Source organism: Malaclemys terrapin, chromosome 11 (assembly GCF_027887155.1).
Source record: "Malaclemys terrapin pileata isolate rMalTer1 chromosome 11, rMalTer1.hap1, whole genome shotgun sequence".
In the NCBI taxonomy this organism is placed as follows: domain Eukaryota; kingdom Metazoa; phylum Chordata; order Testudines; family Emydidae; genus Malaclemys; species Malaclemys terrapin.
Genome location: NC_071515.1, coordinates 78536168 through 78793123, shown reverse-complemented (window position 1 = coordinate 78793123; position 256956 = coordinate 78536168). Strand labels below are relative to the sequence as shown.

Below are 256956 nucleotides of genomic sequence, written 5' to 3'. Positions count from 1 at the left end.
GCCTGGCTGAAGGCTCACCCCAGCCCCCATTCTAGGAGTGTTCTGCGCCCAGCTGCCTGTGACAGAAACGCCCCCACATCCAACCACGCCTCACCCCTGCCCCGGCTTCCCCAGGGGAGAGCAGGAGAAAACAGACGTGACCCATGAGAGTCACATCACCTATGGCCCCGTGGAGGGGCTGTCCCCACCATGGCACAGCCTGCCAGCCCCCCTCCCTCCAGGTCTGGGTCAGCAGGGCAGAGCGAGCTGGGTGCGTTGCACCTGGCCCCTGGAGAGGGATTGGCCCTGTTACATGTCTCTCGTGCAGGGCGGAGCATATTGGTGCTTAACTGCTAGTAATAGTGATCCTAAGGGAGAGCCCCCCCCCCGCCTGCAGCATAGTGGCCCCTGTGTCCCTTCCTGCTGTGCTGGGGGCAGCACTGACTGGAGCAACACCCCCCCCCCCCCCCATTCCCTGGCAGCAGCACACTGCGATCACTGACTGGAGCCCCCACAGCACAGCGCCACCTAGAGAGTCCCCCAGCCGTTCCCTGCAGTACGGGGCTTCTGGCATGACTGCACTGTGATCCCTGACTCGGAGGGTGCCCCCTAGTATCCCCAATGAGCCCACCTCCCGCTCCCTGCAGTCCCACGTCCCCAGCAGCAGCGTACCGCGATCGCTGACTCAGAGAGCGCCCCTTCCTGAATCCCCAGCGGTACTTTCTGGAGTCACTGGGAGGTCCCAGGAGGTCTCCCATCCAAGCACAGTCGCTGCTGCCCCCTGCTTAACATGAGTGGTCAGGACAGGTCCCAGTGGTCAGGACTCCCATGGCCTGGTCCCCTCTCACCAGCCCAGGAGACTGCCCCACCCCACCCCCCCGCGGGGGTACCCAGCAGCCTGGCCCGGTTTGCTCTGGTTTTGCTAGCAGTGCTGGGATGGCGGGTGTGGTGGCAGGGGAGAGGAGCTGCCGGTTGCCCCCTGAGGAATGTGGGGAATGCATGGCTCCCCTTTGCCCTTTGCTCCCTTCACAGTCTCCAGTTAATAAGTGAACTCGGACCGAGCAGGGGCTGGGTCTGCAGCGCTCCACACAAGGAAATCGCCAGCCCCTGGCACGGTGCCCACCCAGGGCTGGGCACAAGACGAGGCTGTTGCGAAGGGGAGGGCGGGACCCGTGAAACACAGGGGGCTGGTTTAATCTCAGTGGAATAAATAGGCCCAAAGAGACACTGGTGTTACCGTGACCCAGGCACTGTCCAACATTAACCCGCGTTAGCCACATTGGGGCTTGGTTGCCAGGACCTGAGCTGGGCTAGCACCCGGCAGACAAAGCTGCCAGTCTTGCGAGCCCCGCACTGAGGATACGGAAAAGGAGGAAAAGCCGTTCAAGCCTTTGGACTAGATGGGAGTGAATGAGGCTCTCCTGGGAACAGCAGCCCTGTCCCCTTTCCCTGGAGCTGGGGAGAGAAAGCCCGTGTCTGACAGTCTGTTAGATGGGTGGAAAGATGGTGAGAACAACAAGGAATCCCGTGCAACTTAAAGAAGTGGGGTTTTTACCCACGAAAGCTTGTGCCCAAATAAACCTATTATTCTTTGAGGTGCCACCGGACTCCTTGTTGTTTTTGTGGGTGCAGACGAACACGGCTACCCCCTGATCCTGGGGGGAGACGTTAGCTGAGATGGGGGTGGGGGCTCTTGGTGCTGTTTACCCGTTCCTCAAGGACAAACCAAGCCGCACGCGCGCCCGAGGGGAGACGCAGCGTCAGTCTCAGGTGTGGACATTCATTTGCAATGTCACTGCGGGCAAACCCCAGGCCTGGTGCTCGGCAGATTCATAGCAGCATCGGGCTGTTTAGGGCCTGGCTTTCTGGTGCCCCCTTGGTCCCAGGCTCCGACAGCTGCAAGAGATGCCGTCGTGGCCAGCTGAGCCAGGCTCCTGTTCGACAGAAGGTGAAAGGAGAGAGAGAAGAAGGAGAATCATAAGGGAGGGAAGAAAAAGGGCCCCTGGGAGTTTGGGGGCGTGTTTGGGATTCAGCCAAGGCCAGTAGAGGTGGCAGTGTCGTGTGGGTCCCTCTTGGCCCAATCTGCTCCAGCACCTCTCGGGATCCAGACAGCAGAGGCCCAAGGATGTCTCGGTGGCTCCTGGGGGGTAGCCAGGCTGGGCATTCGCGTCTGGCTAGCTTTTCTCCCAAAGTCTCTTCTTGTGAGGACCCCAAAAGGCTGCGCTGGGCGGTCTGGCCCGGCCCCTCCTTAGCTGGGCTGCTGCTGGGGGCACCCCGGGCTGTGGGGGGGGAGCACCAAGGCCTGGCGGCTGGGCTCTGCCACTGCCTGGGGGGGCGTTTGGCTCCAGGCGGCTGGGAGGGTCCTCAGCCAAGGGGGGCAGAGAGCCGTTAGGAGCAGCCGTCTGCAGCGGTGCCCGTCCCCCAGCCTGGCACAGGGATGGGTGATTCCTTCCGCCGGCCGCGTCCAGCATCTCCCCTGCACAGGCGCTGGGGGGAGCGGGTGCAGATCGGACCAAGGGCTGGGGCTCGTGCGCCCTGGGTGTGGTCCCACGGCACTGCCTAGAGGTCACAGCACCAAGTCTGGGAGAGGGGGGAAGGGGGCAGTGAGCGGTTCCTTGCAAGGCCGGGTTAATGGCTAACCGGCCGGGGGCTCGGGCAAAGGTCACCTCCACTCAGCCTGAACTCCCAGCCCTGCTCTGGCCCCCGCGGGGGCAAGTGGCCCTCCCCCGGCTGCCATGCCCTGGGCCAGACGGAAGCAGGGAGCATAGGGAAGGGGCAGCATGAATGGGGGCTGCTGCAGGAGCGCTGCCTCCCGGAGCCCTGTGTGCGCCTCCTACTCCCTGCTGAAGACGCCCCCCTGGGGCCTAAGCTGCTGCTTCGCCCTGCAGGTGAGAGATGCCACAGGCGCGCCGCTGGCAGGGGATGGGCTCGCTGCCTGCGGTGGGGCAGGGACAAGCCCTGACACCCCAGGGCCCGGGATGGGTGGGGGGTGGGATGTGACCGTGCCTGGCGGGACGGTCGAGAGCTCCGAGGGCGGGAGAGCACCGGCACCATGGCACGATGCCCAGACCCTGGAGTATCTAAGGGAAATCCTCAGGAGGGACGAGGAGCCGGGCTCGGCTGGGGGCAACTCCGAGCCGGTTCTCTGCCCGTGGAGGGGGGTGGGGCAGGCGTTCGGGAATGGGTCTGGCCTGGCACTTCCTGCGGCTCAGCAGGGCAGGTGCCAGCGTGGTGCTGGGATCCCCGTCGGCGCTGGGGGAAGGATGGGGTCAAGATAGAGCTCCCCCCAGCCCTCCACTGCAGTGCCGAGAGTCCCAGGGACCGTCCAGCCCCTCCCTGGCCGCCGGCTGCACCCTCAAGGAATGAGACGGGGCTGGCTGGTCCCCCCAGCCCAGCCCTGGCACCAGCCTGGCGTGATCAGGCCCCCAGCTCTGCGGTACATGTTCCCCCAGCGTTTCACTGATGCCTCTTGCAGTCCGGCCGCCTGCAGCTGCGCAGCTCACCCTGTTCCAGGAACACCCCCCATGCCCTGGGGCTCGGCCCCTCAGCCCCATTTTGTAGGGGGAAACTGAGGCACGGGGAGGGGCTGGCCAGATTTTCAGTCCCGTGGGGTCTGGCCCTATGTGAGGGGCTGTGGGTCTCGCAGGGCTGGGACCTGGTGCTCTGCCTTGCCAGCTGCTCTATCTCCGAGCTGGCTCTTGGGGTTACAGCCTCGGTTTCTACCAAATGGGAAGGTTGAGTCTCTAGCAGGTGATGGGAGCTGTTGCGGAGTGTGGGGGAGTCAGGGCCCTGCACCCCTCTTCCCAAGATTCACTGCGACTCTCAACCAGCCAGTAAAGCAGAAGGTTTATTTAAGGACAGGAACACAGTCTCAAGCAGAGCGTGTAGGTACGACCAGACCCCCTCAATTAGGTCCCTCTGGGAGGTTCAGGGAGCTTAGACCCCAGCTTGGGGTTCCCTGCGTTGCACCACCCAGCCCAAACCGAAACTAAACTCAAAACTCCTCCCGCTGCTCCTCTCCTTTGTTCAGTCTCCCGGGCAGAAGGTGTTAATTCTCCCCACCCCCGTTCCTGGCTCAGGTTACAGCTCAGGTAGCTTCCTTCAAGGGAAGTCCCCCCTCCTCACTGCAATCCCCCTGCAACATTCCCAGGTCAAATCTGCCCTGCTCCCTGCTCCGTCACATCTCTCCCCCCTTCGAGACTGAACTGAGCGGGGTCACTCTGACCAGTGACCTGGGGAAGTTCAGGGCTCCCTCTCCGGGACAACGCGTCCGCTATCAGGTTGTCACGTCCCTTCACATGGACCACATCCATGTCATAATCCTGCAGGAGCAGGCTCCACCTCAGGAGCTTGGCGTTGGCTCCTTTCATCTGGTGCAGCCAGGTCAGGGGAGAGTGGTCGGTGTGCACGGTGAAGTGACGCCCAAAGAGATATGGCTCTAGTTTCTTGAGGGCCCACACCATGGCCAGGCATTCCTTCTCGATGGCCGCGTAGTTCTGCTCCCGGGGTAGCAACTTCTTGCTCAGGTACACGATGGGGTGTCTCTCCCCCTTTTCATCCTCCTGCATTAACACCGCCCCCAGTCCTGTGTCTGAGGCGTCGGTGAACACCATAAAGGGCTTGTCAAAGTCTGGGTTTGCCAGAACTGGGCCACTGACCAGAGCCTCCTTCAGCGCCCGGAGAGCCTCCTGGCACTCCTCGGTCCAGACCACTTTGTCTGGCTTCCCCTTCTTGCACAGCTCAGTGATGGGGGCGGCTATGGTGCTAAAGTGGGGCACGAACCTCCGATAGTACCCTGCCATCCCGATAAAGTCTTGGACCTGCTTTTTGGTTTGAGGAGCGGGCCAGTCTCTGATCACCTCCACTTTGGCTGGTTCCGGCTTTAGGCAGCCGCTTCCCACCCGGTGGCCTAGGTAGGATACCTCAGCCATCCCCACCTTGCACTTCTCCGGTTTTACGGTCAGCCCAGCCTTCTGGAGTCGGTCCAGCACTTGTCTAACCTGGGATATGTGGTCCTCCCAGGTCTGGCTAAAGACACAGATGTCATCGATATACGCCACGGCAAAACTCTCCATCCCCCTCAGTAGCTGATCCACCAGGCGCTGGAAGGTGGCCGGCGCTCCCTTGAGGCCGAAGGGCAGGGTCAGGAACTCATAGAGCCCCAGAGGGGTGACAAAGGCCGATTTCAGCCTGGCATCTGCATCCAGCGGCACTTGCCAATAGCCCTTTGTAAGATCCATGGTGGTAAGGTACCGAGCACCTCCCAGCTTGTCTAGGAGCTCGTCCGGCCTGGGCATGGGGTAGGCATCGGCTACAGTGATGGCATTGAGCTTCCGATAGTCCACACAGAACCGGATCGACCCGTCCTTTTTGGGGACCAGCACCACCGGCGAGGCCCAAGGGCTGGAAGACGGCTGGATCACCCCCAAAGCCAGCATGTCATTGACCTCTCTTTCCAGGTCCTGAGCAGTTTTCCCTGTGGCTCGGAAGGGGGAGCATTTTATAGGCGGGTGCGATCCTGTCTGCACCCGGTGGACAGTCAGATTAGTGCGTCCAGGCTGGTTGGAAAACAGCTGTTGGTACAGATGCAGCACCCCGCCGATCTCAGCTCGCTGGGCAGGGGTTAGCCGATCAGAGAGGGGAATTGCTTCCAGGGGGAAGCCAACTCTTGTCCCAGGGAATAGATCTACTAAAGGGTCATCTCCCTGCCCCTCCCAATGTCCACACACGGCCAACACCATATTCCCCCTGTCATAATATGGCTTCATCATATTCACATGGTACACCCGGTGGTGGTGTGCCCGGTTCGACAGCTCCACCACATAGTTTACCTTGTTTAGTTGCTTGACAACCTTGAAGGGCCCTTCCCAAGCGGCCTGGAGTTTGTTTTTCCTCACGGGGATGAGGACCATCACCTGATCCCCAGTGGCGAAGGCGCGGGCCCGTGCTGTGCGGTCATACCAGACCTTCTGCTTCCTCTGGGCTCTGGCCAGATTCTCCCTGGCCAGGCCCATGAGCTCGGCAAGTCGTTCCCGGAAGGTCAGGACATACTCCACCACCGACTCTCCGTCAGGAGTGGCCTTCCCCTCCCATTCGTCTCTCATCAGGTCCAGGGGCCCCCTTACCCGCCTTCCATATAGCAGTTCGAAAGGCGAAAACCCGGTAGACTCCTGGGGTACCTCCCTGTACGCAAACAGCAGGTGAGGTAAGTACTTGTCCCAGTCCTGCGGGTGCTGATTCATAAATGTTTTCAGCATCATTTTTAGCGTCCCATTGAACCTCTCCACCAGCCCGTTGGATTGGGGGTGATATGCTGAGGCCCAGTTGTGCCGGACCCTACATCTCTCCCACAAGCACCGGAGTAGGGCCGACATGAAGTTGGACCCTTGGTCCGTCAAGACTTCCTTGGGGAACCCCACTCGGCTGAAAATGGTCAGCAGCGCATCCGCCACAGTGTCTGCTTCAATGGACGATAAGGGCACTGCCTCGGGGTAGCGGGTGGCGAAATCGACCACCACCAGGATGTATTTCTTCCCAGACCGGGTCGTCTTGCTGAGAGGTCCCACTATGTCCATGGCCACCTTCTGGAAAGGCTCCTCTATGATGGGCAAAGGTCTCAATGCTGCCTTCCCCTTGTCCCAGGCCTTCCCCACCCTCTGGCAGGGGTCACAGGATCGGCAGTACTGCCTGACGTTGGTGAAGACCCCGGGCCAGTAAAAGTTCTGTAGCAGCCACTGCCTGGTGCGCCGGATCCCCTGGTGCCCTGCGAGAGGGATGTCATGGGCCAGGTACAGTAGCTTGTGGCGAAACTTCTGGGGAACCACCAGCTGCCTCCTGATCCCCCACGACTCCACTTCCCCTGGGGGAGCCCACTCTCGGTACAGGAACCCCTTCTCCCACAGGAACCTCTCCTTGCATCCTCTCCTCATGGTCTGTACCACACTGAGGTCAGCCAGGCCCCTTAGCTTCCGCAGGGAGGGGTCCTTCTGCAACTCGGCCTGGAACTCGGCGGCTGGGGAAGGAATGGGGACCTGCTCCCTCTCGTCGGCTGGGTCGGAAGCCCCAGCCACCCCGAGGCCTGTCCTTGGGTGTTCCCTCCCCACCCGGGAAGGGTTCGGTGCCTCCGGTGGGACATCCTTCCCAAGGTCAGGGCGTAGTGCCCCTCGCCGGCTCTGGCTACGGGTCACGACTAAGGCGGTCTGGGGGCTGCTTGGCCAGTCCTCTAGGTCCCCCCCCATCAACACCTCAGTGGGCAAATGGTGGTGCACTCCCACGTCCTTGGGGCCCTCCTTGGCCCCCCATTTCAGGTGTACCCTCGCTACGGGAACCTTGAATGGGGTCCCGCCCACCCCAGTCAGGGTCAGGAAGGTGTTGGGCACCACCCGATCTGGGGCCACCACCTCGGGCCGGGCCAGTGTCACCTCTGCGCCCGTGTCCCAGTATCCATAAACTTTCTTCCCATCCACCTCCAGGGGAACAAGGCACTCGCTCCGCAGGGACAGCCCCGCGCCAACCCTGTAAACGGAGAACTTTGAATCCGGAGCATCTGGCCCCCCAGAGAAGCTGGCCTGGGGCCCTTCTCTCTCTTGAGCAGTTGATAAGCTGCCAGCCCCTCTTGCGTGGGAAGCCTGCCCCTCGTCCGTCTGGGCCTCTACCAAGTTAACCCTATGCAGGTTCGGTCTGCTCAGTCTGTCCTTGAGCTTGGGGCACTGGGCCCGAACGTGGCCTCTTCGGCCGCAGTAATAGCAGCTCATGTCCCGTGGGTCCCCTCGAGCCGGTCGGTTGTCCCTGATGCTGGGCATTCCCCATGGGAGGGGATTCCCCATATTCCCTCTTTGGGAGGTCCCAGGGTGACTCTCTCTCTGCATCGCGGCGGGCCTGTTCCTTTGGGGCTCCTCCCTGCCACCCCCTGACCGGCTCTTTACAAACTCATCAGCCAGCTGCCCTGTGTGTCGCGGGTTCTCTGGCTTTCTGTCCACCAACCACAGCCTCAGGTCGGATGGGCACCGCTCATACAGTTGCTCCAGTACCAGCAGTTTAATCAGGTCCTCCTTCGTCTGGGCCCCACCAGCCCACTTGCTGGCGTATCTTTCCATGCGGGCAGCTAGTTGCAGATATGAGATCTCAGGGGTTTTATCTTGACTCCGGAACCTTTCCCGGTACATTTCAGGAGTCAGCCCAAACTCACGTAGCAGGGCCTTTTTGAATAGTTCGTAGTCCCCTTTCTCTGCCTCTCCCAGTTGGCGGTACAATGCCACGGCTTTGGGGTCCAGTAAGGGGGTAAGGACCCGGAGTCTGTCCGCGGGATCAACCCGGTGCAGCTCGCAGGCCATCTCAAAGGCCTCCAGGAAGTCATCCATGTCCTCCCCCTCCTTGTATGGGGCCATGATGCACTTATCAAAGCTCCGTGCAGTCCTGGGTCCCCCCTCACTCACCGCAGCCGAGGGTTCGCTGCCCTTCAATCTCGCCAGTTCCAGTTCATGCTGTCTCTGTCTCTCTTTCTCCTCCCGTTCATGCTGACGCTGTCTCTCTTCATGCTGTCTCTGTCGTTCACGATCCTCCAGCTCTCTCAGTTTTAGCTCTTTCTCCCATTCCAGCCAATTCCGCTCCACGGATGCCGAACGTCGCCGGGAAGATCCTCTGCTGGCCGGCGAGCTTCGCCAGGAGGATCCCCTGCTGGCCAGGGGGGTCACGGCGCCCTCGGTATTTGCTGGGCTCCTCCCCACCCTTCCCCTAGGCATAGGAAGGAGGGGTCTCGGGAAGCCCTCAGCAGCCGGCTGACCACTCCCAGCTGGGACAGACACTGGTGCCTGCGCTGCATTTGCCAGGCTGCTTCCCTGAGACACAGGGATCAGTTCATTCGCGCGATCTCCCGCCTCCAGCTGGGCAATGAGCTGTTCTTTGGTGAGCCTCCCAATGCGCAGCCCCCTCTGCTTGCACAGCTCCACCAGGTTGCTCTTAAGCCGCTTGGCATACATCTTCCTGCTGGCCACTCACCGGCCTGTGTGCTCACAGCTCCCCACAGTTCCCAGGGGGTCCCCTAGTGTGCCAGCCCTTCTCGAGGTCACCACCTCTCTGCCAGGGTCGAGCTGCAGACTCCTCCGCCCCTGGGACCACTCGCTGCGATCCCCCCGGGGGACCCTGTTACTGAAAAAGTCCTTCTCGCTGGTCACACACTCCCAGGGGTAATAACCGTCTCTCTCTCACTCTTCAGCACGCCTGGTCCCCGTCAATCCCCCTTTGTTTTACTGCTCCCCAGTCACTTACTGCAGGAAGCGCCGTCCACGGGGTGCAGTAGATCCCGCCGCTGCCACCAGTTGTTGCGGAGTGTGGGGGAGTCAGGGCCCTGCACCCCTCTTCCCGAGATTCACTGCGACTCTCAACCAGCCAGTAAAGCAGAAGGTTTATTTAAGGACAGGAACACAGTCTCAAGCAGAGCGTGTAGGTACAACCAGACCCCCTCAATTAGGTCCCTCTGGGAGGTTCAGGGAGCTTAGACCCCAGCTTGGGGTTCCCTGCGTTGCACCACCCAGCCCAAACCGAAACTAAACTCAAAACTCCTCCCGCTGCTCCTCTCCTTTGTTCAGTCTCCCGGGCAGAAGGTGTTAATTCTCCCCACCCCCGTTCCTGGCTCAGGTTACTGCTCAGGTAGCTTCCTTCAAGGGAAGTCCCCGCTCCTCACTGCAATCCCCCTGCAACATTCCCAGGTCAAATCTGCCCTGCTCCCTGCTCCGTCACAGGAGCGTTAAAGGGGCCAGCACAGGGCTGATGGAGCCAGTTGGGACTGAGGGGCACCAGCACAGCAATGGCGGGGGGCAGCCCAGGGCTGGGCTGGCAGGGGGCTGCGGGTCGGGAGTGAGGGGCACCGGCAGAGCTGGGGGTGGGGGGAGCCCAGGGCTGGGCTGGCAGGGGCTGCGGGTCGGGAGTGAGGGGCACCGGCAGAGCTGGGGGGGGGCAGGGCAGGGCTAGCAGGGGCTGCGGGTCGGGAGTGAGGGGAACCGGCAGAGCTAGGGGAGAGAGCCCAGGGCAAGGGTGACAGGGGGCTGTGGGTCGGGACTGGGGGGAGCAGAGCTGCAGGGCAAATCTGTGGGTCGGAGGGCAGAGCTGCAGGGCTGGGGGCAAAGCCCGGGGACGGGGCAGAGCCGTGGGGCAGGGGCAGAGCCGTGGGGTGGGGGTTAGAGCTGCAGGGCAAAGCCCGGGGACGGGGCAGAGCTGTGGGGCAGGGGCAGGGGCAGAGCCGTGGGGTGGGGGGTAGAGCTGCAGGGCAGAGCCCTGGGACGGGGGCAGAGCCGCGGGGCGCCCTATGCTGCACAGTGGCACAAGCCGGTGCCTGCAGTGACTCCCCCCGGCCTCGCTCTCTCCAGCACCTGGCTGTCCAGGCTTCTCTCCTCTGCATCTTCCACCTGCTCCTGCTCCCAGCGCCCCCCGTCCGGGACCAGAACCGGAACTGGAACGAGCTGCTGGCCCGGAGCCTCTTTGCCTGTGGGGTCTCCACGGCGCTGCAGACCAGCCTGGGCAGCAGGTGAGTGACGGACCCTGGGGACTCCCATGGGTTGGGGGGGGCAGGAGGGGGCCCCCCCTCCCTGAACCCAGGCACCCGGGGAGATGGGAGCCAGCATCTGGGCCAAGTGGGTTTCTCTCCCTGCTCCCCCTCCCTCGCCGCTGGATCCTGCCGTGGGGGTGGGGAGGGGAGGAGCCCCAGCCCTGTTTGCAGCCCCCTCCCCACTTCCCAGCTGATCTGTCTTTGCTGTTGCCTGGCAGGTTGCCCTTGGTTCAAGCGCCATCGTTTGAGTTCCTGATCCCTGCCATGGTGCTGAGCCACCACATGCCCCACACAGCCAGGAACGGTGAGCAGAGCCCCCGGCATATTGTCCTGGCCCAGCAGGGACCTGGGCACGCAGGAGCCGGCCTGGCCCAGGGGGGGATGTGGGAGCGCAGGAGCCGGGCCTGGCCCAGGTGGGGACATGGGAGTGCGGGAGCCGGGGCTGGCCCAGGCAGGGATGTGGGAGCGGGAGCCGGGCCTGGCCCAGAGGGAGACATGGGAGCCGGGCCTGACCCAGGTGGGGACACGGGAGCACGGGAGCCAGGCCTGGCCCAGGTGAGGACATGGTAGCGTGGGAGCCAGGCCTTGCCCGGTGGCCAGCCCAGCGCTCTGCGCCTCCCCACCGGAGGGGATCGACTGAACTTAGCTCTCGTAGAGGCAGGGGTGTAAGGCAGACACACTTTGTCCTTGTAACTTGCCAGAGCCCCTCACCCGGAAGTCCTGCCTCCAGCCCAGGGACGCTGCCCTGATGGTCCGTCGCCCTCCCCGCTAGGCTGCCTCTTACTCCCAGGCTGGTTTGTCTTGCTCCAGCGCCCGGCCTCAGGCTGCCGGTCAAGGACCCTCTGGGCCGGCTGTGCTCAGGAAGGAGAAGCAGGGACTGGGGATTACGACCCCCCGGGTGGCATCTCCTCACACCCGCGCCTTGGGATGGCAACTGAGCTGGGCACGTACCAGCTGCAGGGCAGGGCACCTGGCTCGTGGCCCCACGTGGGCCTAGCTGGGATGCCACTACCCCAGCCTGGCAGTGCCAGGAGTCTGCCATCGCTCTGCTTCTGCCCCAGCATGGGGCTTTCCCGGCTGACATTTCAGGACCCAAAGCAGCTTCAAACCCAGCCTTAAGAATGGAAGAACAGCCACACTGGGTCAGGCCATTGGTCCGTCCAGTCCAGGGTCCTGTCTTCCTGTAGTGGCCGGTGCCAGGTGCTTCAGAGAGAGTGAACACAACAGGGCAATTATCGAGTGATCCATCCCCTGTCGCCCAGTCCCAGCTCCTGGCAGTCAGAGGTTTAGGGACACCCAGAACAGCGGGTTGTGACCCCCCTGCCCATCCTGGCTAATTGCCATTGCTGGGCCTATTCTCCAGGAACTTCTCTAGTTCTGTTTGGAACCCAGTTATAGTCTTGGCCTTCACAACATCCCCTGGCAAGGAGTTCCACAGGTTAACTGCGCATTATGTGAAGAAATACTTCCTCTTGTTTGCATTAAATCTGCTGCCTATTAATTTCATTGGGTGACCCCTGGTTCCTGTGTTATGGGAAGGGGTAAATAACACTTCCCAATTCACTCTCTCCACACCAGCCATCATCTTATAGACCTCTATCATATCCCCTCTTAGTGATCTCTTTTCCAAGATGAACAGTCCCAGTCTTTTTAATCTCTCCCTGTATGGAAGTTGTTCCATCCCCTTGACAATGTCTTGGATGGTTTAGACCCAACAAATCCTGCATCTTGGCAGGGGTTAGACAAGATGACCTGTGCAGTTCCCTCAGACTCTGTGGGTCTCTGATTCTCCCATCTTTGTTGCCCTGCTCTGAACCTTTGCCAGTTCCAATACATCCGTTATTGAGCTGGGGTGACCAGAACTGCGCACCGTATTCCCGGTGTGGATGTACCGTGGGTTTCTATAGCAGCATTAGGATGTTTTGTCTTATTTTCTATCCCTTTCCCAATGCTTCCTAACATGCTCTGAGCTGTTTTGACCACTGCTGTGCATTGAGCTGAAATTCTCAGAGAACTCACCATGGTTAAGGCTACATTTGAGTCACGGGTATTTTTAGTAAAAGTCACGGACAGGTCACGGGCAGTAAACAAACATTCATGGCCCGTGACCTGTCCTTGACTTTTACTATATACCCCTGACTAAAACTTGGGGGGGGAGCTTCCCGGGGGCACCGTGGGTTCTGGAGGGGGGCGGGTAGCGGCACACGGCCTGGGACCCTGCTGGTGCCGGGCGGGGGTGGGGGTGTTTGGCGGGGCCAGCAGGCTCCCTACCTGGCTCTGCGCCTCCACCCCCCCGGCAGCAGCAGAGTTAGGGTGTGGGAGGGGGTAGGGGCACGGAATGGGGTGAGGTGGGCTCTGGGTGCGTTTACCTTGGGGGGCTCCCTGGAAGTGGGGACATCCCCCTCCCTCGGCTCCTAGGCAGAGGCGTGGCCAGGCAGCTCTGCAGGCTGCCTCCGCCCAGAATGCTGGCTCCGCAGCTCCCATTGGCTGGGAACCGTGGCCAATGGGAGCTGAGGGGGCGGTGCCTGCACGCAGAGGCAGTGCACAGAACTTCCTCCAAGGTAAGCGCCACCCAGAGCTCGCCTCACCCTGTCCCGTGGCCCAACTCCCTGCCCCCAACCCTAACTCTGCTGCTGCTGGGGGGTGAGGTGCAGTGGCCCGAGAGTGCCCTATCAGTGACTGGTGTGACTGGCGCAGGGGCTGCCTGAGCTGCCCCTGGGCCAAGTGCACCGGCCCCTGCAGAAGTCACCGACAAACTTGCAGCCTTATCCATGGTGAATCCAAGATCTCTGTTAAGTGATAAGGACTAATTTAGACCCCATCATTAGATATTGTACCTGGGATTATGTTTTCCAATGTGCGTCACTTTGCACTTATTAATTGTGAATTTCATCAGCCATTCTGTTTCCCAGTCACGCAGTTGTGTGAAATCCCTTTGTAGCTCTTCGCAGGCTGCTTTGGGATTCACTATTTTGAGGAATTTTGTATTGTCTGCAAACTTTGCCAGCGGTGATCACTGTTTACCCTGTTTTCCAGACCTCTTATGAATATGTTGAATAAGACTGGTCCCAGTACAAACCCCTGGGGGACCCCACTATTTACCTCTCTCCACTGTGAAAACTGACCATTTATTCCTCCCCTTTGTTTTCTGTCTTTCAAACAGTTACTGATCTATGAGAGGACCGTCCCTCTTACTTCGCTTTAGAGCCTTTGGTGAGGGACCTTGTCAAAAATCCCAGTCCAGTGTATCCACTGGATCCCCCTTGTCCACCTGCTTGTTGACCCCTCGAACAATTCGAACAGAGTGGTGAGGCCTGTCACATTAGCTATGCTCCAGTCATCTGGTCCAGAGGTGTGTTTCGGAGATCGGTTACACACCGCGGTTACTAGTTCTGCAATTTGATATTTGAGGTTCTTCAGAACTCTTGTGTGAATCCCGTCTGGGCCTGGTGACTTATTGCTGTTTATCAATTTGTTCTAAAACCTCCTCTATTAACACATCGTTCTGGGACAGTGCGTCAGATTTGTTTCCCCAAAAGGACAGCTCTGATGTGGGGATCTCCCCCATGTCCTCTGCGGTGAAGACTGATGCAAAGAATTCATTTAGCTTCTGTGCAACACCCTGGTCTGTCTTGAGTGCTCCGTTAGCATGATGGTGGTCGAGTTCCCCTATTGCCTGTTTGGCCGGGTTCCTGCTCCTGTTATACTTACAAATCTTACTGTTTGTTTTTGTGTCTTGAGCAAGTTGCTTCTCAAATTCTCTCTTGCCCTGCCTCATTCTGCCTTTCCACATAACTGGCTAGAGTTTGTGCCCCGTCCTATTGTCCTCACTAGGATCTGATGTCCAAATTTTAAAGGGTGCCCTTTTGCCTCTCCCAGCATCCATTACTCTGCTGTTTAGCCATGGCGGGGGAGGGGGGTCTTCTGGTCTTCTTACGAGCTTTTCTGATTTGGGGTCTGCATTTCATCTGAGCCTCTACTATGGTGTTTTTAAGTAGTTTCCTTGCTGCTTGCAGGCATTTCACCCTTGTGACAGCTCCTCTGAATTTGGGTTGTTCCCCTTTTGAAAGTGAAAAGCTCCCCCCCCCCAAGGATGTTAAATTTAATTACATGATGGTCACTATTACTGAGCGATCTAGCTATAGTCACCTCTTGGACCAGATCCTATGTGCCACCTAGGACTAAATCAAGACGTGCCTCTCCCCTTGTGGGTTCCAGGACCAGCTGCTCCAAGAAGCCATCAGTAATGGTGTCTAGAAATGTTCTCTCTGCATCCTGCCCGGAGGCGACATGTTCCCAGGCAATTAGTGAGTTTTCTGGTTTCTGTAGCCTCTGTAACCTCCCTTAGCATTTCTCAGTTGCCGTCACCATCCTGGTCAGGTGGTCGGTAGCATATCCCCACTGCCAGACTCTGATTATTCAAGCCTGGGATTTCTACCCACCGAGAGTCTATGGGACCGTTTGATTCTTTTAAGATTTTTACCATATTCGACTGCGTGGTGGTTTCTTTCACACACGGCACCACTCCCCACCAGCGTGGCCTGCTCTGTCCTTCCTGTATATTTTGTACCCTTTGATGATCATCCTTCCAGCACATTTCTCTGATGCCTCTTACATCACTATCCTCACGCAATGCCAGCCCCTCTGTACCTCTTCACCCAGCTGGGTATTTCGACTTCTGGAGAGACAAGGAGGGGGAGGTCAGATCTCTGACAGGCCCAACTTCTGTTGGTGGGAGAGAGACGCGTTTGAGTGACACAGAGTTCTCCTTCCTTGCCTTCCTGTGTTATACTGACCTAGGACTCCGTCTCCGCTACCTGAGACTGGTCCTCACCAGCTCCCACCTGGACTTCCCCGACCTCTAGCCTGTCCTCTTCGTTAGGTTACAGAGTTCCGCCGTTAATCAATTCATCCCTAAGAGATGCCTCTGTCTGAACCTTGGCTTCCCCCAGCCCTTAGTGTAGAACCTCCTCTGCGACCTTTTGAACTGGTTCCGGTGGAGCTCGTCCTTCCTGTATAGGCTTCTCCCTCCCCAAAAGATTCCCCAGTTCCTAATGCACCTCACCCCTCCTCCCTACCCCATCACCTCAGCCCCGCACGGAGACGTGGCAGCTCTGCCTGTCTGCCTGGCCCTGTGCGTGGAGCTGGAAGCATTTCAGAGAATGCTGCCATGGAGTCCTGGACTTCAACCTCTTTCCTGCCAGCCTCCAAGACCTCTCTCCTGTCCTTCCTCCATGTGCCACGGCCACCGGCTCCTCCCCAGCACTGCACAGAAACCCGCTGGAGTCCCGTGCCATCCACTGTCTTGGCACCCAGCAGGCAACGCTGGGTGGGTCTCCTGCTCATCACAACCCCACTACTGACATGTCTAAGAATCGAGTCCCCCATTCCTGTTACCTGGCTCCTCCTGGTCCCTCCCCCTCCAGGTACCGCTCAGCCCCGATTGCTGCCGGGTCATGTCTCTCCGTCCTTCCCTTCCAGGTACAGACGTGCCTGCTGAGTGCGCTGGGCAGGACTGTGCCGCCCCCGGGAGCTGGAATCAGTCACTCCGAGAGGTTGGTGCCTCTGCTATCCCAGCCCTGGGGAGCATGCGGAGAGTGGGGTGTGTGTGTGTGGGGGTAGGGTGTGGGGGTGTGTGCAGGAGTGGGATGAGGGTGTGTGTGGGGATGGGATGGGTGTGGGGCGTGGACGGGTGGGATGTGGGGTGCATGGGGATGCGGGCGGTTGGGGTGCATGGGGTGGGGGGGTATGGTGTGTGTGTGTAGGGGTGGGCTGCGGGGTGCATGGGGTGGGGGTGGTGGTATGTGTGTGTAGTGGTGGGATGCAGGGTGCATGGGGGGTGGGGCGGTGGTGTGTGTGTGTGTGTAGGGGTGGGCTGCGGGGTGCATGGGGGTGGGGTGCATGGGAGGGTGGGGCGGTGGGGGATGTGTGTGTGTAGGGGTGGGCTGCGGGGTGCATGGGGGTGGGGTGCATGGGAGGGTGGGGCGGTGGGGGATGTGTGTGTGTAGGGGTGGGCTGCGGGGTGCATGGGGGTGGGGTGCATGGGAGGGTGGGGCGGTGGGGGATGTGTGTGTGTAGGGGTGGGCTGCGGGGGTGCATGGGGGTTGGGGAGTTTGCAGACATCAGGTCCCAGGAGCAATAGGGAGCGGATGAACCCAGTGACTGGCTGAATCGCTCTGGGAGGGGCTGGGGGTCTAGGCTTGGGGAGGCCATGGGGCCACCATCACTGTCTTCTCATCCCTTGTTCTCTGCAGGTCTCTGGAGCTGTAGTGGTCTCGGGGCTGGTGCAGCTGGCGCTGGGGGTATCTGGCGTGGGGGGATGGGTAGCCCAGCGCTGCGGGCCCATGGTCCTGGCCCCCAGCCTCTCCATCATCGGACTGTCTGCCTACAAAGAGGCAGCCCACTTCTGCTCGGCCAGCTGGGGGGTCGCCCTGCTGTACGTGAGTTTGGGGTCTTGCCGCTGGGGCGGCCTGCGGAGCCACCTGGTCACACCCACACAGGGTTCTGGCCCAGTCTCTCCCTATGGGGGGTGCTGTGGGGAGTGGTGTCAGGGGAACTCCCCGCTACTGCATTCCCAGCAGAAGGCACTAATGTGAGCACTCTGATTCCCAGCCTCTCCCAGCAGGGGGTGCTATCGGAGCTGCCCGGGGTGCAGCCTGCCAGCTGGGGTGATAGATTTGAGCTGGGGCCCGGCTGCCCCGGGCGCTCCCTGCCCTGCATTAGCCGTGCTGTGACCCGGGCTCTGTCTCTCCTAGGCTCGTGCTCCTCGCCATCCTGTTCTCCCAGCACTTGGGGTCCTGCCGCCTGCCCCTTTGCACGTGGACCCGGGCCAAGGGCATCTCCGTGGAGACAAGCATCCCAGCCTTGCGCATGTTTTCGGTACAAGGCCCCATGCTGCGCACGGCACTTTCGTTCCCCACTGGCCCCAGGCAGCCTGCCTGGGCACCGGCCCCCTTAGCGATTTGAGCATTTCACCCTCTTCTTTGCGACTGACTTAGACCCAGGGGATTTGGGTTAGTCGGCACCAAGGAGTATGCGAGGGGCATCGGGGAGACACAGCCCCACCAGGCAATGGGCAGCGCTAGGAGAATTCGTATCGACAGAGGCCAAGTAATGCACATGGAGGAGGGACGTCAACGTCTGGTGCACCGTCTGGGCTCTCCCGGGGCTGTATCTGCTCAGGGAGGGGGCTGGGCCCAGTCTAGACAACGCGAGCAGACCTCTGATCAGTGCAAAGAAAGGATAGAGCAGAACTGGGTGGGCTCAGAGGACAGGAACGAGAACCATCAAGGACCTGGGAGAAGATCTCCTGTGCAGAGAGAGCAAAGACTGGGCACGTGATCAGTGTCTATAAAGCACTGCCTGGTCGAGCGAAGGGAGGTGAGGAGTGTCTCTTCTCCTGGCTCTTGGAGCAAGAACAAGAGGCCGCTGGATGAGAATGACAGGTGGGAGATCCAAAAGAAAACACTTTTTCACACAATGTGTGATTAGCCTGTGGAACTCACTGCCACAGGAAGTCACGATTCAGAAAGGGGCTGGACATTTCTCTGGATAACAGGACCCTCCAGAGTTGTTCTAATGAATTATAACACAAATTCTGGCAGGGCTATCACCCCTCCTGCATCAGGGCTTGAGCGGATCTCTAGCTGTCACAGACCGGGGCGGGGGGTGATGTATGGGGGAGATAAAGGGGGAAGAGCAACAAAAATTATGAAAGGTCTAGAAAACATGAGCTATGAGGGAAGATTGAAATAACTAGGTTTGTTTAGCATGGAGAAGAGAAGACTAAGAGGGGACATGATACCAGTTTTCAAGTCCATAAAAGGTTGTTACAAGGAGGAGGGAGAAAAATTGTTCTCCTTAACCTCTCAGGGCAGGACAAGAAGCAATGGGCTTAAATTGCAGCAAGGGTGGTTCAGGTTGGACATTAGGAAACGCTTCCTGTCGGGGTGGTTAAGTACTGGAATAAATTGCCTGGGGAGGTTGTGGAATCTCCATCATTGGAGATTTTTAAGAGCAGGTTAGACAAACACCTGTCAGGGATGGTCTAGATAATACTTCATCCCGCCATGAGGCAGGAGACTGGTCAAGATGACTTCGCGAGGTCCCTTCCAGGTCTATGATTATCCCCATCTGCTGCTGCAGGGTTCTTCCACCTTCCTCTGCAGCGTCTGATGCTGGGCGCTGCCCCAGGCAGGAGACTGGGGGAGCTGGAGCTGGGGGCTGACCCAGTCTGCCTTGCTGCGGTCCCATTCCTCTCCCTGGGCCAGATCCTCTGTCAGGGCAGCTCCACTGACTTGATGCTGATGGGTCTGGCCCCTTGCCCCACAAGCAGATCAAAGCACCTGGTGGCAGTAGTACATTGGGGGGTGGGCTCCCTGCTCCGGAGAGCGGTGCTGGCCTGGCTGGGGCAGCCGCGCTGGCAGTGCCAGGTTTCTAGCCTGTGGCTGTCATCGGTGGGTGCTCTGGCGGGGGCGGGGTGTGTGCCCTCGGGATGGGGCTTTCACGGGCCTGTCTCAGGGTCCCTTCGCTGCCCCTGCAGGTGCTGCTGCCGCTTTGCTGTGCCTGGATTGTCTGGGGAGTCCTGAGCCACCTTCGCGTCCGCTGGGACCTGCTGGGCCCTGCCACGTGGCAGCTGACCACAGCCAACGGCACCCTCCGCTCCCCTTGGCTCCAAGTCCCTTACCCAGGTAGGACGAGGGACAGGGCCGGCCCTGCCCATCCACCCTCTGCCCGTGGCCCCCGTTCGCCAGTGACCGTCTCTACCTCCCTCCCTTCTAGGTGAGGGGGAATGGCCGTCCCTTAGCTCCCGGGCTCTGGGCGTGGGCGTCGCCATGGGCATCACCTCCAGCATGAACTCCGTGGGCTGCTACCTGCTGTGCCCACGAGCGCTGCGGACCCCCGCCCTTCCTCGGCATGCCTGCAACCGCGGGCTCTGCACGGAAGGGCTGGGCAGCCTCCTTTTGGGGGCGCTGGGGGGCGTGAGTGGCACGGCTTCCAGCATCCCCAACGCCTGCACCAACAGCCTCACCCAGGTATGGGGGGGACTCAGGTGCGAGGGCCTGTGGGCGTGCCGGGCCGACCCAGAGCTGCCACTGGTGCTACAGTGCACCGGTCCGGTCAGCTCGCGGGGCAGCGGGTAAAGCGGTTGCAGAGAGTATAACCGAGGCTGCCCAGTTATGGGCCGAGTCGCCTCCTCCATGCAGGCGGGTCCTGTCCACGCCCAAGCTGGGCGTGTGCCTCCACCAGGGTCCATCCCGGGACTCATCTCACGCCAGCGAGGGCCCGGATCAGACGGCTCAGCTGGCACGGATGCCCCCTGCGGCGCTACTGGCAGCTCATTAGGGGCAGAGGGCAAGGCTCTCTCTGCGCAGGGGTACGGCGGGCCTGGTGGAAGGGCTCTGCCTGCCAGCGGTGCCCCAGCGCCCATGGGATGGCACTGGGGTCCAAGGGAGACCCTTCAAGGGGCAGCTGTTGGCCCTGGAAGGCGACTCTCCCGCAGCCTGTGCCCTGCGAGCAGGGTGGTCTGGGCAGGCAGGGCGGGGTGCCGGGAATTCAGGAGGCCCCAGAGCACGGGTGGAGGGATAACGTCACGACCCAGATGCCCAGGCTTTGCCCACCTGCGCTGGCAGCGGGTCGGGAGCCCAGGGCACGGCACAGAGCAGATCCCTGTTGCCCTGCTTTTCACAGAGTTGCAGGCCAGGGCAACCATGGCTCCCAGCATTCACTGCATGCTGGCCATGTGTGGAACATAGGGTGTTGGAGGCTGCATTGTGGGACAGTCTGGGCTGACTGGGGCCCCTGGTCTGCCCCAGAAATGGGGGGTTCAGGCCAGTGTATGGAGCGCTGAGGCAGACAGATGCCCCCTACCCCAAGCGCCAGGCCCGCCAGCTGTGAGGGGGCTGGGGTGCACGGCAGGCCAGCGTGGGCAGAGGCAGTGGGGGAGGGGGGTGCAGGTTTGGGCAGGGTGCTACTGAGGCTCCCCCAGCCCACTCCCCATTCTCTTCTCTTTGTGCCCAGGCCAGCTCGCGTCACTCCGTGCAAGTGAGTGCGTTGGCATGTGTGTTCCTGGGCATGTCCCCCCGGCTGGCAGAGCTCCTCACCACCATCCCACTGGCGGTTCATGGTAAATAGCCCTCCTGAGCCGGGGCGCCAGGGAGACCCCCGCAGAGGGCAGAGCGCTGGCCCTCGCACCGTGTTCTGCGTTGCCTGAAGTTTGGGGCGGGGGGCGGCGGCAAGGCCTGCTGCTCCAGCAGAGCCAGCAGGGGGCGCTCACACACTTTCTGTGTAGGCCCTACATAAACGGTAGCGTTACCCACGTTCCTCAGGGACAGCACAGCCGGCTTCTTTCTATAAGTCAGACCGCCAGCTGGGGTGAAATCCTGGCCCTGCTGACGTCTGCGGCACAACTCCCATGGGCGTCGGGATCGCAGCCAAGAGCCAAACCCATCCCCCTAGGAGCTGGGTCCTGCATCCCACTGGGCCTGGCTAGTGCTGCTGGCGGCACCGACCCTGACGGTCTGGGATGGCTGGGGCCGAGTGGCTCATGAGGCTACCTTCAAACGCAGCTGCCAAAGCCCGGTGGGGAGCACGGAGCCCCCCTCTGCAAACCAGGGGGCGACAGGCAGGCAGCAGCCACCAGAACCCCGTGACGTGGCTGAGCTGTGACGCATGGCCGCACAGTACCCTGAACCCAGGCCTGGCAGGCTGGGGCAAGGTGACCCCGCAGCAGAGCGGGTGTGCTCTGGAGGGGGCCATGTGCAGGCCTGGCAGGCTGGGACAAGGTGACCCCGCAGCAGAGCGGGTGTGCTCTGGAGGGGGCCATGTGCAGGCCTGGCAGCTGGGAGGTGAGTGGAGGTGGGAGAAGGGGAGAAGTGAGGCCAGTCCCCCTAGCAGGCCTGTTTTCTCACCTGGGATTCGCACACGTGTCCCGCCCCACCCCCCATCAGGATTTGCACGCCCACCTTGCCCTGCCTGCAATGGGCACACGTGCTGCCCGCCCGGTCTGACCCCTCCGCTTGCTGCTGCAGGCGGCGTGCTCTGCGTGACATACACCGTTGCCGTCGGCACCGGGATTTCGTATTTCCAGTATGCGAACATCGACTCGGGGAGGAACATCTTCATCGTGGGCTTCACCATGTTCATGGCACTGCTGGTGCCGCGGTGGCTCAGCGCGGCCCCCGGATACGTGGCCACAGGTCCGTATGAGCCGCCTTCTCTCGGGACTGGGGGCTGATGACCCTGGGAATCACATTCCTTCTCGTGTTGCCCCCGGGACGCTGGACTCTGGGTCACCATTTGCTGTGTGAGTCCAGTCCTGGTGGCTGGCTGCTCCCCCTCCGTGCCATTCGGCTCCAGCCGCTGATCCCTGCAAGGCTCTGCACCCTGCAGCGAGGCTCCGAACCCTCCTTGCTCTTTGGCACCTGCTTATGGGCTGATCCTCCCCTTGTAGCCCTTGGCTGGAACGTTTCCGTCCGACGGACGCCTGGGTGCAGGGCAGTGCTGCTCGTGGTCGGGGTAACTCTGCTGTTGTTCCCCCTAGGCTGGGTCTGCCTGGACCTTTTCCTCCTCTCTGTGATGACGGTTCCAGTCTTTTTAACCGGCCTCTTGTCCTTCTTCTTGGAGAACACGGTCTCAGGTGAGAGGACGCCCCCACCCATTGCCAGGTGCCCTCGTTTAAATCTCTCTCTGCTGCAGGGGCAGCGAGTCTGGCTCCAGGCGAGTTGCTGCGGCTGGATTGTGGTATTAGTTACCAAGGGATGTGGAATCCAGTCCTGTGCATCCGGCCAGCGGGCGCACGCGGGAGGGAGGCCCCTGTGGGACTGCTGTGAGGGAGAGTCAAGGGGACTGTCACCGGGACAACAGCCCCATGAGACTGACGGCTCCAGTCCCTACCTGGGATGGCCATAAGGATGGGGATTTCTGCAATCCCGACTGTGCTGGTGGCCAGTGACTGGGACGCCTGGGATCCTGGTGATATTTATTGTCACCGAGGTGGTAGTGGTAAAGCCAGTGCCTTGCACCTCTGCAGCACCTTCCATTGCCCTGGGGACCGGAGCGTAGCTTAGTGACTAGGGAGGGTGTAGCCGCAGTGAGTATTTTTACCAGTGCCAATCTCCAGCTGCCAGCTGGATCTCAGAGGGTTCTCCTCCAGCTGCCAGCCGGATCTCAGAGGGTTCTCCTCCAGCTGCCAGCCGGATCTCAGAGGGTTCTCCTCCAGCTGCCAGCTGGATCTCAGAGGGTTCTCCTCCAGCTGCCTGCGGGCGGGTTCTCTGACCACATCTCTCCTCCTTGGTTCTAGGCACTCTGGAAGAACGAGGGCTGCTCACTGAGCTGGCAGCGTGGAAACCAGGCGTGGGCGAGAACGCTCCTGAGGGGTGCGGGAGCGAAGCCAGCCAGGTGTACGGGCTTCCCCCGGCCCTGAGAAGGCTGCTCCCTCCCTCCAGGTGTAAGGCCTTTCCATTCTGCTTCCTCTGTCCGGGGAGGGAGGAGAGCCACGCTTTGGAAGAGGGGTCAGCTCCCCTGGGGGAAGCCACAGGCCTGCTGCTGAAACCCAGCGCTGTGGAATTGGAGTCAGATAGGAAATGGAGAGAGACCAAGAGCCGCAAATGGGACAATGCTGTTTGATGCTGGGAAACCGTCCCAAGGAACCTGCTCTGCATCCCTCTGCGGCAGGCATCGGAAGTGACGTGGGTTTCACCCGGTTAGTTTGCTCCCTGCATTTCAAGCTTGTACTGACTGGAGGGTGCAGTTCCGTCCCACGCTCCCAGCACGGACCTTGTTCCTCCCCAGCTGGGGCTGTATAAAAAGATGCAACCACCTCTGGACTTCTGGTTTCCTTTCCAGCCATCTCCAGTGCTGCATGTTTGTGTTAGTAGAAGAGAGGAGAGAGCCGGCTCCTACTGGCTGCCTCTAGGAGAGCAAGTGCCCTGTGGTGCTGGGGCCGGGGCAAAGGTCTGCTTTGGACCCAGGCCAGATTCACTAGGGGCCAGCTGGGGTGCTTCAGCCTCTGTGCGCTTCCCCCTTTGGGTCGCACTGTCTGAGGCTGTCCAGAGACAGGTGCTCCCGCAGAGCAGGCCTGGCAGGTCTCCGCTGGCCTCCTAAGCTTCCTGGTGGGCCAGAACCTCAGCCAGTTTGTGCACTGACGCTAAGTAGCCGCAGTGCTGCTGGTGCCGTCACAGCCTCCCGGGGAGTGTCTGGGACCCCGGCTTTCACCATGCTGGGCGGGGCATAATTCCCATTTGTACTTGCTCCTGGCCATTGCTGCAGGCGGCTGTGACTCATTAGGGGGTGGGGGCAGGGCAGTTGCAAGCCCGAGCTGGGATGTCTGCTAACCCCTTGGCTTAATCAAAACCGCCTCTCTGCCCTGGCATGCCTGGAGGGAGCTGCAGCCAGGAGTCGTGTGGCCCTCTCCTGTGGACACATCCAAAGGGCTAGCCTCAGACGCCTCCACCAGCTGGCAGAAGTCTCGACAGGTGCCCCGAGCAGGGCCCCTCTGCGCCATGTACTCCAGCCCCTTGGAGGCCATTTGTCCCCAGAAAAGGTTCAGAAAAGAGCAACTAAAATGATTAGTTTCAGAGTAACAGCCGTGTTAGTCTGTATCCGCAAAAAGAAGAACAGGAGTACTTGTGGCACCTTAGAGACTAACAAATTTATTAGAGCATAAGCTTTCGTGGACTACAGCCCACTTCTTCGGATGCATCCGAAGAAGTGGGCTGTAGTCCACGAAAGCTTATGCTCTAATAAATTTGTTAGTCTCTAAGGTGCCACAAGTACTCCTGTTCTTCTTTTTTTTAAAATGATTAGGGGTTTGGAATGGGTCCCATAGGAGGAGAGATTAAAGAGGCTAGGACTCTTCAGCTTGGAAAAGAGGAGACTAAGGGGGGATATGATAGAGGTCTATAAAATCATGAGTGATGTGGAGAAAGAGAATAAAGAAAAGTTATTTACTTGTTCTCATGATATAAGAACTAGGGGCCACCAAATGAAATTAATGGGCAGCAGGTTTAAAACAAATAAAAGGAAGTTCTTCTTCACTCAGTGCTCAGTCAACTTGTGGAACTCCTTACCTGAGGAGGTTGTGAAGGCTAGGACTATAACAGAGTTTAAAAGAGAACTGGATAAATTCATGGTGGTTAAGTCCATTAATGGCTATTAGCCAGGGTGGGTAAGGAATGGTGTCCCTAGACTCTGTCTGTCAGAGGGTGGAGATGGACGGCAGGAGAGAGATCACTTGATGATCCCCTGTTAGGTTCACTCCCTCTGGGGCACCTGGCACTGGCCACTGTCGGAAGACAGGATACTGGGCTAGATGGACCTTTGGTCTGACCCGGTACGGCCGTTCTTATGTTCAGGATTTCGAGTCCCTCTGCTTTTCCCCACTCCCCCTGTTGCCAGGAGAGGGGACTGTAACATGACACTGCAGGGGGCCTCTCCGCACTCCCTAGTCCGTAATATCTTACCCCAGCCGAGGGCAAGCGGGAGTGCCCCAGCAGGATGACCCCAACTCAGCTGGGCCAGGAGCTGGGGCAGCTTCCCGCTGTGTGCAGCGCTGGAGTTGTTCCGGTGCCTCCCAAGGGGAGAACAGCCCCTGCCTGTCACAGAGGCAATTGGCAATGTTTAAATCATGATGTTTTTCTAAAAGCTCTGCTCTAGGAATGCTCTTGGGGCAGGTCTCTGGCCTGGGCTGTACAGGAACCAGATTAGGTGATCCCAGTGGTTCCTTCTGGCCTTGGGGCCTATGGGTGTAAGCGGGGCGTTCCAGGCCTGGCAGCCGTTTGCAGAGCTACCCAACGGACAGGCGTTAGCATGAGCGTGAGCGGCTATGGAAGGCTGGTTCCCAACCCCCTTTGCACTATCCCTGCTAGTTCGCTGGACTCCGCCAAGCCACAGAGAGGTCAGCCCTTCGCCTTCCGACTTGCACAATAACGAGGCGCAGTTCAGCAGAGAGCACCAGCGCGACGCGGCCTTTGGGCAGGGAGAGCTGGCTGGGGCAGAGCTGGTCTGGGTCCAGATTTCGGGGGCAACACCCAGCTCTGTTGTGATAACTGGGCCTACACATTTACCCGAAGTGTGAGCGCAGCTGTAAGAGAGGGTGAAAGTTCCTGGTGTGTCCCAAGAACCGTCCTATTGCAACACATGTGGACTGGGAAAGGTGCAAAGGACTGAATTAGCCCAAACAATGAGGCTGTCTGATATGATTCAAGGCTGGTAAACAAGACCAGCGTGAGACTGAAAAGCAGTGAACCAAAAGGGGTGTGTCAGATACTAGGCCTAATTGGTGGACAAAATAATGCAGGGAGGGGCTGTTCCGCCATCGCCCCCCCCTTTGGGGTCCTTATACAAAGAGACTGTGGGGAGAAAAATTGGCTGCTGGAGTGAGTTTCACCATGATGGCTGCCTCCCCCACCATCTCCTGGGGCCCCGTCATCCTGATCCTGAGAGATCCTGAGCAGACCATGCCAGAGAGCAGGACCCAGATGACACCTCCACCTCTCCCAGCTCCAGGTGAATCCCAAACACCACGTGGGATGTGAGACCTCCCTCCCATGGGTCCTTTTCCTTCCCCTCCTTATTTCTTCTCTTTTCCATCCCTCTCCTTCTGCCGTCTGTCCAATAAGAGTCTGGCTTAGCTGTCCGAAGCTGCATATTTGGCAAGATTGCCGGTAGCCTGTGACCCGAAAGAGGCTACTAAAAGCAATGCCTTAAACAGCCTGATCCTGGTATGAGTTTGCCAGGTCTCGGGGTGTCTGGTCAGCCTGTGGGCTGCGCCTGTGTTTTTCCAGCAGGAAGGTTGGAAGTGAACGTCAACGCCAGAGACAGAACAAAGCTGCATCTTCTCCCTTTGGTGTTCTTGTCTCTTCCCTCTTGTGTGTGTTTGTCCTGTTTTGTGTTCTAGGAAACGGGGTCAGACTTCACCAGCAACAGTCACAGCTCAGGTAACTTCTCTCTCCAACCCCACCTCACCCCAACCCACCTCACCCAAATGACAGTTACCACCATCCTCGCTTGCAAAACTGGGTTACACGGCTCAGCCACGGGGCGGAGTTGTGTGTAAACACCTTATTGAAGCTGACCTGAGCCATGCCTGGCAGAGCAGTTAAGGAGCTGACCTTGAATACAGCTGGGGTGTGTTGAACCACAGGGCTAGAGGGGACCACACGGGTCGTTTAGTCTAACCCCTGCCAATGCAGGACTTGTTGGGTCTAACCCATCCCAGACAGACGGCTCCAGCCTCCTCTCGAAAACCTCCAGTGAAGGGGCTTCCACAACCTCCCGAGGCATCTGTGCCATTGTCTGACTGCTCTTCCAGTGAGGGAGTTTCTCCTGAGATTACCTAACTCTGCCCTGCTGTCGTTTGAACCCATCGCCTCTTGTCCTGCCCCCTGTGGCAAGAGAGAACAACTTTCTCCATCTTATTTATGGCAGCCTTTCAGGTATCTGAAACCCCCTATCCCGTCCCCCCCAATCTCCTCTTTTCCAAACTGAACATACCCAGTTCCTTCGGCCTTTGCTGGCACGGCTGCGTTCCATCCCTGTGATCATCTTTGTCGCTCGCTTCTGGATCCTTTCCAGGTTCTCTGCATCCTTCCTGTACATCGGTGACCAACACTGGACCCAGTTCTCCAGCTGCGGCCAAACAGTGCCGAGGAGTAGGTCTATCCCCTCCCGTGACTTGCAGGCTCTGCCTCCGTTAGAGCAACCAAACATTGCATTGGCTTTTTTTGCACCAGCATCGCATTGCCGACCCATGTTGCGGTTGGGAGTGTGACCCACCACGACTCCCAGCTCCTTCTCAGCTGCACTGCTCCCAGCCAGGTCTCCCCCAGTCTGCGTTTGTGCATTTGGCTTTTCTTCCAAAGTGCAGCACCTTCCGCTTGGCTTTGGGGAATTTCATGTTGTTTTCTATAGCCCAGTTCTCCAGATCCCTCTGAATTCTAGCTCTGGCTTCCAAAGTGTTGGCAGCCCCCCCCCCCCCCAGCTTTGTGTCCTGTGCAAAGCAGATCAGTCTGCTCTCTATTCCTACATCCAGGGCATTGATAAAGATGTTAAACAACACCAGATCCAGAACAGATCCCTGTGGAACCCCACTTGAGCCCTCCCTCCAACCTGACATCAGTCCATTAATAATGACTCTTTGTTTGCAGTTGTTTAAACAATGATGTGTCCACTTAATGGTAGTTCCACCCAGCCCGCATTTCTCCAGCGTATTTCTCAGAATGTCGTGGGACTGTGTCAAAAGCCTGGCTGAATTCCAGGTATATTATGTCCACCGCATTGCCCCATCCACCAAACCAGTTACCCTGACAAAGAAGGAAATCAAGCTGGTTTGGCATGATTTGTTTTCTGTATAAGGAAGCTCTGTAGCCAGGCCAGATCTGGTACAGAAGAACATGCCGATCTGAGACATTGTCAGACAATGGGGGCGGGGGGGTTCCTCTAAAAACTCTCTGCAGCTAAAGGGAACAAGGGATGTTGTTACAATGAAAGCCTTATGTCATTCTTGAGAGACAAGCTGGGTGAGGTCATATCTTTCATTGGAGCAACTTCTGTCGGTGAGAAAGACAGGCTTTGAGGCTTACACAGGACTCTTTTTCAGGTTATGTAATTTCCCATTGTGATGGGTTCCCCCCGGGGTGACACTTGGAACTGGGGTCACACTGAGCCCCTTGTCCCACCAGCCTGGGTTCCCCTTACTCTGTGCTGCTGTGACTGGCTTTCAAGCCCCCTTCACACACACACACAGGTAGAGACACACCTGGCTGCAGCTGTATTCACACAGATGCTGAGATCAGCTCTGCATGGAAGAGCTCAGCTAAGGAATTGCCCAGTATGCAAGTGCACACCCCATATGGAGTGTAAACCCAAAATTGTATTGTCTTGCGCTGCACAGAGAACTGCACAGTGTAAGCTCATTGAAATTCGCCCCCTCCCTCAATGTGGAGAGAGAGATGTGACAGTTTTGTGCCCCAAGTATGAGTTCCACACTGGCTTTAGAGACAAAACAAACCAAGTTTATTAACTACAAAAGATAGATTTTAAGTGGTTATAAGTGATAGAAACATCGCAAAGCAGATTACCTTAGTAAATAAACAAAAACTGCAAACTGAGCTTAGCACACTAGATAGGTAGGATATAAATGAGCAAAGTATCTCACCCTGAGTGATGAACAGGCTGGCAGATTCTTAAGGCACAAGTTGCCTTGGCTTTCCCAGGTTTTCATACACAGGCTAAAGATCTTTCTAGCCTCGGACCATCACTTCCCCCAGTTCAGTCCTTGTTCCTCAGATGTTTCCAAGTGTGTTGTTGTGGGGACAGTGAGGACCCCCATAATGTCATTTCCCCCTTTTATATCTTCTCCCCCTTGCTGGAAAGCTCTTTTGCTGTGACCTGGGTGAAACAGTTCCCATTGTGTCGTACTGTCTCTGAGAGGTTTTTATTGTACACAGTTTCCTGGAGTAATCCCTGTGCTTGTGCATTTCCTCAATAAGCCATTACACTGTTTGGCCTTTTTACTGTCGTACCGGAAAGGCGGCTTGTGGCTGTTTTCAACCTCACAACATGTTTCAGTAACATACACACAGCCCAACATCATACAACGATAGCACATACAATCCAGCGAAATCGTACTCTCTAGCATATCAAGACTTTTAGAATGACACCTCACTCTAAATAAGGCATATCCTAATTACATGACGGTGGTAAATATCGGGGTGTCAGGGTGTCACACCCATTTCAAAGGCTGTAACTCTTTTTCCTTCTTTTCCTGTATCTGTAAAGAAAGGTTAAAAGGACGTTTAATGGTGTATTAGCCATGGTACTAAGCAGGCTGAGGCCTCTGCATGCCAAACCCCAAACCTTGTTTAATGCTGGGCAGTGAATGCCTTTAACTCTGTGGGCCCATTTATTCCATTGAAACAGGGTTTGGGTGATTTTTGTGTGTGTTACGAAATGGCTACGGGTACAAATGAAAGTGAATGACAGTAACTCAGGGCAACAGAATAGGGCATGTGCCAAGTAGTCAGCTTGGACTTAGCCAGGTCTCCATTTCTGGGCCCCAAACTCTGCTATTGGCACCTGCAAATGGAGGCCAGCATTGAAAATGTGCACCTGTGTTTACAGGAAATGAAAGGGGAAAAAAAGGCTTTGAGGGTAAAAGGAGCCGCTTGGTCCCATATAGCCTCTCGAGAGTTGACAAAGAGCAGAACTTCTTCCATTTAGAGCTATATAGAGAGGACCCTAGCTCTGTGCCCTGACCCCATTAGCAAAGCCTGCTCTTGGGTGAGGTCCATTTTATAAAGAGCCTGTCGTTCTCCATTTTGGATGGATCCTCTGAACAGAAGCAGTTTCTACTAGTGCGGCAAGCAAAAGCAAATAAAGAACTTGGAACGTAGGACGAGAGAGGGACGAGAGGGCAGATGCAGTGAAGCTCCTTGGAGTTAAGAATGGCCAGACTGGGTCAGACCAAAGGTCCATCCAGCCCAGTGTCCTGTCTACCGACAGTGGCCAATGCCAGGTGCCCCAGAGGGAGTGAACCTAACAGGTAATGATCAAGTGATCTCTCTCCTGCCGTCCATCTCCACCCTCTGACAGACAGAGGCTAGGGACACCATTCCTTACCCATCCTGGCTAATAGCCATTAATGGACTTAACCTCCATGAATGTATCTAGTTCTCTTTTAAACACTGTTATAGTCCTAGCCTTCACAAACTCTTCAGGCAAGGAGTTACACAGGTTGACTGTGCACTGTGTGAAGAACTTCCTTTTATTTGTTTTAAACCTGCTGCCCATTAATTTCATTTGGTGGCCCCTAGTTCTTATATTATGAGAACAAGTAAATAACTTTTCCTTATTCACTTTCTCCACATCACTCATGATTTTGTAGACCTCTATCATATCCCCCCTTAGTCTCCTCTTTTCCAAGCTGAAAAGTCCTAGCCTCTTTAATCTCTCCTCATATGGGACCCGTTCCAAACCCCTAATCATTTTAGTTGCCCTTTTCTGAACTTTTTCTAATGCCAGTATAGCTTTTTTGAGATGAGGAGACCACATCTGTACACAGTATTCAAGATGTGGGCGTACCATGGATTTATACAAGGACAATAAGATATTCTCCAACTTATTCTCTATCCCTTTTTGAATGATTCCTAACATCCACTTTGCTTTTTTGACTGCCGCTGCACACTGTGTAGATGTCTTCAGAGAACTATCCACGACGACTCCAAGATCTTTTTCCTGACTTGTTGTAGCTAAATTAGCCCCCATCATATTGTATGTATAGTTGGGGTTATTTTTTCCAATGTGCATTACTTTACATTTATCCACATTAAATTTAATTTGCCATTTTGTTGCCCAATCACTTAATTTTGTGAGATCTTTTTGAAGTTCTTCACAGTCTGCTTTGGTCTTAACTATCTTGAGCAGTTTAGTATCATCTGCAAACTTTGCCACCTCACTGTTTACCCCTTTCTCCAGATCATTTATGAATAAGTTGAATAGGATTGGTCCTAGGACTGACCCTTGGGGAACACCACTAGTTACCCCTCTCCATTCCGAAAATTTACCATTTATTCCTATCCTTTGTTCCCTGTCTTTTAACCAGTTCTCAATCCATGAAAGGACCTTCCCTCTTATCCCATGACAACTTAATTTACGTAAGACCCTTCGGTGTGGGACCTTGTCAAAGGCTTTCTGGAAATTTAAGTACACTATGTCCACTGGATCCCCCTTGTCCACATGTTTGTTGACCCCTTCAAAGAACTCTAATAGATTAGTAAGACATGATTTCCCTTTACAGAAACCATGCTGACTTTTGTCCAACAAGTTATGTTCTGCTATGTGTCTGACAATTTTATTCTTACTATTGTTTCAACTAATTTGCCCGGTACTGATGTTAGACTTACCGGTCTGTAATTGCCGGGATCACCTATAGCGCACTTTTAAAATATTGGCGTTACCTTAGCCATCTTCCAGTCAGGGCTAATGCTACCATTTAGGCCAACTAGGAGGTTGCCTCGGGTGCCAAGATTTGGGGGCGCCAGAAAGCGGCACCCCAATTTTTTTTTAAAGCCTTCCAGCGGCCGCTGTGCTGTGAGGGAGAGGAGTCTGAGCCACCGCCGGCAGCCCAGGGGTTCCCCTGGGTCTGCGCGCCGCCGGCAGCCCAGGGGAACCTGCTCCCTTTGTGCGTGGGCGGCTGGAGAGGACGGCAGCCTGCAGAGCTGAGGTGCCCCAGTGCCCCCCTCTCCCTGCTCCAGCCTCTGTCATGCCCAGTATCTGAGTTCAGGGCCGCCTGGGGGGGGGGGGGGCAAGTGGGGCAATTTGCCCCAGGCCCCACAGGGGCCCCTATGAGTATGTTGGAGGCTCCTGGGAGAGGGGGTAAGCAGCATGGTAAGGGGCCGGGGCTGGGCACCCCCCCGACCCCATCCCCCATACAGCCCTGACCCCCAGCTCCAAGCCCAGCCCCTCTGAGCCGGGCATCCCCCAACCCCATCTCCCCACATCCCTGAGCCCAGCCCCTGTGAGCTGGGCACCCCCGAATCCAGAGCCCAGCTCCCCACCCAGCCCTGGGCAACAGCAGCACCCCCCCCCCCAGGCAGCGACAGCCCATTGGTACCAACCATCACCATCACCCAGTGACAGCCCATTATGTAATTGCAAATGTATCATACCATTACAGCATTTAATGTTTTTAAATAATGTATTTAGTGTACTTTCAAATTATTACAAATTAATTTTTGAATGTATTTCACTGGTTATTTTTTAAATTTCCAAATACATGTTACTATAGTATTGCAACTTTTTTTTATGGAAGGGGCCCCTGAAATTGCTTTGCCCCAGGCCCCCTGAATCCTCTGGGGGGCGGATCTGTCTGAATGTTAAGCCCTGCTGCTGTGTTATGCCTGCATAAATTATAACATGTTACTCTGTGACCGTGTATTGTATATAATGTATGTGATTTATTTTGCAGGTGCGGTCCCCTTTAGACTCTCACACTCCATGGGAGTGGGTGCGCACTTCCCAAATGTCATTACAGGGGCTGTCACTCTTTTCAGTCCCAAAGTTGCTTCCATTCCACACAACCTCGGGGCTTCCCCCTCACGTTTGTTATTGGAAAATATTCAGATCCGAAACAAAGAATCATGAAACTGGCATTAGAGTCAGCCCCGGTTCTCCACCTGTGTCACGCACAGTCGGCTGGGGGCTCGCAGGGCACAGACAGGTGGCACGTGGGCTGGCAGGATTTGGAACGCCAGTGATCCCAAGGATGGTGGTGGGCTGCCCAGCGAGGCTGAGACTTAGGCGTGATAGATCGGGCCTCGAAGGCTGGGAACTGCTGCACCCAGGCGCCGCCCATTGCATTGCACTTTGTGGCACGTCCCCTATTTTGGGCCTTGGCAGGCTGAGCACATGCAGCGTGTGCACCCCAGTGGGGCAGGGCCCTGTGGTTTCGGCTGGAGACCCAGGATCAGCCGCTGCCCTGCCAGGCTCCCTGCAGGACCGGTGGGTCAGACCCGTGGTGCAGGGGGAATGACGAGTGACCCGACCCCCAGCCCGTGGGAGGCTCGGGGACCCCAGAGCACTGCAGGACCCCGCCCCGTGGCGGGGAGTTCCCCAGGCCCCGCGAGCAGAGCCGCCCGCGCGCCCGGGGAAGCGGCGCAGGCCCCGCCCAGCGCGAGGGCAGCCAGTGCGCGCGCCTGGCACGGCCCCCCCCGCGCGCCGCGGCTGCCTGGCCCCGCCCCCGGCCCCGGCCCCGCCCCTCCAGCAGCGCGCGCGTAGCGGGGGGGGGGGGGGGAGTCTCCTCCGGGCGGGCGGCGCCTCACGCGGGAGCCGGGCGGCGCGCACGGTACGGCGGGGGGGCGGGGCGGAGGGAGTTTGGGGGGCTGGGATGATGGTTGGGGGGTGAGCTGAGGGGAGGGCAGGAGGCTTGGGGGATGAGGGAAGGTTGGGGTGAGGGCGGGGGTGAGGGGTTTTGGGGGGCTGGGGGCCAGGGTGAGGTGAGAGGTTGGGGTGAGGTGAAGGGAAGATGTTTTGGGGGGTGAGGTGAGGGTGGGGGTGAGGGGAAGGGAAGATGGGGTGAGGTGGGGGTGAGGGGCGGGGTTTTGGGGTGAGATGAAGGGAAGATGTTTGGGGGGTGAGGTGAGGGTGGCGGTGAGGGCAGGGGTTTTGGGGTGAGATGAAGGGAAGATGTTTTGGGGGGTGAGGTGAGGGTGGGGGTGAGGGGAAGAGGTTTTGGTGGGCTGAGGGGAGGGGTTTTGGGAGGCTGGGGAACAGGTTGAGATGAGAGGTTGGGGGTGAGGTGAAGGGAAGATGGGGTGAGGTGGGGGTGAGGGGAAGAGGTTTTGGGGGGTGAGGTGAGGGCGGGGAGCACTGAACTCCCTTGGCCTGTGGAGGCCCCCCTGCTGTCCCACTCCCCACCCCCATGTGCATCCATGGACTGGGTGTCTTTCCTCCCAAGTATTTCTCATATGAGGCACATTTGAACAGGAATAAAGGGAAGGAAAAGTTTAAAGCAGTCTGAATAGCAGTCACTTATGTGACACCCACTCATTGAATACGGCATCCTGTCATCCAGTCCCTGGCAATTGGAGGTTTAGGGATCCCTGCAGCAGGGGGCTGGGTCCCTGACCGTACTGGGGGGATATGATAGAGGTCTATAAGATGATGGCTGGTGTGGAGAGAGTGAATTGGGAAGTGTTATTTACCCCTTCACATAACACAGGAACCAGGGCGCACCCAATGAAATTAATAGGCAGCAGGTTTAAAACAAATATGAGGAAGGACTTCTTTACACAACACACAGCCAACTTCTTTAACTCACTGCCAGGGGATGTTGTGAAGGCCAAAAGTATAACTGGTTTCAATGCTCTGGAAGTCCCTAAACCTCCAACTGCCAGAACCTGGGGCTGCACAATAGGGAATGGATCATTCAATAATTGCCCTGTTCTGTTCATTCCCTCTAAAGTGTCTGGTCCTGGCCACTGTCAGAGACAGAATATTGGCACCTCTATCAATTCCGACAGCATCTCCTAGGAAAAAAGCAGATGGGACTTGAATTTCTAGTGAAAAACAATCCTCAGAACTATTTTTTTTTAAGAGAGGGGGGAGTGGGACCCATCTCTTCTCGAGCCATCCTTGTCCTGTATAAAGACACAGAAAGGGGCACAAGCCCATACTTTTTCCTTTGCCAGTCATCTTTAATACTCAAAAGCAGGCTGTGGGGATTATAGGTCCCAGCATGCAATGCTCCATCGTTGGACTAAAGAAGAGAATTGTATGCTGGGAGTTGTCCTCGTTGTAGTACTCTCCTGGGACTGGTTACTATGAAACACAAACCCCTTCACCCTATATGTAATATTTTGATCCAGATTTGTTTGTCCAGCATCTCGTGTGTCATGGCCCTGATCCCTACTGCGATTCAAATAATAGTTTGCTAGTGGCCCATCTCCTCCTCCAGTTTGTCCTTGCAGTGAGATTATAACTCACTGTTTGTGCTGCCAGGGTAGCGCCTGTGATTGGGAATTCACAAACACTGGATTGTGATGTGCCTATGGGATCTGGCAGGAGGAGAAGCTGGGCAGAAAATGCTGGGCCAAGTACAGAGGTTTCGAAGGTCATCGTTAGCACTGCCCATCTCGTTTCTCTGAGAACCAGCAGTGCATTATTTATTTTAAAATGGAATAGCAACTGCAGTGCAAAATGGCCAAAGAATTGTCTCCTCTGGGCAGGCCATTCATTCATTCCCGTAATGGTACATTTCTCCAGCCCACGGGGCCTGTTACCTGTCTTATGAGCTGCACATGGAAGGAGCTGAGGCTGGGCGTCACTATGAAATGATGCTTGTGTTCAGAGTTGGTTTGGTTTCATCAGCTGCAGGCCTCAGGGCTAGTGTGAGCCAGTGGGGATGCAAAGGTCTCTCAGAGATGCACGTAAGCTTTCCTGGACCATGTTCTCTCCAGGGAGTGGGATCTGGTGGAAGTTGTGCTCTGCCTTTGCTGGGAGTGCTGCTGTCTAAGCCTGTTTGCTCTCTTGCAGGATGGAGGGCTCCGAGGATCTAGACAGCAACCTCCTGACACAGCCTTGGGCTTCAGTTTGCTTTGGTGAATCCACTTTTATTGCCAAGGCTTGTTTCAGAGAAACCGGCTACGTCTTGCTGATCTCTGACCTCAGCAGTGTGTGGTACGAGCGTGCAGACACGGATGTCATTGGGAAAAGGTCCAAGGTGAGTCTGGAATGAGGTTTGCAAAATCCACAAACCCCCTTTTATGCATAAGCCAGCTAACATTCCAGCATGAGCTTATAGATCGCGCAGAGGGGGGATGACAGCTTCAATAGGACTAGGGTAGAAGGCCTTGATGTGGGAAGCCCTACACAGGTCTGCTGATTCCTCTCCATTCTGACCTACAACATTTACTGCTATGCTAGTCCTGGGCTCCTGCACCTAAACTCTGCTGATGTCCCTCAATCCTGATCTGCAGCCTCCCTTCTATTCCAGTCCTGGTTTCCTTCCCCACAGCTCTATCAGTGCCCCTCAGTTCTGAGTCAGCACCTCCGGCTGTTCCAGTTCTGGATCCCTCCTCCTCAGACACTGTACCAAACTGGTGGTTCTGTGATTCTGAGAGAGATCGCTTGGGGTGAGGCCATCAGACGCACTTCCCTTGTAGTCTGGGATGGAAGCTTGTTTCCAGGGGTGCAAGGCCAGTGGGCTAGCAGTGTCTCACTCTGGCAGCCTGTCCTCCTTCCCCCGTCTTTCTGGTGACTGTGATGCCATAGAATTGGGTATGGCCATCAAGGGAGAGACTGTTGTTAGCTTTAGTGGCCGGGTCAGAGGCTACCAGCAGCTTCCTCTTCAGGACCGCTGCTCCAGGGCTGCTACCCTGGCAGTTTCTGCAGCCTCAGTTACATGCTCGTTTTAATGATGTCACTCACATCTTCTATAGTTTCAGAAACAGGCCAGGTAGCACAAGCGACCATCTGCCTCTCTTCTAGGTCCCCTCTGTCTCCGGGCCAAGGGGCAAATGGGAGCAGGGCCTGTTTGGAGCCCCTTGGGGGAACTGTTACCCCGATCACTGGGCCTAACGTTTGAGTATTTTATAGAGTGTGGCGTCTGCTGGGGAGTGGATGGTGATGGGCAGAAGCGTCTTGGCTACTCCCATATACTACAATGGCCGCTTCCCATTTGTCTGTCTTGGCAGGTGGGCTGGGCTGTAACAGTTTCTCAGCCAGCCTGGAGCAGCTGAGAGGTGTCCTAGCGCAGGAGAGCCCTGGGGTGGTAATGGGAGGGCAGTGGGATATTGGAGAAGGCATCCCAGGAACCACATGGGGATAAAATTTCATTATGCCCTCTACATCCTGCCCTTTCGAACTCCACCAGCCCAGAGCTGGGGATCTGGTGGGCCAGGAGGAAATGCCCAGATCCCAGGCGTGACGGGGATGGGAGAACTGGTGAGGAAAGTTCTTTGTCGAGCATAGACCAGATGGGTGTCTGTTGCTCTCAGTCCTGCTTGTTCCATTGGAGGCTTTGTTCTGTATTGGCTAAGGGAAAGTGAAGGAGGATGTGTGGCTAAGCTGCTTGCAGTGACAGTCCCAAGGATGGACTGTTAGAGTGGGGAGCCCTGGGACAGAATGAACTGGGATGGACCCTATTTGCTGGGGTTTCTACCCGATCTGAGTGAGCCTAGCATTGGGGTCTCCAGGGTGCCTTGCTGCTCCCACTAACTGCACCTTTCCATTTGGGCTTTCCTAGGAGCTGAACAAGCGGCTGACAGCCCATGTGTCGTCTTTCCTGAATCGCTTGAGCAACCTGATGTGCCCTTTGCTGGAAGGAAGAGAGAGTGACGCCAACTCCTTCTCCTGCCAACAGACCTCCAGCAAACTCACCATCCATGTGAAAAGTGAGCTCTCCGGACTACCCTTCTACTGGGATTTCCACTGCCCCGCAGCTGCTGTGGAGATGGTGAGGAAAAGGTTCTGCAATGTGCCACATGCCTGCCCCTCCTGCTGAGATGCTCAGCAAAACTAGCCAGTCACTGATGGGAGCTGAGTTAATTGATTTTAAAAAATCTTGTGGAAGCTGTGGAGTTACCAAGGTGTGCACTAATTGCCTGCATCACCTGGTCTGACCCTTGCTCCCCTCCCCTGCTGTGTGACACAGCCATTTATTGCTTCCTGCTCAGGTCAGACTGTCAGCTCCACCGGCCAAGGACTATCTCTTAGGGTTGCCAACCCTCCATGGGGAACAAACATTTAATAATGGGCTCTTCAGCCTAGCAGACAAAAGTAGACTACAATCCAATGGAACACAAGCCAGGAATTAAAGATTAGGCTTTAATTAAAGATAATGTCATGTGATGAAACCTCCAGGAATTTGTCCAACCCTCCTGTCTCTGCCTGTGTGTGCTGCACCCAGCACAGCAATCGCAATACGCCTAATAATAAAACAGTGCAGCCGGGGGAATCGGCACCAGGCTGGGCGGTAGAAGGGCCTGAGTTCTGCCACCGGCTCTGCCACCGGCTCATTATGTATCCTTGGCCGAGTCGCTGCTTTTCTCAGTGCCACAGTTTCACCTCCTGTGGGAAAGAGTATTCTCCCCTCCCCCGCCTCCCAGGGGTGTTGGGGGGATTCCTGAGTTGGTGTCGGTAAAAGCCAAGTACCCTGCTTAGTCCCTGCAGGGATGGGGAGGGAGCTGAAGAGCTGCTGGGGCTGTGTAGCACTGTTCCCTAGAGCCACTCATAGATACTAAGGCCAGAAAGGACCATTGTTGAGTGTCTAGCATAGGCCATAGCGCTGCCTTGTATTCATTCCTTGCATTAATTATTTGTGTGACAATAGCATCTGGAGGCCTCCTCCAGGAGCAGGGCACTGCTGTGTAGGGCGCTGTACAAACACAGGGTCAGAGATGGTCGCTGCTCCAAAGAGCTTGCCATCTAAGTGAGATACAAGAAGTGGATGTAGCAAACGAGGGGAGCTGGGACAAAGATAGTCATTAGCCATGAGCCAAGTGGGTATTGGGGGGGCCCCCCAAGCCACCTGCCTAGAAGAGGGGAGGGATCTGAAGATGTCCAGAGTGGCGGCTTTATGGACTAGCTCAGTTCCCTGCGTATGGGTCACCATGGAAAAAAGTGCAATGGGACTTGTGGGCGAAGCTGGTGATGGAGCCTGGCATTGCTGGCGGGGTGGAGTGGTGGGGTCGCATGATGAGATACAAGTGAGGAGGAGTAGGGAGAGGCATATGCTTGGTTCCTTAGGTGTCAATCTTGTCCTGCAGTCAAACCTCCATTGGAACGCTCAAGCTAAGCAGAGTTTTGTAGTTTCCAAGGCCAGAAGTGACCATTGTGATCATCTAGTCTGATCTCCTGTCTAGCACAGGTTGGAGAATGCCCCCCACAATCATTCCTAGAGCAGATCTTCTAGAGAAGCAGCCAGTCTTGATTTAAAAATTGTCAGGGATGGAGAATCTACCATGTCCCCAAGTAAGTTGTCCCAATGGTTGATCGCTCTCCCCCATTAAAAATGTACACCTTATTTCCAATCTGAATTTGTCTAGCTTCAACTTCGAGCCATTAGATTGTATTTTACCTTTGTCTGCTAGACTGAAGAGCCCGTTATTCAATATTCGTTCCCCACGTAGGTACTTACAGACTCTGATCAAATCACCTCTTAACCTTCTCTTTGTTAAGCTAAATAGATTGAGCTCCTTGAGTCTGTCAAATCCTGTAATCCTTCTTGTGGCTCTTCTTTGAACCCCCTCCAATGTAAGTTAATGGGGGCCAGGCCTGGGAGGCAAGTCCTAGTCTAAGGAATGTGTAGGTGAAACAAGGAGTGGGGTGGCTGGCTCAGTAAGGAGTAGGGCCCCAGTGTGGTAGTAGGTGGCACGCTACGCTGCAAGGAGTGGGAGTGGGGGTGCTCTGTTCTTGGATCCAGTGCTGACCCCAATGCCTTTGTGCCGTGCTAAGCAATGCTGTGTTGCTAGAGGTCTGTGTTTTGGTTGAAACATAAAACTGAGGCTCTGGCCACCTGGTAATGAAAGGTGCTTTGGCTTTGCAGCTAACAGTCCAGTTCTTACAGAGCTTCCGAGTGGCTTTGTTCTCTCCCAAAACTCCTCCTGCAGTTCCAGCTGGGAAACAAGGCTTGCTCACTTCCTGCCAAACTGTTTTGCAGCACTGCTTGATGTTGTCTCATTGGATTCTTTGGTGGGGGATGTGATTCTGGTCTGTGCTTTAATGTCTCCTGACCTTTGTACGATGCTCTGTGTACCTGCGGGATGGAAGAGGCTGTTTGTTTGGGGTAATTACTTTTAGTAGGTGGCACCATGCAAACAGCTAGGAGGCTTCAGTCTGAGATTCCAAACTCGGACCAGAAAGAAAATCAGGAGCCAAGCACACCAGGTGCTGGGTTAGTTAGGAACACAAATGGCCAGGCTGGCCCAGAGCAGGGCTCCTCCAGTCCAGTTTCCTATCTCTGACAGAAGCCTGTCCTAGCTGCTCAGAAGGAGGTGCAGGGAACTCTGCAGTGGGCAGTGATGGAATGGCTGTCCCTAGGTCAGAGATTGGCACGTGCCCTGAAGAATGAAGGTTTATAGCCCTGCCAAAAACACTGGATTTAAAAAACATCCTTATTGTTGTAACTCTGGATGTTCCCATTATCCATATAAATAGCTGATGCTGCTTTGATGATTTCTTGTGGCAATGAGTGCCACAGGCTAATTGAGTGTCTTATGAAAAAGCGTTTCTTTTGATCAGTTTTGAATTCACTGCTTTTCAGTTTAATTGGATGTAGGGGTGTGTACAGGAATAAAAATTTGGTCACTTTTGGAGGGGCACTTCCTGTGCCCCCATGGCCAGAGGAGCTAGTTCTCCCCCCCTTCCAGCCGCTGGAAAAGCTCACTCTCTCCTGGCAGCCAGAGGAGGTGGATCTCCCCTGTGGCCCCAGGGCTGGAGGAGCTGCCCTGGCCCCAGTACTGCCCTAGCTCCAGAAGAGTTTTGTGCCCCTCACTGATGGGTGGCTTGCCCCTGCTTGTCCTCTTGCACACACCCCTGTTTGGACGTTCCCTTGTTCTTTTATAGAACAAATTGGCCTGTGAGGGCTTCACTTCCAGCTTTCTCAGTGGCTCTGCAGGTGAGGAGTGTATTCGTCCACAGTGGTATGCATAGGGGAGATTTGGGGCATTCTTTGCTCTTACATACAATTGTCTTTAAGGCTGTGTGTTCTCTGTCGCTTGATTAAATTGTAGTGGTGTCCAGTGTGCACCAGAGGGTGCTGTGCACCTAACTAATAATTGTTGCTAGTCAACAGAGGCAGCTCAGAGGCAAGTGATGGATTTGTGACGTGCCCTAGAGAAGCTGAGGCAGCTGTATCTGGGAAGGGGCCTCCTAGGCAGGTTGTGAGTGCCGCTTGCTGGGACAGTGCGTGTGCGTGTTCCACTCTGCTGCAAAATTTGTTGTAATACCATTTACAAAACAAACTCCCCATCTGTTCAGCATGACTGTGGAAGGGGGGGACAGGACAGCTAGCAAGAGGACAGGATGAAGCTCCCTGGCGAGGCCCCTTTAAAGGGCATTGGCCCTTTGATCAGACCAATATTGGACCTGCCTGAAAGTTCTGATGTGGGTTTGAAATATCTGCACTTAAAATTCTCCCCTTTTTCTTTAAAAAGAGCAGAGCTGGGGTCTCAGTCTCAGGCTAGTGGGACAGACGTCCTCAGAATCCATGCATGTGGTGGGCACCTATTGACCCACTGGCAATGCCAGGGACTGAAAGGGTGATGAGGCTGGACAGAGCTCACCCCACAGGCTCATCCTCCCTAGCAGAGTTGTAAGTTGTTGTCTGTGTGCAGGGGTGGAGCTACTCCAGGCTGTGCCTTTTCTGGGGTACATGGAGGAGTCAGTCTCCCGCTGCCATTGCAGCTCCTTTCACCAGCCCTGAAATCCTTTTACAAACAACAAATGGGGCCTACCAAAACCCGCCCCGTCTGTCAGTGCCCGCTGCTGGCTGTCCAGCAGCAAGACCTTCCCAGAGCCGTGCCCATCTCTGCTGGTGCACAGGTGGAGAAGTAACAAAAGGGGAGCCATGTTAGCTCTGGTTCCATTAAGAGCACGGGATGTGGGGCAGACCCATGCTGCTCACCTGGGCCAGGACACATGGCTCTGGAAACCACTGAGCTATCCCTCATTCTCCTGCCCTTCAAAGAGGGTATGAATCCCATAGCGTTATCGGAGTGATAGAGCGAGCTGTGAACCAGCAGCTGCCACTGTCCTGTTAGTTCATATTGTGATTAATGTTTGTAAAGCACTTAGGCGATGGGAAGCATTGTATAATGCTAAGTGCTACTGTTAGCAATGCAGGAACGGGGCCCAGGCTTTGCTCAGCTGCTCCCCAAGAATCTGAGGCCTGTGCTGAACTGGCCTAGAGTGGAGCAGATTGCTCCCGCCCTCAGCTCTGCAAGTGGAGGGATGGCCCATGGGGACCACAGGTCCCAGCATCTTGACCCGAGTGGCGGCTGCATTGCATTTTGGGACCTGTAGTGTCCATGGCTTGAACCTTTGGCTGAAAGAGGAGGGAGGCTGCAGAACTCAACCCCCCAGCTCTCTGCAGTGAGTGTGCCATGGATGCAGGGCCTCTCCGCGTTGTGGTGTCCTGACAGTGATGCCGTATTCACTATATCCCCGTGTCCGGGGCTTGGGTTTGCTGATAAGAATGCAGCACAGAATGAGTAGGGTTTTGTCAGACAGGCTCTGAGGGTGCATTGGGCCCTGCTGCATGGGTCTTGCCCAGGCTATCCCACAGATGACAGTGAGGGGGCTGTTCCCTGTGTCCATCTCACTGGAGTTGCTGGGTGAGATGGTCCATTGGGAGCAGAGCTCGGCCTGGCCTGACTTGAACCCCTCTGACGTGAGGGCCAGGAAGCTGCAGAGAGGGTGTGTCCCCTGGAGACAGTGCCCTTGGGGCGAGGCGAAGCAGGGTTCATCCAATGCACACTGAGGAATAGGGCAGGACCCTCTGCACTGAGCAGTGGCGGATTAATGATTTTGCCGCCCCCGGCCTCATATGAACTTGTTTTAGTTTTTTTACAAATTCGTTTGAACTAAAATGAATCTAAATATCATTAAAATAATTGAACATTTACAAGTTTTATTATAAATAAAATTACAAGTACAGCGGATCCTTGCTTGAACGCGTGTCTGTATAGCGCGATTTCGCTTATAGCGTGGGACTGCGCATGGATCCAAAACTGAGAACTGCTTAATTTCTTCCTTCCGGTCATATTATTAACGCTTAGGATTCTCGTGAGTATGTTTACTAAATGGTGTCGCGCCGTCATTTGGTGGTTTCAATACGCGCTATGATTGGTAGAATTGCGGCGTCACTGATGCCGCGATTACAAAAATGCTGCCATTATAAATTTGCTGCCCCTGCAAATTTGCCGGCCTAGGCCTAGGCCTTGTCGGCCTAGGCAGTAATACGCTGCTGGCACTGAGAGGCCTTGGGCAAGGATGAGGTGGCCTGGACTGGGTGCATGGGGGGCAGCAGCAAGGGCCTGGATAGGATTTGGGGGTAGAGATTCCTCATGCCTTTGATCTCATCTTCCTGTGATCTTCCTCTGTTTCCTCAAGCTGCAATTTGACAGCACGGTTCCTTTTACTTTTTATTATCTTTTTAGTCCCAGCCATGTCTGTTTCCAGTGTCAGAATTCACGTCAGGGCCCACAGGGGCTGGGGGGGCATGAGGCTCAGAGGGGCCTGTTTGTGCTGCTTACAGAAGCTCTCAGTGGGCTGATCAGACCGAAGGAGTTTGTTGTTGTCTCCTGCCACTCCCATAGCTGTCTGTGGAGTTGGAGTGTCTCCTATATTGAACCTTCTCCACCATATGTCCATCTTGTTCCTCACTGCCTGTGCTGTTTTGTACAGCGCCTCTTGCTGGGAGAGGGTGGGACTGGGGTAGATGGAAGTTATCCCACAGTTAGAGCTCCTGCCCCCTTCTCTACAGCTCCTTTCACAGCCAACATTTCTATACCATTCCCTACAGTGCCTCCTACTGGGAGAGGCAGGGATGACAGAGACCTCCCTGCACAACCTGCTCCATAGAGTGCCTCTTGCTGGTAGATGCTGGAGTGGCAGACAGGCATTCCTGTGATTGGTGAGCGCTGAGAAGTCCTGAGTAAACTCTGGTTATAGCTCTTGCTAATACATTGCTGCTGTCGACTGACCTGCTTCAACCACTTTTGTTCTAGAAACAGTTTAAGTCCCCTTCTTGGCCTTCCCTGTTTTGTCTTTCCCACCCAGATTTCCCGTCATCTTGTGCGGCCCCTCATCAGGATGAGCCTGTCATTGCAGTACCAGCTGCAAGAGCTGGCATCTCTCCTGGTGCAGAAGGATGCTGAGATTGAAGACTACAGGGAGAGCGGGGCTGCTCTCAGCAGAGGTATGGAGGGCTGTTCCACTCCTGGGGAAACCAGGGCTGGAGAGAGCAGGGAGTGAGTTTCCTTCCCTGCACAGGGTTGGCACAAAGTGCTCAGTCTGGCTGTTACCCAACGAGGCTTGTGTTTCATGTTCAGCTGCTACAGCAGTCAGACAGTAGCCAGAAGCCTTGGGAGTAGTCCCCAGGGGAGAGGGGGAGGAGGAATGGACATTGACCAGTAGCCGAAGGACTTGGGAAGTCGCCAAGGGGCTCTTTGCTTTACTTAGAGTACCTGGCTGTTTACCAGGAGCCTGGATCCGAGGCCAGCTAGTGAAGGAACTGGAGCAGAGTCAGGCTTTTTTCCCACATGCAGTAGCTTGCAGAGCACTTGGAGAGGAACCAGGGGCTCCCAGCTCTTCCCCTCAGCTTCCTTAGAAGAACATTGGAAGCGTGGCTGTACGCATGGTCTGTTTCCAGTGTGGAGCCTCTGAGATGTTAATGAGGGGCCTGGGTTTAATCCCCAGCTGGCAGAGCACAGTGATATAAGGACTGGCGGCGGGTGGGTGGAGTCCCTCGTGATTAGAAGGGGTTCTGGGTCCCACCCTCGGCTGGCGATGCCTCTGGCGTGTGGATTCGGTTCACAGCTGGCAGAGGCTCCGCACGTGTTGGGCTGGAGGGCAGTGTTAACGAAGGGGGGAGAGGGGGATGCTCTGCTTTTCACCAGCCTGGCCTGATTTCCTCAAAGAGCTTCCCTTGCACATAAGAGGGCTTCTATGGTCCAGACCAGCTCCCCAGGATCCACTAGGTAGCTGGGAACTGGCCTAGTGCTGCTTGTCTGACACACTGCTCTCTGCATGCGGCGCGGGCCTGAGAACGGAGAGCAGGCTGTTTCGTTGGTTGTTTATACAGCCCCCTTGAGAAGTGCAGTGCTGGAAACTGATGTCAGGTGCTCCAGGCTCTGTAATCTCAGTGATTCCAGCTCAGACTTGCTCTCCTTACTAGTGGCAAGGGTTTTCCTACTAACTGGTGCCACAAATGCCCGCTGGAAGGTGAGGGGTGAGCTGGGGCCTTTAAGGATGACTGGAAAAAGGCTAATGTAGTGTCCATCTTTAAAAAAGGGAAGAAGGAGGGTCTGGGGAGCTACAAGCCAGGCAGCCTCACCTCAATCCCTGGAAAAATCATGGAGCAGGTCCTCAAGGAATCCATTTTGAAGCACTTAGAGGAGAGGAAAGTGATCAGGAACTGTCGGCATGGATTCACCAAGGGCAAGGCATGCCTGACTAACCTAATTGCCTTCTATGATGAGATAACTGGCTCTGTGGGTGAGGGGAAAGCAGTGGATGTGTTATTCCTTGACTTAAACAAAGCTTTTGATACGGTCTCCCACAGTATTCTTGCCAGCAAGTTAAAGAAGTATGGGCTGGATGAATGGACTATAAGGTGGATAGAAAGCTGGCTAGATCATCGGGCTCAACGGGTAGTGATTAATGGCTCCATGTCTAGTTGGCAGCCGGTATCAAGCGGAGTGCCCCGGGGTTGGTCCTGGGGCCAGTTTTGTTCAGTATCTTCATTAATGATCTGGAGGATGGTGTGGACTGCACTCTCAGCAAGTTTGCAGATGACACTAAACTGGGAGGAGTGGTAGATACGCTAGAGGGTAGGGACAGGGTACAGAGGGGCCTAGGCAAATTAGAGGATTGAGCCAAAAGAAATCTGATGTGGTTCAACAAGGACAAGTGCAGAGTCCTGCACTTAGGATGGAAGAATCCCATGCACTGCTACAGACTAGGGACCGAGTGACTAGGCAGCAGTTCTGCAGAAAACGACCTAGGGGTTACAGTGGAGGAGAAGCTGGATATGAGTCGACAGTGTGTCCTTGTTGCCAAGAAGGCTGATGGTATTTTGGGCTGTATAAGTAGGGGCATCGCCAGCAGCTCGAGGGACGTAATAGTTCCCCTTTATTCGACATTGGTGAGGCCTCATCTAGTGTACTGTGTCCAGTTTTGGGCCCCACACTACAAGAAGGATGTGGAAAAATTGGAAAGAGTTCAGTGGAGGGCAACAAAAATGATTAGGGGTCTGGAGCACATGACTTATGAGGAGAGGCTGAGGGAACTGGGCTTATTTAGTCTGCAGAAGAGAAGAATGAGGGGGGATTTGATAGCTGCTTTCAACTACCTGAAGGGGGGTTCCAAAGAGGATGGATCTAGACTGTTCTCAGTGGTAGCAGAAGACAGAACAAGGAGTAAGGGTCTCAAGTTGCAGTGGGGGAGGTTTAGGTTGGATATTAGGAAACACTATTTCACTAGGAGCGTGGTGAAGCACTGGAATGGGTTCCCTAGGGAGGTGGTGGAATCTCCTTCCTTAGAGGTGTTTAAGGCCCGGCTTGACAAAGCCCTGGCTGGGAGGATTTAGTTGGGGTTGATTCTGCTTTGAGCAGGGGGTTGGACTAGATACCTCCTGAGGTCCCTTCCAACCCTGATCTTCTATGATTCTAAGGCTTGTGCATCACCCCAGGAATAGGGATTGTGCAGGGCGATTCCCTTGCGCAGCGACACCTGTTGCCTCCCTTGGGGGGTGGGTGTGAGTAAGGGCAGCGCACGGCCTGTGCTTGGAACTAGGTTAGCATGTGAGTCAGACCAGACTCCAGCTCCCTCTGGTGTTGCTGTGCTGGATCTTCAGGGCTCATGGGAGTCCAAAGAAGCTTATCTGTGGGTGTAGAATCACCAGGTATGCTTGATGCAGGAGCCAGCAAGGGGGCTGGAGGTGTCATTCTCCAGTCACTTTGTGCCCACCCAGCACCTCAAAGGGGTTCCTTAATATGACACGAGGTGCAGGGCTTCCCACCAGCAGTGTTTGTCCCATTGTTGGCGGATGGAGCAATCACCTGATCCACTCTTGAGGAACAGTTCATGGTGGTGGAGGAGAAATGATGGCCTGGAGCTAGATACAGGGCCAGGCAAGCCAGGTATTGGGACCAACCCCCGGTGGTCTCGCTGGGACGTCCTCAGGGGCCCATGTCCATGGTTCCACAGAACGGCTGGCTTTCCTGTTTGCAGGAGTAGGAAAGAGGAGCTCCTGCCCTTGGGTGATGGCATGACTGCAGTAGGATGAGGAGACCACATCTGTACGCAGTATTCAAGATGTGGGCGTACCATGGATTTATACAAGGGCAATAAGATATTCTCCATCTTATTCTCTATCCTTTTTGAATGATTCCTAATGTCCTGTTTGCTTTTTTGACTGCCGCAGCACACTGCGTGGACGTCTTCAGAGAACTATCCACGATCTATTTCCTGATTAGTTGTAGCTAAATTATCCCCCATCATATTGTATGTATAGTTGGGGTTATTTTTTCCAATGTGCATTACTTTACATTTATCCACATTCAAGTATCAGGGGGTAGCCGTGTTAGTCTGTATCTACAAAAACAACAAGGAGTCTGGTGGCACCTTAAAAACTAACAGATTTATTTGGGCATAAGCTTTTGTGGGTAAAAACTTCACTTCTTCAGATGCAACAAGTGAGGTTTTTACCCATGAAAGCTTATGCCCAAATAAATCTGTTAGTTTTTAAGGTGCCACCAGACTCCTTGTTGTATTTATCCACATTAAATTTCATTTGCCATTTTGTTGCCCAATCACTTAGTTTGGTGGGATCTTTTTGACCTCTGACTTCTGGCTTCAGAGCTGCATGGTGGGATACCACTGCAGGGTGCTGGGGAAGATAGTGAGCCTCGCTCTGAGGCAGTAGTCTCTGGGTGAAGGAGTGGGAGCAGCAGGAGACCTTTCCCCACCCTCAGCTGGGCTGCAGAGGAAGCTTGAAACGGCAGTCACCATTTTTTTGGTGTGTGTATGTGTTTGCCTCTTGCTTTTGCTGTGGGGGTGGTTCTAGGGCAGCACAACGGCTTCCAGTGGGCTGGGGAGTAACAAGCTTAGCCTGAGGTGCAGGCAATGATGGGGATGTGGGGAGAGTGCTGCCTACAGGCTGCGGGGGGCTCCAGCTGCAGGTAGCCTCCCCCTCGTGGTCAGTGCTAGCCAAAGCCTTCAGCATTTCTGTGAGGTGCGTAGGCCTCGCTCCTTGGCTCGTGTGCCGAGATGGGGCCCACTGTGGAAGTGCTGCTCTAGGCAGCCAGAACATCTCCCCATCCATTTGGGGACAGTTGTGTGGAGGGTGGGGGTGCCTCTCCCCAGGAATGTAATGGCAACAGTCATTCCTGAGCCCCCTTGCTGCAACACAGAGTCACTGGGAACAGGGAGCTCCACACTGCAGGGTACTGCTCACCCAGCCATCCCGGGGAGCTGGCCGTAGGTCCTTGGACCCATCTGCCCTGGGCTGGGAGCCGTGTTTACTGAACTGCAGGAAACCCCAAAGGCTGGAGCATGTTTCCAAACTTGCAGACAGTGCTGAAGCGAGTTTGCCCAAGGGGCCTTTGAAACCCGGTGCTGTCTCAGGGCAGACAGCTGTAGCCCCAGCGAGGGTGGGGCCTTCAGCCGCTGGGCTGGGGCTGCTTTGCTGAAATGGCGACTGTCATTAGGAAAGGGCTTTCTCGTGGTGTTTCCCCGCTGACTGCTGCTGAGGTGCAAATCTGCCCTCATTCAGGCCTCAGGGACTGTCTTCTTCATGTTGCCATGGTTACTAGTGGGTTTCCTGAGAAGGTTTCCCCACCACCCTGAGTGACCTGGAGGGGCTCCTGCTGTGCCGTCATGGCTTGGCCCTGTAAAGATGCTGCCTTTGGCGGGACACAACTGAGAGTATCAATTCAGAACAAATTACTCAGAGCAGGGCAGTCACAGCCCAAGGTTGGGGTCCTTCACTACTGAGGCAAACCAAACTAGCCAAACAGAGAGGACTTCAGTCTTACCCCTCTGGCTAACCATAAGTCATACAAGCAATTCCCTCAGACACTCCAGTTTCCCAGTATTGCCACCAGTGCCACTTGTTATGGGATCAAATAGTTATGAAAACCAATACCCCAGTAAAAGAAAAAAGGTTCTCCCGATCCCAAAGGACCAAGCCCCAGACCAATATACAAGTCAGATCTTACCCACAAATCACGCTGTTGCCAATCCTTTAGAATCTAAAATCTAAAGGTTTATTCATAAAAAGAAATATAGATGAGAGCTAGAATTGGTTAAATGGAATCAATTCCATACAGTAATGGCAAAGTTCTTGGTTCAGGCTTGTAGCAGTGATGGAATAAACTGCAGGTTCAAATCAAGTCTCTGGAACATCCCCAGCTGGGATGTGTCATTCAGTCCTTTGTTCAGAGCAGTTTGTAGCAAAGTCCCTCCAGAGGTAAGAAGCAGGATTGAAGAGAAGATGCAGCTGCCTTTTACAGTCCTTTTGCCATGTGGCCTCTGCTTCCTTTGTCCCAAACACAAGCTGCCCAGCACATGTCATGAAAAAACCTTACAGTTCTGTCCATAGGCCTGTCCCTGCCTTGCTGAGTCACAGGGTGTATTTGCCGTCTCTCAATGGGTCAGTTGTGTCGCTGATGGTCCTTAATGGGCCATCCAGCAGGCTAGGCAGAGCTGACACCAAATTGTCTGGGGTGTCTCCCAGAAGCACAGCACAAGTTTGAAATACAGACAGTCTAGAGCCAATACTTATAATTTTAAATACAAAAATGATCCATGCACCCAGATAGCATCATCGTAACCAGCAAACCAGAACCTTGTCATAGACACCTCACTTGACAACCTTTGTACAATATTTGCTGCAAATATATAACAGTGGTTGCAACAATGATCTATATGGTCACAGTTCATGTCAATGTCACAGGCCCGGAGAAATGTCTGGGCAATGCTTGTCAGCCGCCAAGCTCTCCTTGGCTTTAATGCTTTCCTAATGGGCCCTGGTGCCAGGGCTGATGAGTACTGGGGTTCCCTCTCTCCTGACTGGCGCTGCCAGTGTCCTGTGTAGGTGTTACATGGCCTAGTAGCTCCCCCAGATTATTCAATAAACAATAAAAAAACAGGCACCCTCTCCTTTCATCTCCCTGTCACAGAGAGTGCGGGTAGCGAGCTGGGGTGTTTGGCCAGGCTGGTGCTGCCCGCCCTGCTTACACTCCCATCTCTCTTGCAGGACGCCTGAGGACCGCGCCCTTCCAGGAGAAGTCGTTTCTGCAGAAGTTTGTGGATGAGGTAGGGAAAGATGCTGCTGTGTGTTAGTGCAAAGGGGTCCTGGGTGTGTTTATGTCAACACACCTTGGCCCGCTCGACTTAGCACAGCCCAGCGCCCCGGGCCGTCGCCCGCTCGGCTTAGCGCGGCCCCGGGCTGTCGCCTGCTTGTCTTAGTGTGCTGTGGTATGCAAGGGGTAGCATGGCCTGGTGTGGTTGGTGACTTTTGGGCAGTGTGTTGAGGCAGACAAAGCCATGGCCGGCTTGAGCCAATGCAGCACAATGGGCCTGGGTCTCACTCTGGTCCTGAGGTGACAAATGAGCAGCTGCTGCCTTTGCAATTCCAAATGCTTGCGTCTGTCTCTGGAGTTATGTGGAGAGGTGGCCTGTTGGGAGACTAGCTGGGACCATCCTGGCTCCCCCCTTGTGACTGAGCCCTAAAATAACATAACATTCAGCTCAGCCCTTCTCCCCAAGCTGGGTTGCTCCTAGGGCTCCTCTCCAGTCCTCTCAGCCCACATCCTATATCCTCTCCCTCTCCTGGAGCTGCTCCCACCTTCCTTCTGTCCAGATGGGTAATGAGCAACCCACCTCCGTGAGTCAGCAGAACCCACTTAACACTCCCAGTAGGATCGCTAACTGGTGGTGGGGACTCAGGAAAACCCTGCCATGCTGCTGCAGACAGATGCCTAGCATGCTCCCCTCTCCCACGTGGAAGGCCTGTGCAGAAAGGGCTACAGTCACAGATGGGTGGACACGTGCTCGAAGCAGACCTGCATGTTCGCACACAAACTGGTGATGATATCCCCAGGAAGATGTTCCCCTTAATGTTTGAATTGGAAAGACACTGCTGTTATCTGGGTGAAATGTGCAGAGTCACTGGCCGAGCCACTGGGGAATGCTGCCTTCTGAGCTGGCTGCATTTTTGCAGCTCCTTGTGTGGCATTTTGGGGTGGGCAGCTAGTTGCCCGGACTGTGGCAGAGGCAGAGCAGGAATGGATGGTGGCTGCCTGGGTCTGTGGGGCTCTCTGGAAGGAGCAGGTTGGGGGGCAGCTCTCTCCCTGCTGAGGGTTAATACTTGCTAAGTGCTCCTGTTGCCTGTACAGGGAAGTGGAGGGATTGCTCAATGCCACTGGCTGGGACAGTGCGTCCCTGTCTCAGTATTGCCTCTGGGATCCAGCTCTGGGTCCTTGGACTTGGTCTGTTTCATTGGCAGAGAGATCTGAGAAGCCAGCACACAAGTCAGAGGCACAGCTGGGTGTGCGTGTGCTGTCAGTCCTGTTCCTCCATCGTGCTGCCTATGCTCCCTGCGTGTGCTGTTAGCCCGGAGCAGGGGCGGCCAACCTGAGCCCGAGAAGGAGCCAAAGAGCCACAGTAATACGTCAGCAGCCCCCCCATCAGCTCCCGCCTGCTGGCAGCCCCCATTCAAAACTGCCTTTATTCCTCTTCTAGTTAAACCAGCTGCCTCCTGAGGTGAGATGTAGAGCAAGGGCCAAGGAGGCTGCCATCCAGCTTCGTTTGCTGCTGACAGCTAGGTGACTCATGCTCTGTCTGGCATTCCTGCAATTGTTTGGCTTTTTCTCAAAAGTTTTTTACTGGCTAGTTGTTTGGGCAAGTGGCTGCTGAGGCTTCCTGACTGGACGGGGCTAGAGAGGCAGAAGGGAAATGGGAGGATAGAACCTGCTGTTCCATATTCATTACAACCTGCCACTTGGGTTAGCACATGTGCCTCCCCCCCACATCTGCTCCAAAATCCAACACACACACTGTGAAGAACTTGGGATTTTAAAGGAAAGTGCCAGAGATTCTGATCACTGCACTGACTTATGAACTGGAGCAATCACTAGAACACTAAAATGATTGTTCAAGAACAAATGGGGATAAACTGGGCAGGCATGAATGTAGGCTGGGAATTAGAAGACAGTTTCTGACCCCCAGTAGGAGGAATGGGGGCAAGACACCTTTCTGGTTTTAAAATGGAGCTTGATACATGTATGAATGAGATGATATGATGGGATTGTTCTATGATAGTAGCAGACTGGACTTGTTGACCCAGGAGGTTCCTTCCAGTCCTGTGTCCTATGTTAATAATGATTCAGAGAAGGCAGAAGTTCTCAATAAATGTTTCTATTCTGTATTTGGAAAGAAGCAGGATGATGGACTCATGTCGTATAAGGATGATGAAATACGTTCCAGTCTTTTTGTGCTAACTAGCAGAGCCCAGGAGGGGGTACCAGTGGGGGTCTGTTACGTACCACCACATCAAACCAGAGAACAGGATGAGTTACTTCTTAAGCACCTGTCTGTAATGTGTGTGTGGGGACAATTGTGTTATCATGGGGAACTTCAATCTGGGAGACATCTGCTGGAAGTCTCATGTAGCCAATAGAAAACATCACTGGAGTTTCTAAAAAATATAGATGATAATTTCCTAACATAAAGGGAGTTGTATCTGGTATGGGGAAACTCTATATTGGACCTCATTATAACAGATAAAGATGAATTAATCACTGGACTGGAAGTTGGTGATTGCCTAGGGACCAGTGATCATGATCAGTTTACATTCAATGTGGGCAAACAAAGGACATTACCAACCAAAAATATATATTCTTGGTGCTTAAAAAGAGCTAATTCCTAAGGCTGAGAAAAATTGACTGAGAGGAAAAATTTAGACAGAAGAATGGGAATGAAAATTGGGTGTTCTTTAAAAAGTGTTTATTAGATGGCCAAAAAGCCATGATTGAACAATCAAGAAAGAGGACAACTTTGGCTCAGTGGTGAAGAGAAGGCAGCAATTCGAAATAAATAGCAATATATAACAAATGGGAAAAAAAAAGGAAGTAGCTGTCAATCAATATAAATTGGAAGTTATGAAGTGTAGAAAATTGATAAGGTAAGCTAAAGACATCAGGGAAGAATCCGTGGCTGGCAGGGCTAAGGATAATAAGAAAGAATTTAAGTGTATTAGAAACAAAAGAAATCTTAGTGATGGTATAGGCCTATTGCTAGGTGGAGATGGTAAAATTGTTAATGATGCAGCAATAGCAAAAGTGGTCTATAAATATTTCTGTTCTTTTTTATTTGGAAAGAAGCAGGGTGATGCGCTCATATCACGTGAGGTGATTAGCTGAGGATGATAAAGGACTTTTCAGTTCATTCGTAAATGAGGAGGATGTTAAAAACATCTACTAGGGGTAAACATTTTAAAATCAGCAGGCCCAGATAACTTATATCCAAGAGTCATAAAAGAGCTGGTTGAGGGTATCTCTGGCCTGCTGATGTGAATTTTTAATAAATCTTAGAATATCAGGGAACTTCCAGAAGACTAGTAGAGTGCTAATGTTGTGCCAATATTCAGAAAGGGCAAGTGGGATGACTGTGATATCTATATGCTAGTCAGCCTGACATCATGCCTGGGCAAATTAATGGAAAAGTTGGGATCAAACTCCCAAGGAAGTGGTGGATTCTCCATCTCTTGATGGCCTCATATCCAGGCTGGATGCCTTTTTGGAAGATATACTTTAGTCATAAGTTATTGGGCTCAATACAGGAGTAACTGGGTGAAAAACAAGATCCTGTGATATAAGGAGATCAGAGCAGATGATCTGTTGGTTTCTTTTGGCCTGAAGCTCTGTGAATGCATGAAACACAACTTTAAACTATCGTCAGTGTAATCACAACAATGAATATTTGCCAGTTGGAGAGGAGCTATCATCTTGACTGTGGTGATGCAGGGTAGGGTTGACTTGGCATCCCCAGTGGAAAGCACTGGAAATCGGAGACTTTTCTTCCCACAGCTTCGTAAGACTGGTTGCCGTGGCTTTTTAACTGCGAAGCCAGCTCTCTCAGCCGTACTTTCTGGATTGGGTCCGTGCTGGGAAGAATGGCAATCCCCAGTGAGAGAGAGAGACCTATCCCATTAATTGAATGCAGGTTGTGAAGTAGGGACAGGTACACCTGAGACCGGCTTTGATGGTCGCTGTTGAAATATGTCTTCTCACTGGGTATGTGCTCACTTAGCTGCCCAGGGTGTTCTGACTAATCGTGGGGAGTTTTCCATCAAAGTCCTGGGCTTATTTATAAATGTAGGAAACTTCTCTCATGGTGTTTGGCAAGAATTCATTCGTGAGCAGCTGCTGGGAGCAGGCAGAACAGTAAGCAACTCGGGGGAAAAGACAGAGCCCAAACCAAGACAGACCCACCAGCTTTTGTCAGCACAACAAGCCAGTGGTGATGGGAAAGTGTAAATAATGGGCATCTTTCAGCACTGTCCAGCTTCACTGGAGTCAAAGGGCCCAGACTGTCAAAGGTATTTAGGTGCCTTAAGATGCAGCTAGGAGCCTAGTGGTGCCTAAATACCTTTACAAATCTGGCCCAAGGCCCCTTGAGCTCTATGTGAAGCTGGACCTAAATACTGTGGCAAGGTCCCTGGCTTCCCACCGTGCTCACCGAAATGTGGGGACAGCTTCATTTATACTAAAAATGGGCTTTGTTAATGAACGAATTAGGAGCACGAACAACAGTGCAGCTCCCACTCTCCTCCCTGGGTTATTTATTACATTCACTTTATTTTACACTGTCTCCCCTTTCTCTGTTTCAAAGCACCATGGATTTTTATGTTGGCAACACCCAATGGCATCGTGGATTTGGGTAGGGTTGAAGCCGGGGGGGGAGGGGCTGAGGGGGCTGGCAGCTTGGAAGGGGCAGTTGAGGCTTTGGCACCTGAGGAGAGGCAGTTGGGGATTGTGGGGTCAGCATGTCAGCTGGATCTATCTGCTAAAATGAAGAGCAGTGGGATAGTGATCAGTGTTGTGCTTTATATCGTTGTTGTTAGGGTTCAGGGTTAACATGCCATTTAGATGAATGGAGCCGGTCGCACCTTTTGGAGCAAAGGTTTCTTGCTGTCTGCAGACCTAGGCAGGTGTTGATTCATAGATTGTAAGGCCAGAAGAGATTGTTAGATCATCATCTGACCTTGCTGGAGACGCTCTTCACATTTCCCAGGTATCTTTGCGAGCATGAGAACTGGAAACACCCGTTTCCATACAAACCAAGCCTGCTCAGGCACTGGAGTGCAATCCCATGGCAAGGGGCGATGAATTCAGCTATTCTTTGGTCAGTGCTTTATTGTCATGTTTAGCACATTGCTCCAGGGGGAATAACAAGGAGGCACCTTAGAGATAAGATGCCACAAGGACTCCTCCTTGTTTTTGCTGATACAGACTAACTCGGCTACCACTCTGAAACCAGGGGGAATAGATTCTCTGTTACCAGCCTGCTGCTTCTACCCATTGCTTCTCTGCCTTTGCCACCTTACTTTCTTCTTCTCCCTTCCTTGCCAGTGTGGCTCTCCTCCATTTGCATCCTGGCAGGAGGCCTCATTTCCTTCCCCCATTCTCTCTGCTCAGATGTTCAGCAAGTAAATAGTTAATGCTGAGATTGAAAGTGCCATCATTGGACACCTCACTGAGATAAGTGAAGGAGACAGAATTATTGCTCCAGGCCATCTGCGGACGCATGCACACGTCCCTGCATGGGTTGTGAGCTCCTTGGGGTGGGGACTGTCTCTCTGGGATGTGTCTGCCGGTGTCCAGCACGCTGGGTCAGGAGCCAGCAGGTGCTACTGCAGTACAGAGCAGGGGTAGGCAACCTATGGCACACGTGCTGAAGGTGGCCCGCAAGCTGATTTTCAGCGGCACTCACACTGCCCGGGTCCTGGCCACTGGTTGGGGGGGCTCTGCGTTTTAATTTAATTTTAAATGAAGCTTCCTAAACATTTTATAAACCTTATTTACTTTACATACAACAATAGTTTCGTTATATATTATAGACTTATAGAAAGAGACCTTCTAAAAACATTAAAATGTATGACTGGCACGCGAAACCTTGTATTAGAGTGAGTAAATGAAGATTCGGCACACCACTTCTGAAGGTTGCCGACCCCTGGTACAGATCAATAACGGTACATTCGCTCAGCCTATGGAAGCTCACCTTTACGACCATGAGGGCTAGGTGGGTGCGTCGCCCCGTTGGGGAGGTGCATGGTGCTGAGGTCTGCGAGTGGCACTGGGTGGCTGTCTAGATTTAGGGTGTGTGCTGTTCCCTGCAGTGCTGTGTGGTGAAGGAGAGCGTGGTGCTCTGGGTTACTGCGTGGCTGACCCCCTGGTGGGTTAGCATGGTGCTTCCTAGGTTGGCAATGGCAACAGAGCTCTGGTGTGCTTCCCAGCTCCTGCCAAGGAGTGCGCTCCTGAATCAGGAGGTGCTGATTGAACTTCCCCACACTCCTGCTCTCACCCACAGCACCAGGGCCGGCTCTAGGTTTTTTGCCGCCCCAAGCAAAAACATTTTTGGCTGCCCCCCACCTCTCTTCCCCCCCACCCCCACCCACACCTCCTGCCACCCCAGTCCTGGGCTTCCCCCCCACCAGTGCTGACTCCGCCCACTCCCCCCTCGCCTCCAGCCGGCCCGGCGCTTGCAGGGTTGGGGTAAGCAGTGGGGCTCCTGGGCCGCGCCTCAGCCCAGGGTCCCTCCAGCCTGGGCTCCCGCCTCCAGGACCGTCCAGGACCCGGGAGGGCAGAGCCAGGGGACCACTCCGGCAGGGTCTGAGGAGCCGGGGCAGGGTAGCCCCAGAGGGAGCTGAGCCCCGGAGAACGGGATGCGGGCCCCACACGGCAGTGCCCCGCCCTCTATGGCCCCGCTGTTGCTGCTGGCCGGCCTGCCGCAGTCCCTGGGCGGCTCAGGTTGCTTTGCCCAGCCCCGGCTGTGGCACTGGGGGGCGGCTGCCGTGCAGCACCTGCAGGTGGCTCCATGTGCCCCGCAGGGCGGCCCCCAGCCCGAGTGTCCCCCGTTTGGAGCCTGCCCGACCCAGCCACAAGGTGCGTGTGCTGCTCCCTCGTGGCGCGAACCTCAGCGGCTCCAGGGCACCCCCCACGCACGACGTGCTGCTGCTGCCAGGGCTGGCTCTAGGCTTTTGCCGCCGGAAGGAAAAAAAAAAGGCCAGAATGTTGCCCGTGAAAATGTGCCGCCCCAAGCACGTGCTTGGTTTGCTGGTGCCTAGAGCTGGCCCTGCACAGCACAGACTGGCCCTTGTTCACTCCTTGTGGGTTGTTGGCACGAAGCCTCCTGTTCCCGAGCATGAGATTAGTGAAGCATCACATGGGGGCTGTGTAATGGGCCAATGTGTGAGGCTCGAGCTCCCGTGACCGTGGAGGTGGCAGGCCCAGGCCAGCACAAACTGATGCCAGGATGGGTGAATCGGTGTCCTTTGGACAAGGGCCAAGTGTGGTTGTATTTTTAGGCTTTTATGTGTTCTCATCACTATGGAATCTGAACGTGTCACAAACATCGCCCCATTTTACAGGTGGGAAACTGAGGCACGAGGACAAGGTGACTTTCCCAAGGTTTCACAGGGAGTCTGACAGAGCCAGGAATAGAGCTCAGATCTCCTGGGTTCCAGCCCAGTGCCTTAACCCCAGGACCATCCTCGGTCTTTAGGGTTTTTTTTGGCCTTAGAGCACTTTGGCGCCTGCTTTTTAATTTGGTTTGGGTTTTCCCTCCCAGATCACTGCCTGCTTAATGCCATCTGGTCAGCAGAGAACATGCCAGTTCTGGGCAGTGGTGAGGCCTGCTTCTCGCTCCCCCCCTCGCTGTCTTGGAGGAGTCCTGGGCAGCAGGGGAACATTGCTCCTGGGTGTGGAATTTAGTACTACACTGTACAGTGCCCAGCCGTCACACCAGGGCAACAGGTTCCTCTCTCCAGTGACCCCCCCGAAGCCTTGAGGGAAGCCCGGGCCTGTGGAGCCAAAGTTGTTTTGGCTGCTCTGCGCCATAGAGCAGCAATCAAGCCTGCTCGGATAAACACGCAGATACAATCAGTTCAAATATAGACCCCCGTGCCCCAGGATGTTTCGCCGTGAATATTTTTATCTGCTGGCCGGTGCACCCGGTGGCTGCTGTGTTGGGCCTCTGGCCGCCCTGCGCACTTGGCTTGCAGAGCAGGGCTTCGGCAAACAGGATGCGGAAGGTTCACAGGTCGACCTGGGCTGAGCTCGGAGGATGTGCCATCAAAATAAGCAATGCTGAATGGGAAGATAAACAAACAGCCGGCTTCCAGCGCATTGCTGGCTGAGGCAGACAGGGCGAGCGGGGAGCGCAGGCATGGAGCTCGTGGGGTGGCTCAGAGCACTACCTGCTGACGTCAGGGAGACCGGGGGTCACAGTGCAGTGCCGTCCTTTCCCACCCCGGAGGCATTAGGCTGGGAGAGGTGCCAAGGAGGCGGCGTTTCCCTCACTGTGGCAAGGCAGGCCCCCTCCAGGCAGCATGGGGAGACCGGTCTCATGGAGAGGGAATCTGTGAGACAGGTGGAGCCTGTGTCCTGGGAGGAGACGAGATGAGGGTCTTAGCGCTCGAGAGGGGAGAGGCCTGTGCATTAGATCAGTATTGCCTGGATCTCCCAACAAGCTACCCTGTTGCTCAAATGAGAGTCTGATGTGTGGGCTGGGGTCTAGGGCTGGAGAAATGTCTGTCCCCCAGCTGTCCTGTGTGGCAGGGGCTGGAAGTGCTGGAGGGGGCAGTGGAAGGGAAGAGCCTTGCGTCATTCACAGTTCAGGAGTGAGGCGTACTGGCTCGCTTGGCCCAGCCCCTGCCTGCACTCTGCCTGACTCCCCCCGCCCTCTGCCTCTCCCTTTGTATAAGCACTAAAAATAAGCCCGTGGAGAGAAGTGGCCTGTGTTTGTTTAAGAGCCGAAGCCGGTGGTGGGCCGCGTGTTACACAGGGTGGGGACAGCGGCCCTTAAACACGAGCCAGCTCCGGGCAGCAGGGGAGGAAGCAACCGTCTGCCTACTTCCTAAGGGGAATGGTTTTAATTAGCACAAGGTGGTTGTGGCTTTGCAGCTGTAGCTGGCCAAGAGCAGGGCCTCCTGCAGGGCAGGGCACTGGGCACTGCGGGGCTGCTCGATGGGCGCCGTGCACAGGTGCGGTGCGCGCTGCGACGTTCAGTCTCCTCTCTCGTGCGGCAGGAGTCTTTGGGCGAGAGGGGCTATTAATGGTTTTAAATCCCCATTCTCCCCCCTCCCCTCTGCATGGCCTCCACCTCTCAATAAGACTCCCAGCGTGGGGGCTTAGGAAGTGGGCCAGGGAGGGAACTGCTGCCACACAGGGCAGCTGGGGGTCAGAGGGGCTCCCCTGGACAGACATTTCTCCAGCCCTAGACCTTGGCTTGTTGTACGCAACCTCAGAAATCAGTCGTGAACCTGGAAGGACATGAGCAGTAGTGACCTGGCAGATGGGGACCAGGTGGCCTGGGCTTGATCTCGCTGAGCCAGAGCCCTTTGGACCTTGCCAGGCCAGGATGGGGACCAGGAAAGGAGCTGTATCACCAGAGCTTTGTTGGCAGCAATCCAGGGAGCATCTGGTTCCAAGGAGTGCCAGGCCCCCAGGCTCTCTTAGAGCCAGGCTCAGGGCAGGCTGTGGAGAGAGGAGCAGGCCTGTGTGGGGCTCTTTCTCTAGCAGTTTAGCTGTTGGCTACTTGGGAAATGTAGCAATCCTGCCTGTTCACCTTCTTGCGAGTGTCCCGTGCCGGCCAGGCCTCTCACTGGTTACCCAAGCTAGACCCATTCTGTCCCTGCTCCGCTCTGGTGTGGTGGTCTCTCACTGTCGGGACTGCCTGTGGCCAGCAGAGCGGTTGAGTCATGAAGCTGGAGTTCCGGAAGGAGTTGGCTACACTGCAGAAATGAGCCAGCCTTGTTTAAAGCTTCTTGTTCCTGCTTCTCAGCCTCTTGCCCCATGTGTGGGCCTTGGCGGGGGCACAGCTTGGGTAAGAGAGCACGTGCCTGCCTGTGTGTATGTGGGTGGGGGTATGCCAGGGTGAGACCATGTTGGCATAGGTGTGTGTATGCCAGGGAGAGAGCGTGTGTGTGCGAGTGGGCCAATACAAGAGCACGTGTGCAAAGGTGCATGTGATTTATTGAAGGTGGGGAGGTGTAAGTGTGCGCCTTGCCAGTGCAAGGATGAGCACAAAGGCATGTGTGTGAGATCACACGTGGGGCTGTGAAAGGGAAGAGTCTGCTTGAGAGCACATGGAGGCCTGCACAAGGATGCATGTCAGTGCATGACTGTGTGCGCGAGTCCGTACGTGGGTGCACGTTCTGTGCAAAAGCACACAGGGCTCCATGCAGGCTTTAATGGGGGTCTCTGGGAGGGCACATGTAGTGGGGTGCAGGGCGAGGCGCAATCTCAGCCCTCTTTCACTGTGCTGCATAGCTAGCACCAACCTGGGTTTGGGGAGCGATCCTGGCCCCTGTGCTGCGGAGCCTGAGCTCTGGCCTCTCCCCGTCTGTTTGCCATTAAGGCATGTGGCAGATGGCGGGCGGCTTTATTTATTTATTTATTTATTTAGGCATAATCAGGTGAGGCGGGAACTTGGCCGGCACTTGCATTCCCAGCCGATGCAGGGGAACCACAGGCCGTTTACACAAGCAGTGAGTCAGCGGAGCTGCATGCTGCTAAAACCAGACTCGGCACAGCAGCCCCAGGGCAGCAGGCTGCCCGAAATAGAGCCCAGACCATGGGCAGGGAACAAGCCCCCAGGAACAGGGCTGGGACCGGGCTGGCTGCGGGCCTAATGGTTGTGATTCCAGCAAGCCGTGTGTCCCCTCCCCCTCCCCGCCCCAAGGGCTGTGCTTGGGACACTTGAGTCACCGCGGTGAGTGGGCTGGCTTCACTAGCATGTTCCCTCCTGGGCGGGGTGGGGGGCCTGAGGCTTAACCCCAGTGACTGTGGCAGCGACTGTTCCACAGCACTGGAATCTCTCGTCGGGTAGGTTGCACAGCACGTGTCCTGGGGCATGTGGTAAGGTGAGCCATCCAGACCCCACAGCACACGTCATGAGCCCTGCTTTGCCCCAGCACACACCAACCTCTGCTTCGGCACCTTCCCTCCCAGACCAGCTTATGCACTGTGGGCTTGACCCTGCCACCCCGACTCAGGTTCTGTTGACTTCAGCAGGAGCTTTGAGTAAAGATTGACGGGTTTGACCATACGCAGTGTAGAAATCGCTTCTCCTAGCACTGAGAAAAGCCCTCTCTGGGGCACAACGGACGTGGCCGCTGATGAACAGGCACTTGACTGTGCTGTGCAGCCTGTTCGGCAAGGAGGTGAAGGAGAGTTCTGTATCTAGTTGAAACTGAAGGGGGGGTGGTATAGGGAGGCAGAATGGAGTCTGGCAGAACATCAGGGCTGGCACCCGACTCCTGGGGAAGATGAGCACAGGTAGCTGTGGACTCAGGTTCTTACATGGTCTGAAATCCAGAGCTCGTTCCAGCATGTGCAGGGCCCCTCCTCTGTAACTATTCCCCACACCACCCCCTGGGCTGGGCATCAAGATGCTTTGTTGTAAGAAAAGTGAGGGCAAGTGCAGGCTGGGAGAAGGGGGCCAGGCTGGTGAGGGGAGGGCCAGGCATGTGCACGGGCACGGGGCATGCATAGCCGCAGAGGAGCAGCTCGTGGAGTGATTGATCTCGTGTCAGCGAGCAGTGGTTTGAGCTAGTGCCAGGTCTGAACTCAAACGGGAGCACTGATGGGGGAAAGCCCTGCTCAGAGCCCCCGTCCCCCTCCAGAATGCTGTGGAAATGGAAGACTTTGGGAGTGAGATTCCTCCCAGATCTCCTCCATTCCCCCCTTTTGTCCCCAAACTCTGGCTGTGCCTCCCTCAGTCTCCTGCAGGTTGTCTGGAGCCCAGAAGGGCACTGCTGGGTCCTTGGGGTGGTGCTGTGATGAGGCGCTAGCTAGGCCCAGCGTTGCTGGGTATGTGACTAACAGACCTGCGGCTCGAACAGCCGGGAGCAGTAATGGGCAGGGCACAGTACAGGGCAAAGCAACCAGGCCTCACTGCCCCACTGAGTCCTCTCACTGCCCCAGGGGTGGACCGGGACATTAATTCAGAGCACTAGAGCTGGGAAATTCATCCTGGCCCATCCAGCTCGCCCCCAAGGCGGATGCAAGGTTAAGCCTATTGTACACCCCTAGCCTCTGCCTAGTCTGGTTTAAGCTAGGGCTGTCCCTCTTCCCTGTGGGGACTGGTTGGATAATGATGTGTGAAGGAGTGAACTGAGCCCAGTGGCAGCGCCCTTGCGGGGTTTTACTAGAGGGACCAGGTGATCCATCGGCTGCACTTTCTTTCATAACTTTGCCAAAGGAGACTGTAGTGGAGCAGGCCCGGCCCACTGTCCTGCATGGTGGGAAGGGCGGGGTGAAAACAGCCCCTCAGACGCTTTGTGTGTGTGTAGAAGAGCTGTGGCTGTGGTATGTATTGGTAGGAGAGAGATCCTGGATGCCAGCAGAGGCAGTGTGTCCTAGTGGAGAGAGCCCTGGACAGGGACTCAGAAGAGCTGTGGTCTGTTCCTGTTCCACCTCTGGGTGCCTTGGGCAAGTCCTTTCCCCTCTCTGTGCTCTGTAGAATGGGTCAGTGATACTGACCACTTTGTAAATTGCCAAGTAAGAATATTGTTTTGAGGAGGAAGGTGTGGGTCCAGGGCCCTGTGGGAGTTTCTTTGAATTGCTTCTGGTTCTGTGCATGGGGCAGCTAGGCAGGGGAAGCCCGGGGTCTCTGCGTGCTGGAGCAGATGGTGTAAAGAGGGGAGGGATGGAATTTCCTGGGTCCTGGGGAACGCCTTGCAGAAGGGTCATTCTGTATGGATAGGAAAGGCTCTGCTTTAACCATAGAATCACAGACAATAAGGGTTGGAAGAGACTTCAGGAGGTCATCTAGTTCAACCCCCTGCTCAAAGTAGAGAGGACCTGGCTGCTGGCACAGAAACTAAGCAGGTTTGGAGAAGGTTATTTAAACTGCAGTCTGGAGGGGAGCGGCAGTAGGTGCTGGGCAGTGCTTGGGGGAGCAGGGAGATTTTAATGTCAAGGAATGAGATGGTGGGTGAAGCATCGGGGGGTAGCCGTGTTAGTCTGTATCTACAAAAACAACAAGGAGTCTGGTGGCACCTTAAAGACTAACAGATTTATTTGGGCATAAGCTTTCGTGGGTAAAACCCTCACTTCTTCGGAAGCGTTTTGCTTTTAATGTTTGGGACTGTCATGGTGACAGGTGCTCCAGGAATGGGTGAAAACACTGGGGTTAGTTCTTGTTCTCTCCCAAGCATCTCTTCGGCCCCACGGACTCCTCTCTTTATTGCTCTGCTTGCTAGAATTTAACCTTTCACTTAGGCTATGTCTACACTAGTACTTTTGTTGGTCAGGGGTGTGAAAAAAACACATGCCTGACCGACCTAAGTTTCACCGACAAAAGCACCATGTGGACAACGCTATGTCAGCAGGAGACGCTCTCCCGCCGACATATCTACAGCTGCTTGTTGGGGGTGGTTTATGGATGCCTGCAGGAGAGCTCGCTCCCATTGGCATAGAGACCTTACAGCAACACAGCTGCAGCGGTACAGCTGTGATGTCTGTAGTGTAGACATAGCCTCAGTAACCGTTTCAGTTTCTTGTTGTGGAGCCGTCACAGTGTAGCTGTTTCCTGCTGGCCTGTCTGCCTGAGTCTGCAGCCACACAAGATGCCCTCTGTCAGAGACAGTTTAGGCTTAATGCTGTCTCACATGCCTAAGATTTGGAATCACTTCCCCTGTCACTGACATGCAGCCAGTGCTGGGCCGGAGTGTTAAACAGCCATACAGCCGTGCTTCCTGGCTCTTTAGGGGAGAAGGGGACTCTCCTATCCAGCTGAAATTGCAGGGCAATGCAAAGTAAGCAGAATGCAATTTTCCACTTTGGGCTTTGCCAGGATTCTGGTGTAAACATTGCTAACAAAACCAATCCCTGGGGGAAGTGTGGCAGACGAAGTGACCCAACTAAAGACATGGAACCCAAAGGGTCCCAGAAATAGTGGGGACCTACCTTCCAGTCACCAAGGCCTGAGCAGTGGTGCTGCATAACCCCCTGATTCTGGCACTGTGTGTTCTACCAAGTGCTTGCAGCAGCCCTACATAGGGTAAGTGACCCTGTCATGTCGTCCCACTCTGAATCTCTCCACTGGCTCGCCCTTTCCCATCACATCAGCTCTGAAATTCTTGGCCTTGTCCAACCCCACCTGCTGTAACTGCCTCGCCTGGCTTGCTGAGTCAGTGAGTTGTACTAGTATGGCTGTGCTAGGGACTGCCTTACAAAGCAGTCAGGCTGGAGAGAGCAGCAGTGCTGTGTGCGTGGCTGAGCTATCTGCCTCGCTGTCACCCTCCTTGTCCCACTCATCCTGTCCCCACTGTTTCACTTGCTGTGTCGTGTCTCAAATTGAGATTGCAAGCTCTTTGGGGCAGGGACCATATCTTCTGTTCAGTGCCCAGCTCCCTTTTTGGTTCTATAAAATAATCATCAGGGTGTTCCCTGAAGTGTCCCTGCTGGTGAGCAAGGCCCTTTCCTTTGCTAGCTCCTCTCCTCCCTTCCTGCCCATCCCCCACCAGTTGTATTCCACTCCTCTTTCAGTACACAGCTTCTTTTCTCTATGCTAGTGGAGCCGCTTCCCAAATCCCACACTGCTCTGAGCTGACTGATGTGCCAGGCAGTGCCGAGAGGTGGAGAGCATTGTCCAGAGCAGCTGGGCACAGCTGTGCAGGAAGTGACACCACCATCGATGTTTTGTGCCCTAGTGGGGTGCGGTATTAGATATAATCGGAGCCTCTGAATCGAATCCGGTCTAGTGGCCCCTGAGCAGTTCTCTTAGCCTTCCTGTGGTTGCCCGCTCCACGCTGTGTATGTATTTATCTGTGTAAGGAAACAGGGCCATTCATGTATTTCTCTGTCTATTTATACCTCTCCCTTTCTGTATTTAGTGTATGCTTAGGCAGAGAGGGCAGATTATGCCTGGCTGAGTGATGTTCTTGGCTCCAATGCTGGCTGGAATTTTGTCTTGGAATGTATCCTGAACCACTCTAAAAACACAAATAAATCTGTATATGTGTGTACACACACACACACACACACACACACACAAATATATAGACAACTTATAGAGAGACATGTGTATATAAGCTATTTATACATTTTACTGCTTACATGCATTCATACAAATACATATGGGGGCTTCAGTGAGTCCAGTACCTCATTATCAAAGGGCCACGTGGCTTTCCATTGGAAACCAGGGAATTATTAAAATACATAAATACATGTGGTTGAGAGTCTCCCGTTTCCTTCTCTCAGAGGGCTGAGAACACCCCTTTGTCTCCCAAGGCTGCTCCCCGCAGACGGACTCTGCTGTGGCTGTGTATTGCACAATGCTCTGATCCACCACTCCACCCTTCCCCATAATAAAGCACTAGTAGCTCCGGTGGTACCCACCAATTCTCCGCCCAGGGCTGGCTGGCCCTTAGTCCCTTTAGTCAGTTTCCTGCTCTGCATGCCTCTGAGAAAGGTTTCTGTTACCCATGATTCACAGGATTGTTCAGGACTTCCTGGAAGGTGGGGAGTTTCTGCTGAATTGATCCGCGGGTGCCCAGATTATAGCAGTTGGTTGTTCAAGGAGTGTAACAAGGAGAGGTCAGATGAAAACAGGACAGGGAAAAATGAGATTGACTATCGGGTAAAGATTCCTAATGGCTGTGTGGTGAGTGTTCTGAACTGCTGAGTCATCCCTGAGCCACAGTGGTCAGAGTGCTCTGACTCTGCGCCTGATGAGTCATTTGAGGTAATTACCTGCGAGTCTTAAGGGTCCAGCCAACCCATAAGCAAGGGTCTACTTGGTGACCCCAAGGCAGGTACATAGGCTCCTAATGAAAGCAGTCACTTCAGTCTGCTCAGTGTCTCTACCTTGTTGGGGATGCTCCTGGATACCTAGTAATTCCTTCCCCTGGTCCAGCCTGTGCCTGCTCCTGCGTAAGCCAGGGCCAGTCACCCAGCTGTCCTGACAGGCTGTGAGGGAGGTGGTGGAAGGCCTTGGGGCACTTACCCTGGGTTGGATGAGGGGCTGGAGAATAAGCCTGCCTTGCCTAAGGGGCATGGACTGGATGGGACCCAGTGGCCATTTCCCATCTTGTGACTGAGAAGCCTGAAAATCTCATAAATATAACATGACAAGTTAGTTCAGAATTTCAGACTGATGTATGTAGGACAGCTGAACTTGGAAACTTGGCCTCTTAGCAGCCCTCACTGAGGAGTGTGTCCCTGGCTGAGTTTGGGAGAAAACCACAGTGGGTTGGTAACGGAGTTAGTAATGTTGGTGGCTGTGCATGTGCAGGGGAAGGCTTGTTTGTGGACATGGAGATTTCCCTCCACATGTGCTCAGGCTTGGGCTCAGTTAGCCAGTGGTGTCAGTTCTTGTGGTATTTGATGTTTTCCTTAAAGCCCCAGATTCTGGAATCATGTGATTATGGGAGAAACTCAGCTTTCATTTTTTTTTAAATGAAAATTTGTAGCCTTGCTGGTTGTGGAGGGAAGCTTGAAAACAAGACTTGAATGGAACCTAAAGACTCAAAAACCAGAAGGCAAAGAAAAAGACCCCACATTTATAACAAATTGCATGATTTTTTTTGGGCCTGACTCATGATTTGGCATGGGGTTGGAAGTACTGCTTATCACTGGAATTGCTCAGCAGTTTAAGCCATTAGTCCACATTAAATCTTTATAGCAGTGTAGTGGAAGTTTAAAAAAACAAGAGGGAAGTTAAATCCCCAAAACTCTGTTAATGTGCCAAGAAGGTCAGACTGTTGAGGAAAGGCAGAAGTGCAGGGTCCCACAGCACCACTGACCTGTCTGCACTACACTCTAGCCAGCTGTATTTGCTAAAATTAGGCTAGGCAGAATTCAATTCTTCTTTTTTTACAATTGAACAGATAATGTTGATGTTTCTTTTTATCAATTTAAATGTTCACAGTTGCGGGAAATTATGGGCAGGGCTTAAATTCAGCTGGAGCTGTCTGGAGCGAAGCTCCACAAAATATTTTCAACCCCCCTGCAGTTTTTATAGTATGTTGGGGAGGGCTGTGGGGGGCTCCGGGAAATATTCTATGAGAATTTAAGCCCTGATTATCAGCGTGTAGGTCAAACAGTAATTATTTAATGACAGTAGACACAGAGATTCTAAAAAGTTAAAGCTTTCTAACTATTAAAACACAAATTGTCCATGTCACATATCAAAATATACGAAGTAATTATCCTTAAATCAAACTCTAATAACTTCTTAAGCAGCATTTTCTGACTTTGCCTATCTGTAAATTTCAATTATTCTCGATGGAAATATTTTTTCATGGGTTTGTGTGTGTCCAGTGAAATTGGCATTTACTGATAAAAATTGAATCCTTCCAAGCCTATCTAAAATACAGAGTCATGCTCAAATGAACGTAGTGGGGAAGCAATCTTCCCTTGTATTTCTGGACTTTATTTTAACTCTGCAAATTTAGGGCTATGTTTGCATCGTGTTTTCCATTCAGCTTGCTCAATAAGCAATTTTGGGGCTGCATATGCACAGAAGTCACACCCTGGAATAGGGAGGGGAAAGTCCTTTTCTGTAGGCTCTGAAGAGACTTCCTCCCCCCCCCCCCAACATTGTGCCGAGTTTTAGAAAACGTGGGTGAAATCTTGGCCCCGTTGAAGCCAGTATCCGTTGACGCCAGTGGGCCAGAATTGCACCGCACATTACCAGATTGACATTGAGAGACTGAAAGGGGGTTCTGAGAAGAGCCACAGAAATGATCAGAAACTGAACTAGGAGAAAAGAATAAAAGAGCTAACTCTGTCTGTCTGGGCTCAGGGAGACTAAGGGGGACAGAAGTTGATAGCTCTTTGAATGGTTTGAAACCCAAGGAGAGGGAGTAGTTATTTACAGGGGTGTAACTGAGGCTGGGGAAGGGGGTGATGTTTAGGAAGGGAAAGTTGAAACTGAATCTCAGAAAAAACTCCCTGGCAGTGCTATGGCTTAGGTGTGAATTTGCCTCCCCAAGGAGCGGGTGGGGAGCCCCATTGCTGCAGACACTGAAAACTAGGCTGCATAGAACACTAGTGGCTGTGGGGACGTGGACTAGCAGAGACCCATTATCTCTCCTCCATCCCTAACTTCTCTCTGATTGAGGCCTGTGTCAAGTTATTTTACCTGGTGTCACTGGAGATCCTGTTCTGTCCCCACCTTTGTGCAGAAGGTCTGCACAATCTGTCTGATCTCTCTCTACAGCCCCTGTCACCCTGGGCTCAGAGGGCAGGGCTGTCTGAACATAAGCCAACCCCTCTGCACTGTGGTGAATTTCACTCCAACGTCTAACCTCTTTGTGACTCTTACTTAGCTTAGTTTGCTTCAGTATCATGTGGCAGTGAATTCCACAGGTTAATTAAGTGTTACATATAAACATTATTTTGTTTTGTTCATTGGACATGTATTGTCTCTTTAATTTCATAGCAAGTCTCCTTGTTTTTCTGTTATGGGATGGGATAACTAGTTGCTTGACTGGCCTCCTTGATGACATGTGTTATTCTATAGCCCTCTGTTATGTCTCCTCTTAGAGTCTTCTGCCCTAATGAGACAGTCCTACTTTTTGGACTTGTTTTTCTTTACTGTCTCTCTTCCTGCTGTGTCTGGATCACGGGTGAATGCTCAGGCGATGTGTGTGTGACCCTCACCCAGAGGAAGGCTGCAGCTGCTGAACGGAACCTCTCTACCAAGCAGAGATGATTTTCATCGTTTCTCTTTTGGTTAATTGTCTTTAGTGCTGGGCGAAGGTGCCGGTTGGAAAACCCCGGTGGTGAACTCACCTGTATAGCCACAGAGCTGTGCAATGGCGGTGCTAGTTTCCCCACAGTGCATCTCACTTCTGACCCCTCTTGGGCAGACAGGGGAGTTCAGTCTCAGCAGCCATTCCACTCTTGATGCTTCTGCCTCTCGCTAAGTCCAGCCGACGTGCATTGCTGGGAGCTGGGGAACTCTCACTTCAGTGTTGCTTGAAAATTTTTTATTCCCATTGTAGTATTATTTTAAATGGGCAAAGTGATATAGATTTTTCATAGGAAAGCGGTAATGTACAGTGCTTCTGGGGCACTAATGAAACAGCTGTGGCCCCCACTGCCAGGCACCTGGGTTCAGATCCTCTGATAAGCAACAGTTTGACTTTTTTCTCTAACTATATGATATACCCAGGGAATGTATGCCTGTCTGTGTGTGCATGTGTGTACCACACAGTGATCATGGGACAGGTGAGCTGCTGCAGCTCCTCCGCTGAGCAGGGCCAGGCTCTGAGGTGTTGCACCAGACACTGCTGGCAGGGTCAGTTCTGGCTGAGGAGAGGTGTGCTTGAGGAGCAGGCGGTGGTGGAGATGTTAAGGGCTGACTTGTTGGCTGCACTGTGGGGGCTCAAGGCTTGCAGTTTCCAATCCTGACTCGAATGTGGGCATCTCTGAGGGTCCTGTTGTGAGGCAGAAGGGGCGGGTAGCCATACAGGCCTAGAGAGATGACAGCCTGAAGGGGGCTCTGGCTCTCAGCTCTGGCTGTGCTTACGCTGCCCGAGGAACTGTGGTCCCTTGGTGCCATTAGTGATGGCTGTGGCTCAGGGCAGAGCCGCAGGAGCCCTGGGTTCCTCCTGTGTCCTCCGCGCTGCCCTGTTTCAGAGATTGAGAGGTGGTTGCCCCTCCACACTCAGGGGGCCACGCTCCCTCCCAAAGGCACCATTTGCTGGTGGGGTAGAGACCTGGGAGAAGTCTCCTGGCACACCCAGAGTGCTGCAAGTGTTTGCTGGTTTGAGGTCGTGTCGTTGTTCCCCACCCCCCCAGCCCGTTCGCTGAGCTGGTCAAGCCCTCTGTGCGTCATGGCCATGGGGAGGGGCTGTGTGCCACACCCCCTGCCCTCTCCATTGTGGCTCTCTGGATGTTTCAGCATCTCCTCATGCCAAGAGACTAAAGCTAAAGCCAGTTTGGATTTTGTTGGCCCTGCTAAGCTCAGGAGTGTTGGAGCTGAGCAGGTGGCCCCCAGCCAGTAGGGGAGCAGGGGTCTGACATACTGGCGATACAGGCCTCCCACCCGGAGGAGGCCAGCACTTCGAACGTTCAGCGTGGACCTGCCCCTCCACTTTCGATGAGAACAACGCTCCCATTGGCCTCAAGAGAGGGGACCTTGGACCCAGCACTTGGTGTTCTGGCTGGTGGTGGGAGCCCTGCTCCCCTCTGTCAGCTCCGTTGGGATTCAACTGTAGCCATGCTACCTTCTTCTTGGATCCTGGCCCAGCTCTCCAGGTGAGCAGGGCTGGGCCTAGGGCAGTACTGGAATGGAAGGCCTCCAAAGGACTGCAGGGAGCAGTGTGGGTGACTCCGCAGGGGGGACCTTCCGTGCCCCACTGTGGTGCTAGGGGGTGCTGTGCTGCTGTAGGGGCTGACTCTTGGATGAAATTTACAGCTGAGGTCTGGCCCTTTTCTGGTCATCAGATGCTCACTGGCAATCTTTGTAGTTGCCGAGGCATTAACCTCGGTGTTGTGATCAAATAGCAGTTTAGGTTCACATAGACTAAATCCCCCTTGCCATTTCCATTGGATATGCTAGTCTCCTTCACTTCCTAGCCTCAATTGCTATTCGTTGTTAAACAGCTCCCATCTTCTGCCCCAGAGGCGGCTGCACTGCAGTGGTCGGTGAATCAATTCCTTTGCAATTAGTTAAGCACTTTGGGGTGCAAGTGCTCGAGAAATACACAGAATGTATTATACTTTAAGGGGAGGCTGGTTAATTTAATGGCTGGAAAACCCCAAATATTTAGGGGCTCTTGGCAAGTAGGTGACTGGGCAGAGGGGTTAGAAGTCCCTGAATAAAGGATTGGGCTCTGGTTTAATGCTGATCATCCTGCTCTCCCATAGCCCAGGATAAATGGCCTTTCAGGTGCTCCCTTGCTGCTAGCCTCTGACCCTCCTAGCTGGAAGGGAATTTCTAACCATCCAACTGCCGAATCTGAGGCTCCTCTGTGCCTGGTCTCCCTGGGACCAGCTCAGCCTCCGCTGGGGCCGGAGTCCTTCCAAACCCCATCCCAGACAGACGGATATCCCAGAACCCCCTCACCGCAGAATCTGTCCCAGGGGCCCCTGCTCTCAACCCCTTTGGCTGAATGAAATGGCCGTTATTCTGTCGGCATGCGTGTGCCCAGCCTGTCCCTTTCTGTGACTGTACAGTACACACGGCTAAATATATGTCTGTCTAGATGTGAGAGTTCAGAGCGGCTGAGCGATGCTTCCTTTCTATACCTCTTTTCATGGGAGAGCTAATGAGATTCATGTCATTAAAGGGCTGATGTTTTGTGGGATGAGAGACTTTTAAACTGGATGTGTTCTGGCTTAGTCATGGCAAATATTTACCAAAAAAAAAAAAAAAAAGGGACATACCATATAAAATTAGAGTTCTGAAAATAGTATTTAGAGCGAGCGAATGAGCAAGGAACCCAAAGCAGAAAATACAGCCCAGTCTGTTCAGGAGCGAGGGGAAAAAAGCCAGAGATAAAACGAGAGAAACCTCGGCAGTAAAAACAGCATCTTGGTAAATAGACGATTAAAAAAACTTCTGACCTGCTTTATGGCTTTCTTGGCTGCCGTTCAGCTGTTCTGCCGTGGCCGGCATGGAGGGAAGGTAGCAGGAGCCGGCGTCTGTGTGGATGCTTAGTGCCCTGGGACGCAGTGCTCCCCCCGCAGAGCAGCCGCGCAGGCGTTAAATTTAGCCACATAATGATGGCCCTGAGGAAGCAGCCTCTTGTAGCCATGCTGTAATTACGGCCTCGCTTATAAATTTTATTTTTTCTTATTATGTTTCCTCTGCCGCCTCCTCCTCCAGCACATGAGCTGCCTGGGGAAGGCCCTTCCCCCCACATCAAAGCCACTGCCTTAGCAGGGTCTCTGAGGAGCCTTGGGTACCAGTGTGGGGATGGGCTGGGGCAGACTGAGTCCAGCCAGCCAACAACTCACTTCACTTCCTTGGTCAAGGGGATGGGGGGATCCTAAAGACGATTCTGGCCCCAGTGCAACCCTCCAGGCTTTGTTCAGCTAATCCACCCCCAGCCCAAAGCTGGTGTGATCAGGGAAACCCTGTGCATGGCAGCGAGACTTCCTGGGGCTTGCCCTTTCCCAGGCCTGCTGATTGCCAGAGATGCTTCCCCAAGAGCTGGAGTCTGTCCCCGAACACTCCCCTGGGCAATGTGGCCAAGTTAGCACTGGAGCCCACAGCTCTGAATCATGCTTGCAGGGCAGGACAGGGCAGAGGGTGCTGCTCCGTTGATGCCCCTAGAGCTCCCTTGCTGTGGGATGTTTCCTGGATAACACCCAGGCTACTGGGAATCCCTTTCCTTCCCAGGCTGTAGCTGGAGAGCTTTGGCCAGGGCTCAACTTACTGTGCACTGTTTCTGCAGGGTGCTGAGGGCAAAATGAAGCCAGGCCTAGGTGGGGATGGTCCCCAGAGAGTCTCGGAGAGGAGTGCTGGCCCAAGTCCCTGAGGGATTTCCCACCCCTCTCACTCTTACATTGACATTTAACCCTATCAGGGGGCTGGTCGTGGGGAGCCCTGAGTCCCCCATTTCCCTCTGTGTGCAGGATGCCCCTTTTCCCCCATCTTGCCCATGTAGATGCTTTGAGATGGGAAGAGAGTTTTATTCTTTAACCCTGTGTATTGACCAGGCCAGGCGCCTTCCCATATGAGCTGATGGGGCTGTGGGGGAGGCAGTGTCAGGCCATGGGGGATGTCTGGCTGGAGGAGCTGGGCCCTCTTAAATAATGTGCAGCTGGTAGCTAGTTCAACTTGTTCTGCAGAGTGCCCGGCTGGCGCCCCAGAACCTGTGCATCTGGAGAGCCTCTTGCAGGTGGGGAAGTGGTGGAAATGGGAAAAGCAAACACGGGTGAAAGCTGGTCCTGGTGCCCCTCCCCTGTTGCTTTGCGCTGCCCCGTCTTGTGGGGAAGGTCAGAGGGGATGACTTCTGCTGGAGCTGGTGCAACTGGGGGACAGTTTCAGGCTCGGCAGGAATGTGCCAGAAAAGGTCTTGTTCGGCTCTTGTTTTCCCAAAACAAAGGAAGCAGCCTTGCATTGCTGGAAGTCGCGTGCTCGGGCTGTGCTGCCTTGTTACCATCCGATAACCCAGCGACCCAGGCGCTGCCCTTCTCCTCACCCGCCAGGCCCTGCACTAGGGGATGTGAACAGCTTCCGCATTGTTACCCTCTGCAGAGATTCACTTTCCGCTCGGTGTGCGGAGGGGCAGTGGGTGTTGCGGGGAAGGCATGGGAGGATCTGTGGTCCCTTTTGAGGTGAGATTACAGTGGTGATGCTGCACTGGGCTCCAGTGAAGTGCAGCAAGGAACCTGACCTTCCTGACCCGAAGCTAGGGTTGCCAACCCTCCAGGATTGGCCTGGACTCACCAGGAATTAAAGATTAATCTTTAATTAAAGATTATGTTGTGTAATGGAACCTCCAGGAATACGTCCAACCAAAATTGGCAACCCTACCCCAAGGTCTAAGGTACAAAAGAGAGCACATAGCCGCTGCCCTCATCTGTAACGCAGATGCATGGCCTATGGGAACTACAGGTCCCATCATACAGTGTACCACCCTGGTCCAAGTGGCCGATGGAAAGCATAGGTTAGAATTTGGGGGTAAATGTAATAGATTCATCAATTTCAATACCAGAAGGGCCCATTGTGAGCATCTAGTCTGACCTCCTGTATAGCACAGACCAGGGAACTGCCCCACCATCATTCCTAGAGCAGAGCTTTTAGAAAAGCATCCAATCTTGGTTTAAAAATGGTCAGTGATGGAGAATCCACCGTGGCCCTTGATAAGTTGTTCCAATGGTTAATCACTCTCACCGTTAAAAATTTACACCTTATTTCTGAATTTGTCTAGCTACATCTTCCAGCCATTGGATCGTGTTAGACCTTCTTCCTCTGCTAGACTGAAGAGTCCATTATCCAATATTTGTTCCCCAGGAAGGTACTTACAGACTGTGATCCAGTCACCCCATAATCTTCTTTTTGTTAAGATAAACAGAAGGTACTTTTGTCTATTGCTATAAGGCAGGTTTTCAAATCCTCTAATCATTCTCGTGGCTCTTCTCTGCCCCCTCTCCAATTTATCAACAACCTTCTTGAACTGTGGGCACCAGAACTGGACACATGATTCCAGCAGCGTCACACCAGTGCCAAATACAGAAGTAAAGTAACCTCTCTGCTCCTCCTCAAGAGTCCCCTGTTGATGCATCCCAGGATCGCATTAGCCCTTTTGGCCACTGTGTCACGTTCAGCTGATTATCCACCAAGACACCCAAATCATCTTCAGACACTGCTTCCAAGGATAGAGTCCCCCATGCTGGAAGCATGGCCTGCATTCTGTGTTCCTAGATGTACACCTTTACATTTCGCCATATTGAAACACACATTGTTTGCTTGCAGTCAGTTTACCAACCAATCCAGATTGCTCTGAATCAGTGACCTGTCACTTCATTATTTATCACTTTCTCACTTTTCGTGTCATTTGCAAACTTTTTCAGTGATGATTTTGTGTTTTCTTCCAGGTCATGGATAAAAGGTGTTAAATGGTGTAGGGCCAAGAGCTGATCCCTGTGTGACCCCTCTGGAAAAATACCCGCTCAATGACTATTCCACACATACAATTACATTTTGAGACCTATCAGTTAGCCAGTTTTTAATCTGTTTAATGTGCGCTATGTTAATTTTGTATCGTTCTAGTTTTTTTAATCAGAATGTTGTGCAGTACTAAGTAAAATGTGTGTTAAAAAATGAAATTACAAGGCCTTTGAAATCACCTGTGTTCCAACTGGAGCAGCCATTTCTGCATCTCGCTCTCTGCCATCAGATAGGAGATGCTGGACAGGTAGTGCTCTCTGCACTGGATTCATTTACTGACCGTTCTGTACCAAATTCTATTCACTAGCCTCATCCGTTTCCTTTGTGTTGAGACCCGGCTGGCAGCACTGTCTGTGTGTGGCTGTGTTGCTGTATGGTCCATGAGTGACTCCCTGCTCCTCCTAGAAAGGAAGTGGCAGCTCTGAAACGCACTGTCCGGAGGGGCTCTTTGCTGGTCCAAAATAGCATTTGTGGCTTGTCTACACAGGAAGTGATACCGTAGGAGGTGTGGAATTTAAACTGCTATCGTTATCCTGGAGTACCTTCGGGGAGGTGACACTCCCTCTGGAAGCAGTTTAAGTTAAGCCAAGAAAAGGCACTCGTATTGTGGGATGAGAGTGTCCCCCCAGGGAGCTGTGCTGGGGAAAGGAGAGTGGTGCAAGTGAGAAAATCTCCTGTGTAGACAAACTCTTGAGACCTGTTGTGCTCATTGGATGGCTGGCCTTTGGCATGACAGATTGGCTAACCAATCAGGTGGACTCTGACCTCACCAACAGCCATTCAGGGAGCTTGCCATGTATCCAGCTATTGGAGCTGCTGTAGGATAGTCACCTCTAAACAGATAAAATCCCCTGCACTGGCCAGACTCCATGGGAGTGATCAGCACTCCTGGCCTTAGCGCAGCACAGAATTAATGGGCATTTCTTGGCCTGGATGTGCCATTCAGTTGTGGTTAGAAAGGTGGCCTAGGAAAATCAGCTGGTGCATCAAAGCCTGGGTATCCTCCAGTGGAGGAACCTGACTGTACGTGGCATGTGGTGCAGTTGGGCCAGGGCCCATTCCCCCTCTCCCCCAGTGGGGCCAGTAGGGGTGGGGGGCTGCCTGGAGGCTTTATCTCACCAAGTGGGCTCAGGCACTAGTGTGTGATCTAGCAGTCTCTACAACTGTGCTGGCCACCTCCCAGTGCAGACAAGACATGAGCCCTGCCCCAAGGAACTTTAAAAGAGCAGGAGGGAATGGAGTCTGTGTGTGTGGTGGGGGACATAAAAACAGCCATACTAGGTCAGACTCATGGTCCATCTAGCTCACTGCCCTGTCTTCTGACAATGGCTGATGCCAGATGCTTCAGAGGGAATGAACAGAACAGGGCAATTACTGAGTGATCCATCCCCTGTCCTCCAGTCCCAGCTTCTGGCTGTCGGAAGTTTAGGGACTCTCAAAGCATGGGATTACATCTCATGACTGTCTTGGCTAACAGCCATTGATGGACCTATGCTCCAGGAACTTCTCTAGTTCTTTTTTGAGCCCAGTTATAGTTTTGGCCTTTACAACATCCCCTGGCAAGGAGTTCCACAGGCTGACTGGGTGTTGTGTGAAAGCACTTCCTTATGTTTGTTTTAAACCTGCTGCCTGTTAATTTCATTGGGCGACCCTTGGTTCTTGTGTTATGTGAAGGGGCAAATAACACTTCCCAGTTCACTCTCTCCACACCATTCCTGGTTTTATAGGCCTCTATCATATCCCCCCCTTAGTCGTCTCTTTTCTAAGATGAACAGTCCAAGTCTTTTTAATCTCTCCTCATATGGAAGCTGTTCCATACCCTTAATCACGTGTGTTGCCCTTCTCTGTACCTTTTCCAATTCTAATATAACTTTGTTGAGATGGGGCAACCAGAACTGCAGGCAGTATTCAAGATGTGGTTGTACTATGGATTTATATAGTGGCATTAGGATATTTTTTGTCTGCTTATATAACTCTTTCCTGATGGTTCTGTACATGCTGTTAACTTTTTTGAGTCCTGCTGCACAATGAGCAGATGTTTTCACAGAACTATCCAGGATGACTCCACAGTCTCCAGGCAGGGTAAGGGTCGCTGTGTAAGGAGGGTCAGCAGTGCCATGTGGCAGGCTGGGCCACACTGTCTGTGGTACTTCTGTGGCTGCCTCACAGCCGTGACCATATCTCTCCTCACATGCCCCTGTGCGTGACTTACCCAGGCTCAAACAGGAGGCTGTGTTGGAGCCAGGAACTGAACCCGGGTCTCCCGCATCACTGGAGCATCCTTCTTCCCATCCCCTGGTTGCAGGGAGAAGAGGATGGGGCTCAGTGTGGTAGTCTTTCTCTTCTGACGATAGAAGTTCATTTATTTGCTCAGTTCGTAGGAGAGGTGAGCTGGGGAGGGTCTCAGGGTCCTAGTACGCATCTGTGTGTATTGCAGAATAAGCACCCAGGTTAGCAGATGTTGCCGTCTCTGCTCTGAAAACATGCAGGGCAAGAATAGTAGGGGCCTGTAGGTCAGGATTGAGGGGCACCGGCAGTGCTGTGCAGGGATGGGAAACCAAGGGCAGGAATAGTGGGGGGGCTGCGGGTCAGGATTGAGGAGCATTGCAGAGCTGTGCAGGGGATGGGGGGCGTCCAGTGTTGGATGGTGCAGGTGAAGTGCAGAGCTGTAGGGGAGACACTGGCTCAGCGCTCCCTGCAGCCTGTGCCATCAGTTCCTTCTGTCAGCCACAAACATTATTAATGGAAAAGGGCGCAGCTTTGGGGAGTGTGTGGGGCTGCAGCCAGCCCCTCGCAAGGGCCAGGTATTGTTCAGAGGCATGTGCCTCCTGCCTCTTTGGGAGGGGGTAGGTAGCTTGGAGCCCTGACACACAAGCCCCTGGTGAAGTGAGGTGAGGCACCTATACATCGCTGGCATGCACCTTTTATTTCAAAAGGGTCATTTAAAGTTTGCCCCCAGCTTGCCCTGTCGTGTGTTGGGCACAGCCCTGCTTTGGGACCCCTGTGAGTGGGGTGGGAGTTCTGTGCCCCCCTCACTCTGGCAGCTGTGTGCAAACATGGGGAGGAGTTCCTTGGGTGCATACTCCCCGTCAGGATCCCTGCACTGGTACAGGGATGGGGCTCAGGCATTGCCCCTCCTCTCCATGCAAGTCAGGCTGGTGGCACTGACTTAGAGCTTCTGTGTTCCTGTGATGCTTGAGAGAGACACAGCCAAGCAGCCCCACACAGGGATTTCCCTACACCCCCTCTGGGGGGGGGTGTACACTCCCCCTGAATTTTCCCAACCACCCCCCCCATTTTGTGAACTAGTTACATGCAGTGTTGCCAATTTAGTGATTGTTTGGAAATTTGAATTGAAATTGAAACATTAATACATACTTTAAAAGCATATAAAGTGTATGATAAAATACGTGTATCTGAAAAAGTATTATAGATTTGAAAAGTATGAGCATAGACTAGCTTCCTTATACAGCTGTTGTTTTTATGACAGTCGGTGCATTCATTTCGGTGATGTTGGCCAACCCAATCATTTCAAATGATAATTTGTAAGCAAAGTCCAAATGAACTCTCCCTGACAGCTAGTGATGAGCTGGGGCTGGGGGGGAAAAGGCTTCGGGACCAGATTGTATTTAGAGTCACACCTAATCTACCTACCTATCCAGCAAACAGAGCTGTGCTGCCAAGTGATAGATTTTGGCTGGGGTTGAGTTACAAATCACTTGAAGGGGGTGGTGGTGGTAATGAAGGGTTGTTGTTCTTATTGTACCAGTAAAGGGCAATAGAACTGTACTTAGCCTGTGCTGATTGAGGGCATCACCAGAGAGGGTGGGGACAGGTGTTTTGCTTGATCGTCTGCCTGAGCCACAAGTGCTATTTGACCTGCCTCTCTCCACTGTTTAAAGACAGAGCTGATTAGGCTCCGTAGATAGTCTTTTGTTTTGTTAAGTGACCACTGCAGCTGAAATCACCGATAATCAGGTCTAAGTGCTTAGTCCTGCTGTGGGACAGCGTTTCTGTGGAGAGACGGCCCAGTCTGCACTAGCAGCGAGGTTCCCCCACTGAGAGCTCAGCTGAAATCACTGAGAGCTGGTGGAACTTCAAGAGACCAACTCACAGAGGTCACAGTGGCAGGTGACGGCGCAGGGCCATTGGCAACAGAGTGATGGAGTGAACGGTGGCACAACGAACAACAGTGGCCAGAGTGAACAATGCACAGCTGGAGGAACGAGCAAGATGCCTTCTTGCCCCACACCTGGGAGGGGCACTGGCACCTGGGAGGTGAACTCATGTGAAAGCACCTCTGAACTCTACAAAAACAACAAGGAGTCTGGTGGCACCTTAAAGACTAACAGATTTATTTGGGCATAAGCTTTCGTGGGTAAAAACCTCACTTCTTCAGATGCGTAGAGTGAAAGTTACAGATGCAGGCATTATATACTGACACATGGAGAGCAGGGAGTTACTTCGCAAGTGGAGAACCAGTGTTGACAGGGCCAATTCAATCAGGGTGGATGTAGTCCACTCCCAATAATAGATGAGGAGGTGTCAATTCCAGGAGAGGAAAAGCTGCTTCTGTAATGAGCCAGCCACTCCCAGTCCCTGTTCAAGCCCAGATTAATGGTGTTAAATTTGCAAATGATACTGATACTTCACACACTACAAACTGGAGGCCAATGTTAAGTGCATTGTCACTTGTTCATCCTGAAGTTGAACACTGATTCCAAACAAGACCAGCAAATGCTCACCATCTTTCTGCAAGAAACTCAACTGACTGGCTAGAAGCATGGCTAGAAGCATGTGGTGCAACAGTTGAGACTCAACAGTTGAAAAACTGAAGAACTCTCTCACCACATTCAAAAAATTTGCATACATGGCTGATGAATGCACTGATGCAAATGGGCATCAAGTATTAAGTCATTGTGTACTTTATCTTGATGTTAGTGGTAGGCCAGTAGATGCATTTCTAGACGTTCAAGTTGTAGAAGACACATCAGCTGCATCTGTGACACTCCACATCTTATTGACAAGTTAAATGCTTGTCAATTGGACCCCAAACAGATGGCTGCTTGTGCATTTGATGGAGCTGCAAACTTCTCTGGAAGACATGGTGAAGCACAAGCTTTGCTCAGAGAAAAGTATAACCCTAATCTCTCCTATCCACACTGCAGAGGCCATCTACTCCAACTAGCGCTAGTACAAGCTGCAGACTCTTCAAAAGACATTAAAAAAGCTATACATTTAATGTCTTCATTATATTCTTTTTTCAGCAAGAGTCCAAAAAGACTGACTGTCTTGGAAAATATAGAAGATACACTGGGACTGAAGTTCAAATTAGTCCAACCTGGGAAAACCTGCTGGCTTTCTCCTGAGCGATCCTTGGCTGTTGTCTTAAAATTACTCCAGACGTTATTACTGGATTTGGAAAGTATCTACCAAGATGGGGTGGATCTAAGTAGTGAGGCTGGTGGATTACTTTTGCTACTACGTTCACAGAAGACTATTGCCATTCTCTCTCTTGTAAGTCTACTGCTGAAACCAGTTGGGTCATTAAACAATGCCATCCAGGCATCTGCTACAACAGTAGTAGATCTCTGTCCAGCAATAGACGCTACATTTGGATCAATCAGAGAGCTATCCATTGAAAAAGTATGGAAGAAGCAAAGATTTCAGTCCAGAAGTTGACTAATGAAGGCATTTATATTGAGTCCTTACGTGAAGACAAGAAGTATTTGTTAAGACAACTGAAAAAGTACAGAGACTTGATTCTTAAAAATAGACAACAGCGACTTCTAGATTCTACTCAACCTTTACATAGCTTTTACAGATCCCTGTCCTATAAAACACTGACAGTTGAGTGGAGTGAGGCACAACCAGTAATGGGGCTGCCATGTGCTCAGGACAGAATAGAGAATTTGAACACAGAGTGGAATATCATACGACGAATGAATGAAGATTTGACTACAATTTATTTTTCTATCATCACTAGTGGCTCGACCTGATCTTTGTGTTCTGTTTCCTGGGATGAAAGAAGTAGGAATTCATCTCTTGCTCCTCCCAGTCACAACAGCTAAAGTTGAGCGTTCTTTTTCATCATTGAATAGAATTTTGTGTTCTGAAAGAAGTCACCTTCTGCCTGATCATGTGAATGATCTAATGAGCATATTAATTGAAGGAATGGAAGTACCGGACATACGGGAAGCCACCAAAGATGAATGCATTGCATTCAAGAAGTTCATTAACAGAGTTGTGCAAAATTATAACAAAGATGTAGATGTAGTGCTTCATAGAAGGCTTGGTTAGCCAACTTTAATTTGTGTGATGATTTTAAAACATGAGTTAAATCTAATAAAAATAGTCATGAAACATTTTTTCAGTTTTTACTATGGTGCCATACAGCCCCCCTTCACCCTTATGGTCTCACCCCCCATCAGTCCTGACCCCCCCCGAACATTTGACCACACCCCCAATTTCAATTCCTGGGGAAAACACTGGTCCCACCTTGACTTGCTGTGTCTCCATGGGTGCTCCCTGCGGCTTTCCGGGGGGTGAAGCCAACTCAGCTGAAAGAACCCTGTGAGGGGTTAGCAGTGCAGGGAGGCTGAGGGCAGCTCACACAGGCAGCTGCATGAGCTCCAGTGACCCTAGACCTAGACAACCTATCTGCCCGTTTACCTGAGCGCCCACTGCAAGGCAGGGGACACAAGAATAAATCAGCATCGTTAGCATTGAATGGCAATAAGAGACATGGGTGTTTCAGTATCCATTTCTCCTTGATCAATTGCGGGCATGCCCAGTGCACATGCTCCCAGGCAAGGGTGAAAGTAGAAATAGGGACTTACTGGTACGGGGCTGAGTTGGGGCCGGCTCTGGCCCCTGGAAGGGGTGGGGCTTTGGGCGTAAGGGCGGGGATGTGGGGGTCAGAACCAGCCCTGGCCTGCCCTGTACCGGTAAATGCCCTCCCCCGCCGGAGTAGCAGCGGCAGCCGGGGGCTCCGGCAGCAGTTTAAAGGGCCCAGGGCTCGGCCGCCACTACCGCCCCGGGCCCTTTAAACTGCTGCTGGAGCCCCCGACTGCTGCTGCTACCCCAGGGCTCCGGCAGCAGGGCTCTGGCGGCTATTTAAAGGGCTGGGGCCCTAGAGGCAGCAGGAGCCCCGGACCCTTTAAATAACCCCAAGACCTGCCACTACTCCAGAGCTCTGGCAGCGGGGCTCTGGCGGCAATTTAAAGGGCCTGGGGAAGCCGTACCGGGGCGTACCGGCTTACTTTCACCTCTGCTCCCAGGCCAAAGCACCAATCACTGCTCAGCTACAGGCCTAGATGCTCCTTGTATGGCTGTCTCCTGCCCCGATCTCCTTAACCCACTGCGCGGCAGGAGTGGCTAGTGCCGTGCTGCCAGTGATTTGGTACAGAGATGGTTGCGGGAGCCCTTCAGACAGCAGCCCGCACCCCGGAGGCCTCAGTGATGGCTTTGGAGCCCAGATGGAAAGGCCACGAGACAAGGTGCCCTTTCAGCCCAAGCATTGGAAAGAGGAGTGTGTGTGGAGGTTAATTACATAATTCCCCCTGGTCCATGGGAAGAGGAGAGAGAAGGATTGCTGTGTCCTTCATCTCTTTCCATGGAGCAGATCCCTCCCTCCACCGAGTGAGCACTGAAGGTGATACCACGGTGAGTCACTGAACCAGGGCCTGCATGCGTGTGTGTGCACGCATGCCGGTGTGTGTGTGTGTGCAGGAGGGTTTGCGTATTTCTGTCTCTCTGTATTTCTGTACGTCATGTGTGTATCATACTCATTGAGGTGTTTTTCTTTCCGTGTTCCTGGGTTCCCTTCTCCCCTCCCCCCATAGATCTATAATTTTTTTATGGCTTTTTTTTTGGTAATCTCCGGTTTTGGGAGCTGCTGGTTCCTTAGGAAAATAAACTGTATTTTTAGTGCTTGTCTGTGAGGCCGAAGATCCTGCCTGCCCCTGCTCATCGCTTAGTCACTATTTGTTTAAGATTTTATTTTCTCCTGCTGCCCTCTCCCTTCCCCCTCCAAGCCGGCGCTGGCGAGTGCTGCGCTGGGGCTGCGCGCCAGAGCAAAGGCGCATGCTGAAGTTGTAAATAAGCAAAAGGCAGCTCCAATCTGGCCTTTATTGAGGTCTGGACTTGTGCAGCACTGGAGAGGCCTGCCCTGTAATCAGCCAACCACCAGAGCAGGCCAGCCTTGTAATAAAGCAGCTCTATATTTATTTGTTCTGTTTATACTCTGGTCTGTAATAACTTGGGAGCGCTCTCGTCCTATCTCCCCCCGCCCCTTGGGGAGCTTTGCCGGGGAGCTGAAGAAATCTGCAGTTTGAAGGTAGATATGGGTTCTCCAAGCCTTGAGGTCTTGTATTATGTGATATTGCTGTATGGTTGGGAGACGAAGCACATTGTAGTCACCGTGGAGTGTTTGGGTGTGTAGTTGTAATGGCCCGTTTGCAGGGGTTCTCATTCACAGTGGGCATGTAGACCGTGTCTTTTCTGTGTCTAGACCATGCCCTGCTCTCTCGTTCCTGTCAATTCTCTGTCTCATCTTATTGAGCTAATTAAGCCCAACCTTGCCCCCACAAATGTCAACAATCCCCACCTTACCAGGTGAATTGAGTCCAGTTGGGCTTGTAATCTTTTCTGTTACGTAGTCATCTGAGTAATCAGGGTGCTGCAGCTAGCACTCCGTCACAGGCATGTCAGGGCACCGATTGCCTGCGTTCCCAGGCACCGAAGGAGAACCCATTTTTGGCAACAAACAAACCTATATGAACACTGGGCACCATCTTTTGAGCATCTCATTCTGTTCTGCCCTGAGCCTCACATAGCATCATCATCATTCCTCAATCCCGATCCGCAGCCCCCTGCTAGCCCAGCCCTCGGCTCCTCTCACACACAGCTCTGCCAGTGCCCCTCAGTCCCGACCCGCAGCCCCCTGCTAGCCCAGCCCTGGGCTCCCCACCACCAGCTCTGCCAGTGCCCCTCAGTCCCGACCCGCAGCCCCCTGCTAGCCCAGCCCTGGGCTCCCCACCACCAGCTCTGACGGTGTCCCTCAGTCCCGATCCGCAGCCCCCTGCTAGCCCAGCCCTGGGCTCCCCACCACCAGCTCTGACGGTGTCCCTCAGTCCCGACCCGCAGCCCCCTGGTAGCCCAGCCCTGGGCTCCCCACCACCAGCTCTGACTGTGCCCCTCAATCCCGACCCGCAGCCCCCTGCTAGCCCAGCCCTGGGCTCCCCCCCCCCCCCCCCCCACCAGCTCTGCCAGTGCCCCTCAATCCTGACCCAGAACTCCCTGCTATTCTATTCTTGGTTCTTTTTAAAATAAAATAAGTTTGTTAAAGAAAGCTCAGTTGCCCTTTTCCTGTGAGGCTTCTGGGGCTGGAACACTGACAGCCTGTTTGCCTGGGTGTCTGCAATTAAACTCAATCTCTGGGTGAATACAACAATATGACTGCACAGAATAATTCCTGGCGATCCTGACGCCGAGGAGGAGCGTGGCTTGTGAGCAGACCATTCACGCCTGGAATTCTATAAATACTTTACTATGTGGCACTAGGAAACCTTCAAGACTTTTTTTTTTTATTAGTGCTACATAATATAGTAATTGTGTGACTAGAAGGTTCCTCCTGTGCAGGCCTGGGTTCACGTGCCTGGGTGTGACCCCGCGCCCTGCTGGCTGAGGAGGCTGTGAGAATGGAGAGACCATGGCACACACCCCCCCTCGCCCCCGGCCTCATTGGGCCCTATGGGGAGTACTGTCGGGGCCACAGGCACATGGTGGCTGTGGTGGAGGGTTGTTACTCAGAACTATGGAGTGTGTCCACTTGTGCAGAATCGCGTGACGAGATCTGAAAACACTCTGGCTGTGATTTTCGTGGCAGTGTTTGATGTCTGGGCCACTCTGCAAATCCCAGCCATGCTCAAGCAAGTGCCCAGCCCCTCCCCAGTGGGTCCTTGGCTGGCTGTCCTGCCCCTCATAGGTGCATCTGGAGGGAGAGGAACAGATCTTGCAGCCCGTGGTGTGAAGGAGTCCCTCAGGATGCAGCCCTGCCTTTCATTCCCAGCTCCGCCTGGCTGGCCACCGTCCCTTTCTCTTCTTGGTCACTTCCACTTGGCGGCTCTCACGGTCTAGAAGGAGGCTGCTGCTTTGGGGTTCCCTTAGTATCAGGTCTGCGCCCCAGCTGAGTCACTGCATTCTGCTTACCTAGCCCAGCCCTCACCTCCCCTGAGCGGGACCGGCTCAGATCTGGGCCATCCGGTCCCGGGGGCCTCTGAGGGAGGTGCAGTGCCCCAGAATGAACATGGACCGTCACACCTGATGGGGGAGTTTCTCCTCGAAGCCTGGAGGTGGGGTTTCTTCACTTCAGGTCCTGCGCAGCGTTACTGGGCACGAGGAAGCAGCTGCTTTCTCGGCCTGGTGTTGGCTGCTTGCTTGGGCAGTGAGGTGCTAGTTTGCACGTCTCTCAGGTGCTGGAGGATCTGTAGACAGCAATGTTCCCTGGTCCACACCCGAGGCAGGGGATGGGTTTGCATAGGGTATAAGTCCAGGCAGACTTTGGCCTACTTGCTACCTAAGGATGATGCCTGCCCTCTCCTGGGCGTCCCTGCTGTGTATCCAGGGGAGCACGTGGCCTAGAGTTAGCAGCCCCCTGAGGGAGAATGGAGATCAGCCCCTGCTCCACAAAGTGAAGCCGTCCCTCTGCCCCAGGGGAGGCCTTGGATCCCATCTTGTTGCCAGATGCTTCTTCAGCCTATCCAGCTGGTTTTGCCTTTGGCTCTGGCCTCCTGTGTGTTTGCTGCCCCTTTCCCCAAGAACCCCCCTCTGAGAAGCAAGTCAGAGTGGTTTGTCTCTCATTGATTTACCTTCTGAGGGAGCTGCCCTGCCTGAGGGGAGGGGCAGCAGGAGCATGGAGGAGAGAAGAACTTAACCCCAAATACCCCCATGGCCAAAGGGAACTCTTGAGCTGCAGACCCATCACCTGGACCGCTCTGCTTGGACCCTGTGTCCCGTTCTCCAGCCGTTGGCTGCTGGGCTGGGAGTGCTCTGGGAAGATCCAACCATAACCCAAATCCCCAGGGAGTGATCACTGTTTCTGCTGTGAGGACTTGGTAGACTTGGCTCATGACTGAACCTCCTTGTTCCTCTAGACCAGTGCTTCCCACAGCCGGTCCACCGCTTGTTCAGGGAAAGCCCCAGGCGGTCCAGGCCGGTTTGTTTACCTGCTGCGTCAGCAGGTTCGGCTGATAGCGGTTCGCTGCTCCAGGCCAATGGGGGCTGCAGGAAGCGGCGCGGGCCGAGGGACGTACTGGCCGCCGCTTCCTGCAGCCCCCATTGGTCTGGAGCGGCAAACCAAGGCCAGTGGGAGCCGCAATCGGCTGGACCTGCGGACGCGGCAGGTAAACAAACCGGTCCGGACCGCCAGGGGCTTTCCCTGAACAAGTGGCGGCCCGACTTTGAGAAGCACTGCTCTAGACCGTTAACCAAGCCAGGCTCCTGGTCCTATCCGTGGGCAGCCCTCTTGGCCTCCCTCCCCATCTTAACGCTCACTCCCTGCTGACCCCTTCTCACCTGCGCTTGCTCTGTCTCCCCGCCCTGCCACCTCCGAGTTTCTAGCATCACCTGTCTTTCCTGGGAGCTCAGCGCAACTACTAATCCCAATCGAGGGGCAAGGGCTGTGGGGCTAGCCAGCACCCGGGGATGATTGCTGTGGGCGATGTGAGCACCTACAGTGTTTGCTCCCCCGCCCCGTGAATGGCTTTAGTGTTTGCCAGGTCCCTCTCTAATTGGGCAGCCTGGCGAGCCCCTGGGATGGGACGGGACGGCGGCTGCAGACAGGTTGGGAGGAACCCAAAGAACTCCAAGAATAACCTAGTAAAACCTTGTCATCTAATGCAGCTCTCACTCAGTCTGCAGCCAGAGAAAGAGGGAGGGGAGGGGGCTGCTGGACCCCACTCCTGCTCTCCCAGCCTCTCCCCATCCCGCAGGGGGGCAGCACGCGGGGGCCTGGCGGTGGTACGGCCAGCCGGGTTCTCCAGCTGCCCGCAGCTCTCTGGAGAATCCACACTCCCGCTCGTGTAAACTCCATCAAAGGCACTTATTAAAGCATTATTAGCCGTTATGGGCCGTGCGGGCCCTGCCAACTGGCGGCGGCTGCTCGCTCCGAGCGGACGGAACCAATTAGCGCAGCTTCCCCACCGGTGGCCGGCTTGCTGCAGGCACGCCCCGCACGCACCCGCAGGCTGGCACCCGCTGTGCTCCTTCCCCACCTGGGCTGGCCACCGCTCCCCGTGTCTGACGGCTGGGCCTGCAGCAGTGGGCTTGGGAGCTCCTTTGGTTAGGGGTAGAGGGAACCGTGCAGTCCCGAGTGGCAGCGGCAGCCTTGTGAACATGGCCAGTTGGCTGCTGGGCCCTTATTCCAGCCTGGCCCGCTGAGCGGGGGGACAGGCTGCCTAGCTGTTCCTCAGCTCTCAGGCTGCAGCTGGGTCGCTCTCCCGTCCATGGGCACTTCCCTCTATGGCCCTGAGCATGGGAGAGCAAAGAGAGCTGACGCTGGGTGATGGAGCAGGACTCCAGCCCTGCTGTCTGTGAGCGTGTCTATCTGTCTGTCCCTGTCTGGAGCGTGTTTGGCATCCTGGTAGTGGCGGGTGGAGGAAGGCTATCACTGCGCTGGCACCACCAAGGTTAATATTAGAGCTTGGTGCCGTGTTGATGTTCCTGAAAGCCACAGTGCTTGTTAATATTCATGAGCCCACAGAGACTCATCCATATTCATGACCCTTCTGCAGACTTCACAGCCCATGTTTATCTTTCACCTGCTTGGCAAAGAGGCTATCTAGGGCTGAGCCCAGCGCCCAGTGGGTGCAATGCTCCTATTCCAGCATAGTGGGGAGCAGAGCCAGGTGGGAGGGGGCATCCCTGCGTCACAGTCGGGACACGATGCGATTGGATTGAACAGCGGTGTGTGTGTGAGAGCGGGGGCTATCCCTCTCTCCCTGCCATGATGGGGGGAGTGGCCGTGCGTCCCAGTTGAGAAACGGTGTGATCGGATTAATGGCAGTGATGGGTGGCTTTCCTTCTTGCCCTGTCATGATGGCGCTGGTTTGGGTGGGGTGTCCCTGCGTCACTGTTGGGACATGGTTTGATTGGATTAAATGGCGTTGATGGGGGGCTTTCCCTGTCGCCCTACCATGATGGTGCTGGTTTGTGGAGTGTGTCCCTGCGTCACAGCTGGGATGCGGTGTGATTGGATTGAACGGGGAGAGGAGGAGAGGGCTTTCCCTATCACCCTGCCACGGGTGGTGCTGGTTTGTGGGGGGTTATTCTGCAGAATCCACTTTCCATGAGGATGATCCCAATCCTTGTCCTTCCCTGGTGACGGTTAGGAAATGGGCAGAGCCACTGGGAGATGTCTCGAGCTCCTAGAATAGCTGGACATGGGACATCCCAAGATCTCAGGTGGCCCCCCCACCCAGCACACCACTGCCCCCATGAAACACCCAGATGCTCTCATTCCCCTGCCCACCCTATCTTGTCCTCCCCAAGCCCCTGTCATACGGGTGCAACACGAGGAGGTGCTAGTGAGCAACTTGTCTGTGCCCTGGATCCAGTCTCCTGGCAGGGTCAGCGTTACAACAGGTCAGGACCCTGCCAGATGGCAGGGTCAACACGCACTGACTGCAGCGGCTACTGTTCCCCACCTCATCCCCCCCAAATGCTCCTGTCCCCTACCCATCCGCCCATGGCCCCTCACTTTGCAGACGCTGTGCTCTCTGGGATTTCCCCATATTGCCCGCGGTGGAGATGCAGATGTACTGTACGCAGTTGTGCTCCTTCGCGTTCTGTAGGCCCAACTCAGGGTTTGCCACAGGAAATGGAGACACCTAGAACTAGCTCAGGGCAGTGTTATGCTGAAAAGGTTCAAAGGCCTCTTGGTAGCAGTGTCCGTTCAGTCCACACTCTCACCCTGTACTGAGGGTAGATAGGGCAGTGATGAACAAACTGCCTTCAATTCCTTCTCCACTGCCCTTGGCCTGTGGTGGAGGGAGTCTTGCAGTACCCACTTCCTTACTTAATTCCAGCTTACTGTATTGTCAGTGTTTAGCTGAGGTATAGTTTAATAGTTACATTATGGTATTTTTGTAACTTGTACATAATTTGGGGGTCTTTTTGCCCTTTCTGAGAGGACTTCTCTCCAGAAAAGCTCTGTTTGGTTTTTTTGCATGGGATGTGCTGAGATCACCTGGGTTTAAGCCCTATTTAACTTGCCAGCACTCTATCCCCATTAGTGACAGCGACTCTAACTCTTTTTGCTGCCTAGGGGACACCCAAGTCCCTTCTAGGTGTAAGATTTGCCTTGGCTTCGGGAGTAGGTCAAGGATGAGCAGGGAAATCAGACTCAGACTACTACTCATGGAGTACTCCCTGCGGGCTCTGTTGGACCCAGCCCTCCTGTTTGCTGGGGCTCTGATAACCAGAGCACATCGCTGACCTTGGCTGCTGCAATCCACTCACTCACGAGGCCATCTTGTGGAAACCTGCTGAAGTAATGGGCTTAGGCTGCAGCAAGGGAGATTTAGGTGAAACTTTCTAACTCTTGCAGCAGTTCAGCTCTGGAACAGGCTTCCAAGGGAGGTTGTGGAATTCCCATCACTGTAGGTTTTTAAGAATAGATTGGAGAAGCACCTATCAGGGATGGTCCAGGTTTACTTGGCCCTGTCACAGTGCAGGGGGCTGGACTTGATGACTTCTCAAGATCCCTTCCAGCCCAACATTTCTATGGTTCTGTGAAACCTTCAGAAAAAGAAGAACAGTAAGTCCCCTCCGAAGGAAACCAGCAGTAAAAGGCCTAAGTCACCTCAAAGATCTGTCTCTTCATAGACCTTGTGTCCTAAAAAGAGTACTGCTGAGGCTCCAAGTTCCTTCGACACCAAGGATACCAGACTGTCTATGAAGACTTCAGGTACCTCTAAGTCCTATGGTATCCATCTTCGTCTGGTACCGATGGCTGCCTCCATACCTGGCACTGTCCAAGCATGACCACAGTCTGAAGCACTCAAAGGATTCTTCCTCAGAGAGATTGGTACCAACAGCTGGGCCTTCGGCTCCAACCCTTTCCTCTGTGGTGAGCAAGACAACGTTGCAAATGGATTGACTAGGACTAACACAGACCAGAGCGCTTCTGGTACTGCCACCCAGTGGTGCTGAGTTTCACCAGGTTCCTACCTAGCGTACCCCGTACCGGAAGAGTTCGTGCTCTAGCAACCTTTTGGTTTCAGAGAACCTAAATCCCCCCTGCTCGTGCATCTGGAAAGCCTTTGGTACAGGAACCCCGGTAGCCTCCCACTCCCCAGTGTTAACACTCTGAGACACAAATGTGCACGGGACATCCCACGCTCTTCCTGGTTTGAACCCCCTTCCTTACCATATGGGCTGCCTCTGTCCTCATTCGGAGATCTCTGGGCAACCCATATGGAGCAGGTCTCTAGAGCACCTAGTGACACTCGAAGGGAATATCAGAGAAGCTAACCTTCTACTTCTCCAGATCTTCCCCCTCCCTCTCCCTCCCCTCCCAGCTTTCCTTAGAGGCATGGGAGAAGAGGGCAGCTGCACTGCAGAGCAACATCTCTTACTGGTCGCCTGATGAGGCAGTTCTGCCTCCTACTCTGTCCTCTGCAAATGATTTCAAGCAGTTCCAGCAGGAGCTCAGCTGATTCGCTCCAGTCCCTTTGGAAGGAGATTCATGAGACACAGCACAACCTAACCGACCCCTCCACGCTGCCTCTTCTGGTCTTCCCCATACACAAGGCTTTGCTCGAGACAGCTACCCTGCTACTCTACTCCTAACCTGTAAAAGAGCTGGTAAGGAATATGCTCCTGCTAAGGGTTCTGAGCTTCTTGTTCACACACCCAGCCACGAACTCACTGTTTGTTTGATGCTGTGAACCCTGAAACAGGCAACATCACTAGAGCCACTTCCTGAGACAAGGGTCAGAAAGGATTGGACTTGTTATTCTTCTGTCTCATTATCATTTAGAACTGCCAAGTATCAATCTCTAATCACAAAGCATAATTACACCAGTTACAAAAGTTCAGTTCCTTTTTTGACCACCTTCCCCAAGGACAGTGAGCGCAATTCCACCCGATCATCATAGCTGAGGGGCCATTGTTAGCCAGAACATCATTGCAGGCCTCCCTGAGAGCAGCTGACACAACAGCCTGCTGTATGTCTGCAGCCATTGTTATGCATCACACAGCGTGGCTGCAAACAGCAGGGATCCCCAGGGAGGTCCAGAACACCCTTGAGGATATTCACTTCCGTGGCTCGAAGCTGTTCAGTGCGTCCACTAAGGAGGTTTTACATTCTCTGAAGGACTTAAGAGCTCTGCTCTGCTCTCTGAGTATTTACACCTCTGTAATACATGAACATTCAGCAGGTCACAGACAGTGCAGCTGTTTCACCCAGCTCAATTCCCTGTCTGCATCAGAACTGCCCAAGTAAAAACCTAGGTTCCAGAGAGGAACCTCAGCCTCCGCCACAGCCACACAGGCCTCTTCGTTGGGCAAGCATCCCTGTTTGATGCCTTGATCAAGTGTTGTGAACTATCCCATCTCCTAGATCTACAGCTGCAATGTCCTACCCCTTCTCCCCCCCCAACGCTTTGGGGATCGTCTCTCCCACTTGCAAATGTCTTGGGAGCAAATCAGTTGTAATACCAGGCTACCTCATCCATTTCATCTCTGTTCCCCATCCTCGTCCCATCTGCCTTTCCCCACCCCTTTCAGGGATCCATCTCACAAACTTCTTCTGAGGCAAGTAGTTCGATCCCTACTTCACATAGGAGCCATTGAGCCAGTCATCTCATCTTCCCGCTCACAGAGGAAAGGGGTTCTACTCCAAGAACATTCTGATGCCCCAAAAAGAAGGGATGGTGGAGACCAATCGTAGATCTCAGAATCCTGAACAAATTCATCCAGACATAGATGTTCAGGATGGTGACAGTGGCAGCAATAAAATCATCTTTAGGTGTGGGGGCATGGTATGCAGCTCTCGACCCCCAGGATGCCTGCTTTCACATCACGATGCCCCCAGCTCCCTAATGATTCCTGTGGTTTGTGGTCAATCGGGATCCCTGTCAGTACTGAGTGCTCCCTTTCGGATTCTCTGCTGCCCCCAGGGTCTATATGAAGGCTCTGGCGACGGTAGCAGCACAACTTCGACAGTTGGGGGTAGTCGTCTTGCCCTGTCTTGGTGATTGGCTCCTCAAGGGTCGCTCATAAAGTGCAGTTCACTCAGCAGTTAAAAGGGCCATAACCCTATTTGACATGCTAGGACTTGAGCCCAACAGAGAAAAGTCCACATTGACACCAGGTCAACAAACAGATTGGGTAGGAGCCACCTGGGATGCTACAATGTCCAGAGCTTACCGCCCTAGAGACAGGTTTATCTCACTGACAGACCTCAGTTCTGGGGTTCAAATCAGCCCTCAGACAGTGGCCAGGACTTGTTTACAGCTCACAGGTCATATGGCGAGCTGCACCTGTGTGACGCTGCATGCTAGGCTACATCTTCACTGCTTCCAACCTTGGTTGAGAGGTGTTTACACTCCCAACAAACACAGTTTGGGCAAACTAGTGTCAATCCCTCAGAGGTTCTAGGCTCGCTCAGTAGCAGGACAAGGTGTGTATAGGAGTTCCGTTCACCCTGCTACCCCACTGCCACCATAGCAACAGCCACTTCTCAAATAGGATGGGGTGCTCATCTGCAAAATCATACCATTCAAGGTAGATGGACGTCACACAAATCTATTCTCCACATCAATCTACTGGAGCTCTGAGTGGTCGGAATGCTTGCAGACACTTCCTACCTATGATCAAGAGGCAATCCCTCAGAGTTGTGAGGACAACAGGGCTAGCATGCACTACACAAGTCGCCAGGGAGGAGTGAGATCGATCTCCCTCCCTTTGTACGGAAATTCTGCTCGAGAGGAGGTCTGGTCATCGTTCCCTGGGAGACACCTTCCTCATTTCTGGGCCGAGAAATTCACAGGGTCCTGAACAAAATGAAGCAAGACAAACCTAGAATCATTCTAACTATGCCAGTTTGGCCCAGACAGTATGGTTCCCTGACTTGATTAACTTCTTATCTCAGCTTTCGCTTTGCTTGCTGCTAATATGTGACCTATTGACCCAGGACTGGGGGAAGGTTCTTTACCCCATCCTCTCTGCACTTCATCTCAAGGCTTGGCTCCAAGATAGCTCTCGGGTAGAGGTGGACTGTTTGAGGTGTTACAGCACAGCAGAAAGGCATTATCTGCAGAAATGGAAACGATTCCCCCACTTGTGTACCCAACAAGGTCTGTCCTCTGTTGATACTCCCCAGTCTCACATTCTGAATTACCTCCTGGGTTTGAAGAACTCAGGCCTCTTGTGTTCTGCTGAAGTGCAGTTTGCAGTTAGCAGCGATCACAGCATTCCATTCCCTAGCAGAGACGTTCTTGTTGTTTGTTCTCCCCACCACATCTTGATTCTTTAAGGGCTTAATGAATCTCTTCCCACATGTCAGGCAACCTACCCCAGCATGGGAACTGAATTTGGTCTTCAATTCTCTGGTGAGGCCACCCTTTGAGCCACTGGCTAAATGTTCCGTGCTTCATTTGTCCATGAAGACTGCCTTTTGGTGGCTCTCACCTCTGCTAGAAGGGTAGGTGAGCTAGGGGCTCTAGTGGCCAAGCTCCCCCACCCCCGTTTTTGTAGGGAGAAGGTAACCTCAGACTTTCATATCAACAAAGACATTCAACTGCCATTTTCTATCCCAAACCTCACCAGCTAGGGAAGAAGCTGCTCCTCGTCCCTTAGATGTCAGGAGAGCATTGACTTTCTAGTTACAAAGAACTAAGTACGTTAGGGCTTCCTCTAGATTGTGTCTGTCACAGACGGAATGAAAGGGGCTCCTCTTTCAACCCAAAGACACTCCAGATGGGTTTCTGGCTGCGTTTTGTCTCACTACGAGGCTGCTAATACTCAGCCCTCTCCTTGGGCTGTGGCCCATGCCGCAGGATCATAGTCTACATCGGTAGCTCTGTTGAAAAATGCTCCCATTGCAGAAAGCCACGAAGCTGCCATGTGGGCTTTGGTTCGCACTCAGAGGTTTGCTATTTGAAAGGGGTCACCGAGAACCGCTGTGTTAGAACATGAAATTGCATGGCATTGTGTAGGTGATACAGTAGGTGGTGCTCTTCCCTCTGAATCGGAGCAACATTAATGCCCCATGATTTAGGGCAGTGGTTCTCAAACCTTTCACAGAGCACTCTCTGAGTGCCCCCCACCTTATAAATTAAAAACGCTTTTTATATATTTAACACCATTATAAATGCTGAAGGCAAATCAGGGCTTGGGGTGGAGGCTGACAGCTCGTGACCCCCAATGTATTAACCTTGCGACCCCCCTGAGGGGTCCTGACCCCAGTTTGAGAACCCCTGATGTAGGGAAAGCTCTGAAGTGACTGCCAGTTGAGAGATAAAACTGAGATCTCAGCCACTTGGATCAGTGTCGATCCCGCATGTTCCCCAAGTGCCGGGCTGTTCCCCCTCTTGTCCTGGCAATGCTGCAGCTGGGGTAACTCCACCCAGCCTCCCGCAATTCCAGCTGCAGTCCCAGTTGGATTCTCTGTTGCCTTTCGCTGCATATCCTGAAGTGGGGGTGGGGATTGCATTGCTGCTGGGAGCTGGCTGTTTCCGCGTGCCTTCAGCGGGGTTGGGAGGGCGCTCTGGAGTCCCATGGGTTGGAGACACTCTGGAGCCGTGGGGTTATGAGTGTTCTGATTTTTTGAGGTGACTTTGAGCTCTCCGAGTTAGCAGGGAAAGGAGGCTGTTAGGGAGCAGGTGCTGAGCATCTTGGGGCTTATTCCGTGAGGCTTTGGTGGCTGAGACCAAGGGTTTGGTGCCACCCTGCCAAGCACCTGCTGGAGGCATTCAGCAGGCATTCTGGAGCTGCTGCCCTGGCCTAGGTGCTCACAATCTCTGCCTGGAGCTTCCCAACTGTACCTCAGCTCTCAGAGCTTTCACCCGGCGCCGTGGCACCTTTCCTCATTCAGTGCAAGGCTCCCACGTGGGGCGAGGTCCCTAGGGCCTGCTGATCACAACCTGCCACTTCCAGGTGCAGGCATGTTCCTGGCTGTTGGTTTGAGTTCTAGCCTTGGATTTCCTCATCCGAATGAGACCATGGTCAGTCGCATGAGGAGCCCAGTGGGTTACACATTCTCCCCCTGTGCACTCTGTACTTCCCTTTGCTATGTTAAAGGGGGGGTGGGGACGGATGCTGTCAGGGAGGTTAGGCCCCAGCTTTGGGGAGTGGGGGCTCGTCCCTTGCTTTCTAAAACCTAGAGAGCGATGGATTTATTTTTCTTCTTTCAGTGGCAGGAGCTGGTGGTTTGGCTCTAAACCTCCCCATGGGTTTGAGAGCCCAGTACAAGGCCATGCGCTACTGCATGCGAAAGAGAAAGCAAATTGAATTGGTCTGTTTTCACTCTCCACTGAAAGCAAACAGCATCAGTGGGGACAGAAGAATGAGATTGTAGAGCTCTTCCCCAGCTCGCGCTCACACAGGGCAAGGGAGCTCTTCACAAGAACGAGCAACTTTTCATTTTTTCTCAAGTCTTGTGATATTTGGTGTTTATTGTAAAGCCCCAGTGGCTGGAGTCCTGACTTTGTGGGAAACTCTCCACTTCCACTTGAAAGGACAGTAAGTTTCTGGCTCTAATAGTTGAGGAGAAAAGCCTGAAAGCCAGGAGGCAAATGAAAAAAAATGTGATGGCGATTATTTTGTAAAATGAAATGATTTTTGCGCCAGACTCATTGTTGTTGAATATTTGGGGTTGGCAACACTGCAAATGTGATTTTAATTCTGACTCGGCCCCTTGCAGTAAAATAGCAACATTGTTTGTAATAATTAATACACTGTCGTCTTCAGGAGGTGCCAGATGCTGCTAAAACTCTGTAAACACATTGGTGGCTGCTGCCTGGCAGTCAAGCAGTGTGGGAGGGGAGTGCCCCTTCATACCAAATGGGTGAGCTGCAGAATGCAACAGTGATATGAGGGGGGCAGGAAGCTGTCATCAGCTGTTGCGTTTATAGTTTGCTTTGTGGGGGGTGGAGCTGTGCATTTGAGTGGCAGCGGGGGTGAGGTGTAGGAGCACCACATAGAATCATAGAACCATAGACCCATAGGGTTAGAGGGGACTGCACGGGTCATCTAGTCAATGCAAGACTTGTTGGGTCTAACACATCCCAGTCAGACGGCTCCAGCCTCCTCTCGAAAACCTCCAGTGAAGGGGCTTCCACAACCTCCCGAGGCGTCTGTGCCATTGTCTGACTGCTCTTCCAGTCTGGAAGTTTTTCCTGAGATTTAATATAATTTCTGCTGTGCTCTAGCACATGGCCACCAGTCCCAGTAGTTCTGAAGAATGTAACTTTTCAATTAAAAAAAAAACCCTCTAATCTTTCTGGTTCTGAAGAAACCCTTCCTAATGTGGCTCAATTGGCAGCCTGCCTGAGTCTGCAGGCAGCATGAAGTGCAAGTTTTGAGTGTTGAGAACTGCTCCCACTCATCTCAGCAAGCTGTTAACACTGAACCCTAGTGATGATGAGGGAAATGCCAGCATTGGTTATTATTTTACTCTTGACTATTTTAGCCAGAGCATCTGACTCCTCTGGGATTGTGGCCCATGATATTTTTGTCGCTAGTATTAAAAAAAAAAAAATCTGTTCAATTAAAAAAAACACCTTGGGAAAAATCTTCCCTTGGAGCAGCAGCATACCCCTTCCCCGTGACCCCCATGCCATTTCCTGGCAGGGCTGATGGGTGCAGGTTTGGACTCCGATCCACTTCCGTGTGGGGGGACAGCCAATGGGTCTCAGAAGGCCATCTAGCCCACCACTCTGAATTGTCCTGGCTGGATCTAACTATCTGCTGGTTTGGTGAGGAGAGGGCTGCAGGCAGGGCCCTGGACTCTGGGACTTGCTTCCCTTTGGCTGGCCAGAGCCTGGGCGTGGGGCAGGTTACAGGGCGATTCCCCAGGCATTTCCTGGGGTGAGTGGGGCCTGGCAGAGCCTCCTGCTGGTGTCTGCTGATGTGATTGAGTGCCATTGTTAACGTTGGTTCATGTGCTTGGCCGCCTGTGCGTCAAGCCAAACAGCCCCTATAGGCATCCTGACTATCTTGCATTGACTCCCTCCCAGCCCCCAGGATCTGCTATGCCCCTCAGCTCTGCAGCCACCTATGGGGGAGCCCCACAGCCCGGCACACAGCACTTTGCCCAGTGGGGCGGCTGGGCAGGGGTCACTGCTCTCAGGTGATGGCCATGCTGGGCAGACATCAACTCTTAGATCCACGTTCTTGTCACAGCTGTGTCAGGATGTTCCCCCAATATTTAGCCTAAATTCCATCTGCAAGCTGCTGATCACGTCCCCCTGTTGGGTCCCGCCAGCGTCACTCCCAGGTGTGTGCAGCCAGTCCCCAGCCCCTTCGCAGCCACCCATTTGTCCTGCTGCACAGACCCAGCACTCTTCTTCTCCCATCATTTTGATGGCACTTCTCTGGGCTCCCTCCAGCTTGTGGCTATCCTAGCTGCCCCCCCCTCTCCCCCCCAGCCGGGTAGCAAGTGCTGCTCCATCCTGCTTTGCACCTGGAGTGTCCTGGGATTGAGGGGCCCAGAGCTGAGTGCAGGGTTCTGGCAAGGGGATCCCCCGTCCTGTAGAGGGAACGCTCCCTTCTCTGCATCGCCCAGTCCCTATCATGCTGCTGGCTCCCATCCTTTTACTGTCTGTGCATTGTCCCCGAGCCCCATCTATCTCCCCCCATGCTGGGGGAGCTGTGTCTATCCCCCACCCCTTCTGCTCCCTCCCAGCGCCTGGCTGTCTCCACAGCTCCCTGCTGCTGCTGGCTTCAGTGGCTTCACTTGGGTCTCTTGTTGTGTGTTTATAGCTCGGGGGGAAGCCGTCCTGCCCCAATTCCCTGTGTACTCTTAACTTCATAGTTCTCGCCACAGATCCACATATATGTATATATCCATACAGCATTTGATACAGGTTTTATTGGCATTTCCATATGCTCACAGACACAGCCATTACAGAGCCATGTTTCCCCTGAGAAGCCTCAGGGGAGACCAGCACTGAATCGGCTTAGTCTTGGCCCCAGAACAAGGCTCTCTTCTCTCCCTGGCAGGCGCTGCCGCTATCAATGCTGCAGAGCACCTGGGGACGGCACACTGGCTGAGCTGCCCTGTCCATAGGGGAATAGGTTTGTTGCTGCCCGTGGGGCGCTGCTGGAGTCGGGCCATGCCAATCCCCCTGCGGTTCTTGCTGTGCTGTGCCCCTGGGTGGCTGTTTGATTGTGGAAGGGCTCTGAGGCCCTGGCCAGGGTCACAGCCCCATTGCAGGGCATTGCTCACCTGCGTTGAGAGCCAGCCCTGTCCCAAGGAGCTCGCTGTGGGGCAGAGAGTGGGGTGATGAGGTGACAGTGGCAGGTGAGCCCCGGGGATCTGTGGTGACGGCACGAGGGATGGAGATTAGGGTGAGCGTCTCTCACCTGTCCAGGCCATCTGCATGCTGGTCTCACACGGGAGGGGCTCTCAGACTCCACCAGCACAGCCTGGGTCCAAATGCCCTCCTTAGTCCTGCCGTCCTGGCGGGCACTGGGGTGGGGGTGGGCACGGACCAGTAGCTGTGCCACTTCAACTGATGTTCTGCACCTGGGTTCCCTACTTGCTCGTCCCCAGCCCCTCAGGAACTCACCAATCCCCCTGGGCAAGGTGTGGGCCAGCTGACCCCTAACCTGGCTGTTCCCGGGGGGGCAGGAGAGCCAGCATTTGGCCCCTCGCCATATTCAGCCAAGCCCAGGATACGAGTGGCTCCTCTGGACTGGCTATTAATAGCGCCTCCCTGACCCCTGTTAAAGCTTGCGGTGGCCCAGGTTACATCCCACTCTGTTCTCCTGAACAGGTCCTGAACGCAGGAGCCCTTTGTGGCTTCCCGGGCTGGCGTGTCCCACATTGGACTCCAGTGTGTGTTGTTTGCTGTGCTGTTTACTGTTCTTTCGTGGGCTGTCAGGTTTCCATGATGGCGGAAGGCTTGTAACTGGGGTGGGGGAGGAGCATGTCCACGCGGAGGAGCTGGGGTGGCTGAACGCACAGGCATGGCCTTTATAACAGCCCCGGGCTGTGTGGCTCATAAATCTGCCCCAGGTGGGTAGGAGATAAATCATCCCAGCCCCGGCACTGGTGGTTACCCACGGTTACAAATTCACTTTGTGTTGGATGGGCCCCAGGCTGCCTCGCGCAGGCTGTGTCCATCCACCCTTTATTCAGGCCTGCAGGCAAGCCAGCGGATCCTTGGGCCATCCTGCTCCCCCAGCCCCAGGAGCTTGGCCTGGCCCCGCTTGGTACCTGGGAATGGAGGCAGGTGGGTTGGGGTGGGAGGGGGAGGGATGGGACTGGGGAAATTTAAAATCCAGTTTATAAACAAACCCAGCCCCATGTGCTAGGCAGATGCTGCGGCGGAGCCTGCTGTGAGCTGGGTTGCCCCCTGGTGGTCATGCTGAGCATAACCAGCTCAGCTGCTCACTCCGGACCTGCTGATGGCCTGGCAGGTAGGGGACAAACTGGAGGAGCTGTGCTGGCTCCGGTGCATGAGGCCAGGCAGGTGGGGGCTCTCGGAGCAGCCGTGTGTCCTCACCAGCCTGTTCTGGGCAGTGGACTGGAGCTCCTCTGTACGGGCTCCTAGCATATGACTTTACCTGCTCACCCCTCTAGTGGTTAAGAGGTGGTGCCATGCTAGTTGCTCTGTGTCCAGGGCAGGAACGTCCCGTGTTCAACATCCCCCAGGCTAGTGCCAGAGCCCTCAACCGCAGGAGCCTCGCCACCTCTCCCAGGAGACCACCCAGCGCTGCCCGTGGTACCCATCCCACAGTACCATGTGGGCATCCCCAGGGCACATGCTATCTGTGGGCTGCACTGGCCGTTGTGAATCCAAGGCTGGACACCTTCTCTGCAGCATCTGGCACTGGCCACAGCCAGAGGCAAGATGCAGCCCTTGGATACCACGGTGACGGGCCCTGTGGGATGCCCTAAGATGGATGGATGGATGGTGTTATCAGTGCCCGAAGGCGAGGCTGAAGGAGGGGATCTACCCTGGTTTTCCAGGGATGTCATAGGGAAGTCAGGGGCACAGTTACCTTCCTGCCTGAGTGAAAGTGCAGTGTGTTCCCTGGTGAGGGTGCTGCGAGGACAGAGAAACTGACTGTGCCTGGGGAAAGGGCTCAGGGGAGCAGCCCAGTGCTTGGCCTGGTGCGAAGGGGTCCGGTTTGCCATGTGCGTGCCTGGGATCCCTGGGATCAAGGAGGCTCCAGCCTTGGGAGAGTGCAGGGGCTGACTCGGAGCCTGGCCGGTGCTTCTCAGCGGTTGGTCACAGGACACGGGGCCACACTGTGGAGAAGCAGAGGGGACTATTTGTTTGCAGTTGGCTTGGCTTTGGGTTCCCCTTCCAGCTGGGAGCTGAGGAGGCAAGTGCCTGGTATGGCTGAGCCCATCACCTAGTCTCTCTGCCATTGCCTAGTGCCAGGCTGAGTGTGCTGCCGCTGAGCCCTGCAGTTCACTCAATGCTTCAGTGAAAGGAGCCCCCCACAGAAGTCTTTTGTGACGACTCTTGGTAACTTTGGCCTTTCTCTGCCGCTGTGGGGCTGTGCCTGGACTGACACACCAGCAGCTACGGGGGGAAACTGAGGCACAGAATGGGAAAAGGGTCAGCCAGTGAGTCACTGGCAGAGCTGGGCGTAGAATCTAGATCTTCCGCCTAGTGCTGAGCTGTACCCACTAGTTCAGTCTCTCTCCCTATCACAGACAGTAGGTCAGTGTGCTGAACCCTTGGGGCCCAGTGCTCTGACTGCAGTGGTGCCAGGCTGTGGCTCTGAATTGGGCATGTGCATGGCCCCGGCCTTCCACTCACCATATTGCATGTGTACAGGGGCAGGGAGCCATGCGCGCACTGAACACACGTGGGGGCCAGGCGTCTGTGTGGGGATCCGGGCTGCTCTGTGCTCCTGGGGTCCAGGTTCGTGTGTGGGGCTGTGGGGAGTGGATGTACATGGAGTGGGGGGTGGGGTTGTGTGGCCTGTCTGGGGGTGGGGGCGTATTTGCAATGTGCTTGGTTCCTCTCCAGCTGTAGGACTCAGTCCAACTCCCTGATTGGTGGGGTTGTATTGCTCTGTGCTCCGGGAGCGCTCATCTCGGTGCCAGGCGCTGCACAGACATGTGGGATGGGTCAGTCGAAGGCACACAGCGGCCCTGGCAGGGTGGGGAAGGTAGCGGTACAGACATAGGTTGCACATGTCGCTGGGCTCCAACTGCCTTTGGCTACTAGAACAACTTGGCCTGCCCCCCACTGTCCCTGCGGGAGCTGGCCAGTGGCTCGTGAACCCAACAGCGCAGATGGATCAGGAGCAAGACAGAGGTGGCCTGCAGAGGGGCGGGGCGGGGCAGGGCAGACCGTGCTGGTTGAATCTTGCCATTATGTAGGAGAAGGGGGAGCATGACCTGATGCTTCAGCACCATTTGGAAATGTCCCTTTCGAGCCATATCCCCCTAGGCCCCTTAGCATCACCCCTACCCGCCTCCCTCCTAGCCACATGGGACTGGCTGCTACCTCTTCTCACCCACTTTCTCTCCACCCCACAGAATGGCTTGTAGAGCTGGAGCAGTGACCCTGGGGGAGCTATTGGCGTGGTGGGGCTGTGCGCCTGGGGGAGCGCTGGCTTATTCCCCCCGTGCTGCTGTATGTCCTTCCTGGCTGTTGGAAGTGGACAGTTCAGCTCGGCTCGCTCCTGGCCTGCTTCGCAGAGCCCTGTTCTGGAATCGCTCCCCGGCTTTTCTTTCTAACGAGGCTCTAATTGGAAGCCGGTTCTGCTTCCCTTCCCATCTTCCCAGGGCTCACTAGTCCCAGTGGTGCAGGCCGATTAAGCTGAGGTTTGGGGTTTTTTTAATATGGCAGAATTATTTTGGAAGGACTGGGATCGTTACATGAGGGACTGCTTGAAACACCCCCAGGCTTCGCCTTTCATCCGGGGCCCGTTTCAAGTGGTTTTGCTCCGTACACGTCTCTGGGCAGCGACCATCTCAAACAGTTACTGGTAATTATAGAGCTTTTTTCCCGCTCGCCCATTAGTCAAAGGGTTTCTGTGTGTTTTAGCAGTGTTCTACCCCGGCCTGAATGAGACTCTATTCAGCATTTCCGAGGACCGGGATGGCCCTGTGCATGCATGGAGCTTTCCACGCTGCTGTCTGCCTCCTTTCCCAGGGCTTGGAGTGACACGCGACAGCCGGCGTGCACACACCGGGTCTTTAGCACATGCTTTCAGTTCTGTACACACGCACTCCTCTTTGCACTCGCTTGCTGTCAGGCACAGGCACACATGTGTCTCTTTGCACATGCTTTCTATTGCATGCAGGCCCTCACGCCTGTGCTTGGCTTCTCCCTGCAGGCGCTGCCAGGCACAGCCAGGTTGTGTGCTCGCTCCTCCGGGCCAGGCTTTCGGGCTCTTGCACTCTCTTTGCACAAGCTAGTAGCTGCGCACAGATGTGCTTGCATGCACAAATGTTTGCACGTGTTGTCAGGTCCTTCCGGGGGCGTGTGCACATGTGGTCTCAGGGCTGCACAGCTCTTTGGAGGCATTCTCGGGGGTGAAGCCCCAGCAGTGCACTCAGGGCTGGGCAGAAGACTCAGCCTCTGTCCCCAGGCGCTCCCACTTTTCTCACTGTAGCATGTGATTAGAGGTACCTTTTGAATCTCTTCTCAAGTCACTGCGTCCTGCCCCTTCCCTGCCTCATTGGGGCAGCTCTGGAGGGCTCTTCTGCCGGGCCGTGCTCGTACCTTAGATGGCATAGCCTGAAGGGCTTCTCAGGCATCTGGCTGGGCTCCAGGTGTACCACAGCTCTCGAGGTTTGGCTGTTCTTCAGTCAGGAGAAACAGCACTGGGCCATCACAGCAACACAGAGCGAGAGACGAGGCTCTAGTATTGGGTGCCCGTTGTGTGTCTCTGAGGCGCTGAGCTATTGGACATCGAGTGTGTGCTCCTGTAACTGAAGGAGCAGGGACAATGGAGCGTTGTCCAGGCTGCACAGAGCCTGAGCACTTAGCCCTCAGGAGAACCCTTCATGTTCGCACAGAGATAAGAACATAAGAACGGCCAGACTGGGTCAGACCAAAGGTCCATCCAGCCCAGTATTCTGTCTACTGACAGTGGCCAGTGCCAGGTGCCCCAGAGGGAGTGACTCTAACAGGTAATGATGAAGTGATCTCTCTCCTGCCATCCAGCTCCACCCTCTGACAAACAGAGGCTAGGGACACTATTCCTTACCCATCCTGGCTAATAGCCATTAATGGACTTAACTTCCATGAATGTATCTAGTTCTCTTTTAAACCCTGTTATAGTCCTAGCCTTCACAACCTCCTCAGGCAAGGAGTTCCATAGGTTGACTGTGCGCTGTGTGAAGAAGAACTTCCTTTTATTTGTTTTAAACCTGCTGCCCATTAATTTCATTTGGTGGCCCCTAGTTCTTATATTATGAGAACAAGTAAATAACTTTTCTTTATTCTCTTTCTCCACACCACTCATGATTTTATAGACCTCTATCATATCCCCCTTAGTCTCCTCTTTTCCAAGCTGAAAAGTCCTAGCCTCTTTAATCTCTCCTCATATGGGACCCGTTCCAAACCCCTAATCATTTTAGTTGCCCTTTTCTGAACTTTTTCTAATGCCAGTATAGCTTTTTTGAGATGAGGAGACCACATCTTCACACAGTATTCAAGATGTGGGCGTACCATGGATTTATATAAGGGCAATAAGATATGCTCTGTCTTATTCTCTATCCCTTTTTGAATGATTCCTAACATCCAGTTTGCTTTTTTGACTGCCGCTGCACACTGCGTGGATGTCTTCAGAGAACTATCCACGACGACTCCAAGATCTCTTTCCTGATTAGCTGTAGCAAAATTAACCCCATCATATTGTATGTATAGTTGGGGTTATTTTTTCCAATGTGCATTACTTTACATTTATCCACATTAAATTTCATTTGCCATTTTGTTGCCCAATCACTTAGTTTTGTGAAATCTTTTTGAAGTTCTTCACAGTCTGCTTTGGTCTTAACTATCTTGAGCAGTTTAGTATCATCTGCAAACTTTTCCACCTCACTGTTTACCCCTTTCTCCAGATCGTTTATGAATAAGTTGAATAGGATTGGTCCTAGGATTGACTCTTGGGGAACACCACTAGTTACCCCTCTCCATTCTGAAAATTTACCATTTATTCTTATCCTTTGTTCCCTGTCTTTTAACCAGTTCTCAATCTATGAAGGACCTTCCCTCTTATCCCATGACAATTTAATTTACACAAGAGCCTTCGGTGAGGGACCTTGTCAAAGGCTTTCTGGAAATCTAAGTACACTGTCCACTGGATCCCCCTTGGCCACATGTTTGTTGACCCCTTCAAAGAACTCTAATAGATTAGTAAGACATGATTTCCCTTTACAGAAACCATGTTGACTTTTGCCCAACAAGTTATGTTCTTCTATGTGTCTGACAATTTTATTCTTTACTATTGTTTCAATTTGCCCGGTACTGACGTTAGACTTACTGGTCTCTAATTGCTGGGATCACCTGTAGCGCACTTTTTAAATATTGGTGTTACCTTAGCTATCGTCCAGTCATTGGGTACAGAAGTTGATTTAAAGGACAGGTTACAAACCATAGTTAATAGTTCCGCAATTTCACATTTGAGTTCTTTCAGAACTCTTGGGTGAATGCCATCTGGTCCCGGTGACTTGTTACGGTTAAATTTATCAATTAATTCCAAAACCTCCTCTAGTGACACTTCAATCTGTGACAATTCCTCAGATTTGTCACCGATAAAGGACGGCTCAGGTTTGGGAATCTCCCTAACATCCTCAGTCGTGAAGACTGAAGCAAAGGTTTCATTTAGTTTCTCCGCAATGACTTTATCATCTTTAAGTGCTCCTTTTGTATCTCGATTGTCCAGGGGCCCCACTGGTTGTTTAGCAGGCTTCCTGTTTCTGATGTACTTAAAAAACATTTTGTTATTACCTTTTGAGTTTTTGGCTATCTGTTCTTCAAATTCCTTTTGGCTTTTCTTATTACATTTTTACACTTAATTCTTGCGTTTAAAGTGAATTGGTAAAGGAAGTGCCATGGAATCAAAGAAAGAGGGATGGAAAAGACCCTCTAGAGCCTTCCGCCCCTTCTGAGGGTCAGCACAGGATTGATCCCAAGAGTGTGACCTCCAAGTCCTAAGCGAGTCTGCTTTTAAATGTCAGATGCCGTGGGGTTCCTTGTCCTTCCAATGGGAGACAGTGTCCAGCCCGGCATCTCACCAGCAGGAAGTGCTGTCTTTGTGCGATTGCACCCCATAACAGGTCGGTTCCTGCTGACGCTCTTGGCCAGGTCATCACCCAGTGTCTGTCATCTGCCGGGCACAGGGCTTCCCAGCAAGCATGGGGTTTGACCTTGTGCCCTCTTGTCACCCGTGCAGGCCCTGACATGGTATTTCTCACTCATTGTAGGGTTTGAGCGCAGGGGGGCAATTTTCAGCAGCTCTTTGTTCTGGAAATACGTGTCACTTCTCTTCCTCATCTCGGAGTGGGAAATCCTCTTCTGCTGCTGGTGGCGAGGGACTCTGTGGTTCATTTTGCTTCACCGTGGGATGGTTGAGTAGACACTCTCTTGGGTTTGCTCTCTCCTCTGCTGGGCTGGGCTATTCTCAGTCCACTGTGCTCGTGTCTCCCGGGTGCTGTTCCTGTTCTGTGATGGCTGGATTGATATTGGGCACAGCTGCCTATCCTTTGGTTTTTATTCTACTAAGGTAATCAATTTTGTGAAGGTTTCCTGTACGGAGCTGTAGCATTCTAATTGGTGGTTTTAATCTGGTCTTCACTGTGGCTAGTATATTGTCTGCTTAGGTCTTTGTCTAGTGTCCTGTGCACTATGTGGCTATGGATGGCATTATCCTCTCTCTTGCTGTGGGGTTGGTTCTGGTCAGGTGTGGGGTTGGTGCTCTAGAGAAGTTGAATGAATTTGTGATTTTGGAGGTGAGCTGTTTGGGTTACATGCAGGGCCCATGTGGAATCTGGTGCAGAATTCACTCCGTGCTGCACAACAGTGATCCACAATCTTGGCTGATGTTTTAAAAAACAAAGTTTCTAGCCCTCATGGTTATGAGGAGACCCCTGAAGATGTGACCCAAATGTAACCAATGCCTGCCTGGGTCTGCAGAGAGCCTGAAACAATGGCTTAGAGAGGTATATACTGCCTAGTCCCCTCACTCAGGGCCCTCTTAACTCCATGATTCTGGGGCTGTAGAATGTGCCTTTCTCCAAGATACCATTTAGCCAAATTCTTTATTTTGTTGTAGGTGGTGCCCAGCATTTTGTTTTCTGTCTCCCTGACCTGCCAGGTCCTGCCTGCAGCTGCCTCTTACTCGGTACCTTTCCCTACAAGGGGGTGTTAATTGGATGAAGTATGTGCTGTTCCGCAGAACCAGAAAGGTGGTGGTGGTTGTAGCCAGAGCTAGAGTCCAGCTTGCAGCCAGAGAGCCAGGCTGCCTAGAGAATCGAGCAGCAGCTGAGGACCAGGGAGCTGAGGAGAACCACTGAAGCTGACTACAGTGGCATCCCGGGGGTGGGAGGAGGAGATTCCGAGCTGGGCCACCCCAGCGACACTAAAACTGCTGAGCCCCATGGAGAGCACAGCAAAAAACTCCATCATCACAGATAACCGTTGGTGGAGGAAATCTCTGTTGGATCATACACCGGTGAACATCCCAGCTCTGAGCCCAAGTCGTGTGTGTTTGGGATGGAAGGAGAGTAATGGAGGGGATTTCATGGACACATTAATGTTGCTGCAGGATTTAATTCTTGCCACAGAATTTGGTCCCTGTGCCACAGAGCACATGGCCCTGGTTATGTAGACGGGCATAAAGCTGCCCTGGGAAGTGGGAAGGAAGCCCTCTGAAATACATGGAATCAGCTGGGGACTGCAGGGTTTTCTGTGATTCCACAGCTCTAGAACCCACCCATAGCTGCAGGATCAGGCCCTGGAGTCTAGGCCTGATGTAAAAATGTCAGGCCACCTACACCTCTGCTCCCCACATGCCCAGGAGAGGGAAAGGGGCAATTCATGTGCCAGCTGGCAAAGCCTCACATTGCCTCCCACCCGTCACGGGTGCCAAGTGCCTTCCCCAGAGGTGCTGTCCATACGAGAGTCTGCGCATGCTGAAAAGCTTTAGGGGCTGAATTTACTGTTCAAATCCGTAACCCAGGCATCTGCCCTGATTGTGCTGCCCCCTTCCTCCGGCATTCAGGAAAACGCCCTCCTTCCCACGCCACTTGAACCTGCCACGGAATTCCCCAGTCCCGAGGCATCAAAACCATGGGCCCATGCTGCAGAACTGGGTCCAACCTGCTGTGGAACCCACAGGCCTTCACTCTAGGCAAGTGTCATGTGTCACGGCAGCCCCACCTGTGGGAGCTCTCTTTCCTCCATTCCTCCCCATGGCCCCTCTCTGCTGTGGGTCTGTTTCCCCATGGCATGTCCTCTGTGTTAGTGAGCCAGCGGAAGCGCTGCCCACCACGTGCCCAGCGGCAGGGTGTTCTGATGTCTCTGAGCAGAGCCTGGAACTGATTCATTCCTGATGGGTGCTCTGCTCTCTGGTTGCAATGTTATGACTGTCTCCATTGGGAGCAGTTGCCGGGTTGAATCCGTGTAGGAGGCTGTGGTGTGGACAGGGAACAGGAACGTAATCTGAGACCATATCATAAGAACAGCCACACTGGGTCAGACCAATGATCCAGCTAGCCCAGTATCCTGTCTGCCGACAGTGCCAGGTGTTTCAGTGGGAATGAACAGAACAGGGCAGTTATTGACTGATCCATTTCCTGTCATCCAGTCCCAGTTTCTGGCAGTCGGAGGTTTAGGGACACCCAGAGCACGGGGTTGTTACCCTGACCATCTTGGCTAACCGCCATTGATGGCCCTGTCCTCCATGAACTTATCCAATTCTTTTTTTAACCTAGTTATATTTTTGGCCTTCACAACATCCCCTGGCAAGGAGTTCCATAGATTAACTGTGTGTTGTGTGAAGAAGTACATCCTTATGTTTGTTTTAAACCTGCTGCCTGTTAATTTCATTGGATGACTCCCAGTTCTTGTGTTATGTCACTTCCCTATTCACTTTCTCCAAACTATTCATGATTTTATAGACTCTATCATATTCCTCCTTAGATGTCTTTTTTCTAAGATGAACAGTCCCAGTCTTTTTAACCTCTCATATGGGAGCTGTTCCATACCTCTAATTATTTTTGTTGCCCTTCTCTGTACCATTTCCAATTCTAATATCTCTTTTTTGAGATAGGGCAACCAGAAATGCATGCAGTATTCAAGGTGTGGGTATACTATGGATTTATATAGTGGTATTATGATATTTTCTGTCTTCTTATCTATCCCTTTCCTAATGGTTCCTAACATGGTTAGCTTTTTTTACTTTTGCTGCACATTGAGCAGATGTTTTCAGAGAATTATCCACAATGACTCCAAGATCTCTTCCTTGAGTGATAACAGCTAATTTAGATCCCATCATTTTGTATGTATAGTTGGGATTATGTTTTCCAATGTGCATTATTTTACACTTATCAACATTTGATTTCATCTGCCATGTTGTTGCCCAGTCAACCAGTTGTGTGAGATCCCTTTCTAACTCTTTGCAGTCAGTGTTGGACTTAACTAGCTTGAGTAATTTTGTACTGTCTGCAAACTTTGCCAGCTCCCCATTTACCCCTTTTTCCAGATCATTTATGATTATGTTGAACTGCATTGGCCCTAGTACAGATCCTTGGTGGATTCCGCTATTTTCCTGTCTCCACTGTGGAAACTGACCCTTTACTCCTACCCTTTGTTTCCTGTCTTTTAACCAGTTACTGATCCATGAGAGAACCTTTCCTCTCATCCCATGACTGTTTACTTTGCTTTAGAGCAGTGGTTCCCACACTGAGGTTTGTGAACCCCTGGGGATTCACGAAATGTTACAGGGGGTTCTCGGGAAAAAATTCCCTAATGGCGGACAGAGCTGTCCCTAGGGACCCTGGGCAGCATGGGACCAGAAGCCCGGAGCCCTTGGACTTCCAAGAGCTAACCAGATCAAAACAAGCTTATCTATCACACTGAGGAGATTTAAACTTCAAGACTCCTTATAAGAAATGGAAAGGGAGGCGGATATTTTTTGCTGTTTTTAAAATTAAATAGGCAGCTAGTATTGTTTTTAAAATTATTATGAAGAACAAGTTGTTTGCCTGGACTGGTCAAGCCCTGAATGCTTGTGTAGGAGGAACTCTTTGAATTGGCTTCTTAAATACCTTCATGCTGTTTCCCATCTGATACTCGTTGATGAAACATAGGAACCTTGTCTTATAACAGGCTTATTCAAAGTGATACAAGCTACGAAAGTGAGAGCTTGGAAGAATGTTGCTGTTTTCATAATTTAATAAAAATACTGTAATGATAAATAATAATTAATAATTAATAGTAAATAGTGTGTAATAAGCATGTCATAAAAACAAATTTTATATTTCCAAGATCACTGCTTTTATAATTTATACTCCGGTAAAGGAGAAAATCCCTGGAAATATTCATTTTTAGGAGGGGGTTTGCGAGACTTGACATTTTAGTGAAAGGGGTTCACAGGTTGTTAAAGTTTGGGAACCACTGCTTTAAAGCCTTTGGTGAGGTACTTATCAAAGGCGCTCTGAAAATCCAAGTATGCTATATCCACGTTTGTTGACTTCCCCGAAGAATTCTAATAGATTGGTGAGCCATGATTTCCCTTTACTAAAGCCATGTTGACTCGTCCTCAAACCGTTCATCTCTGTGTCTGGTGAGTCTGTTCTTTACTATTGTTTCAACCAATTTGCCTGGTACTGAAGTTAGGGTTACTGGCCTGTAATTGCCAGGATCGCTCCTGAAGCCTTTTTTAAAAATCAGCGTTACATTAGCTATGCTCTAGTCATCTGGACCAGAGGCTGAATTAAGTGATAGGTTATACACCACAGTTAGTAGTTCTGCAGTTTCACATTTGAGTTCCTTCAGAACTCTTGGGTGATACCATCTGGTCCTGATGACTTATTGCTGTTTAATTTATCAATTTGTTCTAAAACCTCCTTTTACTGATGCCTCAGTCTGGGGCAGTTCCTCAGATTTGTCCCCTAAAAAGAATGTCTGAGATGTGGGAATCTTCCTCTATCCTCCGCACTGAGAATTGACAAACGATTGGCCTGGTGAAAGGAATTGCCGCCTGCCGCTGGTGTCAGGGCCTCTTGCTGAGAGAGCAGGCGCTGGCCCTGTGATTGTCCAGTCATGGGAGAGCCCAGTGCGGTCGCATACGCATTGCACAAGCTTTTGCTAACGGCTCTGTATTGGGAGAAGGGCTTTCTTGGGTGATTGGTGCTACACCCTGGTTCTGGTGGGGTTCCCAGGGGCACAGGATTCCCCCTTGAGTCTGATAGCAGCAGACCCTGCTGCACCGTGCCCTGAGAAAAGAGAAACCCGGTGTCACTAGGTCTGGGTCAGGCTCCATTTGAGATGCGGTGCTTGGCTTCGGCTCCTCCCCCTGCCCCAGTCCCTTTGCCTTAAACTCACTAGGACCAGAAGGGACCATCCAGTCTGAGCTCCTGCCCATCTCCCTTCCCCCCACTCCTGCCATTGGATCCTCTGGCTGAGCTGCTGCAGTCCTCAGACCTTGATTTAGAGACTCCAGCATTTACTCTAGTTCAAGCCCCCAAGTGACCCGTGCCCCACGCTGCAGAGGAAGGCGGAACCTAGCCAGGGTCTCTGCCACCGCTTTGTCTTTCTCTTGCTCTTTAAATGTGTCCAGCTGTGTGGGGAGGGGTTAGGAATCCCCCCTCCCTCCCCCCCCCGTCCAGGTGCCACTGCGGCCTCATCTCATCCGGCTACGCGTATAGGACACCTGTGGTCAGTCCCCTTTTTAAAGCTGGTAAATATATTGGGACTAGTTTCTGTCCCCTCCAAAGGTCAATATTTGTGCAAAGTTTAATTTTAACTTAACAAGCAGTTGTTAGCTGAGGCTGCCCTGTTGTGTTTGGGTGTTTACGTTTCTCTTTTCCCGTTGATCAGAGCGGTGGGGCTGTGTGAGAGTGTGTGCTTGTGGGTGCTGACTCACAGGGGCTGGGGTGCAAAGGGCTGGCACATCTACTTGCTCCCGGGTACACACAGGAGGCTGCCCAGCTCAGCCCAGCCTGGCAATGGTGCTGAGGTTCAGAGGGTGTGCAGGAAGGACTGTGGCCAGTGATGTAAGCTGTCAACATAACCCACAAACCTCTGCTGGGCAGTGACCAGAGGCTGCTGGGTGGGGGGGGTGAGCAGGTGAGACACCCTCAGCCCCTTGGCTTGGAACAATAGCGGGCAGTGAGAGCAGCTTTCCTGGGCCCTCACCAGGCCATTACACCCCTTGGGTGTTGCAGACAGTCGTGCTGTCACTTGGCCAGGCCAGGCAGATCTAGGTCTTCTCATCTTCCCTCTTCACTCCATCCCTTGGCCCCTGAAGGGTTGTGTGGCTCTCACCTGAATTTCCCCAGTAGGCAGGATCTGGGGCCGTGCTACTCAGAACAGAATGCACCATTCCAGCCTGTCCATCCATCACATTGCTGCCATATTGCATGGGGGGCTCCTATCTAGTTTGCCCTGTGCACTCACCCTGGGCTGCTCTGATAGCAGAGACTTAGACAGATCTCCTTCAGCATTGCTGCCTCCCACTGAGTGCAGTAGAACCTCAGTGATACACCCCCTGTTACCCCAGGACCTGGCAAGGCCATTGGGAATTTCCTGGACTGTCCCCCCAGGCAGCGAGCTGGTGGGGGCCAAGCTGTGTGTGTGTTGTGGATCATTTCCCTCAGCTCACACATTCATAGCGCTATGGAAGGCAGTGATGGAAAATCTCCATTCACCACACCCTGGGCAGCTCCTATGTTCCTAGTGCTTTGGCCAGTCCAGTTTGGATTGAAAGCATGAGGCATGTTGTTGTTTCCCACCCATGCTCTTCAGAGCCCCTCCCCTGATTCTCTGTCCTGACTGGGGATCGCAGCAGCTCTCCCTCTGCCCATTCTAGTCACATGCTGGTTTCTCTTCTTCCAGAGTATTTAGAGTCTCTACCGGACTGGAACTAGCACCGGCCCCTGCAGCAGACCCATGGCATCTCCTTACTCGTGCGCTCACATAGCAGTACTGGGAATGTCAGAGCAGGTTGGCCCACAGCCGTCTCTTGTCTCTCACGGGCCAGCACCAGCTGTTTTGCCGGAAGGGGCAGGAATCCCTGTAGGAGGCAGAATGGGATAATCTGCTTCTAGGGTATGTCTCCTGACCCCCAGCAGTTAGAGGTTGGCCCACGCTCTGAAGTACGAGGGCTTAAAGCCCTGCCAGAGCTAATATTTACTCTAACAGCTCTGGATGTTCTCATTGTCCAGCAAAAGGTTTGTTCCCCTTTTGACTCCTGTGGCTGCACTGATATCTTGTGACAGTGAGTTCCACTGGCTAATTGTGCTTTGTGTGAAGAAGTATTGCTGTTGGTTAGTTTGGACATTGCTGCCTGTTAGTGTCATTGCGTGTCCCCTGGTGGGATGGGTAAATAGCAGTGCCTCAGCTCCTTAGCTCGTTGCTAGTTCGCGTGGCAGTGCTGTGTCCAAGCCTGTCGGGGTCATGGTTCATTCCAGAATTTTACCTAAATCTCTAACATCTGCCACTTTCCCTTTGTCTGTTTCACTCGGTGCTCCACTAACCACAGCGTCCCAAGGGTGGCAGCCAGTCCAGGCCCCGAGTTAGGCCCTAACTCCTCAAGACTGTAGGCTCCTGGGGATGGGACCTTGTCATCCCAGTGTTTGTGCAGTGCCCAGCGTGGTGGGGCCTGATTGGGGCCTGGGGGTGAATGGGAAGCCAGGGATGCACATTCCCTGCTGGGGTGACGTGTTTCCTTTGCCCAGGGGATGGGCTGCCGAGTTTCGAACCCGTTGGAGTGTCCATGCAGCCCTTGCAGTCAGGCAGAGGGAGAGCAGACTGCAGGAAGATGCTCTGGGCCAAAAAGTACAGTGATCCCTATGGCCAAGTCCCGCTCAGAGAGGCTGGCATTCCCCCCTGCAGCCGGGCTATCTGTGAGCCAGGGGGACTGTTTTTTATGTCCTGTCTCTGAAGCATCAGGGCTGGCCACGGCTGGAGACTGGCCATCGGGTGGGAAGGGGCAGGGCTCTGAGGTGGCACCGAGCATTCTGTCTCTCTCAGGTGTGTGGCTGGCTGGCTCTGGCTCACACGCCTAGGGTCTCGCTGATTGCCGTATGTGGGGTGGGAAGGGAATTTACCCCCAGCTCATACTGGCAGGGACCTTGGGGGTTTGTCTCCTTCCTCTGCAGCGTGTGGGTCACTTGCCAGGTTCATCTGGGTTTATCTCACGTCAGCATTGCCCTGCCATGATGGGGGCCTCGGGCACTGGTGCCCCTCGTGCCCTCCTCTCCTCTGCCTGTGGCACATCATGGGCTGGTCTCCTGAGGGTCTCATTTCGGTGGTTGGGTTCATATGCGGGAGCTGGGTGGGATTGGTGGCCTGCGATACACTCACAGCAGGTCAGATTGGATACCTGGTGATCCCTTCTGGCCTTAAACATGTGGCAGTGGGTGGTAACTGCCAGGGTGGCTTCTCCCGGCTCATCACTAGAGGGGCCTGTGGGTCAGGTGGGGTCAGCGCTTGGACCAACTAGCCCTGCTGCTGGGCTCTAGTTGAACAGGCCGTCTTGTGGGGCTCTCTGCTAGCGATGCGGAGTCTGGAGAGCACGTTCATCTGGTTCAGGGTGGCCCTGCTCACCGCTTGTCCAGCTGCAGCGTGCAGGTCTTGGCCCCCACCAGCCCACATTGGAGTGTTGTGGTCATGTTGTATCTTTCTGTTCCCCCGTCCCTGGGGCCGCGCATTCATCAGGGAAGGGGAGACAGGCAGTTGGCTGAGAGCAGAGGGTGGAGGGGCTGGTCACTGATCCCTGGTGACAGACTAGATTGGTGGCTAGGATGGAACACGGCTGCGTCCCACAGCAAGAAGCTGGTGCACCCCATGGTGAGGTCAACACCCCTGTGCGCCCTGTGGTGAGAAGGTTTGTTCCCTGGTGCACCCCCTGGGGAGAAGGCCAGAGTAGCCTGATGTCCTGGTGCCAGTGGGACCAACCTTGTCTCCATGTTTTGCAGGCTGCCCCGTGGGCGCTGAGGTTTGTTGTTTCTGTTATTTCTTTTCCTTTTCCTCGCCAGACCCTGGGCTGCCAACCTCAAAGAGCAAACAGACTGGCTGCATTGTGAGTGACAGTGCTGGGGGGCCGTACACGTAAACACAGGGCTCTTGATGGCCAGGCAGTGGGTGATGGAAGTGAACTCATCTTGTGACATCAGCCCTGTGGCTTCAGGGGAAAGCAGTGGTCAGGCTGCCCCAGAAGGAGCGGCTCTGTTTTCCTTCGCGCTTGGTGCCCGTCTAACTTATAAACTTTAATGGCCAGTTTAAGAGGTTCCTGCATGGGCACCTTGTTGCCAGTTTTAGGTTTTTAATGTGGAAACTTTTCCCTTTGCGGTCGTGGGAGGAAAGACTTTGGGCCACGGGGCCATAATCAGGACTTGTGGGTGCCGATGAGACAGCCCAGAAGGTCTCTGGTTCCAGTCGCTGATGACAAAGGAGGGTTGGCTGCGCCGGCGTGTGAGTGGCACTGACCGAGCTGACCCAACTGGGGCGGGGGAGACGCTCACCCCAGCCAGCCAACTTGCCCCAGGAGCCCTGCCCGTACAGAGAGGATGCGCAGAGGGGACTTCCTTCCTGCAGGAAGGGAACGTGTGCGGTGAGGGCGCAAGGCCTGTCAGCACGTCCAGAGCCATGTCAGCAACTGCCCCAGGCCTAGCCACGCCCTCACACAAACACACCCAGGAAACCCATGACCCCAAATTTAGCTCCTTCTCAGCCGCTGGCTAGAATTCTCTGGAGTTCGCCAGCGAGAAATCCCTGCTATTGATCTTGCCCCCAGGTGTTGTCTCTCTGGGGCTGGACTCTGTGCACGCTGCATGGCAGTGAGAAGCCCTCAGAGATGAGTTGGTGGAGCCCTTCCCTCCACTGAGCAGGGGATACTGCCCCAGGGCAGGCGGGCTGGAGCTTCGGGCGCAGAATTTGGAGCCTGGTTCTACTCCTGACTTTGCTATTGACTTACTGTGTGACCTTGGGCAGGTCCCTTCCCCAGTCTTGCATCAGCTTCCCCCTCTGTTACACTGAGGCTATCAATGTGTCTGTCTCCTCCGTGGGCAGGGGGGTGTTAACTTCCTGTGTCTGTGGAGTAGGTTGGGTGTGGAAGGACAGCGGCCATCTCTTGGTGCTCGTGGCCTGGGCATGAGTCCAGGCTGTGGGGTTAGTGGGGCGCCTTGTGCAGAGTGTGATAAAGCCAGTACCCACACTACCCACCTAGACTGGAGTGCCATCTGAATCGACGGGCTGGAGATGGGGGCCAGGGCTCAGAGTGGTGCCGGAGCTAGCAATGTTTCACCTCACTCAGAACCACATGGGGCTGGTCAGACCTTCCTGCAGGACAGAGAGGTGCAGCCTAGAGTAGGGGCCACATGGGGGGCCTTGGCTCTGGGGGGCCTGGAGGGAGAGAGGCAGCTCTGGGGACAGCTCAGCGCCTGGGTCCTGGTTGCCCCATGTCCATGCTCAGCAGGAAGGTCATGGCCTTTCCTTTTGACTCTGCCCTTGCCAGGCTGATCACGCTGTCTGTCCTCTGGGGGCTGGATCGCTGGGGAGTGGGTGGAACAGCCTCGCTGCACAGGAGCTGCTTGCTTGCTACTCGCAGGGAGCGCGCTGCTCTGGGGCCAGGCTGCCCTGACTGGGGGAGTTGAAGGTGGTGCCTTTTGGTTCAGGAAGCCCCATGGATTGTGTCCTGGCTGCTGGAGAGGCCAGCTCTCCCCTGTGGTAGCTCATCACTGTGATCAGCTGAGGCACCCGAACTAATAGCCCTGTGGGCTAAACTGGAGGGCAAGTGGCAGGAGAACCTCTGGCAAAGGCCCCACTAGCCCCCACTCAGTCTGACGGAGCCTGGATTGCTTTGCAGAGCCCATTTTGCCAGGCTGTCCCTGGTGAGGGGTTTCTTGGTGTTGGGGCGAGAGATCCTTTTGGGGAGACTGATCCATGTGAAGTTTTGGTAAGTGCTGAGGGCGTGAGACTCTACGGGCACTTCCGCTAAATCCAAATACATACAGACACGGAGAACAGCATCGATCCCAGTTAGTGCATTGGCACGACCTAGCAGAGCACAGCTAAAGGGCACTGCCAGCCTGAAACCCACTCTACTGAGAAACAAAGCTAAGTAGTTTTTGGGTGCTGCTCCTGTTCTGCTCGCTTCCCCCTAGTTCCCCCCACCCCCCGCAAACGTGCGTTTTTTGTAGAATCACATTTTCCTATTTTAGCAAGTGTTTTTTCTCTGCCCTCTTGCCGCGCGACAGACCCACACAGCGATGGGACAGACTCACTGTACAGGGGAATGGGGATGTGCATTGACGCTCTTGGCGGCACCAGGGAAACACCTTGAGAAGCTCCAGGAGACTCCATCTTCCCTAGTCTCTCTCAGTTCTGACCAGCGCAGGTGTGTCTGTGTGCAGCAATAGCAGGGGCCTCTGCTCCCTCCAGCAGCCCAGCCCGCATTCCCACAGCTCAGGGCATGAGTTCTTCTGCCCGGTGCTGACGTCCCTTTCTTGGGGGGCGATGGACTCTCCTCATGACCTTGTATGAGCTCAGTGGGTCCTTTAGGGGGCTCTGTCTTTGGACAGCATGGCTTCTATGCTGTCCTTGCTGCTCACTGGCTTTGCCATGCCCACTGCTCCCTCCGCCAGCCCCTGAGGTCCCAAGGGACTAGGCTGGTGCTTCCTCTTTGGTGATCAAGGAGCCCTTCCTGGCCCACAGGGCTCTGTAGCTGACAGACTGGGGAGCTGTAGAGGAGTCTCGGGAGGTGGGGTCTGTGGTGCTATCCCGGGGGTTGCCTGGAGCAAGACATCCCCAGGTGTGCAGGCAGGGCTCCACCGTGTACCTCTAGCTAGTTTGTCCATTGAGACCTGTTTGGGGAAGCCCTACCGGGGGTGTCTGGCCAGCTCCATCTGGGAGTGTGACGATGCTTTCGCTGGCATTGGGGCCGTTCCCAGGCTGCCCTGCTGGTTGTGGGGAGGGGTGCGCAGGGGGGAGCTAGCTTGGCAGAAGGTTGTGCCACAGCTATTGAGCTAACCCTGGGGTGGCACCAACAGCTCCATAAATAGCGCTCCCACCGAGCGGCAGAGGAGTGGCCATGGTTTACCAGCTATTGCATACCATGAGCTTTCAAGTGGTCGACATGCGTCTTCCACATGAACCATTTGTACATCTGCTTTGCGTGGGGGAGAGTTTCAAAGAGAAAAGCCAGCATGCAGAGCCTGTGTATTCCCAGCCTGTCCCAGGACAAGAGACTCCTCCATGGGGTCAGCCCAGGGCTGGCGATGGGTGCCTGAGAATGGCCCGGAGCAAACTGACTTACAGGTACTCCCTGCGCTATATGCCCAGCAGGCCGCCCAGTGCAGGGAGAACCCCGTCTCTCCTAGGCCTGGAAGTGATTCCTGGGAGCCGAATGGTGTAATATATGAATCTGTGATGATGTCAGTCTATGGAGAGTCCAGTGCAGATGGAAGGGGCTGTGTTGTGGGCGCTGATTCCCTGGAACAAGCATGGGCAGCGCAAGGGGAGCCTACTCTGGAAGGACCCCAGGTGGAGAAGATCCTGTCTCCAAGGCCCACTCAGTCCTGTCCTCTGCTGAGACTGACCAGTCAGCTGTGTTGCCAGCTCTGGCTTCTTTACTGCCAGTCTTGTAGTGCTTGGGTGTTTGTGAAAGCACCGGCTCCCGGAGTCCCAGGATTAGGGGAGAATCTCCAACTTCATTGGGAAAGGTGAGGATGTTCCTAGCCTCCTGGCTGCAGGGGAGGTGTGTAGTGCAGCCCCAGTGACCATGAACTGCTCCCAGACCCAAAGCTAAAGAGCCAGAAGCCCAACCTATTAATTAAATACGCCTGAACTTTAGGGCCCTGATTCAGGATTTTTCAGCGTTTGCAGTTGGCAATGCTGAGTTAGTGCCAGCAGGGCTGGTGTGTATGTGGGGTGGACACCTGTCCCAGCAGGAGCTGGGTTGAGCCCCCAGCATGTCTCAGGTGAGGTGGGTCTTAGAACGCCAAGATGTTCTCATAGAACATCATAGAAATGTGAGGCTGGAAGGGCCCCAGGTCACTTAGTCCAGTATTTAACTAGCCTGGGAGTTAAAAAGCTTTACCCAATATCTAACCTAAGTCTCCTTTGCTGCAAACTGAGCCAATTCCTTCTTATCTTGCCCTTGGTGGGCAGGAGAACAATTGATCTCTGTTCCCTATGTAACAACCTTTGACTTCTGTGAAGACTGTTGTCAGGTCACCCTCAGCCTTCTCTTTCAACTTTTCTTCAGAAGTTGGGTTTTCTAAAGCGCTGATCATTTTTGTTGTTTTCCTCTGGACTTTCTCCAGTTTGTCCACATCTTCCTTAAAGTGCAGCACCCAGAACTGGACACAATACTCCGTCTGAGACCTCACCAGTGCTGAGCAGAGTGGGACAGTGACCTCCTGTGTCTTACATACAACACTCCCATTAATACACCCCAGAATGTGGTTAACCTTTGTCACAACAACATCACACTGTTGACTCATATTTACGTAGCCAGTTTTCCCCAATTTGAAGCTGTGCATTTGATTTTTCCTTCCTAAGTGTAGTTCTCTGTACTGGTCATTACTAAATTTTGTCTTACTGATTTCAGACTAATTCATCAAGATAATTTGGTTTGCACGTTCGGTTCTTTTTATTGGGTCAATGGTCTGCAAAGCCTAATGTGTCTGCACTACCCAGGGAGGGCAGCTGAACGCCAAGCACCCAACTTGGAGTCAAACTGCCCGTTCTTCTTCGAGTGCTTGCTCATATAGATTCCAATTAGGTGTGTGCGTGCCGCATACACAGTCATCGGAAAGTTTTTCCCCTAGCAGGACCCGTCGGGTCAGCTGTGGAGCTCCCTGGAGTGGCACCTTCATGGAGCTCAATATGTGACCCTGCCGACCCGGCACCACCTCAGTTCCTTCTTACCGCCAGTGACGGGTGTTGGAACTGTGGTGTCTTGCTTTTTGACTGTTTGTACATTGTAGTTAGTTAGTTAGCTGTTGGGCTGGGGGGTTTACCCTTCACCCCGATCGTGTTCTCCTTGGGGGGCTTACATGCCCATGTCCCAGGGGTTCAAGCCCTGCAATTCCTGCAACAAGCAGCCCATGCCAATGAGTGATCCCCCCAACGCTTGTTTAAAGTGTCTGGGGGAAGCACACCAAGCAGACAAGTGCAGGATTTGTAAAGGGTTTTGCCCCAGAATGAAAAAGGAGCAAGACTTTAACTTCAAGCAGCTCTTTATGGAGGCGGCACTCAGACCGCAACCTACATCGGCGTGGCAAGACAGTATTCTTGCCAGCAAGTTAAAGAAGTATGGCCTGGGATGAATGGACTATAAGGTGGATAGAAAGCTGGCTAGATCGTCAGGCTCAGCGGGTAGTGATCAATGGCTCCATGTCTAGTTGGCAGCTGGTTTCAAGCGGAGTGCCCCAAGGGTCGGTCGTGGGGCCGGTTTTGTTCAATATCTTCATTAATGATCTGGACGATGGCGTGGACTGCACTCTCAGCAAGTTTGCAGATGACACTAAACTGGGAGGAGTGGTAGATATGCTGGAGAGTAGGGACAGGATACAGAGGGACCTAGACAAATTAGAGGATTGGGCCAAAAGAAACCTCATGAGGTTCAACAAGGACAAGTGCAGAGTCCTGCACTTAGGATGGAAGAATCCCATTCACTGCTACAGACTAGGGACCGAGTGGCTAGGCAGCAGTTCTGCAGAAAAGGACCTAGGGGTTACAGTGGAGGAGAAGCTGGATACGAGTCAACAGTGTGCCCTTGTTGCCAAGAAGTTCTAACGACATTTTGGGCTGTATAAGTAAGGGCATTGCCAGCAGATCGAGGGACAGGATCGTTCCCCTCTATTCGACATTGGTGAGGCCTCATCTGGAGTACTGTGTCCAGTTTTGGGCCCCACACTACAAGAAGGATGTGGAAAAATTGGAAAGAGTCCAGCGGAGGGTCACAAAAATTATTAGGGGTCTGGAGCACATGACTTATGAGGAGAGGCTGAGGGAACTGGGATTGTTTAGTCTGCAGAAGAGAAGAATGAGGGGGGATTTGATAGCTGCTTTCAACTACCTGAAAGGGGGTTCCAAAGAGAATGGATCTAGACTGTTCTCAGCGGTCTGTGCACCGCTGTGTTGCTCTCCCAGCAGATATCAGGGTGATTAAAGTCTCCCATGAGAACCAGGGCCTGCGATCTAGTAACTTCTGTTAGTTGCCGGAAGAAAGCCTCGTCCACCTCATCCCCCTGGTCTGGTGGTCTATAGCAGACTCCCACCACGACATCGCCCTTGTTGCTCACACTTCTAAACCTAATCCAGAGACTCTCAGGTTTTTCTGCAGTTTCATACCAGAGCTCTGAGCAGTCATACTCTCTTACATAAAATGCAACTCCCCCACCTTTTCTGCCCTGCCTGTCCTTCCTGAACAGTTTATATCCATCCATGACAATACTCCAGTCATGTGAGTTATCCCACCAAGTCTCTGTTATTCCAATCGCATCATAGTTCCCTGACTGTGCCACAACTTCCAGTTCTCCCAGCTTGTTACCCAGGCTTGTTGCATTTGTGTATAGGCACTTAGGATAACTCACTGATTGTCCCACTTTCTCAGTCTGAGACAGGAGTCCTCCTCTCTTGCACTCTCCTGCTCGTGCTTCCTCCCAGTATCTCATTTCCCCACTTACCACAGGGCTTTGGTCTCCTTCCCCCGGTGAACCTAGTTTAAAGCCCTCCTCACTAGGTTAGCCAGCCTGCTTGCGAAGGTGCTCTTCCCTCTCTTCATTAGGTGGAGCCCGTCTCTGCCTAGCACTCCTCCTTCTTGGAACACCATCCCATGGTCGAAGAATCCAGAGCCTTCTCTCCGACACCACCTGCGTAGCCATTCGTTGACTTCCGCAATTCAACGGTCTCTACCCAGGCCTTTTTCCTGCACAGGGAGGATGGACGAGAACACCAGTTGCGCCTCAAATTCCTTTATCCTTCTTCCCAGAGCCACGTAGTCTGCAGTGATCCGCTCAAGGTCATTCTTGGTAGTATCATTGGTGTCCACGTGGAGAAACAGGAAGGGGTAGCGATCCGAGGGCTTGATGAGTCTCGGCAGTCTCTCCGTCACATCGTGAATCCTAGCTCCTGGCAAGCAGCAGACCTCTCGGTCACGGTGGCAGATAGATGACTCCTTCCCCCTGAGGAAGGAGTCCCTGACCACCACCACTCGCCTCCTTCTCTTGGGAGCGGTGATTTTGGAACCCCCATCCCTGGGACAGTGCATCTTATGCCTTCCAATTGGTGGAGTCTCCTGCTCCCTTCCCTCAGATGTATCCTCTAGTCCACTCTCCGCATTAGTGCCTGTGGAGAGAACATGAAAACGGTTGCTCACCTGTATCTCCATTGCTGGTACATGGACACTCTTCTTTCTTCTTCTGGAGGTCACATGCTGCCAAATTTCTTCACCGTCCCTCTGTCCCCTCTGCGCAGCCTGCTCCGATTCTTCAGAACGTTGTGCCCGTAGAAGCATATCCTGACGTCTGTCCAGGAAATCTTCATTTTCTCGTATGCAACGCAGGGTCGATACTTGTTTCTCCAGACCTCGAACCTTAATATGGATCTTAATATGGTCTTTTCCAGACTTATAGGTCCACCATTTGAGCCACTGGCAACATGCTCCCTGCTTTATCTCTCATACAAGGTGGCGTTTCTGGTGGCAATAACCTCAGCTAGGAGAGTGTCAGAGCTCAGGGCCCTTACATCAGAGCCCCCTTACAAGACATTCCATAAGGACAAGGTTCAGCTCAGGCCTCACCCGGCTTTTCTCCCTAAGGTTGTCTCCCAGTTTCACATCAACCAGGACATCTTCCTCCCAGTGTTCTATCCTAAGCCGCATTCCTATGGCAGGGAGCAAAGGCTTTACTCATTGGATGTCCGCAGAGCGCTGGCATTCTATAGAGAGAGAACTAAGCCGTTCCGAAAGTCCGTCCAGTTATTCGTAGCGGTGGCAGACAGGATGAAAGGCCTCCCCGCCTCATCCCAACGCATCTCGTCGTGGGTCACATCACACATTCGGGAGTGTTACAACCTGGCGAAGGTGCCCTCTCCGCCGATCACTGCACACTCCACCAGAGCTCAGGCCTCCTCAGCAGCGTTCCTGGCGCAGGTACCCACATAGGAAATCTGCAGAGCGGCAACGTAGTCCTTGATGCACACTTTCACGATACACTATGCGATCACACAACAGGCCAGAGACGATGCGGCCTTCGGATGAGCTGTGCTCCAGTCAGTGGATGACTCCGACCCCACCTCCTGAACTTTGGCTTGTGAGTCACCTGACTGGAATCAACGTGAACAAGCACTCGAAGAAGAAAAAACGGTTACCTTCTCATAACTTGTTCTTCGAGATGTGTTGTTCATGTCCATTCCAATACCCACCCTCCTACCCCTCTGTTGGAGCAGCCGGCAAGGACCTGAGGGGGTGGGGGGTTGGCAGGGCCCTATATTGGGCGCCATAAAGGCGCGACTCCAGGGGTGTCCAGGCCGACCCTACGGACGCTGCTAAGGGGAAAACCTTCCGTCTGGCATGCACGCGGCGTGCACATACCTGATTGGAATGGACATGAACAACACATCTCAAAGAACAGTTACGAGAAGGTGAGTAACCATTTTTTATTTAGTCTTTTTTAGAGAAGAATGAGGGGGGATTTGATAGCTGCTTTCAATTACCTGAAGGGGGGTTCCAAAGAGGATGGATCTAGACTGTTCTCAGTGGTGGCAGATGACAGAACAAGGAGCAATGGTCTCAAGTTGCAGTGGGGGAGGTCTAGGTTGGATATTAGGAAACACTATTTCACTAGGAGGGTGGTGAAGCACTGGAATGGGTTCCCGAGGGAGGTGGTGGAATCTCCTTCCTTAGAGGTTTTTAAGGCCCGGCTTGACAAAGCCCTGGCTGGGAGGATTTAGTTGGGGTTGGTCCTGCTTTGAACAGGGGGTTGGACTAGATACCTCCTGAGGTCCCGTCCAGCCCTGAGATTCTCTGAGTCTATGACACGGCATTGTGTGAGACGAGAAGTTCATCCCCTCCGTCCTGTGCAGGCCTTACTGCCACTGCATAGCCTAGCTATTCCCACTGTGAGGGCTTTGGAGCCGGGCTCTGTACTCCTGTCCGGTGCAGCGCTAAGTGTCTTGTCTGCACTTGACAAATCGTAAATAAAGCTGATAACTCAACAGGCTGTTGAGGGAGCTCAGAGGAGCTGCAGGAATGATTGGGAGGCCAAAGGGCCAAGGAGAGGGAGGAATTTCTGAGGGTGGGACACGGGGAGGGAGCTGGATGAGGGAATGGAATGAAACAAACCAGAAACTGCTGGCCCTTCCTGACCATGCAATCTGTGAGGCTGGGGAGCAGCAGCCTGAGGCCCAGAACCCCCATTGCTCGAGACTCAGCTAGACTAAGCACTCAGAAATCTGCTGTTGGGAGCGATCCTTCCCTGGGTCTAGGGAGAGTGCCAGGAGGGGCCAGATTTGTGGTCCACGGGTGCCTCATGTCTTCTGTGTACACTGTTGTATGGATGGGGCATCCAGATGCGTGCACTGTGTGTCTCTAGTATTTGTAGAGTGGCACCCTTCTCTATAGTAAACACCTGCTCCTGGGAGACAGTGAGCTCTGTTCAGTCACAGTAGGACCTGTGTCTGAATTTCTGCCCTGCTCCCTGGGGCAGTCAGCGCATCTTAAAAATAATGGATTTCCTCCTCTCTGCTCTCTGTCTGTCCACCCACCTCAGACTCCCTTGTCCCCTAGAGCATGTAAGATGGCCAGTTCTTGGGAAGCTGTCTGTGGAGCCACAGAACCGGGGTCTGTCACAGACACCACATCAAGCCAAAGAACAGGATGACTTACTCATTACACACCTGTCTGTAATGTGTGGAAAGCAAAATTGTGTTGTTATGGAGGACTTCAGTTTGGGAGATGTATGCTGGAGGTCTCATGCAGCCAGGGGTAAAATGTCATTGCAGTCTTTAAAAATGACAGATGCTCGTTTTCTAACACAAAAGGTATTTCACCCACAATGGGGTAAACTCTTTGGCCCTCATTATCATGGATAAAGATGAATTAATTACCGGATTGGAAGTTGGTGGTTGCCTAGGGCACCAGTGTTTGTAGCCTGATTACATTCATTATAAACAAACAGAGGACTGTTCCAATTAATTGTAATTTTTATATATAGATATAGATATATAATACGCTATAATTGATGCTTCAAAAGGGTTAATTTCCCAAAGTGAAGGAAAATTGTGAGCAAAATTGACTGGAAGGAAAAATTTAGGCAGAAAAATGTGAATGAAAATTGGGAGATCTTAAACTCTTCTTAATTAGATGGGCAAAAAGCACATTAATTCTACAATCGAGAAACAGGACAATTTTGGCTAAAAGTGCATCCTGATTAAGAGGGAAAGTGAAGGTAGCAATTAGACATAAAAAAGCAATATGTAACAAGTGAAAAAGGGGAAATAGATAGCAATTCATATAAATTAGAATTTATGAAGTGTAGAAAATTGATAAGGGAAGCTAAAGGTGTCAGGGAAAAATGGGTGGCAGGGTTAAGGACAATAAGAAGGAATTTTTTTAAGTATATCAGGAAAAATAATCCTAGCAATGGCATAGGCCTATTAAAATTCTTAAGGCGGAAGTGTTCAATAAGTGTTTCTATTCTATGTTTGGAAAGAAACATGATGATGGACTCATATCATATGAGTATGATGAAGTACTTTCCAGTCCATTAGCAACTAAGGAAGATATTAAATAACATCTTCTAGGGATAAATATTTTTAAATCAGCATGCCTGGATAACTTGCTCCCAAGAGTTCTATAAAAATTGGCTGAGGAGAATTCTGCCCCTCTGATGTTAATTTTTAATAAATCTTGGAAAACGGGAGGAATTCCAGAAGACTGGAAAAATGCTAATGTTTTGTAATATTCAAAAAAAGCAATCAGATGCCCCAGATAATTATAGGCCAATTAGCTGATAGCTGACCTCAATCCTGGGCCAAGTAATGGAAAAGCTGATAGGGGACTCAATTGATAAAGAATTAAAGGATAGGAATATAATTGTCAGTCAGGACGGTTGTATGGAAAATAGCTCTTGTCAAACAAACGTGACTTCATTGTTGGTGAAATTACAAAAATGGACAGAATGGTAAATAATAATGAGGACAGGGCAGTCACACACAGCAATCTGGAGCGCTTGGCAGGCTGTGTCCAGTCACACACAATGCATTCTAATATAGCCAAATGCAAAGTCACACATCTAGGAACAAGGACTGCAGGCCACTCCTACAGAATTGGGGACTGGAAAGCAGCGACTCTGAAAGGGTTTAGGGCTCATAGTGAACAAGCAACTGTGTGAGCTCCCAGTGCGACTTGGTGGCTAAAAGGGCTAATGCGACCCTTGGATGTATACAGGGACACAGTGAGTAGGAGCAGGCAGGTGATTTTACCTCTGTATTGGTAAGAGCAATACTGGAATCCTGCCTCTGGCTCTGGTGTCCACTTTTTAAAAAGAATGTTGAAAATGTGGAGAGGGGGCAGTGTGTCACAGTTTCAGGGCAACTGCACCTGTATCCCATGCTCCATGGTCCACTCTAGGAGTACCCAGTCAGGTCTCTGGGCAGGGACTCTGGTCCCACTCCCTTCTGATCAGGGGTTTAAAGGCTGCCCAGCTCCCTGCCTTGCACTGTGCTATCCCAGCAAGTGACTGCGCTTTGCTTTCTCTCCGAGGGCTATGAACAGTGTTTTGCCAGTAGGGGCTAGTTACAGTGTGGCTCTTCTTAAGCAAGCACCTTTATTCTTAAGATAAAAGCATTACAGAAAACATAATCAAATCAGTCTTACAGGGCTCCAGCAGGCCCAAGTCTCTCCAGTCCTACCACAAGAGGTGGGGCCTCTTGGACAGAGATCCTGTCTGTTTTCTGGGTTAGAAAGAAGGCCCTGTTCTGTTCCCCATTGCTGAGGAGCTCCAGACCTGGGTGCTGAGCAAGCCCGTCTCCCACTCTCATGAGCTTCACCCTTGAGTCTAACAGCGTCCCAGTCCCTGAGGAAGCTACCTGCTGCAGGCAATAGCTGTTGAGGAGAGGGGAGTTCTGTGGGGTGCCCATGGCCAGTTCCTCGGAGGGCTGTGAGGTTTAACACAGAGACCTGGAGCTGGCGTAGTGTGGGCAGCTGGTGCAGAATGAAGCGTGGGGCCATAAGCGCCGAGTTTCTAATCTACCAGAGGATGCTCCCCCCACTTCCAATCCACCCCTTCCCCCAAGACCCCACCCTGCCCCACTTCTTCCCACCCCTGCTCTGCCCCACCTCTTCCCTGCCCAATTCTGCACTGTGCCCTTGCTTCTCCCCCCAGCCCCTCCTGATGCTTCGAAACAGCTAATCCACAGCAGGCGGTAGGTGCTGGGAGCGAGGGGAGGCGCTGATCGGCGTGGCCTGCTGGCGGGCAGGGGGCACTGCGGGGAGGGGGAGGTTCTTGTAGGGGGGCTGCCAGTAGGTGCTCAGCACCCACCATTTTTTCCCCATGGTTGCTCCAGCCCTGGAGCACCCACCGAGTTGGTGCCTATGTGTGGGGCCATGTGATCTCTCCACTTCAGCTTATGCCAGAGTGAGGTTCCAGAGACAGGTGACGCTCTCTGTTACTAGCTCCTTGTGTGGTGTGGGGGGACTATAGCATGGGTCAGTCCAATCTGCCAAAGCCATTGATGGTTTGGAGAAGTCCAGCAGGCTGGGGTTTTGCCTCTGCTATGGGGAAAAAGCAGAGGATCTCTTAGCCTCCCCCCTGGCTGTGGTGCAGGTGCTGGGAGACCAGTGTATCTGCATCTGAATGTGCACTGACGCTTATCCAGCTTCCTTCTCACCTGCTTCACCTGAGTCATAGCGGGGAAGCCAGTGTGTGCTCGTAGTATCCACCAGGTCTCGCTTTTCTTGGCTCATGAGTGGAGTGAAGTTTATGGTGAGGATCCCCTGGAACGTGGCTGGGTCCATGAGCTGACGAGAGCTGGAGGGTCGTGCTTGTGAATGAGGGTTCTTGTGGCAGCTGGGGCAGGGAGTGGCCTATGCAGGAGAGGGATGGGCAGCCTATGTTTCTGGCATCCACTTCTAGGGGGAGCATGTATATAGGGGTGCACTAGTGTGCGGGGAGTGTACTTACAGTGTGCACTGGTAGGTAGGGAGGTGTGTGTCCCTGTGTAGGGGGGACATGCTAGGGGGAGCACTGTCCTTTGGGTAAAAAGAACAGGAGTACTTGTGGCACCTTAGAGATTAACACATTTATTTGGGCATAAGCTTTTGTGCGCTAAAACCCACTTCATCAAATGCATGCAGTGGAAAATACAGTAGGAAGATACACACACACACACACACACACACACACACACACACACACACACACACACACACACACACACACACACACACACACACACACACACACACACACACACACACACACACACACACACCATGAAAAAATGAGTGTTGCCATACCAACTCTAACAAAACTAATCAATTAAGGTGGGCTATTATCAGCAGGAGGAAAAAAAACTTTTGTAGTGATAATCAGGGTGGCCCATTTCCAACAGTTGACAAAAAGGTGTGAGTAACAGTAGGGGAAAAATTAGCATGGGGAAATAGTTTTTACTTTGTGTAATGACCCATCCACTCCCAGTCTTTGTTCAAGCCTAATTTAATGGTGTCCAGTTTGCAAATTAATTCCAATTCTGCAGTTTCTCATTGGAGTCTGTTTTTGAAGTTTTTTGTTGAATAATTGCGACTTTTAGGTCTGTAATAAAGTGACCAGGGAGGTTGAAGTGTTCTCTGCCTGGTTTTTGAATGTTATAATTCTTGACGTCTGATTTGTGTCCATTTATTCTTTTACATAGAGACTGTCCGGTTTGGCCAATGTACATGGCAGAGGGGCATTGCTGGCACGTGATGCCATATATCACATTGGTAGATGTGCAGGTGAACGAGCCTCTGATGGTGTGGCTGATGTGGTTAGGTCCTATGATGGTGTCCCCTGAATAGATATGAGGACAGAGTTGGCAACGGGCTTTGTTGCAGGGATAGGTTCCTGGGTTAGTGTTTTTGTTGTGTGGGGTGTGGTTGCTGGTGAGTATTTGCTCCAGGTGGGGGGCTGTTTGTAAGCGAGGACTTGCCTGTCTTCCAAGATCTGTGAGAGTGAGGGATCAACCTTCAGGATAGGTTGTAGATCCTTGATGATGTGCTGGAGGGATTTTAGTTGGGGGCTGAAGGTGTCAGCGAGTGGCGTTCTGTTACTTCCTTTGTTGGGCCTGTCCTGGAGTAGGTGACTTCTGGGTACCCTTCTGGCTCTGTCAATCTGTTTCTTCACTTCAGCAGGTGGGTATTGTAGTTTTAAGAACGCTTGATAGAGATCTTGCAGGTGTTTGTCTCTGTCTGAGGGATTGGAGCAAATGCGGTTGTATCTTAGAGCTTGGCTGTAGACAATGGATCGTGTGATATGGTCTGGATGGAAGCCACCTCCCCTCCACACCTTGCCCCTTGCACTGGCCTGCCCCTCAGCATTCTCCTTCCTTGCCCACCCTTGGATTAGCACTAGGTCAGCAGAAACAACGAGGGGTCCTTGTGGCACCGTAGAGATTAACACATTTATCTGGGCATAAGCTTTCGTGGGCTAGAACCCACTTCATCAGATGCATGGAGTGGAAAATACAGTAGGTAGGTATAAATATACAGCCCATGAAAAGATGGGAGTTGCCGTACCGAGTGGGGGGTCAGTGCTAACGAGGCTAATTCAATTAGGGTGGATGTGGCCCATTCCCAACAGTTGACAAGAAGGTGTGAGTATCAACAGAGGGAAAATTAGTTTTTGTAGTGACCCAGCCACTCCCAGTCTATATTCAGGCCTAATTTGATGGTGTCCAGTTTGCAAATTAATTCCAGTTCTGCAGTTTCATGCTGAAGTCTGGTTTTGAAGTTTTTTTGTTGAAGAATTGCCACTTTTAAGTCTGTTATTGAGTGTCCAGGGAGGTTGAAGTGTTCTCCGACTGGTTTTTGAATGTTACAATTCTTGATGTCAGATTTGTGTCCATTTATTCTTTTGCATAGAGACTGTCTGGTTTGGCCAATGTACAGGGCAGAGGGGCATTGCTGGCACATGATGGCATATATCACATTGGTAGATGTGCAGGTGAATGAACCCCTGATGGTGTGGCTAATGTGATTAGGTCCTATGATGGTGTCCCTTGAATAGATATGCAGACAGAGTCGACAATGGGATTTGTTGCAGGGATCGGTTCCTGGGTTAGTGTTTCTGTTGTGTGGTCTATGGTTGCTGGTGAGTATTTGCTTCAGGTTGTGGGGCTGTCTGTAAGCGAGGACTGGCCTGTCTGCAGAGATACTGGCGGCTAACCACGCAGCAGCCGCACAGCTTGGGGGCAAGGGTGCCTGTCACTGTCCCCTGTGGGGCCAGCCCACTCCAGCATTCTCAGTGGGCTGTGCTATGGTTTTGTCCCTGAGCTACCTTCTTTTGTCTCCCATCCTCCTTAGTCCCTCACCTGCTGAGAGGGAGACGCCATCTAACGCCCCTGCATGGGCTCCCAGCTCCCCGGCAGCTCCTGGGACAGCTCTCCTGTCCCCCTTGGGTTCCTGCCCCTCCCACCTCCCCCTGCTGAAGGGGTCGAGAGTCCTGTGCCAGAGTGTTTTATTGTTGGCAGGTGCCCTGTAATTTGACCTGTCTCCTGTGGGTCCTGGCGCTCCCTACCCTCACCTGGAGATGAACCCAGGGGCCAGGGCATCCCTGCCCAGGGTCAGCCCGAGTCGGTGCCAGGCTGGCGCTTCCTTCCAACATGGGGATTACCCAGGCTGTAACCGGAGGCGCGAAGTATTCAGCTCCCTACAGCTTGACAGGCTGGTGCTGCCGTGGGTGACAGGCGCGTAACGTGCGATTTCACAGCCGCAGGGTGCTGTGTTTGCTTGAGGCAGCGATCTCCCGGCTCTCTCATCCTCTGCCTCTTCATCTCCATCTTCTGGGACTTGTCAGGTGGGATTAGGCCCAAGATTTAGGCCCAATCGCTAATACCCCTTGTGGCCCAGGGAATCAGAGGCCTGATCCTCGAATAGGAGGAGCAGCGAAAACAAAAGGAAAACCCAATCCAAGAGGAATTGTCCCCTGAGCCAGGAGCCAGCTGTTTCCCCTGCACCGCGTGCTGGGGTCAGCCCCACCTGGGCTCTGGGAGAGCTGCGGGGCAGGGTTCCCCATGGATACAGCCGCTACCACCCCCAGGGACTGGGGAGAGAACATCCCAGCTGAGCGGCAGCCTCCCAGGTCCCAGATCAGTCAGGGCTCAGCCCTGCTCCTGGGGCAGCACACTGTGGTGACCAAAGCGCATCCCCCGTCAGAGGAGTGGGCATGACCCCTTTGTTGTGTGCAGGAGGGGAAAGGCCACTGTGGCTCCCCGGGGACCCAGGGCACGATGGGGCCAAAAGTGCCCGAGGCTGTGAGCTGTGTGGGGGTGGAAGGCAAACCTCCCTTGATAGTACCGGCCTGCCTCCGCGTGCTCCTGTGAGCACCTCCTGCGGCGTGGGGGCAGAGCAGCCCCCTTCTCTTGGCCAGCCTAGAGCCCGGTTGTTTTGCTGGACACCAGACCACATTGGCACTGGGACAGGGAGAGCAGAGCTATGGGTCACCGGCACCTCATCTCTGCACTCGCAGCTTTGCATGAGCCCGGAGATGAGGGCAGGGGAGAGCCCAGCCCAGTCTTTCCATGCTGAGCTCTTGGGTGGGGGGAGCAGTGGCAGCTCGCTGGGAAGGGCTCTGGTCTGGTCTAACGTGGCACTAGCTGCGCCCCAGGGTGTGTGCCTGGGTGACCCTTCGTGCTCCCCTCCTGCCGTGCTCTGCCACGCTGAGGCTCCTCTGCAGGGCACGCTGACTGGCCCAGGCGTGTTGTAACTCCCCTGTCGCAGCCCCCTGCTGCATGAGGGCTCTGTGCAGGGCTGTTATAACTGCACCCCTCCCTTCCCTGGCAGCCCTGCCCTGCCCTCATTCCCCCCACCCCTGCCCAGCTCCTGGCGGTTTCTCCTGAAGTGTCACTTCCTGGTCGGTTCCCCGGACCCCGGCCCTGTTGGCTTTGTTGGCTGGAACCATTTAGTTTTGACTAACTTTATAGTGCGCTGGAATGCAGAATTGCTGCTGGCCCCCATCCAGCCTAAACATCCCCGCCCCGTGTGCGACATTAGGTGATAAGAATGAGTGCTCTGAGTGGGCTCCGCTCCCTGCGCAGGGGCAGGCATCTCGTGCCCAGCCCGCGACCTTACAGACACATGACCTTGAAGGCTGCCAATAGTGTGTGTGTCTGTGTGTCTGTGTGTGTGAGTGTGAATGAAATGTTCTCAGCGTCTCTGGTTTGAGCTATGGGGCCAAACCCACATGGCCGTTGTTCCAGACCGACTCCAAACAGACTCCTTTGATGAGCAGGGCTTAAATATATATTTGGCATTCCAGCTGCAGCGTGCAGAGTTGCTGAGGGTGTGAAAGTGTTTGCTTGATAAACTCCGGGGCTCTAGCCTCCCCCCCACCTCCCGGCCTCAGGCACTGTGAAGGAGAGAAATGTCCAGGAATTTTTCACCCTTTTCACCCTTCTGGTTTGTTTTGGTTTTTTATTTTGTTTTGTTTTCCAAGTGGATTTTTAGCTCTGGGGAAGGGGGTGTGATTGGCAGCCCTGGAGCCTGAGTCTCTCTTTATCCCCCAGACGGGCTGCCTGGCCCAGCGGCAGGGCGAGCCCTACAGGAAGAGGGGAGCTTCAGCCCTTGGCCTTTGTGCTGCTTCTCCATACCCTGTACAGTTAGTAACTGATTCCTCCCAGCTCCTCGGCGCCCTGATCCCCTCTGTGCAGATGAGAAACTGGGCTCCAGGAGAGCCAGGCGCCCTGAATGCCAGGCCCTGCTGTGCCCACACAGCTGAGACTGCCCAGTTAATGCTGTTAAGGAGGGGCTGCCTGTCCGCGGCCAAGGTTTGGGTTTAACCCCTCTGGTTTAAAAGGGCACTTCGGAGCCTCCGGTCCTCCTCCCCCGGTTGCGCTGCTGCAGGTGCTTTGTGGAATCGAAAGGGCAGCAATAGGCCAGCCTTCCACGCTGGAGAGAGCAAAATGATGGGGAGCTGCTGAATCCTTTGCTGTGCTGGGCCCCCATGGGGCAGCAGCTATCTGCTTTTCAGGTGCCAGTCTCTAGGGCCCTGTGGGAGCTCAGGCTGGCCCTGGGTCCCTGCAGCGGGAACACAGGCAGCTGCTACTAGGAAGCACCCGCCACTGTCCCTGCATGTGCACATCTCGGAGCATCACTGAAATACCCGCCTGCTTGGTTTTGTGTAGCAAAGGTGTCGCGTGCCTGCCCCTGGGGCCCATCCCCAGTGTGTGCCGCACTGGGACACACCAGGCCCCCAGCACAAGCTGCCCAGCGGCCCCAAGGCAGCGTTACTGCATGGCGCGATGGCCTCTGGGTGGCAGGAGCCCGGCCGGAGGAGAGTGGAATGAAACCGGCTCGGGGGCAGCCTGGCTCATGCTGCAGAGCCCGGCGCAGGGAGCAGCTGGTCACCTGCTGCTGCCCAGGGGGTGTTTCTAGCCCCAAGGGTGGGCACAGCATGCTGCTCTGGGCTGGCAGGGGTCGCAGCCTGAATGCCCCTGACCCCCTGTCTTGGGTGTTTAGTGCCGGGGCAGCCCCCAGCTCCTCGTGTGTGGCTGTGGGCCCCAGTGCTGGCATTGGCGGGGGAGGAGGCTCTCCCAGCCCCTCTCGACGTATCTGAGAATGGCCTTTGGGACAATGGGTCTGCGTCTCTCAGTAACTCCGGGGCCAGCAGTCTAGGGCCCGGGCTGTCTTTCTTCTCTGTCCCAGAGCCTCCTGGCACTGTGTGGACAGTGTGCAGGGTGGATAAAAATCAATGGTGTTTTGTTTTTTTATTTAAATTGGATTTTTTTGATAAAATGCTTTTTGAGGGAAAAAGCTATCTAAAGACAGTTTTAATTAAAATACATTATTGCTCAGTATCTCATGGAATAGGGATTATAAATTCTAATTCTATAGTATGAGACAATATATTCATGTAATGTTTAAGAAAAGTTTTGTAAATGAGTTCCAATAGTTCATGGATTAAGAACCCAATTTTATGGGGTTCCAGGGGCTTCTGTGTAGATTATTTAGGGTAATCTTTCAATCTACCCAATGGGACTCAGTGCTCAGTGTAGAAGATACCATCAGAGATGCTTAGTTTTGCAGTTCTCAAACTGTGGATTTGTGTCTCCAGAGATAACATGCTTGTTAACAGCAAAAATGTTTTTAAATAAATACATTAATATAGAGAGGTGAGAAATAACAGACCTCAACCCTATTGTCCCTCTGCAAATTTGTGTACACAGAGTCAATCCCTTACCTCTCTAAAAGTGCAAAGTTTCAAAAGGTTAAATGAATAGAAGATTGTTGGGGGCGGAATAGATGTGGACAAGGAGAAGTCTGGAGATAAATGTGAGAAGGGAGGGACAGGCAGTAGAAACAAAAATGAAACTGTTTGAGCAGCGTATTCCCCGAGTCTTGAGGTCTTTCTGAGTGTAGCCTGCATTGATTTGAGATCTACCATACCATTCTCTCACTAGAAGGGAAAACCTATAATGGCAGCAGGCCGTAAAAGAGACCCAGTTTGGGTCTCATCTATCTCTGAGTTGTGAAGAATATGTATTAAGGTTATAACAACCAACAAGAATGCACTTTTATGTAGAAATCCATGATTACATTGAGTCTTCCTGACTAGTGATTTCAATCAAATCCACCCTGTCAGTGTGTAATGCTGGGCACCCTGTGCCCCTGGTCGGCACATGCCAGGACCCCCAAGGTCTCTAGAGGGTTCACCAGGCTGAGCAGGACCAAGGCACTGACAGTGGGAGCCCCATGCTGCCAATCTGCACGTGCCCGGGGATCCTGGACAGGGGAGAGGCGGTGGAGATGTGAGAGGGGGCTTGGCGGGAAGGGAGTTGGAGCAGCCCTGTGGGGAAGGGGCTCTTGCAGGTGCAGAAGCATGGGTGGGAGATGGTAGTGCAGGGCTGGCAGGGACCATGGGCAGAGGAGGGGGAGGGCAGCAGGGCGAGGGATCAGAGCAGCCCCTTTCTCCCCTACCCTGCTGCCTGGGATCTGTAAGCTTGGGAAATGAAGCGTGCAGCTCTCACTGGCCGTTTCGGTTTCAGAGCCTGTCGGCTGTGCACACAGCCTCACGGGGTTCCCAGTCAGAGATGGGGTAGGGGCAGGTGCAGGGGCGGAGGGGAGGAGCAGTCTGTGTCTGTGTGTTCCCAGCTGTCCCATGTGTAATCCCCTGCGAAAAAGAATCCCTTGCCCTGCACAGCTCGGCCTTCCGTCAATAGCCACCAGCCAGCCCTAAATCATGTGCATTCCCCAGCCTGACGATAACCCAGCTCTGTGCCGGCTGGGCCCTCGCTGCCCCCGGCACAGTCCTGGCTGGGCCCTGGCTTCTCCTGTGCCTGTCCCGGCTGAGCCCTCGCTGCCCCTGCCCCTGTCCCGGCTGGGCCCTCGCTGCCCCTGTCCCGGCTGGGCCCTCACTATCCCGGCTGGGCCCTCGCTGCCCCTGCCCCGGCTGGGCCCTCGCTGCCCCGGCTGGGCCCCCACTGCCCCTGCCCCGGCTGGGCCCTCGCTGCCCCTGCTCCGGCTGGGTCCCCACTGCCCCTGCCCCTGTCCCGGCTGGGCCCTCGCTGCCCCTGTCCCGGCTGGGCCCTCGCTGCCCCTGCCCCGGCTGGGCCCTCCCTGCCCCCAAGTGCTCCCGCAGGCTGGGGAGCTGACCAGCCGTCTTTGCGCATAATGTCACGGACTCTCAGGACTTGTGCTCTCTCTCAGCTCCATATAGCTCAGATTCGGGGCCGGCTTCAGGCACCAACGAAGGAAGCAGGTGCTTGGGGCGGCCAATGGAAAGGGGCGGCACGTCTGGGTCTTCGGCGGCAGGTCCCTCAGTGCCTGGGAGTGAAGGACCCACCGCCGAATTGCTGCAGAAGAATGAAGCGGCGCGTTTGAGCTGCCGCCGAAGTGCCGCCGATCGGCTTTTATTTCTTTTTCTTCTTTTTTGTTTTTTGTTTTGCTGCTTGGGGGGGCAAAACAGCTGGAGCCGGCCCTGCTCAGATTGCTGCAGTGTTTCACTGGCTGCACCCTGCGGCTGGCCATTCCAGAGGTGTCCAGAGATCTGGTGCTGCCTCCTGTGAAGTGTGAGGGGAAATCCATTAAAGATGGTGAGACTCAGGTACTGGGGTAACGGGGGCCGGAGGACACAGACTGACTGACCGGAGAATCCTTCTGGCACAGCCCCTTCTCCAGTACCTCAGCTGCTTGTACCTTGGCAGGGAGCCCAGAGCCCAGGGTGGCAGGCGGGGCTGGGCTGAGGTTTAGAGCCCCTCCTGGTGTTTTCCCAGGCCCCTGGAAGCAGGGCTGGTTTGTGTGAGTGAGCACGGGGTGCTTGGGCTGCCAGGGCCTTTCCTGTGGCCACTCACTGGGAACTGCCACTCCTGGCAGGTTTTGGTGGGGGGAGGACCCATTGAAAGGTCATTCTGCTGCTTAACGTGCCCTGCATGGGAGGAGTGCTGAATAACCATGGCTGGGGCAGGGCGGGGATGGTCCAGCATGAGGAACGCATCCCAGGGCTTTAATTTGGCCATGAATGGAGGGGCTGTGCAGTTGCTTGCTCATGGGGCAGCCTGGCCTCCTACCTCTGTGTGCGCTGCACCAAAACTCAACCCCGGCTTCCAGGCTGGGCTCCAGCACCTGGAGGCAACACCTGGCTACTGGGGTGCCGGCCCTGAGTGGGGGCATCTGGGAACCCAGATGGCACTGGGGGGCTTTGCGCAGAGGGCGGTGCCTGGATACCCGGCTGGCACTGGGGGTACCCGCCTAGCACCAGGGAGGCTCTGTGTCCTAGTCCCCCAGTGGCCTGAGGGTATAGGTGGGCTCTGGGAGCGGGGACCGTGTCCTGTAGAAGGGAAGGGGGAGGAGTAGCAGCAGTGTCTCTGTTGATTTGCCTGTCGGTGGCTGCAGGGCTGTTGGGATGTATGAAGCCCAGCCCTCCCTGCCCATCTCCACTGGGATGCGGTGGCGGCAGAGACACCTGAGTCAGCTGTGGGATTAGCACTGCTTCTCTCGTCCCTACCTTGCGTGCAAGCCACTTCCTGCTGCAGTTTTGGGTCAGGGTGGGGTGCGGGCTGGAGGTGCCCCCATGCAGTTCTCCCTCCTGACCGTGCCAGGCTCCTGAGAGTGGGCATGTCCAGTTTGGTTGAGTACCACAAATCCAGGCAGGGATCTAGTGCTGCTCCCAGCTCCCCTTGCTGCTCGCTCCGTTTCTGAATGCGCCCGGATTCCCCCTAAAGCCCCTAACCTCGCCTGGCTCAGTCGCAAGCTCCTCTCATTCGGCGCCTTTCTTTGCTCAGCGAATCCCTGGTGCGAGGTGTCCTGGGCCACCCTGGGGTTCTGACTGCTACTGTTCATTGGCCCATCCCTGCGGTCTCTGGCTGCTCTCAACTCACTGCCAGGGCAGACGCCAAGCCCTCGGGAACCGGTTTCACAGGGGAGCCATTTCATGAGCATTGTCTGCGAACTTGGAGCTGCTGCCAGTGCCTGGGCACCCTGGGCTGGAGCAGCACAAACCCACTGTGCTCCCCGTTGGCACGAGCCATCCCCGCTCTCCCATCCTCCCGCGCTGGCTGCTGCAGTCACGGGCTGTGTGCTCTGCTGTTCCCACCCTGGCCCTGAGCAAAGCCAGTACAGACAGAGACCTGCCCGGGGTGAGCGAGGGGGGACTGAAGTTCTGGCTTTGGAAGGGTCACCCTGCCCCTTAGGGAGAGAGTGCATGTGGCTCCTGCCTTCGCCAAGTTAAAGCCAGGCTGGGGTGATGGGCGTGGGGGGAAGAGAAGAGAAATGAAGGGGGGCTGTCACCTGTTAGGTGAGTCTGCCCTGAATGGGACAGGGGGCCCAGTGCAGTCTGTGGGCACCCCTCACTGCAGGCAGGGGGAACAGAGGGATTGCTGTGGGGCCACTGACAGCTTTGGAAACGAATCAGTCGGTCCATGCAGCTTGGCGTGCACTGAGGGGTGGCTGGAGTGGCACATGGTTCCCCCATCCTGTGCCTGTCTCCTATCTGTCCTGGGGCGGCTCCCAGCCAGCCGGAGGCTCCTCTCCCATGTCCGTGCTTGCAGTGCCTGGCCCCCATTGGCCCCCACCCCATCCCGAGTGCTTTGCAGCCACCAGTCCACAGCACTTGCTCCCGCCATGGGCTCTTTCCACTGCCACTCGCCTGCAGCTTCCCAGACACATTACCTTTCACTCTCTCTCCTTGTGCCTGCCCCTCCTGCTCTCCCAGCCTGTGCCCTGCTGTGTCGGGGGTCCCCAGGTCTCTGGGCATTCAGACCCCTGAATGGGTCTGCCATGGTAAAGGGCAAAGCCAGGGGCCAAAATGTCACCCACTTTGTTGCTGCTACCTCGGATCCATGTGCAGTGCGTACATTCGTTGGATCCACATCCCGCTTTGAGAGAGCCTTTTACAGACTCCCTGCCAGTGGTCCAGGAGTCACCAGCAACCCTACGATAACAAACCAGCCTGAGCCATCCAGCCCTGCTGAACAACCCTACGATAACAAACCAGCCTGAGCCATCCAGCCCTGCTGTGTAACCCTACGATAACAAACCAGCCTGAGCCATCCAGCCCTGCTGTGTAACCCTACGATAACAAACCAGTCTGAGCCATCCAGCCCTGCTGTGTAACCCTACGATAACAAACCAGCCTGAGCCATCCAGCCCTGCTGAGCAACCCTACGATAACAAACCAGCCTGAGCCATCCAGCCCTCCTGAACAACCCTACGATAACAAACCAGCCTGAGCCATCCAGCCCTGCTGAGCAACCCTACGATAACAAACCAGCCTGAGCCATCCAGCCCTGCTGAACAACCCTACGATAACAAACCAGCCTGAACCATCCAGCCCTGCTGAGCAACCCTACGATAACAAACCAGCCTGAGCCATCCAGCCCTGCTGAGCAACCCTACGATAACAAACCAGCCTGAGCCATCCAGCCCTGCTGTGTAACCCTACGATAACAAACCAGCCTGAGTCATCCAGCTCTGCTGCGTAACCCTACGATAACAAACCAGCCTGAGCCATCCAGCTCTGCTGCGTAACCCTACGATAACAAACCAGCCTGAGCCATCCAGCTCTGCTGCGTAACCCTACGATAACAAACCAGCCTGAACCATCCAGCCCTGCTGAGCAACCCTACGATAACAAACCAGCCTGAGCCATCCAGCCCTGCTGAACAACCCTACGATAACAAACCAGCCTGAGCCATCCAGCCCTGCTGAACAACCCTACGATAACAAACCAGCCTGAGCCATCCTGCTCTGCTGCGTAACTCTACGATAAGAAACCAGCCTGAACCATCCAGCCCTGCTGCGTAACCCTACGATAACAAACCAGCCTGAGCCATCCAGCCCTGCTGAGCAACCCTACGATAACAAACCAGCCTGAACCATCCAGCCCTGCTGAACAACCCTACGATAACAAACCAGCCTGAGCCATCCAGCCCTGCTGAACAACCCTACGATAACAAACCAACCTGAGCCATCCAGCCCTGCTGAACAACCCTACGATAACAAACCAGCCTGAGCCATCCAGCCCTGCTGTGTAACCCTACGATAACAAACCAGCCTGAGCCATCCAGCCCTGCTGAACAACCCTACGATAACAAACCAGCCTGAGCCATCCAGCCCTGCTGTGTAACCCTACGATAACAAACCAGCCTGAGCCATCCAGCCCTGCTGAACAACCCTACGATAACAAACCAGCCTGAGCCATCCAGCCCTGCTGTGTAACCCTACGATAACAAACCAGCCTGAGCCATCCAGCCCTGCTGTGTAACCCTACGATAACAAACCAGCCTGAGCCATCCAGCCCTGCTGAGCAACCCTACGATAACAAACCAGCCTGAACCATCCAGCCCTGCTGAACAACCCTACGATAACAAACCAGCCTGAGCCATCCAGCCCTGCTGTGTAACCCTACGATAACAAACCAGCCTGAGCCATCCAGCCCTGCTGTGTAACCCTACGATAACAAACCAGCCTGAGCCATCCAGCCCTGCTGTGTAACCCTACGATAACAAACCAGCCTGAGCCATCCAGCCCTGCTGTGTAACCCTACGATAACAAACCAGCCTGAACCATCCAGCCCTGCTGAGCTACCCTACGATAACAAACCAGCCTGAACCATCCAGCCCTGCTGTGTAACCCTACGATAACAAACCAGCCTGAGCCATCCAGCCCTGCTGTGTAACCCTACGATAACAAACCAGCCTGAGCCATCCAGCCCTGCTGTGTAACCCTACGATAACAAACCAGCCTGAGCCATCCAGCCCTGCTGAGCAACCCTACGATAACAAACCAGCCTGAGCCATCCAGCCCTGCTGAGCAACCCTACGATAACAAACCAGCCTGAGCCATCCAGCCCTGCTGAGCAACCCTACGATAACAAACCAGCCTGAGCCATCCAGCCCTGCTGTGTAACCCTACGATAACAAACCAGCCTGAGCCATCCAGCCCTGCTGAGCAACCCTACGATAACAAACCAGCCTGAGCCATCCAGCCCTGCTGAGCAACCCTACGATAACAAACCAGCCTGAGCCATCCAGCCCTGCTCTGTAACCCTACGATAACAAACCAGCCTGAGCCATCCAGCTCCGCTGTGTAACCCTACGATAACAAACCAGCCTGAGCCATCCAGCCCTGCTGTGTAACCCTACGATAACAAACCAGCCTGAGCCATCCAGCCCTGCTGAACAACCCTACGATAACAAACCAGCCTGAGCCATCCAGCCCTGCTGCGTAACCCTACGATAACAAACCAGCCTGAGCCATCCAGCCCTGCTGCGTAACCCTACGATAACAAACCAGCCTGAGCCATCCAGCCCTGCTGAGCTACCCTACGATAACAAACCAGCCTGAGCCATCCAGCCCTGCTGTGTAACCCTACGATAACAAACCAGCCTGAGCCATCCAGCCCTGCTGTGTAACCCTACGATAACAAACCAGCCTGAGCCATCCAGCCCTGCTGTGTAACCCTACGATAACAAACCAGCCTGAGCCATCCAGCCCTGCTGAGCAACCCTACGATAACAAACCAGCCTGAGCCATCCAGCCCTGCTGAGCAACCCTACGATAACAAACCAGCCTGAGCCATCCAGCCCTGCTGTGTAACCCTACGATAACAAACCAGCCTGAGCCATCCAGCCCTGCTGAGCAACCCTACGATAACAAACCAGCCTGAGCCATCCAGCCCTGCTCTGTAACCCTACGATAACAAACCAGCCTGAGCCATCCAGCTCCGCTGTGTAACCCTACGATAACAAACCAGCCTGAGCCATCCAGCCCTGCTGTGTAACCCTACGATAACAAACCAGCCTGAGCCATCCAGCTCCGCTGTGTAACCCTACGATAACAAACCAGCCTGAGCCATCCAGCCCTGCTGTGTAACCCTACGATAACAAACCAGCCTGAGCCATCCAGCCCTGCTGAACAACCCTACGATAACAAACCAGCCTGAGCCATCCAGCCCTGCTGCGTAACCCTACGATAACAAACCAGCCTGAGCCATCCAGCCCTGCTGCGTAACCCTACGATAACAAACCAGCCTGAGCCATCCAGCCCTGCTGCGTAACCCTACGATAACAAACCAGCCTGAGCCATCCAGCCCTGCTGTGTAACCCTACGATAACAAACCAGCCTGAGCCATCCAGCCCTGCTGAGCAACCCTACGATAACAAACCAGCCTGAGCCATCCAGCCCTGCTGAGCAACCCTACGATAACAAACCAGCCTGAGCCATCCAGCCCTGCTGAACAACCCTACGATAACAAACCAGCCTGAGCCATCCAGCCCTGCTGTGTAACCCTACGATAACAAACCAGCCTGAGCCATCCAGCCATGCTGTGTAACCCTACGATAACAAACCAGCCTGAGCCATCCAGCCATGCTGTGTAACCCTACGATAACAAACCAGCCTGAGCCATCCAGCTCTGCTGAACAACCCTACAATAACAAACCAGCCTGAGCCATCCAGCCCTGCTGAACAACCCTACGATAACAAACCAGCCTGAGCCATCCAGCCCTGCTGTGTGACCCTACGATAACAAGCCAGCCTGAGCCATCCAGCCCTGCTGTGTGACCCTACGATAACAAACCAGCCTGAGCCATCCAGCCCTGCTGTGTAACCCTACGATAACAAACCAGCCTGAGCCATCCAGCCCTGCTGTGTAACCCTACGATAACAAACCAGCCTGAGCCATCCAGCCCTGCTGAGCAACCCTACGATAACAAACCAGCCTGAACCATCCAGCCCTGCTGAACAACCCTACGATAACAAACCAGCCTGAGCCATCCAGCCCTGCTGAACAACCCTACGATAACAAACCAGCCTGAGCCATCCAGCCCTGCTGAACAACCCTACGATAACAAACCAGCCTGAGCCATCCAGCCCTGCTGTGTAACCCTACGATAACAAACCAGCCTGAGCCATCCAGCCCTGCTGAACAACCCTACGATAACAAACCAGCCTGAGCCATCCAGCCCTGCTGAACAACCCTACGATAACAAACCAGCCTGAGCCATCCAGCCCTGCTGTGTAACCCTACAATAACAAACCAAGCAAATTAACGAATGGGAAAGGAACAGAGCCCAGCAGCAATCGCCGTCGTGAGACGTGCTGCACTGGCTGGAAGCATCAGGGTTTGGCCCCGAGTCCCCCTCCCCCACCGCACCCTCGCTCAGTGTCTGTAAGCCAAGCGGAGAAAACAGCAGCGGTGGGAAGAAAAGGTTATTGAATTGCAGGGCTGCTGTGGTCTTGCTGCCAGCATAGACCCTTGGTTGTTCAGCGGGTGCCTTGCGTGGAAAGACTGCCTTGATTATGTGTGAGGCGGCACTTACACAGCGACACGGGCCCTGCCTTCCGCTCACAGTGCCGGCCTTTATGCGCCTGACATTTACTCTTTGGAAAGGGGGAAAGGAAAACATCGTGCACACCAGTGCCTGAGCAGTGCTGGGAGGAGGGCTGGGCCGGGCCGGGCCGCCCCGCTGCCCTTGCCATGGCGTTTGTTTGTCCTGCCCGCTGTGCCGTGCACCGAGGTGCTGCGACGCTTTCACCTTTTGGCCCCTAAAGCTGCTCTTCCTCCTTCACTCCCCATCCTGCCTCTCACAGCTGAGCCAGCAGCTTCCTCCCGGTGAAAGGGGCAGCATTGTTCAGCTGGGGTACTGGGCTCCCGGCTGGAGGTGATGGTGCAGTGGCTGAGCATCAGGGCGACAGCCGGTCACCTCCCCAGGCAGATCTGTTAAGTTCTGTGCAGTTTGCTGCACGTGGGCCCTTAGCCACCCCTCTGTGTTTGTTCCACAGGGACGTTAGCGATCGCAGCCCTTGGCCAACGTTTCTTCTCCCTTCCACCCCTGCTGGCTGCCACCGTCCATCCCAGAGGTGGCTGCATGTCCACAGTGATCTGTGTAACGTGTTTTGGGAGCCACTGGTGACTTGGGCGAGTGTTAGTCTTGTTCCCATTGTTCTCTCTGCTTTTCCTTCCCCTGGGGCACTGATAGCTGTCTGGGTCCAGGCGGGCTAGGCCTCCAGGGGCGCTGATAGCCGGCCGGGCCGTCGGGGGCGCTGATAGCCGGCTGGGCCCAGCCGTGCCGGGCCGTCGGGAGCGCTGATAGCCGGCTGGGCCCAGCCGTGCCGGGCCGTCGGGAGCGCTGATAGCCGGCTGGGCCCAGCCGTGCCGGGCCGTCGGGAGCGCTGATAGCCGGCTGGGCCCAGCCGTGCCGGGCCGTCGGGAGCGCTGATAGCCGGCTGGGCCCAGCCGTGCCGGGCCGTCGGGAGCGCTGATAGCCGGCTGGGCCCAGCCGTGCCGGGCCGTCGGGGGCGCTGATAGCCGGCTGGGCCCAGCCGTGCCGGGCCGTCGGGGGCGCTGATAGCCGGCTGGGCCCAGCCGTGCCGGGCCGTCGGGGGCGCTGATAGCCGGAGCCGGGCCAGGCTGCCAGGGGTGCTGATAGCCCTATGAGGGCACCTGTGAGGCCTAGCTGTGCAGTGAGGGGGACGTGCAGTTCCCGTTGTTCCCTAGACAGGCCCCACTAGGGGGCAGACCAGGCAATAGGTCCGATGCTGCTGGTGCCAGGTAGTCCTTGCTGTATTCATTCAGATTTAGTATTTCTAGTCTGTAGGAGATTGAGGGTTGTGACCTATGTATGTGAGGGCATGAGTGGGCATAGTGAGAGTCAGGGTGGGTGGATGAGGGGGCAGTGGGCACCGGTGGGTTTGGTGTGTAACTGGGGGGAGGGGGGCGCTGGGGGGTTTGGTGTGTGATGGGGGGGTGAGTGCTGGTGGGTTTGGTATGGGAGTGGGAGGAAGGCAGGCGCTGGTGGGCTTGGTGTGTGAGTGGGGGGGGGCGGTGGGTTTGGTGTGTCAGTGGACGGAGGCAGGTGCCAGTGGGTTTGGAGTGTGGGTGGGTTTGGTGTTTGAGGTGGGGAGGGATGCCAGTGGGCTTGGTGTGTGAGTGGGGGGGTGGGCGGGGTAGGCTTGGTGTGTGAATGGGCGGGATGCCAGTGGGCTTGGTGTGTGAGTGGGGGGGTGGGCGGGGTAGGCTTGGTGTGTGAATGGGCGGGACACCCGTGGGCTTGGTGTGTGTGTGTGTGGGGGGGCGCCAGAGGGTTTGGTGTGGGGGGGGCAGGTGCGAGTGGGCTTGGTGTGTGAGTGGGGGTGTGTGGGGGGGTGGGCTTGGTGTGTCAGTGGACGGAGGCGGGGGTGTGAGTGGGGGAGGTGCTGCTGGGTTTGGTGAGTGTATGGGGGCAGGTGCCAGGGGGTGGGAAGAATTTGCGGAGGGGGAAGCTAAGCTGAAGTGAGGTTTGCGTTCCATCCCCTGTGTGACGCAGTCCACGGTCACTTCTCTCTAGTGGTCCTCAATTAACATACGAACATAAGAACGGCCACACTGGGTCAGACCAAGGGTCCATCCAGCCCAGTATCCTGTCTGCCGACAGTGGCCAATGCCAGGTGCCCCAGAGGGAATGAACAGAACAGGGAATCATCAAGTGATCCATCCCGTCGCCCATTCCCAGCTTCTGGCAAACAGAGGCTAGGGACACCCTCCCTGCCCAGCCTGGCTAATCGCCATTGATGGACCGATCCTCCAGGAACTTATCTAGTGCTTTTTTGAACCCTGTTCTAGTCTTGGCCTTCACAACATCCCCTGGCAAAGTTCCGCAGTATAGCTCAGCTCCCTTGACAGTTCTGTCTCCTGCACTCCCCAGACCCCCAGTGGGTGAAGGTGTGCCTGTCCCGGGGCCTGGCTGAAGGAGCTGGGGCCGATCCCATGACGGTGGCATGGCATGTCGGATGTCTGCACAGAGCCTTGCACTAAGCTCTTGGTCAAGTCCCAACCCCCTTTGGGCCAGTCTGGCAGCACCAGGGGACAGAAATGGGCCTCATCTCCCCTGCCAGAGCCAGCCCAGCCACCTCCATGCAGGTCCAGCACGGAGCGCGCTGGAACCTGCCCACCTATCAGACGGCTCTTTGGGAGCCTTTACCAGCCTTCCCCAACCTCTGCTGAGCCCAGAGAAGACTGGGTATAGCACGGGCGCTGGGCTCTGTATCACTGGCCAGCCTGTACAGGGACAGGGCACCGAGGGATGGGCTCACAGGCGCTAGGTGGGTGGACCACTGCAGCTTTCTCAGGGTGGGTGGCTCCGTCTCTGCAGAGGGTGAGTGCAGTAACTCACATGACTTGGAGCACTGTCATGGATGGATATAAACTGTTCAAGAAGGACAGGCAGGGCAGAAAAAGTGGGGGAGTTGCGTTGTATGTAAGAGAGGAGTATGATTGCTCAGAGCTCCGGTATGAAACTGCAGAAAAACCTGAGAGTCTCTGGATTAAGTTTAGAAGTGTGAGCAACAAGGGTGATGTAATGGTGGGAATCTGCTATAGACCACCAGAGCAGGGGGATGAGGCGGACGAGGCTTTCTTCCGGCAACTAACAGAAGTTACTAGATCGAAGACCCTGGTTCTCATGGGAGACTTTAATCACCCTGATATCTGCTGGGAGAGCAATACAGCGGTGCACAGACAATCCAGGAAGTTTTTGGAAAGTGTAGGGGACAATTTCCTGGTGCAAGTGCTAGAGGAACCAGCTAGGGGCAGAGTTCTTCTTGACCTGCTGCTCACAAACAGGGAAGAATTAGTAGGAGAAGCAAAAGTGGATGGGAACCTGGGAGGCAGTGATCATGAGATGGTCGAGTTCAGGATCCTGACACGAGTAAGAAAGGAGAGCAGCAGAATACGGACCCTGGACTTCAGAAAAGCAGACCTTGACTCCCTCAGGAAATTGATGGGCAGGATCCCCTGGGAGAATAATATGAGGGGCAAAGGAGTCCAGGAGAGCTGGCTGTATTTTAAAGAATCCTTATTGAGATTGCAGGAACAAACCATCCCGATGTGTAGAAAGAATAGTAAATATGGCAGGCGACCAACTTGACTTAATAGTAAAAAGCAACAGAGAGTCCTGTGGCACCTTTAACACTAACAGAAGTATTGGGAGCATAAGCTTTCGTGGGTAAGAACCTCACTTCTTCAGATGCCACTTCAGATTATTGGCTTAACAATGAAATCCTTGCTGATCTTAAACGCAAAAAAGAAGCTTACAAGAAGTGGCAGATTGGACAAATGACCAGGGAGGAGTATAAAAATATTGCTCAGGCATGCAGGAGTGAAATCAGGAAGGCCAAATCACACTTGGAGTTGCAGCTAGCAAGAGATGTTAAGAGTAACAAGAAGGGTTTCTTCTGGTATGTTAGCAACAAGAAGAAAGTCAAGGAAAGTGTGGGCCCCTTACTGAATGAGGGAGGCAACCTAGTGACCGAGGATGTGGAAAAAGCTAATGTACTCAATTATTCTTTTGCCTCTGTCTTCACGAACAAAGTCAGCTCCCAGACTGCTGCACTGATCAGCACAGCATGGGGAGGAGGTGACCAGCCCTCTGTGGAGAAAGAAGTGGTTCAGGACTATTTAGAAAAGCTGGACGAGCACAAGTCCATGGGGGCCAGATGCGCTGCATCCGAGGGTGCTAAAGGAGTTGGTGGATGAGATTGCAGAGCCATTGGCCATTATCTTTGAAAACTCATGGCAATCGGGGGGAGGTCCCGGATGACTGGAAAAAGGGCAATGTAGTGCCCATCTTTAAAAAAGGGAAGGAGGAGGATCCGGGGAACTGCAGGCCAGTCAGCCTCACCTCAGTCCCTGGAAAAATCATGGAGCAGGTCCCCAAGGAATCAATTCTGAAGCACTTAGAGGAGAGGAAAGTGATCAGGAACGGTCAGCATGGATTCACCAAGGGCAAGTCATGCCTGACTAACCTAATTGCCTCCTATGAGGAGATAACTGGTTCTGTGGATGAGGGGAAAGCAGTGGATGTGTTATTCCTTGACTTTAGCAAAGCTTTTGATACGGTCTCCCACAGTATTCTTGCTGGCAAGTTAAAGAAGTATGGTCTGGATGAATGGACTATAAGGTGGATAGAAAGCTGGCTAGATCGTCAGGCTCAGCGGGTAGTGATCAATGGCTCCATGTCTAGTTGGCAGCTGGTTTCAAGCGGAGTGCCCCAAGGGTCGGTCGTGGGGCCGGTTTTGTTCAATATCTTCATTAATGATCTGGAGGATGGCGTGGACTGCACCTTCAGCAAGTTTGCAGATGACACTAAACTGGGAGGAGTGGTAGATACGCTAGAGGGTAGGGATATGATACAGAGGGACCTAGACAAATTAGAGGATTGGACCAAAAGAAATCTGATGAGGTTCAACAAGGACAAGTGCAGAGTCCTGCACTTAGGACGGAAGAATCCCATTCACTGCTACAGACTAGGGACTGAATGGCTAGGCAGCAGTTCTGTAGAAAAGGACCTGGGGGTTACAGTGGAGGAGAAGCTGGATACGAGTCAACAGTGTGCCCTTGTTGCCAAGAAAGCTAACGGCATTTTGGGCTGTATAAGTAGGGGCATTGCCAGCAGATCGAGGGACGTAATAGTTCCCCTCTATTCGACATTGGTGAGGCCTCATCTGGAGTACTGTGTCCAGTTTTGGGCCCCACACTACAAGAAGGATATGGAAAAATTAGAAAGAGTCCAGCGGAGGGTCACAAAAATGATTAGGGGTCTGGAGCACATGACTTATGAGGAGAGGCTGAAGGAACTGGAATTGTTTAGTCTGCAGAAGAGAAGAATGAGAGGGGATTTGATAGCTGCTTTCAACTACCTGAAAGGGGGTTCCAAAGAGGATGGATCTAGACTGTTCTCAGTGGTACCAGATGACAGAACAAGGAGTAATGGTCTCAAGTTGCAGTGGGGGAGGTTTAGGTTGGATATTAGGAAAAACTTTTTCATTAGGAGGGTGGTGAAGCACTGGAATGGGTTCCCTAGGGAGGTGGTGGAATCTCCTTCCTAGAGGTTTTTAAGGTCAGGCTTAACAAAGCCCTGGCTGGGATGATTTAGTTGGGAATTGGTCCTGCTTTGAGCACGGGGTTGGACTAGATGACCTCCTGAGGTCCCTTCCAACCCTGATATTCTGTGATTCTATGAACTCTGCCGAGCGTGCAGGGCACTGGTGCCTCGTCTGGGTCTGGTGGGCTGAAACTGTGGGTGCCCCTCTGACCCCTGCCCTCTAGCTGGGCAGCACCTTCTCTCACGCAGATTTGGAATTGGGCAGAGTCCAGGAGTTGTTCAGTTTGGCTCATGTAGTTGCTACTGGTTATTTGTTCTGGTGGTGTTTCCAATGTGCTGGGCACTCTCCTGGCATTTCCCCTCCCCCTGGAGCTCACAGCCTGAGGATGGGCACACAGACGGGTGGACAGAGGTGAGGGGAAGCAAGCAGCAAATGGGCGTTTTGTAGACAAGTCATCTAGGCTGGCTGTTGGCAGCAGGATGGGGGCTGTCCGAGGGCTGATCTGGTCTGGAGGGGCAGTGACCTGCCCAGGATGGGCAGAGGGGGCTCTTGTGCTTCTTGTGTCCCAGCCGATGTGAGGGTGCGGGGGAGGGAAGAGTTCGGGTTGGAGATGTCGCTGGCAGAGAGGGATGTGGGAGGCTCCCCAGACAAGAGTCTTGTGAACTTGGGAGTCGTGTCTGTCAGCTTCCCTGGGAGGCCAGTGGTGTCTGGGGGGCTAGAGACGAGCAGGGGCGCTGGTCTCTGCACTCACCGGGCGAGTGCGCGCGCTTCTTTCTCTCCACTTGATCCAGGACGGGAACTGAATGGCTCTTTGTAGGCACCAGCTGGCATTCTATACTGGGAGGGGTGCTGGGCACTGATGGTGGCGCTGATCTGGTGGGAGCTGGGTACCTAGACAGCAGCGAGGCCACCCAGGGCTCCAGGGTGCTGAGTGAGGGAAACTGAGACAGCCAGGGGTGCGGCATGTGTTCTCAACGCCTCTCAGTGTGTTGCTGTTGCTGTGGAAGGAGATGATGTAGGGGAGGCCTGGTGACCGGGGAGGGGCCTTGAGGGCAGATTCCAAATTGTCCCAGGCCACCAAGTCATCCTGCACCCAGTGTGGAGTGGTACAGAGCTGCCAGCCGTTGCTGCTGGGCCGACCTCGGTAGTCCCCGTGCCATTCCCTGGGTGCCGTTCCACCACACCACTTCCATGGAGCCCGCTGGTGGGAGTGAGCCTGGGAAAGCTGGAGCTCCCCTTCCCTGGCCCACGCCCCTTGGTGCCTGGCTGCAGCGTGAATTCTGAAGCGTGCCCTTGGTGGAACATGTGCTGAGGCTCGCCACGGGAATGTGGGCAGATCTGACATACAAGCCGCAGCAGCCAGCCTGTAATTTCCAACAGGCCCCAATCGCTCTGTTTTTCAGTTAAAAATATATTAAAAAATAGGAATGTGGGGTGTGCAGAGAGGAATGTTTGCAGCCACTGAGAAAGCTCTGGTGTGATAATGAAAGGATCAGTCCCCATCCACGAGAGCGACCGATTTAGACTCTGGCATTTGGCACTAACACAGTAGCTGAGGATTTGCTCTAGCGGATCAAACCATTGGTCCAGCCAGCCTGCGACCCTGCCTCCAGCAGGGCCAACAGCTGATGTTTCGGGCAAGGCAGTGTCCTGCATGCCCTTGGTGTGGACGGGGGAACCCTTCTCTGATGCCTGCAGGGCTGGGCTAATGCCAGGAGGTGGTGATTTGCTCAGCCCCAGGTTATCTCACTAGATTGTGCACGGGGGGCACTGGAGATGGAAGTGGAACTGATCGCGGGTGGTAGCAGAGGGCTCCCACCCTACCAGACAAGGGCAGAGCGAGGTCCAGGGACTGGAGCCAGGCACATGCAGACAGGAAATAAGATGCAGATTTGTACCTGGGAGGGGAATGACCCGGTGGTATGGCTCCCCTAGGCTTTGGGGCTTCCCATGGTGCGGAGTCTCTCTGGCCAGATGGGACGGCTCTCTGACAGCGGCACTGCAGGAGTGACTGGGAGAAGCTATGTCAGTGGCAGACGTCACGAGGTGACCATAGTGAGCCCTTCTGGCTTTAACGTCTGTGAGGTAGCAGGTGTGTGAATGGTGCGAAGGTTCACCCAGCACAGCCTGGGCTGCAGCAAGTGAATTCCACAAGCTGGCTGTAAATGAAGCGCGCAGGGTAGCACTCCCTCCAGGTGGCTGGGAAGGTGTTGCCCTTCCATTCCTTTGTGCACCCTCCTTGTTTTCGTGCTGTGGGGCAGTGTGGAAGGATGGATGGATGATTGTTGCTCCAGCCCAGGGTGATCCCCTCGTTGCCTGCAGGCCATTGTGGGCAGCTCAGAGAGAATCTTGGCTGAGAGTGCAATGTGGTCCCAAAAGCAAAGGGGGAGTCAGGCTGGTGAAGGAATGGGAAGGGGAACCAGTGGAGTGCCCGTCTATCAATCAGTTGGACGCGCTCCTCTGGGAACCTGGCATCCTGTCTCAGACAGGGAAGATGGGGTCAGAGAGTGATTAGGGGCCCGGAGAGACATCCCACGTGGGGAGAGGATGAGAAGAATGGGATTGTTTGGTTTGGAGAGGAAGCGAAGGAAAGGGGCAATGACAGCAGCATAGGGAATGATGCCTGGGAGAGAGAAGGCAGACTGGGTGCTGCTCTTCACCCTCCAGGAGACACGTATTGTCACTGCGTGATACTATCAGGAGAGATGTGTGTTATGCTTGACACGCCAGTAACCTGTGGAACTCACTGCCTGTCAGGGGCTGGGCTGGAGGCCTCAGTTTGATAGCCAGGGGGTTGCACGAAGCGGGTGAATAATAGTGGTCTGTGCTTCAGGTTTAGCAATATGCTTTGTCAGATTAGGTTGTGCCAGGAACCTAAAAGCCACCGTTTGTTCTTGCAGGCCATGGTCAGTAAGAGGTGTCCGGCCCCAGACACAGCTCTGCACTGGGCCACATTCCGTCACCCTCCCTCACCTGGAGCAGAGCCCGGTGACTCTGCGCGGGCTCTTTGGAACAGGAGGCGCTAATCGGGGCGGGGGCTATATTGGAGTCTTGCCCATCAGCATTAGCACCTGGCAACCCAGTGTGGAAAAGCCAGCCCTAGCGCTCCCTGGTGCCTGGGTTCTGTGGCACCATCATGTCTGGCTGGCAGGAGTCTCCTAGTGGGGCCGACATGGGGAACCAGCAGCATTTCAGAGGGAACTACAGTGAAGGTCCCAGACTGAAACCTTCCTCCTGACAATCTAATTTTAGCCCCCCAAGGCCTCTCTCAGATGGCTCTTGAAAGTCCCTGTGCTGATGTGCCCCATGCCCATCGCTTTCTGTGGTGCCACCCCCTGTCATACCACGCAGGCCCTCTGGGCAGGAAGGCAAGGCAGCGCTCAGCACGCCTGGCCCCTGCAGACACGGCTGTAGCCTGCCTAGCCACCCCCTTCCAGCTGAGGTTCCCCGGGGCATGAGGCGCTGCAGAGACAGGATGGGGAAGCAGCTCCTCTCTTCCCCTCAGGCACTGCCTGCCTTGTAGCAGGGATCAGGGCTTCTGTCTGCCCAGGGGCCAGGGCCGTCTCCAGGCACCAGCTTACCAAGCAGGTGCTTGGGGTGGCCACGTCGGAGAGGCGCGACACGTCCAGCTTTTCGGCGGCAATTCGGTAGACAGTCCCTCACTCCTGCTCGGAGCGAAGGACCTCCCGCTGAATTGCCACCGCAGATCGCGATTGCCATCGCAGCTTTTTGTTTGTTTGGCTGCTTGGGGCGGCCAAAACCCTGGAGCCGGCCCTGCCAGGAGCCCCCTGGAATTCTTTGCCAGTCACTAATCGCACAGCTCCTCCTGCCATAGCCTTGAGTCGCTCCATCTGATACCCACGCAGCCCACTTGGCCTTGTGGCCAGGTAGTCATAACATGCTGGGCATCCCCCGCTCGCCGTGAGCTGCTGCTGGCTCTCCAGCTCCCCAGCCTGGGCTGGGATCAGGGCTTTGGGGATCAGCTGCTTACCTGCTCCCCGGCCAGAGGGCGAAGTAGCCCCCCAGCAGTGCTCCCTGGACAAGGAGGATTTGTGTGCTCCACCCAGCTCCTCTCCTGGGGCCTGCCCCAAACCAACCCCTTTGCCCTGCACCCCCCTACTGCCCCAGGAGCTGACTTGGCTCTGGTGCAACTCAGCGTCTGGGGGCAAGCCCAGGAAGCAGCTCTGCGATGGCCCCTAGGCTCCGACAAGCCCACGCTCTTGCTGCTGCCCTTAGCTCACAGCATGTTTCCTCAGGAGAGTGGTGAGGAAAAAGAGCCCCCGAGGCAGTCTGGGGTAGGCAGGGAAGAGGCTTTGTGATGGGAACGGAGATGCAGGGAGGCTGCCCGGCGAACGCCGGATGTGCCAGGCTGGGACCAGGCCTGTTTTGTGTGTCAGTGACTCGCGGGAGAGGTGGTCAGTGGCCTGAGTCGTTTGCAGGTGTCACCTACTGGTTCTGTCAGTGAAAGTCACTGAGGGTTGTGGTCGGCTCCTGGGGGAATATGAAGACTCAGGGGGCTTGGGCAGCTGACGAGCTGCAGATTGGGAAATGGAGCCGCAGCTCCCAGAGCCACTGGGGTCTGAATGCAGGGTCCTCGGGCCTAGGAGCCAGCATCTGTCCAGTGCAGCGTCCGGTGCGTTTGATGGGGAGCTGCACAGGCGTCGCTGGCATGGAGAAGAGCAGGCGGCCGAGCTGGCTTAGCCGTTGGCTGGGGCGCACGCCTGTGGAGCGATCGCAGTCTCAGAGCTTGTTTATCCCACGGCACAGCTGGGTGGGGAACGCTGGGGGAAGCCTACAGCAGTGGGGTGGGCAGCAGGTCTCCTATTGCAGAAGGAACAGCCGGGAACAGCTCCACTTGCCTACAGCCAAGTCTGCTCCTTGCCCAGTGGCATAGAGGGTGGGGTACTGTGCCTTGTGGCACTTCTCCTGTCCCAGCCAAGCCCCTGTTTGCAACAGCTCCCATGGGCAGTGCCAGCCAGGCCCCAAGTGCAGAAGGACAGTCGGGCACAGGTCATCAACAGCTACTTCCCACGAGTGGGGACAAATGCCACAGCCCCAGGTTCTTTACACGGGTTGCTTGGGAGCCTCGTGCCCATGGTCTCATTGCAGCATGGCTGACACTGAAGCCAGTGCTAGCCCATGCCAGCCTCGTGCTGCTCAACCCAGAACACATCTCCAGCCCACGGAAGACAAGGATTAACCTTAATTGCAAGAGACAAAGCTCCTGGAGCACATGATGACTGAATCCAGAGCCAGGCCCCACCCCACGTACCTCCTGCTTCTCCCAAGACATCCAGATGGCCAAGGCTCAGCAGAGGAGCTGGCAGAGGTGCTGTGTGCCTGGGGGCAATGCCACCCTGTGCAGAACTCCCTGCTGAGAACATGGGGCATCTCCCTTCTGGTCACTAAGGAAACCCACAGCCATGGTGCCACATGGACCCTTCACTGCTACTGGTGCCATGAGAGAGAGCCTCAGCCAGGTATGCTGGCAAGGAGCCTGTGTCCCTCCTGGCAGTCCGTTGGGCCCAGCAACGTCCAGGCTCAATAGCTCCTGGGTGTGCACAGGAGGAGATGCCCTCTCTGGGCATGTGACACAGGCAACACCCTGTGCCCCAGGGGCTTGATGCCTCCTGCTCTCTTGCGTCCTCCTGGAGCTTGCAGGTGACATGCTGGCATCTTGGAATGGCCTGATCGCCCGCTGAGTCACCGCTCTGCAGGGAAGTGTTCCCGGCTTTGCTTAAAAACTCATCTCCCTTTGACCCTTTGATGTGTGCCCCTCTCACCCCATTGGCGCTGTTTGGACATGGCTCAAAGCTTGTGGCTTTGAAATTCCAACATCTGCTCTTGGTGAGCTGGGGCAACCCTGGGGGCATAGCAGCGAGAGGGAAAGAACAGGTTAAGGACTATTTAGAAAAGCTGGACGTACACAAGTCCATGGGGCAGGATGCAATGCATCCAAGGGTGCTGAGGGAGTTGGCAGATATGATTGCAGAGCCATTGGCCAGTGACGATTGGAAAAAGGCAAATATAGTGCCCATATTTTAAAAAAGGGAAAAAAGAGAACCCGGGGAACTACAGACTGGTCAGCCTCACTTCAGTCCCCGGCAAAATCATGGAGCAGGTCCTCAAGGAATCCATTTTGAAGCACTTGGAGGAGAGGAAGGTGATCAGGAACAGTCAACATGGATTCACCAAGGGCAAGTCATGCCTGACCAACCTGATTGCCTTCTATGAGGAGATAACTGGCTCTGTGGATATGGGGAAAGTGGTGGATGTGATATATCTTGACTTTAGCAAAGCTTTTGATACGGTCTCCCACAGTATTCTTGCCAGCAAGTTAAAAAAGTATAGATTGGATGAATGGACTATAAGGTGGATAGAAAGCTGGCTAAATTGTCGGGCTTAACGGGTAATGATCAACGGCTTGATGTCTAGTTGGCAGCCGGTATCAAGTGAAGTGCCCCAAGGGTTGGTCCTGGGGCTGGTTTTGTTCAACATCTTTATTAATGATCTGGATGATGGGATGGATTGCACCCTCAGCAAGTTCTCAGATTACACTAAGCTGGGGGAGAGGTAGATACACTGGAGGGTAGGGATAGGGTCCAGAGTGACCTAGACAAATTGGAGGACTGAGCCAAAAGAAATCTGATGTGGTTCAACATGGACAAGTGCAGAGTCCTGCACTTAGGATGGAAGAATCCCATGAACCGCTACAGGCTGGGGACCGACTTGCTAAGTGGCAATTCTGCAGAAAAGGACCTAGGGGGTCACAGTGGACGAGAAGCTGGATATGAGTCAGCAGTGTGCCCTCATTGCCAAGAAGGCTAACGGCATATTGGGCTGTATTAGTAGGAGCATTGCCAGCAGATCTAGAGAAGTGATAATTCCCCTCTATTCGGCACTGGTGAGGTCACACCTGGAGTATTGTGTCCAGTTTTGGTCCCCCCACTACAGAAGGGATGTGGACAAATTGGAGAGAGTCCAGTGGAGGGCAACAAAAATTATTAGGGGGCTGGGGCACATGACTTACGAGGAGAGGCTGAGGGAACTGGATTTATTTAGTCTCCAGAAGAGAAGAATGAGGGGGGATTTGATAGCAACCTTCAACTATCTGAAGGGAGGTTCCAAAGAGGATGGAGCTCGGCTGTTCTCAGTGGTGGCAGATGACAGAACAAGGAGCAATGGTCTCAAGTTGCAGTGGGGGAGGTCTAGGTTGGATATTAGGAAACACTATTTCACTAGGAGGGTGGTGAAGCACTGGAATGGGTTCCCAAGAAGGTGGTGGAATCTCCAGCCTTAGAGGTGTTTAAGGCCCGGCTTGACAAAGCCCTGGCTGGGATGATTTAGTTGAGGGTTGGTCCTGCTTTGAGCAGGGGGTTGGACTAGATACCTCCCGAGGTCTCTTCCAACCCTGATAGTCTAAGTGCTGCTAGGCACTAGGGAGACAAGCTCTTCCTCGAATTGGGGCCTGTTCCTCAGCTGGCATGAGAGAGCCTAGCACTCTTGCTGTGTGTGGAGCTGTGCGGAGTTACACACTCTCAGGATCTGGCCCAGGGACCAGGGCTACAACAAGCTTTTGCTTAAAATCTCTCCCTGCTGCCTTCTCAGGGGTGCAGCTGCACCCGGCAGCAGTGCCAGGGGTGTCAGTGTGATCCCACCAGCTGTGTTATCTGAGCAGATCTCTGTGGCACAGGGTGAAATCCCAGGAGCCCAGTGCTCTGCCCACAATAGTGCTCAGCTAGGGCACAACTGCTTGGGGCTAGGGATTGACAGCTCTGTCCCAGCTTGGACAGAAGTCTGCATTGGTAGTAGCAGGCAGCAGGGGTCGCTGTGCCCTGTGCTTTGCGACTTGCCTGTGCCCGCCTCCCCGGGGCATTGACCCGTGCGCTGTGCTATCTGGTACACTTTGCTCACTCCGCTGCCGTGCCCGACTTTCCTGGGAGCTGCTGTTTGCTTTTCTCTGAATTATGACTCCAGCTTGTGCCTTTGATCTGGGCTGCGTCCGGCCTCCATTGGCTGCTATTGGTCTTCCTTTGAAGTGCATTTACCTTCCCGGCTTCGTGTACTGTTGCAGCCTCTGGAGCAAAGCTGGGGGAGCCGATCTGAGATGCCTCTGTGGCGGGCACAGCACAGTGCCCACTTTGCCCAGTGCAGGAGCAACTCCTAGGAAGCCCTGTGAGTGGTGTCCATAGCCCAGGGGCAGAGCATGGGGCAGTTCTGGGCAGAGGGCCCGTATCCTAATCTTAGTGCTGAGCTGCAGACGTGACCAATGGCCATCAAATCACCCCTGCCCTGCATGGGATGTGTGTGACTCCTGCACTTGCCTCCTGCTGCAGGGAGTTCCACAGGGGAACATTGCGCTGCTCCCTTGTAGCGGTTCTGAACGTGCTGTTCCATCCCGTGATCTGTGTGTTTATGCCATGGGGCAAGGTCACCTGAAGTGCTGGACCCATCTCCCCTCTGTTCCTTGAATCCCCCTCCCTCGCAGGCAGTCGTGTGCACGTCGGCGAGGTACCGGCGAGGTGCCGAGGATGGCCCAGAGAGGGACGTTCACCCCTCGGGCAGTCCCTCCCGCCTCTGGCAGTGGGCAGGGAGACGCCAGGCTGGGTCACAGCACAAGGAAAGCAGCCGCTCCAGGTCATGGATCTTCACATTGCCAAGGCAGCAGGTGGGAGCTGCCTCCTGTGCCTGGCTGTGGAGGAGGGGCAGTCGCCTGTACCTTCGTGCCCCATGGCTCCCCCTTGCTCTCCCAGCATACTGCACTCAGGGCTGCCGGAGGGGCTGGACTGCCTCCCCCAAAGAAGCCCTGCAGGCTGCCTGGGCAATGGAGCAGGGGCAGCTGCTGGCAGCATCTGCCCAGTGCACTCCTGTCTCTGCCCTCTCCTCCTCACCCTCCTTCTCTGGCACCTTTCTCCAAATCTGACCGAGGCTCGGATCTGGGTCCCAGAGCCCCCAGTGCATGGTGAGGGGTTGGGGTCTCGCGTTAGAAAGGCTGAACTGGCAGCGAGCCCAGAAGTGCCGGGACTTAGGAGCAGCAATGCGGTGAAGCTCAGGGGGCCATGGCTCAAAAGGTTGATTTCTTGGTGCTTTCATTTGCCCAGGAACTGCCCCCGTGGCCCCTGACTCCCAGCCCAATGGCTTGCCCCTGGAGCTGGGGGTGAGGAGCACTACCCCGGGGACTAGCACAGACTGGTGAAGCACTCCTGAGGCCTGCAGCTGTCCTGGCTCCAGTCCCGTGAGGGTAGTGGTGGGCTGAGGCTGGCCTGGCCTGCCAGTGGGGGCGAGTGCTTGACTCCTGGCACAGCCACTGGGCAGCACAGAGCCCCTAGAACAGGCAGCCGTTTCCTACACCCCTCGCCTGTGTGACTGGGAACCTCCTGTGGCCCATGAGCCCTGGGCGCTGGTGCCAGCGGCTCCCCTCAGCTCCACACCGAGAGCAGCCTTTCTGCTAGTGCAAGTGGGCCGCCGTGCTCCAGCCGTCCCGGCCCAGCAAGCGGGGCTGAGACCTGCTGGGCGGGACCAGCACCAGCCAAGGGGCCTGTCAGCAATGTCCCTCAAGCACCCCAGGGAGACGCCCCAGGCTGGGAAGGAGGGGATGTCAGCCGCAGGCCTCTGCTGTGACTTGCCAGGTGCAGGCGGTGGACTCTGGCCTTGAGCAGATCCACGCCCCCCTCTAGCGCAGAGGAACTGGCCTTTATCTGTTACACTTTGTTCTCCCTGCTGTCTGGGTGTGGAGCAGGCAGAGCTGGCAGAGATTAGCCCTCAGACCTTTGACACACACGCTGCAGGCAGGTTTATGGGTTTGCTTTGTGCTGGGGCTGGGGGGTAAAGTACTGGCGATGTGCCCCCTCCCCCCGGCAGGGAGCTGCTGCGTCTCCATCAGTGCAGTGTGGGCCGAGCGTGTCTGGGTACAGCATCCATAGCAGAGAGCGCTCCATGACACAGCGCCCCCTGCTGGGAGAGGTGGGGCTGGAATAGCCGGGGGCTCCCCTCCCAGCCAGCGCCCCGCCCTGCTGCCCCCAGCGCCCCCTGCTGGGAGAAGTGGGGCTGGAATAGCCGGGGGCTCCCCTCCCAGCCAGTGCCCCCTCCCCGCCCCCCACAGCGCCCCCTGCTGGGAGAGGTGGGGCTGGAATAGCCAGGGGCTCCCCTCCCAGCCAGTGCCCCCGCCCCGCTCCCCACAGCGCCCCCTGCTGGGAGAGGTGGGGCTGGAATAGCCGGGGGCTCCCCTCCTAGCCAGCGCCCCCGCCCCCCCCCCGCTCCCCACAGCGCCCCCTGCTGGGAGAGGTGGGGCTGGAATAGCCGGGGGCTCCCCTCCCAGCCAGTGCCCCGCCCCGCTCCCCACAGCGCCCCGCCCCGCTCCCCACAGCGCCCCCTGCTGGGAGAGGTGGGGCTGGAATAGCCGGGGGCTCCCCTCCCAGCCAGTGTCCCGCCCCGCTCCCCACAGCGCCCCCTGCTGGAAGAGGTGGGGCTGGAATAGCCGGGGGCTCCCCTCCCAGCCAGTGCCCCGCCCCGCCCCCCACAGCGCCCCGCCCCGCTCCCCACAGCGCCCCCTGCTGGGAGAGGTGGGGCTGGAATAGCCGGGGGCTCCCCTCCCAGCCAGTGTCCCGCCCCGCTGCCCCCAGCGCCCCCTGCTGGAAGAGGTGGGGCTGGAATAGCCGGGGGCTCCCCTCCCAGCCAGTGCCCCGCCCCGCTCCCCACAGCGCCCCGCCCCGCTCCCCACAGCGCCCCCTGCTGGGAGAGGTGGGGCTGGAATAGCCGGGGGCTCCCCTCCCAGCCAGTGTCCCGCCCCGCTCCCCACAGCGCCCTCTGCTGGGAGAGGTGGGGCTGGAATAGCCGGGGGCTCCCCTCCCAGCCAGCGCCCCCGCCCCACTCCCCACAGCGCCCTCTGCTGGGAGAGGTGGGGCTGGAATAGCCGGGGGCTCCCCTCCCAGCCAGCGCCCCCGCCCCACTCCCCACAGCGCCCTCTGCTGGGAGAGGTGGGGCTGGAATAGCTGGGGGCTCCCCTCCCAGCCAGCGCCCCCGCCCCACTCCCCACAGCGCCCTCTGCTGGGAGAGGTGGGGCTGGAATAGCTGGGGGCTCCCCCCACAGCCAGCGCCCCCTGCTGGGCATGAGGAAGATGAGCTGGGGGGGCAGTGAGAGCCTTGCCTGGGAATTTCCCTGTGGGCACGCAGAGCTGTGCTTGCTGCTGCTGTCCCTGCGCCTGCTGAGTGCAGCGGGAGCCGTGCTGCCGTCTGCGCATTCAGGGCTGCCAAGAGCGGGTTCGGGCCCTGGTGAAAAAATTTTTCGGGCCCCCCCCAGCAAGGGCGGACCAGCTAAACTGGGCCGACGAGGGAGGGGGAGAAGCTGGGGAAGCCGGGCCCCCTTCCGGACCACCAGACCCCGGTAATTTGGATCGGCTTTCCCCCCCCCGTCATTGGCCCTGTGCGCGTTTGCCCTGCTCTGCTAGGAGCTGCATGGGTGCTGCCATTCCTGCCCTGCGGCTTTGGGGGTGGGAATCTCGGCCAAGTCCCTGTTGCTACTTGGGTGTGTTTAAATAACGGCGGGGGGGCCTCTCCTCACTCGGGCTAGCTGCTCTGGCGCCGCTGGGCCTATGGACTCGAGGCCTAGAGGGAGTACACGGAGGCCAGCAGCCCCATCCAAACTCAGCTGGGCCTGTGAGAGCAGCGTGGCTCTGATGATTGAACAGGGGAGTCCCTCCTGCCTCGGGGGAGGGACTGAAGTGCTCCCCCAGGAGCCCTGTGTTACTTGGCCAGGGCCACTCCTGTCCCCAGAGCCCCAGGACGGCGACTCACTTCACAGGGAGGTAGAGATGTGGCAAGTGCTGTTTGGTTTCCTGTGGACATGCTGCAGCTCTCGCCTCCCGGCCGAGCATGACATTTGCTCCGCCTGGCACAGCACCGAGCTGGGCGGGCACGCACTCGAGCGAAAGAAAAAAACAGTCAGGAAAAACAAACTGGGAAAGTCATTTGCTTTGCAGTGGGATGGCAAATGTGGCCGTTTGGAGGTACCGGCTGCGGTGGGGAACACAGAGCTGTTCACGGTGCCAGACAGCTGGTGGCAACGCCCAGCCTGTGCGAGGCACACAGCCCCCCTCACATGAGCCCTGCTGAGTCCCCGGGGCACCTGGGCATATTTACCCAGGAAAGGGACCCTGTCTAGCAAACAAATGGGGGGTGGGGGGGAAGGGACGGACGCTGCTGGTGCCAGAGAAGGGATGGGAGAGAAAGTGGGCCCAGCAGAGATGGGTGTTTCAGTGACTGCTGGCTCTGGGGTGCAGCATGGCACTGCCCTGGGGAACATTGCAGCAGCCCATGTGACCAAGCGGAAAGGGCAGGGGGCTCGTCTCGCTGTGCAGGTACCAGCTGATAGCTCCTCTGATGCCCTTGGAGGTGTGGGGGACGGGGTCCTGGCCTTCCCAAGGCAGGTGTTGGTCATGTGTCCTGGGATGGGATGGGATGTGACCCCAGCACTGGCCATGGACTCCATTTCCACTGGCCGCTCAGCTGTCCGAGAGCTGGCCCATTCCCTGTTCCGTAGGCAGTGCCTGTGGGGGGTGCCCAGGGCTAGGGGTGGCCTGGGCCACCCCACAGGAGCAGTGCTGAGAGGCCCTGGGTTGGAGTGGGCTCTGGAGTTCTGCAGAAGGGCTCTCTGCTGCCTCCCCCCAGGCCAATGCTGCCCTGGGGCTGCTGGTGGGCACAGCTTTGCGCCGTGGTGCAGGGTGCTCAGGAATCCAGCCTCCTCAGTCAGAGCGGGGAGGGGACGGGGTGCCCTGCTAGAGGTTGGGGTCCCGTCTCTGCTCGCCCCTGCCTGGCTGAGACTCAGCCCCGGCCCAGGCCTCACCCGCCCCTTATCGCACAGGCGGCTGCCTGAATCAGAGCCTCAGTCGCTCCTGCAGGGGAAGCCGCAGCCCTTCCCATTAGATCTTATCAGCAGCATTTCATGAATGACTCTCAGCTCGCAGAGCCCCAGGCAGGCCTCTGGAATCCTCTGCTGAATGGGACTCCAGCCCACAGGCTGCAGCAGGTGTGTGTGTGCACAGCTGGGGAGGAGCAGGGCTCTGCCAAGTGCTGGAGCAGGCTTGTCCTGCCAGCTGCTCAACCCCTGCGGGAGGAGCTCTGCAAGGCCAGGTCCAGAGCAACCCTGCTGGGCGCTGAGTGCAGGCCTGTAGGCCCATGTGCCCATTGCCCTGGCAGGGCCCAGATTGGCACCAAGCTGCCAGGCCAGCAGTGTCCCAGACACCTCTTCCACTCCGTAGTGCTGGCTGGCCCTGGGCCAAGGCTGAGGTGGCTGCGTGCAGCGCCCCTGAACTAAGGCAGCTCCATGTTTTTCATCTGCACACGGCAAGCAGGGCGCCACCACATCTCCTCCCACAGGGCCAGGCTGGCCTTGTGGTCAAGGTGCTGGCCAGGGATGCAGGAAACCCGGGTTCAGCGTCTGGCTCTGCCAGAGACTCCCAGTGTGGCCTCGGCTAGTAATCCTGCCTCCTCGCCCATCTCAGGTTAGCCTGCAAGGTCCTTGGGGCAGGGACGATCTCTCAGGCCTGGCAGCGGGTCCTGATACTGGCTGGTGCTGTTGCAACATCAAGAATAGTAGTGACACGGATTCAGGCCCCCAGCAGGCCAGAGCCACCCACTGTGCAGTGTGAGGCACTGGGAGACTGAAGCTAGCAGATTATGCCTTGAGCCCAGTGTCCCAGCTCGGCGCTGGCCTGGGACCTGCCCATGTGATCTGTCCCAGTCCCCATCGGCTGTGGGAGCAGCCCCTGGTTTGTGAGGATGAGTCAGTGCTGGTGCTGGGCTCTGGAGAGGGAATGCCAGAGGGAAAGGGGTGGGGGCCACGCGGGCCAGGAGCCGGACTTGCTATCTCTGATCTCTGTGTTCCCACAGCCCTACAGTAATGGGCCAGGAACGTGGGGCCTGTTTCTGGGCCACTAGATTGAGGGGGACAGTATGAGGCACTGGGTGGGCAGAGGCTACCCCCAGCTGTAGTTGGCCAGGTGCCCCTGCAGTGTTCCACTGAGGGGCAGAACGCAAAGCCAGGAGCCCACTTAGCCGCTGGCAGGCTGGCCCAGATGGCTTTGCACTTGCGGGGGTGGGGCCAGTGCTCGGATGGGGCCCAGCTCAGGAATGGGGTGATGTGCTGGGGGAGCAGGCAGCGAGCTCCCCAACGGTGAGGACATACTCCAGTTAACCCCTGCACTCCCAGAAGAAGGGGGGCACCAGAGTTGTGTTCTATATCAAACCTCCATCACATTGCCCAAGGCACTGGGATGGCAGGCTGCCAAGCAGTAAGTAGGTGCTATGGGGCGGGGCTTGCTCTCCCCGCTGCAGGCAGTGCTGGTCCCAGCATGGCACTAGGGGCGCTGTGGTGCAGGGAGCAGGGTGGGTCAGTAGGGGGTGCTCTCCCCTGGCAGTCAGTGCTGGTCCCAGCATGGCGCTAGGGGGCGCTGTGCTGCAGGGTGTCAGGTGGGGTCAGTAGGGGGCGCTCTCCCCTGGCAGGCAGTGCTGGTCCCAGCATAGCACTAGGGGGTACTGGGCTGCAGGGAGTGGGGTGGGTCAGTAGGGGGCGCTCTCCCCTGGCAGTCAGTGCTGGTCCCAGCATGGCGCTATGGGGCGCTGTGCTGCAGGGTGTCGGGTGGGGTCAGTAGGGGGCGCTCTCCCCTGGCAGTCAGTGCTGGTCCCAGCATGGTGCTAGGGGGCGCTGTGGTGCGGGGCGCTGTGGTGCAGGGTGTCAGGTGGGGTCAGTAGGGGGCGCTCTCCTGGCAGGTAGTGGCAAAGTAACATGCTGGGGGTGTTTCAGATGAGATAGAGCTGAGGGCCTGGGATCAGTGAAGTCCCCAGGTGGGTATTGCTGTCCCTGCTAATTAACCCAAGCACAGTCGTCAGTAGCAGCGTCGTCGGGCTGGGCACCAGGTGTCGGCACGGCACGGAGAGGGACTGACGGTGCCTCTTGTCCCTTTCAGAGTCTGCCCCAGCTGTGCGGTGCAGGGGACGGCCAGGCATTCACAAGCACCCTGCAGCATCTCTACACGGCCGTGGCCAGGCAGGAGGCGAGGGCAGCGCAGAAGCGGCACCACTCAGGTGAGCAACCTTCAACCGATGGGTGGGAGGGGAGATGGAAATGTGTCCGGGGGCCCCTTCCCACGAGAGGTGTGGGGGGCACTGGGCATCGCCCCATCCCAATAGTCCGGGAGCTTCTGGCCTGGCTGGCAGGGAGGGTCTGGTCCCTGTAGCTAGGGGTGGTATTGCTTTGCTCCCAGCGTCAGTGGGGGGCCAACATCCCTCTCCCCTAGCTGCTCCCTCACACGCATCTGACTCCTGCCTTCTCTCTTTGGGACAGGGGATGCCGAGACCCCAGAGCTCACCTCGTCTCCCCAGCTGGCTGGGGAGGCCATGGACTCATCGGTCACACTGGGTTCTCAGCAGGAAAAGGCTGAGCCACCCTCTGACCTGCCCCAGAGCCTGGGAGCCACAGCGGTAAGTGCAGCTCCCAAACCAGCAGCCTCCTGGAAGGCCGGTGTGAGAGACCTGACGGGGGAATGGCTGGGCCTGGAGGGAGAGACAAGTTGTCCTGAGCAGTCTCCACCCTGCAGAGGTTCCACCAAGTGCCTGCAGCCACTGGGTTCTGCTCCAGAGCCCTTGTTCCCTCCTCGATCTCTGACACAAGCCAACCTGCAGTGCGGACTGGCTGGCTCAGAGGATTGAGTAGGGGCCACTGGCTCTGATCCGGGCCACTGGCTCTGATCCAGCCCAAGGGTAGGGGACTCGCTGGCTCAGGGGGTGGGCAATGAGCCATGGGGCCTGTCCCCTCTAGGTCTGGCCCCAGGGCGGGAAATGGCTGGCGCAGAGTACTGTGTACATGGAGCCTTTCTAGCCCTATTTGATCAAAGCTTATTCCCATCCAGGGGCTGTTTGGTGACCTGGTGGGTCTCAGCCAAGTTCCTAATGGGACGAGTCCAGTCTAAACACCCCCCAGCTTTGGATTGTGAACTCCCCCGGTGTGCAGTTACAGAACTACCAGCTCCCCAGGGCACAGAGCGAGGTGACCCTGGCCCGGCTGCGGGGTGGTGCTGTGCCACCCAGCCCACTCCTGCAGCTCCAGGGGTCGTCTTCCCCTTGCGCCGGCCAGGACGCGCTGCAGTGGGAGCCCCCTCTGGAACTGCCCACAGAGGTGTTCTAGAGACGCGGAGGAGTGGGAGCAGACTGACCCATGGCTCACGGGAGGGGAGGGGGGAGCAGACTGACCCACTGACAGGGGAGGGGAGCAGAGAGCAGATTGACCCATGGCTCACAGGAGGGGAGGGGAGCAGAGAGTAGATTGACCCATGGCTCACAGGAGGGGGCCTGCTGGGCTCTGTATTCTCCCTACTAGAGCTCTGCCTTGGACTGTTTTTTTAATCCTGCTCCCGCCCTGCAATACCCCCTCCCACTGCCCTGCTCCCACATTGTTTCTTGCATTTTTATCCCGCTCCCACCCATAAACACCTGAAATCCTGCAAGAGAGACAGATTCCCCCGTGCTACTCAAAAAAACCCACCACGGTGGGTTAATATATTCTAAATGGAATTCAGACACAATATTTACCACTAAAAGAATTAAACAAATCTTGCTTAAACCACATTTAAAATACTTTAACTCCTGTTATAATAGACATGAAGTCTCTTTCTGTCCCTCGCTTAAATGTAAGTATTAAAACCTTTATTTTAAAAAAGGCAAAACTTGCTTTGCATTGCTGAAATTCTATTTCTGACAAACTGCTGTTGTGTGTCTATCACACAGAACGTCAAAACAAATTGCCCCACAATTTTGCCTTAAAAGGCGCAGGTTTTTTTAATGATTATAAAAAGTAAGTTGTTTAAAAAAAAACTGGAAATTTTTAACTCACTTAAGCGCTGTTTTTAGAACTTTGAAACATCCCAGTCAAGTTATTTCCGTGTCAGGATTATTACTGCTTTTTGAAAAACATTGAACAGAAAAACTGCTCGTAGCACTGACAGCCAGCTGATACCACAGCGACCGTCTGCGCGTACGTGACGTCCCAGAACAACAAACAACAAACCCTGGGAGTGTGATTTTCTGACCTGACCAGAGCCAGAGCCAGGGAGATAAACAGGTGTAGGAAAGAGAATTTTAAACAAAATAATTAGCAATGTCCTGAATAGGCTACTCTTGGTGAACTGATGAGAGATTTAGTGATTTCCCGCAAATTCCCGCAGTCTGGTTTTTTGCCCGCCCAATCCTGCCTGCAACAAAGCACATTTCACCCACTCCCACCATCATGGCAGCGGGTCCTGCGGGATCCCAGTCCCAGTGCAGGGCTCTGCTCCCTACTCCCCTTCTGGGAGAATGGTGTTGGCTGCTCCCTGTCCCTCCTCCCCTACCCCAAAACTCCTCTGGCCCCTGCAGGGTGGGGCGAGAATTCTGCCTGCCTCCTACAGCACCTCTGATTGGCTGCTGTTTCCCAGGAGGCGGGGCAGCAGGGCAGGCAACCACTCAGAAAGGTTTTCCCTTGGGCAAGGCTGGAAACTGCTGGGGCTGGAACTTCTTGTGTGAGGGTGGCTGGGCTCCAGCAGGGACAGAGAGCTGTGCTGGCGAGAGCTGGCGGCATGACGCTGGGGCTTGCATCCCAGCAGGGCAGGGCCGGGCCGGGCCCCAGGGAGGAGGCGTCTGTCGCTCACAGCTTTCCTGTGTGTCGTTTGCACACGGCTGGGAGCCAGTGGGGGGGAGCTCTGGAAGCCGGGTCGGGGGAGTGCTGCGACTGGGAGCCCCTCACTGTCTCTGGGGTGGTGACTGGGCTGGGCAGCATTTTTCCATCAAACCCGCACTTTTAATTGGAAACAAAGGGCCTTCTCCACCTGCCCTGGCCTGCAGGGTGGCGCTGCTGTGCCCATCCCAGCTGGGTACGTGCCGGGAGCTACGGGCTGGGAAGTGCTTTGGGACGCAGGGACTGGAGAAGCTCTGGCTGGTCTGTAGTGCTCCTGTTTTGTGCATGCGTGTACACACGTGGACATACGGATGCCCAGAGATGTGGCTCCACACATGCACGCAGACACACGGATGCATGTCCAGACAGACATGCATGCAGACATGTACAGTGGGGGTCTGTTGACCCAAATTGTCAACGCTGAATATGATGGAAACCGCTTCAAGCCAGGGGGTGCGGCAGCCCCCCGGTGCCCCTAGTTCCAGCACTATGGACATGTACACCGATGCGTGCACAGCCTCACGCACAGACCTGGCCCGCGGGAGTGTCCCCGTTGCTTTGACAGAGGTTCCTTTGGTTCCAGACTCCCTCCTCTCCAGCCCAGAGAGCCCGACTACCCGTGTCCAAGGCCAAGAGGAAGAAGGCAAAGGGGCTGTTCGGCTGACACACCGCTGCCCGTCCCCCTTGCTGTGGGAAGGGGTCTGGCCCCAGGCACTCGTTGCTCACCACGGCAGCTCCAGGACACCAGCACAGAGCCTTGAATCCCTGATGCAGCATCTAGAAGGGCCAATCAGGGCTCCCACTCCAGACAGCGGGTGGGGCCCTCTCCCCCCATGGCAGATCCTGAAGAAGGAGGTTTGTTCGGCCCCTTCTCACTTCACCTGTGGCCACTAGATGCTGGGCAGTCTCTGGGCCAGGCCTCTCCACTGGCAGAGCTGGTGTGGCAGGCATCTCCTCTCCTCACACTGGCCTGGCTTTCCTGCCCAGCCCTTACCCCGCCCGCCAGCTGTGGGCTGCCCCTCTCCGTGCTCCTGAGGGCTGAGAATGTGGATGAGCTGAATGGAGGGGAGGGGGGCAGGTTCCTGTTCTTTCGACGGGTGGCTCCACACTTCCTTTTTTGCAATAAAGGCCCCTCTCTGCCCGAGGATGCCGTGTCTGGCTGGGGGTGGGGCCAGCTCTGGCTCCTCCCATTTGGTCTTGCCAGGTACCCCATAGGAGAGGTTTCAGTCCCAGGAAAGCCCTGGCCCTTCTCTCCAGCCTGTCCCCTTCACAGCCTCTGCCCCTGCAGCTGGTCCCCTTGCCTTCCGCGCCTCCAGTTCTCCCGGAAGGTTCAGAGAGGTTCTGCCCAGCCAGGAGCCGCAGGGCAACACCTGAAACGGAGCCAATTGCAGCCTCCTTCATTTTCCAGCTGGAGGCATGGCCTGTGGAGACTACAGCTCCCAGCATGCCCTGCTCCAGCGTCATCTCCACAGGGGGCCGATGGCACCGCAGGTGCTCCAGGGGTTGCAGTTCTGCACTGAAGATGAGGCGGCCATGGGCTGGGCTGTGGGGTGCCAGTTCCTGAGATAACAGGCCTTGGGCTTCGTGCCCAGCGGTGCAGAACTGGGCGGAGAGTCTGGGTGCCAACCAGCCCCGCCCTGAGGCACGGAAATCTTTGATTTCTTCTTTGCTGGGAGTGGCCGAAGCCCCATAAGCAGCAGTGAGTCAGCCCTGCCGATGGGCGCACAGCCTAGGGGGTGCTTCGAAGCAGTTTCTGAAGGGGTAACTGATGTTTAAGGAGGGGTTCATCCGTTGCTCGGTCCGGCGGGTTGCTTAGCCCATGCAGGGCCTGAGGGCGGCTTGCCTCCGTGCCACGCTGCCCCCTCTGCAAGGCGCTTAGAGCCTCATCGGGCCTGGAGCGGCCCTCCGCACTAGCTCGTGCGTGCAGCCTGTCCCTTACACTGTGTCCCCAGCACTAGGGGGCGCTGCTGCACAGCAGCTTTGGATCTGCAGGCGGGGGGCACTACCCCACCCCTTCACATGCTAGACCTTCCCCTGGCCCAACTCTTCATGTCTGGGATGGGGGGGCCCCGCCTCAGTCGCCTGCATCCCGGGTACTGAGCCTCTGGGGGCAACTTCCCTTAGGAGCCCTCTGCTCCTGAACCAGCAGGGCTCCCTGCCTGGGGGGGTGAGCGCCAAGGCCCCAGCAGGGCACTAAAGCCAGAAATCCTGCCTCTCCTTGCCATGGGGCCAGGCTGGAGAGCAGGACCCAGGGGCTCTGCACTCCCCACAGACTGGCTGCTGCAGCCTATCCAGCAGGTCTCCTCCCCACCCTGTGCCTAGGCCAGCTGGAGGTATGTGGGTTGGGGGGGGCGTCTATTCCTGTTCCCCAGGGCAGGGGAAGCATTCAGCTTTCGGGGCGGTTAGGCTGATGTGGGAGGTCTGAGCACAGATGCACTTGTTACCTGTGGGGAGGGAGGTCATATTCCTCTCTGGGGGTCCATGAAAGTGCAGCTCCTGGAGCTGGGCAGGTGGCTGGCTGCTTCCCCTTCCCCACCTTGTTACCTGGGGGCGGGGGCTGCCACAGGATCCCTGGGAAGCTGAGCACTTATGGGTCAGTGTACAGCACCCACCGCCTTTGTGTTCTGGGAGGTGGAGCAGGAGCAGGGCTTGCTGGGACCATAGGGTGTCCTGAGTCCAGAGTCTTTATAGCTCTGCTGGTGCCCCTCAATCCTAACCTGCAGCCCCTGCTAGCCCAGCCCTGGGCTCCCCCTGTCCCTAGCTCTGCCGGTGCCCCTCACTCCCGACCCATAGCCCCCTGCTACTCCAGCCCTAGGCTCCCCCTGTCCCTAGCTCTGTCGGTGCCCCTCACTCCCGACCCACAATCCCCTGCTACCCCAGCCCTGGGCTCCCCGTCCCCAGCTCTGCCGGTGCCTCTCACTCCTGACCCCACAGCCCCCTGGTAGCCCAGCCCTGGGCTTCCCCTCCCTGATAGCCTCTAACTCTTGCTTCCTTATCACGGAAGTGCCTGTTTCAGCTGCCGTAGGATGGGGGCAGCAGGTGGGTGGCAGTTTTGCCTTCTTTAGAAGCCTGAGCCTAGCGCACCCACATCCCCATTCTGTGCAGTCACCAACTGACTCAGGCCACTCACTGTGTGATGGCTTCTCCTGAATGAGGAAGAGGCTTTTGGCCTGGAGGGGGGGGGGGAGAGTACAGCCCTTTCCCCTCCCACTTTGGGGTAGAGGGGACTTAAAAAGTGGGAGAAGGGTAGTTGAATACCTCAGACCCAACTCCCATCATCCAGCTTCTTAGTTTAGTGCTTCTGCAGGAAAGGTCAGCTGTGAAATCGTTAATGCTGCTGATGTTTGAAGTGTCATCATTAGGTTCCAGTGTAAACCCAATAGAGGGGGACAGGGTGAGTTCATGTGTCCCTCTGGGCCTGTCTCCTATTCGGAAGGTTTTCCTGTGACCGCAAGGGTGGGATGTTCAGTGCAAATCTGCGCCAGGGGCCCTGCAGGCCTCCCTGGAGCACAACAGAGTGACCCCATTAATAGCTGGGGTGGGGGCCGATTCCCAATGCAGAATGCTGCTGCAGCCGTGCAGGGCGTCTCCCCGGACCCTTGCCACGTGGTGCCTGGATTTCCAATGAACATGCTGCTTATTCCCATGTGGGACAGTGGAAGGTGGATCCAGGCCTGGGGACGGGGGGAGCTGGCCACCGGCCACTCCCTGGGACGCGTTCACCGGGAAGCCAGTGCCAGACAGGAGTTTGGCCAGGGCTGGGATCTCATGAATTTCAGCCCTGCCTGGGTGGAGACCCCTCTGATTGGCCACTCTCCCCACTTCCCTGCCCTCTGGGGAAGGGCAGCCAATCGGAGTTGCTGCTCTTTGCCCTGCCCCTTCCCCAGGAGCCAGGGGAAATTTTAGGTAGGGGAGGGGGCTCTAAAGAGCAGCTCAGGGTGGCTCCTCGTCCCTTTCCTGTGAGCAATGGGTGTCTCTGCTCCCCCCATCCCTTGTCCTGGGGAGCGGGGAGGAGGGTGCAGAGCCCCTGGAGCTGCAGGGGCAGAATTAATCGCTGGGCTGGAGGAGAGGCCCATGTGGGGCTCTGTGCCGTCTGGCAGCCACGAGAGCCTTCGCAGCGGGCCAGGGGCACCTGGCTCTGTGCATTCGGGGGCGTTGGCAGCGCTGGGCTGGCCAGCCCGTGCTGGGGGGTGAGCTTCAAACAGTGAAAGGCCCCCAAAACATACCAGAGACTTGAGCTTTGCCCCCAGCTCTACTGGTGCCCCTCACTCTCGACCTGCAGCCCCCTGCTACCCACCCTGGGCTCCCCCATTGCTCTGCCAGTGCCCCTCAATCCCCTGCTAGCCCAGTCCTTGTGCCAGTCTCAGTGAAATTCTTGTGCTATACCCAGGTCGGAACGAGATCCCCAAATTTCCACTGACTGGTGACCTCAGCAGCAGGGTTCTCCCTCACATCTCTCCACCCCACGCTTTCCTGCTGTCTGTGCAGCTTGGCAGGCACCGGGGTGAGAGGCTTGGGGTGTTTGTGCACCTGCAGGATTGCGGGGCAGGTGGGGTGCAGCGGAGCAGGGATCCCACAGGGCCCTGCCTGAGCCAGGCTGCTCACTGCAGCCCATTCAACTTAATGCACAGGAGTCCCAAACAGATGGGCTGGGAAATCCCCTGTGAGGGAGACGCTGTGGGGCAGGGAGGCCCAGAGCTCAGCTGCGCTCTGCAGTCTGCAGCACGATTCAGCGCTGTGTCTCAGCAGGAATCTCCTGCAGGGAAAAGGGGAGCAGGAGATGGGGGGCTTCCACCCTGCTGACATCCAGAGTGAGCGCTGCTCCCAGGAGAAATCCCAGCCCCAGGGGCCCTGACCCCAGCGGGGACCCTGCTGGCCTGGGTCAGTGGCAGGCTTCCAGCGTATAGGGAGTCATGGCCCATAGCCATGCGCCAGCCTGTGTGGCGGGGATCTCTCCCCAGGCTCCCAGGGCACGTTAAAGGCTCAGCCTCCATCATTTGAGTCCACAAATATTAGTTTCCGCAGGGTTTAATGAAGCCGTTATGCAGGGCATGGCCCCGCGCCCCAGCCCATGGCCTTAACAACTGCTCTGTGCCCTCGATTAAAGGGACCTTTCAGTCGCTTTCAAGTATTTTTAGAAAAGGGGGGGGAACCCCAGCCCAGCCGGGAGAGGAAAATCCCGAGCTGGCCTGGTACAAAACTAAGGAAATAGCACCACCTAGACTGCAGCTCCCTCCCTGACTCAGCCGGCCTGCCGCTGGGCCCTCTGCTCTGTGCCCGCCGGGGCTGGTCCTGCTCCTGCTCAGAAAGGCCTGGGGCCACGGGGCACTGGCAGCCCCCAGCAGGCCTGGGCCAACCCTGGGGGGTTTCCTGCTCTGCTCAGTGCCAGGTGCCCAAGTACACACTGGGGAGGGTCATGCTATAAATAACGTGATGATCTCAAAGCACCTTCCCTGGGGTCAGCACCCCTTGTACAGAGGGGAAACTGAGGCACAGAAAGAGTCAGAACTTGCCCAAAGTCACCCGGCACGTCAGCGCTGGGAATAGACCCAGGAGTCCTGGCTCCCACTTCACTGACCCACCAGTGCTTAGGGGAATAGCCCAGGCTCTTTGGGGGACATCCTCCCCCCCCGGCAGAGAACTTTGCTCCCTCCTGCCCTGTGGGTGACAGCAGGATCTGCCTGTCCCTGAAGTGCCATCTATCCCCCCACACTTTGAAGTGGGGGGGGGCTCGTTTTGTGCAGCGCTTTGCCTGCTTCTGCCCTTCCCACACAGAGCACAGGGATGCATTCAGAGACGGAGGGGGTATCCCTAGCCCCCAGCCCCATGGGTGGGGTATTCCTCCTAGCCTCCTGCGCACACACCCCCCCATGTTGGACTGTGGCCTGGTTTGTTTGGTCCAGGTAGTAGAGACAAGCCCCCATGTATCCAGCACAGGGGGTTAAGCAGTCACCCTCCCCTAGGGTGACCAGATGTCCCGGTTTTATAGGGACAGTCCCAATTTTGGGGTCTTTTTCTTATATAGGCTCCTACTACCCTCCCTCCCCCGTCCTGATTTTTCACATTTGCTATCTGGTCACCCTCCCCTCCCCCACTCTCTCCTCTCCCCCCCATGGGGGCTGGGGGCGTGAGAGTGGGCAGGCAAAGCAGAGACCCTGCAGTGCTGTTGGGAGCAGGGAGAGTCCCCGGTGCCCAGCTCTCTGCCCTCCCCCACCCCCACATCCCCCAGAGAGCGCTGGCCTGGAGCCAGTGACAGCCCAAGGGGTCCATGTCTGCCCTTCCCCTTCGCCAAGCCCAGCGCCTACAGCCGGTCTCCGGAGCCGAGACGGGTCCAGCTCCTAATGCCCCCCACAATGGGGCTTTCACTCAATGATGCCCCTTCCCTGAGGTTACCCTCTGCCGCCCCCTGCTGGCCCATGGGAGCGGGACCCAGTGAGGCACAGGGCAGGGTGTGGGGCGGGGGCTCACTTCCTGCGGGGCTAGGGGGGCTGCTGTTCTTCATTAGGCCTTGGTTATTAACCAGTGTGATGGATTCTCTTTCCCTCCCCTGTGCATGCTCCGGACCCGGACGCCCTAGTGCTGGGGCGCAGAGCAGAGCAGAGCAGGGCCTGCCCGGCAGAGCCTACCCTGGCGGGAGGTGACACACCTGGGGGCCTTTCCCATATGCTCTGGGGTTCCCTGCCCTTTGAGCCGTCCCCTGGCATCCCTGCTCTCTTCATTAGTGATTGTGAGGTGAGGTTTGTTCCTCTGCCCAGCTCTGGAGCCGCCTTGTTGTTATGGGTATTAACAGCAGGGCTTATGGGGGCCCCATCGGGCCGGGCGCTGCCCAGACCCCGACCGAGATCAGGGCCCCGTCGGGCCGGGCGCTGCCCAGACCCCCGCCGAGATCAGGGCCCCGTCGGGCCGGGCGCTGCCCAGACCCCCGCCGAGATCAGGGCCCCGTCGGGCCGGGCGCTGCCCAGACCCCGTCCGAGATCAGGGCCCCGTCGGGCCGGGCGCTGCCCAGACCCCCGCCGAGATCAGGGCCCCGTCGCACCGGGCGCTGCCCAGACCCCCGCCCAGATCAGGGCCCCGTCGCACCGGGCGCTGCCCAGACCCCCGCCCAGATCAGGGCCCCGTCGGGCCGGGCGCTGCCCAGACCCCCGCCGAGATCAGGGCCCTGTTGTGCCGGGCGCTGCCCAGGCCCCCGCCGAGATCAGGGCCCCGCTGGGCCGGGCGCTGAATCATAGAATCTCAGGGTTGGAAGGGACCTCAGGAGGTATCTAGTCCAACCCTCTGCTAAAAGCAGGACCCATCCCTAGACAGAATTTTGCCCCAGATCCCTAAATGGCCCCCTCAAATATTGAATTTACAACCCTGGGTGTAGCAGGCCAATGCTCAAAGCACTGAGCTATCCCCGCTGAACAGACCCCAACTAAGATCAGGACCCCATCGGGCCGGGCACTGCACAGACCCTGCCAGATCAGGGCCCTTGGACCCCCACATGGTCTCCTCAATCTCAGCCCAGTGCCTAGCTGCAAGCCCCCTCCCTCCCAGCTCTGATGGTGTGGGGCGCTCCATGAGATACTGATGAGCTGTGGGGGCGTTGAGGGGCCCAGCAAGGCAGGGGGCTGTACTCACTTGTTGGTTGCTTGTTAGTGATCCAGACGGTTTGGGGAGCCCGTGGGTGGGGGTGAGCTGCAGCACTCACCCGAACTCAAGGCTGATGCTTCGTGGCATTGGATGCCCGTGGGTCAGGCAGAGGCCTCCAGGGCTCCCCCTCTCTACAGCAACCCCAGTGGTAGTTGTGGGATGGAAACAGATCTGTGACCAAGTGACAGAGTCATGAGTGGAGGGGACATAATGTGGGTGTCATGGTGCTGCAGGGTGCGGGGGGGACATACGTGGGTGTCATGGCACTTAGAGGGGGGCGTTGGTTGGCTTTGTGGTGTCCGTGGGTGGTGGGGCATATGTAGACATTGTGGTGCGTGAGCAGGGTTGGGGGTGTTAGTGGGCATCGTGGTGCTGCGAGTGGGGTTGGGGGGCATGGGTGTCGTGGCGCCGTGAGCAGGGTTGGGGGACGTACTTGGGTGTAGTTGTGCCGTGAGTGGGGTTAGGGGGTGTCAGTAGGCGCCGTGGCGCCGCGAGTGGGGTGGGGGGTGTATCCGGGCGTTGTGGCACCACTAGTGGGGTTGGGGGGCGTATCCGGGCTTTGTGGCGCTGTGAGTGGGGTTAGGAGATGTACCCGGACATCGTGGCACCGTGAGCGGGGCTGGGGGGATGTACCCAGGCGTTGTGATGCCGTGAGCGGGGTTGGGGGCTGTTGGTGGGCGTCGTGGCGCTGCGAGCGGGGTTGGGGGCATACCTGGGTGTCGTGGCACCGCAAGTGGGGTTGAGGGGGTGTCGTGGCTCCGCGAGCAGGGTTTAGGGGCGTACCCGGGTGTCATGGCACCGCGAGCGGGGTTGGGGGGTGTCAGTGGCCGTCGTGGTGCCATGAGCGGGGTTGAGGGGCATACCTGGGCATTGTGGCGCCGCGAGCAGGGTTGAGGGGCATACCAGGGCGTTGTGGCACCGTGAGCAGGGTTGGGGGCATACCTGGGCATCGTGGCACCGCAAGCAGGGTTGGGGTGCATACCCGGGCATCCTGGGAGTGGGTTACCCACCAGCTGGAGAAGGCGTCTCTGGGCTGGAGGGGAGAGATCACAGCCGATGCTGCAGAAGGCCTGTCCAGGGTGGCCAGGACGGACCAGCCGAGGGACCAATCTAGACCAGTGTCCTGTGCCTGCCCAGTCCCCAGCCCAGCCCCGCACTCCCCGCATTGCCCTGCCTCAAAGCCCTGGATAGGCGGGTGGAGTGGGATGAGGCCCCTGCCATGCCCCTTAATGGCCTGGAAAATGCCTCCCAAGCAGCCCGGAGCCCTCCCCTCTCTGTCTGTGCCAAGCTCCCAGGAGCCCATCCCTGAGGGATCCCTGCCAGGGAGATGCAGGGGGCTAACTGGCCAGTTGGGGGCTGCTCACCTGACGCTTTCCCGTGTGGCACTATGGGGGGGGGGCAGCATTAGCCCCTTGGCTGGCAAGGCTCATGGAGGCCATGGCCTGTTGGTTAATAAGCGGCTGCTGATTCTCGGTGCGCAGCTGGCGGCCCTGGTCCTGCTTCCCCGAGGGGACGGGCGCCAGGGAGGGGGAAGGAGCGGCCTTGGGAGCCGGTGGTGCCAGCACCTCTGGAAATCCGGCCCCAGGCCTCGCGCTGGGCATCCCAACTCAGCGAGTGCTTCTGGCTGCACCCGTGGGCTTGAGGTCCCCAGAATGAACCCCATTGGCTGCTCCTCTCCAGCATGGTGCCCTCAGGGCCAGCATGGCACCCCTCTCGGCATGGCAGGCCACTCCTCTGCCCCTCTGGGACCTGCCCCAGCCTCTCGCCTGGCCTAGCCAGAGCACCCTGGGAAGGGCTATGGCACTGGGCGAGGGCTGCCCAAAGCAGTTGGCCCACCTGGGGAGAGGGGCCCAGCGCCTTCCCCAGTGCAGAGCCGAGGGGGCTGGAGGGGGCTTGGCCGGCCCCTGGCCTGGGTAGTGAAATCAGGGTGTTGTGTTTACTTTCCCCTATTGGCAGCTGGAAGGGGAAGCCCATCCCAGCCCCGCATTGTTGTCTCAGTGAGTTAATCAGATCCCATAATCCTGTTGTGGAAATATTGGGCCTCCCTCCAAACAATAGAGACCGAGAATATTGTGGTTAAATTTCAACCAGCTGCCTCCCTGCTCTGTTTGATTCCCCCCCGCGCGCCGGGGCACCTGGTATCAGCCCTGAATCAGTGGGAGCAGGACTGGAAGTGGCATCTTCGCCTGCTCTGCCCGGGGACCCCGAGCGACTGAGCAAAGCGAGCCCAGGAGTGGGGGGCACCTGCTCGGGCTGCAGGGCTCCTGGGCGGGGGGACCCGCTGTGACGGGCTCAGGGCCTCTCCACGTGGGTTTTGTTGACACCTGTCGAAGTCGCCCGGCTGGGCTGGGAGCCGGGGCCCCGGGGCAGGGCTGGTTCCCGGGGTGGAGGGAGCCCTCTGGCCTCGCTCTCGTTGGCGGGGTGGGGGCAGCTGCCTACCGGGGCTCGCCCTCCGGGACAGGTGGAACGGGGCGCCTCCCCGGCCGGTGGGGTGGGCTCCGGCCAGCGGCGCTCTTGGCAGGGGGAGGAGGCTGCCGGCGGCCCATGGCAGGTTCCTCGGGGAGGCGGAGGGAGGGAGCTGGGAGGCTGGGACATGGGCAGGGTGCGGTCCTGGCGGTTCCCGATCCCGGATCTCTTCAATTTCCCCTCTCACTCGTGCCCTGGGAGTGGAGGCAGCAGCGGCTCCGGCTCCAGCTCCAGCCCCTGCAGCCACCGCCGCCCTGACCACCAGAGCGCAAACCGCGGGGACTCCGGGCAGCCGGGCCCCGGCCCCGCAGCAGCCGCCCCGCTGCCAAAACAAACGGCCCTTCGCTATTTATTGGAGGCGGCCGGGCAGGAGAGCTCAGAGCGGGCGGCCAGCCACAGGCGCCGGCCAGCAGCAGCGGGGCGCACGGCAGCACCTGCCCGGCACACGGCCACCTTTACGCACTGGATGGCGACCCCCCTGGGGCACGGCGAACGCCCCGGCCGAGCCTGAGGGGCTCCCGGGCTGAGGACCCCCCTGTCACCCGCCTCCCCGCCCCGGCGGAGCAGCCCAGCGTCCCCGCTGCCCCCGGACTTCCCTGCCATGAAGCTGGCCCGGCTCCTGTTGCTGCTGAGCGGGTGCGCGCTGCTGCTGGCCCCGGCGGTGCGGGGGTGCGGGCCGGGCCGGGTGGTGGGCAGCCGCCGGCGGCCCCCCAGGAAGCTCATCCCGCTGGCTTACAAGCAGTTCAGCCCCAACGTGCCCGAGAAAACCCTGGGCGCCAGCGGCAGGTACGAGGGCAAGATCGCCCGGAACTCGGAGCGCTTTAAGGAGCTGACCCCCAACTACAACCCCGACATCATCTTCAAGGACGAAGAGAACACGGGAGCCGACCGCCTCATGACCCAGGTACGGGCCCTCTGCGCCCCGCAGTCCTTCCTCTCCGGGGGAGCCCTGCTCTCCCCTCCCCTCCCCTGGGTCCTGCCCTGCTCCCTGCTCCAGCCATGCCGGGCTCCGGCGGGGCGCGGGGCTGTCCGGGGGCCGGGCTCAGGTGCTGGGAGGGAGGCCGGGAAGTGCCCCGCGGTGCGAGGTAGAGCAATGGCCCGAGCAGATGCTTCCTCCCCGGCGAGCTGCCCTCCCGCGGGGCCCCTCTCCAGCCGGGTCCCCGGTGCGCGGCGGGGGTCTCGTCTGTCCTCCCGGGCCCGGCTCCCCTCCTTCCACCGATCCCGGGGACCTTCCCCGTGCAGTGACCGGCGGCGCGGGGCAGCAGCGCTGCGGGCGGCCCCAGGCTCTGGACGCGGAGCGGAGCTGCGGGGATCAGGGCGCGCGGCGCGGCGCCGCTCTCCCATTCACCTGCCGGGCAGCGTGCGCTCCGGGTCTCCGGCTGCGGGCCCCGCGCCCGTCAGCACCAGTCCGAGGCGCAGGAGGTGGCGAGTTCACAGCCGCCCCCAGCAGCCACAAGATGCTCTGATCACGAGGGGCTTCCTGGGCGCAAGCTACTGCCCCAGCCCGCTGGGAGGCGGATGCTGTGGAGGACCAGAGCGCGGGAGGGGGAGGGGGTGGGCAGTGGCCCCCCTGCCTGCCCGGGGAGGCCCCCAGCTGGGCAGTCCCTTGGCACTGGCTGGGGATAGGGTTCCGTGTCTGAAATCTCCAGAGTCCCGGGGGTCCAGTGCTGCAGTGGGGGGGGGGGGGGCAGTGGAGGGTGCCTGGGACCCAGTGCTGCAGTGGGGGGGGGCAGTGGAGGGTGCCTGGGACCCAGTGCTGCAGTGGGGGGGGGCAGTGGAGGGTGCCTGGGACCCAGTGCTGCAGTGGGGGGGGGCAGTGGAGGGTGCCTGGGACCCAGTGCTGCAGTGGGGGGGGCAGTGGAGGGTGCCTGGGACCCAGTGCTGCAGTGGGGGGGGCAGTGGAGGGTGCCTGGGACCCAGTGCTGCAGTGGGGGGGGGCAGTGGAGGGTGCCTGGGACCCAGTGCTGCAGTGGGGGGGGGGGCAGTGGAGGGTGGAGGAGGTGGCTGCATGGTCTCTGCGGGGCTGCAGGAGCCCTTGTTGGCGTGAGTGACTTGGGCCCACGGGGAGCAGAGCAGGAGCAGGTCGCTGGCAGCTTCCCATGAAGCTCCGGGCACATCTGGGTGCTTGGCTCGGCCGGGCAGTCCCCTTCGCTCGGGGCCTGAGAATGGGGTGAGGAGGGAGGGCTCAGGTGTGACTGTCGTGGGCATGACACTGAGCACCGCACCCCCCACCCGGCCTCTGTCCATGGGCTGAGCGCCTGGGATGGCAGCAGAGGTGGGGGCAGTGGCCTTGCAGGGCTCCGTCAGTGTAACAGAGGGGCATTGCCCAGGGCGGCAAAGCAGAACTCAGCCCTCTCCGTTGGGGAGGGGATTAATGTACCCAGAGCCCTGGGCAGAGCGGCCTAGCAGGCACTGCCTTCACTGAGAGCAGGCAGCTCGCTGTGCAGCATTGTCCAAGCCCCTTCACCCTATCCGTGCCTCAGTTTCCCCTGCCTCTGGGAGCTGGGGGGACTGTTGGTTGATGTCTGGGGTGGAGTGTTTGGAAGTTACTGACCCTAGCTGGGCGAGGCCGTGTCTAACATAGGGGACAATGGCCTGTCATAAATTCCACCTGGAAGCCAGCAGAGGCGGCCTGGGACAGGGGAGGGTGGCTCCGGGACGAAGGTTACCCTGCGTTTCGGTGTGGGCAAGGAGAATGCCTGCGGCTTTCAGGAATGCAGATAAGGAGCCTGGTCCCAGCACGCTGTGCTGATTTACAGCCCAGGTGAATTTCTCAGCAGAGCCTCTGGGTCCCAGGGCTGGAGGCAGGCGCTGGCTGGCTGGGCCCGTGGGGTCCTGGCTGGCGGGGGGATGACTAGCGTGCCCTAGTGGACTCTGGCCTTGGTGTGTGTGAGGACACGAGATCTCCAGGAAGTGAATGTAGGGCAGTCTGACATCACTGGAGACTGGATCCCTGGATAGGTGCCGCCCGGGACAGCCCCCTGTACGCCATGCTGCTCCTGCCTGACCTGCTTGGACCTCTCTGCTGAGTGCCAGCTGGGGTGTGGGCGGGCAGCCCAAAGCACTTCACAGCTAGTAATGGCTGTCACATGGGACTGGATCAGAGCCGGCACCCCCTGGAGGGGAAAGGCCCCGTGCCCCATTTCCCACCCCCCTGAGCCAGCTGGTCCCCAGCCTGGGGCCAGATCAGAGTCTGGGGCCCCTGGAGGGGAAAAGCCCCGTGTCCTATTCCCTGCCTTCCTGAGCAAGCCAGTCCCCTGCCCTGGGGCCGGATCAGAGTTGGCATCCCCTAGAGGGGACAGGCCCGGGGGAAAGGCCCAGTGCTCCATTCCCCCCCTTTCCCCCTCCTCTCAAGCCAGCCAGTCCCCTGCCCTGGGGCCGGATCAGAGCCGGCACCCCCTAGAGGGGACAGGCCCCATGTCCCAACTGTGAGCCTTATTTCTGTGTCGCTGCATCAGGCAGTACAGCACCAGTCCCAGGTAATCCCAGTGTCACACTCTCTTCTTGCCGTGTGCGCGCAGTGCCCAGCCCAATGGGGCCCCGACCGGAGCCCCACAGCCCAGATGTTACATCCAAAAGTGCCCTGCTGCCCTGGGGGCTAGGCCCTCGCTGGCCTGGCCCTGCTGGGAGCCCAGTGGCCAAGATATAGGGACACCTGGCTGGGGGAGCAGGGGGCTGCCAGCCAACGGCACCAGGACTCCCAGCACCCTCAAGGCAGCCTTCCCCAGCCTTCCCAGTGCCCCCGGGGGGGGGGGGGAGGGCAAAGGGAGAGATGCCCCCAGGGCCCCAGGCGGCTCGAGGTGCAGGCTCCACACTGCCAGGACGGCTGGGGGAGGGGACGGGAGGGGACCCACTCCCATGCAACCCCTCTCCCTCGCCTCACTGGCTTTTACTGCTGTTGACTCACCTCAGAACCTGTTTTCCCCAAGTCCAAGGGTCTGGGCGTCCGGGTGGTGCTGGGAGATGCTGGCCGGGGGGGCCAGGGCTGCTCCCCGCCTCCCCTTATCGGTTCATCTGCCTCAAGAATCTGCGTCTGTTTGCTCTGCGCTGGGCCCGCTGGCAGGCGCTGAGAGAAGGCCCCACCTTTCCCCTCCCACGGAGCCGGCCCCTTTCCACCCTTGCTGGGCAGAGGAATGTCTCAGGTGCCCCCCCATGGTGCCCAGCCCCACCGGCCTGCAGACCCAGCGTGCTGCCCCCTCCCGGGTGGCTCCTCACCCCCCCTGCACCGTGGGGCTGGCAGTGCCTGGGCAGGCTGCCCTGCTGAGGAAACGCACTGACACCCCCGCCCCAACACGGGCACGCCAGGGCCTTGGTCCCCATCCAGGGTGGGGCTGCTGGCTGCTCTCCCTGTGTGTGTGTGGGGGGCTCAGCCTGGCCCTGCCATCTCGGGGCTCCCCCTGGGAGTGGGTCCCACCTGGGCTTGCTTGTGAGTGACTCCGTTGGGAGCTGAAGGTGCCAGGCAGGCACAGCATATGCGGCCAGTGCCAAGCGCCCTGCCAGCAGGAACACCCTAGGGGAGGGGCGCTCCCTCTCCAAGGCCCCGTTCAGCCCTCAGCCTCTGCTGGGGCCGCCAAGACTGGCACAGGCGCCCTGCCCACTCAGAACTCAGCTGGGAGCCCCGAGCGTCAGTGCTGGCTCCTGGCCCTGGGGGAGCTGGTCCTTCATAGTGAGTGAGCCTGCTTCCCTGTCATGTGGGCCGGGGTCTCTCCGGGCGTCTCCGAGCCAGGCTCCCCCCTCCGGCTCTCCGAGGTCCGGAACCCGAGACAGGGCGTTGGCTGCCACTCCGGCCTGAGACCAGCTGCTGTGTGTAGGGCACGAGCCCCTCTGAGAGCCCAGGGCACCTGCTCAGGCCAGCTGCCTGTCTCCAGCAGTGGCCCACAGCCGATGGGTCAGGGCACAGCATTACCCTCCCCCCGCACCAGTAATGTCCCCGGCTGGCTGTGCAGAATGTCCTGCAGCGTGAGACTGGATCCATCCTGTCGCTCGTGTCCTTAGCTTGCAGAGTTACTCGTGCGCTGCACAGCCATGATGTTGCCCACGCCGGCTCCCTCTTGTGGCAGAGAGTTCCACAGGCCGACTGGGCAGTGTGTAAGGCGGTTCTGACTCCCCTGCCAATGATTTCCTCGGGTGGCTGAGCCCAGGATGGGTTCTTGCTGTGCCCTTCCCAGCCATCACCATCCCAGGCAGTGATGCAAGCACCTGGCAGCCCTGCTCCAGCCAGGGGCAGGGCCTGAGCCTGTCTCTGTGCCCAGCTCTGTGTGCCAGTCTCTGGGATCTCTCTCTCTCTCCCCGTCGTGATCTGAGTGCGTGGCTGCCACCTGTCGCCATGGCGATGGCCTGAACCGGGGGGGCAGCCAACTCTGCTCCCACTGAAGACTCGGCACCGGGCCAGGAGAGATCCCACACTACATGTAGCTGTGTGGACACTGGCCAGGCTGTGGGGTGCCCACTGGGACAGGGCATCCTGGCATGGAGGGATTTCTGTCTCCCTCGCCCCTTGGGCACCTTTGCCCCCTCCCCATGACCTATGCTGCCCTGGCCATGCCCTGCTTTCTGGCTCGAGGCAGCAGCGTGGCCACTCCGTGGGCTGGGGCACAATCCTCTGCCCCGTGCCCTGGGGATTGTCACCGGACCGGGGCCGGCCCTCGATTCCTCTCGCCTGCAGCAATCGTATGAAGACACTTTGTGCTCAATGTCCCCGTGCCGGCTCCTGCGATACAGCCCAGGCCGCCGGGGAGCATCCCGTGCCCATGGGGGGGGTGGGGGCGCCTGGCTGCGACCCGTGCCCCGTCCCCGGGCACTCGGCTGTGCCGACTCTCTGGCACTGCAGTGACACCTGCTGGCTACAGCTGGAACTGGCAGAGCAGCACTTCGCTCCAGCCACGGGGACCGTCGCCCTCCCAGCTGCCCCCTGCAGGCCCCCTCCCTGGCGTGTGCCCACACAGCAGCCCTGGGCTGGGGTGGGACAGGTTTGCTCCCTGGCCAGCAGCCGGGGTCTGAGCCCCCTTCCCCTGACGCCTGCCCTGTGCAGCCATGTCCCCTTCGCCTGGGACAGTGCGCCCCACGGATGGGGAAATGTCATGCAGGGGGCGCGCCTGGGGCTGGGCCGGGGGGGCTGGGGGGATTCCAGGTGATGCTAAACTGTGAGGAGCTGAGAATCCCAGCAATCGGCAAGCGTCTTTCTGCCCATGCAGCACCTAGCGCGGGGGTCGTGGCCCAGGGCTTGGCTCCTCGGAGTGAGGGTCCTACGCAGTCAGGAGGGATTCAGCCAGGAGAAGCGGGAAATTACCTGATGGCCAGATCTGCACCAGGAGGAAGGGGTGGGAGCGGGCAGGGAACAGGCCAGGAGCTTGCAGGGGATCTGTAAGCACAGGGGGCGGCTTTAATCCGCTGTGGGGATCCACCCGCGTGTGCAGGCCCGGCAGGGCCATATGGGGCCCCAGTACCCCAGGTTTGCTGGGCCCCACCCACTCCCATTGCACAGACGTTTAGGGGACCCCCTGAGCTCAGGGCCCTGCTACAATTGTTCCCCGCTTTTCCTCTCGTCTATCCTGTGTCTGTGTGTGTCTGTCTGTCTGAGAGGAGCTGCTCCAAGGATGGGGCAGGAGCGAGGAAAGGAACGGCTGGGCTGGGGGCCATGTGCAGACTGAGCGATGGGGCTCCATGCTGGGGGGATTGTGGGGCATGACTGGGGCGATGGGATGAGGCTGGGGTGTGTGTGTCCTGGCCGGATGCCGTTGTCTGCCTAGGGAAGGGGTCGGGGTGAGCGTAGTTACAGCGCACGATGCCCCCGGGAGGCAGCTCTACCTGGTACTGGGGTTTAGGGGACCCACCGCATGATCACGCCCTGCCTGGGGGTGTCAGTGCAGTGGGGGCGGGGCGGGGAGCAGGGCTGCTGTGAGCTGGAGTCAAACCAGTGTCCAGGGGGCCGGCCCTGTCCCTGCCTGGCTGCAGTGCCAGCCTCCCCGCCTGGCCAGGAGCGGTGTTTCTGGGGGTGGCTGGGCTGCATGGCCAGGGGGCCGAGGGGGGCGCGGTGGCCCTGCTCCCAGGCAGGCTGGTGCCACTCACGCCTGGTGCCATGTGCCTGGGCAGCATCGGGTAAGTGGTTCATGGGGGCAAAAGCCTCCCGCCCCCCATGAATTGTCTTCGTCAAATTCCTTCCCTGTCTTATCTCCGGCTGGCCCAGACACTGAGACTGCACCGGCTTGGGGAGCCCGGGGCAGGGGGCAGGGCAGAGAGAAACCTCTCTGGGGCAAAGGCCCCCTTCCCCCGCCCCCTCCCTCTGCATCCCAGCCCCCCCCCCGCCCCAGGCCCACTGCATCAGGAAGGGCTCCCCAGCACTGTGGCGCCCCCTCACATTGGAGACTTTGCCTGGTTTCAGTGTGGTCGCCGTGTTAGTCTGTATCAGCAGAAACAACGAGGATCCTTGTGGCACCTGAGAGTTATCTGGGCATAAGCTTTCATGGGCTAGAACCCACTTCATCAGGGGCTTGGAGTGGGACATACAGTAGGGAGGTATAAATACACAGCACATGAGAAGAGGGGGTTGCCGTACCGAGTGGGGGTCAGTGCCACGGAGACAATTCAGTTCAAGTGGAAGTGGGCTGTTCTCAACAGTAGGATACCAAGGGAGGAAACGTCACTTTTGTAGTGGTGATGAGGCCAATGTCATCAGGGTGGCCCATTTCAAACCGTTGACAAGAAGGGGTGAGTAACAGGAGGGGACATTAGTTTTTGTAGTGACCTGTGGCTGGGGAGCCCCCCGCCCATACCTCCCATCACCGTGCTGGGCCCGTCTGCCCCTCCAGCAAACTCCCTTCTGCCTCTGCTGGGCCCTTCCCAGCCCAAGGGAGCCGTGGGGCGGGGCCTGCTGGCTTGGGAGGGGCAGGGGGTGCCTGGGAGAGCCCCAGGAGGAGAACCGGTGCCAGGCCCTGAATGCCCAGCCTGAGGCACCAGCTGGAGCCCGGGGCGATGCCCTGTCCAACCTTTCCCTGCTGGGGACCCCTGCGCTGGGCTTGGATCTTCCCGAGCTCACAACTAACCTGAGCGTTGAAGCCTCAGCCGCAGTCCTGGGGGCCGGCTTGGAACATCCCACAATTATCATCACATGGCTAATCATCACCATCCACCTTCCTGCTCCAGGGGCAGCCCAGGGCTGGGCTAGCAGGGGCTGCGGGTCGGGAGTGAGGGGCACCGGCAGAGCTGGTGGGGGGGAGTCTAGGGCTGGGCTAGCAGGGGCTGCGGGTCAGGAGTGAGGGGCACCGGCAGAGCTGGTGGGGGGGAGCCCAGGGCTGGGCTAGCAGGGGCTGTGGGTCGGGAGTGAGGGGCACCGGCAGAGCTGGGGGGAGGATGGTGGTGTGGGCCTGGTTTGGTTGCGATCACCAAGCAGAGATTTCTGGGCTGAGGGCTGCGGTTGTGTGTGTGAGTTTCTTTGATCTCCCTGCCCTCCCCATCCCCGTGGCGCTTGGGGGCTGCCTCAGGTCCGGCGAGTTGGGGGTTTCTCATGCAGCTGATATTGGCCCCAGCGGTTCAGGGGTGTCAGACTGAGCTCCACCCCCCAGGTCACTGGGTTAGACTGAGCCCCGGCCTGGCCACCTCCCAGTTCTCAGCCTGGGTTCTGGGGTTTGTGTCTATGTCTCCAAATGCTTCCTTGCGCTGATCCCTGTTCAGGGTGGGAGCCCGGGGCAGCAGGTGCCTGGGGGAGGGGGGATACAGAGGGCTCAGACACAGGGCTATGGACTGGCCCCATAGTCACTTGAAGCTGTCATCGTCCCCCGTCCCCGCCCCGGCTGGGTTGGGGGCTGCCCTGAGGCCACGTTTCCCTGGGGGTTGGGAGCTGAAGGAGGGGCTGTCCCGGGGCTGTGGGGGGAGGGCTGTTCCTGGAGTCTGCGGTGCCCATGTTTGGGATGGTTTTTCGCTGCGGGCTCTGATCAGACCGGGAGACTCCCTCAGACCTTAGCCAACAGTGCAGCCCCATCACCGTCCTACTGGGGGCGCCCTCCCCCGGCTCTGCAAGGAGGCCAGCCAGAGCCCTGCAGGGCACCCGGCCTGGGGAGGAGTGAATCCACCTGGGCTACTGAGGGAGCAGCTGGAGAGTGTCTCTGGGCCCCCCGCCCATCACTGGGGCAGTGAGAGTGAGAACTGCCCCCCACGGGGCTGGGAGGGGGCTGTGATGAAGTGGGACTGTTCTTAATGTTTTCCTCAGTTTCCCCTATGCAGTAGAGCAAAGGGCCAGGGTACATAAATGCCCGACACTCTGTCTCCTAGCAACTGATGGCCTGGGCCCCTCCTCTGCAAAGGTGCCAACTGAAGGTGTTGGAGACAAAGGGATCAGGTGACCTCCTGGCCCGGGAAAGAGACAAAGCCCAGAGAAGGAGGGGCTGGGGGGTTGGAGTTTGGAGCTAGCTGGGGACTGGATGGGAGGGCAGACTGGGGTCTGCCTCGCTGGGTCCCAGAATGGACCTGGCCAAGGGGTCCCGTTCTCTGGACCTACAAGCTCTGTTTTAGACCATGTTCCTGTCATCTAATAAACCTCTGTGTTACTGGCTGGCCGAGAGTCACGTCTGACTGCGAAGTGGGGGTGCAGAACCCTTTGGCTTCCCCAGGACCCCGCCGGGGCGGACTCGCTGTGGGAAGCGCACGGAGGGGCAGGAGGTGAAGCCGTGTGAGCGTCTTGCCCTGGAGACAGTCTGCTCCGAGGGAGAGAAGGCTCCCCAGAGTCCTGACTGGCTTTGTGGGGAGCAGTCCCAGAGCATCGCCCAGGGACTCCGGGACGGGGGTTCTGGTTCTAACCCCCCCAGGCTAGCAGTGACCGAAGAGCGCTGCCAGCTGGTAGCTGCCTGGAGGCCACGGTGAGGGTCTGCCAGGTCTCAGCCCAGCACCCCATGGGCCACTGCCCACCTCACCAAACCCAGGGCACCAGCCGGCCCCTCACTGCCAGGCCCAGCAGAGGGCTGGCCAGACTGCGCTGGGGCGCCCGCGAGGCGGGTGCGAGGGGGAAGTGAGTGCAGGGCTCAGCGACCAGGTCCTGCCAACTCCGTTGCTGCATGTGCAGGTGAGCTGTCGGGGCCGGACTCACCTGCTGCTTGTGCTGCCCTGGCCCTGCCGGTCGGGAAAGGGGTCTGCCAGCCTCATCCCTTGTGGGAGGGGAAGCGATTGTCAGGGGTGTGGTGTGAACGTGGACCCCAGGGCAGTGCAGGTTGTGCCCAGAGGCTGTGTGGCTGCTGCAGGGCACGTGATAGCAGCTCAGGGCGGGGTGTTGGCACCAGCCTGGCGACGGGGAGGGGAGGGGAAGACGTCTCCACAGTGTTGGAGGCGACTAAAGAAGCGAAGGCGTCATGGTGTGAGGCAAAGTACCGGCATGGCTCCGAAACCGGCCAGGAGCCAGAGAGCAAAGCGGGGGATTAGGGGGTCAGTTTGGCTCCCAGTGGCCACGGCTGGCTTGCTAGAGGCAGCAGTGATCTGGGAAGGGGGACGGATGCGGGCGGTTACACCAGGTGATTTAGGTTAACGTGAGGCACTTCAGGGAGCCCCGAAGAAGTTGTGGGGATGGGGCAGACGGTGGCAGGTGAAACGCAGTCCCGTGTACTCTTTGTGTGGATGTAAAGGGGTCTGAATCCCCTGGATCCACCCGGGAAAGACCCGCATCCAGTCAACATGTGCAGCACTGCTCACCCGTCTCCCACGGGGCACCCTCCAGCTACAGGGGGGTCGGGAGGGTGACGAGAACCTCCCGTGATGAGGGATTGAAAAGACTGAACTTGCTCCCATAGGGAGGGGCGGAGGAGAGGGGCCGTGGGAGCAGGCTGGGTGAGAGACAGGAGCTCAGCGACTCTCTTCTCCCTGTCTCATGGAACAAAAACAAGGGCACTTGGATGACACCAAAAAGTGGGGAAGGCAAAGTCAGTACACAAGGAAATCATTTTTTCACACGTCTCATTAGCCGGTGGAACTCACTGCCACAGGAAGTCACTGAGACCAAGAACTTAACAAGCTCCATAAAGGGGACATTTCTGCAGCTACAGGACTCCCCAGAGTCATTGCAATACATTCTGGCAGGGCTGTCGCCCCTCCTGCTTCGGGGCTTGAGCCAATCTGGGCGGGGCCGGGGGGCAGATTATCTCCATCTGCTCTTGCAGGGCTCCTGCACCTTCCCCGGCAGGGTCTGCACTAGGCACTGGCACAGGCAGGCGGACCCGGGCTCTGATCCCATCTGGCAAGGCCTGTGTCCCTCTGCCCCAGTGGAGCGAGCAGGCAGGGGCTGCCTAGTGAGGCTGCTGGCTCTGGGGAGTGGCGTGGCTGCGTCCCAGGGAGCCCTGGCCAGTCGCTGCTGGCTGCAGAGCGGGGGCTGGGACGGGAGAGGGGCTGGACCCAGGTGGGGGACTAGCTTGGTGCACTCTGTGTGGGGCATGGGGGCAGCAGAGGCTGGCTTTACAGTATGGGGCAGAGGGAGGGGGAACCCCCTGGCAGAGCTTTCGCAGGGGTAGGGTCCGGCTGCCCCACGTACAGCCTGTTTGGCTCCCAGCAGTGTCCTGGGGGTGCAGGGTAAACCCCCCCGCTCTGTCCTGACCCCCCCGTCCTGACCCCTCCCGTCTATCTGCCCCCCCGCTCTGTCCTGACCCTCCCCCACTCAGTCCTGACCCCCCCGTCCTGACCCCTCCCATCTATCTGCCCCCCCGCTCTGTCCTGCCCCTCCCCCACTCAGTCCTGACCCCCCCCCGTCCTGACCCCTCCATTCTACCTGCCCCCCCGGTCTGTCTGACCCCTCCACTTTGTCCTGACCCCTCTGTGCTGCCCCCCTCCCCGGCTTTGCACTAATTCTCCCCCTGCCCGCAGCGCTGCAAGGACCGCCTGAACTCCCTGGCCATCTCGGTGATGAACCAGTGGCCGGGGGTGAAGCTGCGGGTGACGGAGGGCTGGGACGAGGACGGGCACCACTCGGAGGAGTCGCTGCACTACGAGGGCCGAGCCGTGGACATCACCACCTCCGACCGGGACCGCAACAAGTACGGCCTGCTGGCGCGCCTGGCCGTGGAGGCCGGCTTCGACTGGGTCTACTACGAGTCCAAGGCCCACATCCACTGCTCCGTCAAGTCAGGTAGGGCTGGGGGCCGGGCCGGGCATGTGGCCGTGGTACCCCAGAGCAGGGAGCCGGGGGCACCTGCTTAGCTGGCACCAGCCCTGGGGCTGGCACCACAGGCCCAACTCCCCTGAACCCTCTGGTCCCTCCCTCGCCCACCCCCCACTCCAGTGCCCCCATCACCATGCGCACCCCCCCGCACTCACCCACTCCATCCCATAGCTTCCCAACAGCCCTGCCCCCACCAAACTCCCCCGCTGTGCCACCCACGGTGCCTGCCCTGCATCCCGCTCCCCCTGTGCTGTCCTACCCAGCATACCCTCGCCTAGCCTCCATCCCCCCTTTAGTCCCCCTCGCCGCCATCCCATCCCCACCTGAACCCCCCCAACCCATCCAGCACCGTCTCCCCCACACACTTATTCCACCTCAGGCTCTGCTCACGCCCCTGCCCCCGCTTCCTCTGCCCAAACATCAGAGCCACACGGCACCTCCCCTGCCCGCTTTGAGTCTCCCCCATCCCATCCCTCCTGCTCCTCCCCACCCTGTGCAGCGAAGACAGCGGCTCCCTGGCTGTGGGGAGATGGGAGGCAGGGGCTGGTTGCTCTGGGGTGATAACAAACAGCTCGGGATAGAGATCAGACGTGGCATCTCGAAACATCCCAGCTTGGCAATGTCTGGGGGTGGGGAAGGGCTGGGCTAGCAGGGGGCTGTGGGGCGGGAGTGAGGGGCACTGGCAGAGCTGGGGGGACCCCAGGGCTGGGCTAGCAGGGGGCTGTGGGGCGGGAGTGAGGGGCACCGGCAGAGCTGGGGGGGGGCAGGGCTGGGTTAGCAGGGGCTGCGGGTCGGGAGTGAGGGGCACTGGCAGAGCTGGGGGGGCAGGGCTGGGTTAGCAGGGGCTGTGGGGCGGGAGTGAGGGGCGCAGGTTGGGCTGTGTTTGGAATTGAGGCGTCATCAACTGCTTTCCCTGTTGCTGTTGCCTTGGGGTGCGGCCGTCACCCCTGCACGGCCTGGCCACAGGACCTGCGCGGGCGGCTGGGACAGGACCTGGCGCCATTCCCCAGGCCCTGCCCTCGGTGCCCAGGGTGAAGCAGCCCTGCGGGCAGTGATGGGTCTGTGGTGCATGGTGCACAGTTCCGATGCCTCCCAGCAGAGGGCAGCGAGCCCCCCCGTAATTCCCCCGCCCCCCCAGCCCCCAGGACGTGCCCCAGAGAGGAGCCGGTTTGGCCCCTGTGCTCTAGGCCGGGCCGAGCGAGCGGGCGTTGACCGTGGCCTCTTCTCGCTGTGCTTTGCCCAGTAGCGTGATGGCAGGTGCCCGGGCACGCCCAGCCTAGGGCTCCGGTTCCTGGGCAGGAAGCGTTTGCTAGGCCCCGTCTCCCCACGCGCTGGGCCCGTCCTGATGCCTTAGCCTGGATCCATCAGCCTCACCCGCTCGGACACGGCCTGGCCCGCGCGCTGACTGGCGGCCCAGGCAGGATGGGCGCGACCGGGACCAGGAGGAGCCGGCTGGAGAGAGGACAGAGGGGCAGGGCCCCGGACAATGGAGGGACCTGGCACCTGGGCGTGCGGCTGGGCTCCCCCGGGCTCCAGGCCTCTCCCCTCACCCCCCACGTGTCTGCCACGCCGCGGGGTGCAGGCAGGGCGTGGCTGGGAGCGGGCGCGGGCTACGGGGGCTGCTCCCCATCTTCAGCGCCGCACGTCGGGGGCAGCTGGGCTGCCCCCCGCCGGGGAATAAACCCATTTTAGTTTTGTACTGTGCTCACGGGGCCTCTTCTGTGTATCGCGCCCGCCCCGAACGCCCACCCCCGACGGCCTCACACCAGATCCGTCCCCCCGCCTGCCCCGAATACCCCCATCACCTCCCCTGTGCCCCGCCCTGAACCCCCACCCCCAACGCCGCCACACCGGTTCCATCTCCCCCGCCTGCCCCGAATACCCCCATCACCTCCCCTGTGCCCCGCCCTGAACCCCCAGCCCCCACACCGGTTCCATCCCCCCCGCCTTCCCCGAATACCCCCATCACCTCCCCTGTGCCCCCATGAACGCCCACCCCAGACACCCCCACAGCGGATCCTTCCCCCCCGCCTGCCCCAAATACCCCTATCACCTCCCCTGTGCCCTGCCCTGAACCCCCACCCCAGACGCCCCCACAGCAGATCCTTCCCCCCCGCCTGCCCCAAATACCCCTATCACCTCCCCTGTGCCCTGCCCTGAACCCCCACCCCTGACGCCCCCACACCGGTTCCATCTCCCCCGCCTGCCCCGAATACCCCCATCACCTCCCCTGTGCCTCGCCCTGAACCCCCACCCCCTACACCGCCACACCGGTTCCATCCCCCCGCCTGCCCCGAATACCCCCATCACCTCCCCTGTGCCCCGCCCTGAACCCCCACCCCTGACGCCCCCACACCGGTTCCATCCCCCCCGCCTGCCCCGAATACCCCCATCACCTCCCCTGTGCCCCGCCCTGAACCCCCACCCCTGACGCCCCCACACCGGTTCCATCCCCCCCGCCTGCCCCGAACACCCCCATCACCTCCCCTGTGCCCCCATGAACGCCCACCCCAGACGCCCCCACAGTGGATCCTTCCCCCCCGCCTGCCCCAAATACCCCCATCACCTCCCCTGTGCCCTGCCCTGAACCCCCACCCCTGACGCCCCCACACCGGTTCCATCTCCCCCGCCTGCCCCGAATACCCCCATCACCTCCCCTGTGCCCCCATGAACGCCCACCCCCGATGCCCCCACACCTGTTCTGTCCCCCCACTTGCCTTAACACCCCCATCCCCTCCCCTGTGCCCCGCCCCGAATGCCCACCCCCGACGCCCCCACACCGGGTCCGTCCCCCTACCTGCCTTAACACCCCCATCACCTCTCCTCTGCCCCACCCTGAACGCCCACCCCCGATGCCCCCATACCTGCCCCCATCTGCTCTGTACCCCCACCTGCTCGAACACCCCCCATCACCTCCCCTGTACCCCACCCCAAACATCCACCCCTGATACCCCCACACCTGTTCCATCCCCCCCACCTGCCCCGAATACCCCCATCTCCTCCCCTGTGCCCCCATGAACGCCCACCCCCAACGCCCCCACACCGGATCTTTCCCCCGCGCCTGTCCCGAATACCCCCATCACCTCCTCTGTGCCCCGCCCTGAACCCCCACCCCTGACGCCCTCACACCAGTTCCATCCCCTCCGCCTGCCCTGTGCCCCCATGAATGCCCACCCCCGATGCCCCTATACCTGCCCCCACCTGCTCTGTACCCCCTGCCTACCCGAAGACCCCCTATCACCTCCCCAAACACCCACCCCCGATGCCCCCACACCTGTTCCATCCCCCCCACCTGCCTTAACACCTCCCATCACCTCCCCTCTGCCCTGCTCTGAACGCCCACCCCCGACACCCCCACCCCAGTTCTGTCCCCCCTGCCTCCCCGAACACCCCCCATCACGTCCCCTCTGCCCCACCCCAAACACCTGCCCTCCATGTCCGCCCCAGTGACCGCTGCTCCACTGTGCCCCCCTCCCCCTATGGCTCCTTTGTGCCCCTCCCGATGGGCTGGGGAGTCTCTGTCAGGCCGGATCCGGGCTGCTCCCCTGGGCCCAGCCGGCAGGTGGTGCCGGGGCTTGGCCTGGGCCGGTGTTAATGTGCCCAGGTTTGGGGCTCTGCCCCCAGGGACGGTCCCTGGCCGGATCCATCCCCCTGCCGGGGCGTTCTCCCCCCATCTGATTTAAACTGGTTCCCCCCCCCCGCCCGGCACTGAGCCAGGCCAGGCCGCGTCGCTCTCTGCCTGTGGCCAGGGGGCTGGGGCCGAGGGGCCGGCAGGCAGGACTGGGGGGGCTCCCGGGGGGGCCTTCGGGGGCTGAATCTGCGACTGTGGGAAATAAAAGGCTTTGCTCTGGAGTTTGATGCTTTTCTTAACCAGCCTCCAGCCCAGGGTTGGGGCCCCGGCGACCAGGGTCAGCCCCCCCGGCTCCCAATCTCCCTCTGCTGGCCTGGGGGGGGAGTGCCGGGGGGAGCCCTGGGGGGGCTGCAGGGGGCAGGAGAGTGGGGGGCGGGAGGCTAGAGCTGGATGAGGGTCACATGGGGGCAGAAGTTTGAGTGGAGCTGTGCAGGGTGGGGGCAGGAGGAACTGGGGGGGCTCTGTGGGGGGGACAGGAGGAGCGGGGGAGGTGTGCAGGGCAGGGGGGCAGAAGGAGCCGGGAGAGGGGTTGGGGGGCAAGGAGGCGCCGGGGGGGGCGGGCAGGGGGACAGGAGGAGCGGGGGAGGTGTGCAGGACGGGGGGCAGGAGGAGCCGGGAGAGGGGTTGGGGGGCAAGGAGGCGCAGGGGGGGCGGGCAGGGGGACAGGAGGAGCGGGGGAGGTGTGCAGGACGGGGGGGCAGGAGGAGCGGGGGAGGTGTGGGTGACAGGGAAGAGAGAAGCAGGTTGGGGGGGCAGTGAGGGGTGGGGGCAGGTGGGGGGGCTGTGGGAAGAGAGCAGGGGTGAGGGGAAGCCCAGGACGGCGGACAGGAGGGGCTGGAGATGGGGGAGGCTGGGCAGGGGGCTGTGTGTTGCATGGGGGGGGGGGTGTATTTTTTTAAAGAAGCCAAAGCCCATGTCTGCTGAGAGGCAAAGCTCCTGCATGAGTGGGCATGAGCGACCCCCCCCACCCCCCCGCACCCAGCCCTTGGACCCCCCCCCCAGTGCTCACCCCGCCACCCCCATCCCTCGCTCAGTGCTCCGCGGGGTGCCACAGCTGGGGGGGATGGGGCTGCAGGGGGGGCCCAGTTGGGGGGGCTTTGTGGGGTGGGGATGGGGTACAAATGGAGGGTTGTGGGGGTGGGTAGGTTATTGGGTGTTATAGTGGGGTGTGGAGGGGTGAAGGATCCCAGGGATCAGCAGGGTAACCGCCCTGTCCTCTCTCGTTCCCTCTAGAGCATTCGGCGGCAGCGAAGACGGGCGGCTGCTTCCCTGCCCGGGCCCTGGCGACACTGGAGGGTGGGGCCAGGACCCCGCTGTGGGCACTGCGCCCGGGACAGCGGGTGCTGGCTATGGACGAGCAGGGCCGGGCCACCTACAGTGACTTCCTGGCCTTCCTGGACAAGCAGGCGTCAGCGCCCACCACTTTCCACGTCATCGAGACCCGGGAGCCGGCGCGTCGACTGGCCCTGACCCCTGCCCACCTGCTCTTCGTGGCCGAGAACTCCACGGTGCCTGCTGCCACTTCCAGGCCACCTTCGCCAGCCATGTGCGGCCTGGCCACTACGTGCTGGTGGCAGCGGTGGGGACGAGCCTGCGGCCGGCCAGGGTGGTGGATGTCTCCACCCAGACAGACTTTGGGCCTACGCCCCCCTCACCCACCACGGGACCCTGGTGGTGGACGACGTGGTGGCCTCCTGCTTTGCCCTGGTGCAGGAGCAGTGGCTGGCGCAGCTGGCGTTCTGGCCGCTCCGGCTCTACCACAGCCTGGCGGGCGGGCACAGGACCCAGACGGAGGGCGTGCACTGGTACTCGGGGCTGCTGTACCGCCTGGGCCGGCTGCTGCGGCCCCGAGAGCTTCCACCCGCTGGGGACGGCCCAGTTCGAGAGCTGAGGGCTGCCGGGGAGAGGAGGGGTGGCCGTTGGGCCGCTCTGCAGGGAAGAGGAGCCATCCACGCTCTGAATGCCGCCTGCCCTAGGAAGTATGGCCGGTTGGGCCTGTGCAGGGCCCGGCCAGAGTGGGCAGGGAGCCTGGGGCACGTCCTCCCCTGGGCCTGGATCCCATGTGCCAGCGTGGCTGGGCGGCAGCACACGGACCCCGGCGGAGCCACCGGCCTGGGCCTGGGGGACCCGTCTCACGTCCCCAACTACCCCGGCTGCTCCGGGAGGCCTGGACCTGTGTGGCCCGGATGCCAGTCTCCCCCCTCTGCTGCTGGCACCGGGGCTGCCCCGGCTCCCTGCCAGCCTGGGCTCTGCCAACCGGCCCAGGGCCCCGGGGCAGGGGTGCTGCAGGAGGGGGCGCCGCAGCCGGATCTACATGCTGCTATTTCTGTGCGTGATTCGCTAATGACCAAGTTCCAAGGAAGGAGGGGCCAGGCGGGAGCCCCCCATGCCGGGGGCGATGGCGGGGTGGGGGGTGGGGACTGCTGCAGTAGGGGCAGGGCACGGCGTTTCGGGGCGCCCATCCCTCCCCCGACGCCGCCATCGCTGGCCTCAGCCTGCAGCAGGGCGGGAGGGTGGCAGAGGAGAGATCTGAGTGCCAGAGCGGCTCCATGCCCAGCCCGGCCTCTCAGCCACCTGCGCCCATGGGCTGTGCTGGGCAGACACCCCCTGCCGGCAGGGCAGCCCCGTGCGCCAGGTGGAAGCAAAGTCACTGCTGAGAACAAGCCGGTGCCCCAGGGATGGACCATCCAAGCGGCTTCTGAGGCCGAGAGGCTGTCCAGCCAGGCTGGGGGGGTGGGGGGGGGAGTTGGGGTATGAGTGTGAGCAGGGGAGGGGACACCGGGGGCTTGTGCCCTGGGAGTGGGTTCCTGCCCACGGTGTGCACGGTGCATTGGCAGAGGGCAGGGCTGGGCAGGGCACGGACAGTGACTGGGTGCCATCTGGGAAGCAGCCCCAGGGGATGGTGCCTCTTAGCCAGATGTGAGCATGGGGGGGGATGGGGTGGAGATCCCCCCCCCAACAAATATTACTAAAAATAGCCCCAGTGCTGGCTCCAACTCTGAATTCGCCCACCTCTCCCTGCCCCCACCCCATCTGTGCCATTCACGCCCACAAAACCAGGTGCCCTCCCCGGCTCTGAACTGGCCCCCGCACCCCTCAGGGTAAGTCATGGCTGCTCCCCTCGTGACAGGGAGCTCCCCCCCCCCCCCCCGCTGGCAGCACCAGCCACAGGGACCCCCCCAGCTCTAGTTAGTGGCTCAGCCGCGGGCCGTGTCCCCCTCCTGCTGCATCAGCCCCTGTTATTTATTTCTCTGCTCGCTGTACCGGAGCCGTGTCCCTGTGGCAGCGGCTCGGGGGGGGGGGGGGGGGCGGGGGGGGGGCGAAAGCAGAAATTATTTAAGGATTATTGTACAGCCGGCGTTTCTGGCGCCGTGGCCGGAGCGGGCCGCGAGCCGCTTGTCTCTTCACTGGAGGGAGATTTCCCGGGCGGGGACAAGACCAATAAACCGATGGACTCACGGGTGCTCCACGCGTCTCTGTGGTTTCGAGCTGCCATCCCCTGCCCCGACCCCAGCCCCGGCTCCGGAGCCTCCCACAGCCCTGGCCACGCAGGCCATAGCGGGGAATGCGGCCAGCTCTGGGGCGGAGCACAGCAACCCCACCAGCACACGCCACTCTGGGAAACGCTGCATGGAAATCCCGGGGTGGGGGGCAGGCTGGGGTCACGTCAGTGGGAATGGGCCACGTAGGAGAAGTGCCAGGGGCCTGTGATGCCCGCGAGTGGCAGGAGGTGCCCCCTGCTGGCATAGGGGCCGGGGCATCGGGGGCAGCCCTGACTCAGAGGGGAGCGACCTGCACTTGCCCGGGAGTCGCCCATCCCGCTCCTGGCCTGGCCCCAGCTGTGCGGGGGAACCCATATAACCCGCCCCAGGAGTGCTCCCAAAGGGACAGCAGGGGGCGCTGCCCTACAGCAAATCGGCCAGGGGCAGGGCAGCTGGGCCCAGGCCTGAGCCCTCTTCTGCCAGGGGCTTTGGCTGCGCCTCCCCCCGAGCCCCCAACTCTCCTCTCAGGCCCCAGGGCCCCCTCAGGCTCCCCCCGAGCCCCCAACTCTCCTCTCAGGCCCCAGGGCCCCCTCCGGCTCTCCCCGAGCCCCCAACTCTCCTCTCAGGCCCCGGGGCCCCCTCAGGCTCCCCCCGAGCCCCCAACTCCCCTCTCAGGCCCCGGGGCCCCCTCAGGCTCCCCCCGAGCCCCCAACTCTCCTCTCAGGCCCCGGGGCCCCCTCCGGCTCCCCCTGAGCCCCCAACTCTCCTCTCAGGCCCCAGGGCCCCCTCAGACTCCCCCTGAGCCCCCAACTCGCCTCTCAGGCCCCAGGGCCCCCTCAGGCTCCCCCTGAGCCCCCAACTCTCCTCTCAGGCCCCAGGGCCCCCTCAGACTCCCCCCGAGCCCCCAACTCTCCTCTCAGGCCCCGGGGCCCCCTCTGGCTCCCCCCGAGCCCCCAACTCGCCTCTCACGTCCCAGGGCCCCCTCCGGCTCCCCCGAACTCCCAACTCTCCTCTCAGGCCCCAGGGCCCCTCCCCCCAAACCCGCATCCGCCTCCCCCAGCCAGTCTGGCCATTTCTTCTCCACCCCGTTTGGATCCAGCCCGTCCCATCCATCCTAACAGGCAAGTTCGTGTCCCCCAACCCAGGACCTGCTTTGACTTCCCACCACGTCACCAACCCCCGCGCCGCCTCCAGCCCAGCCAAACCCCTCCGTCTCCTTGTTCAGTGCCCCCCTTCCCCCAATACCCCCTGCCCCTTGTTCTGCCCGGCACCAGCACCCCATGCCAGCATGCAGACGGCATCCCCGGGGCCCCACTCAGCCCCGGCCCAGCGCAGAGCGAGCAGCGCCCAGGCCCACGCGGGACCGGGGGGGGGGGGGGTTAATTCCGAGGTCGCTGGAGGCTAATTTAATTAGGTTCTTATTACAGAGCAGGACAAATTGGTCCTCAGGGTCCCCGGGGTCAAGCCGTGAGAGGCGCTTTATGGAGTGAGGTTTCAATTGTCCCGGCCTCAGGCTGGGCGGGGAGGGGGGACTGGTGCTAATTAAGAGGGGAGGGTTTGGCTCTGCCCTTTGGGAGTTCAAGGCCCGCCTCCTCCCGCTGCCTGCCCACCTCCCGGCTCAGCTGTGGCCAGCTGGTTGGGGGCTCCATCACGCCAGGGCCCGCTTCATACATCACAGCCAGCCCCGCTGCCCTCTAGGGGCACCGGCTCCCATCCAGCCCCAGGGCAGGGACTGGCTGGCTCAGCAAATGGAATCTGGGGCCCCCCCATTTGGACCCCGTAGGGGCGGCACCGACTGAGACATTCCTGTGCCAGGCAAGGCCAGGCCTGTTCTTGGCGCCATGGCTGCCGGCCCCCCTGGCTCTCTCGGGGTCCCTGCTGTGAGCCCAAGGAGCAAACGGGGCGCAGAATCCGTCCCCAAAGGGGCCGTGCCAGGGCAGGGGTGACGCAGGTGGGGGAACTGGGACATGGCTGGGGGTCGGTGCCAGGCACTCCGGCAGTGCTGCCTGTGGGCAGGGGAGCTGGGCACCCCCCGGAAAGTTCCCTGGGGGGGCGGGACCCTTCTGCTCCGTCCTGGCCCCGGCCCAGCTAACTTAGGGCTGGGCGGTGATGGATGGGGCTGGCGCTGGGGGCCGGGTGGCTGGGCCGTGGCCTGCCAGAGACAGGCCACAATGGAGACATCTCCATCAATTTGTCCTCGTTACCATGTGAATGGTGCGGGGTGGGGAGAAGGGGCCTCCCCCGCTCCCATCTGGGGCAGCTGCCAGCCCTCCCCATTGGCTCCTGTGGAGGGGGGCGTCTCCCCCGCCTGAGCTCAGGGAATGGGACCCGCTGGCCTCTGTTCCCCGAGTGAAAAGGTGACACGACCCAGAGATGTTAACAAGGGGATCCCCCGCCCCCTCTGTCCGCCCACCTCACGTCCCTCCCCTCCCCTCCAACCCCAGGCCCCACCCTGGCCTGCCAGGGGGGACAGGGCTGGAGGCACAGAGTGGGCATCGTATGTACTCACACGGCTGGGGTTTAATGGGCTTGTAGGTTTTTCCCCTTTACTGGCTTTGCTCTGCTCTGTGCTGGGGGCAGGGACTCTGTCTCCCTGATTCAGTGACCGGGTGACCCAGGGAACCCGCCCGATCCGGTGACCTAGGGAACCCGCCCGATCTGGTGACCCAGGGAACCAGCCCTGACCCAGTGACTCAGGGAACCCGCCCGATCCGGTGACCAGGGAACCAGCCCCGACCCAGTGACTCAGGGAACCCGCCCGATCCGGGAACCCGCCCGATCCGGTGACCCAGGGAACCAGCCCTGACCCAGTGACTCAGGGAACCCGCCCGATCCGGTGACCAGGGAACCAGCCCTGACCCAGTGACCCAGGGAACCCGCCCGATCCGGTGACCAGGGAACCCGCCCGATCCGGTGACCAGGGAACCAGCCCCGACCCAGTGACTCAGGGAACCCGCCCGATCCGGTGACAAGGGAACCAGCCCCGACCCAGAGAGCCCAGCTGGGTACAGGATGCCAAGGAGCACACATGGATCCCTGAGACCCCAGCCACAGGCTGGAGCACCATGACCCCTCCCGCTCATCTGCCCCCAGCCAGGAAGGGCTAAGCCCAGTGGGGAAGGGAAATGGTTTAGTACAAACTGCCAGAAACTCAGGGGCAAAGTGACGCCCCCGACCCGGAGCCCCTGACGCTGCCAGCGCAGCCCCCGCGGGGCCCAGCCAGCAGGCAGGGCGAGGCACGATGGCGAAATGGGAGCCGGCCAGAGGGCGAGCGGTGCCCAGTCCGTCCAGCAACAGGGAGCTGGGCCCAGCCGGGATGGGAGCGTCCAGATGGAGCCTTTCAGAGCCAAGCACGGGGTCCTGCCCCAAACCGAGCGGAGACCCGGCCGCAGCAGCCCGGCAGCCGGTGACCCCGTTACCTCCGGCCTGGCACGGGGGAGAGAGATCGGCCCCGGGGCTCGAACCCCCACACCTCCCGAAGCACCGTCCTCAGCAGCCCCAAGCCCCTCGCACAGCCCGGCGGCTCTGCCCGCAGCTGGCACGGCCAGCGCTGAACTGCAGCAGGCAGTGACGGGCTCGTCGGGCAGCGAGAAAAGGAGCCACTTTAATGATGGGCACAGGAGGAGACCCTGGGCAGGGTCAGCCAGGGGCCACACACGGGTATTAGGGCCGAGAGGTGCTGCGGGGGAGGGGGGCTATATGTGTCAGGGCAAGGGGCACCCCATGGGCATGGGGGGCAGGGAGGCCCTGTGGCTGGGGGGCAGGTGCTCGGTGGGGGGTCTGGGGGTGGGTGGGAGGCCGGGGGCGGGGGCGGGAGGTGCAGTTAAGGCAGCACACAGGGTGGGCTCTGTTTATTGTGGTTAACAAGCTAACAGATGCCTGAGGAGTCTGTCAGCCTCCGACAGCCGCCCCCCTGCCCCGCTGCCCCCCCTTCCCCAGCCCCTCTGCCACCGACGCCCTATTGTGCTCTGCAGGCGGGTGTTCCGGGGCGGGCGCCGAGGGGGGGCACTGGGGGATTCCAGATGCCAGCCACACACTGACACTTTCATTAGCCTAATTACTTCTTCAAGTGCGCTGGGCCCCGGGGGCGGCCGGGCAGGACCTGCTGTGCACTGCGCTGCTGGGAGGGGGGGAAGGACATTCTTGGACTTGCCAGAGCTACTGAGGGCAGGAGACGGGGGCCAGGTGGCTCCGGGGGCTCCGCTGTGCAGCGAGCAGCTGGCCTGGGGCAGCCGGGGCTTCGGGCAGAAATCTCACCCAGGGCTCAGTCTGGGAGAGCTGCTGATTTGGCCCTGGGCTCCCCTGGCTCTGCTGGTGCCCCCCACTCCCGACCCGCAGCCCCTGCTAGCCCAGCCCTGGGCTCCCCCTGTCCCCAGCTCTGCCGGTGCCCCTCACTCCCGACCCGCAGCCCCTGCTAGCCCAGCCCTGGGCTCCCCCTGTCCCCAGCTCTGCCGGTGCCCCTCACTCCCGATCCGCAGCCCCTGCTAGCCCAGCCCTGGGCTCCCCCTGTCCCCAGCTCTGCCGGTGCCCCTCACTCCCGACCCGCAGCCCCCTGCTAGCCCAGCCCTGGGCTCCCCCCACAGCTCTGCCAGTGTCCCTCAGTCCCGACCCTCAGCCCCCTGCTAGCCCGGCCCTGGGGTCCCCCCAGCTCTGCCGGTGCCCCTCACTCCCGACCCGCAGCCCCCGGCCAGCCCAGCCCAGAGCCAGATTGCGATGAGCATCAATGTGAAAGCCCCAAACTTACTTTGCTTCTGCCCAGCACCCAGGTCTGCCCTGATTTGCAGGGCTGGGCCGGTGCCCTCCCCGGTTGGGCCGCTCAGCTCTGCCTGTGGGCAATGCCAGGCCGGCCCTCCGGCGGCAGGAAAGGGGGCGGCCCCAGTGCAGGGGGCTCCCTCCCACACTTTGGATCCAATGCTCCATTGCCCCACATGGCTGAGCGGCTGGCGTGTGAGTCCGATGCTCCTTCCCCCCTCCCCCCGCGCGGCTCAGGCCCCCCCCCATGGGCCCAGCCCCCCCCCATGGGCCCAGGCCCCTGGCCAGAATGCAGCGCTTTCCAATTGAGCTAATGGGGTCTCACGAGAGCCCCCGTGACAGGAGCGATCGATGGGCCGAGGGAAGCCGGCACGGGGCCATTACTCTAATACGCTGGCGCCAGCACTTGCAGCCCCCCACCCCCGCCCAGGACCCCCTGGCTGGGCCAGGCTCTGGGGGGTCAGGCTGTATCTGTCCCCTCCAGCTCGCAACCCCCCAGGCATGGCCCCGCCCCAGCCTGTACCAGGGCAGCCCCTGCAGCACGAGCAGAGCCTGGGGGTGTTGGTGGTCAGACCGGCCCTGAAACCCTTTGCAGGAGGCTTGTTGTGCCCAAGGGGATCAGCCCCCTTGGTCCCCCACTCGTTCCTCTCACCTCCCCGCCCCGGTCCAGGCTGGAGCGAAAGGAGAATCACCATTAGCCATCAGCAGTATAGGGGCTCTGATGTAAATCTGAGCAGCCCCGATTTCCTCCTGGAGAGGGCAGTGCTCCATGTGCGCACACACACACACACATGCACACACACACGTGCACAAACATGTGCACACACATGTGCGCGCACACACACGTGCACAAACATGTGCACACACACACATGCACACAAGCGCACGCACACACATGCATCCGCACGCACACGCACACATGCACATGCAGAAACACGTGCACACACACACACACACTCACGCGTGCGCCCACACACACGCGGCTGACAGGCCACGCTCGCTGTTCAGCGTTAACCTTCCAAGCCCGGATGCTGTAAAGTAGCCGAACCCAAATCCAGCCCCAGCAGGAATTTTACCCCCTGCGCCCCCCACGTGACTGGCTCCCGGCCTCCCCTGCTCCCACTCCCTCCCCAGGCTGGCTCTGCCTCCTTTATGTGCTTGTCGCTGGGCTCTGTGTTTGCTTTGGGCTTTGCCCTCCTGGGGCCCGGGCAGGGCGGGGCCTGTCCAGGCTCCCAGCGATGCCACGCAATGCGGATACCCTGGGGGCAGCTCATCCCCCTGGCGAGCGCCCAGGAAGGACCTTCGCTCCAGTTCAGAGACTGCAGCGGGCACAGACCTGGCAGGCTCAGCGGTGCAAGGCACTCCCTGCAGCATTGGCAGGCATCTGTGGGCGCATCCTGGTCCCTCTGACCTCCGCCCTGAACCCCAGCAAGGCCCCCCGGCTAGAGCCCCTCTGTCCCAAAGTGCTAGACACAAGAATCATTCCCTCCCGCTCCTGGGATGCAGCCACTTCTGGGACGGAGCACACCAGCTCTTTTCAGCCCTGCGCAGCCGCTTAGAACAGGAACGGAAGGCGAATCCAACGTGCAGGCCAAGGATTTAGGGGATGTGAAGTGCACAGCTTGTGAGACCAGCACCCTGGTTTCCTTCCGTTCACCGCAGCTCCCTCCGCCGCCTCCACCCCACCGGAGCCAGCTCCCTCGTGTGTCGGCGCCGGGGCTGGGCAGGGAGCGAAGGGGACAGAGTGCGGGCTTTGCACTCCCACTTCTGCATGACGTGTCGCGAGCCTGGGCAGAGACGGATCCAGCCTTTCCCGGAGTCGGGCCCATCTCTGCTCCACCGAGCTATTCCCGACTCCTGGCGCATCACAGGGAGAGACACCCCCCTGCAAAGCCAGCCCTCCCTGCTACAAAGGAGGGCCAGGCATGAGGCCCCACTCCCCAAAGACTCACCAGCAGCCCCCACTCGCCTAGCAGCTACCCGGCCTGTCAGGCTGTTCACAAAGGGAGCTGCTCCCCCCAGCCCCTGCTCCTGGCACGTGAGCTCCCACCCAGCCCCCTGGTCTTGGGGTGTCCCCTGCAGCTGGAGAGAGCTGAGGCAGGGGCTGGTGCATCCATACCCCACTCACAGCCTCCCCCGGCGGTGTCTGCCAGCCCCACGGTCCCAGCACTGGCCCAGTGCAGCCCCTCCGGGATCCCACCCACAGCACGGCCCAATGGTGCAGGGCAAGCAGGGCTGCCACCTGCCGGTCCCTCCTCTCCTGGCCCATTCACGGGAGCCTGCACATGGCCCAGTGCGGCCGTGGGGCCGCGTCTCACCCAGGCCCGACGATGCAGCCTGCAAGCCGCTCGGAGCTAGGCCCGCCGGGGCATCCTCATGGGCGATGCCCGAGGGGTCCCTGCAGTGCCCTGGGGCTCCTGGCAAGTCACTGGGGCACCCAGCCCCTCCCCATCAGGCTGAACCAGGCTGTTGGACTATTGTAATGCCCCCCCGGGGGTGCCTCATTGGGGACTAAACCCCAGAGCTTCAGTGCTGGACGCCCACGACCCTACGTCCGCAGCTAATGGAGTGGCTCCACTAGCTGGTAGCAGTAATAGGCTGTTACCTTCTTATATGGACCAGTCACTAGCGAGCCGCAGAACACACAAGGACCAGTGGGCCACATGATAACTCGTAGGACCCCTCTCACCTGCTAACAGGGCTTTGCGACGGGCTTAGCGGGAGGTTTGCCGAGGAACGTTCAGCAATTTCATGGTGACCTTCCCACAGACAACTCTGGGGGGCGGGGGGTTGGCCGACGGACTGCAGAGTTGGGGGGGATAAAATCTAATCAGAGCCCTTTTCCTTAATAAATCATTCATCTTAATCAAACGCCCTCCCTCCTGCTCTAATAACTCAAGGCGTCAGGCACCCAGAAGCCACAACAATGCAGCTAATGGAACGATTTATTTTCATAATGGTGCTGGTGGGGAGGGGAGGTGGAGGGGGGGAAATCGGACGCACCGGGGGCAAGAGTTTCTAATTAGTGAATGAAATTTGATGTAAGGCTGGAGGAAGATGGATTCGCGGCTTGACAAGGGCCTTTCAGCTCATCAACGCTCCTGACAAGAGAGGTAAATTAAATTATTTCTAATTCGTCACTAACCTCCGGGGAGTCGCCCTGCCACCAGGGAGAGGTGGGGCCAGGCCTTAGATAAACAGGCAGCTGAAGGACTGCGGCGAAGCGAGTGCGGAGAGACGGGCTGGGTTCTCGTAACGCCGGGGGAGGTGGTTTGCCAGATGGGGGGTGAATTTATACATTGTCAACAAATAAAATAATAATGCTGATCAATGACTCCGTTTTCTGTTTGGCTAGAGTCCATCCTGGAGCCTCCCCAATGCTGTGAAGTGCAGCCAGCTCTGGGGTGGAACGCAGCAGGCCACTCACAGCACCTTGGCTGGACGCTGAGAATCGCACAGCTGCGGAAGGTTTAGATTGTGGGAAAGATTTGCGTTTCTGGCACAATTGGGGTTGCGGGGCCTGAAGCAGCTGGCAGGCGGGTCCTGGTGCCAGTCTCAGGCCCTGCTGGGCACGTGTCTGAGACCAGCAGACAGCATCTGCTTTCAGGACTCAGGACAGGTGACAGCTTGACCCAGCCCAGATCCCGGCCCCTCTTCCAGCGCTGCTGAGGGACTTTTTGGGACATCACCAGCTGCAGGGCTGGGGCAGGAGTCTGTCCTGGTGAATCACACTGGGCCCTCAGTGCCACTAATGCTCGAGATTTGATTGCCAGGCTAGTGAGACTTTGTGTTTTTCCTAAAGCTCCAGCTGCCGGAGTCCTGTGATGAGGGGCCCTGCTCCTGTCTGGGGCTGGAGGGCAGGTGCCAATCGTGGTGATATGACGTCTCCAGAGGCCCGCGAGATTTCCCTGGGCAGTGGGAGTGGCGCAGTGCAACCCGCGTGGCTGGGCCCACGGCAGCCAGGGATGAGCACACGTGCAGAGAGCCCCCCCCCCCCCCCCCCCCCCGCTGATCCCCCACTGCCCGGTGATGCCATAGGGCTTCTCCCCTAGCAGGTCTCCTGAATGATCAGCCACCCTCGTCCCCCCTCGGCTGGCACCTTCCCTGTGGGTGGCGCGTGGCTTGCCCTGGGCACTGCAGGGGAGACGCCTCCATCGGACAATGGAGGGAAACGGGCTTTGGTCAGGAACCCGGGCGGCCACGTCGAAGGGAAGCTGTGGCCCAGCAGCGTCTGATTTCCCAGATGAGCCGTGCAGGGGATAAAGGTGGGGCTCCCAACCATTCCCTCGGCCACGGGCCGCCCCTTGACAGTGGTTCTCTCAGGCCAGGGACACGGCCGAGCAGGAGTCGGCGAGCCTGGGGCATGTCCCCGTCTCGCTACCGCTCAAAACTCTTCCGTGGGGAACGATACGAACGGAGCTGGGCCGAGATGGCGTCAATCCCCATCGTGTTGGGCTCCTCACGCTGACGGGCCAGGCCCTGGAGAATGGCCAGGAGGGGACGGCCCCGCCCTGGCTCCGAGGCCTTGGACTGAACTGGCCTCCTCGTTATCATGAATGGGGCTAATGTGGCTCCGTCCATCTAGCCGCGGTAGCCAGAGGGGATCTGTCCCGCAGAGCAGCCTTCTGAGTGCAGACAGCGGCTTGGGCTGTGTTGCGGAGTGTGGGGGAGTCAGGGCCCTGCACCCCTCTTTCCGAGATTTACTGCGACTCTTAACCAGCCAGTAAAGCAGAAGGTTTATTTAAGGACAGGAACACAGTCTCAAGCAGAGCGTGTAGGTACGACCAGACCCCCTTAATTAGGTCCCTCTGGGAGGTTCAGGGAGCTTAGACCCCAGCTTGGGGTTCCCTGCGTTGCACCACCCAGCCCAAACCGAAACTAAACTCCCAGCCCCTCCCGCTGCTCCTCTCCTTTGTCCAGTCTCCCGGGCAGAAGGTGTTAATTCTCCCCACCCCCGTTCCTGGCTCAGGTTACAGCTCAGGTAGCTTCCTTCAAGGGAAGTCCCACATCCCCACTGCAACCCCCCTGCAACATTCCCAGGTCAAATCTGCCCTGCTCCCTGCTCCGTCACAGGCTGAGTTTAGCTGGAGGGCATCAGAGACCCTGGCGTCTTCTGCAATCTCCAGGACACAAAACGGGGGGGGGCTGCCAACACTTTGGAGGCCAGAGCTAGAATTCAGAGGGATCTGGAGAACTTGGAGAACTGGGCTATAGACAACAACATGAAATTCCCCAAAGCCAAGCGGAAGGTGCTGCACTTTGGAAGAAAAGCCAAATGCACAAACGCAGACTGGGGGAGACCTGGCTGGGAGCAGCGCAGCTGAGAAGGAGCTGGGAGTCGTGGTGGGTCACACTCCCAACCGCAACATGGGTCGGCAATGCGATGCTGGTGCAAAAAAAGCCAGTGCAATGTTTGGTTGCTCTAACGGAGGCAGAGCCTGTCATGTTCAGTTTGGAAAAGAGGAGACGGGGGGGACGGGATAGGGGGTTTCACATACCTGAAAGGCTGCCATAAATAAGATGGAGAAAGTTGTTCTCTCTTGCCACAGGGGGCAGGACAAGAGGCGATGGGTTCAAACGACAGCAGGGCAGAGTTAGTCAATCTCAGGAGAAACTCCCTCACTGGAAGAGCAGTCGGACAATGGCACAGATACTTTGGGAGGTTGTGGAAGCCCCTTCACTGGAGGTTTTCGAGAGGAGGCTGGAGCCGTCTGTCTGGGATGGGTTAGACCCAACAAGTCCTGCATTGGCAGGGGTTAGACGAGATGACCCATGTGTCCCTTGTGGGTCTGTGGTTCTAGGCTTGCTTTGGGGACTGGCCCTGTGCCCTCACCATGGTGCAGTCCGTGGGGTTACCTAACACCAGCTCGGGGGGGACCAGTTCTAGCCGGTGACTCCCCCAGACTGTCACCTGCGTCCCCTGGGCGCTCTCCTGGCCAGGCTCCACGCCGCTGGGCTTGCCAGGTCTGCCCCGCTCGCAGGTCACTGGCTGGCCAGGCTGGGGCCCTGTAAGCGTGCGGGACTCACCCCTGCGGCGCCTCCTGCTGGTCTCTCAGGGAATTAGCTCATCCAGCCTCCAGAGCGCCCTCTGCAGGCCGGTGATCCGCCTTACCGCCGGCCCCTGTGTCCCTCCCAGGACCCTGGTGCCCCTTTCTCTGGGGTGCTGCCCCTCTGGCAGTAACCCCTCAGTCTCGGGGTCTCCCCACCCAGGGGAACCCCCACCCACTATCCCCACCTTGCCTCAGTGTAAGGCCACTGCCAGTCCCCAACTAGCCCCCGTCCCCTGGGGCAGACTGCAGTGTCAGCCACTCATCACTGGCAAGGCGGGTTTGGCCTGCTGCCTTCTTCCACCCCCCGTACCTCTATGGGCCTGGAACCGGGCCCTGCAGCCTGGGGAGTCACCAGCCTGGAGCTCCCCTGCTCCCCAGCCCTGCCCCACTCCAGGTACCGCTCAACCGCCCAGCAGCCAGGCCTGTCTCCCCCCACAGCTAGAGGAGAGAGTGCTGCGCTTCTGGTGCCCTGGCCTTCTTACAAGGCCCCGTCAGTCTGTCTGGGGCCTGGCCCCGGCTGCAGCCACGTCCCCCAATCAGCCGGGGCTTTGCTCCCTCCCGCAGCCCCCGCCCTCTGCAGGGCTTTCCCGGCTGGCGTGGGTGCTCACCCCGCTACAGGCCCACAGGGCATCAGGGCCTGGGTGCAGGAGTCTGGAGCGGGAAGGCGCAGGATGGAGGACGTGGTCACAGGGCCCACTCCCTTCCCTGAACTTCCTGCTCCCCGGCTGCTCCCTCCCTCGGGGGCTGTGCCCACGATCCCTGGGGCCTGGCAGCTGGCACGGTGGCAGGGCCGGCTCCGGGGTTTTTGCCGCCCCAGGCGGCGTGAAAAAAAAAAAAAGCCACAATTGCGATCGGCCGCAGCTCCACCGCGCCGCTTTCTTCTTCGGCGGCAATTCGGCGGCAGGGCCTTCCCTCCGAGAGGGACCGAGGGACCCGCTGCCGAATTGCTGCCCCTTCCCCTTGGCCGCCCCAAGCACCTGCTTGCTGGGCTGGTGCCTGGAGCCGGCCCTGCCTGGTGGTACCACACATCCCCCTCCCGGCGCAGAGTGGGGGTCTGCCAGGCACCGGGCCAGCCCAGCCGCCCAGAATAGCCCAACCGCCCGCCCCGACCCTGCTGCCCGCCCCAGCCCAGCCGCCCGCCCCCGCGCAGCCGCCCGCCCCGCCCCAACCGCCCGCCCCGGCCCAACCGCCCGCCCCGACCCAGCCGCCCGCCCCGGCCCTGCCGCCCGCCCCGGTCCTGCCGCCCGCCCCCGCCCAGCCGCCCGCCCCGGCCCTGCCGCCCGCCCCGGCCCAGCCGCCCGCCCCGGCCCTGCCGCCCGCCCCGGCCCTGCCGCCCGCCCCGGTCCTGCCGCCCGCCCCCGCCCAGCCGCCCGCCCCGGCCCTGCCGCCCGCCCCGACCCAGCCGCCCGCCCCGGCCCTGCTGCCCGTGATAGCCCAACCGCCCGCCCCGACCCTGCTGCCCGTGATAGCCCAACCGCCCGCCCCGACCCTGCTGCCCGTGATAGCCCAGCCGCCCGCCCCGGCCCTGCTGCCCGTGATAGCCCAACCGCCCGCCCCGGCCCTGCTGCCCGTGATAGCCCAGCCGCCCGCCCCGGCCCTGCCGCCCGCCCCGGCCCTGCCGCCCGCCCCGGCCCAGCCGCCCGCCCCGGCCCTGCTGCCCGCCCCGACCCAGCCGCCCGCCCTGCCCCAGGAATTTCATTTGGTTAATATATTCCCCGGGAAGAAGTCCATAAATAAGCAGCGCCTGGGTGGCCCCTCGTCTCGCTCTCCGAACGAAGGTGGCAGCTTAACGAGCCGAAGCCCTCAGCCTGATTAACCAGCCGCTGGTCCCGCTCAGAGGGAGCTGAGTGGAGTGATTGATATAACGAGCTCGTTAGACTCCGCGGCTTCGCTCGGTTCCGCGCCTGCTTTATTTATTGCCTTAGCAACCGGCCGACGGGCCCAGGGCACAGGGGATGGTTGGTTTAGGGGCTCGCACCTTCCACGGGGGGCTTCGCCCCGCCTCCTCCTCCCCCCCCGGCCCCCACCACTGCGCCTGGCCACCGGCCCCGCTCCGGCCCTGCAGCACTGGCCTGGCTGTCCCCAGTGCCCAGGCGAGAGGTGCCGACTCCTGGGGGCTGATACCAGCGCCAGAGCGGCCCAGGCCCCCATCGACGCTCTCCACAGGACCACCCGAGGGGAGCAAATTCAGTAACATTAGCACCGAGCTGGGGGCTCGAGCCCCAGCCCCACGCCAGCCTCACACAGGGAGCCAGGGCCGGCTCCAGACACCAGCTTAACAAGCAGGTGCTTGGGACGGCCAAGGGAGAGGGGCGGCACCTGCGGCAATTCGGGGGCGGCAGGTCCCTCACTCCCGCTAGGAGCGAAGAACCTGCCGCCGAACTGCTGCCGCCAATCGCGGCTTTTTTTTTTTTTTTCCAATTGCTGCTGCCACAGAAATGCTGGAGCCGGCCCTGTGGGGAGCTCAGCACCTTGCAGCCTCGGGCCCTGCCAGCCCTGCCCACCCCCCACCCCCCAGAGACGTCCCGTCACCCCGGCCCCCGGCAGCGAGAGCAGGGCTGAGCTCCAGTCCCCGGGGATGATATCCCCGCAGGGGGAGGGTGGGGGGGCAGCAGACCTATCCAGTGACTTGGGGGGGAGGGGGCCTTTGAGAAAAGCTGGGCAGGCCCCTCCCTGGGGGCCGGGGGGGTCTCAGCGTGGGACCCTCGCTCTCCCTGGATGGGGGGACGCAGGGCAGAGGTGCAGCTGGCTCCAATGTGAGGCTCTGGCCCGGCCCTGGAAGACCCTCGTGCCAGGCCCAGGCCTCGCTCTCTGCACCGAGGCACGTGGCACTGCAGCGCCCCAGGGCACCTCCTGGATGGGCAGGGGGGGAGGAGGCTTATCCCCTCCCCCATCGCTGGCCGCATGGCTCCCTCTCCCAGCAGGATGGGGGTCCCCTGCGTTCCCACCTGCCCCGCACCTCTGCTCGAGACGGGCACGTGCCGCGCACAGGAGCTGTGCGGGGCAGGCCAGGGCTCGGAGGACAATAGGGCTATGCGGGTGCCTCTGGGAACAGGCTTTGGACCCAGACAGGCACCCCCTGGAAATGCAGCTCTCTCTGGGGTGGGCCATGGCAGCCTCTGACGTCGGTAACTGGAGCTAGGAATCCTGCTGGGAGAGTCCACCAGTCCCATGAGCGCCAGGCCTTGTCACACTGGGCCAGAGCCCAGACCCAATGGAAGAGGAGGCAGCCAGCCAGAGCCCCGTTTCCCCACACTCCTCTGTCTGGCCCCAGCAGCCCCCTGTGAGGGACCCTGCAAGCTCGCCTGGGGCGGCTCTCCGAGCCTGGGCCAGAGCATTCTCCCCACGGTACAGGTGGGGAAACTGAGGCAAGGGGCTAATAACAGTGCCTGTTTCTTCTAGAGCGCGTTTCATCAGTAGATCTCAAAGCCCTTCCCAGGCTGTAATGGATCGGGCCTCACGCACCCCGGGGAGGCCGGGCAGGGCTGTCATCCCTTTTGCACAGAGGGGAAACTGAGGCACAGCGAGGCCAAGTGCCTTGCCCCATTCACACAGGGAGTCCATGGCACTCAGGGAATTGACCCAGAGCTCGTGGCCCAAGGCCAGGGCCCTAGGCCCCCCTGCCCCTCCTTCCTGCCCAAGGGCACCACCGGGAATAGAACCCAGGAGTCTGGACACTCCAGCTGTGCATCACCACCTTGCTTACTCCCTCGTCTCCTCAAGCCAGACCCTGCCCCCAGAAGTGCCCCCACCCTCCTGCCAGCCCTGCCCTGGAGGCGCCTCCAGGACCTGGCACTGGGTCCCCTGCTGCGGCCACCCCCCACGCTGGGGAAGGGGTTAATCAGCAGCCAGAGAGGCCAGGTAATAAATGGCTGTTATCTTGCTAATGAGCTGACATTAATTAGAGCCCAAGGTCCTGGGAGAAGCGGCTGATTTCAGGGATGCCCTGCGAGCCGGCGCCCGTGAAACCTGGCCCAGGGCTCAGAGGGCTGCATTCCCCCCTGCGTGCCCAGGCCCTTCCCACGCCCTGCGCTGGCCCGGTGCCAGGCTCCCCCTGCCCGCTCCATGGCCAGCGCCCAGAGCTGCCATCGCCGGCCTGATGCAGGTGGGGGGTGGGGAGCCCTCTCTGGACAGCTCTGGGGTAGCGACATTTCGTGCTCGCTCAGGACGAATGGTACTGCCACACCGGGGGCGGGGGCGCTCCACACACCCTCGCTGCCAGGCCGTGGGCACCCCCCTGGCACAAGTGTGTGTGGGGAACTCCTGGAAATGGAACGAGTGAGCACTTTGTGCTGGGACCGGGGCCGGGGGAGAGGGAGGGGAGGAGCGGCTGGTGGTGGAGGGGAATGGTCACCGGGAAGTGGTCATGGGGGACGTGGGGGCAAAGACAGAAAAGTCTTTGCCAACTTTCCTGGAAAGTGACGCGCAGGTGAACAGAGGCAGATGTGACAAACAGACAGATTGCGGGACGGGGTGATTGCTGCAGGCCGCAGCCAAATTCTGGGCTTGTTATCCCAGGCTGCAACATTGGAGACATGTCACAACCCGTCTCCAAGCCCCGGGGCTGAGGAGACACCTGGAGGTTTGCTCCCTCCCCCTGCGACCCATGAACCGGGCCTGTCAGACACGATCCCTTTGCACTCCCCACTGAGAGGCAGCCACCTCTGGGGTGGAATGCAGCAGCTTTTTATGCACCGCTTGTCCCCCAGCAACTGAAACGCCATCACCTCTGTCTGTGCTGGGGCCGTGGCCCTGGGTGCACCAGCACTGGCCACGGCTGGAGACTGGCCATCGGGCGGGGAGGGGCAGGGCTCTGAGGTGGCACCGAGCATTCTCTCTCTCTTGGGTGTGTGGCTGGCTGGCTCTGGCTCACACGCCCAGGGGCTCGCTGATTGCCGTATGTGGGGTGGGAAGGGAATTTCCCCCCAGCTCAGACTGGCAGGGACCTTGGGGGTTTGTCTCCTTCCTCTGCAGCGTGTGGGTCACTTGCCAGGTTCATCTGGGTGTATCTCACGTCAGCATTGCCCTGCCATGACGGGGGCCTCGGGCACTGGTGCCCCTCGTGCCCTCCTCTCCTCTGCCTGTGGCACATCATGGGCTGGTCTCCTGAGGGTCTCATTTCAGTGGATAGGTTTGTGTGTGGGGGCAGCGTGGGGGGCAGACTGGATGATCCCGACTGGCCTCAAACGTCTGTGTTTGTCTACACTGCAACAGAAGACCCCGCAGTGCGGCTGGCCCGGGGCAGCTCACTGGGGCCCGCGGGGCTCGGGCTGTGGGGCTAAAGACTGCAGCATAGATGTTCGGGCTGGGCCTGGAGCCCTGGGAAACCCTGACGGAGGGTGGGTCTCTGAGCCGGGGCTCCAGCCCGACCCCGAACGGCCTCACTGCAATCTTTAGCCCCGCAGCCCAGCCGGCCCGGGCTCTGAGACCTGGTGCTGCAGGGTTTTATTGTGGTGTGGACGTACCCTAGGAATTCTAGCCTGGTGCCCCTGCCCCCTGGGCCAGCCCCCTTGCTCTGTCCAGCAGGGACCCACTGGCACCAGAGGATCCGGACTCCCGGGCCCCTCCAGCCCTGGCCCCTTAATTCCTAGGATGTTATTTCTAATGTGTGCGGTGCTGTACAGACACAGCCCCATGCAGCCTGCCGTCTGCTATGATTTGTATTGCAGGAGCGGCTACCGGCCTGGGGGTGGCTCAGGCCCCACTGGGCAGGGCGCTGCATGCCCCACGGCCCGACCCCCACGATGCCCAAGAGGTGGGTGAATCAGAGACGGGGGTGGGGACAAGGCAGCAGGGAACGCAGGGACCCAGCGGGAGGCGGCCCAGAGAGGAGGGGCAGCAGCCCAAGGCAGACTCCCAAGCCACAGGGCTGGCTCCCAGGAGACCTGTGAGGTGCTGAAGGCCTCCAGAAAGGCAGTGTAGCCAGGGATCTGTCCAGCTGATCCAGTGAACGGCAGCGTGACCTAGTGGGCTGAGCCCTGAGCTGGGGGCCAGGACTGCTGGGGTCTCCCCCCAGCTCAACGCTGATCCTGCCCAGCCTCCTGGGGGCAGAAACGTGCGTGCGCACTATGCACACCCACGGCTGGGAAGCTGCCGGCTCCGCCTGCGACTCCACGGGGCCTGATTTCATCCCGTGGCCCTCGCTGTCGTTTCAGGGGTGACTTCGCAAAGGTTGGGGCCTGTGACTCACCGAGAGGGGGGAGGCGCAGGGCAGGTCTGCAGAGACGCCCAAGAGGGCGGCTGCCCCGTGCAGCAGCGCAGCGCCACTCCCCAGCCAGAGGGGGTGCCGGTGAGCAGCCTAGGTCCACTGGAATTCACGACGGCGGGTCCAACCTGGGCCAGGCACTGACCGCTGGGAGCCAGGCACCGGGAAACTCCCAGAACGTACCTCTGACAATGCCCCTCAATCCCGATCCGCACCCCCCTGCTAGTCTAGTCCTCAGTCCCTGCTCCCCACCCCTCAGCTATGCCAATGAACCAACCTCCCAGAGAAAGACACCTCGCTGTGGGATGGATCACAGGGCTGGAACTGTGGTTCCCTGCCCCAGGAAGCTGCGCTGGGAGCAGTGGCCGTGATCGGGAGGACGAAGACCCCTAAGGACGGTACAATGAAGGGAGCGTGGTGAGGTTACCCAGCGTCTCCGGGCTCAGGCGGCACTCAGGCCTTGGCAGAACGCTGCCTTGTGGTTAGTTTGTGGTCGTGCACATTCCTGGGAAGGATGCTCTTGCAAGCAGTCAGGGAGTTTGCTTTCTAACTACAGTCAGTTCTTGGGGCAGTTGCTCCCTGGGAACCAGGGGGTGGCGTTCGGGCTGAAATCCCTAAAAGAGAGGACTTACCTGCCTGCTCCTTGTGACCACCTCTGTCCCAGGACTGGGGCGTAACCAAGCAGCACTAAGAAAACACCCAGACTCCATGTCACTGATTGCCTCTCCAATGGGAAACTGACGTGCAAGGCCCTGCCAGCTGCTGCCACTTGGCAGAGGGGTGACAACGTGGCCTGGAACTCAGCACCCATCCTGTCTGCATCCTGCTCTCCCCCTGCCCCGCATTGTTCCCAACTGGCTCTGCCCCCTCCAGCGCTGTGTTCCCGTCCCAGTGAGCACCCTGCATGCCAGGGAGGTGCACAGACCACGATGCACAACGGGGCTTTTGAGCGTACAGCCCCCGTCCCAGCCCTACCCTGCAGCTGCCGCCCACAATCCAGGAGCGCCGGGCTGCACACGGCTGCTCTCACATGGGTCTGGCCTGGCTGTGCCCTGGGGCGGGGGCTGGCAGGGGGAAGGGGCCAGGCCATGATTGCTTTCACTTCCTGCAATCCCCAGTGTTAGTTAGCGGCCAGGTGCTGTCACTCCCGGCTTGATGGATGGGAAAGCCAGCTCCCTCCTCCCTGAGCTGGGAAATGAAGCTAATCAGACCACAGACACCTTAGTCCAACTCTGCTCTGATTAATGACCCCTAAGCCTCTGAACTCGTCAGCCGTCCTGGCATCTATCAAGGCCTGGGTGCGTCCCCTGCTGCTGGCTGCCTTGTCAATGGGATTCTCTCTCCCTGCCCCCTTGTTCTCTTCAACCTCCTTTCCCTGCACGCCGCGCGGAGCCAGCTGTGCCCAGAGGCGTTGCAGAGGGAGCCCCAGAAGGGCCGTTCTGGGATTGTCCAGCTGGGGATGAGGATTCGCAGAGGGGTCTGCCCTGGGGAGGGGATGCCTGGGGCTGGGGGGCCCGGGGACTTGGCTGGGGCAGCATGCTTGCTAGCAGGGTCACCCTTTGCTCCCCTCGGCTGGCTTTCTAACCTGCTCTTTCCAAATCTCCTCTCGCTTGCAGGGCTCCAGCCATGTCCTCTGCCCAGGCTCGAAGAGGGAGCCTCGGGCGAATCCATCGGATCCCTGGCCCGGGTGCGAGTCATTCACACCCGTGCACAGCGGGTGACTTGCTGGCCTGTCCCGCCCGCTTTGCCCGGCTGTTGCTGGCTGCACAAGGCGCAGGGCAAGGACGAACCAGGTGGTTTGATGGGCTGAGGCCCCAGTCTCTGGCCTCTGCCCTACGCAGGAGACTCCCTAGCCCTCCAGCCAGTGTAACCACAGGAAACGGGGCCCACACAGAGCAGTTATGGGAGAAACCTGCCTCAGGACGCAGCCAAGCTGGAACAAGGCAAGAGAGAGAACCAGGCCAGCCCTGAAGTCAATGGAACTGCCCCCCAACACCAGCCAGTGGGTCTCCGCTCGCAGGCAGGGCTTGCTGGGGGCATCTCCCTGGAGCTGGCCAGAAAACGGAGTTCCTGGCCCGTGAAAAATGTGGAAACCAAATTTTGTCCCAAATCAGCACGAAAAAGCCAACACTGAACGATCTGCAGGAACTGAAATCTGGGGGAAGACCTGTGTTTGCTCCTTGCATGCACTGGCGGGCGGGTATTTTGTTTCAGTTTCGGCCCCTTTGGTATTTAAACAATTTGTAGCTCACACAGAGTAGATTCCGAAGTGACGATTTCATCCCGGACAGGGCAGAACGCTGCTTCCCCGTTCTTCCTCCTGAGACAAAGGCTGTCAAAATCAGGGCCGATTTCATGGGGAAAAACGGGTTTAATCAAAAAGGATTTCCCAGCGGAAACCTGTTTGGAGGAAGTTTTCCCGCCGAGCTGCGATCGCCCTGGCTGCTGGCATCACCTGCTGGAGACGGCTCCGCCGGGGGCTATTTGCCTTCTCTGGATGGCATGGCCGGCCCCACCAAAGAGCTCCTTGCTTCCCCTGGAGAACCACGTTCTGCCTGCAGCGTGTCTGTGCCGGGGGGGCTGCTGGAGTCGGAGATTCCCGCATGCAGCATGGCATTGTAGGGGATGCTGCCCACTAGTGCCGGCACCAGCCTCTTCCCGGGGAGGGGAGTGAGCTGCGCTAGACAGAAAATTGGGGGGGGCCTGTGCCCCCCCTTGCCACAAGGCCCCTCTTCTCTCCATGGCCCTGCCCCCGTTGCTCCTCAGGTAAGTGCAGGCTCTGTTGATACTCACCCCTTCTTGTCAACTGTTGGGAATGGGCCACACCCAGCCTAATTGAATTGGCCTCGTTAGCCCCCACTGACCCCCACTTAGTAAGGCAACTCCCATCTTTTCATGTGCTATGTATCTATCTCTGCCTACTGTATGTTCCACTCCATGCATCCGATGAAGTGGGGTCTAGCCCACGAAAGCTTATGCCCAAATAAATCTGTTAGTCTCTAAGGTACCACAAGGATCCTCATTGTTTCTGCTGATACAGACTAACATGGCGACCCCTCTGAAACCAGGAGCAAACATTTGAAATCCAGGTATAGAGCCAATACTCATAACTTCCAATACAAACATGATACATGCATACAGACAGCATAATCCTAACCAGCCAATCATAACCTTTTCATAGACATCTTACGTGACACATTTTGCACAAGATTTGTTGCAAATCTATAATGGTGGTTGCAACGATGATTTCTATAGTCATAGTTTAATCAGGTAACGTCACACCTATCCTCAGAGGTTAAGAAGAACAAATTTTCTCCCTCCTCCTTGTAACAACCTTTTATGTACTTGAAAACTGTTATCATGTCCCTGCTCAGTCTTCTCTTCTCCAGACTAAACAAACTCAATTTTCCCAATCTTCCTTCATAGCTCATGTTTACTAGACCTTTAACCACAGCTCTACCAATGCCCCTCACTCCCGACCTGCAGCCCCCTGATAGCCCAGCCCTGGGCTCCCCCCACCAGCTCTACCAATGCCCCTCACTCCCGACCCGCAGCCCCCTGATAGCCCAGCCCTGGGCTCCCCCCACCAGCTCTACCAATGCCCCTCACTCCCGACCTGCAGCCCCCTGCTAGCCCAGCCCTGGGCTCCCCCCACCAGCTCTACCAATGCCCCTCACTCCCGACCTGCAGCCCCCTGATAGCCCAGCCCTGGGCTCCACCCCACCAGCTCTACCAATGCCCCTCACTCCCGACCTGCAGCCCCCTGATAGCCCAGCCCTGGGCTCCACCCCACCAGCTCTACCAATGCCCCTCATTCCCGATCTGCAGCCCCCTGATAGCCCGGCCCTGGGCTCCCCCCCACCAGCTCTACCAATGCCCCTCACTCCCGACCTGCAGCCCCCTGATAGCCCGGCCCTGGGCTCCCCCCCACCAGCTCTACCAATGCCCCTCACTCCCGACCTGCAGCCCCCTGATAGCCCGGCCCTGGGCTCCCCCCACCAGCTCTACCAATGCCCCTCACTCCCGACCTGCAGCCCCCTGATAGCCCGGCCCTGGGCTCCCCCCCACCAGCTCTACCAATGCCCCTCACTCCCGACCTGCAGCCCCCTGATAGCCCAGCCCTGGGCTCCACCCCACCAGCTCTACCAATGCCCCTCACTCCCGACCTGCAGCCCCCTGATAGCCCGGCCCTGGGCTCCCCCCCACCAGCTCTACCAATGCCCCTCACTCCCGACCTGCAGCCCCCTGATAGCCCAGCCCTGGGCATCGGCAGAGATGTGTGGGAAAGGCTTGCTCAGAGCCAGCCCCGTCACGGCTATACAGTGAAGTGGCAAAATTTGCAGATGATACAAAACTACTCAGGATAATTAAGTCCAAAGCAGACTGTGAAGAGCTACGAAGGGATCTCACAAAATTGGGTGACTGGGCAACAACATGGCAGATGAAATTCAATGTTAATAAATGCAAAGTAATGTACATTGGAAAACATAATCCTAAATGAGCTGTTACCACTCAAGAGAGAGATCTGGGAGTCAGTGTGAATAGTTCTCTGAAAACATCCACTCAATGTGCAGTGGGAGTCAAAAAAGCGAACAGAATGTTGGGAATCATTAAGAAAGGGATAGATACTAAGACAGAAAATATCATATTGCCTCTATATAAATCCATGGTGTGACGAACTGGGACTGTTCTTGCTGGGGTGTGGGAATGCTGACAGGGGAGTGTGACTAGGATGGTCTGCATCGGGGGATGGGAGTCGGCCCGAGGGAACATACCTGAGCTTGTAACATGAGAACCCAGGAGGGGGTTGGAGGTCAGGTGACTCCTTAGCCCGGGAAACTGAACAAAGGCTGTGGGAGGGGTCGCTGAAAGGAGAGTGCTGGAAGCCGGCTGGAGAGATGGCTGGGAGGCAGAGATGGCTCTGACCCCCCAAGGGGGGGTGGGCTGGGATGCCCTGGGACCCCAAGCTGGACCTAACTGAGGGGGGGCCCTGTTGTCTGTGCCTGCAAGACCTGTCTTGGACTGTATTCCTGTCATCCAAATAAACCTTCTGCTTTACTGGCTGGCTGAGAGTCATGGTGAATCGCAGGAGGCCGGGGCTGCAGGGCCCTGAGTCCCCCACTACTCCGTGACAACTGGTGGTAGCGGCGGGATCTACTGCACCCCGTGGACGGCGCTTCCTGCAGTAAGTGACTGGGGAGCAGTAAAACGAAGGGGGATTGACGGGGACCAGGCCTGCTGAAGAGTGGGAGAGAGACGGTTATTACCCCTGGGAGTGTGTGACCAGCGAGAAGGACTTTTGCAGTAACAGGGTCCCCTGGGGGGATCGCAGCGAGTGGTCCCAGGGGCGGAGGAGTCTGCAGCTCGACCCTGGCAGAGAGGCGGTGACCTCGAGAAGGGCTGGCACACTAGGGGTCCCCCTGGGAACTGTGGGGAGCTGTGAGCACACAGGCCGGTGAGTGGCCAGCAGGAAGATGTATGCCAAGCGGCTTAAGAGCGACCTGGTGGAGCTGTGCAAGCAGAGGCGGCTGCGCATTGGGAGGCTCACCAAAGAACAGCTCATTGCCCAGCTGGAGGCGGAAGATCGCGCGAATGAACTGATCCCTGTGTCTCAGGGAAGCAGCCTGGCAAATGCAGCGCAGGCACCAGTGTCTGTCCCAGCTGGGAGTGGTCAGCCGGCTGCTGAGGGCTTCCCGAGACCCCTCCTTCCTATGCCTAGGGGAAGGGTGGGGAGGAGCCCAGCAAATACCGAGGGCGCCGTGACCCCCCCGGCCAGCAGGGGACCCTCCCGGCGAAGCTCGCCGGCCAGCAGAGGATCCTCCCGGCGACGTTCGGCATCCGTGGAGCGGAATTGGCTGGAATGGGAGAAAGAGCTAAAACTGAGAGAGCTGGAGGATCGTGAACGACAGAGACAGCATGAACGGGAGGAGAAAGAGAGACAGCATCAGCGTGAACGGGAGGAGAAAGAGAGACAGCATCAGCGTGAAGAGAGACAGAGACAGCATGAACGGGAGGAGAATGAGAGACAGCGTCAGCATGACTTGGAACTGGCGAGATTGAAGGGCAGCGAACCCCCGGCTGCGGTGAGTGAGGGGGGACCCAGGACTGCACGGAGCTTTGATAAGTGCATCATGGCCCCATACAAGGAGGGGGAGGACATGGATGACTTCCTGGAGGCCTTTGAGACGGCCTGCGAGCTGCACCGGGTTGATCCCGCGGACAGACTCCGGGTCCTTACCCCCTTACTGGACCCCAAAGCCGTGGCATTGTACCGCCAACCGGGAGAGGCAGAGAAAGGGACTACGAACTATTCAAAAAGGCCCTGCTACGTGAGTTTGGGCTGACTCCTGAGATGTACCGGGAAAGGTTCCGGAGTCAAGATAAAACCCCTGAGATCTCATATCTGCAACTAGCCGTCCGCATGGAAAGATACGCCAGCAAGTGGGCTGGTGGGGCCCAGACGAAGGAGGACCTGATTAAACTGCTGGTACTGGAGCAACTGTATGAGCGGTGCCCATCCGACCTGAGGCTGTGGTTGGTGGACAGAAAGCCAGAGAACCCGCGACACACCGGGCAGCTGGCTGATGAGTTTGTAAAGAGCCGGTCAGGGGGTGGCAGGGAGGAGCCCCAAAGGAACAGGCCCGCCGCGATGCAGAGAGAGAGTCATCCTGGGACCTCCCAAAGGGGGAATATGGGGAATCCCCTCCCACGGGGAATGCCCAGCGTCAGGGACAACCGACCGGCTCGAGGGGACCCACAGGACATGAGCTGCTATTACTGCGGCCGAAGAGGCCACGTTCGGGCCCAGTGCCCCAAGCTCAAGGACAGACTGAGCAGACCGAACCCGCATAGGGTTAACTTGGTAGAGGCCCAGACGGACGAGGGGCAGGCTTCTCACGCCAGAGGGGCTGGCAGCTTATCAACTGCTCAAGAGAGAGAAGGGCCCCAGGCCAGCTCCTCTAGGGGGCTGGAGGCCCCAGACTCAGGGTTTTTGGTTTATACGGTGGGCGCGGGGCTGTCCCTCCGGAGAGAGTACCTTGTTCCCCTGGAGGTGGATGGGAGGAAGGTCAATGGATACTGGGATACGGGCGCAGAGGTGACGCTGGCCCGGCCCGAGGTGGTGGCCCCAGATCAGGTGGTGCCCAACTCCTACCTGACCCTGACGGGGGTGGGCGGAACACCAGTCAAAGTGCCCGTGGCAAGGGTACACCTGAAGTGGGGGGCCAAGGAGGGCCCCAAGGATGTGGGGGTACACCCGTATTTGCCCACTGAGGTATTGATGGGGGGGACCTGGAGAACTGGCCAAGCAACCCCCAAAAGGCACTGGTTGTGACCCGCAGTCAGAGCCGGCGAGGGGCACTGCGCCCTGGCCTGGGGGGGGGTGCCTTGCCTGAGGCGCAGGACCCTAACCTGGTAGGGAGGGAACGCCCAGGGACACGGCTCAGGGAGGCTGCAGCTTCAGACCCAGCGGGCGAGAAAGAGCAGGTGGCCATCCCTGTCCCAGCTGCTGAGTTCCAGGCCGAGTTGCAGAGAGATCCCTCCTTGCGGAAGATAAGGGACCTGGCCGACCTCAATGCGGTACAGACCATGGGACGAGGTGGCCGGAAAAGGTTCCTGTGGGAGAAGGGGTTCCTGTACCGAGAATGGGCTCCCCCAGGGAAAATGGAGTCAGGGGGGATCAGGAGGCAGCTGGTGGTACCCCAGAAGTATCGCCGCCAGCTGCTGTGCCGGGCCCATGACATTCCCCTCTCAGGGCACCAGGGAACCTGGCGTACCCAGCAGAGGCTGCTACGGAGCTTTTACTGGCCTGGGGTCTTTGTTACTGTCCGACAGTACTGCGGATCCTGTGACCCCTGTCAGAGGGGGAGGAAGGCCTGGGACAAGGGGAAAACAGCTTTAGGACCCTTGCCCAGCATAAAGGATCCTTTCCGGAGGGTGGCCAAGGTTAAAAGGGCGGCTCTAAACCAAGAGAGCCCAAAGCACAGACCTCCAGACTGGAGCGCTGGGAGAAGACCACAGCCCAGTTGGAACCCCAGAGGTATGGGGGTGGGAAAAGGGCACAGGCCGCATAAACCTTCCCACATGCGAACTGCGAGTGCCATCAAGCACCCCCAACCTAAGGGGGGGCGTGAAACTGGAGGGGCCTGGTGTAATTCCCACCAAGGAATGGGAGGGATGCGGGGGCATCCATGGGAACGGGGGTAGGTTCGAACTTCCCCAGGTCACTGGCTAAAGTGACCCCGCTCAGTTCGGTCTCGAAGGGGGGAGAGATGTGACGAACTGGGACTGTTCTTGCTGGGGTGTGGGAATGCTGACAGGGAAGTGTGACTAGGATGGTCTGCATCGGGGGAGGGGAGTCGGCCCGAGGGAACATACCTGAGCTTGTAACATGAGAACCCAGGAGGGGGTTGGAGGTCAGGTGACTCCGGGGCCCGGGAAACTGAAAAAGGCTGTGGGAGGGGTGGCTGAAGGCAGAGTCTGGGAAGCTGGGCTGGAGAGATGGCTGGGAGGCAGAGATTGCTCTGACCTCCCAAGGGGGGCTGGGATGCCCTGGGACCCCAAGCTGGACCTAACTGAGGGGGGCCCTGTTGTCTGTGCCTGCAAGACCTGTCTTGGACTGTATTCCTGTCATCCAAATAAACCTTCTGCTTTACTGGCTGGCTGAGAGTCATGGTGAATCGCAGGAGGCCGGGGGTGCAGGGCCCTGAGTCCCCCACTACTCCGTGACACATGGGACGCCCACACCTTGAATACTGTGTGCAGATCTGGTCGCCCCATCTCAAAAAAGAGATATTGGACTCAGGAAAGGGCAACAAAAATGATTAGGGGTATGGAACAGCTTCCGTATGAGGAGAGATTAATAAGACTGAGACTTTTCAGCTTGGAAATGAGACGACTAAGGGGGGATATGATTGAAGTCTATAAAATCATGACTGGTGTGGAGAAAGTAAATAAGAAAGTGCTGGGGTCACCAAATGAAATTAATAGGCAGCAAGTTTAAAACAAACAAAAGGAAGTGTTTCTTCACACAACACACAGTCAACCTGTGGAACTCCTTGCCAGAGGATGTTGTGAAGGCCAAGACTATAACTGGGTTCAAAAAAGAACTAGATAAGTACATGGAGGATCGGTCCATCAATGGCTATTAGTCAGGATGGGCAGGGATGGTGTCCCTAGCCTCTGTTTGCCAGGGAATGGGCGACGGGATGGATCACTTGAGGATTCCCTGTTCTGTTCACTCCCTCTGGGGCACCTGGCACTGGTAGACAGGACACTGGGCTGGATGGACCTGTGGTCTGACCCAGTCTGGCTGTTCTTATGTCCTTATGCCCTTCAAAACAGCAGCGGAGCAGAATCCCGGTATATTGGAGAAACAAGGTTGGGGAGGGGATAGCTTTTATTGGACCAACTTCTGTTGGGGCGAGAGAGGAGCTTTGGAGCTCCGGAGAGGACCTGAAGCAGAGCTCTGTGTCAGCCAATGAAAGATTCCCTCCTCCTCCTTGTCTATTACAATCGGGAGCATTGGACCCCCAAGGCCTTGTCTAGAAACGTGTCCTGGGTTAACTGTCTACACTAGCTCTCTTGTCGGTATAATTTATGTATCGGGGGGTAGCCGTGTTAGTCTGTATCTACAAAAACAACAAGGAGTCTGGTGGCACCTTAAAGACTAACAGATTTATTTGGGCATAAGCTTTTGTGGGTGTAATTTATGTCACTCAGGGGTGTGGAAAAAACAGTTTTTTCCCCTGCCTGAGGTAAGTTTCCCTGGAGAAGGCCGGTGTGGACAGCGTCTCCTGCCTACGCAGCTCCCGCCGCTCCTTAGGGGTGCTTTAATGATGGGGGGGCTCTCTCCCATCAGCACAGAGCAGTTACCTGGGAGCCCCTACAGCTGTGCCGCTGTTAGCCCTCTAGTGTAGACATGGCCTGAGGAGATAAACCATTTCTAAACCGATTTAAGAACATTCACACACGGGTTTGCCCTTTTTTAAGGAAACCGCCTCTGCGAGAAGCTGGGAGTGGAGGGGTGGGGGCGGATCATTCGATAATGGCCCTGGTCTGTTCATTATCTGAGGCCCCGGCACTGGGCGCTGTCGGGGCTGGATGGACCTTGGGGCTGACCAGTCCGCCCCGCTCTCAGTGCAGGTTTGGTGTGACTGGAGTAGATTGGTAGAGACGGGCTTGTGAATTTCACCTTCTGGCCTTTTCTGTGGCCTTCCCCTCACCCCTGGCCGGGATCTCATTGGCTCCTGCAGGCAGGTGTTTCCCGCGGAGGCCTTGGCCAGCTCTGCCTGGGAGCAGGAGCGGCCTTCGTTACAGGCCTTGCGCAGGGAAGTGGGCCCGTGTCTGCCCGAGCCCCCCCCGCCCCCCCCAGACATTTGGCAAACAAGCCGGGCAGGAGTTCGACAAACATCGCGCTCGTTATGAATTTCGCCCTTATCTGCAGGGGGTAATTCAGCGCCTGTGTAGACTTTTGCAAGGAAAATAAGCGCTCAGATCAAAGGTGAAACGCCTCCCGGATCGAAAGTCAACAGCGTGAATAATCTCTGGGGTCAGAGAAAGGCGCGTTTGTGTGGGAAAAGAAACACCCAGGGCCGGGGCGTGAGCCGGAGCGCCGGGAAGGGGGTCAGTGGAGCCAGCGCTAATGACCCCCATTACCCCCAGGCTAGCGGCTCCGCCGGGGGGAGGGCGGGGACCTGTCAAGGCAGGAATGTGCCGAAGGAATCCGGAGCCGGAGAGGGGGCAGCAGGCAAGCGGAGCGCGGAGGAGACGGGGCAGAGGGGGGGAAGAGAGCAGGGCCGGTGCAGCCGGCACTGCGCGCAGGGTATGGCGCATCCCCCCTGGTAGCTGGAGTGTGGCGCAAAGCAAAGGCAAAGGGCCCGGCTGGGCTCGGCGCTGGCGCAGGAGGGGGGCAGGGACGGCCCTCGCCCCTCAGAGGAGCCAGCCAGCGAGACGGACACCTCTTCTCTCCCCAAAGCAGGGGCTGCTGCTCCTCCAGCCAGCGCGGCCCTTCCGTTCACACGGGGTCTGCTCCGGGTTAGACCGGTCCCGGAGCGAATCGCCACGAGGCGAGCGTGTAAAGTGGCGCTGCACTATTAGCGCGAGGCCGCTGTGGGATTATGGGGCGGGGGCGCGTTGTTCCCCCAGACACCGGCACCCGAACCGATTTCGCTCCAGATCCTGGGCCAGGAACCGAAGTGTGGCCCGTGCCCAGGGAATGGGCTGTGGCTGGTGCCACAAGAGGTGGATCAACACCCCCCCCCCGTGACACGCACAGACCCCTCCCTAGCGCTGCTGGAGCGGGAGGGGGGCGGAGATGGGCCCCCAAGACCCCGCAAGCGAGTCATTGCGCTGGTGACCTGAGTCTGAGACAGGCGAGGCTGGAGCTGGCTTCAGTCTCCATCTCGAACCCGAACGGTTCGGGCCTGACCCAGAGCCAGCGACCCCAGACTTCCGTTGGGTCCGGCTCTCGTTTGGACCGGCCCAAGAGCTGAGCCGGGCAGGAGGTGGGAGGCTGCCTGGCCGGGGTAGTAACAGCCAGCCCCAGGCAGGGGTAGCGCCCTCCAGCCAGGGGGCAGGACTCGGGGGACACGACGAGTACCAGGACTAGAGCTGGGGTGCAACTGACCTGCCCCCAGCAGCCTGGATCGCTCCGTCTGCGGGGCTGGGCTGGGGGGTTTTACAGTTAGCGACATATTTGGAGTCTCTCTTTGCAACGCAGTTCAGAGCTAAGGAGCCCCCCTCTCCCCCCAGCAATAGTAACAATTAATTAAGCGCCCTCCAGTTACTGGCGAGTCTGTTACTCGGATCTCGCCGGTTCCCGTTGGCCGCCTGGATGTTTAAATTCGCGTTGAAATTTCATGGAGATTCGGATTGAAAATTCACAGAATTCGTTTGGGGTTTGACGTTCTCCGTGTCCTGCTGGTTCCCGTCTCTCCACCAGCCAAAGGCACCGCCCCCCGGGGCCCTGCAGGCCTGGGGATCTGGGCATTGGCATAACGGGGCCGGGGTCAGGCCCCGAGTTTGCATTTCACCTGCCCTTGGTCTCCCAGCCTCGCCCTCCGGATCCCACCTCCTCCAAACTGGAGTTTGGCTCGGATCCGACCCGCAAAGGGGGAGTCGCTCGTGCATTAGGGAGGAGTCCACTGCCTGGGGGCAGCAGCGGGGGGGGGGCAGTGAGAGCCCGGGAGCAAAGGGGCAGGTGGAGGGGCGATGAACCCGAAGCACCCGGGGGGGGGGGGCTGTCCAGAGGCGGGGTGGGGGGGAGGCTGTCCAGAGGCGGGGGGAGGGGAGGGGGGAAGGAGCCGGAGGAGGAGGAGGAGAGAGGGAGGTGACTGCAAAGAAGCCACCAGCCGCTCGAGCGGCGAAACTTTCCAGCGCCGGGGCCCCCATCCCGGCGGAGCCGCTGCAGGTGCGCTCAGGCTGGGGGTGAAGGCGCCCTGGGGCCGGGAGCCCTCGTGAAGGGACCCGGGCGGCCCCCTGGAGAAGAGGCAGGGCTTGCCCTGGGAGGAGGCTGCGGACGGTCCAGTGAGGAGTGAAGCCGCCGCGGGGAGCTCCTGCCTGCGGGGGAGCAGCGAGTCTCCGGGACTTGGGGTGGCCGAGGGCCCCCCCGCGTCTCTCCCGAGGGCGCCGGGTCCGCAGGGGGCCGGGCTGTGCAGCCCCCATGGAGAAGTCCAGGAACTTTCGGATCGACGCCCTCCTGGCTGAGGAGCCCCCCCGGCCCGTGCCGAGCGCCTCCCCGCAGGGCCTGAGCCCCGAGAGCTCGGCGGGGAGCCCCGGCTCCTGTGCCCGCACCGAGACGCCCTCTCCCCGTGCGCCCCAGGGCGTGGCCCCCCTGCCTGCCCCGGGATTCATCCCCAAGCCCGGCTTGTTGCATCTGCCCCATCCCGGACTGAGCGCCCTGCCGGCCATGTACCCGCCCCCCCTGTACTCGATCGGGGCGCTGGGGGGGCAGCACCCGGCTTTCCCTTATCCCGGCTTCGCCCACCTGCCTCAGCCCGGCCCGGAGCACCTGAAGGCCGCGGCAGTGGCTGGATCGTTCTCGCTGGAGCACTGGATCCGCGCTGGAATGATGGTTCCCCGGCTCTCGGACTTCCACGGTGAGTAACAGCTCTCGGGGGGCAGGAGACCGGGGGCCCAGGGCGCAGCGACCAGCAACTTCCCTAAAGGGAGCGAACTCCCGGGGACCCTTGGGGAAGAACCCCCCTCTCGTGCGTCTGCTCCGGGCTCCCCGGCTCGCACTCGCTGCGGGGCAGAGGCTGGGAGCAGGCGGGTCAAGGGAGGGTTTTTAGGCACCTAGAAACAGGCCGGAGGAGGAGGTGGGAAGCGGGGAATCCCACGTGGGGAAACCGGCGTAAAACCCGGCCACCGCCAGCCGCGCTGCCCAGGGCGCGGGGGAAATGTCTCTCTCTCTCTGATGGGTCCCCCCATTGCCCGCCGATATCCCCCCGGACCGCCTCCCCGAGGGGTCCCGGGTGCCCAGCGCTGCCCGGAGCCGGTGCCAGGGCCCAGGAATACCGGGATCTTGGAGAGTTTGGGGAGCCGGATGCGCTGGGGGGGGGAGTGTCGTCGGTTCCCCGTGGGGTGTTTCTTCCTGGGGGGTCTTGGGGACGCGATAGGGGGTGCAAGGCACCAGCGTGTCTAGGGTCCACGTGCGCTTTGCGCACCAGGGCTTCGGGGCCTTATCTTCGGAGGCAAGGCCCCGTCTGCGCCTCTGGCCTAGAGAAGCTGAGCGCGGAAACCCGGCAGAGCGCGCAGGGGTCGAAAGGAGCTAGCGAAACAGGGTGTGCTCGGAGGCACGGCCGGCCCCGCGCACCCGGAGCCTGGCTAGTCCCGAGTCACAGGCAGGTCCCTGGACACGGGCCCAGACCCCTCGGCACCAGGGCACTGGAAGGCGGCTGCTGGGGGTCGGGATTTTGCTCCGGATTTTGCAACATCCGTATAAACGAACTTTCGGATCACAACCGAACCCGGAGCGCAGCAGATGCGGGTGGAGATGGGACGATAGATAGATAGATGGGGTTTGTAGCACACAGCGGCTGGGTGCGGCCATCTCCGTTCTCGGGCCCACTTCTCCTGGGGCCAGGGACAAGCTGTCAGCCTCGCCGCGCTCTTCTGCGGGTCCTCCCCGGCTCCAAAGCCCGGCCCCCACCCACAGGAGCTGGCCCCAAACCTATCACCTGCCCCGACCTCGTCTCTCTACTGTCCTGGGATCTACCGGGCCACAACAACACCACAAAGCGCAGCGTTGTGAGCTGGTCCTGTACTCCGATCCCTCCCCCGTCTGCCGGACTAGGGGATCCTTGCGAGAGACAGGCCGGGGTGTGGGATACATAGATTAGATTGTAAAGATCTGACTGTTTTAGTCTCTCTCTCTCTCTCTCTCTCTCTCTCTCTCTCTCTCTCTCGCCATACACCCTATCTGTCTAATCTAATCTATCTATCTATCTATCTATCTATCTATCTATCCCCAGACACCCCCTCTATCTATCTATCTATCTATCTATCTATCTATCTATCTATCTATCCCCAGACACCCCATCTATCTATCTATCTATCTATCTATCTATCTATCTATCTATCCCCAGACACCCCCTCTATCTATCTATCTATCTATCTATCTATCCCCAGACACCCCCTCTATCTATCTATCTATCTATCTATCTATCTATCTATCTATCTATCCCCAGACACCCCCTCTATCTATCTATCTATCTATCTATCTATCTATCTATCTATCCCCAGACACCCCCTCTATCTATCTATCTATCTATCTATCTATCTATCCCCAGACACCCCATCTATCTATCTATCTATCTATCTATCTATCTATCTATCTATCTATCTATCCCCAGACACCCCCTCTATCTATCTATCTATCTATCTATCTATCTATCTATCTATCTATCCCCAGACACCCCCTCTATCTATCTATCTATCTATCTATCTATCTATCTATCTATCTATCTATCTATCCCCAGACACCCCATCTATCTATCTATCTATCTATCTATCTATCTATCTATCCCCAGACACCCCCTCTATCTATCTATCTATCTATCTATCTATCTATCTATCTATCTATCTATCCCCAGACACCCCCTCTATCTATCTATCTATCTATCTATCTATCTATCTATCGATCTATCTATCTATCTATCCCCAGACACCCCCTCTATCTATCTATCTATCTATCTATCTATCCCCATCCACCCCATCTATCTATCTATCTATCTATCTATCTATCCCCATCCACCCCATCTATCTATCTATCTATCTATCTATCTATCTATCTATCTATCCCCAGACACCCCCTCTATCTATCTATCTATCTATCTATCTATCTATCCCCATCCACCCCATCTATCTATCTATCTATCTATCTATCTATCTATCTATCTATCCCCATCCACCCCATCTATCTATCTATCTATCTATCTATCTATCTATCTATCTATCTATCTATCTATCCCCATCCACCCCATCTATCTATCTATCTATCTATCTATCTATCTATCTATCCCCATCCACCCCATCTATCTATCTATCTATCTATCTATCTATCTATCCCCATACACCCCATCTATCTATCTATCTATCTATCTATCTATCCCCAGACACCCCCTCTATCTATCTATCTATCTATCTATCTATCTATCTATCCCCATCCACCCCATCTATCTATCTATCTATCTATCTATCTATCTATCTATCTATCTATCTATCTATCTATCTATCTATCCCCAGACACCCCATCTATCTATCTAGCGGCAATGATCTCATAGTCCGGCAGAATGATCGAGGAATGAAGTGTAGACGGATCTGGGGGGCACCGGGCCTCTGTCTTGCGAGCTGAATTTTCAGAATTCAGCGGAAATTACAAAAAATAAAAGTGAAAATCACCTGCCGAAACGAGCGAGCAGCAGGAGCTAGGAATGGAAGGCCAGCCAGCCAGACACAGGCAGCCAGACAGACGGACACCTGCGCGCAGTGGATGGGGCAGGGAACGGGTCCCGCGGGAGTTCGCGCCTCAGCCAACAGTTTTCTCTTGCCGAGAGCGGCGCTTTTCTTGCAATTAACGAATTGTCCCGGTGCCCCGTCAGCCGCGGGGACCCGCCCTGCGGGGTGGGGCCGGGCCGGGAAAATGGGGCCCCGGAGGTTCAAAATCTGCACAGGGCGGCGCAACCAAACCGGGCCGGGACCTTCTGGGCAGAACCGCCCGGAAACCCTCCGCCTCAGGCCACCTCCCGCTCCTGGGCTGGGTCCCTCCGATTCCCGGGGCGAGGGGCGCTGGGGGGCGGGGGCGGGGCCAGCTTTGGAACCCAGAATCGAAACGTTTTTTTCTGCAATTCCTCGTTTTCCGTCGCCCCCTCGGTCCGTCTCGTGGGCCAGGCAGCGCCAGGCGAAATGCCCCTCTCCGAGCCCCCCAGCCCGGCAGTTCCGTGCCCCTGGGGAAGCCAAATTCCTCCCAATGAAAGTATTTACCCCGCTCTGAAACGCCGGTTTTCTGCCTAAAGACTGAAACGACCGCCGGGGCGGGGTTGCGAAGACCCCCCCGCTCTTTGCTCCGGGGGGGGGGGTCCCGCTGTTCGAACACGAGGCAGGAGCGGGAAGAGACCCGCCAGGCGCCCCGCACGGGACATTTCGATCCCTGCATTACTGCGCCGCACCGGGCCGTTGGCCCAGGGCCTGGCAGCCTCGCTCGGACCCCGCATTGGCTTCAGCACCTGCCCCCGCCAGGCTCCGGGACCCAAAGTCCGGACTTTCGTTTCTAATTAAAACAAAGCTTTTCAGGAGGCAGCGGCGGGAAATTCGGGGGTTTCCGCTCCCCAAAACCTCACCTACCGGGAACCCACTTTCCAGCCTCGCTCCCCAGCCGGTCCCTGGCCCGGTCAACCGACCGCAGCCCCCCAAACTCGAAGCGAACTGTTATGACCTCGGTCTGCCCCCCCGCGTCTATCCAGCGCCCGGCCGGCACACGCCTTGCCCATTCCTCCCCCTGCTCCGGGCTTTGCTCCTGGTCCCCGTGTGAACGGGCCCGGCCGCCTCGGGGTTATTCGGTGCGCGGGTCTCTCCGCCACTCCCTGACGCAGGTTTCACGCGCAGCCAAATCTCGGATTTCCCGGGAATGTGGGTAGGTCGGTTCGTGGCGCCCGGGCTCAGGAATGAGGGGCAGGGGGAGCAGCTCCCAGCTGGTCCCTCCCAGCGCCCGCGATCTGCCCCCCACCCGGCCGGGGGTCTGCAGGGCCAGCACCGGCCCGCCAGCGGAGGAGGGACGGGGCTGCTTGTCCGCAGCGTGGTTCAGACCTGGGCTCCCTGGCCGGAGCCAGCGGGAAATCCCCCCCCCCGCCCTAGCTCCCCGCAGGGGGACCCAGCCCCCCGGGCAGCGCATCTGGGGCCGTTCACACTGAGAGCCGGGCGGAGGGTCCGTTCCCTTTGCTCCCCTCGGGACTAGCGTTCCCAGGAGCCCGATCCGGGCCTCAGCGCGGCGTGTCCCCGTTTCTCTCCCGGGGCTGGGTTCCTGGAGCGGGGCGCGGCCCCTGGGAACGGGGGTGAAACGGCTGCCGCCCCAGCGCGTCCGAGCCCGGAGCGGGAGGGGAGCAACCCGCGTGTGGATCTTCCCCGGGGTGTGGGTCTTTCTCCAGCCCGGAGCCCGCGTTCAGTTCCCTGCGGCTCGGCGGTTCCCTGGCCGGCGGCGGGTAGCTCTGGGCGGGGGAGACCCCTTCATCGCCTCCCGGGGCAGGGGGAGACCCGCCTGGTGGTCCTCCTGCCTCTGCGCCTTAATCCTGAACCCGGCGCGCCGCGAACAGGGAGCGGGTCGGCCGGTTTCTGGCCGGTGCTAACAACCTCTGGACCCCGCGGGGGACAGGCTGGGAAGCTCCCGCGGAAACTCTGGTCAGTGCTGGGCCGAGGGGAGACTGGGGTGAAGGGGGCCGAGTTTCTAGACAATGAAGGGGGGGTCACTAAATGTTTGTGCTTGAAACACACTGAACAGTAACCGGGGTGGGGGGATACCAGCCCATAAGCCGCAGACAGGCCAGCAATGGCAGAGATGCCAAGACCAGAAGGAATCGTGTCCAACCTCCTGTATAGGGCAGGCCAGAGAACTGCCCCCCCCAATCCCCGGAGCAGAGCTGTTACCCCAGCCAGGCCTGATTTACAGATGGTCAGTGATGGGGACCCCCCCCCCCCTTGTTCCAGGGTTGGCTGTGTGGCATGGCCGCAAACGAGCCAATCCCAGGCGGGTGGAATCAGTGTTTGGCGGGGGGGGAGGAGTTTTCTCAGGGGGAAGCTGGTTCCTTTGGACTCTGTCCTGTCCCTGGGGAGCGCTCAGCCCCCCGTTCCAGCCCAGTTGTAGAGACTTTCTGAGATGCAAACCCGCTGGTTCCGGGCGAAATCTCTGAAATCAGTTCAGTTTCTTTTGGTCACGTGTGGATTTAAGTTACATTGACACAAGCCAGATTGAAATCGGTTTCAGTGCCTCTGTAGTCGGGGATTGTAGGGGGCTTGAGTGAACTCACCACTGCAACTTTTCTAGCAGGGACCAGCCCGGGAGGGGCGTGATGGCCAGGAAGCTTCGGCCTGATTCTCTGCCCACCGGAGCCGCACAGGGGGCAGGGAAGGGAGGCTGGGAAGAGAGGAGCGGGAATGCACCAGGAGATCCACTCATACAGCTGGGGGCGTTGGGCCTTGCAGGGGCACATGCCTGGTACACTTGCTGCAGGCAGCCAAGGGAGCTGGTGACTTGGCAGAGGCTGACAAGGCGGTTGAATTGACAGGCCGCCAAGGTGACTTTGTTGGCAGCATTTTGGGTGGGGTGGAGGGGACCGACGGGGGCCTCAGAGACCAGGCTGACAATGCTGGTCATTAGCCCTGTGTCCATGGAGCTCATCCCTGGTTCCTAGAGCACCAGGCCCGGCGCTGGGATGTGCAACACATCGGAGAGTTTGTTAGAGGGGCTGGATCCTCAGGCAAATGGCTCCGTGACTTGTGTGGAGGTTTTGCCCGGGGACGGGCTGAGGGCTGCACGGGGACTTTTGCCCTTGGCTTCAATTGGAGCAGGAAGAAGGGGCACTGGGCTGACCCTGTGCAGAGCACAGACAGAGTCACTTCACCCCATGGCTGGTGGGTCACCCTTGAGGCCTGACCGCAGCTGAGCACGTGAGTCACAGTGAATGAGTCAGAACGTGGCTGTTCCTCTTGTACGGGACCAGCCAGCCCGTTTCTGGGATTGACTCACGAGGGGCAAGTCTTTGTGAACAGCCCCCGCCAGTGACCCTGGCTCTGCAGAGCATTAGCGGCTTGGGGATAGTTCCTCCTGGTCATTTGTGGTGCTGTTCTGGTCCTGGTCCACGTGGCTCGCAGAGCTAACCCGGCCAGTGCAGACTGGGGACGGGCCAGTTGAACGTACAGTTTGAATTTTGCTTCTGAGGAACGTTCAAACTCACATTTCACATGTACATGTTTCTGTGCTAGTGACTCTCCATTTTGTGGATATTTGCAGGGAAAAAACTGAAACAAATATTCACTGGTCGCTTCTTCCCCCGTTTGCTCTGCTCCAGTTGTGACAATAACAGAACCGTAATTTGCCTTTGTGTATTTGCAACGACTCCTCCCCACAATGGGGCATTAGCAGGCTTTGAAGTCAGGTCCTGCAGTACCAGAAAACAGCCCTCTACCATTGAAGCTAACAGTGAACGTAAGAGCGGCCAGACTGGGTCAGACCAAAGGTCCATCCAGTCCAGTGTCCTGTTGTCACGGACTCACAGATCGTGCCCACTCTTGGCCCCGTGTGGTCCGTGGGGGGGGGTGCCCCTTTCAGTGCGACAGCCCTTCTCGGGGGTCCACTCTCTCTTGGGGTCAGGCCCCTCCACCTCCTGGAGCCGCACCTCCCTGAGCCTTAGCACGTCTGTCTCTGCCATGGGCCCCCTCAGGGAGTCCACTCGCTCTGGCCCCCCGGGGCCTCCACCCCCGAAGGGGTTGACACAACCTTGTTCTCTAGACCGGAGTGACTCTCAGCCAGCGTAACACAGGAGGGTTTATTGAGAGTTGAACACAGCACAGGAAACTCTCTGACCCTCAGGCCTGGCCTCCCTCAGCCCAGCACATCCCAGTCTTCCCTGCATCCAGGTGGGCTCTACCTGCCCCCTCTCTCCAGCCCAGAGCCCCCCTGCTCCCAGCTGGGCATCTGAGATCCCCGGCCCCAGGCCCCGCCTCTGTCCATTGTCTTCTCTCCAGGGAAACAGGGTCGTAAACCGGGGCCTCCGCTCCTGCTTCTCTCCTCTGGCTGGAACCGGCTGGTTCGGTCACTGGGTCCTCACTCTGCAGCCCATTGTCCTCCCACTGGCCAGAACCGCCTGCATCTCCTCAGCTGGGCCTCTGGGTCGGGGTCTCAGGTCACCGGTCACTGGGGTCTCCATCCTTCCGGCCATTGGCTGGGGTCCCAAGTTCCCTCTCCGGTCCTCTGCAAAACAAACTCCCTCTCCCCTCACCTCATTAAAGCAGAAACACCCAGGGAAACTGAGTCCCACCCCCTCCGCATGCAAACCATTGAAACCCCACCGAAAACAAGAAAATCCCCCATTTCGTCATACCAGTCTTCTGACAGTGGCCAATGCCAGGTGCCCAGAGGGAGTGAACAGAACAGGGGATCATCAAGTGATCCATCCCGTCGCCCATTCCCAGCTTCTGGCAAACAGAGGTTAGGGACACCATCCCTGCCCAGCCTGGCTAATAGCCATTGATGGACCGATCCTCCAGGAACTTATCTAGTTCTTTTAAGAACTCTGTTAAAGTCTTGGCCTTCACAACATCCCCTGGCAAGGAGTTCCACAGTTTGACTGTGTGTTGTGTGAAAAAATACTTCCTTTTGTTTGTTTTAAACCTGCTACCTATTAATTTCATTTGGTGGCCCCTAGTTCTTGTGTTATGAGAAGGAGTAAATAACACTTCCTTATTTACTTTCTCTACACCGCTCATGATTTTATAGACCTCTATCATATCCCCGCTTAGTCGTCTCTTTTCCAAGCTGAAAAGTCCCAGTCTTATTAATCTCTCCTCAGATGGAAATTGTTCCTTCCTCCTAATCGTTTTTGTTGCCCTTTTCTGAACCTTTTCCAATTCCAATATATAACTTCAGTGTAACTCTATTAACATGCCTCAGTAGTAGGCTGTTGTCTAGTGAACCAGCCAGTAGAGTGGGACTGGTAACATACGTTACAAGCATATTAGCCAACACACCAGGCCTATAGCGCTAAGGTGTTGGGACCTTGTTCTGTCCGGGGTTTTCTCTCTAGTTCAGAGGAATAGCTATTTATAGATCTGTGTCCCAAGTCTGTCCTTGCCCTGTATCTCCCATTGAAGTCAATGGAAATCCTGCTTGTGCGGGATTAGGTCCCGAGTCATTAAAACGAAGCCCGATTCTTTGATGAATTGGCTATTAAAAGCATGGATTTATTATGTAAGTTTAGTGATTTAATAACTTCAAAGCCCATTTAAAAAAATACAGCCAGGCAATCTGGTTAATTAAAAGCCCAGCCGGATGAGTAATGGAGAGTTAAAAGGAAAAGCCCCATTATCTCCCATCTCCTGAAATTAAACACCTCATGATCGGGCCAAGACAGCCGTGGGGCCGTTCTCTGGGGATAGGCACCTTCCTATGGAATGTTTCCTCTCTCCTTCCCATGCAGAAGTGGGGTGTGTGTGGGGGGGAGACAGATCCATTTACAGCTTGTATTTGGTGTTGCATTTACAAAGCATCAGGTGTTAACTGGCTGCATTTTCATACTTCATGGGGCTAAATACGACTACATTCACTCCCGGGTGGAATTCGCCCCTTTGCCAAAGGCTGGCCTGAGGGTGAGATGCCCTTTGAGCCCCAGGGGCTAAAGCGGGGCTATGGAGTGTCTCGGGCTTGGGGCAGCCTTTGGCAAAGGGGTGAATTTCACTCTTCTAGTCACATTTACTGGGCAGAATCTGAACACCTGCAAGATGGGGCATAGTCACCGCTCGGTGCCTGTCTGCTTTTGGTCTGTTATTAATATCGCACCTGTTGCCTGGAAGAACTGGACTCCCAAATGCTACACCAACAGTTCTCAAACTTCATTGCAACAAACATTACTACACGGCCCCAGGAGGTGGGACCGAAGACCGAGCCCCGCTGTCCTGGGGGGTGGGGGGTGTCAAAGCTGAAGCCAAAGGGCTTCTGCCTTGGGTGAGGGGCATGTAACTTTAACCCTGGGTGGAGGGGCTTGGGCTTGGGCTTCAGACTTGCTGGGGCCCAGGGCCAACACCAGCTTTGGCGACCCCATTAAAACGGGGTCCCGACCCACAGCTTGAGAACTCCTGGGCTATAGTGATCCCAGACATTGGGCATCTGATCGTTCCCAGAGACATGCAGGCAAGGAGGCAAATCCTGAATCAGACAAATGCCAACGGCCCCGCAAAGACGCGGCTTTACTTCCACGAATAGCTGAACTGAAATCAATGGGGCTGGCCCAGTGCTGCATTATTCCTACACTGGCCTGAGATGGGGAAACTAGACAAGGCCCAAGCTCCAAGCATCGCAAGAAGTCCCCGGCAGGAATGGACTGGCCCAGCGGAGCTGCACATGGGAGTAAAATCAACAAACATGTGGCCAAGGGGGATCCAGTGGACATAGTGTACTTAGATTTCCAGAAAGCCTTTGACAAGGTCCCTCACCAAAGGCTCTTACGTAAATTAAGTTGTCATGGGATAAGAGGGAAGGTCCTTTCATGGATTGAGAACTGGTTAAAAGACAGGGAACAAAGGGTAGGAATTAATGGTAAATTCTCAGAATGGAGAGGGGTAACTAGTGGTGTTCCCCAAGGGTCAGTCCTCGGACCAATCCTATTCAACTTATTCATAAATGACCTGGAGAAAGGGGTAAACAGCGAAGTGGCGAAGTTTGCAGATGATACTAAACTGCTCAAGAAGTTGAGACCAAAGCAGATTGTGAAGAACTTCAAAAAGATCTCAGAAAACTAAGTGATTGGGCAACAAAATGGCAAATAAAATTTAATGTGGATAAATGTAAAGTAATGCACATTGGAAAAAATAACCCCAACTATACATACAATATGATGGAGGCTAATTTAGCTACAACAAGTCAGGAAAGAGATCTTGGAATCATTGTGGGTAGTTCTCTGAAGACGTCCACGCAGTGTGCAGCGGCAGTCAAAAAAGCAAACAGGATATTAGGAATCATTTAAAAAGGATAGAGAATAAGATGGAGAATATCTTATTGCCCTTGTATAAATCCATGGTACGCCCACATCTTGAATACTGCGTACAGATGTGGTCTCCTCATCTCAAAAAAGCTATACTGGCATTAGAAAAAGTTCAGAAAAGGGCAACTAAAATGATTAGGGGTTTGGAACGGGTCCCATAGGAGGAGAGATTAAAGAGGCTAGGACTCTTCAGCTTGGAAAAGAGGAGACTAAGGGGGGATATGACAGAGGTCTATAAAATCATGAGTGATGTGGAGAAAGTGAATAAGGAAAAGTTATTTACTTGTTCCCATAATATAAGAACTAGGGGCCACCAAATGAAATTAATGGGCAGCAGGTTTAAAACAAATAAAAGGAAGTTCTTCTTCACACAGCGCACAGTCAACCTATGGAACTCCTTGCCTGAGGAGGTTGTGAAGGCTAGGACTATAACAGGGTTTAAAAGAGAACTGGAAAAATTCATGGAGGTTAAGTCCATTAATGGCTATTAGCCAGGATGGGTAAGGGATGATGTCCCTAGCCTCTGTTTGGCAGAGGGTGGAGATGGACGGCAGGAGAGAGATCACTTGATCATTACCTGTTAGGTTCACTCCCTCTGGGACACCTGGCATTGGCCATTGGCAGAAGACAGGATACTGGGCTGGATGGACCTTTGGTCTGACCCAGTCTGGCCTTTCTTATGTTCTTATTTGAGAACCGAAGTGATTGCAGGATCGGGCCCATAATTGTAGCAGGTCCCACTGGTGGTGGCCACCGGACCAAGATAGAGATAGAGAACCGCAGAGAGGCCACCAAAGCTGCTGAAGCAGGAATAACCGGCAACTCCAGCACCCGACTGGCACGTGTCCCAGCGGGATGCAGCCAGAAGCGGCAATCTCTTGCCACCATAAATGGTTTCTTCTTGGGACAGCTGAGACTGGAGTGACGAGCGAAGACACCGGTCTGGACTGGATCCTAAGCAATGCCCTGGGGCCAGATCCTGAAGCCCTTCATTGTATTGGGGCAAAGTGTAGCTGAGTCAACGGGAGTCTGGTCCGAGTACAGGCCGAGTTAGGGCGGGAGTCTGGTCCGAGTACAGGCAGAGTTAGGGCGGGAGTCTGGTCCGAGTACAGGCAGAGTTAGGGCGGGAGTTTAGTCCGAGTACAGGCAGAGTTAGGGCGGGAGTCTGGTCCGAGTACAGGCAGAGTTAGGGTGGGAGTCTGGTCCGAGTACAGGCAGAGTTAGGGCGGGAGTCTGGTCCGAGTACAGGCAGAGTTAGGGCGGGAGTCTGGTCCGAGTACAGGCAGAGTTAGGGCGGGAGTCTGGTCCAGGAACCGGCTGCTGTGTGTCCTTCAGCTGAGTCACTCCATGGCAGGGGCCACGGTGTAATTACCGTAAGTTCAGCATCCTTGGGGGAAGAACAGCATCACAAATTAACCCTCTGACGCTGATGGTCAGGAAAGAGGATTAAAAACATCTGAGGAAGCTTGTTAGAAAGAACGAACCCAGGAGCCTCACATTAAAATCCTGACACTCACCACTGGGGCTACTTACGCAGCAGGACGTCTTGGAGCCCCAGAAGCCATGTGCACCCCGAAATGCAAACAGAAAGCAGGGAGGAGAAACGACCACTGTGGCTAAAGCACAAAGTGCAGAGATTGCTGGAGCCGCGTCCCTAGCCCCACAGAAATGAGCCCAAGCGGGGACCAGGAAAATGAGCGCTGGTGATTAGGGGAATGGTAGAATTTGAAGAGCAAATCGCCAAAGACAGAAAAACAAATAAATTCTGTGGGGAGAGCAGAAGCTGGAAGCCGGCGAGTGTCCGTGAGTCCAGCAGGAGGCAAAGGGAGCAGTCAGAAAGGATTAGCATATGGGAGAGAAGCTAAAATGATCCCTTCCTATCCGTCTCCACCACAGAAGAGTTGGGGAAAATACCTACTCTTTCCGGGTCGGAGAGGTGCGGGGAGTCCATAGCGTTAAGAGGAAGGCCTGGAACATCATGATAATGCATGTTCTCCCTGCAACAAGTCACCAGGACTGGTTGGTCCATCCCAGAGCTTTAACTTCAGTGCATGTATCAGAGGGGTAGCCGTGTTAGTCTCCATCTGTAAAAAGCAACAGAGGGTCCTGTGGCACCTTTGAGACTAACAGCCTGTTAGTCTCAAAGGTGCCACAGGACCCTCTGTTGCAACTTCAGTGCAGTTATTCTGGCTGACGCCTGTGTCAATCAGGAGACAAATCAGGCTCATTCTTTATACACAATAATTAACCCGTGGAACTCATTGCCACATGATTCAGAGGCCAAGAGCTGAGCAGGATTTTAGAAAGCCTGGGGACAATGATATGAAAAAGCTACAGGTACATTAGGATCAATAAGCATGTGGGGGCTATAAACACTCCTGCTGCAGGGCTCCAGCCAATCTCTCGGGACCGGGGTTAGGAACAAATTTCCCCTGTCGGTCGGTTATTCTGCTAGAGGGTTCCTTGCACCTTCCTCTGATGCAGCTAGCACAGGACACGGTCAAAGACAGGATACCGGGCTAGATGGACTCCTGGGCCGACCAGTCTGGCCACCCCTATGCGCCAGTGTTCAGGGGTTCCTTGCTGCCTAGGATGGCTGACAGTCTGGTGCAGGAGGGCTGTACACCGGTGTGATTTGGGGAGTGGGTGCGGGGGGCAGCTCAGGCAGATGCTCCCCCCTCCTCTCCCCAGGCCAGAGCCACGTTTGCTGCCACCCTTGGGCCGCAGGGGCAGCTTCTGGTAGCAAACTGAAAGGCGGTTTTGGGGCGATGCAGCCTGGGCCCCGCTGGACCAGCCCTGCCCCAGCCACCAAATCCCCACAGCTCCTGAAATCTTTGGAAGAGCAAGTTCCCCCTGTCACGCCCTGTCCGAGGTGTAGGGCGTGAGCTCTCTGGGGCAGGGCCTTTCCCCTTGGTGACTCCTCTGTACAGCTCCTGACACAAGAGGGCCCCATCCGTGAATGGCATTCCTGGCTGCCGCCGTAATTAGTAACAGGACTAAATAACAAGGGCACCAGATGGGTTTGGGGGTCAGTTGTTTTTAATCCTGGTGTAGAGCACACACACACTCACGTACATGCATGTACGCACACACAGACACACACACACATGTAAACACAGATGCACATACACACAGACACATGCACATGCATGCACACGCACTCACACACATGCACGCACACACAGGCATACACATGCACACACAGACACACACATTTGCACACATGCAAACACACACACATACACATGCACACACAGACGCGCACACATACATGCACACACACAGACATGTGCACACACACACATGCACACATGCACACACATATGCATGTGCACAGACACATGTGCACACACACAGACACATGCACACATCCAGACGTGCATGCACACAGACACACATGCACACATGTGCACACAGATGCACGCACACACATGCAGACACGTGCACACAGACACACATCTGTGCACACATGTGACATTGAGCTCCCCCTTCTGAATAATTTGTGTGAGCACAATTCACTTCATCAGGAGAATGTTGCTACCGAGGAAAGGTCTTTATCTGCCCCACCCCACCCCAGGAAGTAGCTGAGGCCCTCACAAGCTTTGATGGATGTAGACCCACAACACCCCTGTGGGGCAGGGCAGGGCTATTCTCCCATTGTACAGACGGAGAACTGAGGCGCTAGACATTAAGGGACTTGCCCGTGGCCACCCAGGCATTTGTGGCAGAGCAGAGTCGCAGGCTAGCGCCCTCATCACTGGATCATCCTTTCTTTCAGTAGCACTCACCCTGGTACCCCCTGGTTGTCACTTCCTGGGCAAAACCCACCCTAAGCTTTGCTCTGGCCCGCTGCACAGGTTGACCGTCACTCACTAATGAATATACCATCCCCCACCCAGGGGAGCCGGGGTCAATCTCTTTATCCCCATTTCACAGGTGGGGGAAACTGAGGCCCAGGCAGGGGCAGCGACTCTCCCAGGCTCACCCGGAAATCATTTTATCTGAGTGAGAAAACAAACGATCTGATTCCCCCCTCCGCTCCTGCGTCTCCACGGCCCCCCGGGACCTAGGGCTCAGCACAAGGCTGAGGGGAGGAATTCTTTTGGGGTTCCCTGAAGTTTTGGCAGAACATCCTGGATTGGCAGCTGCCTCTCAAAGCCAGCCTAGACTGCGTCCAGCCAGGCAGCGTGGAGCAGGGAGGATCTGGCCTCCTGAGCCATCCAAGCTTGGGCACTGGGCTTGGTGTCTGGCCCTGGGACAGCTCAGGGAATCTGTGTGTGTGGGGGGGCTCTCTTCTGCTTCCAGAGCCAGGAGAGATCACGTTGCCTTGCGGCTTCCAGCCCTTGGGTCTGATCCTTCCCAGATTAGCACGTTTGCTCTGTCGCACATCGAGACAGGAGGGATCCAGTCCAGGCGGGCGTGAGCCGGGGCCCAGCGAAGCCAAACAGAGCGGAGTCTGCCAGGGCTGCGTTTCTCCCCAAGCCTTATGAGTTTCTTAGCTGGTGTTGGCTGGGGACCCGCTGGGCTGCGCCGATGGCCACGCGTGAAGGGGTGGCTGGCGCAGGAAGCCGGTGTGTGTTCAGATTCCCGGGGGAGGCTCTGATTTCTGTGCCCCCTGCCAGCAGGAGGGAAGTGCCATGCAGGCCGGTGAGGCCCTGTGCACAGAGCTGCCAAGCTGGAGATTTATGGGCATTGAGAGACTCGATATATCTCTCTGGACGGGCGAGCGTGTGAAAGCTCTTTGCAAGAGTGAATCATTCTCAGCTTTCCCACCTGTGCCTGGCTGGAGTCAGTGAGACCTTGGACAGGAGAGAGGCAGGGCCTCTGTCTCTGCCTGCTGAGCTCCTGCAAAGGGAGCGGCTGGGAAAGCACAGGGCTGTCACGCTCCTGCGGGGGGAGAGGTGTCGTTCTAGGGTCAGAGCCCCCCCTCCCCCAGCTGAAAGAAATCCGGGCTTCTTATCGGTGGGCTAGGCCCCTCCTGCTCCACCAGTGGGGTGATGGGGTAAACAGACAGGGGATTCCCAGGGCAAGGATGATGCACTGGACTCGGACTCAGGGGATCTAGGTTCAGATCAGCCACCCGCTCCTGGGTGACCCTGGGAAAGTCACTCGGCCTCGCTGGGCTCCAGGTCCCCAGCTGTACAGTGGGGACAATGACCTGTCCTCCCTGTGTTGTCGTGTCCATGTAAAGGGGATGCCCTGTCTCCTCCTACGTGCCTGGACCCTGGTCTTGGTCAGCACCCAAGTTCTGCCTGCCCAGGCCAACGCAGCACCAGCGCCCAGCACTCCCCCTGGTTTGGATTCAAGCCAGATCCTGGCAGTTAACGCTCGCTGGCCTGTCCCTTTTACACCCTGGGCGGCAGCTTGGAGGTGGGCCTGATGCTCACCCACTTCGGCCCTGTTGTGGTTTAAACCCCGGGAGCTGGGGACAGTGATTCCTTTTCAGCACTGCGGGTCAGAGACCCGAGTGCCCTGGGGCAGCTTCCAGCGCACACAGGCAGCCCGATGCATTGTCATTTCAGACAGCTAGCGCCCAGCGTCCAGCGGGTACCACGGTGTGATGATGAGCAGGAGGAGGGAGGGCTAGGAGAGGTCGGGGCGCTGGGGATGCCAGGCCAGGAGGCCGGGGCACTGGGGGACATTGGTCTTGGCAAACAAACCCTCTTTCATTCTTTGCGATGACAAGTTTGGTTGATTCAGGTGGCTGCGTAGATGTAACAGACAGAGCCTTCTGTAAGGCGTTTGGCTCAGTACCATCCCAAATCAGCAAAGAAGTGGGAGACTGACAGATCTGCAAAGTAGTTGTGAATGGGGACTCCTCACTGAACGGGACCTTTCTCATGAGGTTCTGCAGGGATCAGTTCTAGGTCTGATGCTATTCCAGATTGTCACCAGGGACCTGGAAGAAAATATCAAATCACTGCAGATGACACACGAGTGGCTGGGTGGAAAATGATGCTGAGGACAGGCCAGTCATACAGAGCGATTTGGATTGCTCGGTGTCACGGACTCACAGATCGTGCCCACTCTTGGCCCCGTGCGGTCCGTGGGGGGGGGTGCCCCTTTCAGTGCGACAGCCCTTCTCGGGGGTCCACTCTCTCTCGGGGTCAGGCCCCTCCACCTCCTGGATCCGCACCTCTCTGAGCCTTAGCGCGTCTGTCTCTGCCGTGGGCCCCCTCAGGGAGTCCCCTCGCTCTGGAACCCCGGGGCCTCCACCCCCCGAAGGGGTTGATGCCCCCTCCCCCCACCCCCGCCCTGTTCTCTAGCCCGGAGCGACTCTCAACCAGCATAACACAGGAGGTTTATTGAGAGTTGAACACAGCACAGGAAACTCTCAGGGCCTCAGGCCTGGCCTCCCTCAGCACAGCACATCTCAGTCTCTCTGCATCCAGGTGGGCTCTGCCTGCTTCCCCTCTCCAGCCCAGAACCCCCCTTGCTTCCCAGCTGGGCATCTGAGATCACCTCCCCCAAGCCCCATCTCTGTCCATTGTCTTCTCTCCAGCTAAACAGGGTCGTAAACCGGGTCTCCTGGGCCTCCTCTCCCCTCTTCTGTCCTCTGGCCCCTCTGGCTGGAACTGGCTGGTCCGGTCACCGGGGTCCTCTCCCCGCAACCCATTGTCATCCCTCTGGCCAGAACCGTCTCCGTCTCCTGATCTGGGCCTCCGGGTCACCAGTCGCTGTGGTATCCATTCTCCAGGCCATCGGCTGGGGTCCCAAGGTCCCTCTCCGGTCCTGTGTAACAACAAACTCCCTCTCCCCTCCCCTTGTTAAACCAGGAACACCCAGGGAAACCGAGTCCCACCCCCTCTGCATGCAAACCATTGGAAAAACAAGGAAAAAACAAGAAAATCCCCCACCTCGTCACACTCGGTAAGCTGGGCCCATTCAAACAAAATGGATTTTAATAAAGCCAAATGCAAGGCCAGACATCGAGGTTCAAGGACTGCAGGGCAGATCTCCAGAATGGTCCTGTGGCTAAGACCACCAGAGGGGAAGCGAGAGGAAGGAAACCAGGTGGCGGGGGAGCCTGGGTCCCAGGAGGAAAAGCCAAGGCAGAAGCCCAAAGTGACAGGGTGTAGAAGGTGGCCACTAAGCGCCGTCTGTGGGGCCAGGCTGATATAGCCAGTTCAATGGGTCAAGTGGGTCAGCGTCAGCTCTGTTGTCTGCCCCAGCTCCTTAGAGTCCTGACCCTGCACCAGGCCCACCCTGGGCTCCAGTGTGATCCGTTCTGTTAGCGACAGCGAACAAGCACAACGTGTTAGAGACCGAGTGAAAACACAGTGGGTTAATATCAGATCCCAGATGAACCCAGGTACCAGCCGTCGGAGCCAGAGCAAAGAAGCCAGCAATTCTTTATGAACGTTACCTAATAATCTAGGGAGGCAGCTGCGTTGTTTAGCGCTTGGCCCCCAAAGCCCCAGTCTGACGGCCAGGCAGTGTCCTGATATTCCAGCCGAATGGCGGATGTGGTGAGCGTCACATCATTTCCAGCCTGCAGCAAATGTGGAAAGTAGCTCGGATGTCAGTCAGGACAGCCGGCCCGTAAGGTAGGTGGGGCGGTAAAGAGCACGAGGGAGCTTAACGCGTTCTTGCAGAGCCCACGGTGAGACAGCTCGTTCCAGGTCATTAGCCACTGGAACAGCTTAGGAAGGGGTCTGGCAGCTTCTCCATCACTAGGGATTTTCACATCAAGATGGGATGTTTTCCTCCGAGCTGCAGTAACTCAAACAGGAATTAAGGCAGGCCAATCCCACGGAGCTTCACATTAGGTGATCACAATGGTCTCTTCTGGCTTTGGAATTGACGAACAGGTCGATATTTCTGCAGGGGGAGCGTACTGTGACCCTGGGAGTTTCGTTCTCTCTCAGGAAGCTGGTACGGGGTCGAATAGACCAGCTGGTGGTTTTATCGGCTTGGCTGATTAGTATCAATGGACTTGCTGGCTGGCCACGGGTTCCTGGCTTGTAGACGTCAAGTCTAGGAGTCACATGTTGCTGGACAGCTCCCCCTCGGTGGCCAGCCGGGGAAGCACAGGCCTCTCTCCAGCATGGTGGTATTGCATGGCCAGAGCCGAGCGGTCAACAGCAGCCTTGGCAGCAGGTGGAAGCCAGGTCCTTCTGTCCCTTGTGAAGATGGTGGCCTGGCTGGTTCCTCCCCTTTGGGGCTTTTCCTGAGCGAGGCTCCTCCTTGGGAGTTTCTTGGCAAATCAGAATGGGGCGTTCTCCTTCCGAGGTCACTGGCATCACCCAATGGGGTTGGATTAGGTAAGAACCGCCCCATTCTAGGAATTTCTGTCTCAGAAGGACCTCACAGGTCCTTGTGTGTGGGCCAGTGAGGTCAGGGGTCAGCCTACAGCCATGGGCCACCTGACAAGTCTCGGCTTGGAAACTGTTGCAGGCTGCGCGGGTAGCCCAGAGCTGGAAGTGATGTGAACTTGGCCAAAGCAAAAAGCCAATTCCCACAAGCAGTTCAGTTTCTAACTGCAGGCCCCTCCCTGCCCCACATGGTGCAGCAAGGCAGAGAGCGGGCAGGGCTCCCCTCAGACACAGCCAGGCCCTATGGCCGTCACATCCCTGAAACATGCGCCCAATCTACGTGTGTTTCTGGGGTTCATGTGGACACAGGAAGCCATGGATGGGTCTGAAATAATCTGAGTCGAGGTGGTCGCTGCATGGAATTTCACTGCTGCTGCCCTGAGCTGGTGTAACAGGGCTCATCCCTGCCAGGGCGCCCTTGTGTGGGCAACCACAGCAAGGCAGAAAGTTCCTGCCTCGGTTTCCCTAGGGCCATCTGTGATGAACTGGGACTGTTCTTACTGTGGTCTGTGAATGCTGACAGGGGAGTGTGGCTAGGATAGTCTGCATTGGGGGATGGGAGTCTGACCGAAGGAGAATACCTGAGCATGTAACATGAGAACCCAGGAAGGGTTAGAGGCCAGGTGACACCTTTGCCCGGGAAACTGAACAAAGGCTGTGGGAGGGGTCGCTGAAGGGAGAGTTTTCAGAAGCTGGCTGGTGATGTGGCTGGGAGGCAGACGGGGCTCTGACCTCCCAAGGGGGCTGGGGCGCCCTGAGACCCCAAGATGGACCCAACTGAGGGGGGTCCTGTTGTCTGTGCCTGCAAGACCTGTCTTGGACTGTATTCCTGTCATCTAAATAAACCTTCTGCTTTACTGGCTGGCTGAGAGTCATGGTGAATCGCAGGAAGCCGGGGGTGCAGGGCCCTGAGTCCCCCATACTCTGTGACACCATCGGAGCTGCCCATCCTCCCCGCCACAGATCAGACCAATGGTCACCTCCCCTGCCTTGGAAAGGAATGTCATCCCTCCCAGAGTCCAGTTCAAGCCCTGCTTCTGGGCACAATTTATTTGTATCAGTGCAACCCTCAGCAGATCAGTCAGTCAGACAATTCCCAAAGCCCCAGAGTAAAATGCAGCCATTCCCCACCCCCGTTCCAGGGGCCACCTCCAGACTGCCCACCGGAGATCCCCCACCTGCAGCATTTCCCAGTTCTTCTGCCTCCCTCCCTGGGCCAGCCACCTGTGAGTGGACAGGCCTCTTCCCCAGTGCCAGCGCCCCTATTCCAGGGCCTCCGCGCCCCTGGCAGTTCTCCATGCTTGCTGCAACTCTTCTCCCACAGCCTCAGCTCAGGCTCCTGCGAGCGAGCTCCCCACGGCACTCCACTCCCCAGGCCCCTTCACGGGCAAGTCCTGCCGGTGCTGAGCAACTTCTCATGGGAACCTGCCTCTGGAGTGAAGCCTCTTTCTCCCGGCCCAGCATGCCCCGATTGAGCTAATTGTGATGGGTTCAGTCCCAGAGACCCCCTTGGGACTGTCACCTGACATGCTAAAATGACCTCTGAGCCCGTTTTCCCTGCCAGCTTGGGACTCCAGAACCCTGCCTTGTTGAGCAGACACGCCAGCCTGCTGCAACACAGACCCAGGTCTGGGCCATGCTCCAAAAGCTGCAGGCTTTAACCATAAACTGCTCAGAAGTCACCTATCTCCAGCCCCAAGACACCCAGCTCCCAATGGGATCCAAACCCCAAATAAAGCCATGTTACTCTGTATAAAGCTTATACAGGGTCAACTCATAAATTGTCCGCCCTCTCTAACACTGATAACGAGATATGCACAGCTGTTTGCCCCCCCCCAGGTATTAATCAGTTACTCTGGGTTAATTAATAAACAAAAGTGATTTTATTAAGTATAAAAAGTAGGATGTAAGTGGTTTCAAGTAATAACAGACAGAACAAAGTAAGTCACCAAGCAAAATAAAACAAAAATACGCAAGTCTAAGCCTAATACATTAAGAAACTGATTACAGGTAAATCTCCCCCTCAGAGATATTCCAATAAGCTTCTTTCACAGACTAGACTCCTTCCTAGTCTGGGCCCAATCCTTTCCCCGGTGCAGTCCTTGTTAGTTCCAGCAGACACCTTAGGTGTTAACTAGGGGTTTTCTTATGACTGCAGCCCCCTTTGTTCTGTTCTAAACTCTTTTATATCTTTGGCACAAGGCAGGAATCTTTTGTCTCTCTGGGTCCCCACCCCCCTTCTAAATGGAAAAGCACCACGTTTAAGATGGATTCCAGTATCAGGTGACATGGTCACATGTCCTGTGAGACCCCAGCCTCCATTCTTCCAGGGCTGGCCCGCACGCACCCAGGAAGGTTTGCAAGTAAACAGAGCCATTGACAACCAATTGTCCTAGTCAATGGGAGCCATCAAGCTTCCAAACCACCATTAATGGCCCACACTTTGCATAATTACAATAGGACCTCAGAGTTATACTTGATATTTCTAGTTTCAGATACAAGAATGATACATACATACAAATGGGATGACCACACTCAGTAGATGATAAGCTTTGTAATGATACCTTACAAGAGACCTTTTGCATAAAGCATATTCCACTTACATCATACTCACACTTATAAGCATATTTCCATAAAACATATGGCGTGCAACATCACACTGGTGTCTCCCTTTGCCCGGGGGCCTCGGCGCGGACCTTCTGCTCAGCAGGATTTCGCAGCTGTGGCCGGTTCTCTCCCACATCTCCCATCAGGTCTCTACCCACCAGCTCCCAACTCCTGCTGTCTCCATGCAGCTCTCACCAGCTCTCAGCCGCGCCTTCTTAACTGCTGCCTGGCTCTTTACAGGGGCCCCCTATCAAGCTCCGCTGGGAGGCAGCTAACTAGTCCCAGGTGAACTGGGCCCGTTCCCTCTTACAGGGGCCAGTGACCCTGGGACAACAGGTGATTTGGCGGTGGGAGCGGATATTGGTGTGGGGGGGTCTAGGCCCTTTGATCCCTGCTGTTTTGGGGCGGGGAAGATCCCTGCAAAGGTGTGAGCCAGGAGTGGGCTGTTTAACATGGTCCCCTGTTGGCCCAGGCCTCTCTTCTCAGGAGCCGTCCCTTGGCTCTGACAGGCTTTCTCGCTGTCTGTCGCCCTGGGCTCAGCCTCCTGTTTTGGGGAGGGGGTGTTGAGCGGGGTGCAAGGGGGTAGCTCTGGCCGCACTTGGCGCTCTTGGACTCCCTTAGCCTGGCCTGGCTGTGGGACAGTAGCTGCTGGTGGCATTGGTTAGTGATCACCCCTGCCGATGGATGAGGATTGAGTTTTCTGGCCAGCTCTTGTTTGGCCCATAAACTGCCTTCGGTAGCGCTGAGCCCCCGTACTGACTGTGTGCCCTTCCCCAGAGCGGGCAGCTGGAGTCCCCTTCACAGCTCTGTCCTCTGGGGTACCCCGGTCTGCCTCGTCACCCCGGTGAGCGTATCTCTGTGATAGCTCGTCCCTCACACCATGAATCACAGCAACATTCAGGTTACGCCTAGTCCCAAAGGACCCGTCACTTACACCAGGCCAGTTGCTCTTTAGATCTCACACCAAAGCAAACGCTTGTAGCCAAGCCTGTAATAAACTATACCAAGATTTATTAAATAGAAAAAGGAAACAAGAGAGGTTAAAGCAGGTAAACATATATATGCAAATGAGTTACTATCTTAAATTTCAAAAAGTAATAGAAGCTTTTATAATAAGCAAGTTCTATATCATAGAGTCATAAGACTGGAAGAGACCTCGCAAGGTCTCTAGTCCCGTCCCCTGCACTCATGGCAGGACTAAGTGTTATCTAGACCATCCCTGACAGGTGTTTGTCCAACCTGCTCTTAAAAACCTCCAATGATGGCGATTCCACAACCTCCCCAGGCAATTTATTCCAGTGCTTAACCACCCTGACAGTTAGGAACTTTTTCCTAATGTCCAACCTAGATCTCCCTTACTGCAATTTAAGCCCATTGCTTCTTGTCCTGTCCTCAGAGGTTAAGAACAATTTTTCTCCCTCCTCCTTGTAACAACCTTTTATGTACTTGAAACTGTTCTCAGGTTCCCCCTCAGTCTTCTCTTTTCCAGACTAAACAAACCCAATATTTTCAATCTCCCTCATAGCTCATGTTTTCTAGACCTTTCATCATTTTTGTTGCTCTTCTCTGGACCTTCTCCAATTTGTCCACATCTTTCCTGAATGTGGTGCCCAGAACTGGACACAATACTCCAGTTGAGGCCTAATCAGTGTGGAGTAGCGCAGAAGAATGACTTCTTGTGTCTTGCTTACAACGCTCTTGCTAATACATTTCAGAAGGATGTTTGCTTTTTTTGCAGCAGCGTTACACTGTTGACTCATATTTAGCTTGTGATCCAGTATGACCCCCAGATCCCTTTCCGCAGTATTCCTTCCTAGGCAGGCATTGCCCATTTTCTATGTGTGCAACTGATTGCTCCTTCCTGAGTGGAGGACTTTGCATTTGTCGTTATTAAATTTCATTCTATTGACTTCAGACCATTTCTCCAGTTTGTCCAGATCATTTTGAATTTTAATCCTGTCCTGCAAAGCACTTGCAACCCCTCCCAGCTTGGTATCGGCTGCAAACTATAAGTGTACTCTCTATGCCATTATCTTAATCATGGATGAAGATATTGAATAGAACCGGACCCAGAACTGATCCCTGCGGGACCCCACTCGTTATGTCCTTCCAGCCTGACTGTGAACCACTGATAACTACTCTCTGGGAATGATTTTCCAACCAGTTATGCACCCACCTTATAGTACAGGTTGCATTTCCCTAGTTTGTTTATGAGACAGTCACTCAAGACAGTATCAAAAGCCTTACTAAAGTCAAGATATACCACGTCTACCATTTCCCACTAGCCACAAGGCTAGTTACCCTGTCAAAGAAAGCTATTGGGTGACTGTTATTTATCACCTTATTATCTTCTAGGTGTTTGCTTAATGATTTGCTCCATTATCTTTCCCGGCACAGAAGTTAGGCTGACTGGTTTGTAATTCCCCGGGTTGTCCTTATTCTCCTTTTTATAGATGGACACTAGATTTGCCCTTTTCCAGTCCTCTGGAATCTCTCCCGTCTTCCATGACTTTTAGAAGATAATTGCTAATGGCTCAGATATCTCCTCAGTCAGCACCTGGAGTATTCTAGGATGTATTTCATTATATGTCCTTTAGGACAGTGCTAAACACAGGGGATCTCTTACTTATGCCTAGTAAACCTTGCACCTGAGAGTCCAAGCAGCACAGAGATACTTTTCTTCTTGTCACGGGTTTTTATTCCCGTTCTCCCCTGTGCTCAGAGCTGCATGCTCAGCTGATGGGAGGAATCCACTTGCAAGACTCATCTTCACAGGGGAGAAACAAGCAATCAGGGCCGGCTCCAGGCCCCAGCCCAGCAAGCAGGTGCTTGGGGCGGCCAATGGAAAGGGGCGGCACGTCTGGCTCTTCGGCGGCAATTAGGCAGTGGGTCCCACAGTCCCTCTCGGAGGGAAGGACTGGCTGCCGAATTGCCACCGCGAAGAATGAAGCGGCGCGGTAGAGCAGCCGCCAAAGTGCCGCCGATCGCGGCTTTTTTTTTTTCTTCGCTTCTTGGGGCGGCAAAAAAGCTGGAGCCGGCCCTGCAAGCAATGTCTTTTGTCCTCTTTTTCGTCTCACAATAGCCGTAGGGAGTTGGACCTTCCCTGTTGGCCAGGAGATAACACCTTCAGCTGGAGACCAGCACGTCGCACTAGTTAATGTCTCTCTCCTGCCTGGTGAGTTACAGTCACAGAGGCTTGCAACACAAATGCTCCTATGTTCCCCTACACCACGGCACACAGCTGTTGTAACTGAGATTAACGCTGGGAGCCACTCACAAGCATTCAATTAAGTCTAAACACTAAACACGTTCTTATCGTTCTAATACCGATTTTACTAGCACTAACACAGGGTAGCCAGACTAGGCCTAGCTATGTATCTCAGTGTTCAGCTGACACATGGGGACCTTGGCACGAGCTGGCCTCTGGTCTGCCAGCGTCCTGAAGGTCGGAGTTCTATTCCTGCTTTTGCTGAGTTTCCTATTAGCCATGATGTGTGACACAGCCTGATCTCTAGGCTCTTACATGGCACCTGGCATCTGGGCACCTCGGATTCAACCCAGTGCAACTTTATAACGTTCAGTTAATGCAACATCCATAAATTCCCGCATGACACATCATTAACTCGGTGGCCTAGCCCCAGTTAATTGACTCCTGTTTGTAAAGAGCGGTGACAATGGAAAGTGCTGTCTAAGGGCTGCACACTGCTATTAGCTCAGGGAGGTTCCTTCCTGGTACCTTTGACTTCGGTTCCCATGCCGACAAGTTCCCTGTTTTGCTGCTTTGTCTGTATATTTCTCATGAGCTTGTGAATTTTGAGCAAGCACTTTAGGGTCGCCTGCATCAGTGAGGGCGGGCAGAGGCGGGGTGTCCCTGTACAGAGCCTATGAAATTCCTCCCTTTTTGGACCCATCTATCCGTGAGATCCAGGTCACATCCACGTTCCAGTCCCTTTAACACCTCCCACCCTCCCCCTTCCCTTCCTGGCTACTATCTGCTTCCTCAATCCACTTCTTGAGATGATTGCCCTGCAGATGTCAGTCCCTGAATATACTGACAGCTTTAACCCTTCGAACCCTGGCACTTTGCAGCCGGCTGGCCCAAGGAGATCTCAGCGTTTGGGGGGTGCGTTTCACTGCGGTTCCAAAAGGTTAACAGACCCTACGCTTATTTCGGGTGTTTTCTCCCCTGGAGATAGCAAAGGTTGATCCTCTTGTAGAACCAAAAGGGGCAAATTCCATGTGTTGTCAGCATGTTTTCATCCAAGCCTCTGCCCCCAGTTTCACTTCCAGCCACTGGAAGATGTGGGGCGGGCAGGTAACAGCTGTGCTTTGCAGCCTTCTAGCAGGTTTTTGAGAGCTACAGAGATCCATTTCCTTATGCATATTAAGGGGGATTCTTTTGGAAAGGAGGGCAAGGTGCAGTCCTTGTAATATGACTGGGAGCCACCAGTTGGTGCTGTTAGAGATAGTCTTACAAGTTCCATTTCACTGACTATATGGGCAGATGGATCTTGGAGAAATGTTTGTTGTTAGCTGTGGTGCAGTTCTAAGTGGTTCCCTGCCTGAGTCTCAGGGCTGGGTGTGGAAAGAGCTCCTAGCTACACTCCCACAAAGAAGCCACTAATAACACTCGGTGTCAAAGCTTTACCTCCTTATTCAGTGCGATGTCGTGCTCCATAAAGAGCAATGGTATCTAAATGTGAATCAGGTTTCGATTTTAACAGGGGCGTCCTGTCTATAGCAGGGTTTGGAACATAAAATCACCTCCTTCCGGTGACACCTTCCATCAGCTGGTGTCGTGAATGCCGGCTGAGGTCAATGGCAGAGCTGTAGGCCGTCCTAGGGGAGAGTGTAGTGACTGACGTCTGCACAGGATCTGTAAAGCACCCTGCATCCCAAAAGGCCCAAAGTGCTTTACAAGCCGTATGAATCAACTCCTCTACCAGTGGAGGGCAGTCTGGTCAGCAGTGCTCAGTGCCAGGGCAGAGTGTAGGACAGGAAGTGAGCAGAACACCTTACGCAGGGGGGCGCTAGGGAAGTAGAATAGGATTACCAGAGCTGAAGTGGGGCCAGGACTCTGGGGTCAATGTTCAAGGTGCCATGGGCGCAGGCTAGGTGTGAGATGCATCTGCTAGAACTGAGCTAAAGTTTGTGACTGGCTCTGAGCCGCCTGGCAGATAAGTGCTGGAGGCAGGAAATTCCTGTTATAAAGGATTATGCGAATTCTCCTGGCAGTCGCTGGCTCTGGGGACACGGGGCAGATCTCCTGGGTGTCAGACGTTCAGAGTTGAGTAGCATGCTGCAATCTCACGGTGTTAAGTCCACTGGATGCTCCGGCACTGCGGATTTCCTCCCTTTTCCGATGGGCATTACAGCGTCTCCAGGTGGGAAGCTAAAAGCTGAGCCGAAGATCCTACCCTCCCACCCACCTTGGGCCTCGTTCACTGCCACTCTGCCCCTTGTGCTGTCATTGCGCCAGTGCACGGACCGCAGGGTGCCCCACGCGGCCTCTCAGCCCGGACATGCTGCCAGCGTTGCAGGCTGATAATTCTCATGAGCTCTCTCTGCTTGGGGGCATCTGCCCCAGCCTCGCTCGTCCCGGAGCCGTCTCCATGCAGAGACTTGGTGGGACATGCCCAGGGACCTGGCTGCAGCCTGACCCCCAGCAGTCTCTCCCGTCACCCCTCCATCTCCTGCTCAGCACCTCCCACCCTGCCACGGACCTGCTGGTTTCGATAGCTGCTGTTCTCCTGAAGAAGGGCCGTAAAAGTGGAGCCCCAAAGAGCCAATAAAGAGGGCAGAGCGGAGATGAAGGCGGAATCAAACAGTGCGTGCCCTGTCTCTGCCATGCAGGGAGACGAGCCGCGCTGGGTTCTCAAAGACTCTTTTGTTCCCCTCTCTCTTGATTCAGCACGGCCCTGCGATAACGGGTGATTAGTGAGATAGCAGGCCCTGGGCCCCGCTGCGCGGGCTGCTGCCCTTATCGCAGACCTTGGCAGCTGGGGGTAATTAAATACACTTCACGCTAATCAAGGAGTTTTCATTTCGCTAACGGAATCGATTTCAATCGCCAAACGACCCTGATAACGTCGCTGCCAGTTTAATATCAGCTGGGCAATAAACCCATTATTGGACGACCAGGCGATGACAGCGACACTTGGCGCTCCGCACCCCCTGCTCTGCCCCGGGGCCGGGGGACACCGCATCACCAGCCTGTGCCGGGGTCCTCTGGGGAGCCCTGCCGGCTCTTGGGGGCTGGGCTGTGGCCAGGCCGGGGCTCCTTAGGGAGCAGTAATGGCTACTGGGGAGAAGCCTCATTTCCCTGGGACTGCGCCAGGCGTTCCCACATTTGTTGCTCAGTGTCTGCTCCTCTGAAGGGAGAGCGTCCCTGACCGAACCACCACGTCCTAGGGCACATGGGCTGGCCAGTGGGGCCTGGCTCCCGGGGCTGGCCCTGTTCAGCCATGAGAGCCCCACCCAAGCTGGTTTGGGTGCAGAGAGTCTCGGCAGCAGAATCCCAGCCGGGATGGGGCCAGTTTGCAGGGAAATGAGCTGGGCCAGGGGCCCCACCACGGTCTGGCCTCGCGTGACTGCCCCTCTCCGTGCCCCTTGGCGTGTTCGCGATGAAGCGACCCTCAGTGCCCACATGCCACGAATTCGCCTCCTCATGGGCGGTGGGCGCAATAGGCCAGGGGAGGCCATGCCTCCCCAAACAGGATGCAGTGCACCTCCCTTCGGGGGCGTGCCGCCGGCCTGCCGCCTTTGGAGTGCTGCTGACGAACAGGTGCCTGGGCCGTGGCTCCGCCCATGCCCCATGGCCACACCCATGCCCGCCCTGTGGCCACGCCCACACGGCTCCTCTTCCCGTCCCCGCTCCACCTCTTCTCCCATGGCAAGGGGGCCCCTCGGGAAGGGGCTGAGAGGGAGCAGGGCCAGGGGTGGGATAGGGGTGGAGCATGGGCGGGGCTTCGGAGGCTGAGCAGGGGCAGGGCAGGGGGTGGGGCCACGGTCCAGGCACCGGTGGCTCCTCCCACTTCTAGGGAGCTTCGGGCTCTCAGGCCCAGCCTCCCCAAATGCCCATGCTCCTCCCTGCCTTAGTGACGTCCCGCAGCCCAGGCCCTCACAGCCACCTGCACTGTCCCTCCGCCCTGGACACTTCTTCCATCTTCAGGAAGCGCCTACCCCCTTCCTGCTCTCACCCCTCACCCAAAGGGGCGTCAGGCTTCCCTCGCCCATCCCCTCTCTCGAGTGCCCACCCGTCAGCTTCGCAGGGGCGTCCCGTCTGCTCCATCCTCCTGCCTCGCCTAACCCTGGGTCACCTCAGCCAAATGCCCCCTTGTCTTCATGGGTCACGGCTCCCAAATTCCTGCTGCCCAGCCCCACCTCCTCCCCCCGCCCTGGCCTTTCCCCAGCAGCCCCGTCTGCTCCCCCGCTGCCCTGCCTAGCCAGGGCCCTTAGCTAGCGCCCGCTGCCAGGGGAGCTTAGCACCTCCCACTCTATAGCAGCCGCCCCCCTGCAGGGCGGAGCAGCGCGAGGGTCCGACTGAGCCTCGCCCACGGTCATGTGCGGTAAAGCGGGACTTGACCCTGGGTCTAAGCGCTCAGCACCGGGCGGGGCAGACGCCTGGCCCTGCCCTCAGGGAGGGGCTCGCTGCGGCACCCAGCTCCCCTCCCCCGCCCGCTGACCTGTGCCCGCTCGTTGCATTTCAGCCCCTCCGCAGGCCGGCCTGATGGGCAAATGCCGCCGGCCTCGCACGGCCTTCACCAGCCAGCAGCTGCTGGAGCTCGAGAACCAGTTCAAGCTCAACAAGTATCTATCCAGGCCCAAGCGCTTCGAGGTGGCCACGTCGCTGATGCTGACCGAGACGCAGGTACGGTCCCCGCAGGAGCTGGGGGATGGGAAAAGGGGGGGCAGGAGGGGAGTTGCCCACTGGCCTCCCTCTGCACTTATGGGTGAGGGGCAGGGCCGATGGGTCCTGGGCTCCCATCCTGCAATGGTGACCCCAGAAGATTTGCCTCTTTTACTAGCACAGCGACTCCCATCCAGAAACCGGTCACCCAGCAGCAGGGCCCGTCCCCGCGCTGTCCTCCGGGGCTACTGGTCTGGCACCGCGCGCGTGTGTGTGTGTGTGTGTGTGTGCGCGCACGCGCACCGTTCTGGGACCCTGGGCTGATTCTAGTCCCTCTAGTCCAAGTGTGTGTGTGTGTGTCCCCTAACACAATGCTATATCCCTAAGACTCAGCCCCTGGGGGCCCCTCCTAACCCCAACCTCCAGGACAGCCACGCTCACCATGTTCTAGCACTGGGGATACTGGAATCCCATCCAGTGACCCTGATTCTCCGTGATGCCGTGTCTGTGCTTGGAGTGGGCACTGGGGGCTGGTAGTTAAGGTGGCTTTAACCTTTCTGCTCCCTGTATTCTAGGGCAGTGTGGGCACCTGACCAACCCTCAGCTCTGCTCTAAATGTCTCCCCAGCACCCGGTGGACCTAGGAGGCAAAGGACAGCTGTAGAACTGAGCACTCTGGCCATGCCCTTGATCCACCCCTATACTGGGGGCTGGGATCAGGGCAGGTTTAGGGTGACCCGGGAGGAGGTGATCTCCAGGGTGGGTGACCCAGGAGGGGGTGATCTCCAGGGTGGGTGACCCGGGAGGGGGTGATCTATTAATTTGTTTGGCTCCTCGGGGTAGGGACTTTCTCACCGGGTGTCGGTCAGCGCCTGGCCCAGCAGGGCCCGGCTCTGCGCTCATGGTAGTATAACATGTCTCAGTGATAAATGACGACGCGTGTGCCGTGCCCTGCCCTGGGGCTGGCAGCGTGTCAGCGCTGGGAGAGGCTGCCCCCAGATGCGTGGCTGGGGAAACCCTATAGTCACCCTCCTGTCGGTCTTCTGCAGGTGAAGATCTGGTTCCAGAACCGCAGGATGAAGTGGAAACGCAGCCGGAAAGCCAAAGAGCAGGTGGCCCAAGCCGAGGCCGAGAAGCAAAGAGGGGTCAGCAAAGCCGCCGAGAAGCTGCTGCCCAGCGAGCCGCAGGGGCAGGAGCAGGGCCCTGAATTCAACAGGCACGGTGCCAGCGTGGAGCTCCTGCCCCGCCGCCCTGCAGGGCTCGGCTACAGCCCGGGCTCCTCGTGCTCCGGGGAGGAAGAGGAGCAGATCAGCTCCACGGACAGGAAGATCGGCTCAGCGTTATGAAAGGCAGCCCCGAGCGATCACCCCACGAAACAGAGCAGGGAGAGCAGCCCAGAGCCGGAGCGAGGGGGCCCGGGCGAGCCAGACAGAGCCGGGTCTGGGGCCACCTCCGCTGCTAGCAGACTCAGAGACCCGACCCAGGCAGGGCACTGGGGAGACTCTGCGGCACCTGCCCGCCTCCGTTAATTTATGTGTGTTTGGATTCTATTTAACTCGTAATTATTCTGTCGGTGTGTACTGGGGGGCTGGGGGCGGGGGGGCTGGACTGAGACCCCCCCGCTCTTCCCCCATAAAGATGTTTGCTACAGTGTATCAGCAAGCTGGTGCTTTTCCTTACAAGGGGGCCAAGACCAATAAATACGGGGTCTGGCCCCTCCCTTAACCCCCCACGAGCGGCTCTGCTGAAAGCTGGGGCCCGGGTCTCACAGACGAGGGTGCACAGGCAGGCCTGGCGGGGGGCAGTGCTGGACAGGTCTAGATCAAAGCCTCTGCCGGGTGCTGAGCGAGGAGGCCCTGGCGGGTGGACATTAACATGCCCCCCCAGGAGGGATCCCCGGCCCCATGCCACGCACTCCTCCCCCGCCCTGTGTGGGATGCCCGCTGCTCTTTTCCTGACCCACGTTCTCTGCGAGACCCCCAGCAAATTCATGGGGAGAGGGAGCCCAGAGCTCCTTGTCTTGCATTTGGACTCCTCTCAATGCATTTCTGACCCCTAGAGAGCAGTGGCTGGCCGCGGTCTCCCTGACGCGTTGCGGTGCAGATCCACGGCCAGTGTCCTGGGGCTGCCGGAGCTGCTGCAGGTGGGGTTCTTGTTGCTGCACACGGGGAAGGGGGTTTGATCAATGAGCTGCAGGATTTGGCACTTCCTGACTCATGCAAACAAGCATCTGCTGAGCCTGACTTTCCCTCGCGTTGGCTGTGAACTTAGGAACGCTGCTCGCCGGTGTGCAGAGGGTAACGCAGCCCCATCGTGTGCCGGCACCGAGGTGGGTATCATCTGCCCCAGGGGCAGAGCCACAGAAGGACGACTACACCTCTCTGGTTCGCCAATTCTAAGGGGTCTGCAGCAAATGTATCGAATGCTGAAAGGTAACCAATCACCCATCTGCCAGCCCTACCCAGCCATCCAACTAACCAATCACCCGTCTGCCAGCCCTACCCAGCCATCCAACTAACCAATCACCCGTCCTGCCAGCCCCTACCAACCATCCAACTAACCAATCACCCGTCCTGCCAGCCCTACCCAGCCATCCAACTAACCAATCACCCATCTGCCAGCCCTACCCAGCCATCCAACTAACCAATCACCCGTCCTGCCAGCCCCTACCAACCATCCAACTAACCAATCACCTGTCCTGCCAGCCCTACCCAGCCATCCAACTAACCAATCACCCATCCTGCCAGCCCCTACCAACCATCCAACTAACCAATCACCCGTCCTGCCAGCCCTACCCAGCCATCCAACTAACCAATCACCCATACTGCCAGCCCTACCCAGCCATCCAACTAACCAATCACCCGTCTGCCAGCCCTACCCAGCCATCCAACTAACCAATCACCCATCCTGCCAGCCCCTACCAACCATCCAACTAACCAATCACCCATACTGCCAGCCCTACCCAGCCATCCAACTAACCAATCACCCGTCTGCCAGCCCTACCCAGCCATCCAACTAACCAATCACCCATCCTGCCAGCCCCTACCAACCATCCAACTAACCAATCACCTGTCCTGCCAGCCCTACCCAGCCATCCAACTTACCAATCACCCATCTGCTAGCCCCTACCAACCATCCAACTAACCAACTATTCATCTAGCCTAACCCCACTGTGATGGGGTACCTGGTGTGCAACCTGAACTGTGGGACTGCTGAGCCCTCTGTCCCCCCAACCTGGGCTGGCGTTCACACTGTGATGCTAATTTCAAGTTGCTAACCTCTGACAGGCCCTGCACTTACACAGCCATGAGTTACAACCACCATGAGCCATCAATAGG

The 256956-nt window shown here is 57.0% G+C and overlaps 4 protein-coding genes across 5 annotated transcripts; all 4 read left to right on the top strand.

Moving 5' to 3' along the window:
* The first annotated feature begins 2653 nt into the window (after positions 1-2653).
* SLC23A3 (solute carrier family 23 member 3) lies at positions 2654-23341 on the top strand. Its single transcript, XM_054044583.1, has 12 exons — positions 2654-2867; positions 10344-10501; positions 10741-10826; positions 16004-16077; positions 16777-16958; positions 17278-17401; positions 19065-19212; positions 19304-19557; positions 20543-20648; positions 21553-21720; positions 22065-22160; positions 22824-23341. Exons 1-12 carry the CDS (start codon positions 2760-2762, stop codon positions 23147-23149), a joined length of 1830 nt encoding a protein of 609 aa, XP_053900558.1. The 5' UTR covers positions 2654-2759; the 3' UTR covers positions 23150-23341.
* Positions 23342-33002: 9661 nt separating this feature from the next.
* On the top strand, positions 33003-166399 carry NHEJ1 (non-homologous end joining factor 1). 2 transcript variants are annotated; one of them, XM_054044010.1, is made up of 8 exons: positions 33003-33022; positions 35555-35741; positions 37266-37475; positions 43802-43940; positions 50004-50062; positions 162514-162631; positions 162891-163027; positions 165838-166399. In XM_054044010.1, the coding sequence occupies exons 2-8, from the start codon at positions 35556-35558 to the stop codon at positions 165916-165918; spliced, it is 930 nt and encodes a 309-aa protein (XP_053899985.1). In that variant the 5' UTR covers positions 33003-33022; position 35555; the 3' UTR covers positions 165919-166399. The 2 variants fall into 2 exon arrangements, with proteins under 2 accessions (XP_053899985.1, XP_053899984.1); XM_054044009.1 differs by lacking the exon at positions 33003-33022 and adding an exon at positions 33311-33365.
* Positions 166400-175080: 8681 nt separating this feature from the next.
* IHH (Indian hedgehog signaling molecule) lies at positions 175081-194577 on the top strand. Its single transcript, XM_054044804.1, is given in 5 exon segments — positions 175081-176256; positions 187188-187449; positions 192347-192628; positions 192631-192750; positions 192753-194577. Coding segments are annotated over 5 exon segments (2085 nt in total). The 5' UTR covers positions 175081-175953; the 3' UTR covers positions 193871-194577.
* A 29377-nt stretch (positions 194578-223954) lies between these two features.
* On the top strand, positions 223955-255271 carry LOC128845483 (motor neuron and pancreas homeobox protein 1-like). Its single transcript, XM_054044236.1, has 3 exons — positions 223955-224699; positions 253480-253640; positions 254668-255271. The coding sequence occupies exons 1-3, from the start codon at positions 224264-224266 to the stop codon at positions 254962-254964; spliced, it is 894 nt and encodes a 297-aa protein (XP_053900211.1). The 5' UTR covers positions 223955-224263; the 3' UTR covers positions 254965-255271.
* The last annotated feature ends 1685 nt before the right edge of the window (positions 255272-256956 follow it).

Bases quoted from the DNA above. Each gene is read 5' to 3' on its own strand.
- LOC128845483 (XM_054044236.1), top strand. From the start codon at position 224,264: ATGGAGAAGTCCAGGAACTTTCGGATCGACGCCCTCCTGGCTGAGGAG. The intron at 224,700-253,479 runs GTGAGTAACAGC...GTTGCATTTCAG, and splicing joins CCGGCTCTCGGACTTCCACG to CCCCTCCGCAGGCCGGCCTG. The intron at 253,641-254,667 runs GTACGGTCCCCG...GGTCTTCTGCAG, and splicing joins TGATGCTGACCGAGACGCAG to GTGAAGATCTGGTTCCAGAA.
- SLC23A3 (XM_054044583.1), top strand. From the start codon at position 2,760: ATGAATGGGGGCTGCTGCAGGAGCGCTGCCTCCCGGAGCCCTGTGTGC. The intron at 2,868-10,343 runs GTGAGAGATGCC...CGCTCTCTCCAG, and splicing joins GCTGCTGCTTCGCCCTGCAG to CACCTGGCTGTCCAGGCTTC. The intron at 20,649-21,552 runs GTAAATAGCCCT...TTGCTGCTGCAG, and splicing joins CATCCCACTGGCGGTTCATG to GCGGCGTGCTCTGCGTGACA.
- NHEJ1 (XM_054044010.1), top strand. From the start codon at position 35,556: ATGGAGGGCTCCGAGGATCTAGACAGCAACCTCCTGACACAGCCTTGG. The intron at 35,742-37,265 runs GTGAGTCTGGAA...GGGCTTTCCTAG, and splicing joins TCATTGGGAAAAGGTCCAAG to GAGCTGAACAAGCGGCTGAC. The intron at 37,476-43,801 runs GTGAGGAAAAGG...TTTCCCACCCAG, and splicing joins CCGCAGCTGCTGTGGAGATG to ATTTCCCGTCATCTTGTGCG.